Genomic DNA, 255,980 nt, shown 5'->3' with positions numbered 1-255,980 from the left:
CACCCTGCCTGCCGTACCATCTCTCCAGCTCCTAGAATCCCTTTTTGTGGACTGTTGATTCACTTCCTTTTTTCCCCCACTATACCGTGACGTATTCGATATGCCAAAAACAGAAACAACAAGTCTCATCATGGAGACGTTACTGGTGCCCGCTCAAGCAAGTCAACGAACAGCAGGAGGACAGTGCTACAGTGCTACTATACGCAGTGGTGCTCAGGGGCTACAGCAGTCCTCAGAGGACTGTTTGGATTGAGAACCAGACCTGAACCTCCTGCTTGCAGACCATGAGCTCCAGCTCTTTTAGTTACCTCTCTGGCCTCGATTCACTTCTGTGTGCTTGTACGGGAGTGGGGGCCCTAAGGCTCACTCTTAGCGGTGCTTGGGGACCTAATGCACAGTTTAATTCTGGTTCTACGCTCAGGGATCACCCCCGGCTGGCTGGGGGTCATATGGGGTGTATGGGGTCAAACCTAGGTCAGCCACATGACAGCAAATATCCTGGTAAGTGAGCTGTCTTTCCTGCCCGTGTCTGGTCTTTCCTAGTTTACTGTCCTGCTGATAAAACATTTCCTTAAACAGTATAGCTCAGTGGACTGTAACACATGCTTTCAGACAGGGACCCTGATTTTGCTACCTAGTACCACATGGTCCCCCAAGCACTGAGTAGGGAGTAGCCCTGGTATGACCCAAAAACCAAGAGAAAACAAAAGTGTTCATTACAACTTCTGACAAGTTTTCTTCAGCATAATTGTGAAGCTATTAATATAACAATATTCCTTTAAAATATTAAAGATTATTACGGGGCTGGAGCAATAGCACGGCTGGTAGAGCGTTTACCTTGCAAGCAGCCAACCCGGGTTCGATTCCCAGCATCCCATATGGTCCCCTGAGCACCGCCAGGAGTATCTGCGCTCACCATTCCTGAGCGTAGAGCCAGGAGTAACCCCTGTGCATCGCCGGGTATGACCCAAAAAGCAAAATAAAAAAAAAATTACAAGGTAACATAGAAAAAAAAATTTTTAAGGCCAGAAATTTAGCATCAAAACCAAAGAATTAGTTCAGAATGATCTGAGTGCCAGAATTCTCTACACTTCCAACAAGAAAGGCCATAAAAGTAACAGTAACATTGAAGATACTATAGTGGAAATCCTGCAACATCTTTTTTAAAAAAGGAAACTATCTGTTAAAAATCTTATGTCACAACAATAAATCCTGAAAAACACAAGATAAAATATTTTAAAAGTTAAGTCACTCCTAAGCAGTATTTCTTTAGAGCATTTTCTGTTTTTCTCAAAAATCATTTTGTTTTTAAGATACTAGCAATATAGATCACTTCATAAAATATAAGTAGTATAATTTTTTTTAAATTGACGGGTTGGAGCAATAGTCCAGCAGTTAGAGGACCAGGAGTGATCCCTGAGTACTGCCAGTTGTGACCCAAAACAAAAAACACAAACCCAAAAAACATCAAGAGACTACTAATAAGTTTACTGTGGAAAACTTGAGTATTACGGTTGGAGTGATAGCACAGTGGTTAGGGCATCTGCCTTGCGGCCGACCCGGGTTCAATTCCCAGCATACCATATGGTCCCCCGAATACTGCCAGGCGTAGTTCCTGAGTGCATGAGCTAGAAATAACTCGTGCATCGCAGGGTGTGACCCAAAAAGCCAAAAAAAAAAAAAAGTCTCAAAATTCAGAAATAACGGGGAGCCCGAGTGATAGTACAGCAGGAATGGGGTTTGACTTACACCTGGCCTACTGGGTTCCATCCCCAGCATCACATATGGTCCCCCAAGCCTAACAGGAGTGATCCTTGAATGTTGAGCCAGGAGTAAGCACTGAGCACCACCAAGTATGGCCCAAGACCAAACCAAAAAAAAAAAAAAAAAAGCAATAACTGGAAAACACAACTTCTGAAGATACAGTAAAATTTAGAGTTACTCAGTCTCCTGATATAAACAGTTCAGTTCTTATTTCAACTGGCTTGTATTCAGAATATTATACTTGATGGCAAAGAACAGGATCTTTTAAGAGTTCTTGGACAGTTTTGATCTGTGTGGAGGTGATGGATTGAGCAAATACAGGCAGTAGAATTAAAAATTTGAATGCTTGAATGTATAGTATCAGACAAAATGCAGAAGTCTTGAGTTTCGTGCCAGGGGGGTTTGAATGGAAAATTCTCTCTCCTAGGATTTTTTTCATTTTCTTTTGAGGCGGAGCTTTTGTCTTCTAATGCCCGAGCAAGCATATAACTAACTTTTCTTTGATGAGCCAGTGCTTCTTCTTTATCATTCAACTGCATGCACAGAAATTTAAAATGTGGAGTTGAGGAGGGTGGAGATCAAACGTACCAGTGAGACAACAATGACATGATATAAAGTTATATTCATAGAAATAAGTTATTACAGCATTTCATCACAGTGTCTCATCTTGAATCAGTAAATATGAATGAGTTAATCCATAATTTCTAAGCATTCTAACATATTACTGAGGATTTTTAAGGAAGAACACGAAATAGCATTCCTTGTATTGAAAACGTTTTGAATCATCTAAAGAAAAAGAAGACATCTGAAGAGAAAGAAACTCTGGTAGAGAATATGTTATAAAACCCATATATACTCAGAATTTCTAAGATTGTTAAAGTTATTTACATATATACAATTGTATATTCATAGCTTCAACCCTCTTCTATAGATATGTATGTTCGTACGAGTGTCGGTTTAGTGAAATATGGACTTGGGCTAACAGGACCGAGTGCAGGGCTGTGGTGGTGATTAAAGGATAGCATTTGTGAGGAAGCACCTTGAGTACTTAAAAGTATTCTGAAGGGGCTGGAGCGATAGCACAGTGGGTAAGGAGTTTTCCTTGCACGCAGCTGACCCAGCTTAAATTCCCAGCATCCCATATGGTCCCCAAGCATCACCAGGAGTCATTACTGAGTGCAGAGCCAGGAGCAACCCCTGAGCATCGCTGGGTGTGACCCAAAAAGGGGGAAAAAAAAAAAACAACCAAAACATAGGAACAGAGGTGACAGAATGTCTGACTTTAATAATGACATGTGCCTCTTTTCAGAGGTGGAGTTTCATTTATTTTGGGTTTTTTTAGGGGAGTCATACACAGTATGCTCAGGACTTACTCCTGGTGTGCTTTGGTGCTGGAAATCAAATCAGGGTCAGAGCATGCAAGTACACCTTAACCCCTGTACTATGTCTCTAGTCCCTAGAAGTGGGTCTTTAAATGTGTAGAGGAAGAATATGGCTAAGAAATGTTGGAAGGACATGCGGGGAGATGTAAGCGAAGATCCTAATTCTGCAGAAAGTATTCCCGTAAGAAGGAAAAGGACATAAAGGCAAGCACAGAATGATAGGAGGTTAAAAAAAAATCTTCAACACAAGCTCTAACAAAAAGAAAACAGAGATACTAACCAAATCAACTAGCATCTTAAGGACTTCTTGAGGACTATCCTGGTCCTCAGTTCTCTTAGAAATGTTGTCTGTAGGGAGCATACTCAGTAATTTCTGTCTGAAGGTTTTCTTGTTCCTTGACGGTAATCCTAAAACTGAACATGGAAATCAGCTGAGGCATCAGAATACATTCATTTACAGCTGGATAGGTGTCTCGGGGGGCTGGAGTGCATCCTTTGCATGCAGGAGGCTTAAAACATTCAGTACAATCGCAGCACCATGTGGTCCCTTGGCCACAGCCAGGAGTGACTCCTGAACACTACTGGATACGGCTCAGATACCAATAAATAGATAAATGGATGAACAAAATTACAAAACATAGATGACATTAAAAAATAAAAATGAGCACTTAAATACTCCAGGAAGAGGTGAGTATGAAGGACTGGGCCAGTGTCATCCCTGAATCATTGAGGAGGTGCCTGGAACAGTGAGTCACCAGCATGGGGAGTGGGGTGGGGAGATAGAACACACTTTAGATCCAGGAGGGTGCAGCAGGGGGGAGGGCCCAAACCCCAGACTTGTATGTTCTTGGGGTTAAAGTTTGCCTTGCACCCGGCAGACCTTGGTTCAGTCCATGGTCCCCTGAGCACAGCTGGGTAGTCCTAAAACAAGTTCCTTAGTATTTTTGAGAACTTGTCGAAACTACAATATCAAGTCAAAAAAAGTTGAAGTGTGTTGTAACCACACATAGCAAGAATATGAGGTCTACCAGTCATTCACACCTTTCCAGATTATTGTAATACAATAATAAAATGGATCAAACTCATTGATAAGTTTCTGAAATTCGTGTGGACCTGTAACAGCTTTTCAGAAATCAGTTATATTTTTATATTTTTTGTTTTGGCGCTCTACCTGGCAATGCTGTATAACTAGGGGTTACTTCTGGTTGTGTGCTCAGAAATTACTCCTAGTAGTCCTCAGGGGACTATATGAAGTGTCAGGGATGGAGCGCAGGTTCGTCAGGTACAAGGAAAGCGCCCTACCACTGTATTATCGCTCCAGCCCAAGAATCAGTTATTTTAAATTCTGTGTCTGGTCTCTCTCAGAATCTCCTAATGGATCACAAAAATTGGGGCTGTACCTCTCAGCAGTATATTTTCTTTGTAAATGGTCCAGAAATTTGCAAGTAGCTTAGAGAAGCAGGAATATAGATTATATTCCAGAATATAAAAGTCTGGAATATAAAATTGAGCACACTGAAGTACTAACATGAATTGAATCAGCACAGAAAAGCTTCGTCTACAAAGGACTGTTTTCTGTTATTCAGTGACTTGACAACTCCCATCCACCCACCCACGGGTGTGTGTGTCTCTAGGTCACTGGGGGCAGGGGGAAGGATGGGTCTTGAGCTACGGGGCTACAGACCACAGTGAGGATTGAAGGTGGTCTCACATTTCCAAAGCAGGTGTTCTAGTGAACTCTCCCAGGGGGTTTCTGCCCTTACTACCAGACTCCTGCAGACAAGACCAGATTTGCAAGGCGAGAGAAGGGCACAGAATAGCAAGACCCCCTTGGAGAGTTTGCCTTTGGAAGGCGAGCCGCAGGGCACACCCAGCTTCAAGAGGAGGAAAGAGATCAGGAATGACCCGAGGGACACACAGCACATTAACTGCCCGGACAAGGGCATGTTTCCCACCAGTTCCAAAAAGGCTACAGCTGTGTGGCAGACGTGTACTGTTGGCTGCCCTTTGGGCTAGCTCCCCACCCCTGCTACACTTTCATCATCCCTGTTAAGTCTCTTCTTGTCATTTCAGTACAGAGATGGGTGAAGTTAAGGTAAAACTGACAGCACTGGACATAATACTGTTTACTTAGATATGTCCTATTTCAATTTCTTTTTACATTTTTTTCCTAATTTTGTGCCACTCCTGTGATGCTTGTGTTACTCCTAGTTATGCACTCAAAAATCACTCCTGGTGGTGCTTAGGGAACTATATGGGATGCTGGGGATTGACCCAGATCAGCCACATGCAAGGCAAGTGCCTTACTCTCTGTGCTAACTCTCCAGCCCCAATTAAAAAATATTTAAAATGAAGTTAATACTTGTAAAATGTGGGGGCTGGAGCGATAGCACAGCGGGTAGGGCGTTTGCCTTGCATGCGGCCAACCTGGGTTCAATTCCCAGCCTCCCATATGGACCCTGAGTACCGCCAGGAGTAATTCATGAGTGCATGAGCCAGGAATAACCCCTGAGCATCGCTGGGTGTAACCCAAAAAGCAACAACAACAACAAAAAAATCTTGTAAAATGCTTATTGGCACTGTAGTTCAACTAAAAAAATGTGAGATCAGAATTAGGGTTATAGATTTTGACAATATTAGAAAATATTGGGTAGTCAGGGAGAGAGCTCCAAGGGCTAGGCAGAGCTCTGCATGCAGAAGACTCGGGTTTGAGCTCAGGACTACACGGTCTCCAAGAAACTGATTTGGAAATAGTCCCTAATCATTGCCAAGATTGGCAAACACACACACAAAAAAACAATAATAATGATCTTAATTATTTCTGGTGGGGGTTCACTCCCAGCAGTACTAAGGAGTGTTATTTATGGTCTTGCTGATCTGAATAGCTTATGTGTGTATATAACACCCAGTGACCAAATTTTTTCCCCATATGTGCTCATTTCTTTTCCAGGGGGTGCTAGGGGTGCAAGCCCAGGGTGTCACACATGTGAAGCATATACTCTACCTCTCAGTCACTGTTGATAGATTTTTAAATCACAACTGTATGTGAAAGTTCAATTAAATCATTAGGTTAACCATGCTGAGTTTTGATAATTGCCCAAAGCAACTGAAAGCACAGCTGATTATTGCCGATAATATTCATATTTACCTTCTTCTTTAAGGTTCTTCCAATTGATCCGTTTTGTTGCTTTTTCACACATTTTATCCATTTGTGTCCATTTTAGTGCCTGGTCGTTTTTCCTCATCAGTTGCTGCTCAAATGCAATTCTGAATGCATCTGCCATTATGTAAGCTTCTTCTGTACTCTTCTGTGAAAGTTGCAGCTGGTTTCAGAAGAAAGTTTGGGAGTTGTCAGAGACAAAACTAGAACAAACCTTGTCTGCCAGCTAAGTCGGAATGGCAAATGCCCTGCTGACACGCAGTCGCTGCTGAGTCTCTTCTGTCATTTCGAGTTAAATGACCGATTTCCCTGCAAAGCCTTTCAACTCCCTGTTCATTCAGCCCTTGGCCCTCATTGCTCAGAAAGGCCCTTATGGATGCTGGAGGCAGAGTCGGCCTTGGGCTGTTCTAGACCAGACACTGAGAATTAAGAAGACCGCCTCTCAGGGGCCAGAAATATAGTAGAAAAGTTAAGGCACTTGTGTTGCATACGGCCAACTTTGGTGATGTTCCCAGCACCACAGGGTTCCCTGGGCATCGCCGGGCAGGGAGACCCACACAGCAATGCATCCTTGGCCCTTTGCATACCTCTTGTCTGAGCTGAAGAAGCGTTTTCTGGGTGGATGCCGCCATTTCTGCACAGGAACAGGGGCTCTCTCCGGGGCCACGACAGAGACAGGCTCGGAGCACTGCAAGCTTTAAACCCCAGGCAAGAGTTCGTTACCTTAGAGGCCCCCCAGGCAGCACATACCCACAGGCACACACAGACCCATGTACATTTCTCTGCAAGTGTCTGATCCCAAGAAACTGGAAAGGAAAAGAGAAACAGGAGAGTGAGAGCAGGGTTACAGGATCCAAGTGGAAATTCAGAGGAAAGAGTATTGCTCGGAACACACGCAGGATGTCGACCTGTTTTTCAGTCTGTAAAAACTTTCCATCTTGGGGGTGGAGCGAAAGAAAAGTGGGTAGGGCATTTGCCTTGCATGCAGCCAACCCAGATTTGATTCCCAACATCCCATAGGGTCCCCTGAGCACCGCCAGGAGTAATTCCTGAGTTCAAGATCCAGGAGTAACCCCTGAGCATCACCAGTGTGACCCAAAAGAAAAGAAAAAAAAAAAACCTTTCCATCTTCAGTTTTCCTACTGCCTTGGCAGAAACTTGACCGAATGAAATAGACTAACATCCACAACGTGGATTTTCTGTGACTGTGCTTGGCCCTGCTTCAGTGTTCGCTCCTGCTGGCTCCTGCCACAGTGAGCTGCATGCTGCGAAATGATGAGCCCAGTGGGGGCCAGCGAGCTAGGTTGGGGACAAGGTGCCTTGTATGTGACTAATCCCAGTTCGATCCCAGGACTACACAGGATCTCTGAGCACCACCTGAGCATCACCAGGATGTGTGCATATTTAACTTGCAGATCACATGATCCTCTGGGCACCATCAGGAGTGACCTCAAGCACAAAGCCAGGATTAGCCCATGAGTATCACTGGGTATGATCCAAATTATCCCCTCATCCCAATAAGGAAAGCAATGATGAACTAATCTTAATATCAATGGGGAAAACAATTATCCTTCTTCTCCTTAAAGACTTTAAATGTAACAGGGAGCCAGAAATAGCTCAGTGGGCTGGAGTACCTTCTGTGCATACAGGAGACCCAGGTTCAGGCCCCTTGTCTCACTTCTCCAGCCCCAAAATTGCACTGGGGGGCTGGAGGAGGATGGGCCATACCCAACAGTGCTCAGGCCATACCCAAAATTGCACTGGGGGGCTGGAGGAGGATGTGCCATACCCAACAGTGCAAGTATCTCTAAATAATCCTAATTCTATTCTTGATCATGGCCTCAGGATCTACTCAAGACCATAATGAAGCCCTCATTTTTGGCTTTCTGTCAGTTCAGTTTCTTACTGTTTTGCTATTACACTAGTTTTCTTGAGTGAATCCTGGTTGTACCTAGTGGATCATATATAGTACTGAGGGTTGAACCAGAATCAGCAGGATGTAAGGCAAATGCCTGGTCCCTTATACTATCTCTCTGACCCCTACTATCCTATTTTAGAGATTCTGAGGGAGGAAGATTTACTGCCTTTATAACTATAAGGGATGGTTTCAGAAAATCCTTTTTGTGTGTGTGTGTCAAAGATTATTATTAATGACATAGCTTTCAGTTATAAATTATAAATAAATAAGAGGGTTGGAGAGATATTACAGTAAGTAGATAAGGCACTTCCCTTGCATGTGGCTGACCTTGGTTCTATTCCTGGCATCCCATATGGCCCCTGAGCATATTAGGAGTAATCTGTGAGTACAGAGCCAGGAGTAAGGCCTAAGTACTGCCAGGTGTGGCACAAAAATTAAAAATAGATATCTGGTGGCTGCATGGAACATTGGTACTTTCCCTTTTCATTTTTCTACTCCTGATAATTATCCTTATAAACTTTGCCAAAAGCAATTCTGTGACTGGCCTGAGGAGACAATATAAAAACAAGGCTTTTGCAAGTATCTCTAAATAATCCTAATTCTATTCTTGATCATGGCCTCAGGATCTACCCAAGACCATAATGAAGCCCTCATTTTTGGCTTTCTGTCAGTTCAGTTTCTTACTGTTTTGCTATTACACTAGTTTTCTACCCAGGCAGTAGAATATAGTGATCAAAAAAGCACAGTTCTAAATTCAGTCCAGGGTTGGGGAGAGAGAGAGCTCAATGGTTGAGCACGTTTGCATGCCCAGGATTCCCAGGTTTGATCCCCAGCATCACATGGCCCCCTGAGCATTGCTGGGAGTGACCCCCAAAGACCAAGTCGAGATTGGCCCCTTAGCACTGTGAGTGATCCCAAAACAAATAAAACTTCATTCTAATCCCAGTTAGCCTTTGGCAGTCATGGAACTTTGAGCTCACTGCTTCACCCACTGGTGCCTCTGCTGTCTCATCTGTAGCACTGGGAGAATAACTGTTCACCTTACGGACAGCTGGGAGAATTCGGTGACTTAGACTGCAGAGCCTTGCAGCACAGCCCACCTGGCACTTCGTAAGGGTCATGCTCCTTACAGTAGCAGTAATTATTGATTGTTCCCATGGTCGAAGTGGCTGCTCCTTCTGGCTCCACAGGGCAATGCTTTTTTTTCCCTCTTGGGTCATGCCCGGTGATGCACAGGGGTTACTCCTGGCTCTGCACTCAGGAATTACTCCTGGCGGTGCTCGGGGGACCATATGGGATGCTGGGAATCGAACCTGGGTTGGCTGTGTGCAAGGCAAACGCCCTACCAGCTGTGCCATTGCTCCAGCCCCATGCTTTATTTCTTGATGCACTTGTTTGTTTCCTGGGGTACTTGCTAGTTTCTTTTTTTCAGTTTGGTGCCAGGAATTAAACCTGGCGCCTCATGCAGGCCCTTGTTCTGAGCTGCATCCCCAGCTTAACTTGCTTCTTAGGAGCCTGAGAACACTTTGACCCCAATTAGCCACACTTGCACCTAGTAAGACATTTGACACCCCAGCATCGATCAGTAACGAGTTCACAGATCCTTATTCTGAATCTGGCTCCACGACGTAATAACCATGTACTTTGGGACATAAGTTGAACTTGTCTGAGCCCTGGTGCCCTTCTCTGTGAAGTGAAGGACAAAATATTCACTTTGCAAAAACAAAAAAAAAAAACAGAACTATTTTGTAGCCCTTCCAAAACCACGGGAAGGTGCAGGTAAAATAATGTGCAAAAGGACCCTAAAAGCTGTATCCAGGTAGCACCCACAACAAGCAAGACTTATGTGGCAGTGTAAGAGGAAACCAGAGAAATAAGTAGCCTGTACACGCACACTTCCCACACCACCCCCACCCATAGTCTCCTGTGAGGGTCTGGTACCTGGTTCCCCCCAAAATCAGCCTCCTTTGGCCGAGGATGGTGCCCAAGCTTAGAACATGAGGCAGAGGGTGCTAGTGGGATGAAAGGGAAAGTAGAAAAACTTCCTGCCGCCCGATCGCCTACCTCCAGAGGGGACACCTCTGTGAAGCCACTCACATCACAGCGCATGTTCTCCTCCTCTGTCTTTGGCTGTCTGATGTCCAGCATGGCAAGGGCTTCCAAGTAGTGTTGGTTCAAAACTAGGAAGGGCCATAGAACCCAGTATTACCTAGAGGACTCGGTCCCACTTCACCTAACCTCGTTACCCCAACATCATACAACTCACTTCTTACAAACGAGGCACATATAAGAACACCTGCAAAAATCTGCACCCCTCAGAAAACTGATAGATCAGTAGGGATTGAGTGAGATAAAACCCATGTGACCCGGATCACATGTGGTTAAAATTTACTGCTGTTGTCAATTATGATTTGGGGGCCACACCTAGCAGTGCTCGGGGTCACTGCTAGCAGGAGACCTTATGGAGTGCTGGGAATGGAATCAGGGTCAGCCATATACGTGGAAACTGGTGTAAGCCCTGTATTGTCTCTCCAGCCTAAATGTCACTATTTTTAATAGAATCTTTGGGTTGTGAGTCATATGGTAGGGCTCCGGGAACCCAAACTTGTACTCCAGCCCCCTTTGAGCCCCAACACTTAAGCCAGCACTCTAAGAAGGTTTCTCTAGGGCCTGTGCCTGCCTCCCACCTGGCTGACCTGGGTTTGACCCCCAGCTCCTCCAGGAGTGAATCCTGAGCACAGAGCCAGAAGTAAGCCCTGAGCACCACTTGGTGTGTCCCAAAAGCAGAAAAAAAAAAGTTTCTCTGAAAAGGTAGAACAGCCAGCAGTCACTCCTCGGGGGACCATATGGGGTACCAGGGAATGAACCCGGGTTGGCAATGTATGCAAGGCATATGCCTACCAGTTGTACTCTCTGGTCCCTTAAAAGATGTTCATCAAATTATCAAAATAATACTTCACTTACTTGCATTTTCAGACTTTAGCACTTTAACTTCTTCTGTTTTCAATTTCAAAGTTTCCTTGAGAACTTCATTTTCACAGTTTAGCCTGGGGAAAAGTAGCCTCCAGATCACTAAACTAGTAACACTTCGAAGTTGAATGAGAATTTTTATACCACAATTAGAACATAAAAATCTAAATATAATTTTTCCTGCTTCAAAAAAGCTTAGAATTTTAGATGTTTCACAAATAAAAATAATTTAAAGAGCCAGAAGTAAGCCCTAGTAAGATTTTTTTTTTTTTTGCTATATGGGTTACACCCAGCGATGCACAGGGGTTATTCCTGGCTCATGCACTCAGTAATTACTCCTGGGGGTGCTTGGGGGACCATATGGGATGCTGGGAATCGAACCCCGGTCAGCTGCGTGCAAGACAAACACCCTACCTACTGTGCTATCACTCCAGCCCCGGCCCTAGTAAGATTTTGAACACACTCTTTAGCCTTCTGTATATTTGGATGAGAGGCAGAACCAGAAATATTGAGAGACACCCATTTTGAATATTTATTTAAAGTTTTAATTCAATTAAATAACCATGTGAACACCAACAGGAGAATGATACCCTTAAAAACATTTATAATGTTGGGGCAGGAGAGATAGTACAGTGTGTAGAGCAGTTGTCTACATGCTGCCAACCTGGGTTTGATCCCCAGTACCGTATGGTCCACAGAGCATTATCAGAAGTGTTCCCTGCCAACAGAGCCAGGAGTAAGCCCCAACCCAAAAACAAATAAATAAAGTAAAAACACACAGAATGGGCTGTAGAGATAGTATAGTAAATAGGGCACTTGCCTTGCACGCTGCTGACCTGAGTTCAATCTCCAGGACCTCATATGGTCCCCTGAGCCCAACCAGGAGTGATTGTTTAGCACAGAGCCAGGAGTAAGTTCTGAAGATCACCAGGAATGACCCCAAAACAAAAACTTAAAAAACAAAACCAAAAACATGTATACAGCTAGAGACATGGCTCAATGGGTTGAGCACGTGCCTTGCAGGCCGGAGGCCTGGGTTCCATTCCCAGCTCGAGGTGGTCTCCCAGGCCAGCTGGGCACAGCTCTGGAGGCTCCTGGATGTGGCCGTGGAGATGATGGAGCACTCAGGGCTGGTCGGAGTAACCCCAGCATCACAGGGCTACATCACTAGCACTGGACCACTGTCCCAGTTGGCAGAGGATCACAGAGAATGGACCCTGGATCCCCCAAAACAAGGCTTGATCCTGAAGTGGCCAGAGGGAGAGCTCATAGGCTTGGAGTGTGGGAGGCTGGATCTGGTCTCCAGCACACACAGAGTGACTGTTGAGCACTGCTGAAAGTGGCCCCAAAACAAGAAATGTTCCTTATGGACCAGGGAGATAGTCTAGGCGAGTTTAAGACTCGCCTTGCATGTGGCCACCCAGGTTCAATCTCCGGCACCACATGGTCCACCCAGCCTGCCAGGTACAGTGCTGGAGGCCCCAGCATGGCTGGGTGTGGCCTGAGTACTCCCTGGTGGTGCATCTGGGGCCTCACATTGAACTGCCAACGTGGTTTGCTGAAAGTCAGTGCGATGGTTCTCAGGGAAGAGCACTACCCCAAGGTGCAGAAAACAGAGTTAAAATCTTTTGAATTTCTGGATCCACCCCCGGAAGTACCCAGAGGCTACTCCTGACTCAGTGCTTGGGATTGGGGGTGTCACTGGGAGAACATTCAGTGTCTGGAGGATCAAACTCAGGCCTCCAGCATGCAAAGCACGCACCAGCCCCAGCTTTCCAAAATAGATTTCCAAAGTAGAGTAATAGAGAAATGGTTTGTACATAGGTCAAAAACAGACAACTGGTAGGTCACTAGATGGATGAGAGAGTGATGATGAAAAGAAAAGAGAGAGAAAGAATGAGAGAGAGAGAGAGAGAGAGAGAGAGAGAGAGAGTCTTCCAACTGTCCTCTGATAAGACCTTAGGACCTTTCAGCAATTCCTAGTAGTTATGTGGTACCAGGGATCAAACTCAAGCCCTCTAACTTACAATGCACACCTTTCACCCTTTGCGAAATCTCCCAGAAGTTTATAATATTTGCAGATAGCTCAAAGAAGAAAGCCTAAGGTGCACTGGAGTCACACACATAATTCTTTAAGTGGAGGTCCTAGGGGTGATGAAGGTTTGACTGGTCCGCAGGGCAGTGGCACTCAGAGGCCACACCTGACCCAGTGGCCAGGAATCAAACTTGGGGCCTCATACATGCAAGATGTGTGTTCCACCCCTTGGGCTACCTCTCAGAGAATACACACATTAGAGATTTCAAAAATAAAGATTTCCAAAGGAAAAAGTACATACTATTGATGTACAAACCTGTCATACTTCTGGGTCCAAGAGTCCTCTATATTTTTAAATCGACTCTGATCAAATTCTATTTCCCACTGCAATGCATTTATTTCCTAGAGAAAATAGCAGAGTTATGGAAAATTACTACCAGTCCGGGACTTCAGCATGTAAGAACAGCAGGGGGAAAAATCATTTCGTCATTTCACAGAAATAGGTTAAAGATTTTGCTTCAGTCCATGAAGTCTGTCAACATATCCCCTGCTGCTTTAGCACACAGACAGATAAGCATTGGCAAGACTTCTTGCTAAAGAGATTTGGGGTGAGGGGGGAGATCAGATTATTTCGCTTTCAAAGGAAAAGTGCTCATTTGCACCTAGATCTCTCATTGTTGCCAACAACCCCTGCAAGTCCCACAGGCAAAACCCAGTCCTGAAGTTTTGTGGAAGTTTTGAAGGAAGCAGGTGCCCCAGGAAGGAGACATGGGCATCTGCACACAGCCACTGAGGGTGTCCTGAGTACCAGCAGTGGGGAGAGAGAAAGAAGAGCGTCTTGCCAGGCAGCTGGGAACTTAAAAAAGAAAAAGCAGGAGCAGGCTCCTCAGCTAAGGCAGCAGGTAAGGCTATTGCCTTGTACACAGCCAACCAGGGTTCGAGCCCTGACACCATATAGCCCTGCCCTGAGTCCTCCTGCCTGTGCACTGCCAGGTATGGCCCAAGAAACAAAAGGGGAAAAAACACAGCAGAAAGATAGAATTAGCAGGTGCCCTCCACATTAAAATTGGGACAGGGAAGGGACCTTGATCCTGCGCCCATGACAGTGTCTGGCTCGCACATGCCAAAGGGCAAGCAGCAAGGGGAAGGAAGAGACTCCGTCTGGATGACAACAGAGGGCGGCCGGCCGGAAGGAGTCTGTGCTACTCAGAGCGAATACCTTTTCCAAGGATCTCTTCTGTTCCACAGTTTTCTGCAGCACTGCCTGGGTATGACTGGTGGCTTTGTCCAAGACAGCCTAAGGAAAATACAGAGCATGTCAGTACAAATGAACTTTCCCAGCACACTCACATGCAGGGCAGAGTTCAGTTTTACAAGGAAAGTGAACAGAAAACCAGCTTGAGCTGAGGATTTCCACACCCCCTTTGGTTGGAGTGTTTGGCTCTTTCCCCAGGAACAGGGGAATGAATGAGTTTTCCAAACTAAGCGTGTGTATACAGAGGAAACAGGAATGTTTATTCATACTTTATTCATACATACTTATTCCAGGAGTATTTACTAGCTTACTGCTTATCCACTGGTGAGTGGAGAAACAAAACATGGTGTGTCTCTACAGTATGGAATCACTTAGCAATAAAAAGGGAGATTCTGACCCGGGCTCTACCTATGGACCTCCAAAGCAGGTGCTTGGAAGAACCCTGCCAACGCTTTTGAGAGCTTATCTATGGCCGTAGGAATAGCTGCTGGAGACCTGCAGACCAGAGGCTGTGTGGGGAGAAGGGGATGCTCAGGAGTGTGCATGACGTTCTTGGGGTGGTGCTATTGGGAAATGTTCTGAAATTAGGCTGTGGTGAGGGTTGCACACTTCCTGGTGAAAGTTAATTGTTTAACACGAGTGACATTCATGGCATATAGTTAAAATATAATTAAAATACCAAAACAGCAACAACAACAGAAACCCACATAACTGTTACATTCATAAATATTGTGGCTTTTGTGCTAAGGGGGGCCAGAGAGATAGTCCAGCGGGTAGGGCACTTGCCATGCACAAGACCAGTTGGGGATGGATCCCCCAAACCGGATGAAGCCCCCTGAGCCCCTCCAGGAGTGAGCCCTTAGCGCAGAGCCAGTGGTAAGCCCTGAGCACCACTAGGTGTTGCCAAAAAGACAACACAAATAATTTTAAAAAATGAAAGCTAAAGCTATGCCACTTGTTACTGGTGTGAAAGGTGAGAGTTTAAATTGCTCTAGGGTGTGTTCTTACCATATTCTGAAGAATTTTCAGTGCTTCCTCTTTACCTTCCAATTGTCTTTGAAATGCTTCAAGTTCAGTTTTTAATATTTCTACCTCCTGAGAACAGAAAGAAAATGAATTGCTCTCTGCAAAATTTACAACCCAAACAAGTCATGCAGTTTGGTGTGCCCGGGGCGGGTTTGGTTTGCTTCCCCCACATGCCTCCCCTTTGTTGCTGTCATGGGCAACTGACTGCCAGAGTCTGGGGAGGCGCCCCTCCACCCGCGCGCTTGGCACCTTGATTTGAACTTCTGGGCTCTTGAATGAGAAGGCAAAGCTCTGTTGTATTTGTGCACTTTCTCCCATCTGTCCCTCCCAGTGGTTCATGCCTCCCATACCAGCCTTTCCAGTCTTCCAATTTACAAAATCAGCCTCTTCCACATACAAGGGAGAACTGTGGGGGGTTTGAGGGAGACCTGCAAAGGGAACTGGGGGAATATTTACATCAGCAGCCCCCATGATCTGCGAGGGGCATAAAGCACAGGAGCCCGTAAGGAGTGTGAGATTGTGCCTCATGACATATATATATATATTTTTTCTTTTTTGGGCCACACCCAGCTGATGCTCAGGGGTTACTCCTGGTTCTGCACTCAGGAATTACTCCTGGCGGTGCCTGAGGGACCATATGGAGTGCTGGGGATTGAACTCGGGTCAGCCACATGCAAGGCAAACGCCCTACCCGCTGTACTATCACTCTGGCCTCACAAATATCTTTTCTGTGTGTGTGTGGGAGGGCAGGAGGGTGCTCCACCCAGAAGTGCTGAGGGTCTATGCCCAGGGTTGCATATGGGCTGCTGGGAATCAAACCCAGGTGAGCCATGTGCAGGGCAAGCACCTTACCTGCTGCACTCCAGCCCCTGTCACAAACATCTTGAAAGCCATGATTTTCCTTCCATTTTCTGTGCTAATTAGCATATCAGTTATTTGTTCACATGAGAATTTGCATACAGATTACATACCTCTAAAGTTTCATGGAGACGATGCCTTAATTCTGCATTTGACAATTCTGAATTAGAATCTATTGGGGGGGGGGAGAGAACTGGATATTTTTAACTAATCAAACACAGAACTTTTCTTGATGAAATATCACATTCAAGTTTCTCTCTACATTAAAAAGAGAAAGGAGCTGTAACTAAAACCAAAGAATTATCAAAAATTAGTATCTCGGATCATTTCACAAATGGAAAGACACTAGGTTAAATAAAAAAAAAGACCACAAAAAGGACAAATATAAAATACTTGCTAACAAATTGGGCCATTACTGCATTTAAAACATTATTAAAAACTATGAACATGGTGGGTGAAATAAATTTTGATGTTTTTCTTAAGTTTTATCTAAGAAATCACATATTTAATTTCTTCCCATGGAAAATGACTAAGAAGACTCGTGTAAGTTCAGTGATTCTTGCCTTTAATGTGACCAGTTGAGACATTAATCTGAGCTTTCCAGAAGCTTCAGATTCACTGGCAACAGAAAAAGATTCAAGGCTGGGGAGAGAGCCCCAAGGGCTAGAGCACAGAGTCTGGCCCCAACACCACTGGGTTCCTCAGCCCTACCAGGAATGATCCCCCAAGCAATACCAAATGTGACCTGAAAATCAAAAAGAAGAAAAAAAAGGGAAAAGATTCAAGTGGTACAAGTAAGAGATTAAGAGCAAATGGGGCCAAGGATTTTGTTCAGGGCCATAAGGCCATCAACCAGCAATTCTGTCCCCAGGAGCTGTGCAGCGTGCAGGCAGGCGTGGAGCCCACCACACACTCCCAGACACTGGGGAGCAGTCACCTTCCACCCCAGCACGCTTCTGAACTGATTCTTTCGTTCATGCATGGTATTATTTATCTGGGTTTATCAGATAATAAGATTAATCTGAGGAGAAAAGTAATTTTGTTGAGTCCTTGGTGGTATTGCTAAAATCACTGTAAGCAGGTACACGTGTGTGTGTGTGTGTGTGTGTGTGTTTGTGTGTGTGTGTGTGTTCATCTGTGTTCCGCCTGAAGCCCTCCTGCCACACACACATGCCAGACTTGCTCCTCTATCCATTATGGGGCTCTGGCTTCTCCCCAGGGATGCTGACCCTGACCCTGGCCGGAAGAAGCCCCGCCAGAGTCCCTGGCCTCATTCACTCTCCCTTCCCTTCCTGCACCTGACATTCCAGAGCCAACGACCTTGGGGACTTCCCGTCTGTCTCCTGCTAGGATGTAACACGGTGACGGTGACGTAAGGGCCTTTGGCGACTTTGCTTCCTGGTGTTACCCCCTCCCCCCCCCCCCCCCCGAGAGCCTGGAGCTATCCTAGGCACCGGGTGGGTTCCCAGCCTTGTTTGTTGGAGCGCCCGCTTCCCCCCAAAGCCACAGCCAGGCAGGTCATCAAGCAAATGCATCACACATGGTAACAGGTCTGGAAGCAGAAGCACCGATACTTGCGCACTTGCCATCTCATGAAGGGAATAAAGATAAATTTTTGGACATCCACGCTGGTGACCCTTTTTTGGTATATTTGGAAGGGTGCCAGCCTGAAAGAATCAAATGGGATTGTACAGTGGGCACAGGGACGGAGGCACCTGGGTTTTCTTTTCTTTTCTTTTGGTCTTGGGGCCACACCTCGCAGTACTTGGGTGTTACTCCTGGCTCTGCACTCAGCAATCACTCCTGGTGGGCTCAGGGGACCAAGTACGATGCCAGGGGCTGAACCCAAGACAGTTGTGTGCAAGGCAAGCGCCCTTTCCACTGTGCTGAATCTTACCTGGGCTACTTTGGCGTCTGTAACAGGAGATTCTGGATTCTCCAGGGTTCGTATCTTGCCAGCTGTGCTGCTGGGAATACTGGCAGAGGGCTCCTCTTCTTTCTTCCCTCTTTCTGAGCGATGGAGGCGGGCTAGAGTCCTTTGCATCTGATCTCTTTCTAGACGTACATATGTGTGAAACTTGCGCCTCGTAAATACCACCCGGCCTTCTTCCCAGACCGTACCCTAAGTCGCCTTCGGCCATGTCATCTTGCTGGGTTGCCCAGGGCCCAGCCTCTGCCTCCCATGGCGGACTCGTCTCCCTGCTCATCAGCCAGGTGCTGTGGGGACCATAAGGGAAACCAGGTAGTCTGCATAGAAAAAAACAAGGGTCAGAAGCCATCAGTGTCATAAAGTTGTTTTTAGAGGGAAAAGTAGTTCTTTTCTCTATGATGCCAGGCACGCCCTGTCCCCAAAATACTAGCCAACACCCTGTAAGGAATCAGGACTTTGTAAGTAAGAAATGACCCAGCTCTGGAGGGGGGGCAGTATGATAGCATAGCAGGTGAGGTGTTTGCCTTGCACGTGGCCAACCTTGATTCAATCCTCAGTACTCCATATGGTCCCTCGGGCCCTGCTAGGAGTAATTCCTGAGTGCAGACCCAGGAGTAACCCGGAAGTTACTCAGTGTTCGCCCAGTTGTTGCCCACCCCTACAAAAGGCCCTCCCATTGATCGTCGATTTGCTCGAGCGGGCCCAGTAACGTCTCCATTGGAGACTTTGTTGTTACTGTGTCTGGCATATCGAATACTCTCGGTAGCTTGCCGGGCTCTCCGAGAGGGGCAGAGGAATCGAACTCGGGTCGGCCATGTTGGCCGCGTGTAAGGCGAATGCCCTACCCGCTGTGCTATCGCTCCAGCCCCTACAAAAAAAATATAATAAATGCTGTCCCAGCCATTATTTCAGAGAGAGGCATGCATGGTCAGGAAGTAGAAAGGCTTTCAAAATTTCTATCACCTGCCGACTGGGATCGAACAGGTTATTCTGAACCAGGAAACAGAACATGCTTGGTGTAGCAGCTCCTAAAAGAGTGTTTTCATGATTGCCACTCAATGCCTCTCTTGCAAAACACAGGACCCAAAAGAAGAGAGAGAGAACAAAAGGGAATGCCCTGCCACAGAGGCAGGGTGGGATGGGGTGGGGGGGGATGGAGGGTGGGAAGGATGCTGGGACCCGTGGTGGTGGAGGATGAGCACTGGTGGAGGGATGGGTACTTGATCATTGTATAACTGAAACCCAAGCACAGAAATTTATAAGTCTATAACTGTACCTCATGGTGTTTCACTAATAAAAATTTTTAAAAAATAAATAAAAATAAATAAAAATAAAAGAGTGTTTTCACAAGTCTTAAGAGCATTAGGATATTGAGAAAAGCTTTTGAAGAAACAAACTTTCAGTGGCTGAAATTCCGTCACCTCCAGCCCCACCAGCCTCTTCCCCTCCATGGTCTCTGACCTGTTGGGGTATTTGGGGACCTGGCAGTGCCATTGGGCTCATTGCCCTTCAGACACTGTTTGCAGACGTTTTGCGTATGGAGTAGGAATGAAGGAAGAGGGTGATCCTCCCTTTCCCCACCCTGCTCCTTCTAGCTGAAGTTGCATGTCCTGTGTCGTAGTCCTCCACGGTCCCACATGGCAATCCAGCCAGGGCTAAGCAGCCCATACTCTCCTAAATCAGCTTCCTGGTTTCCCTGCTGTTCTCAACTAGGTCCTGGTGTTTTGCATGTTTATCGGTAATCTGTATGCCCTCTTCTGTCCAGTTGGTTGTTTGGTCATTTCTCTTGTTGCTGGGTATTTAGGGGTCCAATTTGTTCAAAATGTACTTCACTGTCTCTACCATGTAGTGCCAACCCCCACCCCCAACTATCAGCAATGATGTTTTAGTGCTACAATAATTGCTGGCACCTGTTGATTACTTTCCAAGCATTCCCAAGTATTTCATTTAGATGCATCTATTTCATCTTCACAGACTGTCAGACTATACTCTTATTGTTTGAGCACAGACAAATGGAAGCATACAGAGGTTGGATAACAAGGCCAATAAGAGCTCAGAGCCTGGCCACTGTTCTACTCAGTCACTGCTTTCTGTCATTTGGAGACTTTCAATAAGATTAACCCTGAAGTAAACCAAATTTCTATTAATTATGCCATCAAATCAAAGTGAAAGGGAAAGTCTAAACTAACTATTCTGGCAACACTCAACAGTTAACTGAACCCATTTTCCTTCCAATTTTTATTAAATTATCTTGATTCTTCTAGAAGACTTCTTTTACAAGGTTCTTTTATTTATTGGCCCTGAGTGAGTCCATCAATTTTTATTTGATGGTAAATAGAAGGTTACTTATTGGAAAAAGAAGAATCCCAAGAGGCTGGGCTCCACTCCTGGTGCAGGAGATTCCTGCTTGTAAAGACAACCACACACTCCATCGAGGTTAGGGTGGAGTTTGGCAGCCACCAGTGATGAAAATGGAATGAGGCAATACAAAGGGAAACATTAGTAACAGGAAAGAGTAAGCAACTGTGGGGTTGGTTAAGAATATAAGTACTTTTTTTTTTGGTTTGGGGAACACATCTGGCAGTGCTTGGGGATTACTTCTGGCTCTGAGCTCAGGAATCATTCCAGTGGGGCTCAGGGGACATCTGCAGTGCCATGGTCAAACTGGGTTGAACATGGGCATGTGCCTTACCTGCTGTACTCTCTGGCCCTGGGTGAACCTGGGTAGGATACATGCAAGAAAAGCATCTTACCTGCTGTATTTTATCTCTTTAGTCAAGAATATTTTTAATATTCCACATATTCAGGTATCATGGGTACCTCTGCCCTCGCTTGACAGGGGGCACACTCCGGGGTGCTCAGGGCTTAACTATTGGCTCTGTGCTCAAGGATCACCCCTGGTGGTGCTAGGGGACATTTGTGGTGCAGGGGACGGAACCCAGCCAGGTCTGTCAAGTCAGGCACCTGAACCCCCATGCTACCTCACCTGCCCATACATTATTTTCAAGCAAGGGGAAGCATCTGCAGTTACAGTCCTTTCATCCAATTCAATTTGATGCTGATGGGCAGAAGGCAGCAGAATGATGTCCTAGAAAGCCTGGACTCAAACAATCTGGGTGCAAATCTCATCACGTTATGCTCCCCCAGACTAAGTCTACACATGCATCGACCATGACTCCAAACACTGGAGGCTGCAATGTTTTGTCCCCCACCTCCCTTCTCTTTAATATCCTTCATTGACAAGTTTTCTTGGTTCACAAAATCTCCCCCAAACCTTGACTTTGTATTTTCAGAGTCCTGGCTGAATTTCTCAGGACCTCTGCAGGATTAAACCAGTGATCCCCCAGCTGGTGGTGGTTCCAGTCCCTGCCACACACACACGCCAGTCAGCCACTGTCTCCCAGCACCCAGCACTGAGGCAGCCTCGCCTCTCCTGTCCTAGAGCAGGTGCCGTGGCTCCCACATCATATAGACTTAATGAGTCACCAGTGTTTTCTACCGGGAGGTCCCCGTTTTCACTTCCCGTTTGGTCAGTCACGACTCCCTGTGCTGGCTTTGTGCTTCTAAGGGGCTTTGCACCTGCTCCCAGTCCCTCCACCTCTTGGAAGCCTCCCCCACCCCAGGAAGGCTGTCTCCTCTGCCCTGGGCCACCAGTGATTCCTCACTCACTCGGTCCTGTGTAATGGGCCCCTTCCTCCCTGACTCAGGTATCGCCCTCCACCCTGGCCACAGAGCCCCGCCTCACTATGCTTACCAGATGTTCCAAAGAGAACGGAAAGAGAAATCCTGGCTTAGGGGCAGCCGCCCCACGACCGCCCCAGCTCTGCCGGGCCAGCAGGCTGGTCAAAGAGCCGCTTCAGCGCCCCCCTGCTGATCCATGGCGCTGGCCCGCACTGTGTCTTGGCTTCTGAAAACTGCAGACTTAAAGCATGATGCTAAAATTGCATCGGCAGCTCCTATACGCCCTCTAATGCGAACATCAAGGCTCCACGGATCCAAGTGAACAAAGTATCGTTGGTACAGGAGTAACGAAACCACAGGCCCTGCTAAAAGTATTTCCCCAACTCTCCCGGACCCTGGGCAGGACAGCACAGCGCAATTACGGCGCTCTAGTTCGAAGGCTTGACATGAATAGAAAAAATATCGCTACAATGGAGGAGGGGCGGAAGCAGAAAGCCTTTCAATTCCAGTTGTTACTATTATTATTTTTAAATGCCAGCGGAGCCAGGAAACCAGTAATCGTGGGGGCAGGGGCCAGTTGGCGGCTCATCTGCAACCTGCCGAGGGGCTCCAAGCCAGTGCGCTCCTGCCCCGGGGTTCCCACTTGCCAAGCCCTGCGGCCCGCCGCGTCGACCGCCTCCCGCGCGGGTGCTGGACCCGGGAGCCCCCCACCCCCGAGGTACCCCCACCCCCGCGACCGCGCGCTCACCCCGCGCCGAGCCTCCACGTAGGCGCTGCCGCCGCCGGGGACGCCCGGGCACGTGACGAGCCGCGCAGCCGGCCGGAAAGGCGCGTCCGCGAGGCAACGGAGCGTTCCGAGGCGGGCTCGGCCCGGGCTCCTGGGGACACTGCCCTTGCACAGAGCCCAGCTTCTGTGTCCTGCAGGAGGCGGGTCTTCGGAACCACGCCTGCCTTTAAGGGCCACCGAGTGTGGGGCGGGGAGCTGGGGGGCGCTTCCCACTGATGCTCAGGGCCCGGCCCTCCCGCTGGCAGGGTCCTAAGGCAGTGCCCGACCCCTGCACCATCGCCTCGACTCCTCGAGTGCTTTTTCTTTAGACATAAATTTCATTTTGGGAAATACCCACTTCATTCCGATTCTGTGATGAATTTAGAGGCCATACATTTGGTCAAATTTTACTCTCGTTCCTTTATTATACTCATTATACCTGAGATTTACCTTTCTCATGGAGAAAACCCAAACATAAACTTTAGTATAATCCATCTTCTAGTCTTGTAACAGTGTTTTTTGGGGAGTAGGGTGGGGGGGTGTGCATAGTGGTGGTGGACTTGGAGACACACTTGGCCATGCTCAGGGGTTTCTCCTGGCTCTGCACTTAGAAATCACTCCTGGTGAACTCGGAGGGCCATATGGTATGCTGGGGATCAAACCCCAGTCAGCTGTCATGTAAGGACCTATCAGCTGTACTATCTCTCCTACCCCACTTGCAACGTTTTGTTTTTTTAATTTATTAACAATTGGGTAATTTATATGGGGAGAGAAATAGCAAGAGATCATAAAGTGTCGATCGTATACTTCAAGAGCTATGATCTTTGACCCATTGTTCAATCCATGCCATTATCTGGTTGATATTATTCTCTAGATCATCTGGACTATTGCTGAGCAGCTGATGCACTATTTCTTCCTTGTACGATGCTAAGGCTTCTTCATAAAGAACTTGAAAAATTTCACACTGAATGTTCTCTTTCAGTTTCTTCTCACTATAACCCCTAGAAGGCAAGAAGATAAGCAAACAAAAGCAAAGTAAATGACATTAATTAGGGACATTATGAAAATCTGGACCCTTTAAAAATGTAAAACCAAACACAAATACTTCTCAGTCCCCTTATCTGGAAAAATTAGACTCTCATTTATAAATATAGAGGCTTTTTTTTTTTTTAAAAAAAATTTATTTATTTTGCTTTTTGGGTCACACCAGGCGATGCACAGGGGTTACTCCTGGCTTTGCACTCAGGAATTACTCCTGGCGGTGCTCAGGGGACCATCGGGGATGCTGGGAATTGAACCTGGGTCAGCTGCGTGCAAGGCAAAGGCCCTACCCGCTGTGCTATCGCTCCAGCCCCTAGGCTTGTTTCTTTAAGGGAAACTAAACAAGGGACCAATATCCAGGTTTGTCTGAGTTCCTATCTCGCCCAATAATTTGTCAGGCACTCAGTATGCAAACATATATACTTATCTTAAGCCAGATTCTTTTTTCTTTTTTCTTAAATTGTTTTATTAGTGAAACACCATGAGGTACAGTTACAGACTTATAAACTTTTGTGCTTGGGTTTCAGTTATACAATGACCAAGTACCCATCCCTCCACCAGTGCCCATCCTCCCCCACCACGGGTCCCAGCATCCCCCCCTTCCCACCCTGCCCCTGTGGGAGGGCATTCTCCCTTGTTCTCTCTCTCTTCTTTTGGGTACTGTGTTTTGCAAGAGAGGCATTGAGTGGCAATCATGTTTGGTCTATAGACTACTTTCAGCATGCTTCTCCCACCCTGGGAGGGTCCTCACAACACCCTTAATTTGTTGCTCTCTTCTCTATCTGAGCTTCCTTTTCACCTAGCACGTGTGGCTGGCCTTCAAGTCATGGAGCAAAATTTCTGGTACTAATCTCAGCCATTCCTGGGTGTTAGTCTCCCTTTTTGTTGTTAAGCCAGATTCTTAACTGTGAGACAGCTCTAGCTAGGGTTTCAGATTTTAGAGTCAAGAGGTGGGCCAACAGATAAAAGTACAGCAGTTCAGGTACATGCCTAGCAGGTGCCCAACCTGGTGAAGTTTCACCCCCAGATGTAGAGTGCCCAGAGCACCACTGGTTGTGGCCTGGGTATCTGCAGCACTGCAGGGCAGAATGGCCTCCTCAGGCCATTGGACTGAATCACTGACCAGGTTGAATGAGAATAATAATGGGGGGCCCAGCCTCCTAAGCACAGATTGGGAGATTAAAAAAAAAAAAGTTGGAATTTCCAAGAACCTGTCCACAATGTTCAGTACACCTGTATCTTAACTCCTGTTCTTTCAGCTATTAAGGGGTTAAGGTGCTTGCTTTGCATGAGGCACAACACTGCAATAAGGTCCCCAGAGCATCACGAAGAGTGATTCCTAAAGACCTGGAGAACCACACATTTTCCCTGTAATTAAATGCTCATGTAAGAACAATTTTATATTATTTGATGTATGATTAGATACATCTGTACATTATCAATCCCAAAGAGAGCTAAAAAACTCTATCTTTCAGCAGATGTTACCTGGTAAAAAGATAAAAATAAATTTCGGGTGTGGGAACTTTTGAGCCCCACCTGGCTGTCTTCACTTCACAGACTGCTCTTGTAATATCAAATTGTAGATACCATGGAAAGCAGTCTTAACAATTCACCCTAAGTGTATATGATACAAAAATCCCATTCCTACCCAATGAACGAGTAATGGCCACACAAAAATGTAACAAGGGCCAGAGCCCTAGTACAGCAAGTAGGGCACCTCTCTTGCACGCATCTAACCCGAGTTCCATCTCTGACGTTCCATATGGCCTTGCCAGGAGTGATTCCTAAGCACAGAGCCAGAAGTCAGCCCTGAGCATTGCTGATGTGGTCACCAAACACAACAAACTTGGTCCCCAAACAAAACCAACAACAAAAGGCCCAAATCTTCATGGTAGCATTATTTTTTTTTTAATCTATCATTTGGCAAGTAAACACTAAATATGGTCTATCCATACAATATACCACAATTTGGAGGTAAAAAGAAATGCAACCACACAGATGAGCTTTGAAACATTACAACAGATGAAACCCAAACACTAATCATCTCATTTATATGAAATGCTCTCATTTATTTAAATTCTACATGGGTGAAAAGTTGCGTGTTACTTAGAGCTGAAGAACTGAGGGGAAATGGGGAGTGACTGCTGATATGGAGTGACTTTTGAGAAGGTGACTTTTGTGCTTCTACTACTAAAACTGGCTGTAGTATAGAAGCAGAATTCTGTAAATATACTAAGTACTAATGTAAACTTCAGATGGGTAAATTATGTGGTATGTAGACTTATCTCAATAAAACTGCTTCTCTGTGTTTTGGATTTGGTGCAACATCCAGCAACGCTCAGAAGCCCCTGAGGTATGTGTGTATCCAAGTATACACTCTGGTCTCTGAACCAACTCCCAAACCCTCTATTCTTTTCTTCTTCTTCTTTTTTTTTGCCTTTAGTTTTTGTCTTAGGGCTACACCTGGTGGTGTTCAGGGTGTATGCATCTCTGTCATCTGGGTCACTCCTGGTACTGAGGGGACAACATGTAGTACTGGGGATTGATCCCAGGTTAAACGTGTGTAAGGCATGTGCCCTACCTGCTATACTATCTCTCTGGCCCACTTATGAAAAGTTTATTTTAAAAGGTTTTCTAAAAACAGGTGACTGTGACTTTTTCACAATTAAAAAAAACTAAAAAGACTAGTTCCAACCAAGCTTTCTCTAGACATTCGCTACTATACTCCTTTGTGCAAGACCTTCTACAAGTAATTCAATGACAGCATTGACTACAGTGAGAAGCAGAAATTCTGCGCTGGACTTTAGTTGAAGTCTGGAGTTTTTCTTCCTACAACTGCCCCCTCAATTTTACTATATACCCCACTGCTTGAAACAAGACAGTGGGAAAATGTGTTTCATAAAAATCTGTGTTTTCTGGATTAAATCTGACGCTCTCTTAGAGGGACATCTCAAATGTATTTTATGGGTTATGAAATGCTGATTTATCTTGTTATTTTTTCTATTCATGTTATGAGGACAATTTGGCTAATGTTTGTTCATTTAGTAGCAAGGAATATTACTGCTGTAGGTGTCTTCCTATCAAGGTTTTACACAAAGGAAAAAGCATGTCTGAATGGAATTGTTTTATGGAGTTTATGCTAAATCAAACTGTCCATTTAAGTATTGACTTACTCAGAAAATGCCATGTTTTAAAACTTTTACTCTTTTATATTCAAAATACTGGTCTTACAAGTTGGGGATGCAGCTGAGCAGCAGTGCACTTGCCTTGCATGTATAAAGCACTTGATCCCCAACAACAGGAAAAAGAAAGAGTCGGGGGGTGGTTCAAAGGGCTAGAGAGTACGCTGTACATGCAGGAGCTCTGGCTCCGATGTCTGGCACAACGTAATCCCCAACACCATCAAGTATGAGCCAAAAAAAAGAAAACCCAAAAAGACAAACTGGCTGCGGATAGAGGGTAAAACCAGCTAGGGTTAGATTTTCAGCAATGCATAGTGCCCCCAAGCACCACCTGGAGGGATCCCTGAGCACAGAGCTGGCTGGGTATGATCAAACAAAACAAAAACAATCAAATCAATAAAAAATAAAGCACTTACATTCCTAAACATAATAAAGTAGTACATTTCTAAACATAATTCCTCAACACAGTAGTATCAGCCTATTTCAGAAATCTGAACAAAGCTTATACTGTAAGAATTTAAGGGTGGGGGTAAGAGAGATGACTCAAAGGGCTAGAGTACACATTTCACGTGTGGGTGCCCATCTGATCCCTGTCACTGCATGATTCCCAAGCTTCTGGGTGAGTCAACCTCCCCCAAAATAATTTAATGTCTTTCCTTTTTTTACCTTGTTTCAAGTCTTTTGTACAGCACTGTGTTATCTGTTCTTAGCACAAAAACGATATGAAACCAGCGTTCTGGGAAGAAATCACAACCGTGGTAATCCACAATAACTCCACCTTCACTCATTTGATTTTCCAACTCATCAATCACCTGTAAGAAAGGTTTAAAATTAAAAAAAAAAAAAAGCCAGGGCCAAACATGTATAGGAGGCAAAAGGCACGAAAGGCACTTGGCATGTGGCTGACCCAGTTTAAATCCCCAGCACTACATCAGATCCCCAGAGCACCACGAGAGGTCCCTTCTGAGCAGTCAGGAAGAGCATCTGAGCAATGCTGGCTGTGGCCTGAGAAACCACTCCACTCCACCCTCCAAATTAAGGCCAGGGGGTAGAGGAAAGGCAGTACAGAAAAAGCGCTTGTTTTGCATGCAGCTGACCCCAGTCAGATTCCTGGGACTGCATATGGTTCCTGGATTACTACCTGAGGTCACTCCTGAGAACAGAGCCAGGAATAACCTGAATTGGATGTGTCCCCAACCTCCCCAACCCCCAAAATGTAAACTTTACTATTAAATTTAAAAAGGTACACTGCGTGCAAAATTGTACTTACTCTATCTTCATCTAAAATGGAGCACTCATACTCTTCATCATAGCCATCAAACAACTGCCCTGAAAGAAATATTGGATTATTAGATTAGTGTTTTCTAAGTAATTTTCAAGTTATCTGTGGATTTTCAGAATAGAATCTCTATCAAGTACTTTATTAGAATTCAAGGGAAGGCACTAATATAGATGTTACACAGACACAGATACAGCTATATATATAATAAAATAGAAAATATTGGTCAATTAGTTGTGTCTAGAAGGAAATTTGAATAGCAATTTATGTGATGCTTTTTAAAAGCAATGGTGAAACCTATTTAAAAAACGAGAGGAAGAGGGGGCCAGAATGATAGTACAGCAGGCGGGGCATTTGCTTTGAACACAGCCGACCTGGGTTTAACCGCCAGCATCCCATATGGTTCCCATGCACTGCATGGAGTAAATCCTAAGTGCAGAGCTAGGAGTAACCCCTGAGCACTGCTGGGTATGGCTCAAATACCAAAATCAACCAACAAAACACCTCACAGATTTAAATCTAACACTAAGAACTTTTTTCCATTGGGATGGGGGGGTCACACCCAACAGTGAGTGTGTGGGGTGGAGGGAGAAGGGTCTCCATGCTGAGCCTAGAATTAAACCCAGGGCTTGCCTGTGAAAAGCATGTGCTATACCACTAGAGCACAACTGCAGCCTGTAAGAACTTTCATTTCTAAAGTGAGAACACGGATTGTGTAATTTATCATGGAAACCCTCAAGATAACCAGGATACTTTCGCAGCTATTCTCTGACTTAGGGGTGCATCTGTCACAAAGGTCCCGCCTGAATCAGCATGCTACACTGTCCAGGAGCTATGTTCGACAGGATGCAGCAGCACCTGGTCTTTCATCTTGGGCACTCGTTATGTTTTCTGCCACTGGGCAGGGTGGTCTTGTTTGCACAGGACAACTTCTAATGTGGTAGGTCTTAAAGCACAATGTGAGTCTTTTGTGATGCTATTTAAGTAATGCAATTCTCTTTGCTCAGTGTTTACACCTGGCTCTATGCTCAGGGAATCACTCCTGGTGTAGCTGGGAGGACGATTTTTGTTAACAGGGACTGAAGTGGGCACATGCAAGGCAGGCACCTTGCCCGCTGTACTCTCTCTCCAGTCCCTCTCTTTGGCATCTTACTTGTGACTAACAGAATTTCCCAATAAGCCATATCCATTTCCAAAGTCTTCAAGAAATGAAGCTTACTATTCCCACCCTTAGCATGAATCATAGATGAGGGATCTCCGGCAGGCTTATCCTTTGAGCCACGTTTAAGCACGTGCTATAAAGTTTGCTCCCTACCTCCCGCCCCCCCCCCCCCCCCCCCGTTTTGGCACAGCGTGAAATGAAGTGAAAAGGAGCAAGTGTCATCAAGTGAGGAAGGGCAGTCCTGAGGGTAAGCAGAAAATGAGAGGCATCTGCACTTCGTCTTGCCTGAAGGGTACATGGACACACTCTAGATCTGTAAGCCCCCTTTCCACCAAGTATAGCTTTTGTCTGCTTGGGTTACTGCTCAGTTACCAGGAAATCTATCATCCTAAAGAGTTCAGCCCTCTTGGGCTCAGACAGATCGCTCAATGGGCTGGAGAACATGCAGGCAGATTTGATCCCCAAAACTGCATGGACCCCTGGAGCAATGAGTCAAGATTAGGAGATGTTAGCCAGAATGGAATTATTTTTCCATACATCTTTAAAATTAATAAGTGTTTTAGTGCCAAAATTCTCTTACAGGTGACTATACTATGTCATAATCTAGAATTTATTAATGTGAGGTTTCTTCATATTTTAAGTATGAATTATCTGCCTATTCAAGAACTAGTGAAATCTTAAAAAAAAAAAAGAAAGAAAAAAACTCCCAAGCAACATTGACTGTTTTTTTAGGTCACACCCAGCAGTGCTCAGGGCTCAGAGGCTCTGCGCTTAGGTATCAATCACTCCTGGCAGGGCTCAGGGGACCATACTGTGGCGCTGATGACTAAATCCCAGTCAGCTGCACACAAGATGCCCTGCCAGCTGTACAGTCACTCCAGCCCCAGAAATGCTTTCAGATTAATCTTTATACTGTAAGACTATACATACTTTTTTGAACGAGGGTGGGCAGGGGGAAGGAGCACAGCTGGCAGTGTTCAGGGGTTTCAGTTTTATTGGTCAGGGGTCTCAGAAGTGTTCCGGGAGTATTGAACCATGAGCTTCTGCATGCTAAGCATGTATACTTATCCTTTGAGCCAATTCCTAGGCCTGCACTGTAATTCGTTACTTTTGGATCACACCTGGCAGTGCTCAGGTGGTGCTTGGGGAATGATATGGGTTGCCGGAGATCAAATTCGGGTTGGCAAGTACCCTCTCACTGTCTATCTCTCCAGTCCCTGCTGTACTTAAGGGAGGCTAAAACAAATGAGAAGACGGTCTTTTCATCAGCTTGCAATAAATGGGGGCAGACAATTACCTAAAACTTAGACTGTGATCATACTGTAATGTTATAGCTCATGATGCTATAGTATGGACATTGAATATGTTAGAAATACAAACGTAAAATATTAGGGAGTTTCCTGGAGGAACTGACTTCTGTGATTGAGTGAACCCTGGCGGTACTTGGACGACCACATGAAACTGAAGGTTTGAAGACAAGTCAGCACACACTAGGCAAGTGTCTTATCTCCTATACTTTCTCTGGCCCCTTCATTTCAAACTTTGGGGGTCAGAGCAATATTACAGCAGGTTGGGTGCTTGTCTTGCACACAGCTGCCCTGGGTTCTATTCCCAACACCCACCAAGAGTGATTCCTGAACTCCAGGAATATCCCTAAGCACTGCTGGGTGTGACTTTAAAACAATCAAATTTTGGAAGAAGAAAATAATTTATGTGACATTAGAAAACTTAGGTTTCAAACCCAATTTATAGTTGTTTAGGATAGTATTTCATAACTGGAGGCCATATGGCCCCATGTCTGCCCTCAGAATATTCCAAGTGGGGTATGGTCTCCCAATCACCGCCAGGAGTGATCCCTGAATACAGAGCCAGGAATAAACCCTGAACACAACCAGGTCTGTCCCCCAAAACAAAAACAAACAAAAATATTGCAGTAGCCACAGGTAAAAACTGCATAAAATGACAGCTACACATAAGACGAGGGGGCCAACACAAAGGAAACAGGATTGGAAAGGGGTTGAGAAACTCTGGTCTAGTATAATAGGTAGGGTGCTTGCCTTGCAGGTGGCCAGCCCAGGTTTGATCCCCAGCACTCCGTATGGTCTTCTGAGCCCACCAGGGGAGATCCCTAATTGCAAACCCAGGAGTAAGCCCTAAGCATTGCCAGGAATGGCCAAAAAGCCAAAAAAAACAAAAACAAAAACAAAAACAAAACTGGTCTAGACTCTGGATCTAAAGGCAACAAAAGACAAAAGTGAATTTAGGAAAAGAATGCTGCAGATGAAGGAGACATGGGGCGTGCTAAGAATGACTGCAGCCGAAACGGCTGTTTTTCCTGGGTTAACAGCACAAATTTCAGGCAGCATTGTATCCTCAGGCCAGGACATTGCTCAGTGGTAGAAGGCTGGTTTTGCCCATGTGAAACTCAGGGTTTGATTCCCAGTATAACAAGAAACATGATGGTATGGAAGAAAAAGTGATAATCAAAGAGTAAATTTCAACATGGTCCTCAGAACAGGATGGAGTAACAGTGGCACAGTCTCTAGCATGACACAGGGTACCAAATTAAGGTCCTGAGATCCACAATCCCCAGCACTTCAAAGTAGTGCTGAGCAGTGTGTGAACGTGTACTGTTTCTCTGGCCCCAGAGCTTGTGCTTTTTAAATGTGATTGGATACATTACTAACTCTACAGAGATGATTCCATCTTATAGCAATCTAGAAAATCTAGAGATCTGAATGTTGTTTTGTATCCATGGCCTCAGACATGGAGAGGCTTGTGCTTCACCACTAAGCTTCCTCCCAACACCCTCAACTAAGTTGTAATTATAAAGAGGTAACAAGTCTCACAATTTGGTGTGAGATGTTACTGGTGCCCGCTCGAGCAAATAAATGAACAACGGGAGGACAGTGACAGTGACCCTAGAAGGAGGGGATTAAGTCCTGAATAATTAATGCTATCAGAGGCAAAGGCTGTAACAAAATCACTGGAGAAAGTTACTGTGAGAAGGCAGATGCTAAGATTGGGACAGCAATGTCGATGAGGCCAAGTGAGCTCAAGTCAAAAAAGGCTGGCAGGGGGTAATGTCTGTCATAAAAGTTTAAAGCAGGGATGACAGTCTTCTCTAAAGGATATAAAACACCTCAGGCTGCCATTATTGATTGCTATAAAAACAAACACTGCTGGGCAATAAACATCAGGTTTCAAGTAGCTTTTATTGTTTTGTTTTCAGGCCACACCAGGCAGTGGGAGCAGTGCTCAGGGCTTACTCCTGACTCTAGGCTTAGGGATCAGGTATGGCTCCCTGCAGGTAAAGGAACCATATGGAGTATAGGGATGGAATCTGGGTTGGGTTCATTGTAAATATGATCCTATTACTTTTAGATCTATGAATACTGAGGGGGGAGAAACAGCTGAAGATTGACAACTGGTATTAGGAAATGGACATTGGCATGTTATGTATTTTTTGTTTCCAATCTATCAGAAGTTTTCAAGGCTTACTCCTGGTGGGCCTCAAGGGACAATACAGAATGCCAGGGATTGAACCTGGGTTGGCTGTATGTAAGGCAAGCACCTTACCTGTTGTACCACTTCTCCATCTCCTGGTATATTAAGCCAATTCATCAATTTTTCTTGAATTTAAAGGGAATAAAATATTGTATTTTACAGATTTTAATTTAGTATGACAATTCCATTTAGACATATTTGCTTAAGTGTTTTTTAGCGGGGATGGATTGGGAGGAGGGGTAGGAGGCCATCCTAGCTGTGCTAAGGGTTCATTCCCGGTTCTGTTCAGAGATCACTCCTTGTGGTACTTGGGGGACCATAGTCAGTGCTAGGGATTGAACCGAGGTGGCCCCCATGCAAGGCAAACACACTACAGACTATGTATCTCCCTGGCGCAAGAATATTTTTTTGGTTCACAAAGGTGGTGCTCAGCAGTAGGGGTATTATATGCATTTGAGGATCACAATGGGGCTGGCTATACAACCTCTCCAGCTTCACTCTGGCTTATAGAGACCAGTTTTTTGTGGGTTGAAGAATGGAGAATTGTCTTGTTCACTGTATGCTATTGAGTAGCACCCCTGCCTCTTATCCTCTTATGGTTAATAGCAGCACCCTCCCTCCCCACCCCCCCACAGTCCAGTTACAACTACAAAAAAGTCTTCAGAAGTTGTCAGATATCACAAAATGACTCACCCCCATTAGCAGTGCTTTATAGACAATTTGCCTTAGAATACATATCTCAGATTATTTATTTGGGTGTGTGTTGGAGAGGAACCCTCACCAATGTTCAGGGCTTACTTTTGCTCTGTGCTCAAAGGACCCTAACTGGTGCTGAACTTGAACTGGGGCACAGCTGTGTTCAAAGTAAGTGCTTTAGCTTTGTACTATCTCTCCGGCCTGTCTCAGATTATTTTTCAGATAAAATAAAATAGTATCAGGGAACTACATAGGGGAAATCTGGTATATTAATAAGAACTCTGTGAAGTACTTTATCTAGTACCATAAATTCTTTAGCTGGCATTACAGAAGGAAAACACTTTTCAGATTCAATCACCTCACCAACGGAATACAGAGGATGGTAAGCACACACCGGGCTAAATTACTCAATACAAGGAGGAGAGAAGTCAGTGATGAGGAAGGTATCTCTCTCACCATAAAGACTATTCTAGGTGAGCTGTTCCTCTCAACATGGTAGATTATATAGTAACTTCAATATTGAGAAATACTGAGCAGGTGATTTCAACTGGAAAACAAGACCATATTACTGAAACCAACTTGTCAAAATATTCAAAAACAGTTAACACTCAATAAGGGACATTTTGTGAAAATATAAAGAATGCCTATTTATAATAATAAACAAAAGTCTGTTATCTTTTTTGTGCCAGGGATCAAACCCCCACTGCCTTACACACTAAGGGAGGTGCTCTGCTTGGGAGGTGCAAGGAAAAAAAAGTGCCCCCCCCAAAGAAAGTGCAAGAATGACTCATATTCCAGAGATTCTAATTGCAATCTAAACTAGACATATGGCCCCTTTCACCAGAGAAATTCTCACACAATCCAGATACATATGAATATACATATTTATGAAATAGGTGTGTAAACCATTTACTGATAATAAATCACAAAGAAATTTATTTCAGAACAAAATGTTTTAGTTACACAATCCCACATCTGAAGAAGCTCCAATCTAAACATCTGAAGACATCAGCGGTGACATGCTAAAGGTATAGCAACTTTAGAGTTGTTGCTGGTTATTCCTGGTAGTGATAGAGGAAAACTTCTGAAAACAATTCCCAAAGTACTAACAATCAAACTGACAAATGAAAACTTTATTTTTAAAGGCCATTTTTAAACTTAAGGAAAATCCAACATGTAAACATCAAAGTATGGTAACTATATTTACTCAAAACTCAAAATATTCAGCATGCATTTTCAATCTCAATGCAATTAACTCAAGGCCAAGTATACACATTACATGTCTCAAGGCTAGATTACAAATTATCATAATCATCATCATCATCATCATCGTCATCATCATCATCTTCACGTTTTCTTTTCAATGCATTTGATGATTCATTGGCAGTATTTTGTGATGACACCATATTCGTGGTAATAAGAATGTTTTTGGATCCAATTAGAGATGGATTAATAAGAACATTCTGAACTGCTGATGCTGTAGGAATTGATGCTTTTACAGCCGGGGCCTGTGAAGTGGGCATCTGTACAGTAAACCTTTGCCCTGTAAGGGACATTGGAGTCCCTACTTTAGTTGCAACAGACATTGTTTGTGGGGTTGGTGTGCCAAGTGTAGGAGTACTTGGTCTACTACTAACTGAACCAACACTTAATCGTGGAACTGTTATTCTTCCCGCAGAAGTGGATGCCTTTTTTTGTAAAGACTTAAGTCTATAGTTTGGAGCAGTCAAGCAGTATCTATCAGGCGGTAATCTAGGGCCAGAATATGGCTTGATCAATGGCAAAGGGGTCTGATTTCTTTGCCTTGCAATATCCAATAAAAAATCTCTCGGGGGAGGAGAGGTAAAAGACTGGTCAGCACGACATTGGATTGCCAATCGCACATCATCTGCATCAACAGTAGCTTTCTTAGCATGACTTGAATAGATTTTTGCATCATCTAAAATTGTAGTCACATATCGGAAGGCAAACTCCAACATCTGATTTATAACTCTCGGTTCATATTCTGTAATCCCCATATCCTTCAGGATTTGTGCCATCATCTGTGCATCTTTCGGCATGCTCTTGGGAGAAGCCATCTTGCCAGTCTCCATGATATCCGGTGATCAGACTTTAGATCATTTGAAAAAAATACGTACATTAGATCAAACCTAAAATAGTTACTTCAGCAGCAACTGTCAGGAACTGATATGTCAAAAATTTAAAACACATGCAAAATATTTGAAATTTTTATGAGGCACGCTTGAAAGTTCTCTCTACACTTCCTCAACTTTTACTTCATGCAAATCGTTGTAGAAAAAAAGGTGAAGATGACAATAAGGACTTGGGTGAAAAAGGAGTAAAATAAGTAAAAATTAATCATTTAAAAAATATGCAGTTTTGTGCAGGCATGCAACTATGAAACTAATTTAAGGTATCAAACGGACAGTCTGAGTTCAAAATAATCTAACCTGGGGCTGGGGATGTAGGAGTACATGTCAACCACACACGAGTTAAGACCCCGTACTTGCTCCCTGGCACCATAAAACCAAACCAAACCAATAAACACACTAACTCTCCACGCCCCCCATCCCAGTCCCTGGTAACCACCACGGAAACACTCACCTTTCCGTAACTGTATCTTATGACTCCCCCAAATCTTAATGCTAGTGAGCGACCTCATTCAAAACCTTTTCCCTCCTCCCTAGTCACATTCTAGCTGACCTAAGTCTAATCTCTTCAGAGCAGTCGTGCTCCCAGTGATTACTGTCCAGAGGAACTGCTAGTCTAACATGGGGCTAGAGGGGATCAGGTCACATCCAGAACGAACAGGACACACAACTAGACACCATATTTCTATTTCTGAGCCCCCCAAGAAAGCATCAATTCCTTCATAATCATCTTTCCTGTTTTTCTCCCCTCTCACAACACCAACTCTCTACAATACTTTTTCTTCAGAAAGAGAAAATCTAAACCAATGTGTCCCTTACCTTCTCGAGCTAAATCACCCACATTAACGTATTTCAGTCCTGCTCTTGATGCAAGTTCTTTGCCCAGCGTGGTTTTTCCAACACCCGGAGTACCTGTAGACAAACCACAAAGACACTGTACGTGAAATACTTATTGCATACGTTGGCTATCTACCTATCCTGACGGGTCTTAACTGAAACGAAGTTTCCGAATTAGTAATCCCACAAGAAAACACCCTGTGATTCAATCAAAACTACCCAAAGCCTCTTAGATCCCAGGATCTCACCTACCCTACCTGACGCTACCAGAAGCAGGGTTTGAGCAACTCCAACTGGCTCGCAGCACCCTGAAAATACCCAGAAGAAACTAGCAACCCCCAGTACAGTGCAATTGGGGGAAGATTAGGGAGGGGAGGGGGAAGCCAAGCAGAAAAATCCCATTACCAACACTGAAACTCGCCCCCACATTCTACCCTAGAGACCACCGCGAACAGTTGAGCGCGCTCTCCCGCGTCTGGGCACAGACGTTCTCCTTAGACAAACAGTAACAGCAATGCTGCTCTGTCGTTCCGCCCCTCCCTTCTCCTTACCCACAGCAGTTCCAGCCAATTAAACGCAGAACCTGCAGCAGGTTAAGGCATCACCAGGAGAGACCACCGGGATCGACCACAGGACGGTCACGCTCACCCAAGCCCGCGTCCTCCCACGCCACGCACGAACCCCCGGAGACGACACCCTCCCCTGCACGAGTCTCCCCGGGCCCACCCGAACAGGCGCTCCGGTTCCGCTCTGCGCGAGCCCACGACCCCCCCCCCTCCCCGACCCCCGTCGTCCTTTCCCGGCCGGGCCCGTGGGAGGCGCGCGGGAGACGCGCCCGGGGACGCGGGTCCTCGCGACGCTGCCCGTTCGCGGGCGCCGAGGTGGACGCCCCGCGCCGGGGACCCGGACTCACGGACGTGTCCGGCTCCCGCGGTGCCCGGGGGTCCCGGAACACGGCCCCGCGGCGCCCCAGCGAAAGCTCCGGGACCGTCTTTCCTCCGTCAAAACAAAAAATTTTAAATAAGCCGACGACAAACACAAGAAAGGAAGAGCCTCTGGGGCGCCCTCGGCCTCCGTCCACAGGCGCGGGCCGCGGCGCCGATCCGAGCGGGCGCGCCGAGGAGACCAGGAGGAAACGGAAAGCGGCGTCGCGGGCGGCGGCTCGGCGGGGGCAGAGCCCGAGCGAGACGCGCCGAGGAAAGGCGCCGCGCAGGCCGTCACGGGGCCGGGGCCGGCGGGCGAGGAGCTCGGGGCCGCCGCGCCGCGCGTTACCTGCTCGCCGCCGCCCGAGCCGCCGCGGCCCTCAGCGTCCCGGACCGGCCCGTCGCGGCCCCTCCCCCCCGGGCGCGCGCGCGCACGCGGGCGCCGTCCGGAGGCGCAGCCGCTCTCGCCCCGCCACGCGGGCCCGCGCGGAAACGCAGTCGGCCGCCCCGCCCGCCCCCACCGCCCCGGAAAGCGAGCCCGACGCCGCGGCGGGGCTCAGGCGTCCCGGCCGGCCCTCGCCGGCCCCTCCCCGCCGCGCGCCCTGACCCGTGAGCAGGATGTTCGGCAGCTGCATGGTCCTCGCCGCGGCAGCTCCGGGAGCAGCGGGCTGGGGGCGGAGCGTTCGCGCGCGCGACGCGCACGGGGAGGAGGCGGATGGGGCGGGCCGCTGCGAACGCCCGCGCCGCCTCCGGGGGCCTCGACGCCAAGCGCCGCGCGAGGCCACCCGCCTCCTCGGCCCCGGCCGGGCGCTCACCGCGCGCCTCGCCCCACGCTCGCGCCGCGGGGGCTGAGGCGGGCGCCCCGGGCCCGGTGTGCGTCCGGCGCAGGCGGCGCGCGGGAGGCCTAAGTCGCCCGCTCGGGGGCGGCCCCGCCCTTCAGCGGCGTCGCACGTGCGCCGGCCGCTGAGGAAGGACCCCGGGAGGCGGGGCCTGCGAGCGGCTCTGCTGGGAGCCCGGGTCGGGCTCTGCGGCGCTGCCCTTCCAGCTGCAGCTGGGCCTGGACGCCGCCGCGCCCCTGCCCGCGAGGGGATGCGGCTCCCGGAACGTAAGGCGGCCGCGCTCGTGGCGTGTGTGTGTGTGTGTGTGTGTGTGTGTGTGTGTGTGTGTGTGTGTGTGTGTGTGCGTGCGTGTGTGCCGGACGCCCGGGGCCGCCGCTGCCTTCAAGCCTTCCCGGGCTCCCGAGGCTCCGCCCCCCGACGAGCCCCTCCCTTCCAGGGGTGAGAGGGGCGGGGGTGCAGGGCGCCGGCCGGGGGCCCGGGGCTCGCGAGCTCCGCTGGGCGCTTCGCTGGTTGCAGCATTGCTGCTTTTGCACGCGCGTTTGAACCTCTTGTCGCCAGTGTAGCGCGTTGGGCGGGGGTGATTCGGCTGGACAATTTTTTGAAATCTCTCCTCCCTCTGACGTCTCGTTTCAGGAACCTGGAGTCATCAGTGCCGGTTATCTGTTGGGTTTTTTTTTGTTTTTTTTTTTACCCAAAGGAGGTAATTATTAATCTTGTTTCCGAAAAGCGGCTGGAGACTGGGTGAATTGTAACAACGTTCTAGGTCTGTTACTGTGATTGGCCACCTATATTCGCTCAAATACATGTTGTTCCCACCTGCCTACCTCTTTGAAATTCCAAAGGGGAGGGGAGAAAACCCAGGACTGAACGATTTGTGTGTGTGCCTATGATTTATTTTCTAAGAAAGTATGCGTAACTTTTCTAATTGTCTAATATTCACCCGTTGTAATTGTTTTCTCGAACTTCTCATGAGTTAAATACTTATGCCTTCCAATTCCTAGATATTTAGACATTGAAATTTTTGCTTTCTCCAAATTGGTTGAATTCAGTACTTGTTTGTCAGTAAATATTGATAGATCAGTGAAATCGGAGAAGGATGTTGCCAAAAACTGTAGCAGTATAGGAGTCGGAGATGAGGCTCAGTAAAAGAGCCCTGGCATAGTATTTATTTTCTATCTGGTTTCCATCTCTGATACCACAAAAATAATAGGAAATAGTTAAAAACTATATCAGAAAAATTTAGAATCAATCCTCCGAAGCTAATGACAGGTCTGAGTTCATTCTTTGAGGGAATTTGGGAATAAAAATAATTGCTACTGTAATTTGAAATGAGGACATTTTAATTTTCAGTATGAAATCTGTGCTAATACAATTAATTTTCCTTAATGACGAAGGGTAGGTGCACAAATACGTCTTTTTTTTCCTCTTCTATATTCTCTAATGCCGCTGAGAGTTTTTTTGTTTGTGTTTGTTTGCTGGTTTTGGACCATGCTCAGCAGTGTCAGGGCTTATTCCTGGCTATTTGCTCAGGGGACTATAAGTCACTGTGGATTGAAGGTGGTTGGCTCTATGCAAGGCAAGCACCCTACCCACTATACTGTTGCTCTGGTCCCTATACCATTGAGTTTTGATTTAAACAAACAGAAAAAGCCTAAACAGATTGAGCTCATGCTTTGCATGCAGGAGACCCAGACTGGATTCCCCATAAGGTTTTCTGAGCCCTGTCAGTAGCTGTTCTTGATCCCAGAGTAGTGCCTGAGGGCTACAGTGTGTGATCCAGAATCCAAACAATAGCAAAGAGAAACATTCATCTATAGTACTGCAAATAATATGACAGTTGCAGTCATTAGAAGTTAAATTTCCTTTAGCATTTTGATTTTTTTATCTTTTTTTTATTAGTGAAACACCATGACATAAATTTTTGTTACAGACATAAATTTTTGTGCTTGGGTTTCAGTTATACTCAAGTACCCATCCTCCCCCACCACGGGTCCTAGCATCCCCACCCCCCCACCCCCCTGGCAGGGTATTCCCCCTTGTTCTCTCTCTCTTCTTTTGGGTACTGTGTTTTGCAAGAGAGGCATTGAGTGGCAATCATGTTTGGTCTATAGACTACTTTTAGCATGTCTCTCCCACCCTGGGAGGGTCCTCACAACACCCTTTGGTGCTCTCTTCTCTATCTGAGCTTCCTTTTCACCTAGCACGTGTGGCTGGCCTTCAAGTTATGGAGCAAAATTTCTGGTACTAATCTCAGCCATTCCTGGGTGTTAGTCTCCCGTTTTGTTGCTTTATGTTCCCCAGATGAATGCAATCTTTCTATGTCTATCCCTCTCTTTCTGACTCATTTCGCTTAGCATGATACTTTCCATGTTGTACCACTTGTATGTGAATTTCATGACTTCATCTTTTCTAACAGCTACATAGTACTCCATTGTGTAAATGTACCAAAGTTTCTTTAACCAGTCATCTGTTCTTGGGCACTCAGGTTTTTTCCAGATTCTGGCTGTTGTAAAGAGTGCTAGCATTTTGATTTTTGCTTCATTTTGTTTGCTATTTTCTTATATTCTTGAGCCTTACGCTATTGATAACTGGTGTACATCAATTGCCATACTCTGTTTAGTTTTAATTTGAAATTTTCTTCTTTTTGCCCTAGGAGAATTATACTTTAATGTAATATAGGTTGTATACTATGGATGGGAACTGTTAAAGTTTATGATGTCAGAAACTTCTCTTAGACCAAAGCTGTCTTCTACAAAGGTATGATACATTCAAATGGTCATATAATAATTGCCTAAAAGGAGCTATAAACCCTCACATGTTCTTAATGATTTCTTAGTGCTGTCGAACTAATTATTTCTAGTCTCTGTTATGGTTGATCTTAAACTGTCTAATAAAGGGCCAGACTGATAGTGTAGCAAGTAGGGTGCTTACCTTGCCTGCAGCCCACCTGCCTACCGGCTTTAATCTGTAGTGCCGCATACTGTTTCTGAGCCCCGCCAGGAGTGATCCTTGAGCACCACTGGGTGTGGTGCACTGTCTCTTCCCAGTTCCCCCCCCCCACACACACCCACTCACCAAAAACAGATACCTAAGAAATTGCGAAACACTTGTATACTGCCAGCACATCCTTCACTTTGGAAGATTATTTGCGTTTCCAGTTTCAGTGTTGAAATAAATGAAAGCAGAGAAATGAAAAAGGACAAATACATGATTTGGACCTGGTGTTGGAACCCAGTTCTTAGCAAAGCTAAAGCAGTAGAATAGGGTGGTCGTCGGCCAGTGCTGGGTGTGACTCCTGACTCTGCTCAGAGATCATTCCTGCAGGGCTTAGGAGACCATATGCGGTGTTGGGGGATCAAACAGGTTGGCTGTTTGCAAGTGTTTTACCCATTGTATTAGATTTTTTGGCCCCTATGTTTACATCTATGTTTATATATTACTAATTGAGTTTTGCAGTTAACTCAGAGTCCAGATTTTTGTAAAAAAATTTTTTTGAATGTTTAAAATGCAGATCAAAATTGCTATAGAAGGTTTAGTATAATAGATAATTTTTATGTATTGTTGAAAATAGAGGGAAAAGACTAAATGAGTTTTATTGATTGCTGTCTTTTGAAGAGAAAGAAATGAATAAGGTGGATATAATTTAATGTGTTCCCAGTTGTCTTTATTTCTCTTTCCACTGCTAATAATAATTTTCATCCTCTGTCCTTTAAAAGAGATGGACCCAGGGAGATAGCTGCTAAGGCTGGAGTGTGTGCTTTGAATACTGGGACTCCTAGTTGGATACTTGACACCACAAGCATCCCTGGATTAGTCGCTCCAGCACTGCCAGTTGTGACCAGAAAACCACAAGAAGGGAGGGAAGGAGGGAGAGAGGGGAAGAGAAGGAGATAGGGAAGAGAGAGAGGAGCGAGAAGAGGTACAGAGAGGAAGAGAGAGAGCTAACTTGCTTCTTCCAAGCCTCTTTTTTTAGCTCTGGGTTCTTTTTCTTCCAAAGAGAAGCACTGCACTGCACTGTCCTCCCTTGTTCATCAATTTGCTCAAGCAGGCACCAGTAATATCTCACAACAAATTGTGAGACTTGTTACTGTGTTTGGCATATCAAATACATCACGGGGAGCTTGCCAGGTTTTGCCGTGTGGGCAAGATACTCTTGGTAGCTTGCCGGGCTCTCCGAGAGGGGTGGAGGAATCGCACAGGGGTCAGCCATGTCGGCTGTGTGCAAGGCAAATGCCTTACCTGCTGTGCTATCGCTCCAGCCCCCAAAGAGGAACATTTTTAAATAAATTCTCATAGTTACCGATGAATTTTTATTTTATTTTTTTTGGGGGGGGGAGTCACACCTGGCAGTGCACAGGAGTTACTCCTGGTGGTGCTCAGGGTACCATGTGGGATGCTGGGAATCGAACCCAGGTCGGCCACGTGCAAGGCAAACACCCTCCCCGCTGTGCTGTCGCTCCAGCCCCTAGGTGAATATTTTTACAGGGAAATAGGATCTTGTTTCTCTTTGTTAACCAGGCAAGAAATTTCCCAAGCCCAAGAATTAATGTAGATTTTTGTAGATTTTTTTTTTTTTTTTGGTATTGGGGTGGATTTGGGGCCACACCTGTCTGGTGTTCAGGGGCTTTGTGGTTTTGCTCAGGAACTACTCCTCGCTGATCTGGGGGTGTGCAGACACAACCTGTATGTGATGCTAAGAACCTGATTGACCGCATGCAAAACAAGGGCCTTAATCCCTGTACTGTCGGTCTGAACTTAACTGCTAAAACCGTAAGAAAATGCATCTTAAAGCTGAAGAGAGAGTACAGGCGTAAAGAAACTTGCCTTGCATGTGCCTGTTTAGTCCTGAGCACAGAGCCAGCACTGGCTTCTAAACACTGCCAGATGAAGAAAATTTATTTTTAAAAAATTCTCGTCATTGGGGCTGGAGATGTAGCTCAGCAGAAGAACACATGCATTGCTCAGGGACCATATGGGATGCTGGGGATCGAACTGGGTCGTCCACATGCAAACAGGTGCTTTACCCACTCTATTATCTCTCTGGCCTTGAGACCCTGGGTTTCATTCCAAGCATCATATAACACTCTGACCCAGTATTAGAATTCTCACATCTTTACAAAGTCTTAAAAATTAGAGGATTTACTCAGATATGTAGGAAATGCTTCTTAGATTATAAATGTATTAACCTGGTCAAGGTAGGGGTTTTACTTTTTTTAGTATGTGGCTAGCTGATATTTTATGTATTGGTTTTGCTTTCTTGAGGGCAGATAATCTGATACTTATAATTTATTACAATAGATGAGTTTTTTTTTTCTTTTTCTTTCTGGGTCACACCTGGTGATGCTCAGGGGTTACTCCTGGCAGTGCTCGGGGAACCATATGAGATGCTAGGAATCAAACTTGGGTCTGCCGCCTGCAAGGCAAACGCCCTGCCCTCTGTGCTATTGCTCCAGCCCCTCCAACAGATGAGGTTTTTGGGGGTTTTGTGTGTGTGTGTGTGTGTGTGTGTGTGTGTGTGTGTGTGCGTGCGTGCTGCCGAGGTCTCCCTCAAGCACGGGTGTCAAGGACTCTTGAGAGTTGTAGTCATCTCCAATAGATGAGTTTTTAACAGAATGATTTTACTTGGGAAGATTGCAATTATTTAAAAGAATTAAGTTTGTATTCTATATTTCTTTACATGGCATTTACCATTACTCTGGTCAGATGGATTTCCGAGTTTTTTATTTTAAATATTGCAAATATATTTAATGAGCAGGGAGCTGAGTTAGGTCTCCAGCACCTTATGATCCCCCAAAGCACCACTGTGGGAATAGTCCCCCTCACAACAGCAATGAAGATACCTGAGGATGGGTTATGCTCTAGGCAAATAGTTTAGGTCATAGAATGCAAAGGATTTGCAAATGTGCACCTAGGAGAGAATAGATGACATATCTGCTAGCTACAAATGCCAGACAAGTATAGAATAAGAATGTTTCGGATCTTTTCAGATGGAGGGGCAGGATGGGCAAAAATAGAACAGGAAGGGTGCCTGCTGCTTAACTAGGTGAAGTATGCCCCAGTCTCTGTTCTTTACCTGTTGAATGTTGGTGTCCTAACTAACTGTCCTTAATGTCTCTGTGAACTTAAAACCCAGGCTTACCTCTTGGGAGCTGTGGGGTGGTCGGCTTATATTGAATATTGTATTGAATAAATGGCCTGCCTTGCTATGAGCTCAATGATGGCTTTTAGGTGACTTAAAGCTTGGATAGTCTGTGTGTGTTTGTCTCCGTATGTTTGTTTCATTCTCTGTGATTTTTTTTTTTTTGGGACGGCAGTTGAAGGTGCCAATCTGATTGGCATTAGACACCACTAGAAACATCCCCTGAGCACAGAGCCAGGAATTGGCTCCAAAGCACTGCCAGTATGGCCCCAAAACCTAAGATACTGCAAATGAAAGAATTTATTCTTATAGAGTACAATATATAAAAGTAATTCATTAATGTTGGGAGTAAATACAAAAAAATAAAATGTTATTTCCATGTTTGTTTTTCAGGTAACAGATTGGGTAGATCCATCATTTGATGATTTTTCGGTGAATGCAAGTCTCTCTACCATCATTACCACATCAGTTGGTGTGAATAACTCAAATCGTAGAAGAAAAAATTTTCCTTCCACATTAAGAAATGGTAGATGTCCACCTGGAAAAAGAGGAAAATTATCTTCCTCAGAACAGACTTTTCTAGAAAATTCAAAAGAGTGCCTACCTGACAATGAACCATGGGTGGATAAATACAGACCAGAAACTCAGGTATTCAATACCATGTAAATGAATCTACATAATTTGATTTCAGGGAGAAGGATGTGTGTTCTCAGATTATTACTCGTAAAAATCAGTCTAAAGGACAAAACCCAAATCATTTAGGTCCTCCCTAACCCCCACTCAGATTTTTTCTATAGTTATTCTAAGTCTATGCCATTAGCCATTAGTTATCTGTCTTGGTTTAATTTAACCCCCAAAGAAAATTGTTCTGTTTATTTTTGTAATTTCAGTGCCTGATCAAATAAGTACCTTCTCCAGATATATTTTTTTAAAAAAGGCTGGGGCGGGGGGGGACTGGAAAGATTGTACAGGGGTTAAGGCACTTGCCTTGCATCTGGCCAATTCCATTTTGATACCCAGCACCATATTTGGTCTCCCTACTACTGCCAGGAGTGATCCCTGAGCACAAAGCCAAGAGTTAAGCTCTTAACAGAGCTGGGTGTGCCCCAAACATTCCTGCCCCCCCGCCCATTTTTTTTAATTAAAAATTTATGATTGGGAATCTGTCCAAATTTTCATGTTAACTTAATGATAAAATTTTTCCTGACCAATATTAAGTAATTCGGGGGCGGTTGCTGGAGCAAGAGCACAGTGGGTAAGGCGTTTACCTTGCATGCGGCCAACCGGGGTTCGATTCCCAGCATCCTATATGGTCCCCTGAGCACTGCCAGGAGTAATTGCTGAGTGTAGAGCTGGGAGTAACCCCTGTGCATCGCTGGTTGGGTCCCAAAAAGGAAAAAAAAAAGAAATTAGGGGGTTGGGCTATAGTACAGAGGGTAAGGTGTTTTCTTTGCACCCGGCCAGCCTGGGTTCAATTCCCAGCATCCCATACGGTCCCCCAAGCACTGCCAGAACTAATTCCTGATTGCAGAGCCAGGAGTAACCACTGTGCATCTCCGGGTGTAACACAAAAAGAAAAAAAAATAGTATAATCAGAAGGACTTTTAAAATTATAGTTCATATTTTTACCTAACATATTTTATGTTAGTTTTTGCTGATTCACCAGAAGTTCTTGGGTTAATATGTTTTATTTTAATCTTGAATTGTTTAGCATGAACTTGCTGTGCATAAAAAGAAAATCGAAGAAGTTGAAAATTGGTTAAAAACTGAAATCTTGGAAAGGCACCTCAAACAGGTAACTGAATTGATGTATTTTAAGATGTTTACTATCAAATGTTACAATTATACTGTAAAAATTTAAAGTTAAACCTCTACAAAGAAAGAAGAAACTTTTTTTATTTGTATTTTTCCTTTTCAAATCTTATCAACATAAAACACAATAAGTCAGTTAGGGAGTTAGTGTATTTACATTAGCTTATCTCAAATCGAAACAAGCAGGCAAATTACATGGTAGTTTTTGAACTAAATGTGTCCTAAAGCAGTCATCATTGGTTTTCTTTCACTTTCTGATTCTACAGTTACCTTTAGCCCACAGGGTAGAATATTCTTTCTCTTTAAACTTTTATTTTGAGATCCTTTGAACATAATGGGAAGAAAGAATACTAAATGAATATTTATAGATTCATAAGATTGTCTTTTTTTGGGGGGGGCTCACACCCAACGATGCACAGGGGTTTACTTCTGGCTCTGCACTCAGGAATTACTTCTGGCAGTGCTCGGGGGACCATATGGGATGCTGGGAATCCCGGGTTGGCCGCATGCAAGGCACATGCCCTACCCGCTGTGTTATCACTCCAACCCTCATAAGATCTTCTTTACATCCTCCCCCTCCCAGTTAAGTATCTGAAAATAAATGTGTTTTTGTCAGACTTGAAGAGTGTTTGATACACTTTGCTTACCTTTTTGTTGTTGTGTGATTAAGTCTTAACTGCACTTGTTCATGGTCCCTGCAAAAATCTCCCTAACAGTGGTAATCACTTTCTGGTTATGTTCTTGCACATTTTGGTTATGATGCTCACCAGCACGGTTCCACAGGTGATAAGGGCAAATCTGGCAACACTGCTTCTGGAATCACAGGGACCCAACAAAGATCATTGTGTGGGTGAAGGGTAAATGTGGAAAACCAGTGGTGACAAAAATATATATATTTACACACACATACACATACACACACACACACAATCCTCCAAAGAGAGGTTTGTTAATTAAGATTAAATTTTAAGTGGTTTTTTTTTTTGTTTTTTTTTTTTTGTTTTTTGTTTTGCTTTTTGGGTCACACCCAGTGATGCACAGGGATTACTCCTGGTTCATGCACTCAGGAATTACTCCTGGCCATGCTTGGGGGACCATATGGGATGCTGGGAATTAAACCCGGGTCAGGCCATATGTAAGGCAAACGCCCTACCTGCTGTGTTATCACTCCAACCCCAAATTTTAAGGTTTTGTTTTTTTTTCTTTTTGGGTCACACCCAACGATGCACTGGGGTTACTCCTGGCTCTGCACTCAGGAATCACTCCTGGCGGTGATCAGAGACCATGTGGGATGCTGGGAATCGAACCTGGGGCGGCTGCGTGCAAGGCAAACACTCTACCCGCTGTGCTATCGCTCCAGCCCCATTAAGTTTTAAAAAATAAATTTTATAAGTTTATGTAACCTATAAAAATCTACTTGTTTCAAATGCTTTCTTTTTTTAAGCTTTTCTGTCTGTAAGTAGTCCTCTGGAGAGATAAAATACAAAAATTGAGAATTTACAGTTCATGAAATAAATTGTTCTTATTTTATCTAAAGCTGGATTGCAACATTGTTAAATTTAGGTTGCTTATAAGAGATATTCGGTTTAGGAAGAAAGTTCAGGTACAGTATTAGAGCATTTTGATTACTTTCTGGAGGAAGGGGGTGGGGGCTGTTGTGGTTCTACCTGGCAGTGCTTTGGGCTTGTTCTGGCTCTGTGCCCAGAGATCATTTTTGTCAGTGCTAAGAGGACCACATGGGGTACTGGGGATTGAACTGGGGTCAGCCATTTACAGTGCAAGTGTTTTTACTGCTCTGGTATTTCTCCCATCCACTTCTTTGATTTTTGACTATGTGTTTGGTTGCAGCGTGGCTCTATTTTATTAGTAACGGGTCCTCCTGGATGTGGAAAAACAGCCACTATAAAAATACTCTCAAAGGAGTATGGTATTCAAGTTCAAGAATGGATTAATCCAGTTTTACCAGACTTCCAAAAAGATGATTTCAATGAGATGTTTAATCCTGGTAAGGTTTTGTGTGAAAATGGTAGGAATAGTGGGAGAAGTCTGTGTCGTGGTGGTTAACACATAGACATCTTGTCTCTATCCTTAAGGTTCTTGAATTCTTGTTGGATATAATTTTTTAAGATGTCAGTCTTTTTTTTCAGGGGTCCACACTTGGCTCTTTTCAGTACAAAGGGTGGGGAGGGAGGCTGACCATGAGATGCTGGGTATTAAACCCAGGACCCCCACATGCAAAGCATGTACTCTCGCCCTTGGAGCCATCTCCCTGGCTGAGAGGAAGGTACATATTGCCACTCCTTTTCTTGGTTGACCTCCAGTTGCTATATCAAGTCAGAGTCATGATCTAATGAAATTTACTTGAAAGCATTTCTTCCTCTTCCTGAAAATTTTCAGTTGTAGTAGGAGGAAGAAAATGGTGTCCCTAGTAGAGAGTATATGATTCTTTGAGTATCAAGTTTTGTTCCTCAACTGTTTTGTTAGATTAAAAACCTTATTTGCACTGTTCATACACTTTTTTTCTGACTCTGCTTCGGAAGTCAGTAAATAAAATCTTTTAACTGTAAATCAAAAAGTAAGGCAAAGGCTCTCTTTGGAAATAGACGACCTTCCAGACAAAGATCCAGAGCCCAGAGAGATATTAAAGTGCTTTCCTTGCATTTAGCCAACCCTCATTGGATTCCTGGTACCACATTTGGTCCCCTGAGCACATACCAAAGAGCCCTGAGAATTAACCAGGTTTGGTCGCAATACTCCTGACCCTCAACAAAAAGATACAGTAGCAATAATGGTAACAATTCAAAGATGTAAACTGGGGAACTAAACATACATGCTTATTATATTAATTCAATGCAGTCATGTGTGTGTGTGTGTGTGCGCACACGCGCGTCTGTGTGTCCCTGTCCGTGTCTCCCAAGCATATTTGCTTATTAATGCTTATTATATTACTTCAATGCAGTCTCGTGTGTGTGTGTGTGTGTGTGTGTGTGTGTGTGTGTGTGTGTGTGTTCCTGTCTCCCAAGCATACATGCTTATTACTTCAATTCTGTCTTTTTGGGTGTATGTGTGTGTGCGTATGTGTCTCCCAAGCATACATGCTTATTATATTACTTCAGTGCAGTCTTTTTTGGGGGATGGGGGTTGGGTGTCTGTCTCCCAAGCAATGCCTAAGACATCCAGGGGCCACTTGGCCAGCTGGTGGCCTGCGGGTCAGTTTTAGGGCTAAGAATACATTGCTACTTGGGCTTTGTGCCTTATGGCCATACTTGGTGATGGATGAAAGACCCTGTGTTACTGGGTTAGAAACCAGCTCGGCCCTCAGTCATTTTTAACTGCCTGTTTTATTATTACTCTAGGTAATTAACCAGGGCAGGTAGAATCTTCTGGCTACTCCGACTTTTGCTTTTGTTATTTCCCATTTGGCAGCCAAACTGGCAGTGCTCCGGGGCTGCTCCACGCTCTGCTCTCAGTCGCTCCCAGCAGTGTCAGGAACCAGACCTGGGCCCATTATATCCAAAGCATGCACTAATCCCTTTGAGCTTCCTCTCTGGAAGCTTCCTCTCTTAAGACAGGCAGGAGTAACAGTTTCTCTCGGAAGACAGTTTTATTTAATGATTTTCCATCTCACCCCCAAGCCCTTCCCTTCATTGTTCTTGATGTTGCTATTGGGCTGACACATACTCGGCTGTGGTGTCCAGTGGGACTTGCACACTTGGTTTTGGTACATGCTGAGGTTTGGTGCCCTTCAGCTGCAGAGCTAAGACATCAGTTTGCCAAGGGTTGCGTTCTTTAGTGGAAATACACCTGCTGCAGGGGCTAGAGTGATGGTGGATAGTGCCGCAAGCACCGCCAGGAGTAATTCCTGAGTGCATGAGCCAGGAGTAACCCCTGAGCGTCGCCGGGTGTGACCCAAAAAGAAAAAAAAAAGAACACCTGCTACACTTGTTCTGGGGATCATGGGAATTGTTGCAGAGTCCACACATCACATGTGCATGGCCAGAGTTCGTACTTTCCATCACACTTTTTGGTGGGGAGCGTGGGCCAGAGGGTTGTGGCATCATATCCAGCTTTTCTCAAAGCTAGCTGCTGGTCCTGTGCTAAGGGATCCCTCCTAGCAGTGCCAGGGACCAAAACAGGGTCAGCCACATAAACAACAAGTACCTTAGCTCCGATTCTCCCTCTCTGGCTCACGGTCACAGTTTTATTTTATTTTACTTGTGCCCACTGGGAACCAAGGTCCTTTGTAATAGTGCTTAGACATACCCCACTACAGTATGGCTAGAAATCACAAAACATGGTAATACTGTGTTTTGAATGTGATAGTAGGGCTGGAGCGATAGCACAGCGGTAGGGCATTTGCCTTACAAGCAGCCAACATGGCCAACCCAAGTTCGATTCCTCCGCCCCTCTCGGAGAGCCCGGCAAGCTACCGAGAGTATCTCGCCCGCATGGCAGAGCCTGGCAAGCTCCCCGTGATGTATTCAGTATGCCAAACACAGTAACAACAAGTCTCACGATGGAGATGTTACTGGGCCCGCTTGAGCAAATCGATGAACAACGGGAGGACCCTGACCGTGAATTTGGTAGCACCAGGGATTCAGACTTGCAACCATAATAGTTTTGATGATTTTAATCTTTAGGGTCGGGGAGGGGGTTGTCGGGGAGGAGAGGAGAGGAGAAGAGAGAGGAGAGAGGAGAGGAGAGAGAGTAGGGCCACACCTGGACGTTTAGGCTGCTGATACTCTGGCAGTTATTGGCAACCATATGAATACTGAACTGGGATCAGACGCATGCCTCAAGTCCTGCACTATCCCTCTGGTCCTGAAGGTTTTACTTTAATATAGAGTATTCCTCAGAGTCCAATCAGTAGGCTCAATGCTCCCATTGCTTGTGTTTGTGCACGTATGTAAGTTTTGGGGCCACACCTGGCAGTGCTTGGTGCTTATTTTTGGCTTTGCACGCAGAAATCACTCTTCTTGATGGGACTTGGACCATATGGGACGCTGGGCTCAAACCCGGGTTAGCTGCGTTTAAGGCAAGCACCCTACCTCTCGTACTATTTCTCCAGCTCCAGCTTATGCTCTGTTGAGTGTATAACTTATGGTTCTCCGATCCTTTGCTCTTCAAGAATATTTACTACTTTCAGCAGTCACTTTTGACAGTATAGCAAGTCTATTTGTAAGTAGTCTTTTATATAAAACATTTCTTCATATAAAACTCCCCAAGCCAGGGAGAGCTCAGTGTTAGGGGGTGCATTTATTATGCTTACTCTTGACTCCAAAGCATCTCTAGGAGTGGTCCTGGTTGTCAGTATTATTCATGTACTCCCAACTGCCCTATGTCACCAAACCTAAGCATTAAGCCATCTGATTTGGCTGGCCAAATATCCCCTGGGCCCCTTGAGCATTGCTCAGTAGTGTGTGTGTGTGTGTGTGTGTGTGTGTGTGTGTGTGTGATATGTGTGATATATATTGTATACTTATAAATGCACACATAACTTTTCATGTTCTCATTAGTTCGCTAACTCATTTGTTTTTCACTTTTTGGGTCACACCCAGTGATGCTTAGGGGTTACCCCTGACTCTGCACTCAGGAATTACTCCTAGCAATGCTCAGGGGACCATATAGGATGCCAGGGATTGAACCCAGGTTGGCTGCATGCAAGACAAATGCCCTACCAGCTGTACTATTGCTTCAGCCCACTAACTCGTTTTTGATATTTAACGATTGTTGGAAATAATCATTTGTAATGTAACCCATTTGGAGAATTTCCATTCTGTAGACAGAACCTGAAAGATTTTTATCAGTTATATTACCATTGTACTGATAGTTGTGTCGCCTTATAATAGCTGAAGTCCTTTAGCACCATGTTAGATTATTGTTGTAGAGAATTTACTGTGGTCCATGGTGACTATTGTTTTTGCCAGTGACTGTCCTGAGGCCACAGAGGTAGCACAAGTGATAGAGCACAAGCCTGGCATGTACATAGACCTGCGTTCCATTCCACACATCACTATGAATGACCCCTATATTTAAAATAACTGAAAGTAATTTTATTTTAAGTTTGAACCATTTCTTGGTTTAGAAGACAATCTATAGTATTGTAAACTACTTCTCAAGTATGTAAATATTTATGTATTATGTATATTTTATGCATACATATATATAAAATTTGTGAAAATAAAAGTGTGAAATATCTTTCCTTTTAGAATCAAGCTTTCATATGTTTTCGTATCAGTCTCAGATAGCAGTTTTTAAAGAGTTTCTTCTAAGAGCAACCAAGTACAACAAACTACAAATGCTTGGAGATGACCTAAGAACTGAAAAGAAGATAATTCTGGTTGAAGTAAGAAAGACTTTTGAAATCCTGTTCTAATAATTGAGTAAAGAGTTGCATGATACATTATGTAATAATATCTTTTTCCATAGTATTAATAATGGCAAAATAAAATTTATGTATTTTTTACATTTTTGGGTCACACCCAGCAGTGCTCAGGGCTTACTCCTGGCTCTGCACTCAGGAATTACTCCCAGAGGTGCATGGGGGAACGAAATGGGATGTCGGGGATCGAACCTGGGTCTGCTGCATGAAAGGCAAACGCCTACCTGTTGTGCTATCACTCCAGCCCCATAAAATATCTTCGGTGGCAGAAATGTAAAATCTTTTTCAGTAAATTTGACAAGGCGAGATATAGTGAACTTTAAATTTTAATGGCTTAAGTACAACAGAATGAAGCAAATATTTTTAAAATGCTGTCTAAAATCCTATGTCATAGAGTGATTTAATAAAATTTGACCTGAAAATTTCAGCTTCCGCTGACACGTATTAACTATAACTATCAACTATTTAGTGTTTCCCTATAAGATTCTGGTTATAGTATATTATTTTGGTATGATTTTTTGTATTAATAAATATGAATGTCAAAATAAGTTTTTGTGGGACTAAAACTAAACTCATGTTTATCCTGTGTCTTTATTAGGATTTACCTAATCAGTTTTATCGAGATTCTCATACTTTACATGAAGTTCTAAGGTGAGTTTCAGTAAAAATTTTCTGAACCTCCCAATTAAATGTGAATTGCTTAAGTTTCAGTGCGACTTTGCTTTATTTTAGGAAGTATGTACAGATCGGTCGGTGTCCTCTAGTATTCATCATTTCTGACAGTGTGACTGGGGATAGTACTCAGAGGTTGCTGTTTCCCAAGGAAATACAAGAAGAGTGTAGTATTTCAAATATTAGGTAAAAAAGAAATTTTTGCTCTTAATTTTCACATATGAAGTATGTGTTTTAAATAGCAATTTTGGTGACATTCTTTGAAATTTTTACAGTTTCAATCCTGTGGCTCCAACAATTATGATGAAAGTTCTGAGTCGAATAATGACAAGAGAAACTAATAAGGTAAGTCTTCTTATAATTGATTCATTGGAATCTTGCATTTGCAATTATAGAAAGCCCGACTTAGTTTATGTATAATAGCTGAAATATTGTGTGGATATGGTCGATGGTGCTGAATCCTTTGCGGAACCTGGCTTGCTCGCATGGTTGTCCTTCATCTAGTGTTCTGCCAATCCTATTTAGGATGACTCGAGTGAACAACTTGTAGATGACAGACAATAGGCAGATCGGGCGATAGTTGCCAATGTCATGGATGTCTCCCTTCTTGAACAGTAGTACGGTCCTGCTGGTTTTCCATTGGGACGGAACCTTGCATTCAGACAGGTAGCGAGTGAAGAGCCGAGCCAGCTTATTGATGAGTACTGGTGGCGGGTTCTTCAGGTGTTCAGGTCTGACCTTGTCTGGGCCGGGTGCTTTACTGACAAAATGGCGTGTCGGATTTTGGAAGGGAGAACATCAGGAACGACATATCCATCCTGAGGAATTTGGTGTGTCGGCAAGTGGACATGGCTATCGAAGAGATTTGAGTAGAAGTCATGGATAATCTTCTCCATTGCCGTTCTGGAGGATTGATGGATCCATCAGGACGTCGGAGGGCAGTCATCTTGGTCTTGTAGTTGGCGAAGGACAGGCGGGCGTTACGAATACTTTTCCCAGCTTCTGCCGCATCTACCAGTACTTCTGCTCTTCTCTCTTTGAGGTCTTCTTTGATCGCATCTCTGCATTGCTTTGCGAGCTTGGAGGTTCGCTTGCGGTTGCATGAGGCATGCGCCAAACCACGTTGGCGAATAAGCTCAAGCTCATTGAGTTTTCTCGTGAGTTCAAGATGCCGCTCCGTCTAACGTTCATTGATTTAAAGAAGGCTTTTGATTCTGTTGAGACGGAAGCGGTCATGGAAGCCCTAGCCAATCAGGGCATTCAAGCCCAATACATCAGGATCCTCCGTGAGCTGTATTGCGGATTCACTACCAGGATCTCACCATTCTACAAAGAAGTGATCGTTGATGTCAAGAGAGGGGTGCGGCAGGGTGATACCATTTCACCGAAACTCTTCAGTGCCACCCTCGAGAGCATCATGCGAGGACTGGAATGGGAAGGAATGGGAGTGAAGATAGATGGTCGGCAACTACACCACCTCCGCTTTGCTGATGACATTGTTTTAATAACACCAAACATTAGCCAAGCAGCACAAATGCTGGCCGACTTCGAGCGTGAGTGTGGAAAGGTCAGTCTACAGCTGAATCTTACGAAGACAATGTTTATGAGAAACAGCCTTGTTCCTGATGCCCCATTCGCTCTCAACAGAACGACCATCTCCGAATGCAACAGCTTTGTGTACCTAGGTCGAGAAGTCAACATGACAAATGACCTGGCACCCGAGCTGCGCAGGAGGAAGAGAGTGGCTTGGAACAAGAGCCTCGAAGAAATAGCTAAGAGGACGAAGAACCTCCAGCTCCGGGCACATCTCTTTGATTCCTCTGTTTTTCCTGCATTAACATATGCCTCAGAGACCTGGGCCCTACGCAAACAAGATGAGAACGCCATTCAGGTCTCCCAAAGAAGAATTGAAAGAGCTATGCTTGGAATATCACATTTCACTCAAATGAGAGAAAGAATCCGGAGTTCCGACATCGTCGACGATCAAGAATCAGGGACGCTGTCTCATTTGCCAAGGTGTCAAAAATCAGATGGGCTGGTCACGTAATGAGATTTAAAGACGACCGTTGGACTAGAGCTGTTACCAAATGGATTCCACGGGATGTCAAAAGACCGCATGGCCGCCCACCTAGCAGATGGTCAGACTTCTTCATCAAGATCATGAACGATCAGTTTGAGGCCCCTCTTGTTCCTGGAGCGAACAGACGCCATTGGGCTACACTAGCACGCGACAGGGACAAATGGAGATGTTACTGGCGCCTGCTCGAGCAAATCGACGATTAACAGGAAGTCAAGTGATCAAGTGAAACTGAAATATGTAAGAAACTCGAGTTCCCATTGATAGGTGATTAAAGAAGATACAATGTATACAATAGAAGCTATTAAGCTGTTCAAGGGAGATGAAACTTCACTGTCTTTCAGCCAGATAGAAGGACCTTTTTTTGTTTGTTTTTGAACCACACTCATCGATGCTTAGGGCTTACTCCTGGCTCTGTGCTTAGGTATCACTCCTGGAAGGTGCACGGGACTTCATGGGGTGCCAGGGATTGAACCTGGGTCGGCCCCAGGCAGGACAAACACCCTACCCGCTGTACTATCGCTCCAGCCCCAAATAGAAACTTGAGGAAACTGCTAAGTAGAGTGAGTCAGAAGGACTAAAGACAGAACCAGGTGTGTGACTCAGTGCTTATATATGAGAGGCCTTGTATTCCATCCCCAGGGCTGAAAGGAAGTGGGGGCGGGGAGATGAAAAGATTTGTCTTTTGGATCTTTGATTTCACCTTTGTGTACAGTATAAGGATATAAAGTTGAGAGATTGGGCCCAGGGGATGGCTCATTGGTCAGGAAGCTCTTGCTTTGCATGCATGAGGCTGTGATTTCAATCTCAAGTGTAAGTATGTAGAGCATGGTTTACCAGCTCTGCTGTCTGGGATCCTTGATACCAAGTTAAGAGAGATCACTGAACCATCACATCCAAGGCTCCCGTCATATGTGACCCTCAGTCACGGCGCCAGCAGTGGAAAGAAGGAAAGGGGTGGGAGGATGTATGCAGACACAGAAATTGCATCAGCAAAACGAAATCAAACCACTGGACCTTGATGATCGAATAGAACTGAAGTTATGTGAGGAGTTAAAAAAAATAAGATATAATATTCCGGAGTGATAGTACAGCAGGTAGGGTGTTTGCCTTGCACGCAACCAAATTGGTTCAGTCTCTGGTTCAATCCCATATGGTCCTCTCAGCACTGCCAGGAGTGATGCCTGAGCAGTGTTGAGTATGACCCTAAAAGAAAAAATAAATAAATGTAGCCCCAAGTTGTTATTAAATGTCCCCTGTGCATGGAACCAGGAATAACCTAAAAACAAGACCAGAACAGAGCAAAAGTAGCAATGGGAACAAAACAGTAAGAAATGTCCTTGCTTAAAATATAATCAGATAGCGGTGATGGTGATAATGAAATATAAATCTCTGTAGATGTCCCTGAAGATAGATACCGAACAGAGATAAATACAGGAGTAGGTCATCTTAAGATTTAGAATAATTTATGAGTTAATGTTGAATGGGGGAACTCGTTCTTCAATACAATATTTATAAAATATGCAGGGGATTATTGAAAAAAAAACATTCTGAGTCACTGGAATGCTCTGAACTTACCTTTCTGTTGAACTGGGTCTCACAGGGCCTATAATCAAAAACAAAGTCTTTTGTTGACCTGATTAGTATAAATTATATCTTCTTTGTTTGGGGGCCATACCCAGTGGTGCTCTGGGCTTCCTCCTGGCTCTGTGCTCAGGGATCAGTCTCGGGGCCTCAATGGACCATACGGGGTCCTTGGGATTGAACCCAGTTCTACCATGTGCAAGGCAAGTGCCCTTCCCACTGAGCTATTGCTCCCGTCCCTATAAAGTATAGCTTGTCTAATCTTTTTGCTTGTTTTAAAATAGTATATGTGTATGGGAAAATCGTTTTGAAATAAAATACAGCAAAATCTTCCTTTTGGAAGCCAGTGGTAGAGCACATGCGTTGAAGCCTTGGGACCAGACCAAGACGTGCTGGGGCAGGCTTGCTGCAGCATGCTGCTGGGCATTCGCTGTATCCGTAGGCCTCCAGGTTGTGGCCTTTGTTTGTCTTCTGCATTTTGTTTTTGTGCCATATCTGGCATTGCATAGGGGGCTGTTCCTGACCCCATGCTTGGGGTCCTTCTCCTGGCGCTCAGGGGACCATGTGATACAGGGGATTGTATATGGGCCTCCCACATGTAAAGCATGTGCTACAGCCTTTATCTCCCATGGTCTTTTTTAAGGGCATGGGAGATAAAGCACTTACTCCTGACTCTGGGGTAAGCCCTCTGTGACTTCCTTTTTTTTTTTTTCAAAAAATTTTTAAAGAGTGTGTGTGTGTGTGTTTGCTCTGGAGTCACATTTCTGGCCCTTTTATTTCTTTATTTTGGGTCATAGGTGGGGAGGGCATACTCAGCTGCTCAGGGGACTATATGCAGTGCTGGGTTTCAAACCAGAGTCCCAGCTATAGCCGCATTCTAGGCAAGCACCGTGACCTTTACATTATCTCTCTCGCCCTAATTTTAAATGTAACTTCACTGTCGTTATGGTCTGAGGGTCTTACTAGGTCAGTGTCCGATATTAAACCTGGGCTTCCTCCAGGGAGGCAGTCACCCCGACTCTTTGAGCGATCCTCTCAGCCCCTATTATCAGTCAACTATTCTCTGGCCTCTTAAGTACATTAGTCATCATCAACCCAGTTTTGATGGCTGTTTCCTTTTTTATTTTATATTCTGATAAAAAACATAAAATTTATCATTTTTTTTTAGTGTGAGGTATAATTGACATGTAATGCCATGTAAGTTCAAAGTTTGTATATTGCAAAATGATTATCATCGAAGCCTTAGTTGATTCGATCCCCAGCACCCCAGATGGTTGCTCGAGTAGCACTAGGAGTGATTCCTGAGTGCAGTGCCAGGAGTAATCCCCGCGCATCACGAGGTATAATCCAAAAACAAACAAACAGAAAAAGGCATTAGTTAATACCTTCATCATCTCACATAATTACTTTCTTACTTTTTTATTTTTCACTCTGTAAGTTTTCCCTTAAACTATGTTAAGTCATTAACATTTGGATCCTTTACAGGCAGACTGATATTTAACATAGAGCTTTCTTAACAGTCACGTTTGTTTTATAGTTAAATTCTTAGATGCTTCCATTCACTTGTTGGGGATTAGGTCTTTTAGAAAACATTGTTTCCTTGTTTTAATTTTAATTTTCTAATTTTAGAATGGAGGTAAAATTATTGTCCCGGATAAAACATCTCTAGAATTGCTCTGTCAAGGATGTTCTGGTGATATCAGGAGTGCAATAAACAGTCTCCAGTTTTCTTCAAAAGGTAACTCTGGGAGGTGGGGATAGGACTCAGCAGTAGATTGTACTGCTTGTCTGAGGCCCTGGATCCCATCCCCAGCACTGCTCAAATAAAGTAACTGGGAGATACATTCTCATAGACTCACACATCTCGTAGAGATGACTTTTTAAAATCATGAAATGAAATGAAACATTTTTCACTTATAATTGATAGTTTCCTATTTTTGCTTAGTGTTTTTGAGACTCATACATTTACATTTATGTATCTACATATGTAAACATAAACCTTTGTGAGTATAAATATTCATACACATGATTCATCTCTGTGTTTTGGTTTGTTGGTTTGGAGTTAGGCTTCCTGATGAAAATCCTCTCTCTTAATGGTGATTTAGACATGATTTAGTCTTTCTATACCTCTATTTCTCACTTTTTTTTCTTTTAAGAGGGAAAAATAACACATAGCTTCTCCAGAGAAGGAGGGGAAACTCTAGAGTGCACATCTTAGGCAATTCTTCAAGGGATGCGGTGTGCCTAATTCTTCACTTTTTATATTAGAAATTAATGATTAAGTGAAAAGTAAGATAATACAAGGTTTATTACAATGTTTGACTCACATTAAGGATTTTATTTGGCCAACAGTTAAGGAATCTAATAGTATTCTAATATAAAAGATACGTTTACTCGAACTAGCTTCATAATTATATAAAGTTTCCATCTCCTGGTTGATATATTAAAATAGAGTGATAGCACAGTGGTAGGGCGTTTGCCTTGCGCGTGGCCGGCCCGGCCGAGCTGGGTTCAGTTCCTCCGCCCCTCTCGGAGAGCCTGGCAATCTACTGAGCATCTCGCCAGCGCGGCAAAGCCTGGCTAGCTACCCGTGATGTACTCGATATGCCAAACAGAGTAACGACAAGTCTCACAATGGAGACGTTACTGGGCCTGCTCGAGCAAATCGATGAACAATGGGGAGAGAGTGCTACAGTGCATATATGTACTAAAGACAGCCCTTTAAAGACAATTACATTTTTACTCTAATAATTATAGTTTACTGCACAATCCTCATCAGAAAAAAATTCAACAAGTGACTTCATTGACAGTAAGAATTGATATTAAAAAATTAAAAACGACCTCTGGAGCGCTCAAAATTCTAGTTGCTGCCTGTTCATCTTTGTTGAGAAAAATAGCTCCCAACAAATAGGTAGCCTAACCCCACTGAAGTCAGAATTTTGCTTATTGCCGTAGAAGCATGAGTCTAAACAGTGCAGACTTTCACAGCTGGAATGAGCAGTTCCCATATGGACCAGTGACAGTCTTAGGGCCATTCCCAGCACTGTGCCCAGAAGCCGTTCTAGGAGTTGTTGGCTTGGGGGACCACGCAGCTCTGGGCATAGAGCTGGGACTCCTGTGTGCAGCGTGTGCTCTCCAGCTCTCCTTGACTTTTGTCTTGGGACCACGCCTGGTAGTGCCCAGCAGCTTCTCCCACTCTGGCCTCTGGCTGGGCTGGGCTGCGGGGGAGAACTGTGAGGCACGTGGAATCCATTTCATATCTCCCACGTGAAGGCCTGTGCACCAGCCCCTTGGAACTACCTCCCTAGCCCAAGCTCTAGCCCTCTGAGCTCTCTCTCCCCCTCCCACTTGGCATTTAGTGTTTGTGTTCTGGTAGTGCTCAGAGGCTCTTTCTGACCCTGTGCTCAGGGGTTACGTTAGCAGTACTTGGCGGCTGGGGCTCCAGCTGGGCTTGGCCACACCCTAGGCAAGTGCTTTTCCCTAGTACTGATTTGGATTTAAAAAACTGTTCTGTTGCTTGTTTTTTGAGCCACACCCCATGGTGCTCAGGACTTACTCCTGGGTCTGTGCAAAGGGATCACTCCTGGCAGTACTCAGGGACCCTTTGTGGTACCATAGATCAAACCTAAGTCTGCCATGTTTAAGGCAGGTTCCCCTGCCCACTGTACTGTTTCTCTGGCCTACATTTTGGGGTTTTAAAACTATCATTTAAAACATTTCTCTGAGCTTAGAGTGTTTATTATTACTATCACTAATTTTATTTTTTTTAATTTTTTTTGCTTTTTGGGTCACACCTGGCAGTGCTCAGGGGACCATATGTGATGCCAAGGATTGAACCTGGGTCAGCCGCCTGCAAGGCAAATGCCTTACCTGCTGTACTATCTCTCCAGCCCCTATTTTATTTTTATTTTTAAAATATTATTTGATCTTGGGGCCACACTCTGGGCTTAACTTCTGGCACTGTACTCAGGGATTACTCCTGGTGGGTTTAGAGGACCATGTGGGGTGTCAAGTAGAACCCAGGTTGGGTATGTGCAAGCAAGAGTCTCACCCTCTGTACTATATCTCCTGCCCCTATTACTGATTTTAAAGGTAAGAAAAATAGTAGGTTTGGGGTTTGTTATTTTTGTTTTAGGGCTAGTGCTCAGGGGCTACTACCAGCTCTGTGTTTGCGGGAAACTCAGGCGGTGCTGAGGAACCATGAAGTACTTGAGACAAAACCCAGGCCTCCTTCATGCAAAGCCTGTGCTTAGGCAGTTGGGCTTGAGTGAGTTTGGAAAAAGATTGAAAGTGGGTCTGTTTCTCCTTTAATTCTCAGACCAACCTAATAGATTGGCAGTTCTAAAATTGAAGCCAATCCTATGTTCTTACTGCCTTTACAGTCTGCCTTTTTGAAAGTCATGGCATTCTGAGTGGAATTGCAGGTTAACTTAAATATAGATTTATTTGTAAATTAGAGATTACCGTAGTATATAGAGTGATTAAAAAATAATTGGTATGCCTAGATTTAGATTATTACTTAACTGAGACAATTTAAGTATTTTAATCTCATTTTCTTAATCTGTGTGATAGTTCTCTTCTAATAGTATTTCTATGAGGATTAAATTAGATCAAACATATACACTAATTATAGTATACATAATACTGAGAAATCAAGGTGATGGGACTTGGTGTGTCATTGTGTAATGAAAATTTGAAGTGTCATGAGGGATTATCAGATACCATTTTGATAATTTAATAACTTAAAGAGGACTTATTCAGTTCACATATTTTATAACTTGTTTTTTGAAAAATTATTTTGAGCAAAATAGTATGGTATAGTTACCTTAAATATTCTATTTTAATTTTTATATCTTAATTTTAGTTAAAATATTGTCATTTGGGTTTGTTTTTTAGGAAACAACTTATGGACAAGGAAAACAGGAGTGTCTTTAAAATCAGATGTACTGACAAAATCAAAAAGAAGAAAAAGAACTGATGGCGTTTCTGAAAATCACGAGGTTCAAACTCTTGGTGGCAAAGATGTTTCTCTCTTTCTCTTCAGAGCTTTGGGGAAAATACTATATTGTAAGAGTAAGAATTCTTTATACTATTTAAATTATTTGACTTTTAAGCTTAGAACTGGAAATACTTCCTGATTCAGATGTTAGAAGAAAGAGGACTAGGTCTAACTATATGTCAGGGCCTCAGACAAAGCAGGAAAACATTTTATTGAAGTATTTTTGAACTATGAGAGGAATGAAATGTAAAACTTAGCTATTCTAGGTATGGAAATCTTTCTGATTATAATTTGCCCAAAGTAAGACTTTTGTCCATTTGGACCATTTTTGTTTCCCTTTTTGTTTCGGGTCCCACCTGACAGTGTGCAAGACTTACTCCTATCTCTGCTCAGCACTTACTTCTGGCTCTGTGCTCAAGGATCATTCTTGGCAGCCCTTGGGGGAACCAAATGTGGTGCTGGGGATCAACTCTGGTGCCAGCTCTAGTTGGCAGTGTGCAAGGCAAGTGCCTTCACCCTCCTACTATCTTGTTCGCCCTTTCTCAATTTTGGGCTATACCTGGCAGTGCTCAGGGCCCAACTTGGGGCCTTTCCCATGTTAAACATGTGCTGAAGCCCTTTGACCAGCTTCCCGTTGCCAGTCCATCTGAACTCTTTATGGCAGTTTTTGGTGGCCCATAGTGCTCTCACACTGCACTCTGGCCACCAGCACAAGAGGCAAAGTCCTAGTAGTTGAGATTTCTCCGGATTCACTTCTGTGTCTGTGTCTTCACTAGATGCGCTCTCGCCTGGCAGAGATGTGCCAGCAGGGTGCAGCTGTTCAGCGCGTACCCATCTTATTCAGGCGTCGCATTCTGTCCTTGAGATGTCTGTGCCCCCTCAGCTCATTGTCTGTCTCCAGCCCCCCTAAGTTATCCCTCTTTGAAAAAAACACAAACTTTTTCATTTTTATTTTGGCTTTTTGAACAACACCAATGATGCTCAGGGGTCACTCCTGGCTCTGCACTCAGGAATTACTCTTGGTGGTGCTCTGGGGACCATATGGGATGCTAGAATCAAACCCAGGTGGACCATGTGCACGACAAATGTTCTACCTGCTTTACTGTTGCTCCAGCCCTTTTGGGGGGGCAGGAGTGGGAGGCATACCCGGCAGTTCTCAGGACTTACTTCTGGCTCTGCACTCAGGAATCCCACCTGGCAAGCTCGGGGAACCATATGGGTTGCCAGGGATTGAACCCACGTCAGCTGTGTAGAAGGCAAGCGATAGATACCAGCTGTACTCTTTCCAGTGCCCCCTGTTCTATATGTTGGAAATAATTGCTTTATGATTTTGATGAAAGAAAATTGAACTTTCATATTTTTAATCTGATGTTTGTATTTTATAGAGACTAAAACAATTTATACAAAATGATGAGAAAAAGTCTTAACCATAGTTAGGAATAGTTTTGTATGTTAGAACAAAATCACGGTCACGGTCCTCCCGTTGTTCATCGATTTGCTCGAGTGGGCCCAGTAACGTGTCCATTCGAGACTTTGTTGTTACTGTGTCTGGCATATCGAATACGTCACGGGGAGCTTGCCAGGCTCTGCCATGCGGGCGAGATACTCTCAGTAGCTTGCCGGGCTCTCCGAGAGGGGCGGAGGAATCGAACTCGGGTCGGCCATGTTGGCTGTGTGCAAGGCAAACGCCCTACCGCTGTGCTATCGCTCCAGCCCATTAGAACAAAATATAAAAAAATATAAAATCTAAAACACACCATATTTTGTGTGTGAAAAACTTGGGTTTGAGACCCAGCACCACTTGTTTCTCTAACCACTGTCTAACAGACAAGCAAATGATAATCAGGATTAACCATTAAAATAGACCTGTTATATAACAGACTCAATTGGGTTTTTTGTTTTGGAATAATGCGCAGTGATGCTTTTCTGGTATCATGAAATAGCCTCCCATTTTCTCATTAGCTTCCATTTTTTTTAATTTATTTTTTATTTTACTGGGGTTTTTTTTGGGGGGGGGAGGAGGTATACCTGGCAATGCTCAGGGATTTTCTGGTTCTACATTCAGGAACTATTCCTGGTAGTCCTGGAGAACAGCATGGAAGGTTGGAAATTGAACCCGGATCGCCATGTGCAAAGCTTTACCTGCTACACTGTCGCTCCAGCCCCGGTTTTTAACAGATTGCTTAGTATTTAGCATTCTGTACCTAAAATATTGAAAATCTTCTATTGAGAGGCACTCGCTGTTTAACACTACGTATAGTGTTGCTTTGAATAATTGCAGAAAATTTATTTTTCAGGAGCACCTCCAGCGGAATTAAACTCGCCACGATTGCCTTTGCATTTATCAGAGTATGAACGGGATACATTGCTTATTCAACCAGAGGTAAGGTCTTACAACTTGGAGTACTGTTCAGAAGATAGCTATTGTGTGTGTGCATCTACGTATGACTGCATTTGTATTAAAAAATATTTTCCTGTATGCTTTTCTTTTATAGGAAGTAGTGGAAATGTCACACATGCCTGGAGAGTTATTTAATTTATATCTTCATCAAAACTATGTAGACTTCTTCACGGATATAGATGATCTTGTGAGAGCCAGTGAATATCTAAGTTTTGCAGATATCCTCAGCAGTGATTGGAATGTGAGACCATTTGTCTTCAGTGTTTCTATGAATATGTCCTCAGAATTGAGAAAGAACATTTATTGATTATGTTTTGGGACTATATTTAGCAGTGCTCACAGGCTACTTCTGGTTTTGCACTAAAGGGTCCCATCTGACTGTGGTTGGGATGCCATGTGGTGCCAGGGATCAGCTCACGCCTCTGGCATATAGCACATGCACAACAGCCCACTGAGCTATTTCTCTGGCCCAGAGAGTTTACATTTATTCCTTTTCTATTCATAATATTTCAATACAGATTCAGGAGTTTGTTGTTTTTTGATTTGTTTTTAAAGTTTTTTGGAAAGTAGAGGAGAGAGGAAAAGTAACTCCCTGTGTAGGGAGGAATTTATTATCGGACCCAGTTCATTTTCAAGAATTTTGACAGTTTTGAAAAGCCACAGACGGAAAAGAACTGGTGCTTATACTCTGATAGTTTGAAAGAAGTTTGTTTTCTTTGAAAGCGAGGGATTGAGAGAGAGTACCAGATTTAAGGCACTTGCCTTACCTGCAGTGGACCTGGGTTTTACCCACCACACTACATATGTTCCCTCCAGTGCTGCTGTACAAATTTAAAATTAAAGTTACATCCTCACATTAGCTACATTTCTAGCATTTGATACATAGGAACCACTGTTGTGAGCAGCCTGCAAACAAATTATTTCTTGCTGCCCTGGTTTCATCAGAACATTTTTCAGTTATAAATGCTGAAAAAATATTAAATTTTTAAATGAAGAGGGGCTACAGTGATAGTGCAGCAGGCAAGGCCCTTGCCTTACACAGGACCAACTCAGGTTTGATCCTGCACCATATATGGTCCCCTGAGTCTGCTGGGAGTGATCCCTGAGCAGTCAGGACTAAGACCTGAGCACTGCCAGGTATGGTCCAGCATCAAAAAAGAAAAGAGTGCCAGCAGATTGTATAGGATATAGGGCTCTTGCTGACCATAAACATTCCCACCACTGCACCTGGTATCCTAAGCACCACTGGAAGTGACCCCTGAGTACAGGGCCAGTGGTGGTCCCTAATCCCCCCAAAATAAGTAACTTTTTGTTTTTTTTTATTTTGGCGCCACACCTAGTAGTTTTCAGAGTTAACTTCCTACTACACTCACAGATCACTCCCTCCTGCTCCCCCCTCCTCTCAGCATTGCCCAGTAGAACCCTGGAAGCCTCCAGGCATAACCTGGTATGACCCTAGGAGCTCCCAAGCACCACCAGTTGCAGGACTCTGGTGGTCCAGGCACTAGGGCTCAAGCAGCTCACACCAATGGGCCCTCACATTGGACCTTCACTGCTTAGACCGATTTCTACGGAGTGGTCCTGAGGCCCCTGACCACTGCTTAAAGGCCTCTCCTCACCTCACCTGCCACACACATCGCCCCAAAATAGTGACCATGTGGAAAGTAAATATAATTAGACTTTCGTTAATGTCAGTAATGCCTTCTCAATCTCTTATTTCTCAATTTCTCATCTTGTCTCCTTTATTAGACACGCTCGTTACTCAGGGACTATAGCACATCTATAGCTACAAGAGGTGTGATCCATTCCAACAAAGCCCGAGGATTTGCTCATTGTCAAGGAGGAGGATCAGGTTTTCGGCCCTTGCACAAACCTCAGTGGTTTCTAGTAAATAAAAAGGTAAAAAAAAAAAAAATCGTACACATTCAGTAGGTGAACTTTATGTGAAAAGCACTCTTATGTTTTTTAAGTTAGAAATCTGGGACCTGGAATGTCACTCAGTAGTGGGGTGTTTGCCTCACATATCTGCAGCCCTGGGATTGAATTCCAGCCCTGCAAAAATTTAGAAAAAAAGATAAAAGAAAACTAAATGTTTTATTCATAGAAATAAATAGTTGCTAAGGCCCACTACTTGTTTTAGAAGTACAATAAACAGGTCACATGGGCTGGGGATTTATTTCTTTCAGTAGAGCACATGCCTACCAAATGTATGTCAGGCCTCCTGAGTTCCACCCTTGGCCTTACTACACCAGGTATGACAGTTACTAAAAAAATAAAAGAAAAATGGCAGGTCTGGGGATATGGTTCAGTGGTAGAACGTATGCCCTGAATCTGAGACTCTTGAGTTCAGTCTCTAGCAACTCCCCTCCCCCTTTTAAAAGGCTATCACAAGCACTATCTTAAATGCTTTGTGCATCTTTGTGTTTGTAACTCTGATGGTGCTCCGGGACTAATCTCAGTGGTGCTTGGGAGGCCATGCAGGGCTGGAATCAAACCAAGGCCTTTGACATGCAAAGCATGTGCTCAGCCTATTAAAGCTATCTCTAGGCCAAGGTTTATCTTTTCTTTTTTCTTTTTTTTTTTCTTTTTTCTTTTTGGGTCACACCTGTGATGCTCGGGTTATTTCTGGCTCTACACTCACAAATTAACTCCTGGCAGTGCTACCCTATGGGATGCCAAGTATTGAACTTGAATGGGCAGCATGTAAGGCAGATACCCAATCTGCTTAACTATTACTGCCACTGATTTTATTACCTCCTATCCACATCCTATTTTTTAGCCCCTGGACTAAGCCATGTCTAAAGTACCTTTCAGCTCTAAAATAATGTGGCTAAATAATTTTAATTTTTTTAATTATTTTTGGCTTTTTCGGTCACCCCCAGGGATGCTCAGGAGTTACTCTTGAATCTGCACTCAAGAACTCCTGGCGTTGCTCAGGGGACCATATGTGATGCCAGTGATCGAATTTTTTTTTTATAGCTGAGTAGTATTCCATTGCATAAATGTATCATAGTTTCTTTTTTTTTAATCCAGTCACCTGCTCCTGGGTACTTAGTTGTTTCCAGATATTGGTTATTGTGAATAGGGCTCTAATGAACACGGGATTGCAAATGTCTTTTATAAAGAGTGTTTTTGGGACTTGGGGTAGATACCAAGAAGCATATGGAAGCTCAGTTCCTTTTATTTTTGAGAAGTATTTATATTATTTTACAAAAAGGCTGAACAAGTCTGTATTTCTCATCAACAGTGAATGAGTGTCCCTTTTGCCATATCCATACCAGCATTAGTTGCTTTTTGGGGTGTTTTGTTTGTTTCGGGTTTTTTTTTGGGGGGGTGGTTATCTGAGCCAGTCTCTGGTGTGAGATGATTTGCATTTCCTTGATGATTAGTGATGCACAACATTTTTTCATAGGTCTTCTTGCCGCTTTTGTTTTTTAAATTTTTCTACTACCATAAATCTTTTTTTTTTTAATTTATATTGCTTTTATAGCAAATGTAAGTAATTGTATGGGGTCCAGAGCTGTAGCTTGGTGGCAGAATATATGCTTCGGTAGTTTCTTCTTTTTGGGCCACATCCAGTGTTGCTCAAGGCTTACTCCTAGCTTTGCATTCAAGGATCATTCCCGGAGGGCTCAAGGGACCATCTGGGTAACAGAGATCAAACCCAGGTTCACCACATGCAAGTCAAATGCCCTACTATTACTCTGGCCCCTACTTTGGTAGTTTTAATCCTTGTTTGCTATCCCCAATACTAAGTGAATGAATGAATATGAATGAACAAATGAATGTGTTGTGTAAGTAAAATCTTGATGAATGGGGGCTGGACCGATAGCACAGCGGGTAGGGCATTTGCCTTGCATACGGCCAACCCAGGTTCGATTCCCAGCATCCCGTATGGCCCCCTGAGCACCACCAGGAGTAATTCCTGAGTGCAGAGCCAGGAGTACTATGCATTGCCGGGTGCGACCCACAAAACAAAACAAACAAACAAAACTTGATGATAATGCTAGGACATTATAAAAGAACAATTGGAAAACCTCTTGAAAGTATACTTTTATTATATAAACCCACAATTACAACATAGTAAGCTTTATTTAAGAATGTATAAATAGCTTTTTACCAAGATGATGCCAAAAGCCAAGAAGGAAGACCCTGCCCCTCCCAGAGTTGAAGCCAAAGTCAAAGCTTTGAGGACCAAGATGGCAGTGCTGAAAGGCCTCCACAGCCACAAAAAGAAAAAGATCTGCATGTCGCTCCCCTTCTGAAGACTCACAATGCTGTGACTGTGAAGGCAGCCCAGATACCCTCCTAAGAGCGCCCCAGGGGAAACAAGCTTGGCCGTTATGCCATCATTACGTTCCCTCTGAACACTGAGTCGGCCATGAAGAAGGTAGAAGATAACAGCACACTTGTGTTCATTGTGGATGCCAAGGCCAACAAGCTCCAGATCAAACAGGCCGTGAAGAAGCTATGACATTGATGTTGCCGAGGTCAACACCCTGATCAGGCCTGATGGAGAGGAAAAGGCATATGTTCAGCTGACTCCTCACTATGATGCCTTGGATGTTGCCAACAAAATTGAAATCATCAAAACAGCCCAGCTGCCTAACCCTAAATAGAATTTTTTTTTCACTATATATATATAGACAAAGTCTGTAGCACTGTCCTCCCATTCATCAATTTGCTCGAGCGGGTACCAGTAATGTCTCCATTGTGAGACTTGTTACTGTTTTTGGCATATCAGATACACCACGGGGAGCTTGCTAGTCTCTGCCATGCGGGCCATACTCTTGGTAGCTTGCCAGGCTCTCTGAGAGAGATGGAGGAATCGAACCTGGGTCAGCCCATGCAAGGCAAATGCCCTACCCACTGTGCTAAGTAAGATTCAAAATGAATAAAAAACAAGAATATATAATCATTTAATTTTTTTTTTGTTTTATCATTTTCTTCTATATAGTACCGAGAAAATTGCCTGGCAGCAAAAGCACTTTTTTCTGACTTCTGCTTACCAAGTTTATGCCTCCAGACACAGTTGTTGCCGTACCTTGCTTTGCTAACCATTCCAATGAGAAATCAAGGTAAATACCAGTTTTTATTTTCTCTGGGAGTTAGTTTTAGAACATTAATTTTTGTTCGATTCATTAAAGAAATTAAGTGATAAATTGTATAAGTGAAATGAAGTTCTTTATTGGGGGGTGGGGGACATGGGATCAGGGTGTGTGGTTTGGGGCCATACTTGGGGCAACTTGGGCCTTACCTGGTATTGCAGAGAATCCATCCTGGACCTTCACAATTGATACATAAGCTCTCACCTATTGAAGTGTCTCCCTGGCCCCAGTATGATGAGGAGCTACTGTTAGCTCTGTGCTCAGGGATTGCTCCTATTGGTGTTCAGGGAACCCCATGCGGTGTTGGTAATAGAACCAAGGTTTACCGCAAGCAAAGGCAGCACCTAAACCCATGCTATATCTCTGACTCCCAATTATTTTCAAATAGAAGATCTAGAAATGTGATTCACATCTCAGAGAAGAGATATGGTAAATCTCATCCTTTGCATGGCGGACCTAACATACAATCTTGGACACCATGCACTTAAAAAAAGGGAAAAGAAAATAAAAGAGAGGGGCTGGAGTGATAGCACAGCGGGTAGGGCGTTTGCCTTGCACGCAGCCAACATGGCCGACGCAGGTTCGATTCCCAGCATCCCATATTGTCCCCCAAGCACCGCCAGGAGTAATTCCCGAGTGCATGAGCCAGAAGTAACCCCTGAGCATCGCCGGGTGTGACCCAAAAAGCAAAAAAAAAAAAAAAAAGAAAAGAAAAGAGACTTACACTATCCCCATATATAATTTGTTTTGACAAATTGTACAACTAATGGGCATCACTTTAAGTTTGCTCATGTCACTTCCCGTGCATAGTATGCTCTTTGATAAATCAGTGGGCAAGCGACTCTTATTTTTTTGTCATTTGTGTTTCTGGGCCACCCCAGCCAATGCTCAGGGCTTACTCCTGGCTCTGCACTCAGGAGGACCATTTCATGTGCCAGGGATTGAACCCTGGTTGGCTGCGTGCAAAGCAAGCACCCTACACTGTACTATCTCTCCAGCCCCTGAACTATTTTTTAAGTACACAGTTCAGTATTGGCAATTATATTCACCTTGTCTTCACATTTTCATCGTGCATAATTGAAATTACATTTATTAAACATTAACTGATACCCCACAGCATCTGCTTCAGTGATTTGGTTTTGTTTTGGGGTCGGCTACATGTAAGGCAAGTGCCCTACTCATTGTACTATCTCTCCAGCTTCCCTGTTTTAATAATTTAATGATTCTTGGAACCTTGCAGAGTGAAATCATAAAATACTAGCCCTCTTTTGAACTTACTACTTACCATATCAAGGTTCATTCTCTTTTTTTTTTGCATGTATCAAAATACCATTTCCATTTTTAAGATCAAAAGTTGAATAAAATTACATTGTATGTATAACTACATCTTGTTTATCCATCCATCTGTCAGTGAACATTTAAATTGCTTGTTGCTTTCACCCTTTTGGGGGGAGGGGGCGGGGGGTTGCTTGGGCCACATCTTGCTGTGCTCAGGGTCTACTCCTGACACTAGCAGTTCTCAGGATCCATGTAGGTGAAGCGAATAGAACCTTAACCCTTGACCTTAACCCTTAACCCTTGAGCTGTCTCTCCAGCCCGTTTCCACTTAAAAAACAAAACTGTTTGGAATCATGTTTGTTTGAGTTTGGATGTACAGATACCTCCTCGAGGCCCTATTTTCAGTCTTGTTGATTGTATATCTAGTAATAGAATTATTATAGTAGGTGGTAATTCTATTTTTAAATTTTTGAAGAAGTGCCTTATCCTTCTCCGCAGCAGCTACGCTGTTAGCAGTGCATAGGCTTCCGGATTCTTTGCATCCTTGACAAGCCTTGGCATTTTCTGTTTTGGTATTCATAATCCTTGGAGTGTAAAATAGTATCCTATGGTTTTACTGTATTTTCTTTACGTTGTTTGTTTCTACCTAGAAGTGATCAGTATTTTCCTAAGTAGTGATTTTAAAATATCTTTTCTTATATTGGCCATTTGTGGATCTTCTTGGAGAAATACCTGTTTACTTTTTTGTTTTAAATTTTTGTTCCAGGTCAAATTTCTTTCATCCAGGATATTGGAAGGCTTCCTCTGAAACGACACTTTGGAAGGTAAGCTGATAATTATTTCATAGGCTGTTCCTAAAATGTCTTGGATGTTATCTATTTAGTTAATCAGCTTAACAATAACTCTGCCCCTCAGAGTTATTAACTCTCAGAGCCCGGCCAGCTACTGAGAGTATCTCACCTGCACGGCAAAGCCTGGCAAGCTACCCGTGACATATTCGATATACCAGACACAGTAACAACAGGTCTCACAATGGAGACATGACTGTGCTCGCTCGAGCAAATTGATGAACAGCGGGAGGACAGTGCTACAGTGCTGTCTATTTAGTATACACTAACTGTAGTTAGCCATGTGCAAGCAAGCACCTGACCTGTACTATCTCTCTAGCTCCAGAGAATATTATTTTGCATTTTTTTTATTTTTTAAGATTTTATTATTGAATCACTGTGAGATCTTTACAAAGCTGTTCATAATTAGTTTTCATTCAGACAGTGTTCCAACACCCATCCCTCCACTAGTGTACATTTCCCAGCACCAGTATCCCCAGGTTCCCTCCATCACTTCCTCCTCCACCCAGTCTTCTCTCTTTTCTTCTCTGTCTCTGTCTGTCTATCTGTCTGTCTCTCTCTCTCTCTCTCTCTCTCTCTTTCTCTCTTTCTCTTTCTCCTCCCCCCCGCCTCTCTCCCAGAGAATTTTTTAAAATTCTCTAATTCAGCAAATCTTGCATGTCTGAAAATGCTTTTTATTTTGGGCCCCACACCTGGTTGTGTTCATGGGTCTCTCACCACTCAGAGCTCAGGTGTAGCTCATGGTGAAGCTCAAGGACCCCTTTCGTGTTAACCCATTCCTCAGGCATGTATGCTAGTCCTTTGAGCCATCTCCCCAGCCTGGAATGGCCTCCTCCCCCTTTTACCCCCCAGCCCTTGCCAAGAAATTTCTTAGCCTATGCTTGAAGCTTTTTGGAACCATGATAACCCCAGGAGACAACATTTTCTTATTTCTTTAGTGTAGAAAATTGAAGGATCTGTCTTTGGGGTGGAAGGAAGGTCTGCTTTTGGTGGGGGGGAGGAGAAGGTGCTTAGGCCACACCCAATGGTGCTCAGCGCTGTGCTTCATCTGGCTCTGTTCTCAGGGATCAGTCCTGGTAGTCCTCGAGGAGACCATATGTGGTGCTGGGGATAGAATTGGGGTCAGCTGCATGCAAGGCAAGTGCCTTAGTCCCTTCATTATCTCTCCAGCCCCGTATTTCTTATATAAAAAATATACACACATATACATACTGTTTTATTGAAAATGGCTTTGAGGCTAATACTAGTAACAGGCACAGCCTCTATGTTTTATCTATACTTAGCTTATTTGTAAGGTTCAAATTATATGCTCTGGTCTTTTTAAAAGGTTTAAAATACCTTGCTTCCTGGTTGTTGGGATAGTTGTAAACGGCACCTATTACTTTGCCCATCTCTTCTATCACTGCTCCTCAATGGAAGTCTTGTGTCCCTGGGCTTTTTTTCCCTCCTCAGATCGAATACAACCTTTGTAATGCTAAATTGGGTGGGTTTTTTCTTTTTTTGGTGATTTTTGGCATAGGTATGTGGAATTTACCTGTTCTATTTTAAAAAAAAAACTATTTTTTTGTTTGTTACTCCTGACTCTGTGTTCAGGGGTCACTCCTGGCGTATCTTGGGGGGCCATATGGGGATCAAATCTGGATCAGCCACATTCAAATCAAGTGCCCGCTTACTGTTCTTTCTCTGGGACTTTCTACAAAAAGACTGTGGTGCTTGAATCCTAGAGTATTACACTTCTGAGCTCTGATAAGAGCTCGTTTCCTTTTATAAAATTTGGTTTTCCCCTTCTAGCCCTCTGACTCAAACAGAACCAACTCTCTTCATCGGCTCCTCTCTCCCCAAGGTTCTGACATCAAAAATCAAGGGAGGATAATAAAAGACAGTTCACAGTTTTTATTGGTTCAGTTACTTAATCTGACATGAGGCAGGTTTTTATCAGTGTTATTACAACGAGAAGTACTGTTAACTTTTCTTTTGCACTCTTTAATATTCAACGTATTTGCTTTTATTTTTATTTAAACTTTTAGCACTATCTTTGTTGCAGTTTTCTATCATTCAGCCTACCCCTTATTTTTTATATATTTAGCTTGTTTCTAGCTATTATTGTTACATTATTATTATTATTATCCCTTGTAGCTAAATCATCTGCATATGAGATGCTGTTTCTGAAAGATGCATTCCAATAAATGAAATAATTGGATAGTGTATATCCTGCTTTTTGAGCATTTGCTATATATTGTCAGATTATTTGCCTGTTTATGTTTACTTAACAATGTATTGGATTTCTTCCTTTCTCCTAGCACTTGCCAAGACTGGGTTTTAATTTTAAAAGGTCTATGTGAGTTTAAAACATCACAATAATAGCTACTTTTTTCTTTTTCTTTTTGGAAAAAACTTTGTTCTTGTTATTTTAATTTTCATTTGTTATATTCTATCCCAGCAGTGCTTGGAGAACCAGAACCATTCGACTATAGTTTTGTCTGGCTTGGACCAGCTGTGGTCAGGCTAGTGGTGTTGGGGGTCCACCAAGAGCCACACTCATCTTTCAGCCGACAGTGTACTCTGGGGGTACCAATTTTTCACTGGGCAGTTTCTAGGGGTCAGAAGGCTTGAACTCAAGGCTTTGCACGCGCTTGGTGTGTATTTTAGCATCTGAACTGTATTTGCTCTCTAATTTCATCTTTAAAGTTACAAATTAAGGGTGAGGGATCTCAGAGGACTGAAACACATGCATTCCGTGCTAGAGACCCAGGTTCAGTCCTTAGCACTGCATGATCCCCTGAGTACCGCTGGCAGTGAATCCCAGGCACTGCTGGATATGGCCCAAAAGTAAAATAGTTTGAACAATTCCTTCATAGCCAGTTGCACATTTCTGTAAATTTCTTTTTACATTTTATGTTCTTTAAAAATTTCTTCCTCTCTTTGCTTTAGACTTATTTACAAATTAACTTACTTGTCCCCTCTTGGAGAGCCCGGCAAGCTACCGAATATGCCAGACTCAGTAACAACAAAGTCTCCAATGGAGACTTAACTGGGCCCGCTCGAGCAACTTACTTGTAAGTTGCAGTTAATTCAGTCATAGAACATGGACAATTTGAATACAGTGAGAACAAGGTAAAAATAAAATAAAAAAAAAAAGAGTAAAGGCTATGGTTTTATAGTCCTCACACTCTTGTTATTTAAAGGACTCCTTTCCTTGGGTGATCAGTAATACTTGCGCTATGAATCTGGCACAGGTTGAAAATGGAAGCACTGACTGACAGAGAACATGGAGTGATGGACCTTGATAGTGGAGACGAAGCTCAGCTCCTCACAGGTCAGCCTGCAAAGGAAGCTTCGAGTGATCCTGCTCACAGAACTGACCTGGAAACCTGCTTGCTTCCTTTAAGTCAGAATAGTGGAAGTGATCTGCCAGCCAGCCAGCCTCGGCCCTTCTTAGCCCAGGAGGATACAGACGAGGAAGAAGTCATGGTCATAGAGGACTATGACAGTGATGGGACATAGACACCATGCTGCCATCACATCGCTACTTGACTGATGCTCATATTGCTTTTACTCAGTGACAGAGAGAGAGAAGATACTTTTCAGGTGACTTGCAGTTTATTCGTTCTTGCAGTGTTTCAGCACAAGGAACTGACTCCACTGTCATCCTGAAGTAAATAGAAGATGCAGCCTCTAAAGTAATCTCTTACCCTTTTTTTGGGTTGGAATGCAGGCCGCACCCTGACCTGCTGGTCCAGGTAGTGGCCACACCCAGCAGAGCCAGGGAGCCTTGCTGACCCCTGGGTCATGCAGAGCACATGCTCCACATTTTCAGCCTCATCCCTGGTCCCTGTAACTCTTTAGTATTTATTGAGTCTTGTGTGTGATACCAGAAGTATATCCGAACATTATGCTAAATCTCAAAATGTGAAGGAACTGAAAATATAGAAAGTTTATGGGGGTTGTAAATATGAAATGTAAAATAGTTCATGGTTACAGTTATAAGTGTAATTAAAACATCTGTGCCTTATTCAATTTCCTTGGTTTCTAGCTTCTCAGATACTATCATTAGCTATTGTACAATGGAGTAGTTTACATTCGGAAGAGTTATTTACATAATTTATATGAGAATTAAAATGTTGAACTTCTCTCTGTTTTCTTCCTCTTAACACGCCCAGCTCGCACTGTTGGCCTTGTATCACTCCCCGGTCATAGTCCATAGTCCACTGTTGTTGTCCTTTCCTACAGTCAAAAAAAAATTTTTTTTTTTTCAAAAAACAGACACGGAAGAGACTGCCACCTTGTAGAGAAACTTGGTGGTGAGGGTTTAGGGGGCCCTTCCCCAGCCTTTCGCGGCGGGGCGGGGCGGGGCGGGGCGGCAGGCTGCGGGGCCGGAGGGGGCGTGGTCTGAGGGGCGTGGCCTGCGGGAGCCCCGCCCCGGGACTCGGGCGTTTCGGTGCCGCGGGCGGCGCGCAGGTGAGTGGGGCGCGGGCCCGGCCCGCTTGCTTGGGGTCCCGGGTCGGACTCGCGGGGGTCGGGGGTGGCGGCGAGACCTCCCGGGGCGCCCTTCGCGGCTGCCCTAGCCGGCGAGGCCAGCGTGGCCGGGCAGCGGGCGCCGGCCGGCTCGGAGCGGGAGCGGCCGCGGGCGGCGCACAGGTGCGCGGCGGGGCGTGCCCTTCGGGGCCGCGGGGCTTCCGGGCGCGGGAACCGGCCGCCCCCGACGTCGTTCCGGCCACTCGGGGGCCTGGGATTGCGTTTCCGGTCGGCAGAGCGCGTTGGGCCGGCACAGCGCACCAGCGGCGGTGCTCCGGAGAGACCCGGGCAGAAGATTCTCCGCCTTTTCATTTCAACTCCCCGGGACCGCTCCCAACCCCCAGGAATCCAGAAAGCCCCGAGAATCGGCCCTTTTCTTGGTCCAACCCCTCCCGGAGGCGGGGATGCTCGACGGTGACAGGCGGACGCCTACCACACTTGCTTCCCAGGGCACGGAGTCGGGTTCTGGGCTGGAGCAGAACAAAGACCCGCTGCGGCTCAGCGCAGAACAGTCTCCGGTGGGATCAAAACCGCGGACCCTTCTAGAGTCACATCCTTGGCTACTCGACCGTCCTTTAAATGTGTATTATCTACGGCTTTGCATTTAAACTCTGGTAAGGTGGTCTAAGTTACATGAGTCACAACAGTTAACTCTTCAGGGAAACACTTTTACCAACGAGCTAAGGCTGGAGAGTTGTCCTGTAAAATGTATCTATAGGGTAACTATAGGGAGCGACTGTAAAAGTTACTCAGGTTACTTGTGCTTTTTTGCTTCTACTTAAGAAAATGTTTCTCTGCTGTAGTACTGTGCTTTTCGAGAATTTCAGCTCTTTAGACAACCAAGAGAGAAGGGAAAGACCCGTCCGTCGCTCTCGCTTACAGAGCTCTTGCTTTCTATGGCACTGCAGGAACTGTTGTTACAACAAAATGTCTAAGGGAATTACCAAAAAATACTTCTGTAAAAGGAAACTGGAGGGTCCCCTCGGGAGGGTCGGAGTTGAGACCTCTGCTCCATCTCCACCCATTCCCGCGGAGGTTGTATTGAATCTGGGATCGTGCACATCTCCTAGGTGGAGACTGCGCACTTGACAGCCCCGGCTGGGTTTCTAACAGGAATTACAAACTCCACCGCGCTGCTTCTCCCCACGGCAGAAGCGGTGAAGAAATGAAAGGGTGGGGAAATGTTGCAGATGAAATTATCTGATGTCTGGGATTTGCTTCAGAGTACTTATTGGCAGAGGGTATGCCGACAAAAGTAGACGGGTCATGAATAGATAACTAGTTGAATTAGATGAAGCTGCTTGATGAGAAGTTATGGGTTCATTCATAGTAGATTTTATTAATTTCAAAAAAAAATTTTTTTTTTTGCTTTTTGGGTCACCCGGCGATGCACAGGGGTTATTCCTGGCTCATGCACTCAGGAATTACTCCTGGCGGTGCTTGGGGGACCATATGGGATGCTGGGAATCGAACCCGGGCTGGCTGCGTGCAAGGCAAACATCCTACCCGCTGTGCTATCACTCCAGCCCCGATTTCAAAATTTTTTTAACTTTATTTAAATACTGCGGTTTACAAAGCTTGTTCATAATACAGTTATTTCGGGCGTTCAGGCTTCCAACACCACCCATGTGACCTACCCTCCTCCACTGTCCCCAATTTCCCATCCAGCCTGGCCTCCTTAGGCACAAAATTATTTTATGTTGCTTGTTACAACAAAATGTCTAAGGTAATTACCAAAAAATACTTCTGTAAAAGGAAATTTGTGAAAATTGTTAAATCTTATAGTGGGGGCTGGAGCGATAGCACAGAGGTAAGGCGTTCGCCTTACAAGCGGCCAACATGGCCGACCCGAGTTCGATTCCTCCGCCCCTCTCCTACTGGAGAGCCCGGCAAGCTACCGAGAGTATTCGATATGCTAAACACAGTAACAACAAAGTCTCCAATGGAGACATTACTGGGCCCACTCGAGCAAATCGACGATCAACGGGAGGGCCTTTACCTTACCTTTTTTATAGTGGGGTCATTAAAGTCTTAAGTACTAAATGAAATTTATTGTTTACCTAGAATTCTATATTTTTCTCCATTTTTTAATTAAATATTAAGGCACCATTGGGACGGGAGTGATAGTACAGCAGGTAAGTGTTTTGTCAACCTGGATTCTATCCCTGGCACCCTGAGCACACTGGAGTAATTCCTAAGCAAAGAGACGGGAATAACCCCTGAGAGCTTTCATGTATCACCCCAAAAGAAAAATAAATACATAAACAAACAAAAAAGAAATTAAGGCACTGTGATTTACCCAGTTATTCATCGTTGAATTTCAGGTTGACAATGTTCCAACCCCAGTCCCACCAACAGTGTCAGCTTCCCTTCACCAGGAAATGCTTTATTTTGATAACTTTTTGTAAGTTGCCTTGGAGCCTCATGAACAGCATGTAGGGGGACGTGTGCTGCTCAAACCCAGGGCTCCCACATGCGCAGCACTTGCTCCAGACCCGTGAACCATCTCACTAGCCCTTTCTGCTTTTTTTTTTTTTTTTTGCTTTTTGGGTCACACCCAGTGATGCTCAGGGGTTACCCCTGGCTCTGCACTGAGGAATTACTCCTGGCGGTACTCAGGGGACCATGTGGGATGCTGGGATTCGAACCCGGATCGACCGCATGCCAGGCAAATGCCCTACCTGCTGTGCTATCACTCCAGCCCCTCTGCTTTCTTTTTAAGTGACTAGAACTCCTTCTAAGTGCTTCTCTATGGCAGCAGCAAATCTCCTTTAAATAACTGCTCTGGAGAGAGTGGTGGACGTGTCATCGCTGCTGTTCTGGGTTGTGCATCGAGGGACTCTTTATCCCCTCCCTTTCTGCTGTTGCCTACTCAGGCTACACACTTCAGCTGTCTTCACGTATGTGAAGACACATCCACGGTGGCTGTGTTCCAGAGCCCAGCAGTCTCTGGCAACACCAGGGTCACAGCCAATAGAGTCCTAGGGACCTCTTGGGCTCTGTGGGTAGCATCAAGGTGCCACCCCTTAGTATCATACTTCCACAGCAGGCATTTTAGCCACCGAGCCAGCCCAGACCCCGTAATCTTAACTTTTGGTGACTTTTTTCACTGCACATGCTTCAGATGTACTGTCAATATTTTAAATGTACTGTCAGGTGTTAATTTTGTTTTGTTTCAGGGCCACACCTGGTAATGCTCAGGGCTTACTCCTGGCTGTGCCCTGAGCCCTTTCACTCCTGGCAGTGCGTGGGGGACCATATGGACTGCCTGGGATTGAACCCAGGTGGACTGCATACTATCACTCTGGCCCTAATGCTCATATTTTTCGGAAAATCTCTCAAAGTGATTTCCCTGCACTAGGAGTGAAAGGGCTCTTCCCTCCCTGCGTGTAACATACTTCTCCCAGGCCATTCCAAGGCAGAGTTGAGTGTATAAAAATGAAGAGTATTTGCTGACCCATCAAGTAATACTCAAACCCGGAAATATTTTGATTTGGGTCTCTAAGGAAAGAACTCTGTTTGGGATATGATGGCAGCCTACATTGCTCACATTTAGTCTCTGCACTTTTATGTATTTTCTGTTTGTTGGTCTCACAGATAAATGAGACTTACATATTTGTGTGTAGGGGGGGATGGTGCTCAGGGCTTAATTCTCACTCTGCTCTGAGGTCACTCCTAGCATGCCCAAGATCAAATTGGGGTCAGTTTTGTGCAAGGCAAGTGCCTTAATCCTCTTAACTTTTTTTTTTTTTTTTTTGCTTTTTTGAGTCACACCTGGCAATGCACAGAAGTTACTTCTGCCTCTGCACTCAGAAATGACTCCTGGCAGTGCTCGTGGGACCATATGGGAGGCTGGGGATTGAAGCCAGGTCAGCTGCGTGCAAGGCAAACGCCCTACCTGCTGTACTATAGCTCCAGCCCCTTAACTTTGTTTGTTTGTTTATTTATTTATTTATTTACTTATTTTGGAGCTACAACTACAGTACTTTGAGGGGCTTCTCCTACCTTGGTGCTCAGGGGACTTTGTGGTATCTTGTAAACCCTATGAAAAATGCACCCCGCCTGTCAAGCACTCTTACTGGCCCTTAACTTCTCGGTGTTTTAATTCAGAGTTAGTATTTAAATTTCAAATTTCAGGGCCCGTAATGTGGTTCAAGAGGTAGATTATCTCTTGCATATAGGGGGCCCCGGGTTTGATCTCCAGAACAGCACCGCATGACCCCTGAGCCCCAGCAGGAGTGACCCTCAAGCACTGAGCCAGAAGTACTCCCTGAATACTTCCAGGTGTGACTCTAAAGCAAAATTTTAAAAAAAAAACACTTTATTTTTTTGACTGCCCGAAATCTGCATATGGACCCCAGTGCCTTAGAGCAGGCCTCCTTAAACTACTTTTCACTTGTGACCCCTTTTTTCTAGAGAAATTTTTATATGGCATTGAGTATATAAACTGTACATACACAAATCAAATGTTTACTTATAATAAATCATAAATTTAAAATAAAAATTTCATGGCCCCACATTTAGGGACTCTACCCCCTAGAGGGTTGCAACCCACAGTTCAAGAATCTGGGACCTTCTAAGCCTCAGAGCGAGCCACAGAGCCTTAATTTCCTGAGGCCCCCGTGTCTGCTGGTCTCAGTCCCAGTGGCTCTGCTCTTTGTACCTGGTAGTTGTGCTGTCTCTGATTGCGGGGCTACAGGTTGTTTCCGGTCACACTGTCGCCAGGTGTGTGCGATGCTTCAGCAAAAGGGAGGAACCCCTGGTATCATTGCGGCTAAAATAGGTGTGTGTGAGGAGCCAGTGGCGATAACTGGCTAAAGCGCTTACATCCTCGAGCCCCGGGTTCAGTCTCCAGCCCTGCCCAGTGCCCCTGAGCACCAAAGGTGTGGCACCCCACCACCACCAGCAAAAAGGCGGGGGAAATACAGGTGTGTACACAGCAGCATCGGGAGTTGTGAATCCCGGCAAACACGTGTGCCTGCTCCACAGCAGCCCCTGGCCAGCTCTACAGCCGGATTGTTCTCAGGCTGTACAGTCAAAGGAATCTGGTCCCTGGCCCGGTGCGCCACCTCATGTGCCACCTACGGTTCCGTGCGCAAGCGTCACAGCCCGGGCGTGTGCCTGACCCCTGCTCGTCCGAGCAGTAGCAGACAGGACGAGAAGGAGGGGGTGGGGGAGAACTGCATGGGAAACGAACTCCATCCAGGTCCACTGACCAGAGTCCTATGGAGCTGTTGGGTATATTGAAAATGCACACTTCTGTGTTTTTCTTTGTAGAATGCACGTGATCATCTGCTTTCCTGGATGTATCCATTTGCTCCTCGGCACATAAAATGTGCTCCTGGGTGCAGCATCCGTAAGAGAAGTGACAAGCCAGAGCAATAGCACGGCCAGCAGAGTGCTTGCTTTGCCCGCTGCCGCCCCGGCTTCTGTCGTTGGCATCCCGTGTGGTCCCCCAGCACTGCCAGGAGTGATCCCCGAGTGCAGAGCCAGGAGTAAGCCCGGAGCACCAACTGGTGTGCACCCCTCACCCCGCAAAACAGATCAGTAAGTTACTTAGAGAAAGCATAGATGACCACAGGGACGGCGTTTCTTTTCTTGGCCGCAGACGTGAACCTCACCGATGCCGGCCAGTGACAGACGGCGGAGGGGCCAGGACCGGCACTACGACGAGGTCCCGCAGGGCGACGGCTCGGTGGGAAGCCTCGCGGCGCTCCGCGACGGGGAGCTGGCACTCAGCGCCGACCCGCTGCCGCCGCCCCCCGCTGCCCGTCCGGCCGCCCTGCGGGCCGCGCTCCGAGGCCAGCGACGCCGAGGAGCCGGCCGTGGCCCCGGACCTCCGGCCCGTGCGGCGCTTCGTGCCCGAGTCCTGGAAGCGCTTTTTCCGAGGGAGGCGGAGGAGGGACCCGGACTGGGACAGGCCCGCGTCGGACATCCGATACATCTCCGACGGGGTGGAGTGCTCCCCGCCCGCCTCGCCGGGCTGGCCGGGGCCGCAGCGCCCCAACGGCGGCGGCAGCTGGGGCCCGGAGCCCGGCCGGGGGCCCGGGGGCGGCGTGGACCCCCGGGCAGGGGTGGACGCCCCGTGTCCCGCCGACCCCGGCAGCGCCCTCGGCCGGCCGGCGCTCGCGGCCCGCGCCTACCGCGAGGAGGTGGAGGCCTACCACCTGCGGTACGCCTACATGAAGTCCTGGGCCGGCCTGCTGAGGATCCTGGGGGGCGCCGAGCTGCTCCTGGGCGCCGCCGTCTTCGCCTGCGTCACCGCCTACGTCCACAAGGACAGCGAGTGGTACAACCAGTTCGGCTACGCGCAGCCCTACGGCGTGGCCGGCGTGGGCGGCCTGGGCAGCGCCTACAGCGGCTACTACTACAGCGGCCCCAAGACCCCCTTCGTGCTCGTGGTGGCCGGGCTGGCCTGGATCGCCACCGTCATCGTCCTGGTGCTCGGCATGTCCCTGTACTACCGGACCATCCTGCTGGACTCCAGCTGGTGGCCGCTCACCGAGTTCGGGATCAACGTGTCCTTGTTCGTGCTGTACATGGCAGCGGCCATCGTCTACGTGGACGATACCAACCGGGGCGGGCTCTGCTCCTACCCCGCGTTCAACACGGTGATGAACATCCTCTTCTGCCGGGTGGAGAGCGGGCAGGTCGCGGCCATCGTCTTCCTGTTTGTCACCATGATTGTCTATCTCATCAGCGCCCTGGTGTGCCTCAAGCTCTGGCGGCACGAGGCGGCGCGGCGACACAGGGAGTACCTGGAGCAGCAGGAGGTAAGGAAGGAGGCTCTGCTTCTGCCCTGCCTTGCTCGCTCCTCTGTCGGAGTAAGTTGGTTCCTTTCCCTGTTCACACGTTTCAGAGCGCTCGTCTGCGAGCTTTTGTTTGGGGGCCACACCCAGTGCAGTGCTGTAGGTATGGGGGCGCTTGCTACTTGGGGTCTGTGCTCTGGGATTGTTTCTGGAAATGTTTTATTATTTTGTGATGAATGCTCTCTTTCTCTCTCTCCATATATATATATATACACTATATATATACACACACATATATGTATACATATGTATGCATGCATATATGTGAAATTAATTTTTCTACCCTACGCCTCGCTTCGCAGTACTTCCTTCTCCTCGGGTGACTTCAGTTGTGTTATCCAGATCCACTTGTTTGTCTTTCTTAGTTCGACTTGCCTCTTCATCAATGTTGCATCCTTGTGTGGCACACAGAAGTGAAAGAAAACCGACTGTGTTGCCACGGTTCCACTCTCTGCCTCATCATCTGTTCCTCTCACCAGAACTCAGCCTGGATTCCAGTCATTTCTGCAAATTTATCTCAACACTTTAAGCATATTTCTAAAATATGGACATCTGAATATACAAATAACATGAACTTTTTTTTTAAATCCTTTTGAGTCACCCTCGGTGATGATCAGGGGTTACTCCTGGTTCTGCACTCAGGAATCACTCCCAGCAGTGCTCGGGGGACCACATGGGATGCCAGGGATTGAACCTAGGTCAGCCGTGTGTAAGGCAAATGACCAGCCCTCTGGACTGTCGCTCTGGCCCCCATACTTGAACTTTTAATTAGCATGAATCCCAGGTAGTAAACCACATGCATTTCCTTTTCTTTTCTTTTTTTTTTTTTAAACCTCCCAGCAATGCCTGGGATTGATCCTAGGGACTCATATGCACAGCAAATGCTCTACCACTAAGCTACATCCCTTCCCTCTCAGAATTTTACTTTTTTTTTCTTTTTGGGTCATACCCGGTGATGCACAGGGGTTATTCCTGGCTTTGCACTCAGGAATTACTCCTAGCATGCTCAGGGGACTCAGGTCAGCTGTGTACAAGACAAACACCCACTGTACTATCGCTCCAGCCCCAGAATTTTACTTCTTTCTTTATGGCTTTGGGACCACGCCAATGGTGCTCTGGGCTTACTACCTGGCTCTATGCTCAGGGATGTGTATTGGCGAGCTTTGGGGACCCTGTCGGGTACCAGGAATTAAACCCAGGTCAGCTTTGTGAAATGCAGGTACCCTACCTGCTGTTCTGTCATGCTGGCCCAATTTTATTTATGTTTAATAGCAAAGTTCTTAATGTCAAATTTCAAAATTCTAGTGACTATGATTATCTATTTAGAGTAAGTTAACTTCTTTTCCTGTTCACAGAAGTTCTCATAATGATTGACTACGCTTGAATCACTTCTAATGTTGGAGGTTGGACCTGTTTGTGTATTTGCAGCCTTTCATATGTTAGAAGATTAATGGCCAGCCTATGGCTTTTCTTTTTCTGTTAAGTAATACACATTAGTTTATTTCTAGTGGCCGTTCCAAGTCATTTAATTATTCAGGATAATGAGAGGTACTAACTGCTAGCAAAATCTCCAGGTAATCCAAACCTAGCAGTCTCCCTCACCACTTGTTTCCACTCTCTGCTCTCAGCCTCGTTGACAGGAAATGGTCCCAGGCACCCCATTCCTCTTCCACCTCCTCTAGTTCTCTACCACCCAGGAAACGAGAACAAAGAAGATGAGAAACATCTAGCAAATAGAAAATTGGCCTCTGTGAATTGAGATTGGGTTTTAAATGCAAAAGCATGGAAATGTTTGCAGATAGCTTCACACACTTATGAAAGATTTTAATTCTAACTCTTTTCATTCCAGATAAGTGAGCCATCATTTCCATCGAAAAGGAGAGTGGTAAGAACAAAGTTCAATTTGTATTTTATTTTCAGATTTGCAACTTTTCTCTCATCTGTTTATGTACAGTACAGGATAGATCATATATCTGCAGAACACTGAGTTCATAATAGAACTTTCTATTTATGAAATAGTTTATGAAATAGGTAGATAGTTTGGACACACAGAACCCTAATTCATACATTAGTGTTATCATTAATTTCTTCATTGAACAAATGTGCCAGTGAGCGGCTGAAGCAATAATACAGTGGGTAGGACATTTGCCTTGCATGCAGTCTACCTGGGTTCAATCCCTGGCATTCCATATAGTGCCCTGAGCCCCACCAGGAGTGATTCCTGAGTGTGGAGCCGGGAGTAAGCACTGAACACTGGTTGTGGCCCCCATAAAAAACAAAAATAAATTTTAAAAAGTTTTTAATGTGCCATTGAAACTCCGGGTGGGTAGTATTGCATTGGTTTGCAAATCTAGTTAGACTAAAACAAACCCTCTTGACTTTCTGCCGGTGCAACCCCTTGAACACAACTCCTATGCTGGCCAGGCTCTGTGGTGCCCTGAGTCAGGGCTTGTTAATTATCAGGAAGCTAAATGAGGAGACCATGCATTGAAATTCAGCGTCATGGCTCAGAAAAGGTTTAGTGTGAGCCCAGGACATAGCTCAGTGCTTGCCTTCATGTGTAAGACCCTGGGTTTGATCCCTGGCACTGTAATAATCAGAAACATATTTATATTTAATGCTCCATACTGTGATTCAGTTTCAAGATTAAGCATCATTCACTGGCTCGAAGAAGTGGCAGCCTAACCATGGAATAACAAAGCAGAGGGGCTGGAGCGATAGTGCAGCAGGTGGGGCGTTTGCCTTGCACGCGGCCGACCCGGGTTCAAGTCCCAGCATCCCATATGGTCCCCTGAAGTGATTCCTGAGTACGGAGCCAGGAGTGGCCCCTGTGCATTGCTAGGTGTGACCCAAAAAGCAAATAAATAAATAAATACTTGACTAATATTGAAAAAAAAAAAAGCAGAAAAGATATGCTCCAACCTCTGTCCTGCCTAAAATGCCCTGGGCAGTGGAGACCTGGGGAGGGAGGAGGCGAGGGTCATTCCCTGCCTTCTGGAACAAAGTAGGAGAGTTGTAAATACACCAGTGGTAAAGATTGTTAGGCCAGTTAGTTGCTCTGAAATACTCAGCACTTGTATTTCTTCTTGGCTCCCATTTCCTTGCACAGTCAAATTATTTAGGATGGAGCTGGAGAGATAGCTCCATGGATTATTGTGTATGAACTTACTATTTTTTTTTTTTTTTTTTTTTTTGGTTTTTGGGTCACACCCAACAATGCTCAGGGGTTACTTCTGGCTTTGCACGCAGGAATCACTCCTGGCGGTGCTCGGGGGACCATATGGGATGCTGGGAATCGAACCTGGGTCCGCCGCATGCAAGGCAAACCCCCTACCCATATAGTAGAGTAGGGAAACAGGGTTTACCCGCAGTGCTATTGCTCCAGCCCCATATTGTGCACGAACTTTGCACGCAGGAGGTCAGGTTCACACCCCCCACCATCACAACGCTGGGAATGGCCCCTGAGTACTGCTGGGTCCAGCCCAAAAGTTTAAAAAAAAATTTATTTGGGATGATTGCTTTATAAACTTCGTAGAAATCAAAGTTAATCGATTTCTACTAATAATCAAAGCCTCAGGCCTTTCCATCAGGTATACAGACACTAGCCCCACTCCTGGCTGCTTGGGGTGCACTGGCTCAGCCTGCCTTCTGCTTGGCCATGACAGTCCCCCTTCCACCTCGCCACTCAGGCGAGCGTCTCCTTCCCCTCACCTTCACAGAGGGCTGGTTCACAGCCCGAGTGCGAGTGCGTGCCAGCCAGGGAGTTAGGAGCAAGAGCCGCTTGTTTTGAGAATGAGCTCATGTTCAGCCAGAGTTCAAAGGCAGCCACGGAAGTAGGGAAATCAGGAAACAGGGTTTATCTAAGTTTCCTGGCAAAGCCAAGAGCCAGGCTCGCAGTGGCTTTCATCTTTTGTTCTCCATCAAGTAGGGTCCCTCCCAGGCCACACTCTGTTCAGTTCAGAGAGTCCTGGAAGGCGCATGGGGGAGGGGTGGGGGGTGGGGAGCCTGGAGGGACAGGGCAGGACGACTTCTGAGCCCCCTGCCCACCACATGCTTCCTTCCAGCTCTTGCGGTTCTGGGCTGCAGTTCCTGTGCAACCACGTACGTACTCAGTGCCCGGGTTTCCCTGTGTCTGATGCATCCTCACAGCCATGACCCCCGGGAGGTGTCTCTGCACCCGAGCTCTTCATGTACAAAATAGAAATCTCTTTTCTGGGATCCACTGACCTCACCCACGTGAGCACTGCCTCAGTGGACCCCCCAGAGCTCTTTCCCGAGCCCCAAACCTGTTGTGTCCGTCTTTGCCCACCTGGCCCACCGCTCCTCCATCCCTTCAGCCTGCTCCTGGAGCTGAAGGTCTGCCCCCCGGTACTTCCTGTTCCGTTTCGGGGCCATACCCTGCACTGCTCAGAGACTGCTCAGATCTGGTGGGGCCTTGTGGTGCTGGGCATCAAACCTGGCACCCCCCCCCCCCCCGGGCTGAGCCGCACCCCCAGCCACTTCCTCGTCATCCCCCTTCTTTCGTTGTTTCTGTTTCCGATCTTGTGCCAGTGTCAGCCGTGCTCGGTTCAGTGCCGAAATGGAACTTGCAGCACTGCTGCTCTCGGCCCAGTCACCTCTCTCCCTCCCTGGCCTTGTTTTTCTCTCCTTTGTGTAGTGGGGTGGGGGTTATGGAGGGAGGACCCAAAGAACTTGTTGACTCCCGGCTCTGTGGGGTTGGGGGGTCATTTCTGGAGTGCTAGGGGGCGGGGGGCGTCCACACAGCACTGAGGATTGAACCTGGGCCTCCCACATGCAAAACATGTGTTCATTCGATGGAGCCATCTCTCTAGGCTTTTTCTTTCTTTTAAAGTTTTTTAAAAATATTTATTTATTTTGGTGCTACACTAGGTGGTTCTCAGGACTTACTCCTGACTCTGCACTAAGGAGTCACTCCTGGCGGATTCAGGGGACCCTGTGGGGTGCCAGAGATCAATCTGGGTTGGCCACCATATAAGGCAAATGCCCTACCCACTGTGCTAACGCTCTGGTCTTTTTTGTTCCTTTTTTTTTCCGTGTGGGGAGTCAAACCCAGCGATGCTTGGGGGTTAGTCCTGGCTATGCAGTCAGGAATCACTGCTGGCTATGCCCAGGGTACCATATGGGATGCTGGGGTTTGAACCTCGGTCAGCCACATGCAAGGCCAATCCCCTCCCCACTGTACTATGGCTCCAGCCGCTCTTTCGTTATTTTTTTTGGGGGGGGGGGAGGTCATACCCAGCGATGCACAGGGGTTTCTCCTGGCTCATGCACTCAAGAATTACTCCTCTAGTGCTCAGGGGAACATATGGGATGCTGGGAATCAAACCTGGGTGAGCCACATGCAAGGCAAACACCCTACCCGCTGTGCTATCAGTCCAGCCCTCTTTCTTTTATTTAATGGCAAGCAAATGAGGGCATTTTTATTGATGGGGCCAGCAGAGATGACCCCCCGCTTGAGTACAGAAGTGGGGCTAGGGCCAGCATGCCTTCCGCTTCTCTCCCTTCCCGTCTTTCTTCCGCTCCTCTCTGCCTTGGCTGTGATTTCCGTGGGCAGGGGTCACACACAACCAGTTATGCTCACACTCATGCTAGCAGTCACACTCACCCAGCGTCATATACTTCGCTTGGGGTGCTCATGTATGCTTGCTGGGGTTGCCCTCCTGGCCACAGTGCTTGTTTATCTTTATTTGGGGGTGCTCCCTGGGCAGTGCACACCTTAAGTTGAGAGAGATGTCAGAGAGTCCCAGCCTACAGAGCCTTTGGGATGTGCTCTGAGAACGTCAGTCAGTGGAGCTTCAACTCATGGCCTCTGGCTTTCGAGGCAGTTTCTTTTGCTAATGCGCCATCCCCCGGCCTCTTTCTCATCTTTTGGAAAAACATTTTTTCGAAATTAAAAATGCCTCTAGAGTGACAGGACAGCAGCTAAGGCACTGCACACAGCCAACCCGGGTTTAATCCCCCGCATCCCATATGGTACCCACCCCCCAACTTCTCCAGGAGTGAACCCAGAGCCCAGAGCCAGGAGTAAGAACTGAGCATAACTTGGTGTGGCCCAGAAATCAAAAAAGCCTTAGGAACTCTTGATTTTGGGGAAGAGGGTGATTAAAGCACCACCAGCCACTTCCAGTATTCCTGCAGCCCTGTTCAGGGAACCACACTTTGAAGAGCACTTAAGCAAGTTGCAGATATTCACAGCCTTTCCTGTGGAGTTGCTTCCTTCCCTTTTAGTGGCATGAAAACAATGCAGCTCATTTCCCTTTCTGACATGCTCAGGGGCTGCTGGTCATTGATTCATCTTAAAAGTTCAGGTGCCATTTTCAAAAAATTTTTCTCTTTCGATTTCTGTGGGCTGGAGCGATAGCACAATGGGGAGGGCATTTGCCTTGCACGCAGCCAACATGGCCGACCCGAGTTCGATTCCTCCGCCCCTCTCGGAGAGCCCGGCAAGCTACCGAGAGTGTCTCGCCCACACGGCAGAGCCTGGCAAGCTCCCCGTGACGTATTCGATATGCCAGACACAGTAACAACAAAGTCTCCAATGGAGACGTTACTGGGCCCGCTCGAGCAAATCGATTTCTGTAGCTTTGTTTTCCCTTCCGGAATTTATTTTGAACCTTTACCTCTTTTTCCAGTTATGTGAACCTGTAAATAACATACGCAAGACCCCACATCTGGGACCAGATCGATAGTACGGGAAGAAAGGCACTGGGCTTGCAAGTTGCTGCTGCAGCAACCGTGACTCTGACTTGAGTCCCCAGCATCAGACATGGTCCCCTGAGCATCACCAGGGTCACTTCTGAGCACAGAGCCAGAAGTAGTACCTGAGCACCATAGGTGGGGCCCCAATGTCTCCACTCCCCAAATAACTGTCATCCACATCTGACATATACACACCTGAGTTTATGGGACTTTGTTCAGGGGGGTCACAGCTGGTGGCTTTGCAGTTATTCTTGACTGTGCTCAGGGGTCACTGCCGGAGGTTCTCAGGGGACCATGCAGTGTGTGGTGTTGGTTGCGGCTGGCAGCTTGGAAGACAAACACCTTTTTTTTTTCTTATTTTGCTTTTTGGGTCACACCCGGCGATGCACAGGGATACTCCTGGCTCTGTGCTCAAGAATTACTCCTGGTAGTGCTCAGGGGACCATATGGGATGCTGGGGATCTAACCCGGATCGGCCTCATGCAAGGCAGATGTGCAAGACAAGCACCTTAACCCCTCTACTCTCTCTCTGGCCCCAAGACTGAGGCGTAGGTCATGGCATTTCTCAGGGAGGTGCCCTTCAGCTTGGACAGAAGCATCCAGTTAGCTTTGTGGCTGTAGAAGTTCATTGTAAAGTGCAGGGGTTGTAGGTCCCTACCTGGCAGCGCTCGGGGCTAGTCCAGCTCTGTGCTTGGCGGTCACTCCCAGGGGAGCCCTGTGTGGTGCCAGGGACTAAACCCGGGTGAATGCTGGAAGGCAAGCGGTGCCGTAACCCTTGCACTCTCTCCAACCCAGGCGTGTGAGGTTCATTGCTGTTTCCACTCTTCTTCCTCTGGCCTGTCCCTCTCCCCGCCTTGTCTTTTCAGAGTAAGAGTGGTGGAGGTTTATTTTATTTTTCAGAAATCTGCCTCTGTTTAGAAATGAATCCTCTTTTTCCCCCTTTACTGCAGTGTGAAACAGCAGCCGGCGGTGACAGACAGAGGGACCACGAGGTGAATTTCCAAGAGCTGAGAGGCCCCCAAATGAAGCCCGACGTCCTGAGCGGACACATCCCACCGGGCCACATCCCAAAGCCCGTGGTGCTGCCCGATTACGTGGCGTGAGTAGCTCCGCCCTCCTGGTGGGCGCCGACCTGCCGCCTGTGCCTTTCATTTCTATCTGTCCCCACATTAACACTGCAGACGATCATCTCTGTGTGGCTCTAGGGTTGCAGGGGTTGGGTGCATCCTTGCACGGGATGGACCCTGCTTCCATCTCTGGCACCATGGGACCCTTGCAGTGAACCCAGAATCCCTGATAGGAAACTTCTGGCTTCTGGAGAATCACTCAGGAGCCCTCACCCCACAAAAATCTGATTTCTGTGTAATCTGCTGTGTGTCATCTCAGAGGCTGTGTTTGTTGAATTGAGGGTACAGTATGACCCAGGAGGAATAAAGCAAACCCGATTTCCCCTTGGGTTTGTTTAAACTCCAGTTTATTTTTTTCTTTCTCAGAAAATACCCGGTCATTCAGACGGATGATGAACGGGAGCGCTATAAAGCCGTGTTCCAAGACCAGTTCTCAGAGTACAAAGAGCTCTCCGCAGAGGTGCAGGCCATCCTGCGGAAGCTGGACGAGCTGGATGCAGTGATGAGCAGACTGCCCCACCGCTCAGAACACCACCAGGTCAGTCCTGCGGCCTCAGGACAAACAGGGAAGGGAACTCTGGCCTCCTTGAAGTATCAGGATGCCCATCTCATCTGCTTTCCGTGACCACCAGAGACCTTCAAGAAGGCCAAGGTGACTTACCAATATGATAGTTCAGGGCCCAGAGAGTACAGTGGGTGAGGTGCTTGTCTTGCACGCGGCCAGCCCTGGCTTGATCCCCGGTACTGTATGTGATCTCTGAACACAGAGCTGAGAGTATCTCCCAAAATACGGATATAGGTACCAACACAGGTAGTTGACAGTTGAGATTATTTCTCTTCACTTTGGCAAGAAATCAAAACACCAAACTGATGTTAAAGTACTTACAGTCTTGGGGCTGGAGCGATAGCACAGCAGATAGGGCATTTGCCTTGCACGTAGCTGAGCCGGGTTCAATTCCCAGCATCCCATATAGTCCCCTGAGCACCACCAGGAGTAATTCCTGAGTGCATGAGCCAGGAGTAACCCCTGTGCATCGCCAGGTGTGACCCAAAAAGGAAAAAAAAGTACTTACAGTCTTGGTATGTGAAAGACACTAAAGAATTAAAATATTAAAATATACTTGAAACCGAGAGATAGTACACCAGGTAGGGTGCTTGTCTTGCATGCAGCCAACGCTGGTTCAATTCCAGGCATACTGTGTCATTCCCCCAAGATGGCCAGGATTAATTCCTGAGTACAGAACCAGGAGTAATGCCTGTGCACTGCTGGGTGTGGCCAAAAAATTTAAAAAGAAAAGAAAGAAAGAAAAAGAGAAGGGAGGGAGGGAGGGAGGGAGAGAGAATTAAAATATATTAAGAAGCATACAACATGTAGGGTGCTTGCTTTGCTTTGCATGCAGTTGACCTGGGTTCGATCTCCAGTACCCTATATAGTCCACTGAGCCCCACCATAAGTGATCCCTGAACATAGATCCAGGAGTAAGCCCTGAGCACCACTGGTGTGGCCCAGAATAAAAATAAACAAGTTTTTAAATTAAAATTTATTGAGAAATAATTTAGGTAAGTAGGGAGAAATGCTATCAGGGGAAGGTTTTTGTTTTGTGTTTGGGTCGCAGCCAGCGATGCTCAGGGATTACTCCTGGCTCTGCACTCAGGAATCACTCCTGGCTCTGCTGGAGACCATATGGGATTGGCCACACATGAGGCAAATGCCCTACTGCTGTACAATTGTTCTGGGCCCAGGGATGTTTTTAGAACTATACATCATTACATTTCTTTATTAGACCCACTGTTTCTAACAGGGCTAGAGCAATAGCACAGGGGTAGGGCTTTTGCCTTGCACACGGATTTGATTCCTCCGCCCCTCTCGGAGAGCCCAGCAAGCTACCTAGAGTATCTCGCCCACACGGCAGAGCCTGGCAATCTCCCCGTGACGTATTCGATATGCCAAACACAGTAACAACAAGTCTCACAATGGAGACGTTACTGGGCCCACTCAAATCAATGAACAATGGGAGGACAGTGACAGTGACAGTTTCTAACAATCCAAAAACATAGATTAATTAATTGTTTAAGTAAGTAATTAATTAATTGAATAAGTGAGAGCCTTGTCTGACTTACAGTCTTGGTATGTGAAAGACACTAAAGAATTAAAATATTAAAATATACTTGAAACCGAGAGATAGTACAGTATCTCCTGTGCGTAGACTTTCAACAAACTTGTTAAAACAGGTAAAAGAAATTGGTGGACTGTAACAGATTTTTATATTAACTTTAAAAGAATAAAGGAGGGCTAGAGCGATAGTACAGCGGGTAGGGTGTTTGCCTTGCATGTGGCCAACCTGGGTTCGATTCCCAGAATCCTATGTAGTCCCCTAAGCACCGCCAGGAGTAATTTCCTGAGTGCAAAGCCAGGAGTAACCCCTGTGCATCGCCAGTGTGACCCAAAAAAAAGCAAAATAAATAAATAAATAAATAAAAGTAGAGGGCAGAAAGATAGTAGAGCATGTAGGGTGCTTGCCTTGCACTTGGCTAACCCTCATTCGAACCTTGGCACCATGTATGGTCTCCTGAGCTCTGCCAGGAGTAAGCCCTGAGCATCACAGGGTGTGACCAAAAATAAGTAAATTAATGAATGAATTCAGAAGGAATCATGTGTACGCTATTTGCAGAAGTCTTGACAGACATATTTTCAGATGTCTTAGGTAAATCCTAACACCTAAGAAAGAATTGCAAGAGAACTTCCGGGGGCTGAGGATGTGTTTCTGTGGTAGAGCACTTGCCGCGTGCTCGTGAGGCCTAGAGTTCCATCCCTAGCAGCAAAAAAAAAAGGCCTTCTCAAAGAAGATGAATATAAATCCCAATGACAACTAATGTTCTTGTTATGATGTGCCAGGTACGTGTTAAGGATTATTTTAAGTAAGTGAAACCGCTCACAACCCCGTGAAGTCGTAATGGTTATTAATTCCTTTTTTCCTGACGCGGAAACTGAGTCTGGGTACAAAGCAGGTCTCTGGCAAGCAGGAGCCAGACCCTGGGGTTGGATTCAGGCCTCCGGAAAGCAAGGGCTGTCTCCCGTGTCACGTCTGAGTCCCCGTGCCAGGCGGTTCTGCAGTGCTTGTCAAGTGCATTGCATTTATGTGCATGAACATTTTCATAATAACCTTAGGCACAAATGTTATCAGAGTTAACTCTGAGATATGGTTTGAGTAAATGCAAATGTTTTTGTTCAAGTGTCAATATATTATTTTTAGGAACATGAAAGAATTTCAAGAATCCACGAAGAGTTTAAGAGAAAAAAGAATGTGAGTAAACTATTTCCTTCTTCACTTACAGGTACAATGGTGATAGCTGGCAGTCTTTAGATTTGCTTACCTGATAGATAAATTCTTTGTTTCAAGAGTCTGTAAGTGCTGGGGGCCATGGGTGGCTGCTGCATGCTTCTCTTCTTATCTCTGTCCTGAATAATTCAGCCACTGGCCGGTTTAGCTGCCTAGGGAAATGAGTCTCTGTCAGAACTCTCCGGGGGCATGTCCTGCCAGAGGACTGCTTCTAACTTCTAAACATTCACAACTAAAGCTTGGGAAAGCTTCCATCCATCTTTCTGTCCTTTACTATTTAAAAATACATTTTATGGTACTGATGACATTTAATATGATGAGACACTAAAAGGTGGGCTTCCCACTCGATTTTACTATGAAGACTGGAGCGATAGAACAACCGGGACGGTACTTACCTTGCTCTTGCCTTGCACGAGGCTAACCCTGATTTGATCCAAGGCACTGCATATGGTCCTCGGAAGTCCTGCCAGGAGTAAACCCTGAGTACAGGTGTGGATGTGGCCCGAAAAAATGCAACAAAAGAAAAGGAAAAGAAATTCCAATAAAAGAAGATTTGGCTGAGCAGTCAAGCACGGGCTTTGTATGGATGAGACCTGGTTCCATACTCCTGTACCACGGGTGAAAAAAAAAAGTGCATAACTCAAGTATCTCTCCTGGTAGACAGCTTAGAAATTGGCTACAGGAGAGTCTGCTGTGAAAGTCATTCTCCGGGTAATACCTGTGAAGAATTCAGGAGCTGAAATAATGTTGATTTTTTTCTTTTCCAGGATCCTACATTTCTTGAAAAAAAAGAACGCTGTGATTATCTGAAGAATAAACTGTCTCATATAAAACAAAGAATCCAAGAATATGATAAAGTAATGAATTGGGATATACAAGGTTACCGTTAAGCCTTATTTGAAACAACTTTTTTATATCAAAACTTAATATTTATTTACTGACTTTTTTTTTTAATTCAAATCTCTGATAGAGAAGCCAGGGCTTCCTGATGGACCTCTGCGTTGGTTTAGCCAGTAGCAATGGTCAAACAATATAATTTCATGCAAACATTTCACAACAGGGCCAGAGAGATGGCGCAAAGGGCTGAGCACATGCTTTGCATGCATGGGGTCTGGGATCATCTCTAGCACCGTGTGGTCCCTGAGCACTGCCAGAGCAACCCCTCAGCACAGAGCCAAGAGTAATCCCGGAGTGCCACCCGGTGTGATCCCAAAATAAAGAACCCATTTCTCCATAAATTCGGGTGTATTAAGGGCCCTAACTAAGACTGACATTATGTATTCGTTTATATATAACTTCTTAATCATAGTTCTTGTTAAACTAAGGGGCTTGGGTGTGACTCGGTAGTTGAACACATGCCCAGTATGTTGTATGACCCTGAGTTTAGCTGCCCAGCACCACCAGGTGTGGCCCTGGTCTCCTCCAAACATCACCAGGAGTGAGCCCCCACCCCCAGCCCTCCAAAGCAACAACAGAAAAAAAAAAAAAAAACTTCTTTCAGAGTGCCTGAGGTTTTTCTGTAAAGCACTTGCTCTCACCCATGGAGCTACCTCCCTAGCCAAAATGCCTTATTTTTATTCATATGAACAATGAATGCCTTAAAAAAAAAAGAAGAAGAAGAAGTGAAAACTGCAGGAACAAAAAGGTCTTTAACGCCCTTTGTTATTAACTCCTGTTGGGCAGCATCTGCCTCATGCCTTTTCCCCGGTGCGGTGCTGCCTTGTGCTCGCTGCCTGCTGTGCTGGCTTTTAGACAGTTTCAGTTTCCTAAAAAGCAGAGGCTTTCCAAAACTGCAGCAGGGGCCTGAGTGATAGTGCGGTGGGGAGGGCGTCGCCCTGCACACAGCTGATCCAGGTTAGTTTCCTGGCATCCCATGTGGCCCCAAGCCCACCAGGCGTAATTTCTGAGCACAGAGCCAGGGGAGACCCTGAGCATCACTGATTGTGGCCCAGCACCCTCCTCCCCCTGAAGAAAAGGATCAATCACTCGTGAGATCTTGGGGTTTCTTTCCCAGTGAAATCTAATTTCTGTCTATTGGTAATTTTTAGTTTTGTTGTTTTTTTTTTCTTTCTTTTTTTTTTTTTTTTTTTTAATTTGGGGCCACACCAGGCAGTACTCAGGGCTTATTCCTGCCTTTCTGCTCAGGGATCACTTCTGGTGGGACTTGGAGGACAAAGGTGCTAGGGATTGAACCCGGGCCATCCACATCAAAGGCAGATGCCCTGCCTGCTGTACTCTCTCTCCAGTGCCTGCTGATAATATTCTAAATCTGTGGTTCTAAGGCTGCGCTGAGCATCCTGAGTCTGATGACGCCTCTGACACCCCGGTGCCCTATATCACGCAAGAGTTCCGTGTGTGGGGTGGGGCTCAGTGGTAGAGCAGCAGACAGTGCGCGTGACCTGGGCGCTGGGTTCCATCCCTAGCACCTGAGGGATGAGAATAAAAGAACATTAGTCATTTAAATAAATAAATTAATATGAGGGCTGGGGCTCAGGGATAAGGTGCCGGCCCAGCCTTCATGAGATGCTTGGCGCAGAAAATTTACAAAGGAAAGAGAAAAGACGCAGTATTACCATTTGGGGGAAATTCTGGGACTCAGGTGAGTCTTTATGTGATGTGAAGGATATTTAGCTCTGTGGGACTCTTGTTTTTGTACTGCATTTGTAAATGTTAATCTTTGAAACTCAATACTGTAAAGCTGCTCTTTGGGGTTTTGATGCCTGTGGCGGAGCAAATTAACATTTCCGTGCCTTATTGTTGAGCAGTGCCCGATTGTTTGCTCTCCTAGCATTCCTGTGTTGACTGGGCATGTTCTGGAAATTACTTTCGATTATCAGGAAATAAACTGGAACGTCATTGAAAGCCGGAAGGTCATGGTGTCCAGCTGACTCACTCTTTCCTCGTCCCTGTTATTTGCAAGCATTCAATGTCACAGCCACCGTCTTGCTTTCCCTGCACTGGTCACTGCGGCAGGAGTGTGAGTTCTGGGTACTGCAGGCTCTGGGATGGAGGCTCTGCAGAGCCCAGACTCCACGCTGGTTGGTCTACGGCTGGAGGCTGGTTGGCCCTGGGCTTCTGTTGGTGACCCCACCAGCCTCTTGTCTCCCAGAGGCTGCTTTTGAATTTTCTTTTTCTTTGGGTTTTGGATCCACACCCAGCAGTGCTCAGGGCTCACTCCTGACTGTGTTCAGGAGTCATTCCTGGAAGGGCTCAACGGACTATTCCCACATAGGACTGGGAATCAAACCAGGAGGCTGGCTTTGTGCAAGGCAAACACCCTAACCTTTGGACTATCTCTCCAGCTCTGCTTTTGGGTTTGTTTTTTTTTCGACTTTTTTTTTAAGACTTCCTTTTGTTTTTCTCTTGCCACACCTGGCGGTGCTCAGCAGTTACTCCTGGCTCTGCACTCAGGAATTACACCTGGTGGACTATACGGGATGCCAGGGATCGAACTCACGTTGGCCACGTGCAAGGCAAAGTGCCCTATCCACGGTACTGTCTCTCAGCCCCTTTTTGATTTTAATTTTGTTTTCACTCTTCCTTGCTCTGGTTGTTGGCACTACTGAGGTGACGGGGTTGTGGCGGGGGAGTGGCACGCACACCTGCCAGGCTGTGGGGCTGGCATGTTTCCAGCTGTCGTGCTCGCCGCAGGCCCCATGTCACAGGGTGGCCACGCGTGAGCTCACAGGGGTCACACAAGTGGCAGTGGTGGCACTCACACAGTGCCCACTGGAAGCCACACTCCCTGCCCGTGGCAACTGGTATCAGCCCCAGGAAATGGAAGCACTCACTGAGCCAGAGCCCCGGGCCTGTGCCCCGGCAACAACACCCACAGTCCCCCTGCCTTGCTCATGTTACTCACGCCCCCTTCACCGCCTGAACCTGCCATCCTCACAGTGGGAAATCTCTGACTCAAAGTGAGGGGCCCAGAGGTGACCCCTCTCCCTGGACTGGAGCACAGGCTCTGCAGGCAGGAGCCCTGGCTTTCATTCCCAGCACTGCATCTCGTTCCGTTCCCTCCCCCTCTCCCTCCCCCCCCCCCCCCCCCCCCCGCACTGGAGCTGGTTTCTGGTCCCTGGGAATGTGTGTGGATACCACAGCCCCCTCCCTCAGTCACCCCAAACACCCTGATGATTCACAGTAAGAATCTGGTCGTAGGAAGTTAGTCCCTTTGCCAGACTGCGGTTGCAAGGAGGCTGGAGAACCAGGGACTTTGAACTCCAAAAGGTGGTCTTGACCTTCTGTTGAGATGCTACCTGGGAGGTTCTCCTGAGGGGAGGTGGGATGGTTGGAGGAGGAGCAAGGGATTTGAATACACAGGCAGGAAGAATAAACACACACACACACACACACACACACACACACAGAATTTCGGTTGTACCGTTAAGTGTCTTCAGAAATGTATGTCTCTTCATCACTGAACAAACACCCAAATACAGCCATTGCCGGGACCTCCAGAACCTGAAACTTGGGGGGCTGGAAGTAAAGGACAAAGGGGTCTCCTCTACCCGAGACTAGGCCATGTGCTTCTGGCCTGCTGGCTCCGTGTACGGAAGACATCACTCTTCGCAGCGCAAGGCAAGACAGTCATCGCCCTGTCCTTCCAGACAAGGCCAGTTCCTCCCATCACACGCTCCTCCATCCCCAACCCCTAACTGAGAGGAGCCCAGAAGCGTACCAGGAGGACATGTGCCATGATGCACACTGCAGCTTCCTCCTACAAAGCAAAAGTCAGCAATGGGACCAGGGAGAAAACTCGAGAATTCGAGCATGTGGGAGTGCTGAGCTCAGTCCTGGCTCTTCATGTCCCCCACCACCCACCACCCCACTGCCAGAGTCTGGCCATGAGCACTGCAGCGAGAGGCCCCAGGCCCGAGCAATGCTGGGTGTGGTGCCTACAGAAATACAAATGAGGGACTAGAGGGCTGAAACTTTATGTGAAGTTCAAATCCTGGCACTAAATGTGGTCCACTGAGCACCGCCAGTTGTGACCCCTGAGCACTATTCCAAGAGCAACCCCCGAACACCACCAGATGAGGTCCCCATACCATAAATATATTTCAAATCAGGGCTCAAGTCATAGTACGATGGGCAGGATGCTTGCTTTGCATGTGGCATAGCCGGTTCAGGTTCAATTCCCATTACCCTTTATGGCCTCTCAAACCCTATTAGGAGTGTTCCCTTGAGCACAGAGCCAGGAGTAAGCCTTAAGCATCCCTGAGCGTTCCCCCCCCCCCCGAAAAAAATGCAAAATAAATAAACCACAGGTGCATTTCATGGGCTGGGGTGAGCTCAAAGGGCTGGAGCTCGTGTTTTGCATGAGGACTCCCAGGTTTGCTACCTGGTATTACATGTTCCCCAAACACTGCTAGGTGTGTTACCCCCCCCCCCCAAAATAAACTACAGTTACATGCAAAATGCTACGCACAGCTGAACAAAAGTAAGATACTTTTTTCAGATACTATTAGACACTGCACTTTTTTTTCAGTTACAGAAAACCTGCAAACAGACACAAGACAGTGATGGTGAGTTCAGAATGGCGCTGCTTGGGGAAGCCAGTTTCTCACTGGGTAGGGGTCCGAAAGTTGTCATGCATAGAAATGCTCTGTGTACCCCTGTATGTATAGGTGTGTGGGGCGGGGTTAGGTCTGTGTACAGACACATTTAAGTCTCAAGTCACGCTAGCCTTGAGATTACTTTCATTTTACTCATTCAATATATGTTCCTAACAGATCGATTACAGTTGTTTTAGAAGTCTGGTAAAGGCTGGGGCAGTGGTTCAAATGCTAGAGCACACGCCTGCATCTGCTCCCAGCAACACATGCCCAACAGCCCCAGCACCGCCCTGGTGGCGCCAAGCATCGGACCAGCTGAATTGCACTGCTGGGCTGGGAGTGACCCCAGTCTCTACAGTACTGGTGGGTGTAGCTCCTATGGGAAAAATCGGCCAAAGAGCAAGAAGGAGAGAGACAGAGAGCAAGCGAGAGCATGAAGCATGATGAGCTGAGTGTGTGGTTTGCAGGAACAACACCAGGAGAAACCCCAGGGCACAGAGCCAAGAGCTGCCCCATTGCACTGCCAGGTGTGACTCAAAAAATGTATATAGGAGACGGAACGATAGTACGGCAGGTAGTAGGGCACTTGCCTTCCATACAGCTGACCTGGGCATCCCATATGGTCCTCCAAGCACCACCAGGAGTGACTCCTGAGTGCAGAGCCAGCAGTAATGTCTGAGCATGGCTGCATGTGGCCCCAAAACAAAACCAAAACTGTAAGAGACAAAGAGCTAGGACAGGGATTAAGGTACCCCCCTTGCACATGGCCAGCTCTGGTTTGATCGCTTGCATTACACGTGATCCCCTGAGCACTGCCAGGAATAATCCCTGAGCACAGAGTAAGCCCCTGAGCACTGCTGATTGTGGTTCACCCTCGCCCAGGCATGTATAATTAATGTTTGCATTCTCGCATCATTATACTCTTGCCTCTGAAGGTCTTCACTTTCACACGGGGCCCTGGCTGAAGGCTGTGTGACAGGCGAGGAAAGCACTGGCCAGAGAGGGACACGCTCCAGCCTTTCCAGTCGGCCAGTCGGCTGTCGTGAGCGCAGGGGTCTGCCAACACCACTGCTGTTCCAGGGGACTCTGGAGAGCATGAGTGCCTGAGGGCAGAGCAGATGGTGCAGAACCACCTTGCAAAGTATTTGGAAAGTTCCTGCATGTGACTCAGCATGGTGGCTGTTGCCATGCTCCGGGATTTTCTTAGAAACCCTTGGTGTGCAGGGTTTTCAGTCTGAGAGCACGCTGAGATGTACTGTTAACCTGCCCAGGGCCACTTTCCAGGCGGTACAGTGTCCCAGGGGGATGCACCCTCCCTGGTCACTGTGTCACGAGTCCCACGATGAGAAACTGGGACAGGACTGCGGAAGTATCACTTTCTCTTTGTCCTCAGCAGCTCATCACTGCCTCCCGCTCTCCCCATCTTTGCTTTGTCACATCAGATGGACACAAATTGAGCACCTTCTGCATACACAGCTGACACGTGTGCTAATCATCAGACTTGACCATGGAAGTCATAAATGTGCCCATGAGCTGTGGCACCAGCTGGATGTATGCCAGAGAGACAGGGATAAGGCACTTGTCTTGCATGCAGCCAAACACGGGGGCTGTCGTGGGTTCTGCGAGCCGGGCAATACCTGGCAAGAGGCCAACTTGGGTTCAATCCTGGCACCCCATATGCTTCCCCAGTCCTCACCAGGGGTGACCTCTGAATGTAGAGTAAGCCCTGAGCACAGCCAGGTGTGGCCAAAAATAAAGCAAAAATAAAAATAAAAGGCCTTTCTAGTACCAGAGAGATAGTACAGGCGTTAAGGCACTTGCCTTGCATACAGCTGACATGAATTCAATCCAGGCACCATATATAGTCCCCTGAGCAGTACCAGGGGACTATATATATATATATATATATATATATATATATATATATATATATATATACCCACCAACTGCCATGTAACTCCAACAACGGCCAGGATCCAGAGATCATCACACTCAGCTCCTGGGAGAGAACAAGACAGAGTCTCCTACCCTATGCCTGACTGTCTCCACCAGGGCCCAACAGCTGAAGACCATCGAGGCCCAGCCAAGGCCATGCTGGGAACACTCTCCACACACTTGGATGAGCCTCACGCATAAAAGAACTGACAGAGGAACCCAGGTGTGTGGGACCCGGGGCTGAGATCTCCAAGCCTGCACAGTTTGGGACTGGACCTGCCAGAGTTACTGGCAGTTACACCCACCAACTGCCGTGTAACTCCAACAACGGCCAGGATCCAGAGATCATCACACTCAGCTCCTGGGAGAGAACAAGACAGAGTCTCCTACCCTATGCCTGACTGTCTCCACCAGGGCCCAACAGCTGAAGACCATCGAGGCCCAGCCAAGGCCATGCTGGGAACACTCTCCACACACTTGGATGAGCCTCACGCATAAAAGAACTGACAGAGGAACCCAGGTGTGTGGGACCCGGGGCTGAGATCTCCAAGCCTGCACAGTTTGGGACTGGACCTGCCAGAGTTACTGGCAGTTACACCCACCAACTGCCGTGTAACTCCAACAACGGCCAGGATCCAGAGATTATCACACTCAGCTCCCGGAAGCGCGCGGCCGCATTCGCGGCCGCGTGACATCTTATCATCTCATTCCTAATTTGGTCAAACTGGCAGGCTACCAAATGTAACATGCCCACACGGCAGAGTCTGGCAAACTCCCCGTGGTATACCCAATATGCCAAATACCAGTAACAATGATGGGTCTCATTCTCCTAACCCTGAAAAAGCCTTGAATATGGCACTTAAAAAAAAAAAAAATCTCAGGGCTAGGACGAAGAAGACGTTACTGGCACCTGCTCGAGGCAATCGACAAACAACAGGGTGGTCGTGATCGTGATCGTGATCGTGAGCAGTACCAGGACTAAGCTGAGCACTGCTAGGTGTGCCCTCCCCCCAAAAAAAGCCATCTAATGGGTGGTGAAATGACATTGCTTTATGGTTTTTTAATTGTTCTCCTTAGATGAGTAAGGTTGAACATCTTTGCATGCAACCATTAATCCCATGATCACTGTCTTTGGAAAAATGTCTATTCAAGTTTTTTACTTATAACTTTGCTTTTTTTTTTTTTGATCCAGTGGTGCTCAGGAACTACTCCAAGTCCAGTGCTCCCAGCGCTTCTGGGAAGACCACGGGGTATTCAGAATTGAGCTTAGGCCCTCAACATGAAGCACATGCACTCCATCCAGGCCTTTTTAAAAACTATTTCCCGAGCCCCTGCTTCACCACCACATTTTTTTGTTTGTTTCTGTTTTGGAGTCGCACCTGGAAATGCTCAGGGAAATGGTCCAGGATCAAACCCAGGTGTCCTGGATGTAAAGGACAAACTGCAGTCCAGAGAGTTGGTCTGAAGCCTGTGCCCTTTTTTTAAATTTTTTTCTTTTATAAGTCAGTTCACAATATTTGATTACATTTAATATTTAAACACCAATCCTACCACCATTACACATTTCCACCATCAAATTCAGGATGTTTTCATCCCAAGCCCAGTGCCTGTCCCAAAACAAACCGAAAGAATATATTTTGTATTGTCTGTTATGAGTCTCCTGCCCCTGTGCCTGGCTGTCCTCACCGGGGCCCCTTGGAGCGGGGCAGGTTGAGTTTCCCTCCCCGCCCCAAGCAGAGCCCCGGCAGCCAAAGACCTCTGGAACCAGCTGCATCCATGCTTAAGACCATTCTCCACACGAGTTCCAACGAGCCTCACGCATGAAGGAACCGGCAGAGGAACCCAGGCACGAGGGACCCGGGGCTGAGATCTCCAAGCCTGCTCGGATCAGGACTGGGCTTCCTCCACCCAGATCCCCCATCTTCCAGTAGGTAGGCGTTACACCCACCAACTGCCCCTGGCGCTGTGTAATCCCATCAAAGGCCAAGACTCAGATACTATAAAACCCAGCTACCGGAAGGGCACAGCTGCATTTGCGGCTGTGTGAAATCTTATTATCTAGTTCTTGCTCTGGAGAACCCGGCAGGCTACCGAAAGTATCCTGCCCTCATGGCAGAGTCTGGCAAACTCCCCATGGCATATTCAATATGCCAAAATCCAGGAACAATGATGGGTCTCATTTCCCTGACCCTGAGGGAGCCTCAAATGTGGCACTTTCTAAAATCTCAGGGCTAGGACGAAGAAGACGTTACTGGTACCTGCTCAAGGAAATCGATGAACAACAGGATGACAGTGATACAGTGATACAGTTATGAAGAACTGCTGAACATGCTTACAAAAAAGTGTTCATATAGGAAACAGTGAAGCCTTCGGGGTCAGATGAATGAGACCCATTGTAATTACTGGTTCCGCAAAGGATTCAGCACCATCGACCATATCCACACAATAACCAAGCTGATTGAGGTTTCTCGGGAGTTCAAGATGCCACTCTGTCTAACGTTCATTGATTTAAAGAAGGCCTTTGATTCTGTTGAGACGGAAGCGGTCACTGAAGCTCTAGCCAATCAGGGCATTCAAGCTCAATACATCAAGATCCTCCGTAAGCTGTATTGCGGATTCACTACCAGGATCTCACCATTCTACAAAGAGGTAATCATCGATGTCAAGAGAGGGGTTCAGCAGGGTGATACCATTTCACCGAAACTCTTCAGTGCCACCCTCGAGAACATCATGTGACGACTGGAATGGGAAGGAATGGGAGTGAAGATAGATGGTCAGCAACTACACCACCTCTGTTTTGCTGATGACATTGTTTTAATAACACCAAACATCAGCCAAGCAGCACAAATGCTGGCCAACTTCGACTGTGAGTGTGGAAAGGTTGGACTACAGCTGAATCTTACGAAGACAATGTTTATGAGAAACAGCCTCGTTCCTGACGCCCCATTTTCTCTCAATGGAACAACATCTCTGAATGCAATAGCTATGTGTACCTAGGTCGAGAAGTCAACATGACAAATGACCTGACACCCGAGCTGCGCAGGAGGAAGAGAGCGGCTTGGAACGCCCTCAAGAGCGTCCGGCTCTGGGCACATCTCTTTGATTCCACTGTTCTTCCTGCATTAACATACGCCTCAGAGACCTGGGCCCTACGCAAACAGGTTGAGAACGCTATTCGGGTCTCCCAAAGAGGAATTGAAAGAGCTATGCTTGGAATATCATGTTTCACTCAAATGAGAGAAAGAATCCGGAGTTCCGACCTCCATCAATGATCAAAAATCAGGGATGCTGTCTCATTTGCCAAGGTGTCAAAAATCAGATGGACTGGTCAAGCAATGAGATTTAAAGACGACCACTGGACTAGAGCTGTTACCAACTGGATTCCACAGGATGTCAAAAGACTGCGTGACTGCCCACCTACCAAATGGTCAGACTTCTTCATCAAGATCTTGAATGATCTGTTTGAGGCTCTTCATGTTCCTAGAGCGAACAGACGCCATTGGGCTACACTAGCATGCAACAGGGACAAATGGCGCCCGCTCGAGCAAATCGATGATTAACAGGAAGTCAAGTGATCAAGTGATCAAGTGATAGGAAACAGTGTGAAGATTGTTCTATTTTGGCAGGAGTCATTAAGATATTCTATAGGATATCACTAACAGAGTCTCCTACCCTGTGCCTGACTATCCTCGCCAGGGCCCAACAGCTGAAGACCTCCAGGCCCCAGCCAAGGCCATACTGAGGCCACTCTCCACACACTTGGATAAGCCTCAGGCATAACAGAACTGGCAGAGGAACCCAGGTGTGTGGGACCTGGGGCTGAGATCTCCAAGCCTGCATGGTTTGGGACTGGATCTGTCAGTAGCTAGACAGTTACACCCTCCAACTGCCGTGTAACCCCAACAATGGCCAGGATCCAGAGATTATCACAACAAGCTCCCGGGAGCGCGTGGCCACATTCACGGCTGCGCGACTATTTATTTACTTTTCTCTAAGTTTTCAGGGTACCTTTAAATATCCCACCCGCATGGCAGAACCTGGCAAGCTATCCGTGGTCTATGCCAAATAGACCAAATTGATATGCCAAATCCAGTAATAAATGGACCTCATTTCCCTAACCCTAAATATGGCAGAGTCGAGAAGGATATGGAAGGAAAGGCTGATAAAATACCAAGGCAGAAATAGGCTACCAAAACGAAGAATAACAAAAATGATTGTCTGTACTTTTAATGCTCGTACGCTGGCATCTGCTGCATCCATTGAAGACCTTATGGTACAAGCGCGAAAGATCAAGTACGACATCATTGGTCTGACCGAAACGAGAAGACATCAATCACATCATGCCGTTTTCGACACTGGAGAAGAACTGTTCCTTGGAACATGTGATAAAAGAGGCGTCGGTGGTGTCGGTATCCTTGTCAACACTAACTTAGCCACGAGCATTGATTCATTCGAATGCCTAACAACCCGAATCGGACGATTACACTTGAATAGATGTGGCTCACTACCGGCAGTTTCTATCTTTGTTTTCTATGCACCAACATCCAGTTATGATGAAAGAGAAACTGAGAAGTTCTACATGGAGCTGGAGAAGTTCTATAAAGAAGATCACACCTTCTACAAGATCATTGTCGGTGATTTTAATGCCAAGATAGGACCAAGAAGATCAGTCGATGAACTCCACATCGGGACCCATGGCCTAGAATGGAACGAACAGGGTGACAGACTGTCTGAGTTCATCATGTCAACCAAAACCTTCCATGGTAACTCACAGTTCCAAAAGGCTGAATCTAAACGTTGGACATGGGAGTCTCCCGATGGACGGTTCCACAATGAAATAGACCACATCATATTCAATCGGCGGTTTTGCCTAACCGATGTTGCTGTTGTCCCAAAATTCCAAACGGGATCAGACCACCGTCTTCTTCGTGCAAAATTCTACCTCACAGAACGAGGAGAAAAGAATGCAAGGTTTAAGAAGAGGACTCCCAGAACGACCACCAACTGGGAGCTCTTTGGCTCTGTTGCGGCAACATGGGAAGATGCCGTCATTGACAACATTGAGGAATACGATCGAATGATTCAACACCTCCATGATTGTGCGAGGAATGCCAAGAGAGAGATAACCACAAAAAACCGCCTTTCTTCGAACACTCTTGAACTTATTCGCTAACGTGGCTTGGCACATGCCTCAGGTAACCACAAGCGAACATCTGAACTGGCAAAACAGTGCAGAGAAGCCATCAAGGATGACCTCAAAAACAGGAGAGTAGCAGTACTGGTAGATGCGGCAGAAGCTGGGAAAAGCATTCGTAAAGCGCGCCTGACCTTCACCAACTACAAAACCAAGATGACTGCCCTCCGACATCATGATGGATCTATCACATCTTCCAGAAGGGCAATGGAGAAGATTATTCATGACTTCTACTCAGATCTCTTTAATAACCACATCCACTTGCCCACATACCACATACCACATGATGGATATGTCGTTCCCAATGTTCTCCCTTCCGAAATCCAACATGCCATCTCGTTGGTAAAGAAACAAAGAGCACCTGGCCCAGACAAGATCAGACCTGAACACCTGAAGAACTTACCATCAGTACTCATCAATACATTGGTTCAGCTCTTCACACGCTACCTGTCTGAATGCAAGGTTCCATCCCAATGGAAAACTAGCAGGACTATACTACTATACAAGAAGGGAGACATCCACGACATTGGCAACTATCATCCAATCTGCCTATTGTCTGTCGTCTACAAACTGTTCACTCGAGTCGTCCTGAATAGGATTAGCAGAACACTAGATGAAGGACAACCATGTGAACAAGCCGGATTCCGAAAAGGATTCAGTACCATCGACCATATCCACACGATTACTAAGTTCATTGAGATTTCTCGGGAGTTCAAGATGCCGCTCTGTCTAACGTTCATTGATTTAAAGAAGGCCTTTGATTCTGTTGAGACGGAAGCAGTCATGGAAGCCCTAGCCAATCAGGGCGTACAAACTCAATACATCAGGATCCTTCGTGAGCTCTATTGCGGATTCACTACCAAGATCTCACCATTCTACAAAGAAGTAATCATCCATATCAAGAGAGGGGTTCGGCAGGGTGATACCATTTCACCAAAACTCTTCAGTGCCACCCTCGAGAACATCATGCGACGACTGGAATGGGAAAGCATGGGAGTGAAGATAGATGGTCGGCAACTACACCACCTCTGCTTTGCTGATGACATCGTTCTAATAACACCAAACATCAGCCAAGCGGCACAAATGCTGAACAACTTTGACCGTGAATGTGGAAATGTCGGACTACAGCTGAATCTTACGAAGACAATGTTTATGAGAAACAGCCTTGTTCCTGATGCTCCATTCGCTCTCAACGGAACCACCATCTCCGAATGCAACAGTTATATATACCTAGGTCGAGAAATCAACATGATGAATGACCTGGCACCTGAGTTGCTCAGGAGGAAGAGAGCGGCTTGGAATGCCTTCAAGAACGTTGAAGAAATAACTAAAAGGACAAAGAACCTCCAGCTACGAGCACATCTCTTTGATTCCACTGTTCTTCCTGCATTAACATATGCCTCAGAGACCTGGACCCTACGAAAACAGGATGAGAACGCTATTCGGGTCTCTCAAAGAGGAATCGAAAGAACTATGCTTGGAATATCACGATTCACTCAAGTGAGAGATAGAATCCGGAGTTCTGATCTTCGTCAACGCTCAAGAATCAGGGACGCTATCTCATTTGCCAAGACATCAAAAATCACATGGGCTGGACACGTAATGAGGTTTACAGACAACCGCTGGACTAGAGCCATTACTGATTGGATTCCACGGGACATCAAAAGATCACGTGGACGCCCACCTACAATATGGTCAGACTTCTTCATCAAGACCCTGAATGATCGGTTTGAGGCTCTGAATGTTCCTAGAACGAACAGATACCATTGGGCTACACTAGCATGCAACCGGGATGAATGGAGACGTTACTCGAGTAAATCGATGAATAATGGGGATTAAGTGATAAGTGATAAGTGATCACTAACATGTTGTTAAAGTTTGGGTGATGTGAGCTTTGGTATATATATCTGAAAATATGTATATATGCATATATGTATACACACAAACACACATATATAAATATATATATATATTTCCCGAGCAGGCCCAGTAACGTCTCCATCATGAGACTTGTTACTGTGTTTGGCATATCGAATACGTCACAGGGAGCTTGCCAGGCTCTGCCATGTGGGCTCGATACTCTTAGTAGCTTGCCGGGGTCTCTGAGAGGGGCGAGGAATCGAACTCGGGTCAGCCATGTTGGCCGCTTGTAAGGCAAACGCCCTACCGCTGTGCTATGGGGTAGGGCGTTTGCCTTACACGCGGCCAACATGGCCGACCCGAGTTCGATTCCTCCGCCCCTCTCGGAGAGCCCGGCAAGCTACCGGGAGTATTGGATATGCCAGACATAGTAACAACAAAGTCTCCAATGGAGACGTTACTGGGCCCGCTCGAGCAAATCGACGATCAACGGGAGGGCCTTTACCTTTACCTTTTTATATATTTCCCAGCCTGTGCCCATTTTTTTTATTGGGTTGTTTTGTTATTCTTGAGTTCCAAGAGTTGTTTAAATATTCTGGAGGGGCTTGAGCGATAGCACAGCGAGTAGGGCATTTGCCTTGCATGCGGCCAACCCCGGGTTCGATTCCCAGTATTCCATATGGTCCCCTGAGCACTTCCAGGAGTGATTCCTGAGTGCAGAGCCAGGAATCCCCTGAGCATCGCCAGGTGTGATCCAAATAAATAAATAAATAAATAAATATTCTGGATTTGATTTAGTTTGGGACTTTATTAATTATATAGAAGATATAAATCTAGGCATGGGCCAGCTATACAGTACAGGGGTTAAGTCCCTTGCCTTGCATGCAACTGACCCTGGTTTCATCCCTAACATCCCCACAAAGCACTTCTAGGAGTGACCTCAGAGCATAGGGTGAGAAGTAGCCCCAGACCATTGCCTGGTGTGGCCCCAAAACCAAACATAAATATCATGTTAGAAACAAACATGACAAAATAAATAATATCATCTGATGGGGCCTTCAACGATGTTGGAACACACTTTGGACAGCCAACGTTAACTTCTGAGCAGCTTCCTGGCCAGGCCAGATCAATTAAGGACAACAGGACACATTGTAAAAAAAAGTCAACACCAGCACCAACAAAAAGTCAACAAAAATGTAGACTCTTTGCAGACCTGTGATTTCTGTCCATCTTGGCATCCAAACCTGAGGCCAGCTTCTCTACTCTGACTTAGATGTCCAAGAACTAGGGCAGAATGGAAGCAGCCGTTTTCAGAGCCAGTTGGGCTAGCAGGGCCAAAGCCAGGCTGCTGAGACCCCTGTGGGGTCCTCAAGTTCAAAAGATTCTGGAGGAATCTTTTCTGGAGGAAACAGAAGGAGCATGTATTCTGTGCTGAACACTCTGTGAAGGAGAGGAAAGGAATTAGTACCGTGCACGTTCAGAGCCCTGCAGAGGGTGGGCATTTAGCTATAAATACTTAATGGTAGAATGTGTGAATCCTTACACAGATGTCATCATTTGGGGCTGGGCTATTCAGATGAAAACAAACTACCCAATTATGTGCTTCACTCCAGCACAGGCATTGGAAGCAGGGTTTTATGGGAATTGTGCGGTTGGCAGTTACTTTTAGAGGCAACCTAAATATTTATTTTCAGGCTGTAACCTTTGCCTTGTTTGTAGTCTAGTTTAATTAAACCTTTACTGAAGACCAGACACAGACTCTAGAGCTGGAAGATCATTCCACAAATATCACAAATCACAGAAGCACCGCACAAACTGAAATGGGCCTTTCTGAAATAGTGTATTTCTAATTTTACCAAGAACTAGTTTTATCTGATAATTTCATTTTAAGGACTTAGTATGCTTCCCCCCAAAAAAGAAGTCAATGCTATATGAAAATTTAACAAAAAAGAGTTAATAATCCCCTTCCAGGGGGCTGGAGCAATAACACAGCAGGTAGGGCATTTGCCATGCAATTGGCCAACCTGGGTTCGATTCCCAGCATCCCATATGGTCCTCTGAGTACGCCAGGAGTAATTCCTGAGTGCATAAGCCAGAAGTTACCCCTGTGCATCTCCAGGTATGACCCAAAAAATCCCCAAAAGCAACAACAATAATAATAATCCCCTTCCAGACTCAATAGCAGTGAGGAGACAGCTCAGAGGACTGCGCTCATGCTGATTGCAGGAGGCCCAGGTTCTGTTAGCATCTCTTGTGGGGCCCAAACACCTCTGCTTTCATGAAACCAATAAAACCATTTCTTACTTTTATTTATCTATAAAATAGCTTTTTAAAAATGACCTAAAAGGGGCCAGAGTGAGTGATAGTACAGTGGTTAGTGTATTTGCCTTGCGCATGGCCGACCTGAGTTCAATCCCCAGCACCCCATATGGTCCCCCAACACCACCAGAAGTGATTCCCAAGTGCAGAGCCAGGAGTAACCCTTAAACATTGCTGGATGTGACCCCCCCCCAAAAATATAAAGAAACATTTTGCAGAAAACTGACCTAAAAATAAAATAGAAGTAAATAATAACCTAAATCGAGACTTGAGATATACTACAGGAGTTAAGACTCTTGCCTTCCACATGGCTGATCTGGTTTCAATCCCCATTACCCTGAGGCCCCCCAAGCATCAGTGGGCGTAGCCCTGGAGACCCCAAGGGCTGCAAGGTGGGCTGCAGGACCCACGCAGCACCACCTCCTTGGACCCTTGCGCTGACCTCCTGGGGCCCCTGAGCATGGCCAGAAAGGACCAAAGATCAGCAAATGTTTGTCAGTGTCTGTTTTGGGCACCTCTGATGGTGCTCAGGGCTTACTCCCAGCTCTGCACTCAGGGATCATGCCTGGTAGGGCTCAGGGAACTCTATGGGTTGCCTGGGATTGAAACCAGGTCTGATCCATGCAAGGCAAGCTCCCTACCCACTGTGCTATCGTTCCAGCCCCAAAATAAATCCTTTTTGCTTAATTATCTAAAATAGCTGGTTCCCCCCACTCCTCACAGTGACAGGGATTGAACCCAGGGCCTCAGATGAGTATGTGCTTGACCACTGAACAATATTTCCAGTCCTGGATCAGTACATTTGCAGTCCTGTCAGTACAACTCATAAGGCACTTACTATGGATGAGTCCGATAGGACCAACCTGGGCTTCATCCCAGACATCCTTTCTGGTTCCATGAGCACCACCAGGAGTGATTCCTGAGTGCAGAGCCAGGAATACAGCCAGGTATGTCCCCAAACCACCCTGTCTGGGCTGGAGTGATAGTACAGCGGGTAGGGCATTTGCTTTGCATAAGGCTGACCCGGGTTCGATTCCCAGCATCCCATATGGTATCCTGAGCATTGCCAGGAGTAATTCCTGAATGAAGAGTCAGGAGTAATCCCTGTGCATTGCCAGGTGTGACCCAAAAAGTAAACAAACAAACAAAAAAAACCAAAAAACCCAAAACCACCCTGTCCTCAAAACAAATTTAAAAAATGCCCAAACATTCCCAATGTGTAGATTTTAAATTTTTTAAAATTTATTTTTAGTTAATTTTGCTTTTTGGAGGAGGGAGGGCGGCAATGACTGGCCATCCTCAGGGAACCTGCCGTGTCAGGGGCTGAACTCACGGCTTCCATGTGCCTAGCGTGTACTTCAGCCCTTCGAGCCCTAAAAAAAATGGTCTAAACCATATCATACATTTGTAAAATAATTTAATGACACATACCTTTCATCATATTCAATATGTTATTATTTGATACCTACAACTTAATAGAGAAAAAGTGGTGTGGGGATTTTTTTTTAAATGTATCTTAAAATCACAGACTGGAGCAATAGTACAGTGGGTAGAGTGCTTGCCTTGCATGTGGCCAACCCAAGTTCAATTCCTGGTGTCCCAGAGGGTCCTTGGAGCCTCGCCAGGAGTGATTCCTCAGCACAAAGCCAGGAATAAACCCCGAGCACAACCAAATGTAGAGCCTAAACAAAACAAACAAAAAATAAATAAAAATTTTAAAATGGGAGAGAACAGAGAGTAACTTTATTTTTTTAGTCATTTTTGGTGGGGCGGGGTCGAGGCACACACAGTGATGCTCTGGGGTAACTCCTGAGCATTCAGGATTCTCTCCTGGTGGTGCTCAGGGGACCATATGGGATGCCAGGGATCAAACCCAGGTGAGCTGCTTGCAAGGCAAATAAATGCCCTACCCACTGTCCCACTGTGCTATCACTCCAGCCCTGAAGGTAACTGTTTCTTGTAAAACCTTTGCCTGAAGGGGGCCAGACAAGTGAAAATGGTTTGGAACAGTTTGTTTTCGTTTCCATTTTCGAACACCGGGCTTTGTTACAGGCCTGCTTTGAACATTCCCCTTTCTTTCCTGATGGGCCGCTGGGCTGGGCACAGACTGGGCAGGCCTTCCCTTCAGAGGACCCACCAGGCTTACTTCCTTTCTCCACAAAATTGAAAATCTACAGACAGCCGAGCCTGCTGCCCGGGGATGAGGTGCAGATGTGGCCCCTTATATCTGTGACTCTGGAGGCAGTGAAAATTGGATTACTTTACTATTGTTTGGGAGTGGAGTGCTCTCAAGCAGTGCTCAAGGGGATCAGACCACTCCCGGTGCTCTGCAGGCTCAGTGCTGTGGATCCCAGCAGTTCTCAGGGTACGTTGGTCCTGGAGATTAAACTTGGGGTGCCAATGCTCTAGTCTTTCAGCCACCTCGCTGACTCTTGATTATTTATTTGTTTGTTTGTTTGTTTGTTTTGGGCACTCAGAAATTACTCCTTGCAGTGCTGGGGGGAGGGGGTGGGGGGGACCATATGGGATGTCAGGGATCAAACCCGGGTTGGCCATGTACGAGGCAAGTGCCCTACCTGCTGTACTGTCGCTCCAGCCCTCTTGATTTATTATTATTATTTTGGGTTTGGGGACACACCGGCTGTGCTCAGGGCTTACTCCTGGGTCTGCACTCAGGGATCACTGCTGGTGGGACTTTGGGGACCATATAGGATGCTGGGGATGGAAGCCAGGTCAGATGCAAGGCAAGCGCCCTGCCTGCTGTATCACTCCAGCCGCCTTTTTCACTGGGGGTTGGGGGAAGGATAAAGGGTCTGTGGCTCACTTTCTCAGAACATCATCTGTCAATCCAGCCACCACCTTTCATTGCCCCTCATAACTCTGCTGTTTGCTTTACCGTGAACTCTGGGATCAGACTGCTGCTCCCCTTTGCTGCCCATACTGAGATGCCCCTTAGAAAATAGCTCTAGTCCACATCCCTGGCAATAAATGCAGGTACATGTGAGAAATATTATGGCTTTAGAATTCCACAAGAAAGCAGGCAGAGCAATAAGGTAGTTCACAGGGATTGTTTTTGTTCTCGGTGCATGGAAAAGTTACATTTACAGGGACCAGGGAGATACTCAAAGGACTGGATCATTGCTTTGCATGCAGGAACCCTGGGCTCCATCCCTGGCACCACACAGTCTCCGAGCACCACTGGGTGTGGCCATGGGGCACAGAGTGAAGAATGACCCCAAGTGCGCCAGGCGTGTCCCTCCAAGAAAGTTACATTTACACAATTCTGCAGAGAAGTAACTGTGCAACAGCATTATGTCCAAAAAATTCAACGTCCATCCCTCGATTAAAGGTGACACAGACTCAGAGTGGTCACGTGCCCCTGGGGATGTGGCAACAATAAATGCAGGGTTGCCGCAACCCTTCAATTTGTAAGAAATTCAGCCTCTGCCAAACTCAATAAAGCAAAGTGCAATAAAACAAGATAGACATGTACTGAACGAGTGAAGCGTGAGGTTTCAGAGAGCTAATTGCTCCCTTAAATTACAAAATAGGGCGAAGTCAATTCTACCCAAAGCTGCTTCTAGACTTTGGAATTACCCTTCCTGGGAAAGCGTTTTTAACTAGGATGGCGGCAGCCAAGGGTCCCATGCACAGGAATAAGACATTCCTGCAGAAAACAGCCTCTTACTGACCTCTCAGAAACCGGAGCACGTCCTCCAACTCCTGCCAGACTCCCACCCCTGTCAGTCTTTCTCAGAACCCTGCTTCCAGGGGCACCCTGGGTTCCAGTTTTGACACTCTCACACTGACAAACTGAGCATCTGGCGATAGGGGTGTGTGACTCAGCAAAGCATTTGCCTTGAATATGTGAGGCCTTGGGTTTGATCCCCAGCACAGCAAAAAATAAATAAATAAATAAATAAATAATAATAGGGTTTGGGGCAATAGCACAGGGGTTAGGGCATATAGCTGGGGCTTGAGTCCCCCAGCACCGCATGCCCCCTCCCTGGCACTGCCGCCCTGTTGATATAGTATCGCTGGATGTGAACCCAAGGCTCCCAGACATTGCTTAGGAGAACACACTTTCCTCCTCCCTGCAAGAAAATAATAATGTCTCTGCCAAAATGAAGGGTTTCTTGCTTGGTCCTCTGAGAGACCCCTGAACACCAACCTGCAGTGTACCACAAGCACCACTGGATGGGACCCCCTCCCAGAAAATCCAGGACCTGGAGTGATAGTACAGGATGTAGGGTCCTTGCTTTGTATGTGGCTGACTCGGGTTTGACCCTTGACACCACATATGGTCCTACGAGCCCCACCAGGAGTGATCCCTGCACACCAAGCTAGGAGTAAGCCCTGAACCCTGCTGGGCGTGGCCCTGAACCCAAAATCAATTAAAAAAATAGATAAATAAAGACCACTCCTGTTCCTTTAGTCCCCTTTGAATAGGTGGGTCCGTACTCATATGTCCAGACTCATCTATTCCACATCAGGTCTGCAGTCTGGGGGACAGGGAGAGGAGGCAGATATGAAGGCGCACGGCAGAAAACCCAGTTCCAGTGGAGAATCCAGTCAAGCACCTGGTGGGGTACTCCCCTCCCCAGCCACAGGGAAACAATCCTGACTCCCTTGGCTCCTGACTAAGTCAGGGAGCTGCAACAAGGACCCGGGAGTAAAAGTGGTGGAGGGCTCCCCCGAACTCACTCTCCACCTCGTCCCCAAAGGTGGGGTCAGCTGCCCCCTGGCAGGCCTATCCTCAGGGTCAGCGGTCCGGTCCGGTGAGGGGAAAGGAAATACTTCCTGCATCCCGTAGCGTTTAACCCTGCGAAGGAGACAGAAGGAAGCAGAGCAAAAACAGGCCCGAGTGTGGACGGCAGCGAGAAGGGCTGGTACAACTGCCTCTGTGCCTCTCTCCTCTCAGTGCTACCCCTATCCCAGGAGGGCAACTGTGCCCAAGGAGAAGAGGGGAAAAAACGAAGCTGGGCCAGGCTAAGGGAAGCCTCTGCGGGGGGAGGTGTGGGGCCTCACCACATGCTGAGCTCAATATCTCCAGGAGTGAACTGCCCAGCACCACTGCAGGGGGAATACAGGTAGAGAGAGAGAGAGAGAGAGCACTTAAATTTTTATTACTGGGCATAGAGAGTGACACTAAGATTAAATTGCACAAACCAATCTTGCTAAAATAATCCTTATCTCCTACTAATTACTCTCCTACTTCCTAGTCCTTTTTATATAAATCATTATCTTTGGAAGCCCAACCCCACTTAAAAAAAAATCTGGGCTAGAGAGATAGCAGAGGGGTAAGTTGCCAGGAGTTAGCCCTGAGAATTGCCTGGTGTGAAAACAAAACCAAACCAGCAATATAGGGGCATGCAGGAGATCCAGGTTTGATCCCCAAGTCCTGAGTTGGGAGTAGTTCCTGAGCACTGTTGAGTGTCTCCCAGAAACTGGAAGGAAAAAAAAGACCTTGCAAGATAACAATCCATGTAAAGCTAGAGAGAGCTCAAAGGCTGTGCTCACGCTTTGTACACTTCAGGCCTGGTTCAACCCTAGCACAGTTTGTCCCTTGAGCCTGGTGAGCTCTGCCTGCTGGTGGCCCAGGTCTATCCCTGGCGTGGTTCCAAAAAGTAAAAATAAATAACATTTAACAACTCCAAATAATTTCCTCCGCCCCTCTCGGAGAGCCCGGCAAGTTACCGAGACGTATTCGATATGCCAAACACAGTAACAACAAAGTCTCCAATGGAGACGTTACTGGGCCCGCTCGAGCAAATCGATGATCAACGGGAGGGCCTTCCTATATATCCTTCACAGGGATTCCAAGTTATATAACTAGCACAAATTCAGAAGGTATACAAATAGCATTATATCATCAGAAAATCATATTTCTATTTTTTTTTTTTTGGCTTTTGGGGTCACACCCGGTGATGCTCAGGTGTTACTCCTGGCTCTGAACTCAGGAATTACTCCTGACAATGTTCGGGAGACCATATAGAAGGCCGGGGAGCAAACTTGGGTCAGCTCTGTGCAAGGCAAACACCCTACCTGCTGTACTATTGCTCTAGGAAAATAGAAAACTGGTGTAATAAAATGTCAAACCATTCACATCTTAAAGTCTAGTACCTTACTCTCATATACTGCTGGTACAATATTATCTGGTTCAACCTCTATAGAAAATGGTATAGAGATTTCTCATAAAAGCTAACATAGAGCTACCATATGACCCAACAATTCTCCTTCTTGGTCTCTACCCCCAGGACACAAAATTACTCATTCAAAAGAACACATGAAAACCATTATTTATTACAGCACTGAGCACAATAGCTAGGATATGAAGTAAATCTAAGTGTTCAAGAATAGATGAGTATGCTGAAAGTAGACTATAGACCAAACATGATTGCCACCCATTGCCTCTTTTGCAAACCACAACACCCACTAGGAGACAGAAAGAACAAAAGGGAATGCCCTGCCACAGAGGCAGGGTGGGATGGGGGGGATGGGGGGTGGGAGGGATACAGGGATACTTGGTGGTGGGAAATGGGCACTGGTGGAGGGATGGGTATTTGATCATTGTATAATTGACACCTAAGCACAAAAATTTGTCAGTCTACAACCGTACCTCATGGTGTCTCACTAATAAAAATTTAAAAAAAAGAATAGATGAGTCGATAATGAAGATGTGGCATATAAACACAGTGAAATACTATGCAACTGCAAGGAAGGTAAAAACATGCAATTATTTGCTGTAACTTGGAAAATATTAGAGGATATTGTGTTAGAAGAAGAAAGACAAATACCAATGATAACACTTATCTGTAGTATAAGGCATCAAAAGAGGGATACCTAGATTACCCTGGCCACCAGATTATTGAATTTAGAGAGACAGGGCAGTGAGAAGAATCAGATAAGAGGTAACTCGGGCACTGCCTCTGGAAGTCAGGGGCTTTGAGCACCTCAGTGATGTCGAGGTGTGGTACATGTATTTATCTGAACACAGAGCCAACAGCTCTGAGTGTGAGGTCCCAACAACAACAACTTTATGCATTTTAAATGCACTTTAAAAATGTGCTTGTTGAGGCAGTTTGGGAGGTGGGAGGGCAGTTGACCCTGATGAGATTGGTGCTTATACATCATATGCCTGAAACTCAGCTATGAATAACTTTGTAAATTGGTAAAGGTAAAGGTAAAGGCCCTCCCATTGATCATCGATTTGCTCGAGTGGGCCCAGTAACGTCTCCATTGGAGACTTTGTTGTTACTGTGTCTGGCATATCGAATACGTCACGGGGAGCTTGCCAGGCTCTGCCGTGCGGGTGAGATACTCTCGGTAGCTTGCAGGGCTCTCCGAGAGGGGCGGAGGAATCGAACTCGGGTCGGCCATGTTGGCCTGTCTTAATAAAAAAAATAATAAAGTATTAGGGCTGGAGTGGTAGTACAGAGGGTAGGGTGTTTGCCTTGCATACAGATTCAATCCCCAGCATCCCAGATGTTCCCCTAAACACTGCCAGGAGTAATTTCTAAATGCAGAGCCATGCATGACCCATGATCATTGCTGGGTGAGACCTAAAAGGACAAAAAAAAACCCATTAAAGTACTATGGCTAATAATTTTTTTTTTAAAATCTGATTCTGGGGCTGGAATGATAGCACAGTGGGTAAGGCATTTGCCTTGCACATGGCTGACCCGGGTTAGATTCCCAGCATCCCATATGGTCCCCTGAGTACCACCAGGAGTAATTGCTGGATGCAAAGCCAGGAGTAACCCCTGTGCATCGCTGGGTGTGACCCCCCCAAAAAAATTCTATTTCCTTGAAAATTTCTATTGAGGTAACTGAGCATCACCAAAGCTTTTAATGTTTGCAATGCAAAACACTACCTTGATCATAATGCCACTAATCTAGCAATGACTGACCTTAAAGAAAAGACTAAGCCAGCCAAAGCCAGCATTGATAATGTGCCCTTAGCAAAGGCTTCTAGCTGGAAAACAGGAATTCCAACTATCTGGGTGGTTGTTTCAGTGAGCTTTGCTAAACTTCTGGCAAGTCAACATCTTAGTATAATGCTGAACTAATTCCTGTATAAACTTGAGTTAAGTGCCATTCCTTTGGCTTCTAACTAGCTTAAATGAGATACCTTTAATAGCAGAATGTATAGGGTTATGTTTAAAAAAATGTACTTCTTACGGGTCGAAGACATAGTACAGGGGTTAAGGAATTTGTGTTCCATACAGCCAACCCTGGTTCAATTGCTGGCACTGTATAAGGTCCCCTGAGAGCAAAGCCAGAACGAAGCTTGAGCACTACTGAACGTGGCTCAAAAATCAAACCCTAAATCAACAAACAAAAATCTTGGATATTGCACACAATATCCAATTTGGATTAGTGGAGAATTTCCTTAGGAAAGGCACATGAGGAATAAAAACTACTCCTGAGAGAGAGAGAGAGAGAGTCAAGAGAGGGGATGGAGTGGAGAGAGGGGAGGACAGAACTTGGGGTGGGGAGAGAGAGAGAGAGAGAGAGAGAGAGAGAGAGAGAGAGAGAGAGAGAGAGAGAGAGGTGGCTTAGATTTTCACAGTGAAAGCAGAACACTTTTGCCCGAAGCTTGGAAGAATGTGAAGGCTGTAGAAGGTTGGAGATTTGGAATATGCCCTGGCATTAGAAAGTCTAGTGCTCCCTGGAGTTTAGAGAAGTCTTGAAAACATTTTCAGCCCTCCAGGAATTTTCCACTGAGCCGAGGAGGGGGGATATGTTTACGTTTCAATAGCAATCCCAGAGAGACTATATATTTATCTTCATAGAGTCCTAACCCTCTCTTAAGCACGATCACACAGTTATCTCAGGCCCTGTTCGTGCCAGGAGCCCTGGGGACGAAGAGTCCTGGAGAAGCTATAATAAGCTGGAATGGGGAGAAAATATTTGGAGAAAGTAAGTCTGATGGAGATGGAGGTGAGCCCTACACAAGATACAGAAGAAGCTTTGGGCAGCTGAACTGGAGGTGGCTGAGAATTCAAAACCCTAAGGGTATCAGAGGGCAGGAAAGTGCCAGGTTTTGAAGGACCAGACAACAGTTCTCAGTCTTAAGCCTCAACTTTAGTCTCCTCCAGCCCAGTTCTCTTCTGGTTGACAAGGGGTCATTTGTTTTAGAGGAGTCTGCCTGGTTTCCAGGGCCTGTGGGGTTCCCAAGCATATGTCTGCACAGGCAATGCCTGACTTTCATCCCCAGCACCCCTGGAAGTGGCCCTGATGATTCCTGAGCACTGCAGGGTGTGGCCGTAATAAAGAAAAATAAACCGTCCTTGTTTTGTTTGTGGAACTCCCCTGGAAAGCTCCTTCCCCACGCCTCCACCAGGAGAAAATTCTAGCCCAGCCCAGATGTTCCATGGTCTCCATTGTACCCTCCTGCAGTGGTGTCACTGTGGGGTGAGGGGAGAAACTTTATTTTGGGGAGACAGGATTTCGTACAATCTCTTCCTTTTTTTTTTTTTTTTGGCTCATACCTAGTGATGCTCAGGGGTTACTCTTGGGTCTGCACTCAGGAATTACTTTGGCAGGCTCAGAGGACCATGTGGGGTGCCAGGGATTGAGCCTGGGTTGGCCAAATACAAGGTAAGCACCTAACCTGCTGTACTACTGCTTAAACCCCTCTCTTCCTTATTTTTATAATGCCCCTTTATCCAAGCAAATTACGTTCTTTGAGTTTTTTTGGTTTGTTTTGTGGACCACATATGGCAGTGCTCAGAATTTATCTCTTCCTTTGTGCTCAGAGATCTCTGCTCGTGGTGATCAGGTGATCATATATGATGCTGGGGATTGAACCAGGCTTGGTCATCTACAAGGCAAACACTACCTGCTGTACTATCTCTCAGGCCTTCTTTAAATGATTTCATCTGTTTACCGCTTAGATGCCAGGCATCCTGATCAACTACAGAATGCAATAATAGATATAGCACTGTATAGCACTGTTCTCCCATTGTTCATCGATTTGCTCGAGCGGGCACCAGTAACATCTGCATTTTGAGACTTGTGGTCACTGTTTTTGGCATATCGAATATGCTGCGGGGAGCTTGCCAGGCTCTGCCACGCGGGTGGGATACTCTCAGTAGCTTGCCGGACTCTCTGAGAGGGATGGAGGAATTGAACCTGGGTTGGCTGTATGCAAAGCAAACGACCTACCCGCTGTGCTATCGCTCCAGCCCTTATAATAATATTTAATATTTTGGGGGAATATTGTTATATTGGGGGGAATATTGTGAGGATAGATATAGTACATCATAATTATATGATTGCATTCCAATATTCTTGGAAATAAATAAAGCCAGGGAGTGCCATAGAGGCAGGCTGGGGGAGGGAGGGAGGGAGAGAACCTGGGGGCATTGGGGGCAGGAAATGTACACTGGAGAAGGGATAGGTGCTAGAACATTTTATGACTGAAACTCAATCATGAACAACTTTGTATCTGTACCTCATAGTGATCCAACTAAACAATTTTTTCTTAAAAAAAAAAAGGCCAGGGAGATGCTCTAAGGGCTAGAGCACATGATTTGTATGCGGGAGCCCCAGGTTCAATTATTGGTTCACTGCATGGTTTCCTGAGCCCTGCTGGGTATGGCCCAAATAACCTAAGAAAGAAAGATGAATATATCATATTACTCTTACTTAATATTATATATGATCATATATTATTAATATATCATATTAATTACTCTATAGCTAGTAAATGAATCACCTTGGGGTTTTGGGATCTTGAAGGTAAATTTAAAAGTTTTGGCAGTTGGGTCAGGGATGTGGGACTGTGTGATGCTGGGATCAAATGTGGGAGCACCACACAGGGAAGTGCATATACTCAGCTCTTTGATTCAGTTCCTCAGTCCTCCAATTTAGATTCACTGGGTCCTCAGGCTGATGAAGGTGATAGGATCTGCTTGTTTTGATCCTAGAATCTCGCTCCATTTTAATCCAGTGATGATACAATAGACTGGCAGTGTTCAGAATTTATTTGCGCTCTTTGGAGGAGGCATTGAAGTTTCAACTGTGTAGGTTTTTTTTTTTTCCGGGGGCCATGCCAAAACGGTGCCACTCAGGGCTAAATCTTGGCTCTGTGCTCAGGGGATTATGAGGGATGAAAAGGATCAAGCACCCTACCCGCAGTACTCCAGCCCTTAAATCTATAAGGGTTGGGCTGCAGCAATATGCAGCAGGTGGGGCACTTACCTTGCATGCAGCTGACCTGGGTTTGATACCTGGTACCCCAGAGGGTTCCCTGATCTCTGTCAAGAGTGATCCTGGAGCACAGAGTCAGGAGTAAGTCTGAGCACTGCTAGATGTAGCTCCCAAACCAATAAATAAATGTGTGAGGGTTGATGGCGAGATCTGAAAGCCTGGTCAACGGTTTGTCTTTTCTGACAGCTCTTTTTTCTGGGCAGGGCACTTGCCTTGTATATGACTGAGCTGAGTTGGGTTCCCCACACTACATTGGGTCCCCAGAGCCCTGTCAAGAGGAATTTGTTGGGTTTTTTTGTTTGTTTGTGTTTTGCTTTTTTGATCACACCCAGCGATGTTCAGGGGTTACTCCTGGCTCAGGCATTCAGGAATTACTCCTGGCGGTGCTCCGGAGACCAGATGGGATGCTGGGATTTGAACCCAGGGTGGCCGTGTGCAAGGCAAATGCCCTACCCGCTGTGCTGTCACTCCAACCTCTGCCAAGAGGAATTTAACTGAGCATAGAGACAGGCGAAAGCCCTGAACACCCCTTATGTGGCCACAGAACAGAAAAACAGAACCAAGTCGAGGCAGGTTGCAATGGTTTCTGGGCACGGCACAGCCGTTGCTCAGGGTCACCTTCAGCCAACCATCCGCCTGCTCCAGGCAACACCATTTTGGAGTCAACAGATTGTTGCTCTCATACCTAACATAGTTGGAACCAGTAATTTGAATATCAACTCAGCAGGGTGGACTGAGGCTGGAGATCAGAACATGTCATAAGCCTGTGCAAACAGGATTCCTCCCTTTGGAGAAGCCATCGTATTTTGTCCGTTTGGGTGGTATTTGAGTAAGTTTGACATAGATGATCAGGGCACGGGCAAGTTTGGGTCTGACATCAGCTAACCACAGATCCCATCACTGGGAGCAGGGCGAGGGGGCGCTTTAGACCTCTGCCAGCACTTGAATGTTACAGGTATGTTTTATTTGCTTTTAATTTGTTTTATTTAGGCACTGAGCTACTGGGGGTCACTTTTGAGGGTGATCAGAGGACCCAGGCTGTGCTAGGGGCCAAATGCAAAACACGAGCTCCGAAGGAATATTTGACTTAAAGAACGTGTCTTTCCTTTCACACTGTCAGGTGACATTGGAAGTGGTGGTTGCCAAAACACCCTGGGAAATTGTGAGCAAAGACCCCCCCCCCCCCATGATGTTGCTCAAGGAGCATGAACACTAAATAAGCCTTCATGGTCCTGGGTCATGAAGATTTCGTGAGGCTTCCATTACTCCAGTCTAACCTCGTGTCTCGTCACTGAATCACCCCTACTTTATATTCCATTTTGGATCTTTAACTTTGGGTCTATGTCCGGGAAAGTTTGTGGTAAATATCTAGGCAGGAAGCAGAAATGAAACTTGCTCATACTGATGTTAAGACTTGCAAGTTGTTGTTGTTGTTTTTTTTTAAAGAAAAAGTGTCATGGAGGTAGGATTTACCCCTGCTGGATATGGGAGATAAGGGAGTCTGGAGACAGAAAGTTCCAACGAGACCCCCAAATTCTGCATCCACATCTTGAGCAAATCACTTGCCCTGCCAAGGCTCAATTTCCTGATGCATAAAAGAGAGACGAAGACAGTATCAACCTGTTAAGAATCATATAGTCTCAGATTTCTTCTGTTGTTGCTGTTTTTTGTTTTTGGGCCACACCTGGCAGTGCTGCATTCAGGAATCACTCCTTATAGGCTTAGAAGATCACATGGAGTGCCAGGGATTGAACCTGGGTTGACTGTGTGTGAGGCAAAAGCCCTACCCACTCACTGTCCTATAGTACCAGCCCTTCTCTGCTTACTTCTGACACAAAAGAAGCACCGTAGTAGCACTATTTTCCAGTTGTTCATCGATTGGCTCAAGCAGGCCCAGTAACATCTCCATTGCGAGACATTGTTACTGTGTTTGGCATATCGAATAGGCCACGGGGAGCTTGCCAGGCTTTGCCATGCAGGCAAGATACTCTCGCTAGGTTGCCGAGCTCTCCTAGAGGGGCAGAGGAATCGAACCCGGGTCAGCCGGGTTGGCCACATGCAAGGCAAATGCCCTACCCGCTGTGCTATCGCTCCAGCCCAACACAAAAGAAGTGTTATATAATACACATCTAGGGGCTGGAGCTATAGTACAGCTAGCAGAACACTTGCCTTGCATGCAGCCCTCCTGGGTTTGATCCCTGGCATCCCATATGGCCCCCTAAGCACTGCCAGAAGTAATTCCTGAGTGAACAGCCAGGAGTAACCCCTAAGCATCACCAGGTGTGGACCAAAAATTAAAAAGAAAAAAACAACAACACAAGCAAAGCAAAAGAGTGAACATCTGACTGAAGGCCAGAGCGATGCTACAGCAGATAGGGCGTTTGCCTTGCACATGGCCAAGCCAGGTTCTATCCCTGGCATTTCATATGGTCCCCTGAGCACTTCCAGGAGTATTTCCTGAGTGCAGAGTGAGGAGTAACCCCCGAGCACTGCTGGTACAACTCAAAGAGTCAAAAAAAAAAAAAGAACGAACATCTTCTAAATGCCTTTCTCCTTCTGTACACTTTCAGCTCAAGACAGAAAAATGAAAGTATAAAGTACCTTAAAGAAAGGCCAGAGAATATTACAGGGAATAAGAGAATATTACTTGCCTTGCACAAATAGAACCTGGGTTTGATCCCCAGCACTACATACGGTCCCCTAAGCCACACCAGAAAGATCCCTGAGTACAGAACCAGGAGTTAGGCCAAATCAGGGATACATGGAACTGAGTCTCCTGGACGGCTGAGTATTTTATTATTTTACTTTTGAAGTGCCCGAGTTCAAACTCACATATGCAAGACAAGTGCTCTCTAGCACTGAGGTGCATCCATGGCCCCAGACAAGAGCTGATTGGTTTAGGTTAGAGTTCCTGGGCCAAGCACCGCCAAGAGGAGTGAGACTGTAGTTAGCTAATGGGGCAGTGTCAGCCTCTCCTGCACCCAAGTCTCTCACTGCATCCGGAGGGCAAACGTAGGGAAAAAAATTGAGTTTCATGAGCTAATGAGAACTGGGAAATATTAGTCTTTTGCTATGCCAGTCAGTTTTCATCTGCTAAGCATTGAGACAGATGTGAACATAAGGACCTCACAGTTTGGTGTTAACAAACATTGAAATAAGTGCTGTTGAGGCCCGGAGTGATAGGTTGCCAGTAGGGTTTTTCCCTTGCCTGTGGCCAACCTGGTTCCAATCCCCGGCAAACCATATAGTCCCCCATCTCTGAGCCCTCCAGGAGCGATCCCTGAGAATAGAGCCATGAATAAGCCCTGAGCATTGCCAGGTGTGGCCCACCCCTATCCCCACCCCTGCCAAAAAAACCATGATCCTATGATGATGTGAATTTAGGGTCCAAACAAGCATGTGCCGGGAGAATGGGCTAGCACACTGGTGAGACTCCGCATTAGATCCAGCACCACCACTGAGTGTGATCCTGATGGCACTGTCCCTGGAGATTTGTGGTGCCACAATCCAATGTTCTGAACATCACCACCACCCCCCGCCCCCCACCGCAAAAAAAAAAAAACCCTACGTTTCTTAAAAGAGCAAACAAACAAGCAAGGTCAGAGATGTGTCTTAGCACTTGCCTTGTATAGTGTGTAGCCCTGGCTTAAAAGATAGCAACACACACACACACACACACACACACACATTATGTGTCTTTTTTTTCTTTTTCTTTTGGCTTTCTGGGTCACACCTGGCAATGCACAGGGGTTACTCCTGGCTCTGTACTCAGGAGTTAGTCCTGGTGGTGCTCAGGGGACCATATGGGATGCTGGGAATCGAACCCGGGTCAGTTGCGTGCAAGGCACTGTGCTATTTCTCCAGCCCCACATTATGTGTCTTTAAATCCCAGTTTGTTCCTTTTCTAGCTGAGTAATTTCAAGCTATTTTTTTTATCTCAGCCCTGTTCTCTCTCTCTCTCTCTCTCTCTCTCTCTCTCTCTCTCTCTCTCTCCCCCCTTCCGTCTCTCTACCAAACCCTGAGGTGCTCAAGGGATACCCTACCCCAATCTCTGGTGTGACTCTGGGGACCATATGTAATGCCAGGGATCAAACCTTGGTCAGTGTATGCAAGGTAAATAAGTACCTTCTGACTAGTCTCTCCAGCCCATGTTTTTTCTTTTTCTTTTTTTTTGGGGGGGGGGGCGGGGGTGGGGAGGGTGGCAGCACAGTATTTGTGGGTCTTGTGGTGCTGAGGATCAAAATCAGGGCCCCATAAGGCATGTGCTTCACTCTTTTATCTATCTCCCAGCCCCCATGAAATTCAGCTTTCTTATCTACACAAAGGAGATAATATTTAACTAGTGAGACTTTGGCGAGGCAGAGAAGTTGCCCAACAAACTGTGCCTCACAGAAGAGGATAATTTCAGGGATCTCCCTCTCAGACACCAGTGCCTTTGACTGGCCCAGAAATAAATTGGCAGGAAAGAGATCAGCATGAGAAATTGAACATGGTACATGCAGAGGTCTGTAAGATATGGAACCCAGTGAAAGACCCAAACAGTCAGTTAATAAGTTAACACAGAGTTAGACAAAGAAGCGATCAATCTATGAACAGACAGGACTATAAAATTTTGAAAAATTTCCAATGGTCCAACTGATTTACCCACCTAAGTTGAGTCAACTCACACAGCTTCACACCCCTATTCACTATCTGATTCTCCAGGATCCTGTGTGTGTGTGTGTGTGTGTGTGTGTGTGTGTGTGTGTGTGTGTGTACGCGTGCGAGTGCAGGCAGGATTCCTTCTGCATACAGATCTAGTTCCAGTTTTCCGAGAAGGGGAGGTTAGGGTTTCGCTCATCTTCAAAATGATCAAATACACTACTTTGGCACATTTTGGGGTGGTCAGATCTAGAATAGAATGTAAATGCACCCAGGGTCTATGAGTACAGGAAGGAAGCAACTTGTCTGCTTGCAACATCAAACCAGGCTCCAGGATAACGAGTTCCATGATAAGCATTGCCTTGACATGACGATTTTGAATATTTGGAATAATCTCTTCCTGTTTCTATTAAAAGTCTGTGTGTGTGTGTGTATGTGTGTGTGTGTAATTTTTTTTGGTCTTTTCTGTTTTGATATTTGGTGCCAGGGGCCACCCCAGAACCCTATAAATGTGAGGTATACTCTCTAACCACTGAGTTATAGCCCTGGCCCCATAGGCTTTATTGTTAACTTTCCTTCATTTAAATAAAAAAGCAGCCAAATTGCTCCAGTGGAAATTCTTTTGATTTTTGGGGGTCTTTCTTTCTTTTCTTTCTTTCTTTCTTTCTTTCTTTCTTTCTTTCTTTCTTTCTCTAGTAGAAATTCTCAGAGTAACTTTGAATCTTTCAAATGCTAGGAAGATGATGACCTAATGTTGTGTCCAACTCTTCTCTTGCAGAGAGGAACAAATATTTGATATTCATCTTCATTGTTTTCGGTGGTTTGGTTTCCTGTTATTTTTCCCTTTTCTGTCTAGGGGAAGGGTGCAAAGGAAAATTCCTTATTCACCTCCTACTGTAAGGAACAGATCGAAAGAAAATGCACATAGAGCAGGAGGGGAGCTTCTCCTTCAGAGTATTGGCAGCAATACCCGAAGGCACTGACGTCTGAACGTGATGAGTTGCTTCAGTTAAAGCAGCAGGAGTCCTCGAGGAGTAGCGGGAGGAAGCCCCAGAGGGCCAGACCAACGAGAGGAAAGGGCCTTGAGTGTGTCCGTCAGGCAGAGGGACCCCACACGCTTAAGACTAGCCAAGATCGAAAATGACTTAACCTTAGACAGTCAAAAGATTTAGTTTTCGGAGGTGGGATGGATAACAAAAAAATTTAAAAAAATTTAAATTTAGAGAAGATGAAGAGTTACTTCAAAGAACTGAAGTACTTGCTATACAGGCGAGATGCCAGACTTTGCAGGCTACAACCAACCCACCCTTAACCCCCCCCTGCCCCCCCCAAAAGCCAAAACCCAAAAAGATTTAAATTGATTTTTGGAGTATGTGCATTAGTGTCAGGATCCACTTCACAGTGGGGTCTGGAGAGAGAGTTCAGTACGAGGGAAACTTGCCGTGCACAAGGCCAACCGAGGTTGGATTTCCTGCACCCCGTATGGTTCCCTGAGCACAGAGCCAGGAGTAAGCCCTGAGCAAGGCTGGGTGTGACCCCAAAACAAACAAAACAAAACAAACAAAAGCCTCCTCTCAGAGATGGAAAACAACTTTTAAAGGTTTATTGTTGAATAGAGGAGGCATTTGCTCTCAGCCTTGCGCCTACTATTTTAGTGCCTGAACCTACAGGCACAAAGGTGGAAGAAGAACATTCCAGAAAGAGGAATTATTGCGAGCAAAGGGCAAGCCACAGAGACAGGAGGGGGCGGAGCAGGGGCTGGGCAGGTGAGCAGTTGTGAGTCCAGGTCTTATCTCTCACTCACTCATCCTTATCTGCCCTTTTATTTCATGATTTTATTTTAAAATTTTTGTTATTGTGAATCTCCATCGTGAGACTTGTTGTTACTGTGTTTGGCATATCGAACACGTCACGGGGAGCTTGCCAGGCTTTGCCGTGCGGGCGAGATACTCTCGGTAGCTTGCTGGGCCCGCTTGAGCAAATCGATAAACGATGGGAGGACAGTGATACAGTTTATTGTGAGTGTACACCTCATCTCCTAGACTCTGAGGGAAAGAGCACTGCCCTCGGCCTGCTTTGATTTCTTCCCACATCACCTAGCTACACTTAGTAAACAAGTGAGCTGGGTATATGGCTGTGTTGATGCTTGTAAGGGACCAGTTGTTGCTTAAAGGCAAGACAGAAAGAAATGATGTCATTGAAAGAAAATATTTTTCATAAAAGGTCAGTGTTTTAATAACCTAGATTTCAATTCCCCCTCCACTCCCCTCCCCCTAGCCCCATGCTGAAAAATTTTTGGTAGTGGTGGTGGTTTTTGGGTTTGGGGCCACATATGGCTGTGCTCTGGGCTTACAACTGACTGTACTCAGGGATCATTCCTGGCAGCATTTGAGGGACCATATGTGGGGGCAGGGATTGAACCTGGGTTGACCAAGTACAAGGCAACTGTTTTACCCTATGTACTATGAAAACATTTCCCCCCTTTTGGTAGCACTGATAGTGTGGGTACTAATACACCATAATCACTTGATCACTTGACATCCCGTTACTCATCGATTTGCTCGAGCAGGTGCCAGTAACATCTCCATTCGTCCCTGTCACGTGCTAGTGTAGCCCAATGGTGTCTGCTCGCTCCAGGACCACGAAGAACCTCAAACCAATTGTTCAGGGTCATGACAAAGAAGTCTGACCATCTCGTGGGTGGGCGGCCACGCGATCTTTAGGCGTCACATGGAATCCCTAACAGCTCTAGTCCAGCAAGTGTCTGCAAATCACATTACATGTCCAGCCCATCTGATTTTTGATGCCTTGGCAAACGAGACAGCATCCCTGAATCTCGATCGTCGACAGAGGTTGGAACTCCGGATTCTTTCTCTCACTTGAGTGAAGTGTGATACTCCAAGCATAGCTCTTTTGATTCCTCTTTGGGAAACCTGAATAGCATTCTCATCCTGTTTTCGTAGGGCCCAGGTCTCTGAGGTGTATGTTAATGTAGTGGAGTCGAAGAGATGTGCCTGGAGCTGGAGGTTCTTCATTCTCTTAGCTATTTCTTTGACGCTCTTGAAGGCCTTCCAAGCTACACTCTTCCTCCTGTACAACTCAGGTGCCGGGTCATTCGTCGTGTTGACTTCTCGAACTAGGTACACATAACTGTTGCATTTGGAGATGTTTGTTCCGTTGAGAGCAAATGGAACATCAGGAATGAGATCGTTTCTCATAAACATTGTTTTCATGAGATTCAGCTGTAGTTCGACCTTTCCATACTCACGGTCGAAGTTGGCCAGCATTTGTACTGCTTGGCTAATGTTTGGTATTATTAGAACGATGTCATCAGCAAAGTGGAGTTGGTATAGTTGCTGACCATCTATCTTCACTCCCACTCCTTCCCATTCCAGTCATTGCAAGACATTCTCGAGGGTGGTACTGAAGAGTTTCAGTGAAATGGTATCACCCTGCCGAACCCCTCTCTTGAGAAGGATGATCACTTTCTTATAGAATGGTGAGATCCTGGTAGTGAATCCATAATACAGCTCACGGAGGATCCTGATGTATTGAGTTTGAACACCCTGTTTGGCTAGGGCTTCGATGACTGCTTCAGTCTCAACAGAATCAAAGGCCTTCTTTAAATCAATGAACAGAGCGGCATCTTGAACTCCCGAGAAACCTCAATGAGCTTGATTACCATGTGGATATGGTCGATCGTGCTGAATCCTTTTCAGAACCCAACTTGCTCGCATGGTTGTCCTTCATCTAGTGTTCTGCCAATCCTATTTAGGATGATTCGATTGAACAGCTTGTAGATGACAGACAACAGGCAGATCGGGTGATATTCGATATGCCCCAAACAGTAAATACAATGGGTCTCATACCATAATAGTAGGAAAAAAAATTAGGCACCAACTTAAGTATTGACTCGGACAAGCCTCAGTTATGGACACTCAAAGATTTTCTTGGGATAAAGATCATTAGGAAATAAAATAATCACATAGAATTAATGTGTTCCTCCAAGGTATACTTCCTAACGATTCAGGAAAAGGGTGCCATGAGACTAACTCAACTTCACTCACCTTGGGATGAATTATGGCGTCTGGAACAACAACTGAACTAGTCTTGAAACAAGGGTTTCCTAAAGTCTAATAATGTACTGGGGGCAAAACATAAATCTAGACAGTGAGATATCCAATGGGACCATTGGACATTATCCTTTTATTTGATTTTATATTTTGTTTTGGAGATGCTGGGCATTGAATCCAGGTCCTCCACCTAGAACGCATGCTCTCACCTCAACCACACCCTCAGTCCTTGGATAAGGTCCTCTTTAAGAATAACATTGTCAAAACACAAAACAAAACAAACTGCTAAGACCTCAGGTTCTCGTGGCTGAGTGTGAGGCCTGTTTTTTCTGGAGAAAGTGAGCAGCGGAAGTGAATAGCTGGTTCTCAATATGATGTCTTTCTACATGGAGGGTAAGAATGAACTGACATCAAAGAGTCACAGGGAATATTAAGGTGGTTTGGGTAATTTTTTTAGTCTATACTCAATGCTATTGTTCTCCTTGATATGTCCCCTTGATAATATGCATTCCACTGATATAAGTGCAGATACCTATATTTTCACAACTCTGCAAAAGGCAGGAAACAAATATCTTCATCTTTCAAACTATGAGATTCCCTGGCATGCTACAGGTATGCTCAAAAGATCCTAAACTTGGGCTAGAAAGACAATAAAATGGGTGGATACTTTCCATGATCCCTGGCACCCCATATGGTTCCCTGAGCCCCGCCAAGAGTGATCCCTGAGCACAGAGCCAGGAATGAACCCTGAGTACTGCGAATGTGACTCAAAACCAAACAACCAAAAACAAAACAAAGCAACAATAATGAGAATGTTCAGGAGTTAAGAAAACTGAAGCCAGAGCAATAATACAACAGGTAGGGCCATGCACATATTAAATTTGTACTTAGTTTGTACTAAGTGCACGTATTAACTTGTACTAAGCTTGCATTGCATGCGACCGACTGGGCTTCAATCCCCAGCATCACATGTGGTACCACAAGAACTTTCAGGAATAATTCTGAGTGCAGAATCAAGAGTAACCTCTGGGGCTGGAGCGATAACACAGCGGATAGAGCATTTGCCTTGCACACGGCCGACCCAGGTTCTATTCCCAGCATCCCATATGGTCCCCTGAGCATCGCCAGGAGTAATTCCTGAGTGCAGAGCCAGGAGTAATCCCTGTGCATTGCCGGGTGTGACCCAAAAAGAAAAAAAAAAAGAGTAACTCCTGAGCATCGCTGGGTGTGACCACCTTCCCCCCAAAAAATAAAGCCAAAAAAAAAAAGGAAACTAGAGAAACATAATAATGAAATGCAGGAAATAATTCCTAATGGTTTATGGATACAATAAAGCAACAGAAATCTGCGTGGTTTAGATAGAACCCTGGGTTCTAGGCCCGTCAAAACCAAAACAAGCCAGCAGACAACAGTAATTAGGGTGCATATAAGCAAGGACCTGACGTCGACTGACTCCCTGGCACCACATGGGCTCCCAAGCGTCTCTAGGTGCAACTTTGGAGCCCTCAGAGCAGTGGGGTGGCCCTGATGGTCCTGGCACTGCAGAGTCTGAGCAGCACCACTTCCTCAGGGCCTGGCACTGAATTGCTTTTCAGTGACTGACTACTGCCAGGAGTAGTCCACAGGCCCACTGAGCACTGCTCTGGAGGACCCCTTAAACAAACTCTACAAGCTATTTGGGGAAATATGGTAACAGTAGGGTGGTTGTTGTAAATGGATTGTTTGTGTCTCCTATTCATAATTTAGCACTTTTTTTTTGTTGAATTTCTATCCAGAAGAGAAATATTGCGGGAATGGGTAAGTGGGCAGTGCTCGGAGAACCCTATGGTGCTGAGGATGGTAGTCAGAGCTCAGGCAGGCCAAGCACACTCTCCAACCCTTTGGAACATCTCTCTGAGCCAAGAAATTCATTTTTATTGTTTATAAGTCACCCAGTCTATAAGATTCTGCTAGAGCTGAATAAAGTGTGATAGGAGTTCTGTAGGAATATAGCTTGGTTCTTACAAATATATGCTGAGGTATGTAGGACTGTGGTGTCCAATCTTGAAATTACTTTTTTGGGATTAGGGAAGTGTTCCAGGAGAGAAAACCCATGTGTTGAATGGCATACACATGAACTTTGAGCCTCCACGACTCTACAAACTACTTTTATTTATTTATTGTTTTTTTTGGGGGGGGTCACACCAGGCAGTGCTCAGGGTTACTCCTGGCTCTGTACTCAGGAATTATTCCTGATGTTGCTTGGGGGTCCATATGAAACCCAGATTGAACCCTGAATTGACTAGGCACAAGGCAACTGCCTTATCTGCTGTACTAACCCCAGTCCCTGAAAACTACTTTTAAATGGTTGAACAAGAATGTAGACATGTTTGGACATAAACGGCTGAGTAAAAGATATATACTGGGGACTAGGAAGATAGCTGGGGGTCAAGGGTACATTGCTTGAATGCATAGGGATCTGATTTTGAACCCCAGCATTTCATGAGCTCCAAATACTTTTTGGTATATAGTCTTTTTTTTTTTTAAATAATTTATTTATTTGTTGAATCACTGTGGGAAAAGTTACAGAGCTTTCAGGTTTAGGTCTCAGTCATGCAAATATCAAACACCTTTCCCTTTACCAATACTTATTTTTTACCATGAAGAACCCCAATAAAACCCCACCCTCCACCCCTCCCAATGCCTGCGAGGCAGATGAATTTTAGTTAATACTCTATCTGCTTTGATTAGATTCATTGTTTCAATAAAAGATGCACCACTATTATTTAGAGTTTACCCCCCCCCCCAAATCAGACATGCTGAAAAAGCATTGTGAAATGATTTGCTTTCTACAGGTGGGTTCAAGAATTAAATGTTGATTTTAGATTTCCACTATTTTACTTATTAACCCTGAAAGTATTTCTACTGAACGTCAGATAATTAAGAGATTGGTTTCTGTGCTCTGGAGTCGTGGCCATGCCGGAGAGCCGCTCGTGGGGGGGCAACTGGTTCAGTATATAGTCTTGAAGTGCCTCAACACCCCTGGACCCATGCCACATTGCATTGTCTGTCTGAGTATTGAACTATCTGGCCTAATTGGTCAAGGGTTGCTGAGAGTGGTCCTGGGGTCACTGCTTGGCAGGGGTCCCTCCCTCCCTCACCAATTTCTTTTAGAAAATATAGGAGCATAAAACATAAAATATGTGATTATGATAGACTTCTCTTCCCATTTCCTTCCCTATCCTGAGCATCTTGTCGACCTTTCAAATTAAGAGAATTTGGGGCTGGAGCAATAGCACAGCAGGTAGGACATTTGCCTTGCACGCGGCCGGCCCGGGTTCGATTCCCAGCATCCCATATGGTCCCCTGGGCACCGCCAGGGGTAATTCCAGAGCGCAGAGCCAGGAGTAACTCTTGTCATCGCCAGGCATGACCCCCACAAAGCAAGAAAAAAAATTTAAAAAATTAAAAAAAAATCAAATTAAGAGAATTAAGATTCGCATAGGAAGAGGCTCAGAGTCGTTTATGTTTGTCAAAGATCTCATCAGTGGGGCTCCAGATCACCCTGGCTCTTTCTCAGATTTGACCCTGTCTTTTCTATTCAGAAGCTACAAGCTTTTAAAAGATAAATATACCTTTGTTACAAAAAAAAATTAATGGAAAAATGCTCAGCTTGATACTTAGAACACCACTAAATTCAATACATAAATTCAGCTTGTGATTCATCGTGAAATAATGATTGAAACAGCCCAAAGCTTCTGGTAATAATCTAGGAGACTTGCTCAAGGCTGGTGTCCTTTTGTACTTTGTGTCCAAGATGGTTGCATGGTTTTGGTTTTGTTTTGCTTTTTTGGGTTTTGTTTTGGGACCATGCCAGGTGGTGTTTGGAGGCTAATCCCAGCTCAGTACTTGGGTTACTTATTCCTGCGTTTCTCCAGGGACCATGTGGTACCAGGACTCCTATATGCAAAACATGTGCTCAAGTCTTGCGAACCATCTCCCCAGCCACTTTCTTATCATTAAAGTCTCAGCTGGAACATGGCCTTTCCACACAGCTGCTGGATGCGCTCTGCCAAGACAGCGACTCCCAGCACAGAGCTCTCCAGGGTCTGGCCTGGAGCCTGTTTCATTTCCTCCCTGTCTGCAAGGCTCATTTCAGTCTAATCATCTTGGCTGCCTGTTTTCTCCCAGCTAAGGGATAAATCTCCACTAGGGACCCTGTCTGTCTTAACCTCACTGTGTCTCCAGGGATACAAGTACAAAGTTTTTTTTGTGTTTTGTTTTTGGTTTAGGGATAGGGTACACCCTGCAGTGTTCAGGTACTACCCCTAACTCTATGCTCGTGGGTTCCTCTCAGCTAACAATCTTTAACAACTAACAATCTTTATAACAGCTACTGTTGGTGGACCATGCAGTGTCTGGGGCATAACTCTGACCTCCTGCATGCAAAGCATGCATTTGATCAACCTTTTCGACCTTCAATATTTCCATTTGATTTTTAAAAATTATTATTTTTGTTTTGGGAGAAGGGCAATGGAGAAGATTATTCATGACTTCTACTCAGATCTCTTAATAGCCACATCCACTTGCCCACATACCACATACCACATGATGGATATGTCGTTCCCAATGTTCTCCCTTCCGAAATCCAACATGCCATCTCGTCGGTAAAGAAACAAAGAGCACCTGGCCCAGACAAGATCAGACCTGAACACCTGAAGAACTTACCATCAGTACTCATCAATACATTGGCTCGACCCTTCACACGCTACCTATCTGAATGCAAGGTTCCATCCCAATGGAAAACCAGCAGGACTGTACTACTATACAAGAAAGGAGACATCCACGACATTGGCAACTATCGCCCAATCTGCCTATTGTCTGTCATCTACAAACTATTCACTCGAGTCATCCTGAATAGGATTAGCAGAACACTAGATGAAGGACAACCATGTGAACAAGCTGGATTCCGAAAAGGATTCAGTACCATCGACCATATCCACACAATAACCAAGCTCATTGAGGTATCTCGGGAGTTCAAGATGCCGCTCTGTCTAACGTTCATTGATTTAAAGAAGGCCTTTGATTCTGTCGAGACGGAAGCGGTCATGGAAGCCCTAGCCAATCAGGGCGTACAAACTCAATACATCAGGATCCTTCGTGAGCTCTATTGCGGATTCACTACCAAGATCTCACCATTCTACAAAGAAGTAATCATCCATATCAAGAGAGGGGTTCGGCAGGGTGATACCATTTCACCAAAACTCTTCAGTGCCACCCTCGAGAACATCATGTGACGACTGGAATGGGAAAGCATGGGAGTGAAGATAGATGGTCGGCAACTACACCACCTCCGCTTTGCTGATGTCATCGTTCTAATAACACCAAACATCAGCCAAGCGGCACAAATGCTGAACGACTTTGACCATGAATGTGGAAAGGTCGGACTACAGCTGAATCTTACGAAGACAATGTTTATGAGAAACAGCCTTGTTCCTGACGCTCCATTCGCTCTCAACGGAACCACCATCTCCGAATGCAACAGTTGTATATACCTAGGTCGAGAAATCAACATGATGAATGACCTGGCACCTGAGTTGCACAGGAGGAAGAGAGCGGCTTGGAATGCCTTCCAGAGCATTGAAGAAATAACTAAAAGGACAAAGAACCTCCAGCTACGAGCACATCTCTTTGATTCCACTATTCTTCCTGCATTAACATATGCCTCAGAGACCTGGACCCTATGAAAACAGGATGAGAACGCTATTCGGGTCTCTCAAAGAGGAATCGAAAGAACTATGCTTGGAATATCACGATTCACTCAAATGAGAGATAGAATCCGGAGATCTGATCTTCGTCAACGCTCAAGAATCAGGGACGCTGTCTCATTTGCCAAGACATCAAAAATCAGATGGGCTGGACACGTAATGAGGTTTACAGACAACCGCTGGACTAGAGCCATTACTGATTGGATTCCACGGGACATCAAAAGATCACGTGGACGCCCACCTATAAGATGGTCAGACTTCTTCGTCAAGACCCTAAATGATCGGTTTGAGGCTCTGCATGTTCCTAGAACGAACAGATACCATTGGGCTACGCTAGCACGCAACCGGGATGAATGGAGACGTTACTGGCACCCGCTCGAGTAAATCGATGAATAACGGGGATTAAGTGATTAAGTGATAAGTGATTATTTTTGTTTTGGGGGCCACATCAGATAGTGCTCGGGAACTTCTCCTGGCTATGAATGAGCTCAGGGATTGATCCCAGTGGTGATCCTCTAAGTGAAATCAGAAGTGTGGTCAGTGAGACAGCTTAATGGGCTGGAGTGCATATTTGGTGGTCTCCAGAGAAATCTGCTAATATAGTAGCCCCTGAGCACTCCCAGGGGTGTCCCCAAACCAAAAACCAGCCTCAAAGATAAGAATCATACTCAAGTGAAATCAGGGGAGCTACCACATGAAAATTCCATGATGACGGGGTAGAAAATATGCCCCCAAACTAACAGAGTGTCTCTAAATCACTGCGAGTATTTTATTTTCGTACTGACCTAGGTCTATGATTTTTCTACAGATTCGGATTTTTATGGTAAAGATTATTAGTTGTATTTTTCAAGGCTTGAGGAACACAGGAGCTAACGAGCCCTAGGAAGTTAAATTTAGATATGAGAGTGGGGTGTTTGGTTAGTGTTTCCTTTTTCCTCCTTCCTTTTCTTTGTTTTTTTTTCTCTCAAATCTTTAGCCAAGACAGAAGGCATGATTTATTGTGTGCATGTTCCATTCAGCCAGTCAAATTCAGAATTAGTCCAGGATGTTGGGTCAGGTGCAATGGACCGAAGGGGACTTTTTCGGAGGGTCTTTCTCTCAAAGGAGGTGGCAGCTATTAAACAGTAAGTTCCAGATCCAGTGAGATGAATTCAAAAGAACATGCATGTTAGTGTTTTGTACCAACTTTCCAGCCTCCATCATTCCTAGCTTCTGCTCCTATGGCCTCCATGATGCACAAGTTCACAGTTTACTTGAACCTCTTCCTCATCTTTCATCTTTCGCACTTCAGTCTGTGCATTGCTTCTTCCTTCACTAGCTCTCATGGTGCTACGGCCAACCTCCTTCCTCTCTTGAGCAAAAATGATTCAGAGACCAGTTCCTGGAAAAGCCAGCAAAGCCAATTTCCACTGCAATATGTGACCCGTGTAACTTTAGGAAAGAAAGAAAGAAAGAAAGAAAGAAAGAAAGAAAGAAAGAGAGAGAGAGAGAGGAAGGAAGGAAGGAAGGAAGGAAGGAAGGAAGGAAGGAAGGAAAAGAAAGATAAGCCAGTGCCAGGGCTGGAGAGACAGCTCCAGCAAGGACTGGAGCACATACTTTGTGTGATGTGGCCCCAGGTTTTACCCCCAGCACTTAGTTGGGAGTAGGCCCTGAGCACAATTGAATGTGGCCCCAAACCAAACCAGTAGCAAATCTCTTTTTCTTCTTCATCCATAGAATTGTGGCAGCATTCTGTCCTAGGTCAACAAATGGCCTATCCCTCTTCAGACAATCTCCCTTTATTCTGATCCTATAAGGCTGGTATTTGAAGAATGTTATTTACAAAACACCTGGACATAGATCTCTTTTTAGGAATGCCTTTCAGTAAACCCTGTTCTTTCAAATAACATTTTTACTATGAAATATGCAATTTTTTTATCAAAAAGTACACAAATCAGATATTTACAGCTCAATAAATTGTTGGTTTGTTTTTTTTGGGTTTGGGAGTCATACCTGGCTGTACTCAGGGATCACTCTTGGTGGTGCTGGGGGACCCGATGCAGGGTTGGGGATGAAGCAGTTTGACTGTGAAGCATTTTAACCCCTGTACTATTTCTCTGACTCAACCAGGTTCTGCAAAGCTAAAAGCCTGCAATGCGTTTCAAGGTCAGGCCACAAACTGTCAGCAGTACGCATCACACGTTTGCTCTTTCCAGTCCTTTCCCTCGCTGTGAAGTAGATACAGCTGGACTTCAAGATAAAAGTTTCTTTGCTGGACAGGGGATGTAGTTCAGTAGTAGATCATTTGCTTTGCATGTATGATTTTTGATGTATGTGTAAGCATGCACGCGCGCACACGCACACATGCACACACACATCCTTGCTTTCCTTTGTCGTTTTGCACTTCTATGTGCATCTTCAAATAATGCCATTTTAGTTTTACCTGTTCTTGAAGTTTATGGAAATGAATTCTTACTGTAATGGAGATTTGTTCATTTGGTCTAGTATTATGTTTAAAAGTTACACATGGTTGTAACTCTGATTGGTTTATTCTGACCCCATAAGATGCCTCTAAACTACTATTTTAAAAAATTTGTGGGCCACACCTGGTGGTGTTCAGGAGCTACTCCCAATTAGAGTCCAAGGCACCACAAAGTGCTGGGATGGAACCTGGGTTTCCAGCACATGAAGAATGTGCTCAACCCACTGAGCTCTCTACAGTTCCTATTTATTTTTTTAAAAAGGATTCCCCCCACCCAGGGTAGTTTTGAGAAATTTGGGCATTTATTTTAAAGAGACAAAAGCACTCCTAAAGTATAGTAAATCTGTTAAGATATCAATTCTGAAATTGCATTATTTGTCTTCAAATCCTGAGTCTAAGGTCCCCAAATGGGAAAATAATAGTATATCATTAAAATTGTAAAGACAAACAAAATGCATTCCATGAAGTCCTCAATGTAGTATCTGGCTCTCAAGGTCATTTTGAATAAGTAACTGTGATCACTGTGATTACTATCCTGCTTGTTGAAGTTCTGGTTCAGGTGTGAACTCTGTTTAACCTTGAATTCCCCTTGGGAGGATCTTACTTAATATAGGAACTGAGGAGATAGAGATGTGCTCATCAGGTGACATCGTTGTTTCAGAAATTGCCTTCCTGGTGACTTATCCATACATTCCTCCATTAATCTGTCCAAGGAAATGGTCCCATATGGACCGGGTGCCTCCCTACTCATAATAGGCTGGGGCATCGCAGCCTTCCAGTCAGGTCTTTGACAACAGCAAGTTGTGTTGACCTTGAACAAATACCAGTCATTGAATTCCTTCACCAAGCAAGTGAGTCCAAGTAGAAATATGCTCATTGTCCTGGTTTGTTTCTTTAAGACCTGGTACTAGAATTGTAAGCTTTGGAATGCTACTTAAGGAGTTGCTGCTTCACAGAGGCAGGAGATGAGAGAGATGGACTTAATCTCACAGGCAGATTGGCTTTGGGAATCTGGGTCATTTTTATTTGCTAATGAGAAAACATTGGGGTTTTGAGCTTATTTTTGAGTGACACTCGGCAGTGCTCAGGGATCACTCCTGGTGGTGCTTCAGGGACCACGTGTGGTACCTGGATTGCACCTGGGTTGGCCGCTTGCAAAGCAAGCACGTTTCTCTCCATATTAGTTCTCTGACCTCAGAGGAAACGTTTGCTGAACAACTATATTATAGAGAAACTCTTACAGGGAGAGTACAGTAATGACTTGTCAAACTTTCAAAGATTTGTTATATTTCCAGCCAATATTTTTTCTTCTCTTTTTTTTGGGGGGGAGGGGAGGTTGAGTTTTCAGTTATACCCATTGGTCATTGGTGCTCAGAAGTTACTCCTGGTCCTATACTCAGAGGTCAGTCCTAACTAAGGGGATCATGGGGTCTTGGTGGCAGAATGTCTGTCACATTCAAGGCATGTGCCTTAACCCCTGTACTAGCTCTCTAACCCCCAAGACTTTATTTTCTATCTTGATGAATGATCCCTGTTCCTCCAATAATTATTGAAGCTAGTATATTTATTATCACCTGATTTTACAGTGTGGAAAATAAGGTGAGAGTCCTTTAATTTTCCTTAAGGAGCTATCCCATCCCATCCATTAATAAGAGGAACACAGATTTAAACTCAAATCTCTGACTAATCTCTGAGCATCTAATCTGATGCTCTTTCTCCTTTATATATACATAAAAATGTGTATGTGTGTGTGTTATTATGCATTTGACTGCAGGCAAAACCAATAGTTTCTAATCCTGTTTCCTTGGAGAGCAATATTTGTTCTGTTTATGAGTCACGAGAATTTTCATCAAATGTTTGCAGTGGATAATAGTCGATAATGTAACTATGAGCTGTGCAAAGAAAATCTTTGCTTAAAATAATTAAAATGTTGCTACAATTTGATTCTGTAATCTGATTACTTTGACCATGGCATCAATTAGCATTCAACTAATTTTGTTTGGTCATTAAAGAAATGTAGTATTGGGGTCTGGGGAGAGCTCAGAGGCAGACTGCCTGCCTTGCAACTGTGAGGCTGCCAGCTCAAACCCTGGCACCACCTTACATGTGCCAAGCACAGCTGGTAACACTAATATTGGGTTTCCAGGTGCTACCCCAAGATTTCAGTCTTGGAAATACTACAACCAATTGTGTGCAAGTTACTACAATCACATATGTGACTCTCCTGTCATCACACGACCACAACAAAACAGGGAGAAAAGGCAAGGCAGGAAGGGGGGGACCCAAAAGGTATGTTTATGTTAGCGAGGGTGGGGGTACATCTGGTAGTGCTAGATTCAGAGGATTGATCCTTCAAGCAAAGCATGTGCGTCTTTCTGGCCTGGGTTTGGGATTTAAGGCTGAATTTTCCTTGTGAACATTTATAACTACTACCTAACATGCTATTGGACAACAGTATAATAAACCACAACTTTGGATCTGAGAGACAGTAGGACCCAGTAGACTAAGGCACTTGCCTACAATGTGGCCAACCCAGGTTTGATCCCTGATACTGCATATGGTATATGAAATATATTTCAATTTTGAAAGGTGGGAAAAACTAAGTTCTTTTTAGAATATGTCAAAATATACCATAAAATAATAGTCCTGTTTATAAAATTTGAGAGTATTAGGAAATGTTCCCTTGTTTAATTATAAACCTAGTGGAATGTTTGGAGATTTCAGTAATCTGACATTGAACATTAAGAGGATTAACCTGACTTCCCCTGTTAACAACACCAATTTTAAACTGCATCATTCAAAACTGACAATCATATTAAAATAATTGTAGCAATGACTTCCATGAAGAATACCAAGTGGATTAATTACCTACTAGAGCTGTCATCATTTAAGATACCGTACATTTATATAATTTATATAACTTCCTTAACATTGAATTGTGTCTTAAGACATAATGCATGGGTGAGTCTCATCTCTAACCACTAAAGACTAAGAAGTGGGTGGAAGTGGACAGAAATTTATTAGTAATGCTGACATTCCAGATGGAACACAAAATAAATCAGGAGTTAAGAAAATAAATACTAGCCTTCACACAGATGGTGAGATTTAATTAAGAACTATAACTGTCAAATCTTAAGCACAATCTTTGTTTTGTTTTTGGACTACCGCAGAAGCTCAGGGCTTACTCCTGGTGGGTCTTGGGGAACCATATATATGGGAAGCCAGGGAGGGAGCCCAGGACGGCTGCGTAAGGTTGTACTATATCACTTGGGCCCTGGAGTACAATTTTTAAAAAATGAAATACAGCATACATATTTAAAAGTGTGCACATCCTTAAGTGCAGATTATGAATTTTCCTAAACACACATTCCTTTTGGAACCACCCTCCAACTCAAGAAATAGAACTCAGTGCTCAGAACTAGGCTTTCTTTCTCTCAAACCCAAGAGAATAATCAAATAATTTAAATCCCTCCAAAACCCCGGTTATCTCCGGGTGTGACCCCCAAACAAACAAAAATCCCCCTCTCCCCCAGCCAACTCTCAAACATGCCAGCCTAATTTGGAGAGAAAGGGGTCGAGAAAACACCAGATAGGGTGTTAAGTTTACTGGAGTCTGCATCATTGTCTTGAGTGGCACCCCAAACATGAAGAGGAAGGAGGGGGGCCAGGAACCCAGACCTTGCTGGGTTCAGACTTTGGGTAGTTAAGGAATTTACCAAGAGAGCAGACGGTTTGGGCAAGGCAAGGTGAGTTTACTGAGAGCGTGCTTGTCAGAGACACCCACCTTGCATAGTCTTGGGGGGGGGGGTCCTTTAGTGTGTGTGTGTGTGTGTGTGTGTGTGTGTGTGTGTGTGTGTGTGTGTGTTCCCGGGCTGTGTAGGAGGGAACGGCTTCTAGAGAAGAGTTAACTCTGGGAGGTGGCCGGTGACCGAGTAAACGTGTAGCCAATTCTGGGAACTGAGCAGCAGAGCTGGGCAACTATGGAGCCTCTGGGTTCTCCTGGGCACAGCCGACGGGTGTGGGCAGGGACCTGTCAGCTGCGGGTGCTGCCAGGGACAGTCTCAGCCTGCCAGACCTGGGAAGTGGGGACCTACGCGAGGCTTCTTTTTTAGGGGACTTTCGCTAGATTAGTTCAGGTAACAGCATTTCACTTCCATTTGATCACTCTTGAGTAACTGTTCTTTGTTTTTCTTTTTTTCTGGAGCCAGCGATTCGGACACTTGCCCACACTAACGCGTGGCTTTGAGAGCCTTCCACATCTGGGCGTTTCTTTCCAACAACACGCGTCCCCAATTTCTGATCAGGAAAAAAGCACGGGGAGAGGGTGCCGCCGGGCAGACCAAGCGCCGGGCTCCCTTTCCGGGCGAACCCCGGGCCCCTCCAGACCTGCCCCACTCCCTCCTCTCCAGGCCCTCGAAGGCCGCGGAGCTCGGTGCGTGCCCGGGGACCCCCTTACCCGCCTCGGGGGGGGGGGGCTCCAGCTCCGCCCGGTCGGGATCCCCGCCCCCTCCCCTTCGGGTCGGTCTTCGCGCGTTTCCTTTAACCCGCCGCCGAGCCGGGCCGGTTCCTCCCGCCTCCTGGCCCGCCCTCCCTTCCCCCGAGTTTCAGGTGAGCGGGTCGGTGACGGAGGCGGCGGCCCGCACCACGCCCTCCCGCCGGCGTCCGGCCCTCCCCGCCTCTCCCCTGCGCGAACTGGAGCCGGCGGGACTCGGGCGAGCGCCGAGGAGCCGGAGCGGCGCGTGCAGCAGGTGGGCCGGGGCTCCCGGGGGCCTCCGGCTCGGGGCGGGCGGAGGTGCGCATGCCCGGGGGCGGGACGGGGCGGGCGGGCGGGGTGGGCAGGGGGCGGCGCGCGGCGTCCCCGGGCCCGACCCCGCGGCGCGCGCCCGCCACCCGCACAGCTCCAGGTGCGCCTGCCAGGTGAGCGCGCGCCGGGCGCCCAGGTGAGAGTCGGGCGCGCGGTGGCCCCTCCGAGCCGACCGGGGAGTCGGCTCGCCGCTGTCCCGCCGGGCCGGCTCGCGGACCCGGAGCGGAGATGGGGGGGGGTGGGAGGCCGCCCGCCCCGCGCTGGTTTCGGTGGCCGTTTCGCCCCTGTGCTGCCTGGGACTCGGGAGCGACGGGGTCAGCGCGCCCGGGAGAGGGGCAGCGGGTCGGCTCCGGCGGCGGAAACACTTCCAGCCACCCGCCCAGGCCGTGCTGGCAACTTTGGCTCTGCAAGGAGCGTGTTAGGTGCCCGAACACGCTCGGTTTCCTCGGGGGACTGCAGTTTGGGTGGTGCTGGTGCTAGTAGTGGGTTGTCCCCCAGGAAGAGGGGGCGACTCGTGGCCTCCGGCCGGGGACCAGGTTGGGGGTGTTGCTTCGGACCTCGGTGATCGGAGCTGACGGGGGGTGGAGGGGCTGATCGCCGGCCTGGGCGGGGTTATCTTAGACCCCGACGGGGAGGGCACCTCATAATTTCCGCCCCCACCCCACCACTTCGGGTACTCTGCGGAGAGGTGGCCGGGATTAAGCCAAGAAACATTCCTGGGAAGTGCGTGGGGGCCCTCGATGGGCTCCTCCGAGCGGGCTTCTGGCCCTCGATGGGCTCCTCCGAGCGGGCTTCTGGCCCTCGATGGGCTCCTCCGAGCGGGCTTCTGGGAGCGTTGCGAGCGCGCGGGGATTTCATTTCCAGCAAGGCTGGACTTCGAGGGAAGCTGCTCGAGCTGGCGACTCCCAGCCGTGACGGCCGAAGCCGCGGCCAGTGGGGCGGACCTGCCCGCGGGCTTGCTCCGCTCGGCCGCACTCGGCGCCCGGGCCGCACGGACGCCGGCACCTGCGCCCGCCCCGGCCGCGCCGCGGGCTGCCCGGCGCCCCGACTGCCCGAGTGTTCGTTACCCGGGTGGAGGAAGCCTGGCGGGGAGAGGAGGGTGGGCAAGTGGTCTCCGCGCCAGGGCTGGCCGAGCCCCTTCTACTCCGGTGTCGGGAGCGGCCGCCGTTTCTGCCGACCCGCCCCGGGGCTCTGCGCGCCGCGGACCCAGCCGGGAAATGACCTGGGGCGCCGGGGAGGCCCTCCAGCGCCGCAGGTGTGTTGCTGGACTCCCAGGAAAAGAGAAACCCTTCTCCTTAGGGCCCTTCTGGTGATTGTCGTGACGGCTGCTTTCTTCTGGGAGACGCAGTTCGCCTTTACCAGGTGTAGTAGGATGTCGATGGCACTGAACAGGTGAACCTTTAGTTTCGCCTCCAAGTTATTTAAAATAGAACCCGGAGCCGTGGCGCCATGTAAGAGAGGTCTCTGCAGGCAAAGCTACACTCTATTTTTCGGACCTTTTCACTTTGTTCGGTTCCTCCTTTGGTATAAAGCCAACTGCCGCTGGGGATGTGACTCGGTCCAGCACTTGCCTTGAGGCCCTGGGTGCCATCTCTGGCACACTCCCGAAAATGCAGCAGCTTCCAGGCTCTGTAGGGAAACCAGGGGCAGCGGCTCCTAGGCACAGAGGCCCTGTGCAGTGCCTGGGATAGAATTCTTGTCTTGGAAGCTCCGGGCCCTGGTACCCCATCTGGTCCCCGGAGCCTGCCACACATAATCCCGGAGTGCAAGGTAGGGCACAGCCAAGTGTGGCGCCCCCCCCCCCCACCAAAGAAGAAAGAAAGAAAGAAAGAAAGAAAGAAAGAAAGAAAGAAAGAAAGAAAAAGAATTACAGGGCTAGTGCATCTCTAATTTTCCCGTTGTTTTTTTTCCCCCGTTGTTTTTTTTCCCCTCTAAGCGAGGCAAAACATGGCAAGCTACCCATGAAGTATTCGATATGCCAAACACAGTAACAACAAGTCTCACAATAGAGACGTTACTGGGCGTGCTCAAGCAAATCGATGAACAACGGGAGGACAGTGACAGAAAGATAGTATGGGCAGGCTGGGGAATGTGGCTCAGTACATGTGTTTGCCCTTGCATGTACAGAGGTCCTGGGTTCCATCTCAGGCTCCACTTACCCCATTGCCACAGCACCTCAGGGTTGGGGCCATGGTTGCCCCCCACCCCACATCCCACTGCCAGATGTGGCCTCTGCAACAAGAAGAAGTTGGAAGATGGCCCCTCCTCTCCCTCAGTGTATATTTCACTTGCAGGAGGCCTGGATTCCATCATCCTCTAACATCATAACCCTGAGTTCCACCAGGTGTGGCCCGGAAGGAAGAAAAGAACCAAAAGTTGAAATTATTTTCTTATTTCTTGGTTTGGGGGCCACCCCTAGCAGTGTCCAGGGGACCATGCAGTATTGGGGATCTAACCCTGGCCTTTAACTGTCACACACATTTGTAGCTAATTGAACTCTATCCAGTCCAATACTGCCTTTTTAAAGTGGTTCTAAGACATACTTAGAACTACACAAATTTGAGGCCAGAGAGATAGTACAGAGGCTGAGGCATATGCTTTGCAGGAAGCTGACCTGGGATTGATTCCCAGCACTACATATAGTCCCCCAAGCACTGACAGGAGTGATACCTGAGCGCAGAGCCTGGAGTTCCATGAGTGAGGGCCCCAAGTACAAATTTTCTGTTACAATCTTTCACCTTCCCAGGAATCTCCCAGAGCGAACTTTCCCCTTTTTGGTCTTTTTGGTTCATGCTATGCCTGGGGGTGGCTTCTCATTGGTGCTGGGGGGTAGTGCAGATGCCAGATCCCACTGGAGACTCCCACCATGTGTGTTTCAGCTTTGGGAGAGACCTTCTCAGCTACCAGAGAGCTTCCCTTCAGTTGCATTTCAAGGCTTCCGTGACTGACCATAGTGGACTTTTGTTCCTCACATTACTCTTGCAGGGAATACTAGAGTTAAGGGCTTGCAGATTGTGTGGAGAGCTTAAAAATGTATGTTTATGGTTTTAGTTGCGGCTGTTCGGTAAACTGGTACCTCCCAGTCTCTGCTGTGGTATGAATCACCTGGAGATCTTACTGAGGAGCAAGTCTGGGTCTGGGAGATAGCAAGAGATGGAGGCATGCAGGCGGAGGTCTGTCCCTGGCACCTTTTGATACATCAGGGCCCCTGAGTATCTCTAGGTGTAGCCCTGGTGGCCTTGTTGAGCAGCTTAGGTCTGCACCAGCCTTGCCCCCATCTCTTACAGAAGTCTGCGGGGAAGCCCCTGGCACCATTGAGAAAAATAATAAGTCATCAGATTTATCGAACAGGGGTGAGCATGGGGATTCTGTCTTTCTAGGGAGTTCCTGGTGATGCCCATTTGGTTATGCTTGACCTTTTTCTTACTCTTTCCCTTTGACTCTCAGCTGTGAACTACTTTGTAGGAACTGAAGGATTAAATTTTCTGGTTAGCTGTCTGAAGAATTTCAGGGCATTTACAGCTAGATTGAAGTCCCAATTGGAATATGGACTGTTGGTTTTGCGAACCAGATATTCACTGAGCATTGTTCTGTACCAGGGGCTACATCTTAGAGATTGGGAGTGGAGTGATGAAGGTTGCGGTTGGGGAGGTGGTTCAAAGGGCTGAGGCTCGGTTTGATCCCTGGTATCACTGCAGACATCCAAGTGCTTGTAAAGCTGCTTGTTCTTGTAAAGCTACTGCTCTTGGTGTAGCTTTGCTCTTTGGTTTGTTTGTTCTTTGGGCCATACTAGGTAGTACTCAGAGGTTACTCCTGGTTTTGCATTTAGGGATCACTCCTGGCAGTGCTGTGAACTATATGGGATGCTGGGAATCTAATCAGGGTTGGTTGTGTAAGATACCCTATCTGCTGTACTATCTCTCCGCCCCTAATCTTTTTTATGTTTTGGTAAACCTACTATTCTGCTTGGAATGGAAATGATAGCCTTGGTTTTTTTTTTTTTTTTTTTTAAAAAGGAGTGGTGGAAGGAATCCAAAGTGATAGTGCAGTGTAGCGATTGTACAGGGTTCAGGTGCTTGCCTTGCACATGGTGAACCTAGGTTCTATCCCAGCATCCATGTGGTCACCAGAGCCCACTAGGAGTGGTCCCTAGCACAGAGTTAGGTGTAAACCCTGAGCACCTCTGTGGGTGGTGCAAACAAACAAAAATAGGATGGAAATATGCTCTAAAAACAAAATGGTTTAAAGAGATGAGTGAGGGGGCTGGAGCAATAGCACAGCGGGTAGGGCGTTTGCCTTGCACGCGGCCGACCCGGGTTCGATTCCCAGCATCCCATATGGTCCTCTGAGCACTGCCAGGAGTAACTCCTGAGTGCATGAGCCAGTAATAACCCCTGAGCATCGCTGGGTGTGACCCAAAAAGAAAAAAAAAAGATGAGTGAGTGGTAAGTCTCTGAGCTGAGATCTGAAGGTTGACACTGTCCATCTAAGGATCTGGCATTCGGAACAGGAAATCCACATGATCAAGCCCTCCTTGTATTGGTGCCTTTCTTCCAGGCAATGAGTCTTGAGATAGTGATGTCTTAAAATTGGGGAGCTGCTCAGAGCCCTGCTCAGAGACCTGTTTTCATCTTTATCAGTCTCTCTCTTCCTCTCTCTTTTTCCTCCTTCCCTTTCCTTCTCTCATTTTCTAAATAAAAGTATTTACCTCCCCTGCCCCCAAAACATATCACTGTCACTGTCCTCCCATTGTTCATCGATTTGCTCGAGTGGGCCCAGTAACATTGTGAGACTTGTTACTGTGTTTGGCATATCGAGTACATCACGGGTAGCTTGCCAGGCTTTGCCGTGTGGGCGAGATACTCTTGGTAGCTTGCTGGGTTCTCCGAGAGGGGCGGAGGAATCAAACCCGGGTCAGCTGGGTCAGCCGCGTGCAAGGCAAACGCCCTACCTGCTGTGCTATCGCTCCAGCCCCCCAAAACATGAAAAAGCAATAAAATAAAAATCTACCCCACACAAATAAGTTACCTGTAAGCTTATTAAAAATGCAGTTTCTGGGTGCTGGAGAGAGAGTACAGCAATGCGTTACTTGTGGCTGACCCGGGTTCATTCCTCAGCACCCCAGATGGTTCTGTGAACCTTGCCAGGAGTGATTTCTGAGCGCAAAGCCAGGAATAAGCCCGGAGTACAGCTGGATGTGCCCAAATCCCCTCTGCCCCAGAAAATGTAGTTTCTGACTCAGTCTGTTTTCAAAATCTTCCCAATTAAACAGCTAAGGAGGGCTGGAATTATAGTACAGTGGGTAAGGTAGTTTGCCTTGCACACGGCTGAGTCGGGTTCTGTCCCCGGCATCCTGTACGTTCCCGTGAGGACAGCCAGGAGTAAGTCCTGAGTACAGAGCCAGGAGTCACCCCTGAGCATCACCAGGTGTGACCCCCAAAAAACCCCTCAAATTAAATAAATAAAACATCATGGGTAATTTATTGAGCTGGAGTGATAGCACAGCGGGTAGGGCATTTGCCTTGCACACTGCTGACCCGGGTTCGATTCTTCTGTCTCTCTCGGAGAGCCCGGGAAGCTATTGAGAATATCCCACCCGCAAGCACAGCAAAGCCTGGCAAGCTCCCCATGGTGTATTTGGTGTGCCAAAAACAGTAACAACAGGTCTCACAGTGGAGACATTACTGGTGCCTTCTCGTGCAAATTGATGAACAATAGGATGACAGTGCTACAGGGAAGTGCAGGTAATTTGTTATATTGTGGGTCAGAGTGATAGCACAGACGTAGGGTGCTTGCTTTGTACGTAGCCAACCTGGGTTCAATCCCTGATGTTCCATATAGTCCCCCTCCTGGAGTGATTCCTTAGTGTAGAGCTGAGAGTGACTCCTGAGCAATGCTGGATGTGGTCCCAAAACAAAACAAAAACCATGTTTTTCCTTACTATATTGTGCCTATGATCAAAATGGAATTGTTTGATCATGCAGAACTTTAGAAAGTTTTGTGTGTGTATGGTAGGAGCACACCCAGCTGTGCTCAGGAGCTCTGCCTCTGCCTGGCATGGCGGTTGGGTCAGGGATTGACCTGGGCCTCCCATGCAGAGCCTGCACTTGAGCCTGTCCAGTGCTCTCTCCCCAGCCCGTGCTCCTAGTGCCTGCTCACCTGTTGGGCTTAGGTCCCTATCACTATTTTTTTTTCCTTTTTGGGTCACACTCGGCGATGCTCAGGGGTTACTCCTGGCTTTGTACTCAGGAAATGCTTCGGGGGACCGTGTGGGATGCTGGGAATTGAACCCAGTGGGCCGTGTGCAAGGCAAGTGCTCTATCTGCTATGCTATCGCTCCAGCCTCAAGGTTCCTATCACTTGACTGTGATAAAAACATCAAGGTAATTTATTGGGCCGGAGCGATCGATAGATAAAAACATTTGACCAAATCCTGTGGCCTTTCCACTTATTTTCCTCCTTCTTATACCCCCTATAGACCGCATGTTAATGCCAAGTGTGACATCGGGAAACCATCGGTCCTTGATTCTCTTTCTGCTTTGGCTGTGACCTTAAAGCACAGTCAGCGACTCCTTTTAAAGAGGCCTTACAAATCCTCTGGTCCCCCCAAAATATCAAACAGCTTACGCCTTGCATAAACGGGTTGAGATAAAATTCTTTTTTGTTATTTTTGGATAGTGCATGGATTGGGGTGAGGGAGAGTCTTCCTAACACTGAGCTGAAATCTGGCCCTGGGTGGTGGCTGTTTTTGTCGAACCCTGACTAGGACAACGCGGACAGTTCAGATATTTGAAGGCTGCCCTGGTAGTTCTTCTAGAGTTCCCCTGACCAAACATTTCCTGTTATTATAAACATTTGTCTTCAGACACAGCTATTTTGGACCCTTAGAACAATCTTAGGCAGCTCCTAAAGCAGGGCCTGGTTGGAACATGATGTACAAACTGTACATTGATGCAGAGTTTTGTTTCTTCCTTTTGAGGGGTGGATTGGGCTTGAGGGCCCTCCCACCAGTGTTCAGGGGCTATTCTTGCAGGTACTGGGTGGGGGGTGGGGGGAACTGAGTAGTACTGGAGCCCTGTGCTCTTAAGACCTACTGGGTGTGGCCCCAACATCAAAGAATAACAATGAATCAAGTAAAATAAGTAGTGGCTAAAGGACCTGGTGAGTGTTGCTCTTCACAGCTGGGAGGGTCTTGCTCCTTCCTGTATTTTGCAGGCTGCAAATCCGGGTGAGAATGCCCGTGTCTCCACTCTGGTCACCTCCTGCCTCTCGCTTTTTGCATTCTGTTCTCAGTCCCTGGGAATCTGTCTCAGCTCTGTGCATGAGGGGCTGTCCTAGGAGTCTCCAACGTCTCTGCTCTCCCTTCACCTGCCTGTCTGGTAACCTCAGGAAAGGAAGTGAAGGTACTTTGGCCTGACCTGTTTTAGGTTTTGTTGCCGCAGGGGGTAGTGCTCGGAGGCTACTCCTGGCTTTGTGCTCTGTTGTGACTCCTGGCAGTATCCCCAGGGACCCTATGCAGTGCTAGGGCTCCTCACTTGGGGTCACTCCTGGCAGTGCTTGGGGAACATTTGTGCCAGGAATGGAACCCAGGCATCCTATTTACAAAGCACATGTATCAGCCCTTTGAGCCACTTCCCAGACCCTAGATTTGTGTTTTTTCTCTTTCTGTACAGGGACTTTGAAATGCAGGTTCCCTTCACACCTCCCTCCTGCAGTGGGGGCAGAGGGCATATGCTTTGTGACATGTGTCAAGGTCATAGTGGCTGAACCGCGGGGTTACACTGGGCGTTAGGGGTGATGTCAGTTTGTCGGGGTTTTTGAGAAAGCTTCAACACTATTCTGAGTCTGGATAAATTCCAAACTCTCAAAACCTACTCAGTGTCTCGGCTCCTGAGCCCTGCCTACCAAGGGTTAAGATCCCACTCAAGTTCCTTGCTTGGTATTGGATATTCATATCAGAAATAGTTTTCCAGTTATCACATATACCAGTTTTTAAATTCAGTTTGTGTTTTCATTTGGGAGGTTGAACCCAGGGCCTCATACTTTTACAAAATTGAGCAAACCCCAGCCTCTGTTTTTCTTAATTTTTCTCATTTTCAATTAGAAAGATTTTTTTGTTTTGTTTGTTTCTTTGTTTCTGATACAAAGAGTAAGTTTGGGTCATACCTAGGGATGCTTAGGACTTACTTCTGGCTTTGTACTCAGGGATCACTCTTGGTGGTGCTCAGGGTCATATTTGGTACCAGGGGTCAAACCCAGTTCAGCTGGGTTCCAGGTAAGTATCCTGTTCTATCTCCATGCCCCCAATGGAAGACTCTTACTGAGAACTGTTATTTCCTTTTTTAAAATTTTTTTTATTTTTTGCTTTTTGGGTCACACCTGGCGATGCACAGAGGTTACTCCTGGCCCTGCACTCAGGAAGTATCCCTGGCGGTGCTCGGGGGACCATATGGGATGCTGGGAATCGAACCCGGGTCGGCTGCGTGCAAGGCAAAAAACGCCCTGCTCGCTGTGCTATCACTCCAGCCCCTTATTTATTTTTTTAGACTTTTTGGGTTATACCCGGCGATGCACAGGGGTTACTCCTGGCTTTGCATTCAGGAATTATTCCTGGTGGTGCTCAGGGGACCATACGGGATGCTGGGGATCGAACCCTCATCTGCCATGTGTGTGCAAGGCAAATGCCCTACCCGCTGTACTATCCTCCAGCCCAGAACTGTTACTTTCTTATAGCACCAAAACAAAGTTGAAAGAGTTTGAAATGGGGCAGAAGAGAGAGTGCTTACTTTCCATGCAGCGAGAGAGTTTTCATCCCTGGTACCACAAGATCCCTGAGCACTAGGGGAGCAGTCACCTAGGAAAGTGAATGAAATTGCCTTTTGGAAATTTAGGGATTTGAGCTGCAAGGAATTTTAGGAGAAAATAATTCTCTTTTACTCTTAGAGGACTCTCACACAATGTCTGGTTGCCCCTTGTAATTGTGCTCAGTTTTGAGTACTCGAGAGAGGACCTAATGGTTGATCCCAAATCCTCTGCTCATAGATGGAATTTTTGGATAATAATATCGTCTTTGGGGGCCAGAGCGATTTTATAGTGGGTATAGCAATGCCTTACATGTGGCCAACCCAGGTTTCTATCCCCAGCACCCCATATGGTCTCTAGGAATCATTCCTGCGTGTCGAGCCAGGAATAACCCCAGAGCATTGCTGGGCATGTCCCAAACAAGAAAATAACAACAATAAAAAAAATTCTTTCGGGGGAGAGCCAAATCTAGAGGTGTAAGGCCCTACTCCCAAATTGTGTTTGAGGTTGTTACCCCTGGCAGTGCTCAGGGGACCCTGTGGTGCTAGGGATTGAACCTTGACCCCCCACCCCACCCCCAATACAAATCTTACACTCAACTTGTTGAGCTACTTACCTGGTTCCACAAGGCATGTTTTTGGGGCAGAGATAGTTCAAGGATTGGAGTACTTGCCTTGCACATAGGTGATCCTGGTTCAATTCCCTGGAAACATATGTGGTCCCCCAAATACCGCCAGAAGTGATCCCATGGTGCCAGAGCAATAGCAGAGTGGGTCGGGCAAATTTGCCTGCACACAGCTGACCCAGGTTTGATCCACAGAATCACATTTAGTTTCCTGAACACTGCCAGGAATGGTCTCTGAGTACTGAACTAGAAGAAAACTCTGAGCCCTGCTGGGTGTGCCCCCCCCCCCCCAAAAAAAAAAAACACTGCACTGTAGCTCTGTCCTCCCATTGTTCATCAATTTGCTTGAGCGAACCCAGTAAAGTCTCCATTGTGAGACTTCTTGTTACTGTGTTTGGCATATCGAATAAGTCACTCACAGGTAGCTTGCCAGGCTTTGCCCTGCGGGTGCGATACTCTCGATAGCTTGCCGGGCTCTCCGAGAGGAGCGGAGGAATCAAATCTGGGTCAGCCGGGCCGGCCGCATGCAAGGCAAAGGCCCTACCGCTGTGCTATCGCTTCAAGTAAGAAGTAACCCCCAACTACAGAGTCGGGCATCGCTCCTGATCAAGAAATAGCCAAAGCATCTTTCTCACCAGTTAGATTATGCTTTAGTTAATGCTGAGGGACAGTGTACGCTCACACTGCTCTTAAGTGCACTTTCACCTTCATTCTTATTTATATGAACTTCTGTAAGCAACATTGATCGGTTCATGCATGTTTGCTTATAGCTGTGGCAGAGGGCGGCCCCAGGGCTCAGCTCAGGACCACATGCTTGCCCTGGCTATTTCCTGATTGCTGAGCCACTGAGTCTGGGCCTTTATGTGTGAATCATAGACTGTGGCACTGCCCGGTCCCCTCTCTGCTGTGGCAGCACCAGGGCTTAACTCACTTGTCACCACTCAGCCATCTTCATGGCTTCAGTATTTCTAAATCTTCTCCAAGCTGGGACTGTAGCTCATGGATACCTCAAGTATATGATGCCCAGGGTTTACCCTGGTAAATCTTCCCCCACAAAAAATTTTTTTACAGGGGCCGGAGAGGTAGTTCAGGGGCTAAAGTACTTAACTTAGCATCTCTCTGATCCTGGTTTGAATCTCCAGCTCTACATATGAGTCCCAGACCACTACCAGGGGACACTCTTGAGGACAGAGCCAGAAATAGACCCTGAGCACTGTCGGTATGGCCCCCAAATTTAAAAAAAATTAAAAAAATAATTTTCACATATCTTTCTTGTTCTTTGAAGTGAATTATACTTGTCAGATACTTTGTTTTTTGCTTTTTGGGTCACAGCCAGCGATGCTCAGAGGTTACTCTTGGCTCTGCACTCAGGAAATACTCCTGGCAGTGCTTGGGGGATCATATGGGACGCCGGGGGTCGAACCCAGGTCGGCCACATGCAAGGCAAACGCCCTACCCACTGTACTGTCACTCTGGCTCCTGTCAGATACTTTTAAAATTTTGCCTTACTTGTAAAAGCTTTGTGAAGTCTTTACTCTTATTTCAAGTTATACTTTCAAACTTGGACAGTCTTTGTGTGCCAGTGATGAGCATGTCTTGGGCACTATGGGGACTAGAAGGCTGAGTGATTCCCATGCTCAGGGAATTCATGATCCACCATGTGGGTACAGCAGTGAACAGGAAAGCAAAATAACTGTAGCGTGGGAGGTTACTTGATATTGGCATTCATTTTCTTAGTGATGCAAGGAAACTCCGAGCTCAGTACTAATGCCATTACCCTACTTGTGTTGCTTAGATTGGCTTATCTGGGGGAGCTGTGGGGTGCATTGCTCATCCTGAAGACCAAGTGACCATTGACATCAGCCATGTCGTCCAGGCCTTTTGAAAGTCCGCCTCCTTACAGACCTGACGAGTTGTAAGTAAATCTTTGGATCATTTTTCTGTTTGTGAAGTACCACTTGTAAGAGAAATGTATGGCTGGAACCTTCCCCTGCTGTTTGCTTCTGAAAATAAAAGAATATGTTTTTGTCAGGGCCCCGGTGAGAGCTGCAAGAGCGTGTGTGTGCATGCTGGTGTCCTGGCCTTGATCCCCAGCACTGCATGGCCTCCCCCGACTCCCGCCAGCAGTGCCCAGAACGACCTCCAGCTGCTGAGCTGGGAGTTGCTCCTGATTACCACTGGCCCCCAAATCTAATAACAACACTAATAATATTTACAATATGCATTTGTAAATTTAAATTGAACAAAGCATATAAATGTAAAAATGAGTGACTCTTGCAGTTACACTAAATAAGAAGTAAAATTGGGAGTTCTCATCCTAGTCGTTGGAAGAATTAGCAGTGTATTCTTTCATTATAAATCTGCTTGCCATCATTGATAGGAATTTCCGCCTTTATTTTTAGTTTTGGTTTTTGGGTCACACCCAGGTGTGCTTAGGGCTTACTCCTGGCTCTGTGCTCCAGGATCACTTTTGGCCATACTCAGGGCACTCTTTGTGGTGCTGGGGATCAAACCAAGGTTTACTACATGCAAGGTGAGTGCCTTACCTGTTGCACTCACTTATTGACTCTCTGGCTTTTATATCTTAAGCAGTCAGTATATTGGGGTTTGGGGCATACCTGGCAGTGCTCAGGGGACCATGCAGTGCTCAGGATTGAGCTCAGGGCTCCTGCATGCAAAGCTGGTACTCTGAACTGTGAGCTGTATCTCTGGCACAATAAATGGGACTTTTCATATTCTTCTTTTGTGATGCAGAGCATTGAACCCAGTGCCTCACACCTGGAAGGCAAGTGCTTTATTCTGCTGAGTTACATACATGGTCTGTATTCCTATTCATATAGCCACATTAAGATTTCACTGTCTGGGGTGCTGGAGAGATAGCACAGCAGATAGGGCGTTTGCCTTGCACGCAGCCGAACCGGGTTCAATTCCCAGCATCCCATATGGTCCCCTGAGCACCGCCAGGAGTAACTCCTGAGTGCAGAGCCAGGAGGAACCCCTGTGCATCGCCAGGTGTGACCCAAAAAGCCCCCAAAAAAAAAACCAAAAAAAGGATTTCACTGTCTGATGAAGACATAGTACAGTAGGTAAGGTACTTGCCCTGCTCAAGGCCAATTCAGGTTCTGTCCCCTGAGCACAAAAACAGCAGTAAGCTCTGAACACCACCAGATGTGTCCAACACCCCAACACCCCAGATATTTCTTTGGTGAAAAGGGTTCATCTGTGAAAAAAGTTTGAGATACTCTTTTTTTTTTTGCCTTTTGGGTCACACCTGCCGATGCTCAGGGGTTATTTTTGGCTCCGTACCTAGGAATTACTCCTAGTGGTGCTTGGGGAACCATATGGGATGCCGGGGAATCAAATCTGGGTCTGCCACGTGCGAGGCAAATGCCCTACCTGCTGGGCAATCACCTCAGCCCCAAAGAAAATACTTTGCCATGAGTAAACCCTGTGCACCCTTCGTGTGGCCCAGAAACAAACAAAAAAATAAGCAAACAAACGAAAGGAGCAACTTTGTCTACCAGGGAGTTTATACCTAGCACGCGCAGCTTTTTCAAACTCCAATATGAGTTGAGTGAGCTGTGGAATTTTTTTGTTTATTTCGGTGTGGGGGTTGTACTTGATTATTTCTTGAGAGCTACTTCTGGTTAGATTGGCTTATCTGGGGAGCTGGTTCTGTGCTTAGGGAACCTTGCAGTGCCAGAATTAATTTCAGTTTCCCACGTGCAGAGCGTCCAGGGGTGGAAAAATTTTGATTTTTAAGGCCGTCCCCAGTTGTGCTCAGGGCTTACGCCTATCTCTGTGCTCAGGTATCCCTTTTGGCAGTGCTCGGGGGACACCATGAGTGCCAGGGAATGGGCAGGCTGTATGTCAGACAAATGCCTTAACCCCTGTACTGTGTCTCTGGCCTCGGCTGCAGACGTTTTAGGTCTAATACTCTCAAAGCAGCATATCAGATTTCTCTCCTTTTTTTTTTTTCTGTTTCCTTTTTTCCGTCATACTCCTAAACTCAGGAGTATGTTTGTATTTCTCTGGTTAGTAGTGCTTAGTTGTAGGAATGTGGTCTGTGGCAATGATAGCAGCAACAAAAAGGGATCATTGTAGGTATTGACTTCTGCCTCTGCAGGACCTGTCCTTCTGGACAGGTCCAAATACAAATACCCATGTGTGTGCCTGCCTGCTAAAATCAGCAGGTCTGGAATCAGTGGCTCTGTAAGGTGTGTGTGTAGACGGGAGGCTTGGGAGCCAGTAAGCCCCCTGCTGAGCTCTCCTGGTGTATTTGATTGACTTGGTAATGCAGAGGACATCATTAGCGACTGTTAATGTGTTACTTTCTCCCCTGGTGAGACTGTCCTGTTTACAGTGTCCCCCAGTGCCCAGTGCACCATCCTGGGGGCCCCATCAGTGGCTGTTTGATGAAGAAACGAATGAGTGTACTTTCTTGTTCCTTTCTCTGGTGGTGTGTGGGGCCGTGGGTGTTGGTGCACACCCAGCTGTGCTCGGGGTCTACTCCTGGCAGGATATAGGGGAGTATGCAGGGCTGGGGATCCAGCCAGGGTGCCACTTGGTTCTGGCCCTTTGACCCATCTCCCTGACCCTGAGTATGCTTTGTGGGGGTAGGGCGGAGCCAGCGTGCTCTATGAGGGTCCAGACAGGTGTTCTGTCTGCAGTATCTTCCACTCCTTTGTTTTCAGGTGTGTGGGTCCCAGTCCCAGGACTGAGGATCCATGTGGTGTGAAGCGCTGGGGGTTGTTCACAGGCCTTAGGTGCCTCTCATCCGCAGCACCACAGGAGGGTCGCCATTGCAGAGTAGCCGTTCTCTGGAGTCCAGTCTCTGATGGCAGCAGCTGTAGCAGCCTTGTCTGGATGCTCTTCTCATGGATTTGGGGTCGAGGCCAACAGCCTGTGTGCACAGACCGTCCCCGTGAATCTGATGTCCTGATACCATCCCTGTCCATGGGTGCCAGTTGGGCTGCTACACCGCCCCTTCACAAAAGCCCCTGGACTGGGTGGTTTCCCCTCTCCCGTTGCTGCATTCGTGAATCCCTCACAGGGCTGCTGGCCTGTGGTTGGGCTCCAGGGGGAGAGAGCCCTTTTCTGGACCATAGGTCTAATACACAGCGGAAAGAGTGGGAGAGCCTTCGGATCCTCTCACCAGAGCCAGGCTTCGTTCTCAAGAGCTCTGCCCTTGTGGCTTCCCACAGGCCCAGCTCCTAATACCCCTGGGAAGGGGTTCTGATTTTTTTTTTCTTTTTGGGTCATACCTGGCAATGCACAGGGGTTACTCCTGGCCCATGCACTCAGGAATTACTCCTGGTGGTGCTCAGGGGACCATATGGGATGCTGGGAATTGAACCTGGGTTGGCCACATGCAAGGCAAATGCCATACCTGCTGTGCTACCGCTCCAGCCCGGGGTTCAGATTTTGACCTTTGAATTTCAGTAGCTCATAAATCTCTCCCATAACAGTGGGAAAATACTAATAGGTTTATTTGCCAATGGTTCAAACCCCTGTTCTTTAGCCTGGGGTCCCTGTGCCAGTGCCCAGTCCACAGACGATTCCTAACGATTCACTTAGAATTTCTCCCCAGTTGTGTAGCCAGCCAGTGCACGGTATCATGCAGGCTGAGTGGGACACAGTGCAGTTCCCAAAGCTGCAGGTCTGTGAAATTGTTCTGTTTCCCCTGGTCTGCAGCTATAACACGGTTGAAGGACGCTGCTTGGAATGTTTCCATGGCTAATTTCGTACTTGCTTTCAGCTTGCCGGAATGTGCTAAGTTGATGTCCATTTTCTGTGTGTTCCAGCAAACCCAATCACTATGCACCCAGCAATGACATCTATGGTGGGGAGATGCACGTTCGACCCATGCTCTCTCAGCCAGCATATTCGTTCTACCCCGAAGATGAAATCTTGCATTTTTACAAGTGGACTTCTCCCCCCGGCGTCATCCGCATCCTGTGTATGCTCATCATCGTCATGTGCATTGCCATCTTTGCCTGTGTGGCCTCCACGCTGGCCTGGGACCGAGGCTACGGAGCCGGCTTGCTGGGTGGAGGGCTCGGCTACCCGTACGGGAGCGGCTTTGGCAGCTATGGAAGTGGCTTCGGCTACGGCTACGGCTACGGCTACGGCGCCTACACGGATCCCAGGGCGGCCAAGGGCTTCCTGCTGGCCATGGCTGCCTTTTGCTTCATGGCTGCCCTGGTGATATTTGTCACCAGCGTTATCAGATCTGATATGTCCAGGACCAGAAAATACTACTTGATGGTGATAATAGTGAGCGCCATCCTGGGCATCATGGTGTTCATTGCCACTATTGTCTATATCATGGGCGTCAACCCCACGGCTCAGGCTTCGAGCTCTATGTACACCTCACCCATCTATGCCCTCTGCCAGCAGTTTTACGCGTCAACGGGCACTGGCCTCTACGTGGATCAGTACCTGTATCACTACTGTGTGGTGGATGCCCAGGAGGTACGGAGAGTTTTGCTTTGTTCTTCCCCCCTCCTCCCTTCTGGGTCCTGATAGTCTCAATTTGGGGATGTTTAATCAAAGCACTTTGTTAATGTGGTTCACTTCTATTTGGCCTATTGATACTGGTGTGGTATACCACAAATGGCTCACACTTGACTGTGCTTTTAATTAATACAAATTGGGGTGTTGGCGTTGGTGTGTTAGATCACCATCTGGGGGCCAGAGAGGTAGCACAGTGGTGGGAGCTCATGCCTTATTGCAGGAGGCCTGGGTTTGCTCTCTGAAATTGCATGGTACCCCAAGCACCTTTGGGAACAACCTCCCAAATACTGCTGGATGTGTGACCACCCCCCAGAAAAGGATTGGTTGTCATTATCAAGATATAATTAATTGAGTGCCAAAGAGATAGCCCTGTGGGTAAGGCTCTTGCTTTGCGCACAGCCAATCCAAATTTGAGCCCTGACATTCCATGTGTTCCCCCAAACTGTCAGGACTAATTCCTGAGTGCGGAGAAATTGGAGAATTATGTAAAAGAAATGATTTTTTTTTTTAAGAAATGATTTTCTATGTTGATGGATCATACTATAAAAATTACATCAGTGAAATTGGTCCACATATTTAATGCAATTTGGTTTTGGGGCCACACCCAGTGGTGTGCAGGGTCTACTTCTGGCTCCAAGCTCAGGAATCATTCCTGGCACACCTCAGGGGACCATATGGGGTGCCAGGGATTGCACATGGGTCTGCCCATGTCCAAGTCAAGCACCTTCCCTGTTATACTATTGCTCTTGCCCCCAGATTTAATGCATTTCTTTCTTTCTTTCTTTTTTTTTTTTTTTTTTTTTTTTTTTTGCTTTTTGGGTCACACCCAGCAATGCACAGGAGTTACTCCTGGCTCTGGCTCTGCACTCAGGAATTACCCCTGGCGGTGCTCAGGGGACCATATGGGATGCTGAGAATCGAACTCGGGTCGGCCCTGTGCAAGGCAAATGCCCTACCTGCTGTGCTATTGCTCCAGCCCCTTAATGCATTTCTTAAACAAACAAACAAACAAAGACTTAGCTGGGTTTTCTTGTGTGTGCAGAAATTGACAAGTTGAATCTGAAATGTATCTGAGGAACTGGAGTGATAGTACAGCAGGTAGGCACTTGTCTTGCACGTGGCTGACCCCAGCGAGCTGAGTCCTGCCAGGAGTGATCCATGGGCACAGGTCTAGGAGTCAGTCCTGTGTACCTCCGGATGTAACACAGAAACAACCAAAAAGCATATGAAAATGTAAGGGACACAGAACCTAATCAAAATAATCTTAGCAAGTGGGGCCAGAGCGTTAAATAGTACAGAATGTGCCCTGCTCAGCCTACCTGGCATCCCATCAGGTCCCTGATCCCTCCAGGGATCCTGAGTGCAAAGCCAGGAGTAACCCCTGAGTATCGGCAGGTGTGGCCCAAAACCAAAAACTAAAAAAACCCCAAAAGCTTGGAGGACTCCCACCTACCTGCTTCGAACTGTCTACAAAGCCACAGTAGTCGAGATAGCGCAGGGGTGCCTAAGGATGGAGATCCAAACCAAGGAACTCTGAGAGTCTAGAAATAAACTCTCATTCATGGTCAGTTCATTTTTTGGACAAGGCAATTTAATGGTGAGACAGTTCTTTCTTTGGAGGGAGAAGGAGTCATACCGAGCAGTGCTTCCTGGCTCAGTGCTTGAGGGACCACACAGGCAGTGCAGGGTTCTCAAACCTGATCCTCACCCAGGAAGATTATTCACTCCCATCCTTTTTTTTTTTAATTTCTTTTATTGAATCGCTGTGAGATAGTGCATTACAGAATTGTTCATGATTGCATTTCAGTCATACAGTGTTCCAACATTCATCCATTCACCAGTGCAATTTCCCAGCACCAGTGTCCCCAGTTTCCCTCCCACCCCTTCAAGCCACCCCCCACCCCAGCCTGCCTCGATGGCAGGAACCTCTCTTTTCTCTCTTTTTCTTTCTCTCTCTCATTTTAGGCATTGTGGTTTGTGGTACAGTTGCTGAAAGGTTAATCATGTCTGTCCCTTTCCCTGCTTTCAACACTCAGTTCCTGTCCAGAGTGACCATTTCCAACGAGTTCTGTCATAATGGACCCTCCTCTATCTTAACTACCCTCCATCTCCCACCATTGACCCACCATTGACCAGTCCTCCTGGCCATTTTCCCTGAACTTGGAATATTCGTATCATACTGTTTACTTTTAATAATATCCCACAAATAAATGCAGTCATTCTCTATCTGTCCCTCTCCTTCTGACTCATTTCTCTTGTATGATACTCTCCAAGTCTATCCATTTAGAGGCAAATTTCATGACCTCATTTTTCCTAACATCGCTTGCGACCTCTGAGCTGTTTTGAAGCCTTGAGACATTCTCTATGATAGATCTGGATGTCTTCAGAAGCCAGTCGATAGCTCCATGCAGAGGGTCAGACCCCTTCCTCATTCCAAGCCCAGTATTTGTTCAAAAGGATCACATGCCTACTTATAGCAGCAACAACAATGGGTCTTTTTTCCCTTTTTCTGGTCACTCCTGTCTGGTGCTGTTTAAGGGAACACAACAAACTGCCCTCCCGTTGTTCATCGATTTGCTCGAGCGGGCCCAGTAACGTCTCCATTGTGAGACTTCTTGTTACTGTGTTTGGCATATTGAATACTCTTGGTAGCTGCCAGGCTCTCCAAGAGGGGCGGAGGAATCGAACCCGGCTCGGCCGGGCAGGCTGTGCGCAAGGCAAATGCCTTACCGCTGTGCTATGGCTCCAGCCCTAAGGGAACACCTGGGGCCAGAAATAGAGGCTGCAGCTCCTACATGCCCTTGCTGTTCATGTGTGAATCTTAAAAACAGTGCGGGTCAGAGATGTCTCAGAGGGCGAAGGGCCTGCTTTGTGGAGGGCACGGGCTCAACCCTCAGCATCACATAGTCCTCGAGCAACACTGGCGGCAAACTGCAAGCACTGAGTCAGGGCTAGTTCCCGAGAACTGCCAGGTATGGCTCAAAAAAAAAAAAAAAGATTGGCTGGAGTGATAGTGCAGCAGGTAGGGCGTTTGCCTTGCACATGCCTGATAGGGGTTTGATTCCTGGCATCCCATATGGTCTTCTGAGCACCACGTGGAGTAATTCCTGAGCGCACAGTCAGTAGTAGGTCCTGAACATCGCTGGGTGTGGCCTAAATACCAAAAATAAATACATAAATAAGAATAGAAAGAAAATGAAACAGATAGGTAAAATAAACGAATCATAGAAGACCTCATATTGTGTGGGGAGTTTTGTTTATGTGAAATACCCATGATTGAATCTTTAGAGCAAAATCAGCAGTTGCCAGGGTCTGAGGACAGTTAGGGATAGAGAAGAAACTGCTAATGGGTATGAGGTTCTTTGTCTGGGGGTCAGAGAAAATGTTCTAAGACTAAAGGTTGGAAGCACTGTGCATATATTAAAATCCTCTGAAATGTACTTTACAGGGATGAACTACATGCTAAATTAATTGTATCTTTGGGTTTTCTTTTGGGGAGTGGCAGGGAGAACCTGGCGTTGCTCAGGGATTACGCTTGGCAAAATGCTCTCTAGTCATTCCCAGCAGTCCTCCATGCATGATCAAGTATGAGGTTCCCTCATGCAGAGTATGTGCTCCAACCCTTTTCTTTTTTTTTAATTTTTAGTGAAACACCATGAGGTACACTTGTAGACGTACACATTTTCGTGCTTGGGTTTCAATTATACAATGATCAAACACCCATCCCTCCACCAGTGCCCATTTCCCACCACCACTGATCCCAGTATCCCTCCCACCCCCATCCCCCCCTGCCTCTGTGGCAGGGCATTCCCTTTTGTTCTCTCTCCCCTTTTGGGTGGCTCCAACCCTTTGAGGCAACCCACAGTCCCACACCTGTTACTGATTGGGGGTTGGAAATTGGACCACAACTAGCAGTGCTCAGGGGCCATACCGGGGTCTCTCGCTCAGGGAACCATATGTAGTACAGGGGATTGAACTAGGGGTAACAAGACAGGCGCCTTACTTCTATACTGTCTTTCTGGCCCCTAATGTAATTATTTTAGAAAGAAATGATTTCCCTGCCAATGAAGGTCTTAGAAAGCTGTTGACCTTCTGATACTTGGTAATGCATAGGCTGAGAGTAGTTCTAAGTACACCCTCATCCCTCTCAGTCATGCAATGACCCAAAGCATCTTTTTCTTATTTTTTGGTGGTTCTGGGTATCAAATTCAGGGCCTCCCATGTGCAAGGTAAGTGCTCTACTCCTGAGGAGCCCAGCCCAAACCTGTGTTCTTTGAGAGAGTGGGTCCAAGGGGCGCAGACATTCAGGCCGAGTGCTCTTACCCGATACTCCAGGTGCCGCTGAGCCATCATGCCACTTAACACACTCGTTGGAGTAAGTGTACAAGACTCTTGAAACAGAGAAACCTGTCATAAAACATGACTCAGTCCATTTCCTGTAGTTTATAGCTGGGTGGTTGACGGCATGTGTAAGCAGTTTATGGCAAGGCAGTTCTCTCTGAACTGAAGTAGACTTTCAGGGTAATAAGATTTACCTATGCACATAATGAGCGGGCTTCTAAGCATGGCTGTGAGTTTAGAGGTTTGATTTTGGTTTTGGGGCTGCAGTGGTAGGGCCCAGGGGTCTCTTCCAGTGGCACTCAGGGAGTCATATGGTACGGGGGATTGAATCTGGGCACCCCCCTTTCTCCCCCCCCCCACACACACACACTGGCAAAGCATGTGCTCAGCCCATTGAACCATCTTTTTGGCTCTTGTATCTATTTTACATTCGTTCAACCACAGCTATTTAGTTTGCCGATATAAAACTATATAAAACTGATACAAACCTAATTGACATAAGGATGTTAGTTAGAGGAATATTTGCATAATTTGTCGAGGTTGGTTTGGGATAAAAGTAGCAGAGGAACGTTTGAATCATTTGTCAAGGTTGACTGGGGATAAAAGTGAGCAATTAAAATTGAGTTGTGTCAAAATCTCCTTTCAGGCCATTGCCATCGTGCTCGGGTTCATGGTTATTGTGGCGTTTGCTTTGATCATTTTCTTTGCTGTGAAAACTCGAAGAAAGATGGACCGGTATGACAAGTCAAATATTTTGTGGGACAAGGAACATATTTATGATGAGCAACCCCCTAATGTCGAAGAGTGGGTAAGTGTTTAAAAACCAACAAACACCCTGCCTACCCTGCCTTTCATCAACCTCCTCCCCACCCCCTGCCCCATTCCCCACCCCCCCAGGATTCTGTCTCTAAGCTTGACTTTGAATGTTTTGTTCTTAGAACTGTTGTTTGTTTTTGTTGTAAAGCTTTGTGTTTTCGATTCATTTATTTGTATTTTGGGGGAGCTTTGGGACCACACCCGGCAGTACTCAGGGCTCTGTGCTTAGGGATCACTCCCGGTGGTGCTTTGGGGGACCATATGTGGTGCCAGCAGTGTTCCGGGGAATATATGTTGTACCTGGGTCAGCTGTGTGCAGGACAAGCACCTTAACTACTAATTTTTTGAGCCTTGAGCTCAGTTCTGACTCAGAACTTTAGGAAGTTGGAAGAAGGAGCCCGAGAGAGAGTATAGCACGTAGGGCACTTGCTTGGCATGCGGCTGACCCTGGCTTGCTCTTCTGAATCACATATGGTCCCCCAAGGCACGCCAGGTGTGATCCCTGAGTTCTGAGCCAAGAGTAAGTCCTGAGTACTGCTGGTTATGGGCCACTCCAAGAAAAAAATCTTTAAAAAAGAAGCTGGGAGACTTGTAAATGGTCCTACTGCAGGGTCAAATCAGATCTCCAGGATGAGGGAGAAGGTTCTTAGCCTGGAGTGCGTGCGGAGTGCCCAGCTCAGTTCCCCATCCCAGCATCTCACCAACAGGGACTTATAACTCTGCCCTCTACACAAAAAAATAAAGATTTTTTTTCAAGAAAGTGAATCAAGGCACTGAAAAGAAAATGTGTAGAAAGAATTTCACTGGAACGAAGAACCTTCCCCACCGTGCATTTGTTTTTTAGCTTCTTAGGGAGGAAAACTGAGACTGCCTGGGAAGTGATTGTCAAGATCGGGTCCAGATTAGCAGATGTTTTTAGAATGATGGTGGGAGGTGGGTGTTTCCGCTTTCTGCATGGATAATAGCCTGGAAAAGCCACATGGCGCTGGATTGATTCTGCACTCACATTTACTTAAGAAACACCATGTCTGTGTCTGTGTGTATGTTATGGGGGAGGGGGCTGTGGGGTTGTTGGTGGCTGCCGGTCTCCAGAGATCCAGTCCAACACCTCATACGTGAGACAGGTTTGATCCATCACTAAGCTCCCTCAGGCTCCCTCCAGATGAGTGAGGCAGAAGAGATTAGAGCCATTTCCTTTTTCACATGTAATGTTAATACAGTTGGTAAGTGGTTTCCTTTATGACATGATTACTGAAAGCCCAGAAAGTCTCTCTCTCCAGGAATAACTACTTAGCACTGCTCAGTCCTTCGAGATGCTTGGACACTGGGGAGATAGCACAGAGGGAGCCAGCCTGGGCCTCCTGCATGCAAGACATGCACTCAGCTTGTTGTGCTGCCTCTCCAGTGTGCATGCATCTGGTTTTTGAAGAAATGGTCTAGAAATGGAGAAGACGTTTTCCTCTAATTAAGAAGCAAAGTAGGAAGTAGTCTGAGATAGAGAAGGTCTCAGTCTCTCTCTCTCTCTCTCTCTCTCTTTCTCTCTCACACACACACACAGAATGTGGTTCCTGTGTCAGCCTTCTTCTCCAAGCCTGCCTCCCACTACCTGCCCCACCCCCTACCCCCTTATAAAGTATGTGGGTGTCACAGGGAGTTTCTTTGTTGACCTTTAGCTCCAGGCGAGGCCACCTGTGGAGGATGGAATAGGACTGTCCCATGTGAGCTGTGAAGTCAGTATTTCGAGAGAGTTTCTGGGTGTGTCAGTTTTCATTGGCTGCGGATTTGTTTATTTAAGGTTTCGAGGCCTTTTAAAAAAATGACTCAGGAACGACCTGTGTGGAGGCATGAGAATCACAGTGAACTTTGGCCTCTTGTCTGATGTTACTGTTATGAAGACTTAATCGTTCGAGATGCTTGTTGATAACTCAGCAAGAGAGCCGCAGCACCTTCTGGGGTAGTTGGTGAAGATAGAAATGGGCTGTCTTCAGTCTTGATCTGGCATCGATTGGAGCTCATTCATCATCTTCTCTGGGGTCTGAGCTGCCCGTAGGTGGTGTTTCATGCCCCTCACAGTCTTGATGCAGTAACCAACATTTGGATGTGAGAAACTTGGAGTCATGAGTTACTCGATCACTTGCAGACTCCTGTTTCTTTTCCTCTTTAGCTCTACAACTAAAATGCGTCAGGAAAAGTGTTTGAAACAGTTGTCTGGAAGTAATTTGGAGCCACAAATATTTTGCTTCCCCTTCAATTTCCCCTGCACCTGCCTAAATTCACTATGCTGGTCTCAATACCACGTTCTCTTTCCTCTAATGAAATAGCTAGTAGAAAACTCTTAACTTGCTTTTTGCTTTGGGGGGGGGGGGAAGGCAAGGGGTTGGGCCATGCTCAGTGGTGCTCAGGCAGTGCTCAGGGGTTCGTGTGTGACACCAGAGATCAAAGCCAGCACTCCCCCATGCAAAGCCTGTGCCCTAGTGCTCTGAGTTATCACCCAGCCCTGTTTTTCTGCTCTTGGGAACTCATCTGATTTGCTCTTACAGTGTCACTCCCAGGAGGTAGCAATGCCTGCTGCTGTCCTCTATGTCACAGTGGAGTGGGTTAGTGCCTCTTCTTCCTTTGGGCCGATACGACTCATCCCATCATGCCTTGATGCTGGAGAGTGCTCTCAATAGATTGCGGGCATGACCCCCAGTGCTGCCCAGTCTCCCGAGAACTGAGCTGAAAATACAGCCCCTAAGAGTGGCCCAAACTGCTCTCCTCCAAAATATTAAAATAATGGGGCCGGAGCGATAGCATAGCGGGTAGGGCTTTTGCCTCGAACGCGGCCGACCCGGGTTCGATCCCCAGCATCCCATATGGTCCCCCAAGCACCGCCAGGAGTAATTCCTGAATGCAAAGCCAGGAGGGACCCCTGAGCATTGCTGGGTATGACCCAAAAAATTAAAATAATGATAAAGAATCTAGAATTATTTGTCCTGAATTGGGGTTCATATTAACGTGAGTTCCGTTAATCTTAGGAAGTGAAGACAAGATACTGATAACAAAGAAGAGGTTGTCTGGGGGGAAGGGAAGGCCTTGTTAAAGGAACAGTCAGCAGCTGAGTATTGGTTTGCACCTTCCCTTTTAATTAGGGAAGGTGTAGGATAGGCAGATTCATTGTCCTAAGAAATATTACTGCCTTTCTTGGATTTTAATTTCTGAGCACCTAACAGTGCTCAGAGTTGGCATCTCACTCTGTGCTCTGGGATCACTACTGGAAGTACTTGGGCATCCGTATGTGGTGCTAGAGATCCGACTATGGGTAGCCACCGACAAGGCAAGCGTCTGAACCCATACTACCCTTCTGATCCTGAGGATCAGAATCTTCAGAGCAGAGGCACCTCAGAAGTTGAGCCTTCTGAGTTTTAAACTGATTTCTGCTCTCACTACGAGAGAGCAAACATATAGCTTTCTAATTTCCTGTGTTTGAATCTCCAGTATGTTGCTTTGTCTCTCTCCCGAAGGTTTTCAGAGTTGTGTTTTGGGTCTCCTTTCCTTTCTGGATGTCTTGTTCTTCGTAAACTAAACAGGCCTTGTTTGCACACTGGTGGGAGCTAACCCGCCGTTCGTAGCCCACACTCAAGTTTGTACAATGTCTTTTAAACAGTTTAAGATTCTTTTGTCATTAAATTTACAGATTTTTATTTATCTTATGCCCGGAACATGTTAGTGCCTTTTCTGAACTGAAGGAATGTGCAGATATGGAGATGTATCTTTTATTGGTAGGAATTTTGAAAATACAGTGATGAAGAATTGCCGTACTGAGTTGCCATTTTGGTGTATTTATTTTTTGGATTTGTTTTGGGGTCACACAAAACAAATGGTGCTCAGGGGCTGTACCCAGTTCTTTTCTGGAGTCCCACGTACTTGGTGCTCTGGGTCCCCACTGTATTTGAGAAGCCCTGCCCCCCACCTGCAAAGCCTTTCCTCCATCCTTCTGAGCCCAAATTTCTCATTCTTTTTTTGAGGGGGTGGGGGAAGGGTTACACCCGGCACTGCTCAGAGCTTTCTCCTGGCTTTGTGCTCAAAGATCACTCCTGGCAGAGCTCGGGGACCATATAGGATCCTAGGGATCAAACCTGGGTTGGTTGCATGCAAGAGGAGCGCCCTACCCACCGTACTATAACTCCAGCCCTGAATTTCTTTTTTTTTAAATTTTTAAATTTTTGGGTCACACCCAGTGATGCTCAGGTGTTACTCCTGGCTCTGCACTCAGGAATTACCCCTGGTGGTGCTCAGGGGACCATATGGGATGCTGGGAATTGAACCTGGGTCAGCCGTGTGCAAGGCAAATGTCCTACCTGCTGTACTATGGCTCCAGCCCCTCCAGCCCTGAATTTCTTTTTTTTTTTTTTAATTATAAAATTTTTTAATAGTGAGACATCATGAGGTACAGTTGCAGACTTACACATTTTTGTGCTTGGGTTTCAATTATACAATGATCAAACACCCATCCCTCCACCAGTGCCCATTTCCCACCACCACGGAACCCAGTATCCCTCCCACCCCCCATCCTCCCCATCCCACCCTGTCTCTGTGTCAGGGCATTCCCCTCTGTTCTCTCTCTCCTTTTGGGTGTTGTGGTTTGCAAAAGAAACATTGAGTGGCAATCATGTCTGGTATATAGTCCACCCTCAGCATGCTTCTCCCATCCTGGGAGGGTCCTCCCAACACCTTTATTTGGTGTTCCCCTCTTTATCTGAGCTCCCTTTTCCCCTAGTATCTGTGGTTGGCCTCCAAGTCATGGACTAAAATTCCTGGTACTAATCTCAGCCATTCTTGGGTGTTAGTTTCCCATTTTGTTACTTTATATTCCCCAGATGAATGCAATCTTTCTATGTCTATCCCTTTCTTTCTGAGTCATTTCGCTTAACATGATACTTTCCATGTAGTACCACTTGTATGTAAATTTCGTGACTTCGTCTTTTCTAACAGTTACATAGTACTCCATTGTGTAAATGTACCAAAGTTTCTTTAACTAGTCATCTGTTCTCGCAGCCCTGAATTTCTTATTCTTGATAGATGTAGCATTCCTCCCTCATGCTTCATAACTTTTATTTTCAATTTTGACCCTCATGCAGACTTGTGATATAATTTGTATACTATACAATTCACCTAAAGTGTGTAGTTGAATGATTTTTACTAAACTTTGTGTTATGGAGCCCTGACCCAATTCAGGATTTTAAATAAAATTTTAATTTTAAAGAGTTTTTTTTTTATCTGTGTAGAAATGTGTCAGAGCCGTGCCTGAGCTTCTGTTAGAGGTTCCTAAGCTTATTTGTCCGATTTGCCCCTTTTCAGAAAAAAACATTCAGCACCCTCCTGGACATCTGCCTTAGTTAAGCCAATAAACGGACAGTTTCCCCAAGGTGCCCAAGAGGCTCCCACCACCCCCTGGAGAATTCTAGCAGCCAGAATGGGGGTGCGGTGTTGCTCATGGAGGGAGGGAATGATGCTCTGTGCCCAGCCATCATCCACCCTGTAGTTAGATCTGTTTGTCACATTGTACCAATAGTGATACGTAACAAGTGAGACCTGTATTCTCTGCAGGGTGAGAAAAGAATTCTTTTTCTTTTTTTAATTTTATTGAATCACCATGAGAAAGTTACAAGCTTTGATGGTTGGGTTACAATCACACAATGATCAAACAGCCACCCCTCCACCAGTGCATATTCCCCACCACCAATCTCCCCGGTATCCCCCCTCTTCCCCACCCTCTCCCTTGCCTCCATGGCAGACAATATTCCCCATACTCTCCACTTTTGGGCATTATGGTTTGCAGTACAGACACTGAGAAGTCATCATGTTTGTTCCATTGTCTACTTTTGGCACACATCTCCCATTCCAACTGATTCCTCCAGCCATCATTTTCTTAGTGATCCCTTCTCTATTCCATCTGCCTTCTCCCCTACTGCTCATGAGGCAGGCTTCTAGCTATGGGACAATTCCCCTGGCCCTTGTATCACTGTCCTTGGGTGTCAGCCTCATGTTACGTTATTCTATACTCCACAAATGAGTGCAGTCCTTCTATGTCTGTCCCCCCCCCTTTCTGACTCATTTCACTTAGCATGATACTGTCCATGTTTATCCACTTATAAGCAAATTTCATGATTTCAAGGGTGAGAAATTTCTTTTATAGTATAGCCAGAGTAAAAATCTAAGTAAGTTTTGCGCAAATTTAACTAAATTTTGTTAGTAAATAGCCAGTCAGAATCTTACCGTGTTCAACATCACCTTTGTGTTGTGTATTTGTTTGGTTTTGGAGCTATATGCAGCAGTGCATAGGGCTTATCCCTGCATTCAGGGATCACTCCTGGCAGGACTTTGTGGGGCCAAATTACATACCGGGGATTGAACCTAGGTTAGCCTCATGCAAGGCAAGTGCCTGTTTTTCTGAATCCCTTAACTTTTACCTTTGTAGTGAAAGCCACATCTTTTGGTGATTCTTTCTCTTAGGAACAGGTTTTGACAGGGAAAAGTTGGTTAAAAGTTACCAAATCATGGGGCCAGAGCAAGTAGGCCATTTGCCTTGCTTCCTCCGTAATTAAGATCAATATATTCATCTAAAATATATAATATATTATATATTTAATTGATATACTTTTAATATATTAATCACTGTTATTACATAAAGGCAAGGTAAAGGCCCTCCCGTTGATCGTCGATTTGCTCGAGCGGGCCCAGTAACGTCTCCATTGGAGATTTTGTTGTTACTGTGTTCGGCATATCGAATACTCTCGGTAGCTTGCCAGGCTCTCCAAGAGGGGCGGAGGAATCGAACTCGGGTCGGCCATGTTGGCCGCTTGTAAGGCAAACGCCCTACCGCTGTGCTATCGCTCCACCCATTATTACATAATATGTTAATATAGAATAAGGGGCTGGAGAAATAGTACAGCTGGTAGGGCACTTACCTTGCTTATGGCCAGCCCAAGTTCAATCTCCAGCGTCCCATATGGTTCCCACCCCTCCCCCACCAATCTCCCCACATACACACCCCATGAGCATCTCCAAGATTAATTCCTGAGTGTAGAGCAAGGAGTAGCCCCTGAGCATTGCTGAGTGTGACCCAGAAAGCCATAAAAGTAAAATGAAACTTACCAAATCATGAAGGGGGAGGTGGGTGCAGCAGGCCTGAGACCCTGAGTTTGGTCCCTGGCACCTCAGGCCTTCCTCACGCTGTTGGTACAGCCCTGTGCTCCAGCACCAGTGGGAGGCCTGCCTGACCCAAAAGTTGTTAAGTCTTTTTTTTAATGGAGATTGGTGATGCAGTTGACCTTGCGTATGCTGGTGGAAAGCCTGACTTACTGCCCGTTCTGGGGTCATGTGGTGGGCGGCACTCAGGACTCCAGCCCGAAGTGCACATTCCCAGGCCATCACGTCCTGACTCTTCTCTATATTTTCTTTTTTTTTATTTATTTTTTTATGAAGTTGTTCACAATAATTTATTACATTTAATATTCTAACACAAATCCCACCACCACTACACCTTCCCACGACCATATTTTGAATGTTTTCACCTCGACCCCAAAAGCAGGACATAAATAATTTATTTTGTATAAGTTGTTATGAATAATTGGCTAAAAATGATCCAAAAAAGTTTCCTTAGAGGAAAGTTGTTTCCCACCCATTAAACTCTTGTATAAGAGATTACTACCATGTTGTTAAAGGTTGAACTTGTGTGCTTGTGTGTGTGTGTGTGTGTGTGTGTGTGTGCGTGCGCATGTTTTCTCCTTGAGATTGATTGCCTTTTGCTCTACACCCCATCAAATGTGACCTACTAGTCTTTGTCCATCAGTGGTGTAGAGTATGAGGTGTAGTATGGTCATGAATGTGGCCACACGCTCCAGGAATTTAAAATAGTGATACAGCTGTAGTTAAATTTTTAACTGGATGTGAATTTGGGGCTTGAAGGCACCTCTGCAGCTTGTAGCTGTCATTCAAGATTTATTTGTGAGTCTCTGAATCATGGCTGTTAGTGGGCCTATATGGTGCCAGAGGCAGTTCGTGTGCATGACTTTGCTAGACTACTTGGAGTGCAGGGAGATGGGGGTGGGTTGCCCATTCCCAACTCCATGCGTCTTCTCTGTATTTTTGTTGGACTTTAGGTGCATAGAAGTAGACTAATTTCAGCTTTTGGTTGATGGCTTCGTCATCTTTGGGCCATACACAGCCTTCTTGTTGTGTTTCCTCCCTTGTTTCATAATGAGAACCTTGCTGGGATGGAGAATGAGTGCACGGCTTAAGCTTCCTGCTGGCTAGTGCTCACTGCTACGCGTGCCAGATAGAAGCTACGTAGCAGCAAGCTGAAGTATGAGACGAAACACCCGGGTTTGGAGCCTCACGGCAAGGCCTGGGTTTGAATTCTGCTTCCAGCGCTCCTGCATTCAGAGCTACCACCCAGAACTGTGGCTTCCTTGTCTGTGAAATCTACGACATGAATTATCTTGTCTGCTGCTGAGGATTGGTGTGAGGTGCTGACGAGCACATAAACGTGGTCTATGAGAGTATCTGGCTTTACAGGGCTGGGGAAAGGAGAACAGAAGTTCCACCCAAAAAGATCAAGTCTTTGCCCGAGTTAGCACTTGCAGAGGACAGGCAGCCTTACTACAGATGAGAGAAACAACTTAAAATTAGCAGAGGGGGCTAGAGTGATAGCACAGCGGGCAGGGTGTTTGCCTTGCACGTGGCCAACCCGGGTTTGATTCCCAGCATCTCCTACGGTCCCCTGAGCACCACCAGGAGTAATTCCTGAATACGTGAGCCAGGAGTAACCACTGTGCATGGCCGGCTGTGATCCCCCCACTCCCCCCAGAGAAAAAACAATTAGCAGAGGAGGGCAGGGGTGCTTATCTGCATGGCTGGAGGTGGTAACTCAGGAAATCCTAGAAAGAGGTGAAATCTCCACTCTGGGATGCATGATGACTTGTTTACACCTCTTGATTTCATTCTGATCTGGGTCCAGAGCAGCTACTTAGAGCTCCTGAGTTGTTTCCTGTTTGGAGGATCCTCCTGGTTTTGTGCTTGGGTGGACCATGTGTGGTGGCTGGGCTCCAACCAGGGCAAGTTGTAGGCAAATCAAGTGCCTTACCTCATCCTCCTCTCGCTCTCTTGCTCCTCCACGAGTGTCTGGTATTGGCGTGTCCTCTAAGCCTGGCTTGGGAAGGAGCTCAGCTCTTCTCAGGTCAGTTGATGTCCTTATACTGACCACTGGGGCCAGCGCCAGGTCCTCGTCACACCGTATGGGATATGATGGTTTCCAGCCTCCCCGTGGAGTGGGAAGACAGCCTGCAATGTGGATTTGTGGACACGTGCTCCCTGACTGAATGGGACGGGCCCCCTGACTTCCCACGTCTTTGGGCATCCAATCAAGTTTAAATTCCAAGTGCAGTAGGAGTCGTTTAGGATGAATTTCCCCAGGAGTTTTAGATGTGCTTGTCTCACCTGGTGGCCTCCCCTGGAGAGTGCAGACCCACTGACCACTCAGCATGGCCAGGACTGGTCTCTGAGGCTCCGGATGCTGTGACGGTGGCCACAGGGGCCAAAGCTAACTTAGAAGGTGTTTCACCCCGTTAGGTTCCTTTATTTTCTTTTCAGTTTTTCGGTTCCACTCAGGGGTTATTCCTGGCTCTGCATTCAGCAATCACTCCTGGCATTGCCAGGTGACCATAAGGGATGCCAGGGATCAAGCTGAGCTTGGGCATGTGCAAGGCAGGCACCTTACCCTCTGTGCTCTCTCTCCAGCCCCGTCTTTGGTTCTTGAAGACTTGTTTCTTGTGACTCATGCTTCCTTTTCCCTTCTGTGGCTGCTCTTTTGCAAGGTCATACTATAAACAGGAAGCTATATATTCCATTTCTTGAGAGTAAATATTCATAACTGGGGCCTGGCTTCAGAAGACCACACCCCTATGATAAATAGTAATAACATTATCAAACATGTGTACTTGAAACCAGTTTCTATTGATACCTACAATCTTCTGGGAAAGTACGAAATGAGGGACTGGAGAGATAGTACAGGGTTAAGGCGCTGGTTTGCATGTGGCCCCAGTTTGCTCTCCAGTACCTCTTGTGGTCCCCTGAGCACTTCCAAGAGAGATCCTGAGTGTGGAACGAGGTATAAGCCCTGAGCACTGCCAGGTGTGGCCCCGAAACAAACCTCCCTCCCCCCAAAAAAAAGAACTGGGGGAAATTGTACTTAGTAAAACAAGCAGAATAAAATGGGATAATGTATATGTAATGTGCCTATCTGAACTGCACATTAGCATTCCAGTTCTTGGGGGATTTTTTTCTCCCGTATCTTTTCATTTGTACCTTGTCAACATTTCTGTCTGAGCCAGGAATAGGCTTAGTTTTGAGAGAACATGCCAAACTCATTTCTCTGTTGTTACCAAGTAGTAAATGAAATTTGTTGAATAGAATCCCATTTTTTTAAAAAACACAAAAAGCATGTAAATCTAAAAGCTAAAGATTTTTAATCTAGGTAGTCTTATTTCTAGAACTTTCTAAGGCTTTGCATTCTGATACAACCATTTATATAACATGGTCAGTTTGTCTCTGACTTTGTTCTCTTTGTGTTCTCATCCGCCCCCCCCCTCCCCCACCCCAAACACCGTCTTACTGGTTGGTCTCCTAGTCTCATGGCATAGGGGGCAGATTCCCCATTGGTGATTTGCATTTCCTTCTTTGTGTTATTTTGGGGGGCCTCTAGTTCTACGCCCAGCACTGCTGGGGACTCCATGTGGTGTCGGGGTTTGACTCTATAGCTGCATGTGCCCCTGACCACTGAGTTAGATCGCCAGCCCTGGTATTTCCATTCTTATTTAGCTTTTCATCAGTCGATAGTCCTCATGCCCTTGTCCTGAACCAGTGGCCCAGGATGGGGAGTTGGAGGGAGTTAGAATGTGAGGGGCCCTCATGTGGCTGGAAAGTTGGTGCTGGCTTGAGCAGGGTATTCCGTTTCCATGCGGGCCCTTCTGCAGGGTGTCTAGACTGTGCTCAGAACATGGCAGCTGACATCCCTCAGAGCAAGAGAATCAAGAGGCCATGGCAGAAGCTGCACTGTTTTTTATGGACCAATTTTAGCTGTTTCCTTTTTCTTTTCTTTTTTGGCTGATGTTTTTGTTTTGGGGTCACACTCATCAATGCTCAGTGATCACTCCTGGCTGTGCTTGGGGAATCATATGTGGTGCCAGGGTCAGCCATTTGCAGGGTGAGTGCCCTCCCACTGGGTTGTGCCATTTGCATTTCCATGAATTCCCAGGTCTTAAGCCATTGCCCTGCCCTGCCCTGCCCTGCCCTGCTGCAGCCGTTTCTCCCCCAACACACACACAAGCCCCCAGAGGACTTGTGTTCATGTAGGCATCCAGCGTACTTGGAACATGGGTGCTGCACAGACGCTGGACAGTGTGGCGGGCACCTCTGTAGGAGAGAGAGCTTCGTGGACTGGAACCTTTGCATGCAGGAGACCCTGGTTCTGTCCTAGGCCCCTGAGCACCACCAACCATAGCTGACATCCCTCAGAGCAAGGGGTAATAAAATAATACAGTAAAATAGCCTTCTGTAGAATTTTCCTCTAGAGGAAGGGGCCCTTGCATATGACTGAGGCTTCTCCCTCTGGGGGTCCCTGCCCCCTGGCTCTGGGGGAATGTGCCGGTGATGCTTCAGAGTGTGGGTTTTGGGGACTCCCTGCATTGACTTCCTCACAAACCTGGCATGTGCCTCCCTTTGCCACCTGCTCCACTCTGGTTAAGCCTGTTCCAGGCACTCCTCGTCATTGGGGTTAGTATTTTAGGGAACATCCTCTGCCTCCCAGCAACCAAGGGTGGAGAACAGCCCACGGGAGTTTTCCAGAGGCAGATTTTGAGACTCTTGCTGGGGGAGCTTCTGTGGGTGTGAAATTTCAAGAAACCAGAAAAACGGGTCTGACCACTCTCTGCTCTGAGGCTGGTGCACGTGGTCGGTAGCGCCTGGCGGGCAGGTGGCCCTCGGGTTGTAAAGCTGGAGATGGAGCTTGGAGATTGCGGTGCTGCAGGTCTCTAATTACCGGCAGGAAAAGCCCTTCTGTTTCCTCTCTGCTGGCTGTGTTCTCCAGGCTCCTCCTCCCACCCCAGAACAAAGGCCACTGGGATTGAGCCCCGTGGAGCAATTTCCTGGCCTTGTCTGTTGTTGATCTAATAAATAGGCAAATAAGACTGCAGACAACAGCTCCTGTTGGCTCTTGTTAGGGTCAGGAGAGCCTGGAAGGCTGAGAGCCAAGCGTTTCTGTTTGGTTACAGGTATTGTGAGTACCCTGGACAAAATGGGTACTTCCTGCTATTTTTGTTGGTCTGTTTTCTTGTTTGGGGGGCTACATCTGGTGGTGCTTAGTGTGTGTGTGGGGTGGGCAAGGGAATGTGCTTGGGGATGGGTGTTCTTGGTGGGACTCAGGGACTATGGTGGCAGGAATCAAACAGGCTGAGCAGTGCACTGTGAAGCTCTCTCCTGCTCTCACGCCATATGTAAATATCTTTGTTTATTTTATTTTTTATAGTTTTGCTTTTTTAGGTCACACCCGACGATGCTCAGGGGTTTACTCCTGGCTCTGCACTCAGGAATTACTCCTGGCAGTGCTTGGGGGACCATATGGGACGTCGGGGAATGAACCCGGGTCGGTCGCGTGCAAGGCAAACGCCCTCCCGCTGTACTATCGCTTCAGCCCCAATGTCTTTATTTTTATTGATTTTATTTTTTGGCTTTGGATCACATACACCTGCTGGTGTTCAGGGCTCACTCCTGGCTCTGGACTCTTGGATCAGCTTTAGTGGCCTCGGGGGACCAGGCAAGCACCCTACCCACTGTGCCAGCTCTCTTGCCCCATATTTCTGAAGTGACAGTACCAGAAAGACCTGGGCTTTGGAGCCTGGCAGATTAAGGTTCAAATCCCCACATTACCAGTCACTTTCTTTGTGTCTTTGAGCAAATTAATTTCACCTTGCAGGCTGTATTTCATCATGTGACAAGAGAGGTGAGCCTTTGTCACCAGGTGTAGTGAGAAGAAAGCAAGGTTAGGTTTGTCAGGTGCAGAGTAGATGCTCTGGGGTGCAGCTTCTCCTGAAATCAACCAATAGCTCAGGGGGTAGGGGGCTTGCCTGGTGCACAGCCGACCCAGGTTCCATTCCTGGCATCCTGTACGGTCCCCCGAGCCCCACCAGGAGTGATTCCTGAGCACAGAGCTAGAAGTCAGCCCCAAACACCACTGAATGTGACCCCAAAACAACAACAACAAAAAGATTTTAGACGACTGTTTGCCGGCTCCCGTCAGCCCAATGCAGGTGTAGACTTACTCTTTCTGGGTAGGTGAGGCCGGCTGCAGGTATGAAGAAGAGGGATGAATGATTGCTGGCCCTTTGTGCTTGCACTCTCTCCAGAGGGCAGGCTTTGGATTGGAGTAGAAAGAAAGGTGTGGTTCCCTCCACCCCCTCAAGGACATGAAGCTTTTATTCCAAGTGCACTAAAACACTTGGGATCTCTTTCTTTCCTCTCTCACCTCAAGGACTCTTTTTCTTGGGCAGGAAAGCTGCTCACCCCTCTTAGATTTGAGGTGGCTGTGTAGCTCCGCCCTGGTGCCCAGGTGTTTGCAGGAGACCTGCTCTGACGTGTACCCCCACAGGGATTAGGATGTTTTCAGTAATGCTCCAAGGAATGTTCCATGTTGTTCCAAAGATTCCCTCCCCCCGCACCCCCCCCACCACCGGTGATGGCATGAGAATGCAGCTAATGAGTCTGATTACATTTTTAGTAGCTCTGTCCTTGCTTAGTTCAAATCTAATGAAGGTTTCATAGAAATGAGTTTCCTTTTGGCATTTCAGAAACGCTTCAGTTCTTTCTTGATTTGGGATAGGAGTTATAGTAAAACTCTTCTGTTTTATTTCCCTAAATTGATTATAACTTAAATCTACTGTGTATTGAGCTTGCTTTTTTTGGGAAAAAAAAATCCAGTCCCAAAAGTGAATTTGGGGGCCAGGGCAATTCCTCACTGGCCTGGAAGTACATCCTTTGCAAGCAGGGGACCCAGATTTAATCCTGAGCAGCATGGTCTCCCCAGGAGCACCCTCAAGTGTGCACCCACCCCAGCAAAAAGACAAAACCCGAAGTACGACAGTCATAAAATCGAAAGTGCCAGAGAGAGAGTACAGTTCTGGATGCTCGCCTTGCTTGCAGCTGATCCCTGTAATATTGATCCCCTATGCCACATGGACCCCTGACCACCCCCAGGAGTGACCCCCGGCACAGAGTGGAGTGCATAGCCTCTGAGTGCCGCTGGGTGTGGCCCCAACCCCCACCAGCACTTAATTTTAAACTATGAACGCTAAATTACAGGGAGTTTGAGTCATTTTTGATGAGTTTTCTTGTTTTCTCTCACCCTCAGCATGTCTGCCTGCCTCCCTCTTTTACAAGTTCTCTCTGGGGGTGCAGCGGGGCCAGTCAGCCCCCGTCCCCCGCGGCAGGGACCAGGGAGAAGCCAGGCCCTGGCTCTGCAGCCAGCACCGGCCCCTTTGGCTTCAGGACTGAGCCCCCCCCCCCCCCCACCGTTCCCCGCAGTGTGCAGCTGACCGAACCCCCGTCGCTTGCTCACAGAGCCACTTTAATGACTGGAGAGAAGTTGTTTACCATTTGCTGTTAGAATCCAGCCTTGTTCTAAGTCATTCAATATTTACTTATCAAGGTGGTAGAACGAACCAACCAACAGAGCGATAGTACAGTGGGTAGGGTGTTTCCCTCACATGCAGCTGACCCTGGTTCGATCCCCAGCATCCCATAGGGTCCCCTGAGCACCACCAGGAGTAATTCCCGAGTGCAGACTCTGGAGTAACTCCTGAGCATCACTGGGTGTGTCCCAAAAATCCCCCCCCCCCAAAAAAAGAAAATAATAAAGATAAGCATAATGTGAGACTCATACCCAAGGATAGTAGAGACAAGGGCCCGGAGGACTGGTGCAGAGGTGTTTTGGATCAGCCAGAGAGAGAAGTAGCCCTTCCCTCTCAGGCGGGGAAGGTTCTGTACCCAGCCCACTGACAGCACTTGTAAAGATGGAGCCAAATGTCAGTCTGAGCAAAATTCATTTTGGGGGGCTGGGGTGGGGGCTGAACTTGGTGGCGCTTAGGAACTGTTTCTGGCCCAGTGCTCAAGAGTGACGTCTGACTGTGCTTAGGGGCGACTACATGAGCTGTCCAGCTCTGGGGCCTGCCCATGGCATACACCTTACCTCCTATACTGTCTCTCGACCTCTGAGCAAAATTCTCAGAAATTTCTTACTACTTTTTTTTCTCCCCACCTTGAATGGTTCCCGTCCAGGGATTGAAATGCCAGATTCAAAATATGTGGGTTATTTTGCTTTGTTGTTCAGCCTGGATATTTGCTTTCTGTTTGGGGGACAGTATTTTTTTGCCACACCCGGCATTGCTGGGGAAGGGTGGGGGTTACTTCCAGCTCTGAGTTCTGTGCCCTGGGGTTGCCCTGAGCCTGGGCCACATGCCAGCGAAACGTGGGCATAGTCGTTGAGCAGTCTCTCTCCCAGCCCCTCAGCTGTGATGTGGGGAGTTGCCATATGCCCCGCAAGCTGCTTCTGTTTTGCTTTTTGTGTCACACCCCGCGATGCTCAGGGGTTACTCCTGGCTCTGCACGCAATAATTACTCCTAGCAGTGCTTGGGGGACCATATGGGATGCTGGGAATTGAACTCAGATCGGCCGTGTGCAAGGCAAATGCCCTACCCGATGTGCTACCACTCCAGCCCTTTTTCATTTTTTAACCCCTTCTTTCAGTGTTCTGTGGCGAATGGCCCATCACAGTGGTCTGTAAACTGGAGTCTGGGCTTGGGTGGCCGGCAGTAATCGGCTCTCTTTGCTGGCTTTATCCCCCGTCAGCCCTCAGCGTTCAACTCTGAAGAATAAAGTTTTCTTCCTTTCCTTTGTGTGGTGGTGATATTTTAGTGAACACAGTGAAACTTGTATATTCCTATCCCCATAACAGGAAACATGGATTGAGGACACTTTGTTCGATCAAGTGTTTGTTCGATTGGTTATATATTTCTTTGGTTGGGGGCCACACGCAGTGGTGCTGGAGGCCCCTGCTGGCTTGCTGCTCTGGGATCCCTTCCCGCCCGGTGCTCCCTCAGAGCCTGTCCGCAGCTTGTTGAGCATCTTGTACCTCGTTCCTTGCTCCAGTGACCGACACTGTTAGTTCTCACGGCCTTTCCCCCTTCTTTAGCTGTCCTTTGAAAGCAGGTTTTTAGTCACTTTTTGTTGGTTGGTTGATTTGTTTTTGGGCCACTCCTGGCTGTGCTCAGGGTTGCTCCTGGCTCTGCTCTACTGAACCACTCCTGATGAGCTTGGGGGGCCATCGAGGGTGCTAGGAACCAAATCTAGGTTGTCCACATGCCAGGCAAGTGCCCTACCTACTCTACATCGCTCACTTTGGTTGGTAGCACCAACACAAAAGGATTTTTTTTGCTTCCTTTGAGAAAGGTGAAGGATTCAAGGGGAAAAATTTTGTTTCACAGGTTCCTTTGGCCTCTGTCCTTTTGGGCTTTGCTTGTGGATAAAGGAAAACAGCTTTTTCTTCTTCTTCTTCTTTTTTCCTTGTGGGTCACACCTGGCGATGCACAGGGGTTACTCCTGCCTCATTCACTCAGCAATTACTCCCCAAGCAGTGCTTGGGGGACCATGTAGGATGCTGGGAATCAAACCCGGGTCGGACGCATGCAAGGCAAATGCCCCACCCACTGTGCTATTGCTCCAGCCCCCCAAACAGCTTCTTCTTTGAGTTTGGCATATGAAATGGACAGAGTGTTAAAAAGACAAGGCACGTATCAAAAATGAAATGTGCCTGTGAGGGCATTCATTTTCAAGGATCTCGAGGGCATCAGCGCAGGTGCTGTGCAAATAATGAAAGGTCTCACTCTTATTCCAGCAGTAGCATGGCTGTTGCCCAAGCGGGCCCTGCCTGGGTCTTGTGCCAGGGCCTGTGCTGGGCTTTGGACACCCTCATTGGAAGGTGGGTGGCCACTGAGGGAAGGGGCGATGGATTGGAGGGTTGGAGCTGAGGTTTTAGGGTGAAGCCTGTACGTCCATCCCAGCTTTGCATTTTCTAGTGGTAAATCCAGGAAAAGACTCTGGGACGCCCAAATCTGGTGGGCCCGTTTCTGAAGAGAAACAGTCATGCAGACTGTGTCAGCCTGGTGTCCCTTTGCTGGCCTCCAGGATAGCCCAAGGGGGGGGGCACAGGTAATGGGGGACACTGCATGGCACGAGAAAACCAACCTGTAGGATGGGATCCTAGGAAGGGAACGAGGGTGGATGGGAGCGGACCCCCGTGGCGGAAGGTTGAGAAGCACCCTTAGTCCCTCTCAGCTCAGCACTGGGCCTTTGTAAGCAGCAGAACTTTAAAAATTTGTTGAATATATTTTTATTGATTGAAGCTCTGTGATTTACAATACTGTTAAGTGATAGTTTCCTGTGTACATAAATCTAACTCTAAGGCCCTGCTCATCTGTGTAAGCTTGTTCCTCCTGCAGGGTGCTCAGTCCTCCTCCCTGTTAACTCCCCACAACCACACACACACACACACACACACACACACACACACACACACACACACACACTCCAACTCAGCTGTGCGGAGCAATTTTCCCATTTGTTGTGTTGCCTTTGCCCTTTGCCGCCCTTTGTTGCTTTCTTGCTGTGTGTCATCTTCCATCTCTCCTTCTTTCTGGCTGACTCCCCTCATCCTGGGACTCTCTCGCTCCGTCTGTGTTGCTGCACTGCACGTTGCCTTGGTTTGTTCTTTCCTAGAGCTGCAGTGTTCTACGGTGTGCATATACCACAACTTTTTGTTTGTTTCCTTTGGGGGTTAAGGTTTTGGTGTCCAATTGGCCAGTCAGGAAGAATTCCAGGAGGTTCACAGCCACTGCTGAGGGAGCAGAGTGGCAGGAAAGAACCCCAGCTGTCTGGAGCAGTGTTGTAAAGTGTGTCTTTTTTTTTTTGCTTATTTTTTGGTTTTGGGGGTCACACCCAGCAATGTTCAGGGGTTACTCCTTGCCCTGCACTCAGAAATTACTCCTGGCAGTGCTCAGGGGACCCTGTGGGATGCCGGGGATCAGACCTGGGTCCGCCACGTGCAAGGCAGTTGCCCGGCACTATCTGCCCCTGCCCCTGAGGTGTGCTTTTTTTGGGGGGGTCACACCCGGCGATACACAGGGGTTGCTCCTGGCTCATGCATTCCTGGTGTTGCTCTGGGGACCATATGGGATGCTGAGGATTGAACCCAGTTCAGCTGCGTGCAAGGCAAATGCCCTCCCTGCTGTGCTCTCGCTCTAGCCCCTGAGGTGTGCTTTTTAAGGGAAGGAATCTTTTTAAGTTCTCAAGTCTGGAACGAATGGGCCTTTAGCTCTGCCAGAGCTGTTTCCAGGGAAGCTGTTGCTGCGGAGTGGACTTCTCCAGGAACCAGGGAACCAGGACCGGTTCCCACCCGTGCCCCCTGCCGTGGAGTCTGAGCGCACTCCCTGGCAGCCCACCCCCTGCTTTCCCAGATGCTGCCAAATGCCACTTTCAGGGGGGAAATGATTCCATTCCTTTGTGACTCACTGGGATGTTTATTAAAAAATAAGAATACCTCTTGTCCTTTGAGGGGTGGGTAAGCGGCGCTGGGTGGTGATACTGCTGTGCCCCAGGAAAAAGGCAGGTCAGTGTTTTAACTGCTTCACTGAACAGCGGCCTCCTGATGTGAAGGGTGTGGATTGGAGGAAATAGATGGATGCCTAGCAATAACATAATCCCGGGCACGTCTGCGGTCAAAGGCTGGGGTGGGGTTCAGTGGCAGCGCACAGAGCACTTGCTGGCATGCTTGTGTCCCCAGGCTCAGTCCCGGGCACCGCATGGTCCCCCAGGTACCACCAGCAGTGACCCCAAACCCTAAGCTGGGAGTAACTCCTGAGCACTGCTGCATGACGCCAATTGAAAAAAATTAAATTAAGATGCTCCAACTGACTTCTGTAATTATTTAATAAGAAATTTATGGGGCTGGAGCAATAGCACAGCAGGTAGGGCATTTGACTTGCATGCAGCCAACCGGGTTCAATTCCCAGCATCCCATATGTTCCTCTGAGCACCGCCAGGGGTAATTCCTGAGTGCAGAGCCAGGAGTAACCTCTGTGCATCACCAGATGTAACCCCCCCCAAATTTATTTAACTGTAGCATTTTCTTTTTAACAACTTATTTTTTTTTCTTTTGTCAGTGGCGTTGGTGCACTGCTCCTGGCTCAGGGCTAAGGGGTCACTCCTGTTGGTTCTTGGGGGTTCCAGGCATTGAACCCAGTTTCCTACATGCGAACTTGCAGTGAACCCATCGAGCTGTCTCTCTGGTCCCAAATTGTAATCTTTTTTTTTTTTCTAAATTTGTGGGGGAAGGGTTTGAGTCACACTGAGCAGTGGACAGGATTTTGTCTCTCCTCTGTGCTCAGGAACTACTCCTGGCTGTGCTCAAGGATCTCAGGGGACCACATGGGGTGCCAGGGATCGAATCCTGGTCAGCTGTGTGCAAGGCAAATGCTCTGTTGGCTGTAGAGCATTTAAGACCAACTTTTTAAAAATAGAGAGGTTTTACAACACCTAAAAAAAGAGAGAGAACAAAAGGGAATGCCCTGCCACAGAGGCGGGGGGGGGGGGGATACTGAGACCCATGGTGGTGGAAAATGGGCACTGGTGGAGGGATGGGTATTTGATCATTGTATAATTGAAATCCAAGCACAAAAATTTCAAAGTCTACAACTGTACCTCATAGTGTTTCACTAATAAAAATTGAAAAAAAAAAAGAGAGGTGATAAGAAGAAGGGCATCAGAATTTTCTAGGCTCTCACCAGAACTTGTCAGCTGGAAAATTCCAAAAAGCCTCAGTCTCCTCCACTTACCTCCTCTTGAGGTTGTTTTCACAGTAAATGCAGTGACCCCCATAGCACATCAACTCAGTCCCCACTCGATGCTAGCAAGACCCTGGAGATGCTGGATCCTGAAGTGAAAACCCTGAGATCAGGGACTGGAGGATCGCACAGTGGGGACAGCTTGCCTTACATGTGGCTGACCCAAGTTCTGTGCCTGACACCACACAGTTCCCCAAGCCCTGAGCACTGACCAGTGTGGCCCCAAAACAAAAAGAAAACACAGAAGCAAAATATAAAGTCTTCAGAGCTGTTTTTTGTTTGTGGTTTTTTTTTGTTTTGTTTTTGCTTTTTGGGTCACACCTGGTGATGCACAGGGGTTCCTCCTGGCTCTGCACTCAGGAGTTACTCCTGGCGGTGCTCAGGGGACCATATGGGAAGCTGGGAATCGAACCTGGGTCGGCCGCATGCAAGGCAAATGCCCTACCCACTGTGCTATCTAATTAATGTTTAAAATTGAATCACTGAGATACAGTTATGAAATTGTTCATGATTGGGTTTCAGTCATACAATGTTCCAACACCCATCCCTTTACCAGTGTACATTTCCCACCACCAATGTACCCAAAAGCCTTTAGATCTAAACAAAATAATTTGGGCATGGGGTCATTCCCCCAGAAAATAATCCAAAATTATTAATCACTTATCACTTAATCACTTAATCCCTGTTATTCATCGATTTATTCGAGCGGGTGCCAGTAACGTCTCCATTCATCCCGGTTGCGTGCTAGCGTAGCCCAATGGTATCTGTTCGTTCTAGGAACATGCAGAGCCTCAAACCGATCATTTAGGGTCTTGACGAAGAAGTCTGACCATCTTATAGGTGGGCGTCCACGTGATCTTTTGATGTCTCGTGGAATCCAGTCAGTAATGGCTCTAGTCCAGCGGTTGTCTGTAAACCTCATTACGTGTCCAGCCCATCTGATTTTTGATGTCTTGGCAAATGAGACAGCGTCCCTGAATAATTCTGTTGTGACTTATTCCTATTCCTTGCTCCATAATTAAGATCTATATTAATCTAAATATTTTTATAATTAATCTATATATTTTAAAAATATTTATGTAATCACTATGTTCTTATATAATATGTTAATATAGAATAAGGGGCTGAAGAAATAGTACAGCTGGTAGGGCGCCTGCCTTGCATGTGGCTGTCCTGGGTTCGATCCCCAGCATCCCATATGGTCCCCTGATTCCATCAGGAGTAATTCCTGAGCTCAGAGCCAGGAGTAGCCCCTGAGCATTGCCAGTGTGGCCCTCCAAAATGCCCAAAACAGAAAAATTACAGAATGAATAGCTTACCATATCTGATGGGTCTGTGTTCTAGGTTAAAAACGTCTCTGCGGGCACCCAGGACATGCCTCCCCCGCTGTCTGACTACGTGGAGACTGTGGACGGTCCCATGACCTATTCTGTCAACGGGAAGATGAACGAGAAGCCGTCCTACCCAGACTACTCCTACAAGTCAACTCCGTGAGTAGCAGCTGCTGCTTTCTGATTCATTGAGCTTATTAGGGAGGAAAAAAAAAAAAGGAACTGTTGGCACTCATTTAAACCTCAGGTGCTCTTTTGTACTGTTGTCTGGGAAAATAAAAATCCAAGGCTTTGCCCAAGAGCTGGAGAGGGGACTTTGCCTGGTGGCGGGGGCCCTGGGCCCCACAGGGAAGGTCAGCTGGTGTGTCTACAGGTTGGTGGGTCCCTCCCTACCTGTCCCCGAGAAGTGCTGCCCTTCTCTCGCTTTTATTCCAGGAACACGGTTCACTGTTCTGTTTCTGATATTGAAGTTTTGGGTCAGGCTGAAAGGACCAGGCGGCTTGAGTGCATTTTATGGTCCCTGCTTTGCCTGTGAGCCTCATTCACAGAAGGGGTAACTGCTCTTGGGGAGTCCCTTGCCCACCTGCCTCCTTGCCCATATTTTTGAGTTGACTCGGAGCTCTCTTTGCTGTGAGGAGATACTCCATGTTTCTAGGCTTTCTTTCTTTCTGTCTGTGGCAGTGGAGAGGCGGAGTTAATTTGGGGCCACACCTGATGATGCTCCCACCTGGTGATGCTCCAGGCTTACAGGGATCATGTTTGGCGGGGCTGACTAGATATGGTCACAGGGGTAACTCTTGGCTCTGCACTCAGGAATTACTCCTGGCAGTGTTCAGGGTACCATATGGGATGCTGGGAATCGAACCCAGATTGGCCGCGTGCAAGGCAAACGCCCTGCCTGCTGTGCTATTGCTCCAGCCCCCCAATTTTTTTTAAATAGGAAGCAGGACTTACTGGGGCAGGGAGGGGTCAGGATTAGGGACACTTAGAAGGGGCAGGCTCACGGGAATGCAGAGGGGCCATTTGTCAGGAGTTTCATGATTCAGGATGCACAGTCATCTGGGTTGAGCCACCTCCCAGCCCTTGTGTGTTTGGGGATGCAGGGCTGCTGGCAGCCAGGGGACATGAATCTGGCTTGGAGCAGGTGCTCCCTGTTCTGCAGCTTGCCACAGGCTTGGCCCTTGTGGACCCTGGACTCTATGGTCCACATTGGAACTTTCCAAAGGTGCTTTTATCCCTGTTTCAAGCCCAAGGTTGGATTCAACTTGTGTGCAGATACGAATGTCTGCTGCGAAGTACTGCCTCCAAGGTTCCTTAGGGCAACCTCTGCCAAACCCGGGCTGCAGGCGCTCCTCGGAACACTGCTGTGTACAGCCCTGGCAGGCTGGCTTTTCTATTGGATGTAGCCTGAAATCCTCAAACAGGTGCCTAACAGATTTTGAAATAGTTACCTTAGTGTGGTTTTAGTTCATGCTAACGCTTTTATTTGTAATTCTTCCTAATGATTTGCTAGGGAAGGAGATTGGAGATCTTATTTAGGACTTGGTTGTATATTTTGCCTAAGGATAATAAATGAAATTACTCCGGGGCTGGAACAATGGTACAGCGGGTTGGGCATTTGCCTTGCATGTGGCCAACCCGGATTGAATCCCCAGTATCACATAGAATCCCCTGAGCACCACCAGGAGCAATTTCTGAGAACTGAGCTAGGAGTAACCCCTGAGTATTGCCAGGTGTGATCCAAAAGGCCCCCCAAAAAAAAGAAAAAGAAAAAAAATTACTCCAGGAGGTACTTGGGGGGCCACATGGGAGGCCAGGTCAGCTACATGCACGGCAAATGCCTACCTGCTGTATTATCATTCCAAACCCCTAAATTTGTGCTTCTATATTTGATTCTAGAACTCAGTTCGTCTAAGGTGTACCAGGACCCAGGACTCTATGTGACTCAGAGAACGAGCTGCCATTTCCAGTTTTGTTTTTTGGTATCAGTACCTGGTGGTGCTCAAAGGTCACTCTCGACTGGGTGTGCAGGAGACCGTGGTGCCGGGGATCAGACTCAGCCTCCTGTTAGCATGCCTGCTAGTCCTTTGAGCTGTCTCCCCAGCTCTGTACTCCAAGAGTGCAGTGCCCTGCCAAGTGAATGTGTGATCCCAGTGACGCAACACGTGGAGATGGGTCTGAGCAACACAGATGGGTGGCCCCCCACCCAAACACCACTAACAGCAGAAATGGGAATGAAGGGAGAAAGTGCGGGAAACTTCCGGTTCCCAGTTTGCGCCCTAACCCCCTCTCACTCCCAGGAATTACATAGTGCTTCTCTGTGAGGACGGCAGGGCCTGGGCCTGACTCCCTGTAAGATGACGCCTGAGAGCAGGAGGTGATTATGGACTTAGCTTGAAGACAATAGGCTTTATTATTACCCAGGAATGGAATTTGGAAACAGGCTGCCAGTCTGCCTTACCCTCCATGTATTTTTGGTTTTGGTCTCTAGAAACCACCTTGCTGTGAATTTTGAGAACGTTCTCTGTTCTTCTCTTTAGATTTTGACAGAAATAAAGAGCACTTTGAGAGCAGATGTACACAGTAAAGATTTTTCTGCCTTAAATGTTTAAGTGATGACTTGCATGATTTGTACCCTGACAAACAAAGTATCTGGGACTGTAGAGAGCTTCAATACCTGAGTGCCGGTTTTGCATGCAGGAGGCTTGTTCGATCCCTAACACCACACCCGACACCTGAGCCGGAAACCCCTGAGCACTGCCAGGTGTGCTCAGCACTCCCCCAACCCCTCTACCTCCCACCATCACTTTCCTGATGCTTTAGGGGTGAAAAATGTTTCCCCGGCTCCTCTGTGGGTTCTTTGGTTGATCTAATAATTACATCGCTATAGACAAATCAACAGAAAATCAAGTTATGTCTGTATGAGGGCCCCAAAGATGAGCTCCAGAAACCAGTTGGACGTTTGAAGCTAATAGGTCATCCTGAGCATATCATGAGAGAAGAGGATGTGGTTAATTCATAGGCTGATAAGAACTTTTGCTTGGTAATTAAAATGTTTGCTCTGTGTGCAGATGGTCATTCAGATAAAGTTATCACTGGGCTGGCTCTCCCTTGTGGTCTGGCTCCCTATATTAAGCCTTCTTATGTGTTTAAAGAAGAAGTACAATTTTTTCCCCCTTGAGTCAGCTAGGCCACAGAGGCACGCGTGGTGGAGCCGTTGTATGCCCCGTTAGTTCCAGAAGGGGATTGGTGCGCTGCTTTAGCTCATTGGACCAGCCTCTCCTTTCTGAGGACAGCTCAGTTCCATGTACAGGATTCTGGGCCACCTTAGGAGGTAGGGATGCAGAGCACCATGGTGCGGTCTAAGGAGACATCGTATGAGGCCCAGATTCTATCCTCAAAGCCCCCTGGCAGTGTCAGTTCTGGCCACCATAACAATTAAGAAAGGGGGGAAGCCCTCACCTGGCTGTGCTCAGGTCTTCTTCCTGCCCTGTTTTCAGGGATTGTTTCTGGGCACTGGTAAGGGCACCTTCTGCTGGGAATTAAATGAGGTTCAGTCATATGCAAGACAAGTGCTGTAACCCCATTCTATCTCTCCAAACACCCCCCCCAACGTTATTTTTTAAGCACTAGTGATGTTTCCTATGAAAAACCATCCGACTGGGGTGTGGAGTGGGGACACCATGTCTGCACGGTGCAGACAGTGCTACTGTACAGATAGCCAGTGAGCTTCAAACTTCCTAAGACGAACGGAGAGCTCTGTAGAAGGAGGGAAAGAAATCCCTGTAGCTCTCCGAAAGGCAGAGTGACTGATGGGCAGACAGGACTAGCATCTAGTTTCTGCTTTCTGTGGGGTTTTTTTTTTGGGGTGGGGGGCTATGCTATAGCCACACTTGGCTATGCTCAGGGACTGCTCTGTGCTCAGTGCTCAGAAAACCCTGCAGTACCAGGCTTCGATCTCAGGGTCTCAGACATGCAAGGTCAGTGCTCTGCAATGGAGTCCCATCCCCGGAAGAAGGTAGACACACCGAGATCAGTTGTGGCTGGAGTGTGCTTCCCCAGCTGCAGGGCCCCGAGGCCTGGCATGTGAGGCACAAGCCTTGTTCTGAACTGGGTGGGGAGCAAGGGTCAAAGGGCACAAGCAAGGGAGAAAGGGCCCGGGATCCAGTTCCAAGCTTTGTGATTCCTTTGTTGTCGTGTTCCTTTGTTTCTGTGGTGCTGGGGATCAAACCCAGAGTCTCACTTAATGCCACACGATGGATTACTCTACATCAGAGTCCCTCCTTTGTTATTTCTGAGAGACAAAAAATGTGGCAAATTTAAAGATCATCAAACTTTATTACCTGTTTGGAAATAAATGCATTGATACTCAGAGAGACAGATGGACAGATGATGGGCTTCCAAAACTAGGCTTTACTGAGAAAAACAACTGGACCTGAGAGATGACGCCGTGGGCTAAAGCACATACTTTGCATGTGGGAGGCCTGCGCTCACCCTCCCTCACCGCCTGGTCCCCCAAGTGCTGCCAGCAGCTAGCCCTGAGCCCAGAGCTGAAAGAAGCCCCTGAGTTCCAGCAGGTGTGGCCCTGAGCAAAACAGTTCTCAAGAATTCCAAGACAGGGTGGGAGACAACACGGGAATGTTAGTTTGATGTGTCATCGCCCAGGTGCAAGAGCAATTAGGAAAATTCAGTATCAGTCGACTTTTTTTAACTCAAAATAAAAGAAGGAAAAAAACCCACTCAAAGGCCTGGAGATGTTCAATGTGGGACAAGGTAAATTTTTTTTTCTCTTGTTTAGTTTTGGGGCCATACCTAAGTGGTGCTCAGGGATTTCTCCTCATGAGGCTCAGAGGATCGTATAGGATGCCAGAGATTGAACCCAGGTCAGCCACATGCAAGGCAAGCACCCTACTCACTGCCAGCCCAAGATATGGTTACTGATAGGCCCAGACATCTTTATTTCTCTGTAATGAGGAGCCAAAAGTGAATAAAGATATGTTTAGTAGTGTTACATTTTATCTTATTTGGAAATGATCCAGATACTCAAAGAATTTCCATCTTTTAGCTTAACTAACTTGTTACGATATGAATTTCCAGAGAAGTTCGGAAACTATTTAAATAAATAAACTATGTCAGAGCATTCATTGTGGAAAAGCTCACCAGGAAATTCTTCTTTATCTTTGTTGTTTTAAAATGATTTTGGTTTCTGGGCCACATCCTGTGGTGCTTTCGGGGCTACTCCAGGTGAGGTGCTTGGGGATAGCTGGATCCTGGAGTGCCCCTGAGCCCTCACTCCAGTCCTGAACACTTCTTTTTTTCTTGGCTTTTGTTTTGTTTTGACTTTGTTTTTTTTGTTCTTTTTTGTTTTGTTTTTGTTTCTGCGCCATACACAGCAGTGCTCAGGTGTTGTACTCAGGAGTTACTCCTGAAGGAGCTCTGGGGACCATATGGGATGCCAGGGATCAAACCCGGGTCTGCCACGTGCAAGGCAAGAACCTTATTATCTCTGTACTATCTCTTGAGCCCCTGATTACATATTTATATTGGCAATTCATCTGGGAGAAAACTATTTTGTATATAGCATAAAAATATATATGCAGTTTATATATCTATATAAATAATAGAAAACTCACTGTCACTGTCTTCCCGTTCATCAATTTGCTCAAGTGGGCCCAGTAACATCTCCATTGTGACAATTGTTACTGTGTTTGGCATATCGAATACATCACGGGTAGCTTGCCAGGCTTTGCCGTGCAGGCGAGATACTCTCAGTAGCTTGCCGGGCTCTCCAAGAGGGGCAGAGGAATCAAACTTGGGTCGGCCATGTTGGCCACTTGCAAGGCAAACGCCCTACCTGCTGTGCTATAGATAAATATATAATTATAGAAAAAATATATAATAGAAAACTATTATTTAAGTAGAGAAAACACACACACACATCTATAAATACAGAAAAGACCTTACAGCTTAGGTTCTAAAATTCTAGCCCTGATTAAGATATACAAATTTCACTGATTTTTATAATATGCCAGTAAGACATAGGATGCGAAGAGTGATTTTTTGTTTTTCTCCTCTTGTGACTCTGCTCAGTCAAGTTTTCATTTCAAAGGATGCCTTTTTGGCCAGTCCTAGATCATGAACTGGGCTGAAATGCCACTGTCTACTACTGTCTCTGGAAGGACTTGATTCCCTTAAACCAGACATTTTTCACGTTATGTATAAGTATCTTGAAATGTATTAGGGAGTCTTTGTAAATGGTAAAGCTAGACTTTGAATTGTTCCAGACTTGTGTTTCTGATTTTGCAAGGATTTGTAAACTTGCTTTTAATCCTAATTGAATTGAGTTGTAGTCTGAATGTTATTTAAAAAAAATAGTTTTCCTAGCCAAAATGGGTATCGAGGGGACCTTCCTCAACATAATTAAAGCCATCTACCACAAGCCTACAGCAAGCATCATCCTCAATGGGGAAAAACTGAGAGCCTTCCCTCTAAGATCAGGGACGAGACAGGGATGCCCACTCTCTCCACTGCTGTTCAATATAGTACTGGAAGTACTTGCAATAGCGATTAGGCAGGAAAAAGATATTAAGGGCATTCAGGTAGGAAAGGAAGAAATCAAGCTCTCACTATTCGCAGATGATATGATACTCTACTTAGAGAACCCAATAACTTCCACCAAAAAACTCCTAGAAACAATAGACTCGTATAGTAGAGTTGCAGGTTATAAAATCAGTACCCAAAAGTCCATGGCTTTCCTATACGCAAACAGTGAGAGAGAAGAAAGCAACATGAAAAAAACAATCCCGTTCACAATTGTGCCCCAGAAAATCAAGTACCTAGGAATCAGCTTAACTAAGGAAGTAAAGGACCTGTACAAAGAAAACTACAAAACGCTACTTCAGGAAATAAAAGAGGACATGAGGAAATGGAAAGATATCCCCTGCTCATGGGTCGGGAGACTTAACATTGTCAAAATGGCAATACTACCGAAAGCATTGTATAAATTCAATGCAATCCCTATAAGGATACCCATGATATTCTTCAAAGAAATGGAGCAAACACTCCTGAAATTTATATGGAACAATAAGCCCCCACGAATAGCTAAAGCAATTCTTGGGAAAAAGAAAATGGGAGGAATCAACCTCCCGAACTTCAAACTGTACTACAAAGCAGTAATAATTAAAACAGCATGGTACTGGAACAAAGGCAGAACTGCAGACCAATGGAACAGGGTTGAATACACTGACATCTCTCCTCAATCATATGCTCATCTAATCTTTGATAAAGGTGCAAGTAATGTGAAGTGGAGTAAGGAAAGCCTCTTTAATAAATTGTGTTGGCATCACTGGACGGCTACATGCAAAAAAATAGGCTCAGAACTCTGCCTAACACCATGTACAAAAGTAAGATCAAAATGGATTAAAGACCTCAACATCAGACCCGAAACCATAAGGTACATTGAAGATAAAGTTGGCAAAACCCTCCATGACATTGAAGCTAATGGTATCTTCAAAGATGCCACGCCACTGGCCGAGCAAGTGAAAACAGAGATAGATAAATGGGACTATCTTAAACTAAGAAGCTTCTGCACCTCCAAAGAAACAGTGACCAAAATACAAAGACAGTCTACAGAATGGGAAAGGATATTCACCGAATACACATCTGACAAGGGGTTGATATCCAGGATATACAGAATACTGATTAAACTCCACAAGAAGAAAACATCCAACCCCATCCAAAAATGGGGCAATGAAATGAACAGAAACTTTCTCAAAGAAGAAATCCGACTGGCAAAGAGGCACATGAGAAAATGCTCTACATCATTAATCATCAGGGAGATGCAGATCAAAACCACAATGAGATACCATCTCACACCTCAGAGACTGGCCCACATCCAAAAGAGCAAAAGCAACCGATGCTGGCGTGGATGTGGCGAGAAAGGGACACTCCTTCACTGTTGGTGGGAATGTCGACTGGTTCAGCCCTTCTGGAAAACAGTATGGACGATTCTCAAAAAATTAGAAATTGAGCTCCCATTTGACCCAGCAATACCACTCCTGGGAATATATCCCAGAGAGGCAAAAATGTATAGTCGAAGTGACATCTGCACTTGTTTGTTCATTGCAGCGCTCTTTACAATAGCCAGAAACTGGAAGAAACCTGAATGCCCAAGAACAGATGACTGGTTAAAGAAACTTTGGTACATCTACACAATGGAGTACTATGTAGCTCTTAGAAAAGATGAAGTCATGAAATTTACATACAAGTGGTACAATATGGAAAGTATCATGCTAAGCGAAATGAGTCAGAAAGAGAGGGATAGACATAGAAAGATTGCATTCATCTGGGGGATATAAAGTAACAAAGTATGAGATTAATACCCAAGAATAGCTGAGATCAGCACCAGGAGGATTACTCCATAGCTTAGAGGCCAGCCAGCCGGGCATTCTAGGGGAAAGGGCAGCTCAGATAGAGAAGGGAGCACCAAATAAAGTTTGTTTGGAGGATCCTCCCAGGAGGGGAGATGCATGTCGAAAGTAGACTATGGAGTGAACATGTTTGCCACTCAATGCCTCTTTTGCAGACCACAACACCCAAAAGGAGAGAGAGAACACAGGGGATTGCCCTGCCACAGAGACAGGGGGGATGGGGGGATGGGGGTGGGAGGGATATTATCCATGGTGGTGGAAAATGGGCACTGGTGGAGGGATGGGTATCTGATCATTGTATAATTGAAACCAAAGCACAAAAAATTGTAAATCTACAACTTAAAAAAAATAAAATAAAGGGGAAAAAAATAGTTTTCACTATTGGAACTATTCTTTTTCCCCCCCTTTTTTTGTTGAATGTGGGGGCACATCAGGTGGTGCTCAGGGACTACTTTTTTTGACTTGGTGCTTGAGGGGGAGTCATTTGTGGTGATGCTTTGGAGGCCCTCACAGTGCCAGAAATCAAACCTTGGTCCGCTGTATGCGAAGCATGCACTCCAGCCTGTTTGGCTGTCTCTCCAGCCCAGCTCTGTTTTCTTTAGTTTGCTTTATTTCAAGGGGGAAGAATTCCAACTATGACAGACAAAAGAAGATCCCTATCTGCTGGAGTTCAGTATGCTTTTCAGAAGTCGGCGTGATGTACTTAACAAAAACCCATTTTGGGGGCGAAGTTCAGCTTTAGAGTTTTCTTTAGGGAGAAATACAAACTACTGTTTCTTTCTATCAGTTTGTGGGCCTTGGCTTACAGCTGAGCCCTTTTACTGATCATTTGTAGAGGGGGCTGATGGTCCCCAGGAAGCCAGTTGGCTTCTTTGTCAACAGTGGGAATAATACTGCTTCAAAGCTGGTTGTGAATGTCCCGTCTTTCTAAACGTAGTAGCATCAGCTGAAAGCAGAGGTAACAGAGTTTAGTAATCTCTTGGAGTAATCCCTCCGACTAACCCCTGTACTGTGTCCTCCTTCCAATTCATCTTTCCATAGGTACCAACAGACAGTTGTTTTATTTGAACACTCTAGAATTTATATTATGTCTGTAGCCAATTTAAATCTAATATATGTAATCAGAGCCATCATCTGATCATAAACAAGTAAGATTTTATATTAATCTCAATAGTGACACTAGCCAATAATTCTTTCTACGGCTCAATTTTGATGCAAGAGGGTTTTCTTTTAAACCAAGTCACAAAATATAAGGAATTAGTTCAAACAGATATTTTCTTGGTGCTGCAGAGAAGTACAGCAGGTAGGTATTTGTCTTGCACACGGTGAACCTAGGTTCATCCCTGTCACCAGGAGTGATCTCTGTGTGCAGAACTGGGATTAAGCCCTGAGCACAGCTACATGTGGCCCCCTAAAACAAAAAAAAATAAATAGATAATTAAAATGCATAATTTTTCAAAAACTAGATATTTTCTCCAGCTAATCTAAATTTCATAAGGGAGAGGGTTCTTACCACCCTGTTTCCACTGCAGCCTGAAGCAGAGGTAGAAGAGACAGATTTAGGGATACTCTTTATATGTTTTGGGATTGTACCTGGTGATGCTCGGGACTTACTCTTGGGTCTGCGCTCACAGATCACTCCTTGTGGAACTGGGCAGGGGTCAGGCCAGGGATTAAACCTGGGTCTCTGTGTGCAAGGCACATGCCCTACGCACTGTACTATCTCTCTGGCCTTTGGGGGAGAATTCTTCTGCCAGAGACTCTCAGCGGTGCAGGATCTGCTAGCTGAAGCGGCGATGAAATGAGCAGAGTCCAAGTAGAGAGAGTCCATCCTATATCCAAACCATAAAAACCAAAAAGTTTCCCCTTCTTCCCATTGGGGTTCTTTGGCATTACAAATCAGACACGCTAAGTAGGAAAAAATCAATTTCAGTTATCTCCATATATGACCCCCAAGACATATGTACCAACTGGCGCTAAAGGAATGGTCTTGCTAGTGCAGCTCTAGAGGGGAGGATGTAGGGTAATTTCAGAGGCTGATACAAAGACAGATATTTGTTAATTAGATGTTTGCCCTGCAAACAGGCCATTCAGATCAGAAGTTATTTCTGCTGACAGGCGATGTAGCTCAGTGGGAGAACAGAGTGAATGCTTCCCATATATGAGCCCCCAGACAAAACCATAAGTTATCTTTAATAGTGGCTCTCTTGATGAGTAATCTCACTATTCATGGTCTCCTTCAGGCCCCCTATCCAAATTATTTTAGGTAGTTATAGGAGAGGTTATATTCTTTTTATTGTTTTTATATACTGACTCTTATTTAACTTCAAAATAATTCTGGTTATACATTAAAAAAATAATAATAATTCTGGTGTCAGAATGGCCTGTTTGATGGGTCAGGGAGATAGCGCAGAGGGCTGGAGCACATGCTTTGCATGCAGAAACCCTGGCACTACATGGTCCCCCAGCACTGTTGGCAGTGACCTTAAGTATCCCTCCAAGCTCCCCCAGGTGTGTCTCCCAAATCCACACATGTACAAAGGGCATATTTGGGGTAACCCTGCTCCAATGCCTGTCCTGTCACCATCTATTAGGTTAGCTTGTTTCTGGAGTTCCGATAAAATGGAATCAATGGTAACTAGTCTCATCTCTGATTTCTTTTGCTTATCACAATGTCCTATGAAGATAGAATTAATCATGGATTAGAAGACAGCAGAGTTCAGTGGAAGGTAGTTGATTCTTGAGCCTAATGAATTTGGGAGAGCTTTATTCAGTACACACCTTACTCTCCCATCTGCAAAACAGGTGCATTAACCTCTAGAAACAAGGGAATTGAGGCCCTGAGTATTAGTACAGCGGGGAGGGCATTTGTCTTGTACACAGCTGACCTGGGTTCAATTCTTGGCATCCCATATGGTCCCCTGAGTACCGCCAGGAATAATTCCTGAGTGCAGAGCCAGAAGTAACACCTGAGCATCACTGGGTGTGACCCCAAAAAGGGGGAGGGCAGAAACCACGGGAATTGAAACTACACAGAAATTTTATGATAGATTGGCACTTCAACTGCCGACTGAAACCATGTTTTTGTACCAGCCATTCGGTATGCTAAGGGAATAATACTGTTGAGACTTTTATGCAAATGGTGAGATTTTATACAAACTGTAGGCCGAGGGATGGACTGGCCCAGGGATGGACTGGCCCAGGCCTGGCAGGGTCCAAGGACTCAGAGCATTGTACTTGCTGCCATATCTTGTCTTTTCAGAGTGGCTTCTGTTGCAGCAGGATTTACATTCCCCAAGATCCCTTGTTTTTCCCAAACCAGGATTCAGAAAGTGGAATTTCCCTTGTGAAAGCTTACACCATAGGCCTACTGGGAGGGAGGTTGCTTCCCTTTCTGGATCATTGTTGTCCTGGAGGCCAAGAAGATGGGGTTCTCTGATTCACAGGGCTGAGCTCAACTCCTCAGGAATGAAACGTAGGCTGGTCCTGCCTGCTCTCTCTTTCCTCACTGATACTATGTGTCATTGGAGAAGTAGATTTTTGTGTTTCCAATTCAGTACCTACCTTGTGTACCTGCCACATCCGCAGGTCTGGGCCAGGTACCCTGGGGAATGCCAAGGCTGGGCTGTCATGGGAGGGGACAGTGAGTGGAACCAGAGCCCGGGCTAAGAGTGTGGCACTGTGGGAGCTGAGAGGCAGGCAAGTGGGCATGTGAGAATCAAACCAGCCAAGAATGAATGAAAGGAAGCAACTCAAACACTGCAGGAGGGCAGGTTTTGAAGCTGGGAGACAGTGAAGAAGTGGAGAGTGCCTGGGGAGAGGGGAGAGGGTCGCAGCTTAGCTCACTCTCCTGGACAGAGAGGACTTGAATCTCCAAGTAGGTTTGACGATGACACATGTTCCTTATCTCTTATCTTTGTCTCTACTTTTTTTTTTTTTTGCTAATCATTTTTGGTTGTTGCTTTCCTCAGACACTAGGTATGTTACTTTTCAAGGTGTGTAGGAAGAAGGGAGGTGGGAACTTCCAAGGTAAAGATTTAGATCATCAGTATCTCATCTCATATGAAATCACGGTTGACTCTGGGGCCGTAACTCAGCAAGTGACATTCATGAGACTTGGGTTCATTCCCCAGCACCACCAAAAACCCCAATGCCGTACAGTGGGGATGGTTGCTTGGCTATCTGTGCGCACAGATACTCATATATATATATATGTATATATATATAAACATATATATATAGACATAGATATAAAATCATGTTTGCCCTCGCTTCCTCTTCTTCAGTCCCAAAGCCCTTCAGTCAACCTACTGTATTCTAAAAGTCTTGTTTGCCACCTCAAAGCAAACAGAGTGGTACCTGGTGGTTAGGGCTGAGTGTCTTAGATTGTTAATCATTGACTCAGGAAAAAGTCATGTTTTCTCTCCTTCAGAAGTAGAATTAATGTAGCACACAAAGCTGTGTTAATCTGAATACATTTAGAAAAGAAAAATAAATACTACCTCCACCTCTAACTATAATCCCCCCTCCAGAGCTTTCTGAAGTTAACATATGTGCTTAGATACCTGAAACTCTGCCAGCAGCGGCCAGGGATGTGGCTCAGTGGTAGAGCACTTGCCTTGCACGTGTGAGGAGGCCCTGGGTTCTATCCCTAGCACCATCCAGAAATTTCTTTTGATGAATTACTAAGACTTTGATAATGGTTAGAAGCAAGCAGTTCTGACTCAGAGCATAGAATCAGCCTCATAAAGTCTGGGATTAGAGTCTGTAAATTGAGACCAATAAAATCTTCAGATGTTTGAAATAGGTGGTTTGATGTCTAACCCCGATGGAAAGGCTCAGACACTCTTCCTGCCCTTCCTTTCATTTCTGTTCTGTCCCTCCCTCTCTGGCACAGCTACAGGAGAAAGTTGAAGTTTTCTTTTCTTTTGGTTTTTGGGCCACACCTGGCTCCAGGGTTACTCCTGGCAGTCCTCAGAGAATCATGTGGAATGCCGGGGATTAAACCAAGCTCAGTTTGCTGCAAGGCCTTTCTTGATGGGCTTTTCCACCAGCCCCAAGGTTTCTTTTTTTTTTTTTTTAATTTTTATTAGTGAGACACCATGAGGTACAGTTGTAGACTTACAAATTTTTGTGCTTGGGTTTCAATTATACAATGATCAAATACCCATCCCTCCACCAGTGCCCATTTCCCACCACCACGGGTCCCAGTATCCCTCCCACCCCCCAAGGTTTCTTTTCCTACTCAGAGGTAATTTACAGAGCCCAGAGAGATAGGACCGCAGGTAAAGTGCTTGCTCTGCACACAGCCAGCCTGGATTTGATCCCCGGCACACCATGTATGGTCCCCGAGCACCACCAGGAGTGACTCCTAAATGCAGAGCCAGGAGTAATTCCTGAGCATTGCCAGGTGTGGCCCAAAATGGAAAATAAAAAAGGAAGAAATTAACAATTATCACAACTGTTAGTGTTTTAGTTCTATTCTGTTATGCTTCATTTGCAAAATTGTATGCAATTAAGATTTTTATTTTTTTAGTACTACCCATCTTTGCTCAGGGTTACTCCCGGCTCTTTGTTTAGGAATTACTACTGATGGGCTCACAGGACCATATGGGGTGTCAGGGATCCAATCTGGGTCATTGGCATGGGGTGTCAGGGATCTCACCTGGGTCATTGGCTTGCAAGATAAGCACTCTACCCACTGTGCTGTCTTTGGTCCCAACAGAGTAATTTGTAAAAGTCTTAATTATTTATGCAGAATATGTGCCTCTGCCTTTTAGGTTTTTCATTTAAACTTCAGTTTTTGGGATCAGGGATCAGAATTGCTGCAGAGTAGTGAAAATTAGTATTGCTGCGCGCTTATCCTGAGAGCCAGCTTCTGCCCGAGATGTGTACGCACATTCCTCTTTCCCACTCGACAGCATTCTCAGGAACCAGAAGAACCTGCTGACAAGGTGCAGGATCATTGTTTTCCTGAGGCTTTTGTGTAGTAAGCACTTGGCCAAGGGCAGGTAAACACCACTTGCAGATCTGAGTGTCCTAAAGTGAATCTTAGGTGCATTTCCCCCAGATTTCCACATGGGCTTTCATGCGTGGAGAGTGTGCCAGTGAGGGGGTGGGGCGCACAGGTGGGCTTGGGGTCTGGGGGCCTGAGGGCCTCCGGGCCTGCATATGAGCGCACCTGCACGTAGCTGCCCCAGGAGACCGCGTGCCCCGCCATCACTGAGAAGCATCTCCCATTTTATTAGGATGCCCGAAGTGGTCCAGGAGCTGCCTCTGACCTCCGCTGTGGATACCTTACGGCAGCCACGCTATAGCAGCAGCGGGAACCTGGAGACGCTCCCTAAGAAGACGCCCACTAAGGGGGGACGAAGCAGCAAGTCCAGGAGGACGGATCCCGACCACTATGAAACGGATTACACAACGGGAGGGGAGTCCTGTGACGAACTGGAGGAGGATTGGGTCAGGTAACGCCTGCCCAACTGAGTCCTGCATCTTCTGCTTTACCAGCAGAATGGAAAGTCCTCCCTCCTTCCCTCCCTCCCTCCCTCCCTCCCTTTCTTCCTTCCCTCCTTCCCTCCCTCTTATGGTTGTCAGGGCTTCCTCCTGGCTCTCTGCGCAGGAATTACTCCTCGTAGTGCTTGGGGTACTGTATGGGAATGCTGCAGATTGAACCCGGATTGGTTACATGCAAGGCAAATACCCTACCCACTGTACTAATTGCTCCAACCCCGTAAAATACGGTTCTTTGTGTGTGTGTGTGTTGGGGGGAAGCCAGGAGGGAACATCTGGCAGTGGCCAGGGTGTAGTAGTCATTTGCTGTTCTCCATTCTCAGGGAGTACCCACCTGTGACTTCAGATCAGCAGAGACAACTCTACAAGAGAAATTTTGACACAGGTCTGCAGGAATACAAGAGCTTACAAGCAGAACTTGATGAGATCAATAAAGAACTCTCTCGTCTGGATAAAGAATTGGATGACTACCAAGAAGAAAGTGAAGAGTACATGGTAAATTCAAATCTTAAGGCTTCATACTCCACATAATTTTAGGACTATGTAGAGAGACTACATAGTAATGTTACAAATTTTGACAGTAGTTAGGAAACTAAATTGAACAATGACCAAATAGTTTTGGATGGATGTCTTTCTAAAATGGAGCGTGGAGGCCAGGCGATACTGTAGTGGTTAGGGCAGTTGCCTTTCATGCAGCCTACCCAGGTCGGATATCTGGCATCCCGCCGGTTTCCCTGAGCACCTCCAGGAGTGATCCCTAATGCAGTCTGGATAAGATTTGAGCACAGCCTCTTGTGTTTCCTCCCCCACCCCCCCCCAAAAAAAAGACAAAATGAAAAGTATATTAATATAATTAAGAATTAGCAAGAAGAGGACTAGGGAGATGGCTCAGAAGGCATGCCATGCATGAGTTGCATCCAGTTTTGATTCCTGAAATTTCATGTCCCTCAGCCACTAGGCAGGGACAGTGGGCAAAAAATAAGTTCAAAGCAATAGTATGTATCTATTCTAATTTTAGAAAATAACTTTATTCTGTTTATAAAAACAACTAATTTTTTTTGGGGGGGTCACACCCAGCATTGCTCAGGGATTATTCTTGTCTCTGCACTCAAGAATTACTCCTGGCGGTGCCCAGGAGACCATATGGGATGCAGGGGATTGAACCTGGGTTGGCCATGTGCAAGGCAAACCCCCTACCCACTGTACTATTGCTCTGGCCTCAAAACAACTAATTTCTGTTTAAAAAGAAAAGAAAAGAAAAGAAAAAAATAGACAATATCCAATTGCACACAGAAAAATTAATTATCTTAAGTTTTACCTCCTGGGTCTCACCAAAATATTTTTGAAAACATTTGCTCGATGCAGAAATGTACATGAACTCACAAAGTCTCTACCTGAAATCAGCACATGTGTTTTGCATATGTCTTTCCCAACTTTTTTTTTTAATTCATCAGTGATAATTACTCTTTGTTGTTTTTCCCCAATGGGCTGGCTTTGAGTCTGTCCACGTACCTTCACTCTCCACCACACTGCTCTCTGAAAGAAAGTCACTCTGCTTTTAGGGAATGAGGAATTGGGTTCCACTCTTTTTTTTTTTTTTATGTAGGAGTACTGCTATTTATTCAGCCACTGATTAGCTGATTGAATTGTGCATGAACTCCACCTTACTTTTTTTTTTTTTCATTTTTTATAATTTTATTTATTGACTCACCATGAGAGCAGTTACAAAGCTTTCGGGTCTAAGTCTCGTCATACAATGAAACACCCGTACCTTCACCAGTGTCCATTCTCCGCCACCAAAACCCCCAGTATACCCCCATCCCACACCCTCCCCCTGCCTGTGGGGTTCCACTCTTAAAGAGTTTTTGTTTGTGATTTTGGGGGGAGAGGGGAAACTCTCCAAGGGTTCTGGGGGTCTGGGAACAGGACACCAAGGCTGCACCTGGTAGTCCGTGGAGTGCTCTGAGGTTCCAGGAGTTAGACTCAGGGCTGCACCTGTGCAAGGACTGCACACCCTCCCTTTGAGCATCCCTCAGGCCCACACCACATCCTATGGTGCTCAGAGCCTATTTCTCTTTTCTATGCTTTTTGGGTCACACCCAGTAATGCTCAGGGGCTACTCCTGGCTCTGCATTCAGAATCATTTCTGGCGGTGCTTGGGGGACCATTTGGGAGGCTGGGATTGAACCTGGGTTGACTGCTGGGTTGGCTGCATGCTTGCTCCAGCTGTCAGAGCTACTTCTGATTCTGCTCCCAGGGATTACTCCTGGTGGGGCTCAGAGATCATATAGTGTGGTAGGAATCGAACTGGGTAAGCTGCGTGGAAGGCACGTGCCCTACCTGCTGTGACTCCAGCCCAAAACTGGCTTTTTAAACTTCAAAATAGAGTATCAGAGGGACTGGAGATAAATAATATCTCCATATAAGTCCTCTGCCTTTCACACAGCTGACTCAAGTTCGATCCCCAGCATCCCATGTGGTCCCTTGAGCACTACCAGGAGTGATTCCTGAGCACAGAGCCAGAAGTAACCCCTGAGCATTACCAGCACAAAAAATCAAAAATGAAAAAATAAAAGCTAGGGTAATAGGACACTCCAGCTAATAACAAAATAGGGTATCAAGATGGGGTATCAACAATGCACTCTGTGTGTGTGTGTGTGTGTGTGTGTGTGTGTGTGTGTGTGTGTATGCGTGTGTGCGTGTGTGCGCGCACGCGCTGTTATGCTATTATGCTATTTTTGACGGGGGAAAATTGCCACTAAGCATAATCCTTTGTGTTTATCATTACTAGGCTGCAGCAGATGAATATAACAGACTGAAGCAAGTGAAAGGAGTAAGTATCTTGCACTTTATAATTCTTTCAGAAAGTATTTTCCTCCTGTGTGTTTTTCATTTAGCTGGTGCTTGGCTGTGATGCCTCAGCACACAGAACTAATACAGCATTAGGTTTGCGGGATGAGAAAGGAACAGAGATGCTGGCCTTCATTTTGTAGTTTTGTAGCTACAGCTGATACTGCTGTTCTGCTTTTTCTCTTGTAACTTGGAGAATACCTACTGAAAGATCCTCACATCCTAAGTGCTCAAGACTGTGAAGGAGAAAATAATAATTAGTGCAGCAGAGTAAATCTCACACAGCAGCCTGGCACCCAGACAAAGAAATATGTTTCCAGGCCTCAGGATAGTACAGGGATAAAGCATTTGCCTTGCATGTGACTGGCCCTGGTCTGATTGCCAGTACCACCTCCAGGTGTGGCCCCCCTAAAGAAGGCAGATAGATGTCCTGGTATCCCCTCCCACTTCCCTTCCCTGTGCTCATCTCTTTTGGCACTTTCATTTATGAACCATGAGAGAGAAGAGGGGACCCCATACAGCAAAAGAAATGAAGCCACATCCCAGCTGAGTTTCAGGAAATTCAGGGTGTGGTAGGGGCCACACTCAGAAGTCCTCAAAGTGCAGTGTGACACCAGAGCAGAAACCCAGGGTTCCCATATGCAAAACATACTCCAGTCCTTGTAGCCATCTCTCTGACCCCCTGCTTCAATTTTTTTACTTCTTGTGGGGCTTCATCCTTGGGGTGGGGCAGGAAGGTGTGGGGGCATCAGGTACACATCTGATGGTTAAGGTCTTGTGGTACCCCAGGACTGGACCTCAGGAACTCACATAGAACTACTAACATCATCCATCAGCTTTGTCTCTTTTGGCATTCTACAAATGGAATCACCCGGTATGAATTTTGTATGTGAATTCTTGTGCTCAGTACTTGTGAGATTCCTTCGTGATTTGTTGTGTAACTTGGTTCACTTATTTTTGTTATAAAAAGACAGTTTACAGAGGCTGGATCCATAGTACAGATCAATAGTATAATAGATTGGAGTCATGCCTTGCACATGGCTGACCCATGTTGGATGTTGGATTTCTGGCACCTCCCCTGAGCAACACCAGGAGTGAGTCCTGAGTGCAGAACCTAAAATAAGTCATGAGCACTCACAGAGTGTGACCCCAACACCAAAATAGTAATAATAGTAAATGGCCCAACACCAAAATAATAATGATGATGATAATAATAAAGTTCTGTGATAAAATTTCTTTTCCGTTTTAGTCTGCAGATTACAAAAATAAGAAGAATTATTGCAAGCAGCTGAAGAGCAAATTGTCACACATCAAGAGGATGGTTGGAGATTATGATAAACGGAAAATTTAGAAGGCAGATGCCACATTGAGCTTTAGATGTTTTCTGACTATCTGCAGTGTTGACACAAGGCAAAAGACTTTGGACTCTAACCAGACACACCAAACCTTTGTGCTCATTACAAAGTTTGGGTCCCTTTAATATCAGTGTTGAAGCATTTTTATAAATAGCTTTTGTTAAACCCCCCGGTTAAACACTCCAGTTGAGGAAATTCGTGCTTTCTGCTGGTTCTTGCATTCAGAACTGTTGCTGGAGACTTTGTGGTAGTCTCTGAAGGCCTTTTGGAAGGCCCTGGAATGAGCTGTGCTGTGGCTTTCACACTGCGAGCGAGCGAGCGAACACGTCTTAATCCTGAAGTGTGTTCGTTACTTTCCTCGCTGATCTCATTAATCCTCCCAGAATCCTTCCTTCAGTCTCTGTCACTGTCATTCCTGTTCCAGGGAATGGGGTTCCTGCAGTGAAATCACCGGTGTGGGAGGATTGTCTCCTGCCTGGGATTTTGGTTGTCTATTTTATGACTGTATTAATAATACAGTTTTAAGTCTTTCTTTTTTAGCTACTGTGGATATTCTACCAATCTTCTTGGTGATTACTGTATATAAAAAGTTAAAAGAACTTTTTATTATTTTTATCTTATCCTGGTAATAAAGATCATGTAAAAGTAACAAATGTAAGAGTTTTAAATACTGATTTTTTAAAGCAAATATGTATGTACAAAGTTTAAAGCTTCTGTCTAGAATGTTGTTATGTACTGTATTTTTTGAATACTTTTTATCTTTCATGGTTTACATGTTTTTTTTAACCAATTAAGCTTTTTATTGTATCAGAATACCTGCTTACAATATAATTCATTTGTGTCATGCATTATATCTTACAGAAATGTTCAAGTTCTGTACATATTTCATAAGGTATTAAGCCTGGTATTTTCTTTCTATAATATATCTGTTTTGCATTATTAGCGATGTTAATATTAAGCTGTATAATACTATACAGAGCAGTTATATCTGTTTTGTTTTAAACTACTTTGCTGTGCTGGTTGGTAGTGTCCCATTCCTTTGGTAATAAGAAGATTGATTTATCTAGAAGTAAAATGAAAAACCTTAAAACAAGAAGTAATTTCAAAAGGTGCCCTTAAGTTTTGGCACTTTTAAATTCAGAGTAAAATTAGCTGATAGTACTTTGACTGATTACCACCAACCCATTAAAAACTCTGTTTTCCTGAAAATTTTTTGATGACCAATCTTCAATTTTAATCATCACTGTGCAGTTCAGACCTTTAAGTGTGTAGTTTTTTATATACATGTCTGAATCGTTGTCCAAAGAGAAATGTTCATGTTTTTGTTATAACATTATCCATTTCTTCAAATTGAAGAAATTCTTAATTTTCTATATGCTTTGCTTACCGCAGAAGATCAGAGTTGATGCTTTTTATGCCTTTTGTATTCACACTAGATGGTAAGAACTCAAGCAGCTTAATTGTGTTTTGTGCGTGTTAAAAATGTAAAGTTTGGGGATTTGGAAGTCATTGTGTTTAGTGTATGAAGGCAATTCAGCTGAAGGAAGAAAATCAAGCAGCATGAGTTTGCATTGTAAAATTTTACATGAAATTGGATTTTGAAATAAAAAAAAAACCCACACAAACAAATCACTGTTCAGATGTGGTGCTTACAGTTTCAGGAGCCAGTTTTAGGCTGTTTTTGGTGGAGCCTGGTATTAAATAGGTTGTGTGTTTGGGGGTTTTTGTTTGTTTGGAGACCTTCCCAGCAGTGCTCAGGGCTTTCTCCTGGCGGGGTTGGAGAGATAGTGTGCAGGGAAAGGCATCTGCCTTTCACATAGCAGGCCTACGTTTGAGCTTCTGCATCCTATGTGGTCCTCCAGAAATCTACTAGGAGTGATTCCTGAGTGCAGAGCCAGGAATAACCCTTGAGCACTGCCACATGTGACCCAAAAACCAAATAAATAAAACTAAAATACTTTCTCCCTTTTTTTTTAATTAAATCACCATGACGTCTGATTATAAATGATTGAGTTTCAGTCATACAATGATCAAACACCCATCTCTCCACCAGTGTACGTTTTCCACCACCCATGTCCCCAGTATCCCTCCCGCCACCCCCATGGCACCCCCTGCCTCTATGGCAGGCACTGTAATTCTTACCCTGTCTCTACTTTGGGGGAAACTAATATATCTTTTAAAAAAAATTACTTCTGTTGAGCTTGGGGATCTTATTGTTGCCTGGGATTGAATCCAGATCAGATTCATGCAAGGCAAGTGCCCTACGTGCTGTATTATCACTCTGGCCAGATAAAGACCATTTTGGAAAGTCACTTAGTTTTCTGATCTGTAAAGTAAGTGCTTTAGATTTCAGAGGTCTTTTCTATCTCTTTTCTATCTTCTGTAATTCTTTTTTCTGGGGCATGGTGTCAGGGGGGTCATCTGTACCTGGTGGTGCTTAGGGTTTACTCCAGGCTCTGCTCAGGGATCACTCCTGAGTGTCAGGGGTTCAGCCAGGCTTGTCTGAGTACAAGGGAAGTGCTGGTGTCCATTTGATAAAGGTTTATTCCTAAACTGATTTTTTTAAATGTCTTTTTGCTTTTTGTTTTGTTTTGTTTTGGGTACTGTTTTGCTTTTGGTGCTTGGTCCACACCCAGTGGTGCTCAAGGCTTACTGTAGACTCTGTGCTCAGAGATCATTCCTGATGGGCTCAAGGGACCATTGTGGGTTTCCAGGGATAGAATCCAGGTCTATACAATGCGTGCAATGCAAATACATGACCTGCTGTACTGTTGTCCCGGCCGACTGTGATTTTGTCGGAAAAGTAGCGAGCAAGGAGGGAGGAGACAGGCTGAGCACACCCTGTGCCTGGAGGAGGCAGATTCACCCTCTGCTACCACGTGATCCCTGAGCACCCTGGGGAGCGACCTCAAGTAGATATGAGGATTTTAAGTTTTCCTTTTTAAAAAATTTTTAAAGAAACAGAAAGCTGGGGTGCAACCCATAACTCAGAGTCTTAGAATGCCCCATCTTGCAAGCATAAAGTTGTAGGGGTGCTGGTGGGGGCTGCAGCATGCCCAAGCATGATCTGGAAGCGTGCGCCTTGAACATGGCAGCTGTGCCCTCTGGGATCCCCAGTATCGCCAGCAGTTTCCAGGTGCGCCAGAGTCAGGTGTGTGAGCACCACAACTCAAGGGGAGTGGTTCCGGAGGGCATCACCATTAGCAGATGTGCCGGCCGCATGCTGGAAGTTAAGGTCCCCAGTGCTCTGCAGCGTCCACACTGCAGTGACCTTCCCCGCAAGCAACCTGATCCTGTGTACAGGCGCCACAGCTTACAAGCACAAACCCCAGCAGCACCGCAACCCGATGGGCATCTCCTGCCCCATCCCCACCTGTGAGCACTGCAGCAGAATGTGTGAGCACCACATCCAGAAATGTGAAGGACCCCTGTCACTCTAACATGAACCACAACAGCTGCGGCCAGAGCCAAAGTACAGCAGGTAGGGCTTGTGCCAGCCCAGGTTCAATCTCTAGCATCCTGTTTGGTCCCTGGAGCCTGCCAGAAGTGATTCTTGAGTGTAGAGTCAATAATAACCCCTGAGCACCACCAGAGGTGACCCAAGATTAAAAAACAAAACAAAACCAAAGACCTAAAAAAAGAAAAAGAACAACAACTAAGGGAAGGTAGAGAAAAGTGTTTGAAAAATACAGAAATATGGGACTGGGTATTTTTTTGGGGGGCTGGGGAGATACTGCAAAGGAGGTAAAGGACATCCTTTACGTGTGGGAACATCAAGTTCCAGTACGTCTGGGAGCAAACCTCCCTTCCCTACAACAGCAAGCTGGGAGCAGCCCCAGCATAGTTGGGAGTGTCCCCAGAACAAAAACCAGAAAGCTGTAATCATGTACCCATGACCCAGAAGTCACAGGTAGGAATAATTTGGCCAGTAATTTGAAATAATTTTGTCTATTCATATAGTAGAGGTCATATTATATACACATGAAATATTTAATCCCTACAACAATCTGTTGATCTATAACCATTCATCCTTTCCACTTTACAGATAAGGAAATGAATGATTTGATAGATTAACTGGTTTGTTGTCACATGAGTAAGTAACTAAAGTCGGATTCAAGTCTTGGTCTGTTGTAATACTAGGTTCTACTCTCCCATTCTAGGTTGACTTTAATAAATTAGTAGTTTGGGTAAGGTGAGATCATTCTGCTTGATGCTAATGAAATATCCTAGTTTCATTTTGAATACATTTTAAGTACCTCTTTAAAAAATGCTAATAAAAAGAGCTGTTTTTTTTTTATGGTTTTCATTATAACAGGTTTCCAGTGTACAATCTTGTAAGTAAAGAAAAAATTAAGAATCCTTTTAAGGGCGCAGAGAGACGATATGATGGGTGCTGGCCTTGCATTTAGCCACCCCGGGTTTGATAAGAGGCACTTCATAGGGTCACCAGCAGCAGGGATCCTTTAACTCTGCCAGGAATAAGCCCTGAGCACAGCCAGGTGTGTCCCTTAAGCAATGGCAACGAATATATAGGGGCGGGCAGAGACATGGCACAGAGGGGAGCCTCTTTGCCTCCTTGCTTGCAGCTTACAGTGGCTGTGTCCATGATTTGAACCCTCAGCACATGTGATCCCCTTAGCACCACCAGAGGTCATTCCAGAACACAACTGGGTATGACCACCCCCACACCACCGCCCCCAAATAATTTTCCCCTCCCTCCTTTCTTTTGACAATGCCAGGGTTGCACACTTGAATGTGGCATTGGGGATCCTACCAGCATGTGAAGTGAAACTCGAAACCTTATGCCTACAAGGTAGATGGTCTACCTCCTGATCCTTATCCCTATGGCCCATAAATGCCTGGCAAGCTACCTGAGGCGTATTCGATATGCCAAACACAGTAACAACAAGTCTCATGATGGAGACGTTACTGGGCCCGCTCAAGCAAATTGATGAACAACGGGAGGACCATGACCCCACATGGAGGGTTACTTTTTAAGTATACACAAACGTATACATAAATATATATATAATATGTGTATTTTGCATATATATGCATATATGTGTATATATATTCATTATATGTGTATATATACATAAATATATATTCATTATATGTGTGTATTTTTTGTGTGTATATAGATAGATATATATTATACATATACGCACACACACACACACTAGAGGTTGAGGGGGTCCACATTAGCTGTTCTCAAGGGCAGTTTCTGGCTCAGTAGTGGCCCTTCGAGGTGCTCAGGGGCCTGGATGTGGTACTGGAATTTGCACCGATGTTGCCGCCACTGTTGCTGTTTCCCTGCTTTAAGCTTTGAGTCGGAAATGTCTCATCTAGACTTGTCTCTCCTGGGGAATCGATTCAGACTCAACCTGGAAACTTGTGTTCTACGACACCAACTGTGTGACCTCTTGGGTGAAAAGGAGAGAGATCCTTCTTCCAATGGTGTTTTGCAGAGATTAGAGTTAGAAATTGGTTAGAGGGGCAGGAGCAATAAGGAAGGGCACTTGCCTTGCATGTGGCCAACCCAGGTTCAATCCTCGGCATCACATGTGTTTCCCTGAGCACCAGGGAGTGATTCCTGACCACGGAGCCAGGAGTTATTCCTGAGTATTGCTGAGTGTGGCCCCCCAAAACCAAAATTAAATAGGTTAGAAATTAACCTTTCTAGGACTGGAACGATAGCACAGAGGTTAAGGCACTCGCCTTACACGAGGTTGCTTGTGGCCACATCAGTGGTTTGAATTAAGGCATTGTCTGTGGCCCTCCTGGCACTATCAGTGGTGGCCCCTGAGCACAGAGCCAGGAGTGGCCCCTGAGCTCTACTGTTGAGTCCCCACCACTGAAATGAATATTTCTTGTGGGAAGTTGGAGGGGAGGGTAGCTTTCCTGGGGGGGTTGGGTATTTGAACTATAGCTGGTGGTGCTCAAGGGCTAACCACAGGTCTGTTCTCACTCCTGGCTGTGGTTGGGGACCCACATAGTGCCCGGGGTTCAGCTGGAGTCAGCAGCACGCAAGGCAAGCACCTTAATTTGTGCCGTCTCTCTGACTGAGAACACTTGGATAGTTTTTTGAGAACATCGTGTTTAAATAATGCCAGGGTGGTGACTGGAAGAGCTGGAGTGCTCACCTGGCAGGTGGATGTTCTGGGTTTTGTTCCTGGTCCCCCAAGCACCAGCTGGCAGTACCCAGCACTGCAGAGCACAGGATCTGAGCATCATCAGATGGAATATTCATGGGAGGGGCCCCAGGTCCTCTGAGCACTGTTTGGGAGGCCCCAAAGCAAAAATAAAATGCTGCTTTGGAGCTAGAGAAAGAACATGACATACCCAGCCTCTTTGGCGACTGTGACAAAGGGTGTCCTCAATCTGATTGCTTTCACAGAATCCGCTGGCCCCACCTGTACGGGCCTGTCTGGGCTGCCCTCTGGCCATCACTTGCTGTGGCTCAGTTGTCTGTTCAGACCCTGGTCATCTGAACGTCCTGTCCCTATGGCCCTATCCGGCAATCAGCAAGTCCACCCATCCAGAAAACAGGTTCTGACTGACCTGTGGAAACTTCCTCTGGCACATCACCTGAGACTTCAGCCAGGGTCATGACGTGGGGCGTCAGAGCTGCTGGCAGATGCAGCCTGGCCCTGAGAGCTCCATCCTCCTGAGCGCTCCTGGCCATCTGCAGACCTGGCTTTCTGTTCGCCATCTTGGAAGGACGCTGCAGCCACATGAGCTCCTGATGTACAATGGGGCAGTCCCTTCTGCCACACTCCCAAGGGACCGCTTATAGGGGCCACAGAGAGATTTTTTGGGTTTGTTTTTGGTGGGTATTTTTTTTTGGCTTTTTGGGTTCACACCCAGTGTTCAGGGGTTTCTCCTGGTTCTGCACTCTGGAATTATTCCTGGCATTGCTCTGGGGACCGTATGGAACACCGGGGATCAAACCCAGGTCAGCTGCATGCAAGGCCAATGCCCTACGTGCTATACTATCGGACCCCCATAGAGGGTTTTTGAACAAGATCAAGACTGCACACTCAAAATCATAATTTATGTGTTATTGGTTGGAGAGGGAGTTATTCCCAGAAGTGCTCAGGGGACTGCCTCATACTCTCTGTGCTTAGGGGTCACTCTGGAAAGTTCTCAAGGAACTGTGTGTTACCAGAGATTAAACTTGGCTCCTGGGACCAGAGAGATAGTATAGCAGGACGCTTGCCTTGCACACAACTGACCCAGCACCCCATATGGTCCTCTGAGCCCCTTCAGAAGTGACCCCTGAGCACAGAGCCAGGAGGAAGCCCTAGCACCACTAGGGTGCCTCCCAACCCCACTAAATACCCCAACTCCTGCATACAATGCTGTTGAGCTGTCTCTCCCACCGTTTTATTTCTGTTTAATTTTTTAGGGGACCACAGTGATAGTACAGTGGCAGGGCATTTACCTTGCACGCAGATAACTCAGGTTTGATCCCCAGTATCCCATGTGGTTCCCCAAGAACCTCCAGGGGTAAATTCCTGAGTGTAGAGCCAGGAGCAAGCCCAGAGCATCCCTGGGTGTAGCCCTAAAACATATACAATTTTTATTTATTTATTTTTTCTTTTGTCTGCCAGTGGGGTATTTATCTGGGTAGGGTGGGTCTCCTGTGCGCAATTCGATCCCTGGGTGGTTGATGGAAGCAGACAGGGCAGGGTAGGGTGGGGCTCCTGATTAGAATCCCTTTGTCACCTGTGGTTGGTGGGAGCAAGCAGAGAAGCTCTGTTCCTGGGTCCGCCGAGCCTGGAGTCCAAGGTCTCAGAGAGTTCCGCTTATCTTGTTCTGTGGGTCTTCAGTCGTGTGTGGGTCTCGGCTGGAGCTGCCACGCGGGTCCGGAAAGCGTCCTGGAGTGTGACGATGGCTGGGTAGTGGAAGTAGTGTCCAAAACATATACAATTTTTAATAGTGAGAAACACACACATATACATATATATGTATATATATCACAATCACAATCACAACCATCCTCTTATTCATCGATTGCCTCGAGCAGGCCCCAGTAACGTCTCCTTCACCCTAGCCCTGAGACTTTTAAAAAAAGTGCCATATTCAAGGCTCTTTCAGAATTAGGAGAATGAGACCCTTCATTGTTACTGGTATTTGGCATATTGGGTATGCCACGGGGAGTTTGCCAGACTCTGCCATGTGGGCAGGTTACATTCGGTAGCCTGCCAGTTTGTCTAAAGTAGGAATGAGATGATAAGATGTTGCGCGGCCGCTAATGCGGCCGTGCGCTTCCGGGAGCTGGATTTTTTTGATATATATCAAAGGCCACGCCTTGCAGTGCTAGGGGTCTACAGTACTAGAAATCAAATGGCATGTATATGCTCTCCACTTGAGTTCTTCTCATAAGCCTTTCATGTAAATAATTTTCCAATTTAGGAAGCTAAGTGCATTGGGATTGGTGCTGTGGCTTTTCATAGGTGAGAAAATGCTTTAAAAGATAGAGAGCTGGAGAGATAGTAAAGCAGGAAGGGCGCTGACCTTGCATGTGGCTGACCTGGATTCATTTCATAGTGTCCCCAGAGCACTGCCAGGAATAATTCCTGAGCGCAGAGCCAGAAGTAACCCCACAGTGTACCCCCACCCCACTGCAAGAAAAAAAAAGACAGGTCAGAGTTTACATATCTTAATGCAAACTAGACTAGGAGATTCTTCAAGGACCTGAGTCTGTGCTTTGCTAGCATTAGGTCCAGCACCATGTGGTCAGTCCCCTGAGCATCACTGATGGGAGAGGCTGCTGAGCTACAACAGGTGTGGCTTCAAAATGAAAATGAAATGATAAGAGACCTGTACAAAGAAAACTACAAAACGCTACTTCAGGAAATAAAAGAGGACATGAGGAAATGGAAAGATATCCCCTGCTCATGGGTCGGGAGACTTAACATTGTCAAAATGGCAATACTACCGAAAGCATTGTATAAATTCAATGCAATGCCTATAAGGATACCCATGACATTCTTCAAAGAAATGGAGCAAACACTCCTGAAATTTATATGGAACAATAAGCCCCCACGAATAGCTAAAGCAATTCTTGGGAAAAAGAAAATGGGAGGAATCAACCTCCCGAACTTCAAACTGTACTACAAAGCAGTAATAATTAAAACAGCATGGTACTGGAACAAAGGCAGAACTGCAGACCAATGGAACAGGGTTGAATACACTGACATCTCCCCTCAATCATATGATCATCTAATCTTTGATAAAGGTGCAAGGAATGTGAAGTGGAGTAAGGAAAGCCTCTTTAATAAATTGTGTTGGCATCACTGGACGGCTACATGCAAAAAAATGGGCTCAGAACTCTGCCTAACACCACGTACAAAAGTAAGATCAAAATGGATTAAAGACCTCAACATCAGACCAGAAACCATAAGGTACATTGAAGATAAAGTTGGCAAAACCCTCCATGACATTGAAGCTAATGGTATCTTCAAAGATGCCACGCCACTGGCCGAGCAAGTGAAAACAGAGATAGATAAATGGGACTATCTTAAACTAAGAAGCTTCTGCACCTCCAAAGAAACAGTGACCAAAATACAAAGACAGTCTACAGAATGGAAAAGGATATTCACTGAATACACATCTGACAAGGGGTTGATATCCAGGATATACAAAATACTGGTTAAACTCCACAAGAAGAAAACATCCAACCCCATCCAAAAATGGGGCAATGAAATGAACAGAAACTTTCTCAAAGAAGAAATCCGAATGGCAAAAAAGCACATGAGAAAATGCTCTACATCATTAATCGTCAGGGAGATGCAGATCAAAACCACAATGAGATACCATCTCACACCTCAGAGACTGGCCCACATTCAAAAGAGCAAAAGCAACCAATGCTGGCGTGGATGTGGCTAGAAAGGGACACTCCTTCACTGTTGGTGGGAATGTCGACTGGTTCAGCCCTTCTGGAAAACAGTATGGACGATTCTCAAAAAATTAGAAATTGAGCTCCCATTTGACCCAGCAATACCACTCCTGGGAATATATCCCAGAGAGGCAAAAATGTATAGTCGAAGTGACATCTGCACTTGTTTGTTCATTGCAGCACTCTTTACAATAGCCAGAAACTGGAAGAAACCTGAATGCCCAAGAACAGATGACTGGTTAAAGAAACTTTGGTACATCTACACAATGGAGTACTATGTAGCTCTTAGAAAAGATGAAGTCATGAAATTTGCATACAAGTGGTACAACATGGAAAGTATCATGCTAAGCGAAATGAGTCAGAAAGAGAGGGATAGACATTCACCTGGGGAATATAAAGTAACAAAATATGAGATTAATACCCAAGAATAGCTGAGATCAGCACCAGGAGGATTACTCCATAGCTTAGAGGCCAGCCGGGCATTCTAGGGGAAAGGGCAGTTCAGATAGAGAAGGGAGCACCAAATAAAGGGTGTTTGGAGGATCCTCCCAGGAGGGGAGATGCATGTCGAAAGTAGACTATGGACTGAACATGTTTGCCACTCAATGCCTCTTTTGCAGACCACAACACCCAAAAGGAGAGAGAGAACACAGGGGATTGCCCTGCCACAGAGGCAGGGGGGGATGGGGGCATGGGGGTGGGGGGATATTATCCATGGTGGTGGAAAATGGGCACTGGTGGAGGGATGGGTATCTGATCATTGTATAATCGAAACCCAAGCACAAAAAATTGTAAATCTACAACTGTACCTCATGGTGTTTCACTAATAAAAAAAAAAAGAAAATGAAATGATAAGAATATTTGATGCAATTATAAGCAATTATTTTTTTTTGCTTTTTGGGTCCGCCTGGCAATGCATAGGGGTTCCTCCTGGCTCTGCACTCAGGAGTTACTCCTGGCGGTGCTCAGGGGACCATATGGGATGCTGGGAATCGAACCCGGGTTGGCCGCGTGCAAGGCAAACGCCCTACCCGCTGTGCTATCTCTCCAGCCCCAATTATAAGCAATTTTAGAGTTTTTTTAAATAAGGTTCTTCTCTGGAATGGTTTAGGCTTTATCTCAAGGTATTAGCATAAGACTGGAGAAATAGAACAACAGGTAAAGCACTTGCATTGCACGACGTGACTGGCAAGACTGGATTCCCAGCATCCCATATGATCCCCTGACCCCACCAGGAGTGATCCCTGAGTCAGGGCCAGAAATAAGCCCTTAGTGCAGCCGTGTGTGGGCCCCAAACAAGAAATAAGTAGACAAATAAAACTTTAGAATAAGCTTGGAGGAATAGTGCAGGGGCTTCTTATAGTGCCCACCTTGCAAATGTATGGTCAGGAGCTTCAATCCCTGGTGTTGCCACAAGTGCTGAGTAGAATCCAGGATGCTCTGCTGTTTGCCATCCCCAGTGCTACAGGCAATTTGTTGTGGCTCCCCAGCCAGGTACGTGTGAGCACCACAAGGGGTATGACCCTGGGGTTACACCTGAGCCAAGTGAGGGTGGCACACAACCAAAGGAACAAGCCCTTTGGGGAGCACCACAGCTGATGTGTCACCCCCATCAGTAGCACAGCTGAAAACTTCCAAATCCCACCACCAGCCGTGTGCTCCACTCATAGTAGGAGCCATGACAACCACAATGGAGGGAAAGGAGAGAGCAGAGGGACTTACACACACACACACACACACACACACAAAGGACACATACTGTTAAATAACTTTGTTAATCACAGTTCTCTAATAAAAAGGAAAAAGTTAATATAAAACAAAATCCATAAAGGTACTTGTTGTTGTTGTTTGTTTTGTTTTTCGGCCCACACCCAGTGAGATTACTTCAGGAATTACTTCTGACTCTGCACACAGGAATTATTCCATAAAGGTACTTTCAATTGGTGTTTGAGAACCTAAGCAATGGGGCCTCCCAGGGGACACCAAGCCAAGGAGTAAACACCACAGCCAATACTGTGAGACCCCCAGCCATCGCAACAAGAGAAGCAAAGTTCAAAGGGAACAAAAGAGGGAAGAAGTATTTGAACAACCAAAATCAGCCATTCCCTATCACTGAAGCAGCATAATTCAAATGTCTTGTGTGATTCATACATCTGGACGTCCATGAGTGCTCAACCCCATGGATTGTGTCCAGCCATCCGGGGCAAAGGAGAGATCGTTCCATTCTTTAGAGTTGTCTCTTAGTTTTACAAGTGGGAACATTTAGCTTGATGAGATCATTTGTTCTACTACTTTGTGAACTGGCATTACCCCCAACAATTACAGCGAGGGACTGAAGCATATTTTGTTTTTCTAAGTACTAGTCTTACCTAACTCAGGTTCTATGATTGAAATCCATAGAAAGGAGAGTCAATTTTACCACGGGAAAACTTTCAGTGATTCAGTGTTTTCTCTCCACACATGCTTGCTTGACTTTGTGGGAAACGTTTTGTTTCCTGGTTTCCCAAATAAAAAAAAAATCTTTCTGGGCCTGGAGAGATAGTTTTTACAGGGATCAAGGTGCTGGCTGAGGGAGCTGGAGGGATAGCACAGTGGGTAGGGCGTTTGCCTTGCACGTGTCGGACCCGGGTTCGATTCCCAGTATCCCATATACTCCTCTGAGCACCGCCAGGAGTAACCTCTGAGAGCAGAGCCAGGAGTAACCCCTGTGCATTGCCGGGTATGACCCAAAAAGAAAAAAAACGTGCTCACTATGGCTTAGCACTTAACACTTCCACCCACCGAAAAACGTCCCACCTTCCTAAATTAATGGAGAATAAAGAGAAGCAGTAAACTTGGGATTTGGGATTGTAGCTTTTCATTTATGGGAATATATTCCATCTGGGAGTAGGATAGCGAGTTAGAGCAGAAGGAAAAGAAAAGGAGTACAGGTTTGTGGAGGGAAGGGAGGAAGCAGAAAAGGAAAGGGTCCTCTGAGACCTGCAGAAGTACAGAGGAGAGGACAAGAGCTGACCCTAAGCAAGACGTAGCAACTCAGATTTCCCCTTCTCTCCCTTGCAGGTTTCCCCTCCTCTCCCTTTCTTTTGTTTTTGTCCTTATTTTGTTTTTGGGCCACACCCAGCAGTGCTCAGGGCTTACTCCTGGCTCTGTGCTCAGAAATCACTCCTGGCAAGCCCGTGGGACTGTATGTCACATATATAAAGAGAATCTTCCCTTGTGTATCTCTATCACTTCATCTTTTCGAGGTATTGGGCTTTTCTAGGTATCGTTGGGCTCCTGCTTCTAACTCTTGACAGTTGTAAGTAATGCTGCAAAAAACAAAACAAAACAAAAAAACCCAACAAGGTGGTGCTTAGATCTCTTTGAATTAGTGTTTTTTTATATTTGGGGGGTAAATCCAGAAGCAGGAAAACTGGATTTTATGGAATTTGTATTCTTAATTTTGGAGAATCCCCCAGATTATGTTCTCCATAATCGCTGCACCAATTTACATTCCCATCAACAACATACAAGTGACCCCTTCTCTTCACATGTTCCTTTTTTTTTTTGAAACGTGTGTGTGCATGTGTGACACTGCACGGTGCTCAGGGGCTTCTCTCCTAACTATGTTTGGCGGGGAGATGGAGTTTCACTCCTGGCAGTTCTCAGGGTGCAATGGGTTACTGGGGATTTAGCTTCCCTTATGCAAAATGCATGTGCTCAGAGCCATTTTCTAGACTTATGCTATTTTATTTCATTTCATTTATTTATTTATTTATTTTGCTTTTCAGGTCACACCTGGCTTTGCACAGGGGTAACTCCTGGCTCATGCACTCTGGAATTATCCTGGCGGTGCTCGGGGAACTATATGGGATGCTGGGAATCAAACCCGGGTCCATCGCGTTCAAGGCAAACGCCCTACCCGCTGTGCTATCGTTTCAGCCCCAACCTATGCTATTTTAAACTCCAACTTGTTTTCTTCTTCCATGCTCTTTCGCTCTGGTGTTATCTTCACTGGGCAGCAAGAAAACTCCAGGAGAGCAAGGATTGCTATCAGGTTTTTATGGCTAGTGCCTCGAAGGGCATACAAGCCCAATGAAGACTTACAATAAAATTTTTTGTACGCACGGAGAGCAGGAGCATCAGAGGAGCCCGGTAACACCGCTGCATCCCTATCTTTCTGGCTTAGTAGCCCCTGGAGCAGTAGTCAAAAGTCCTTCACACCTATCTTTGGAAAGTTAAGGGGGGAAAAATTCTAGTTCACAGTTAACCCTGATTACATGTATAATTTTAATGATCTACTCCTGGGGTAGGTCATTTGAAATTCTCAAATTCCTTTATAGTATGCTAGTAAGATATTTTAAAATGTATTTCTTTAAAATAAATTTGGATTGAACTTGGTAAAACACCCTTTAGTCTTTTCTTTCTTTTTTCTTTTTGGATCACACCTGGCAATGCACAGGGGTTACTCCTGGCTCTGCACTCAGGAGTAACTCCTGGCGGTGCTCAGGGGACCATATGGGATGCTGGGGATCAAACCCGGGTCGGCCGCGTGCAAGGCAAATGCCCTACCCACTGTGCTATCGCTCCAGCCCCTATACCCTTTAGTCTTAAATGTACTAACAGTTTATTATTAATAATTCATATCTGGTGTGATTAGGAAGTGACAGTAAGAGGGGATAACAAATGATACTTAAAAAAACAAAAACAGATAACATGATGCTCGCTATAGCCATGCTACCAGACCCAGGGCCAGGATGTTTCACTCTGGGCGCCCCAGAGGGGGGGCGGGTGAGAACCCCTCCCTGACCTAAGGGATCCAGTCCCAGCAACTAAAAACCTGCACAACCTAGCCGCCACCATACTCAAGGCTGCTCCCCACATGCTTGGGCCAAGCCTTGAGCACCAGTGAACTTATTCCTGGACCCTAGGGCTACATTCTTGTCCATGTGACACATCATAAAACACACCCTACCCAGACTCCAAGAGTACCACACCACATTTCATGGGGTTCAAATAGTAGGCAACCAATAATAGAGGAAAAAATATATATATATACAGTTGTACATTTACAGATATATATATATATATACTAAATTTCACAAGGCTCAACCTTTATCAACGTGTTAGTGATATCTTATAGAAGGCCTTATGGCCCCTGCAAAAATAGAACAATCTTCATACTCTTTCCTCTATGGATACTTTTTTGTAGCATTTTCAGCCTTTTTTTTTTTCCCTTCGGTTCTGCTTTGGGATAGGAATTGGGGTTGTGATGGAAACATCCCAAATCTGGTGGGGGGAAGGTGTAATGGTGGTGGGATGGGTGTTTGACTATTAAATGTAATCAAATATTGTGAACTACCTTATAAAATTTAAAAATAAAAAAAATCTAGTTCTTTTAAGTCTGGATAGAAAGTTATGGATTCTCCCACTCGGCAAGTATGCCCCTTTTCCAGCTGTTGGTGAAGGAACCGCTGGAAGTGGGGCGATTCCGCCAGCCACAGGATGCTGCGTGTAGCCCCTGCGTGTTGCTGCCGCGGGATGCTGCTACGGGATGCTGGGATGCTGCTACGGGATGCTGGGATGCTGCCGGGGATGCTGCTACGGGATGCTGCCGGGGATGCTGCCGGGGATGCTGCTACGGGATGCTGCCGGGGATGCTGCTACGGGATGCTGCCGGGGATGCTGCTACGGGATGCTGCCGGGGATGCTGCTGCTGTCCCCCAGCGCCCGGCAGCCGGAACGTTGGTGCGCGGCCGCGGCGCCCGGCGGAAGCGCTGGCGTGCGACGCGCGGGCGGGGCCTGGTTGCGCGGCGGCGTGGGGCGAGCCGGTGAGTGTTGCGGGCCCGCACCTGGCTGCGGGGAGGCCGGCGGCCAGGGTTGGAGACCCGGCGGCAGTGAAGGAGGGGCCGGGGCTGCTTCTGCAGGCGGGCAAGGGCGATTTGCGTCCGCGCGCTGCAGCTGCACATGAGATCGGGGGTCACTCGCTGCCCAGAAGGCCCTGGGGTGGGGGGTGGGGGTGGGCGCATGTTCCGGGATAGGCTCGGTACCTTGCCTCCTGCTTTCGTGTGGGCCTCGAGGGGTTGCATCCCACCCTGGAGCCTCGATTTCTACTCCAGCTGCAGTGTGGGGAGAGATGGGGGTGGGGGGTAGGGGGAACCGTCCTCCTGGCTCCGAGCTTGGCGCAGCGAAAAGCTGCTTTTGGCGGCTGTTGGTTGGCAGCTAACAGGACCTGTGTGATGGGGGTCGCATCAGCTGCTGGGGGAAAGGGACTTTTTTTTTTTTCCTGGGCTTGGAGTTCCAGGAAGCCGATCAACAGTGTTTGTAACCAAGGGGGTTACTGGGATTCACGGGCCTCGGGTACCCTGATCTCCAGGGCTGCTTTCTGACCTTAGCCTTCTGCACTGTAATCGTCATTTGGGAATATAAAAACGTCCCCTGTAGCATCTGCAGTTGGATGGGCTGAGTACCTCAGCACCGGCCTCGTTTTTGCACTTTGGAGAAGTTTCTGGTGGAGAAGTCTTTGGAAGTATGTAGTGAGCCCCAGGCCTTCAGGCTTGCATGTTCTGTTTCCGTTTGTTTCTTCACTTCCAGACAATATCAATAAGCTAAAAATAAAATGTGGCTTAGGGACCGCAGTGATAGTACAGTGTTGGTCATACATGGGGATAGATCCCCGCACAGCTTCTGGTCTTCAGAGCACCCACACCCCAGCTCCACTATGTATAGTTTATTTTTTTTGTGGGGTCTACACCCAGCTGTGTTAAGGGCTTACTCCTGGCTCTGCTCAGGGATCACTCCTGGCAGGCTCCTTGGCCTAGATGGGATGTTGGAGATTGAACCCTCCAGGGGACATAGCATATTAAAATAGCGCAGCTGTTAAGAACTAAATCACTTCTTACTTCAGAATACTAGAGTGGATCAAACAAATTTGATCAAACAAATCTCTTCCAAATGTTAGGGGTGCTTTGCTCATTCAGCAAGAGGAAGACAGAATTTTAGTAAATAATAACTAATTATAGCAGGTGCCATAGAAAGAGAAGTGGATTTGAGTTCCAGAAGTGCATTTGTAGATCAGTTCTTTAGATTTTATTATACAAAAATAATGCAAATACTGGTTGTCGTCTCTCTCTCTCTCTCTCTCATTTTCGGGACACATTTGGTGGTGCTCAGCGCTTATTCCTTGCTCTGTGCTAAGGGGTCACTCTTGGTGTATCTCAGGGACCATGCGGGGTGCCAGGGATCAAACGGGTTAGCCGTGTGCAAGGCCAATCTCTGTTCTGTTTCTCCGGCCCTCGTTATGGTCTCAGTCACCATGACCAATGATTTGAATATTGTGCTTATGCCAGTGATGTGTTTGTCCTTTGTGCCTTGGCAGTCAGGTTTCCTTTGGTGCAAGGAAGAAGATCCCTTATGGAAACTAAGAGTGAGAATATAGGTAGTAGGTGGGACACATGAGGATGTTAATGATCTTGGATTATAGTTAATAGGTTTCCATCATTATCACCGATTATTAGGGACAGAAGTTAAGTTCTTAATGAAAAAATAATAGAAACAAAGAAACCAAACACCATAATCCTCTTATCCTGGAAATCACTTATCCTTTTTATTACAGACTCCTGCCTGACAGAAAGGGTTATGGTGAAGAAATAGTACAGGGTTAAAGTGCTTGAATCAGGTAACTCCAGTTAAGACACTGTCAGGAATGCCCTGTGAGCACAATCAGGGGGGCCCTAAAACAAGTAGAAATTTTTATTTGTTAAAGGGCTAAATACTACCTTCATGTATTTTTTTTCTTTGTGTTTTGGGCACACCCAGTAATGCAGGTGGGGAGGTGCTGCACCTAGCTCAGTCTCAGAGGTCATTCCTGCCTATGCATGGGACCACGCAGTGCTGGGATTGATCCTGCAACTCCAGTTTGCAAATCATGTAATCATGTCCTCTCACCCATTGGGCTCTTTTTTGGGCCTGTCTTTATGCTGCTGCTTCTCTCTCTCTCTCTCTCTTTCTCTCTCTCTCCTCTCTCCTCTCTCTCTCCCTCTCTCCTTTTCTCCCTCTCTCCCTCCCTCCCCCCACACCGTATGCTCGAGGACCATGTGACCCTGAGTATTAACGCAGAGCTCCCACGTGCAAAGCATATACTAGCCATTTCAGTCGTCTCCCCAGTCCTGTTTTCCTTTTGTAAAACTTTTGGGCCACATTTGGCTTGGTGCTTGGGGGCTACTACCAGATTGGTGCTCAGGGGTCAGGCAGTGACAGGGATTGAACCCCAAGCATCGTGCCCCATCCCTTTTTTGCGGGGGAGGGGGGTCACACCCGGCGATGCACAGGAGTTACTCCTGGTTCATGCACTCAGGAATTACTCCTGGCGTTGCTCGGGGGACCATATGGGATGCTGGGAATCGAACCTAGGTCGGCTGCGTGCAAGGCAAACGCCCTCCCCGCTGTGCTATGGCTCCAGCCCCCCTCCCCCTTTTAAAAAAATTTTTATTAGTGAAACACCATGAGGTACAGTTGTAGACTTACAAATTTTTGTGCTTGGGTTTCAGTTATACAATGATCGAGTACCCATCCCTCCACCAGTGCCCATTCTCCACCACCACTGATCCCAGTATCCCTCCCACCCCCCATCCCCCCGTCCCACCCTGCCTCTGTGGCAGGGCATTCCCTTTTGTTCTCTCTCTCCTTTGGGGTGCTGTGGTTTGCAAAAGAGGCATGGAGTGGCAGTCATGTTTGGTTTATAGTCTAGTTTCAGCATGCTTCTCCCATCCCGGGAGGATCCTCCCAACACCCTTTATTTGGTGCTCCCTTCTCTATCTGAGCTGCCTTTTCCCCTAGCATGTGAGGCTGGCCTCTAGGCCATGGAGTAATCCTCCTGGTGTTGATCTCAGCTATTCTTGGGTATTAATCTCCTATTTTGTTACTTTATATCCCCCAGATGAATGCGATCTTTCTATGTCTATCCCTCTCTTTCTGACTCATTTCGCTTAGCATGATACTTTCCATGTTGTACCACTTGTATGTAAAATTCATGACTTCATCTTTTCTAATAGCTGCATAGTACTCCATTGTGTAGATGTACCAAAGTTTCTTTAACCAGTCATCTGTTCTTGGGCACTCAGGTTTCTTCCAGTTTCTGGCTACTGTAAAGAGTGCTGCAATGAACAAACAAGTGCAGATGTCACTTTAACTATGCTTTTTTGCCTCTCTGGGATATATTCCCAGGAGTGGTATTGCTGCCCCAGCCCTTTGAGTTTGCTCTCCCTCCGTCCCTCTATGTTTTACTTTTAATAATTGAGATTATAGTGTAGGTTTAATATTGTCTCCTTTCATTTTTGAATTCTGAGCTGTAAGCTTTAGCCATTTATGAATAAATTTCTTTAAAAATCCTTAATAAAATAATAGATATGCAGAGGTAGAGAGCGTGCACACTAGTCCCCTATTATCCTCAAGGGTACAACCCGTGACTTTCATTAGACACCTGAAACTACAGATTCTCCCAACCTTTGTCCACACAGTGTTCTTTCCTACACACATGCACTGTTGGGCACAGTTGGAGACTGACCACAGCACTCAGACAACAGAACAGTGAGAACAGTGACCAGGGTAATGTGCCAGAGAACAAGGTTTGGACTGTGCCAAAGGCTGAGCTATCAGTGGTCTACCCCATCTAGAGCTGAGTGAGTGCCCTGTGACCTCACCGTGATGGCACCAACCCAGATGCAGTCTCAGAATGTGGCTCCCTTGTTAAGCCATATGTGACTATGAAAGTTACAGAGATGATGGGCTCTCTCTCTCTCTCTCTCTCTCTCTCTTTCTCTCTCTTTCTCTCCCCCCTCCCTCCCTCTCCCTCTCTCTCCCTCTCTCTCCCTCTTCTCTCCCCCCCACCCCATTTTTTTTGGATTGTTTTGGGACCTCACCCAGAGCTGTTAAGGACTTATCCTGGTTCTGCTTTTAGGGATCACACCTGGTGGGACTTGGGGGACTGTGTGGGTTGCCAGGGACCAAACCCGGGTCAGCTGCATGCAAGCAAGTGCCTTACGCATTGCTCTGGTCTGGCTTGTTTTGTTTTTTGGGTCACCTGGCATTACCCAGCTTGCTCCTGACGCTGCTCAGAAATCACCACTGGTGCTGCTTGAGATTGAACCAGGGTCAGCAGTGTACAAAGCAAGTGCCTTAACTCCTGGTCTCTCTCTCTAGCCCCTCAAAATCGTCTATTTGTAATATTTTAGAGCCACAGTAGGAGACTAGAACCCTGGAAAGCAAAACTGGATAAAGGGGGCCTCGTGTCTAATGAATTGCCATGTAGCCGTAAATCAGCTCTAATAATCTTTAGCTGTGGCTAACCTCGTTCCACTCACACCCATACCCACTTCCCGTGAGGAACCTGTTCAAGGACCTCTGCAGTGCATTCTTTGTGTGTTTTTAAAAAGTAAAAAAAAGTAAAATAAAATATGTAAAAAGATGCTTAAATCTCTTATTGAAAATTGGTGCATAAGTATTCATATTTTTCCATGGGATGAGAAAAATGAGCTCCATGAGGATTTTGTAAAGTATTTTCACCTAATCACACTGCTCAGTAAACTGTAAAGAGTACGATGAATTTGCATTCTGAATTTTTTTCACTTTGTTTTACTTCTCTGTTTTTCAGTTGATTCCATGCATTTGGTAACATCTTAGGAAAACTCACAATTTAATGATTTTTAAAGTCTATTGAAGAATATACAATTAGGAAAAAATGGATGAAGAACCTGAAAGAACGAAGAGATGGGAAGGAGGCTATGAAAGAACATGGTAAGTAGACAAGTGTTCCCACTCCTTTTGGAAGTGTCTCTTTCTTAGCAAACAATATTTTGCTTAATCAGTTTATTTTTAGATCATGCCCAGGTTGTGCTCTGGGCTGACTCCTGGCTCTGAATCATTCCTGATGGGCTCTGGGGACCATACAGGGTACTAGGATCAAACTCAAGTTGGTTGCAAGCAAGAAAAGCACCTTACACATGATAATATGTTTCTGGTTCCTTTTATTTTTTTTTAATTTTTTAAATTTTTTTTATAATTTATTTATTTATTGAATCACTGTGGGAAAAGTTACAGAGCTTTCGGGTTTAGGTCTCAGTCATGTAGATACCGAACACATTTCCCTTTACCAATACTCATTTTTAACCCCGAGCCCCAATAGACCCCCACCTCCCACCCCTCCCAATTCTTGTGAGGCAGATGAGTTCTAGTTAATACTCTATCTACTTTGACTAGATAGATTATTTCGATAGAAGATGCACAATTATTGTTTAGAGTTTACGACCCACCCCCCCCCAATCAGACATGCTGAAACAGCGTTGTGAAATGATTTGCTTTCTACAACTTGGTTTAAGCGGCCGCGCGGTTTTGAATTTCTGCTATTTTACTTATTGACCCTGGAAGAATTTCTATTAAAAGTTAGCTAGTTAAGAGATTGGTTTCTGTGCCCTGGAGTCGTGGTCGTGCCGGAGAGCCGCTCGTGGGGGGCAGCTGGCGACCTCGGTGGGGCGTGGGGGACGGCCCACAAAGCCCCCCTTCCCATGAGGTCCCCGCCGCTCCCCCGAGCCCGGCTCAAACCTGCTTTCCACAAGGCTCCCGTGCGGCCGCCATCTTTCTTTCCAGAGAGGAGCGGGCGGGCCCAGTTCCTTTTATTTTTAAATTAAAAAAAAAATTTGACCACACTTGGCAGTGCTCAGGGCTTACTTCTGGCTCTGTGCTCAGGAGTCTCTTGATGGGCTCCGGGAAACATATGGGGTGCTGGAGATTGAATCTGGTCGGCTGTATGCAAATCAAGTGCCTTACCTGCTGTACTGTCTCTCTGGCACTTGAACTCTTTTTCATAACTGGTAAAATTCAACTGTTTCCTTCTAGTGTATAATTCAGTGAGTTTTAGAAAAATTGCTGAGTTATGGAGTTGTCATTGGAAATCACACCCAACCATGCTCAGGCATATTCCTATATTCCTGGTTCTGCACTCAGGGATCACTTCTTTTTTTTGTGTGTGTGTGTGTGTTTTGGCTTTTTGAGTCACACTGGCAATGCTCAGGGATTGCTCCTGGCTCTGCACTCAGGAATTACTCCTGTCGGTGCTCAGGGGATCGATCATATAGGATACCAAGGGTCAAACCTGGGTTGGCCATCTACAAGGCAAACACCCTACCTGCTGTACAGTTGCTCCAGCCCTACTCAGGGATCACTTCCGGTGGGCTCCAGAGACCATATTGGGTGCTGGGGATCAAACCCAGGCTGCCCATGTGCACGACAAAGTCCCTACCTACTATACTGTCACTCTAACCCTCACATACTATTTTATGTTGTTTTTTGGGGAAGGCCAAACCCAGCGATGTTCAGGGGTTACTCCTGGCTTTGCAATCTTAATTACTCCTGGCAGTGCTTGGAGGACCATTTGGGATTGAACTAGAATTGGCCATGTGTAAGGCGTATGGCCACTGTATACCTCTCCAGCCCCTCACATGCTATTTTTAAGCAGCATACATTCTGTAACTTGTAAATTTAACTTGTAACTTGTAAATAATTCCCTTTTTGTTATGATTATTATACGATTATGTTATGGTATATTTTATCAATTCACCAGCTGGTGAATATTTATATTGTTTATAATTATTAGGTTTTGTTTTGTTTTTGGACCATACCCTTCAGTGCTCAGAGCTTACTCTTGCCTCTGTGCTCAAGGATCACCCCTGATGGGACACGGGAACCATGTAAAGTGTCTGAGATTAAACCTGGTTGGCAAAGTGCAATTGCTTACCTGCTGTACTATCGCTTTGGCCCTATAATTACTGGATTTTATGAATAAATGGAGCTGTGGGCATTCAAGTGAAAATCTTTAGACATTTTCATGTCTCAGGTTAATAACTTTTTAGCTTGTCTTTTCAAAGAGGTAATTATTGCTTACAGGGAAATCCTTAAAGAAGATGAATCGGGATCACTTAAAGCTACAATTGAAGACATTCTCTTCAAAGCAAAGAGAAAAAGGTATAGAAACTTTTTTTTTGAGGCATTACTGGTACCTGCTCGAGCAAATTGATGAACAACGGGAGGACAGCGCTACAATGTTGCAGTGGTTTGGGGAGCCATACCCGGCAGCGATTAGGAACGACTTCCTGCTTCGTGCTTGGGAGTCATTCCTGGTGGTACTGAGGGACCTGGACATTCCAGGGATCAGACCTGGGCCTCCTGCGTGCAAACATGCACTTATTCAGAGTCATCTCTGATCCCTAACTGTAAATAAATTTCACTATTACTATGTTTTAGGTACTGTGATTTGCAATAGTGTTAACATAAAAGGTAAAGGTAAAGGCCCTCCCGTTGATCGTCGATTTGCTCGAGCGGGCCCAGTAACGTCTCCATTGGAGACTTTGTTGTTACTGTGTCTGGCATACTCTCGGTAGCTTGCTGGGCTCTCCGAGAGGGGCGGAGGAATCGAACTCGGGTCGGCCATGTTGGCCGCTTGTAAGGCGAACGCCCTACCGCTGTGCTATCGCTCCAACCCAGTGTTAACATATCAATAGGAAATCAGTGCTGCTTTACCATACCCACCATCAGAGAGACACTTGTCACTCCGTCATATTTCTCAGTTCCACCTCTAACCCTCACACACATACACATGCACGCGCGCACACACTCACGTACGCAGCAAATCCAGTTCACTATGCAGAGCCCCAGCGTCTGTTATTGTTGAAAATTGCCTATGCCCTGTGTGTGGTGTATGAACTTGTGCCTGTCCCATCTTCAGGGCTTTATTCGAGTTGTTTCAGGGACTTTCGTCTGTAGCCCTCAGAGTAAGGTGAAGGAACTCAAAGCAGGAAGGTGGGTCTTTAGGGACTTCCCAAAGTGCCTCTTAGCTTGATGTCATAATTTCCTTCCCTAAGAAATGCATGCAGCTTGAAGCATTGATATTTGGGGGGTGGTCTATGATATTCTACTAAAATGTTTGCATAATTTTAACAGAGTATTTGTGCACCATGGGCAAGTTCGACTTGGAATGGTATGTTATTTTTTTTCTTTATTGGTACAGAATTTATATGCATTTATATGTATGCATGCACGTATACATATGTACATACAAACATATAAAAATACTAAATACCATTTTTACTTCTTGGTTAAAAATGTATATATACATTGTACTTATTTGTGGCTGTTGTTTTGTAGATGCGCCATCTTTATGTGGTAGTAGATGGATCAAGAACAATGGAAGACCAAGATTTAAAGCCAAATAGACTGACATGTACTCTGAAGGTATTGGAAAGGCATTATAATATATACCAAATGTGAGAAAGGATACTTTAATCAAAAACGATTTGTTATTAAATGTGCAATCCTTTTTTGGTTTTTTTTTTTTTACTCATTTGCAAGCTATAACCTAGTAGATGTATTCGTAACTCTTTGAGGGAATTGATGCAGCAAAATAGCTAATTATTTCTTCCATTAATTTATACCTTCCTACTTAAAGTCCAGATCTTGCTTTTTCAGCATTTCTTTCTCAGTTGGGGAGAGAGGGGTCGAACCAAACCTGGAGGTGCTCCGGGTCTGCTCTTGTTTGTTGGTTGGTTTGATTATTTTGGGGCCATACCCAGCAAACTCAGGACTCACTCCCGGCAGTGCTCGGGGGTCCATATGGGATGTCGGAGATTCCTAGTTGGCCACATGTGAGTCAGGCATTCGACCTGCTGTAGTGTTGCTCTGGACTTCTTTTCTTTTATTTTTTTCAATTTAATGAAAATAGCCGTATTTGATATGCCAAACATAGTAACAGCAAGTCTCACAATGTTACTGGGCCTGCGCGAGCAAATTGATGAACAACGGGAGGACAGTGACAGTGACAATGAAAATAGCGTAAATAGGCCGCAGATCTACAGCATTACAATTTGATATCTGCATGTGCTGCACTGTGATCACCACACGAAGTCCGATTTCTGTGAACCCCCTTGACTCCTGGGACCAAGTCCACCTGCCCCCTTCCTCTTTCCCCACTAGTAATCACCAGTTTGTTCTGGTAATCTGAGAGAGTTTTTTGTTTTATTTGCTTATTTGTTTTGTTTCTTTATCTTTTGCATGCGATTGAAATCACAGTGTTTCCTTTTTATGTTTTCTTTTAACAGTTGTTGGAATACTTTGTAGAGGAATATTTTGATCAAAATCCTATTAGCCAGGTATGTAGATAAAGGAGGGGATTCCTAATCCTTGATTCCTGATACTACTGCAAAATAGAATTTTGGGAATATATTCTATGAATTAAGAGATCTAGATGCGTGCCAGTTTCTGTACTATTATTGGTGAGAAACAAGCTAACTTTCAGAGTAAATCATATGGAGTAAACACAGTTAAATTTATTTGTCAAAAATCTTGAGATCTCTCACAAGATGCTTATTCTTTCTGTAATTTGTTTGTTTTACCTATGTGACGTATTCAATATGCCAAACACAGTAACAACAAGTCTCACGAAGGAGACATTACTGGGCCTGCTAGAGCAAATCGATGAACAACGGGAGGACCGTGACTGTGACCTATGTGTACTCTTAACAAGAATGATTATTAATGATCGCATTTGTTTTTATTTTCAGATTGGGATAATTGTAACAAAGAGTAAACGAGCTGAAAAACTGACGGAACTCTCAGGTATGCATAGTTCGGTTTACAGGACTCCATGTGGTAGCTGTGTTTGATCGCCTCTTCTGTTTTTCCTTTTGTGTCTTCACTGTTCCTGGCACAGTTCTCAGGGGACTTTCTTGGTGGTGGTCGGGGGACCGTCCAGTGCCAGAGATTGAACCAGGGGCTTCCCAGATGCGGGACATGCCCTCTGAACTGATCCATCTGCCGAGCCTCCATGTAATTAACTTTATAACTCTTTGGAAGTGTAATGGATAAAATAAGGCCCCTTGATGCTCTCTGGGTGAAAAACTTAATAAACCTTTTACTAACTTTTGTATCTGGCCAAGAAGTTACTTGGTCAAGTCCATGCTTTGCATGTGTGTGACCTGGGCTTGATCTTGGATGCTGCAAAAAGAAAACTGAAAAATACTTGGTATCTAATACGAACTATTGTTTTTGGTTGGGGATGGGAAGTGGCTACATACCTAGCTGTGCTCCGCACTCAGGGATCACTCCTGTTGGTATTCAACAGTCCACATGGGTTTCTCAGCTTCTTAGAAGTATTTTTTGCAGTTTCCCCTCCCCTCATTTGTATTGGCTCACATTCACAGGAGGTAGTCTTTTCAGGCAGCAGGAAATGACATAGCTTTGTCTATGGAACTCTTCCTCGGTGGTCTGAGTTACAGCACAGTGGGTGGGACGCTTGCCTTGCATGTGACTTGGATTCAGTTCCTGACACCCCATGTGGTCCCCCAATCTGCGAAAGGGCTATCCCCTTAGCCTAGAACCAGGAGTAAGCTCTGAACACCACTGGGTGTGGCCCCTAAAACAAAAACAAACCCCAAAAAGATGCATTGTGATTTTGTTTTGTCTTGATTTGTTGTTTTGGGGCCACACCCAGCGATGCTCAGGGGTTACCACTGGCTCTGCACTGAGGAATTACCTTTGGTGCTCAGGGAACCATATTGAATGCCAGGAATTGAACCCGGGTCAACCTTGTGCCAGGCAAGCGCCCTATCCACTATATAATTGCTCTGGCCCCACATTGTGATTTTAGAGGTGTTAAAACCTTGAGGTGAGTCTTACAAATGATTAAAAAAGGAAACTAACAAAAGTAAAAGGTATAGGCTTCTCCGTCTCTGGGGAAGCCTGCACTCTCTCTTGAGTGCATTACTCTAACCTCTTCCACTTTCACTCCCTCTTCCTCTTCAAGACCTCCAAATAAAATCTGTCTTACTTAAAAAAAAAAAGAAAAGGGTATATATTCTTTCTAGGTTATTACTTAAAATGTGCTCATAATAAGACATTGTTTATGTTGTATTTTTTCATTAGATATGAGACTTTCTAATATTTTTGAAGACTGTAATTTTCTCAAAACGAAAATTGAATAGTTCTGTTCTTTCCTACATAAGTCAATTTGGGAGAAGTGAATTTTTAAAAAATTTTATTTAAAAAAATTTTTTTGCCTTTTGGGTCACACCCAGCGATGGTCAGGGGTTACTTCTGGCTCTGCTCTCAGGAATTACTCCTGGCAGTGCTTGGGGGACCATATGGGAGGCTGGGATTGAACTCAGGTCAGCAGCATGCAAGGCAAACACCCTACCTGCTGTAATGTCACTCAGGCCCCTGAATGTTATTTTTTGTTTTGGGGACCACAACTTGCAGTGTGTAGGGTTTACTCCTGGCTCTGCTCCCAGGGTTCATTCCTGGTAAGCTCAGAGGACCATATGGGGTGCCAGAGAGTGAACCCAGGTCTTCTATGTACAAAGCAAATGCCCTACCTACTGTATATTATTGCTCTGGTTCAGAAAAAAAAATTTTTATAATGCACAGATTGATATACATATATATATGATATTGTTCAAAGTAAAGAGTAAGAGATTATTTTATTTCTCCATTAGGTAATCCAAGGAAGCATATAATGTCTTTGAAGAAAGCAGTGGATATGACTTGCCACGGAGAACCATCTCTTTATAACTCCTTAAGCATGGCTATGCAGACCTTGAAGTTAGTCTTTTGTATTTATTATTTAGAATTGATTTCAAAGTTTGTTGAATTTATTGCAATAATATGTTAATGTGTATTTTCACAAACCCAGCTATAATGATCATTATTAATAGAGATTTAGTCATTAGTAACGATGAGTGTTTGTGAGTAACGTGGCCAGAACTGTAGGGCCCCCGGAGATGTCTCAAAGGGCTGGAGTGCAGGCCTGGTGTGCACAGGGCTCCCAGTTCCCAGTCCCCAGTGTCCCGTGCTTCCTGAGTCCATGGGAATAGCCTTGGTAGCCCCCAGCAGTGCTGAGGAGGCTCTCTTCCTGCCCCCCCCCCAATAAAACAACTAGCAATATTTGTAGTCCAGAACTATTTTATTGAGGGGCCAGGAGAGAGTATAGCCGTGAAGGCGCATGCCAAGCATGCATCCAACCTGAATTTAATTCTTGGTACCATGTGGTCCCCTGAGCACCAGCAGGTCAGCACTGGAGGCTCCTGAGCACTGCTGAGTGGCCAGGGAAGGCCCTTGCACCTCAGGACTGAGCAATATAGTATTTTCAGACCCTGGCATTAAATCACTGGCTCAGTTGGCTGATAGTCACCGATGCGGCTCTCAGGCCTCTTGCACACATCTTGGAGGATGGGGGTGTAGAGTGTAAGTTTATTGAAAATTTAGTGTACGTAGAATGTAGTGTGATATGTTAAACATTTATTGACTTGCTAGTACAGCCAGGTAGGGTACTGGCCTTGCCTGCAGCCAACCTGGGTTTGATCCCCAGCACTCTGTGTGGCCTCCACTCCCTCCTCCCATAAGCCCACAAGGAGTGATCCTTGAGCACAGAGCCAAGAGTAAGACCTTTGGGTGTGTTCCCACCCTGAACAAACAAAATAAGTATTAACATGCCTTTTCAGCAAGTGCAACTCTGGCATATAGCTAAGATCCTGAAGGAAGTAAGATAATTGAGCAGATATGTCTTAACCTTTTCTAGTCTGTCCTGGCTCATAATTTTATACTCACATGTAATATATTTCAGGTTTTGAAGTAGATGACTAACATAAGTAACAAAGGTGGACACAGTTGCAACATCTGAAATATGAAAACTGAAGCCTTACAAGATGTAAACACGAGAACTTAAAAATAACTGGCATAGTTGCTCTAGAAAAGTAGAGATCTCTGTGTAGCATAAGGAAAAATTGCTCATCGTTTCTTAAAATCTCATCAGTCATAACTTAAGTGATACACAAACAGTGGTTTGCTTTTGTGTTTCACGTTTTTTTTTTTTTTTGCCACACCCAATGATGCTCTGGGGTTATTCCTGGCCCTACACTCAGCAGTTACCCCTGGCAGTGCTATGGGATGCAAAGCAAAAGCCCCACATGCTGTTTTATCACTTTAGCCCAGTACTTTATATGTTTTCTAATATATACTTGGTACTTTGTATAAACAAATCTGGAATGTATAAAAAAATTGAATAAACAAAGCATGATGTCAGAATCCTGTTTATTATTAGCTCCCCAGATGTGAAGAAATGCTTCTTAGATTTTGATGGAACATTTCAGTGAATTCAATGTGGGTAGGGCGTTTGCCTTGCACGCAGCCAACATGACCGACACAGGTTTGATTCCCAGCAGCCCATATGGTCCCCTGAGCACCGCCAGGAGCAATTCCTGAGTGCATGAGCCAGGAGTAACCCCTGAGCATCACCGGGTGTGATCCAAAAAGAAAAAAAAGAAAAAAGAAAAACTAATTTTAGCAAAGTTTAGATTAAGGTCTTACAGTTTATTCCAGTTTATTCCTTGGTATTATTGAAAGTAAGGTATCCTGTAGTCTGACTGTGTAAATCATGTGTATACTACCATTAGCTTAATTTGTTATACCTCGTTGAAGAGTGTCTTATCTATCTTATTTTAGACATATGCCTGGACATACAAGTAGAGAAGTTCTAATCATCTTCAGCAGCCTTACAACTTGTGACCCATCTAATATCTATGATCTCATAAAGGTAGAACTGATAATTTCTTTATAACCCAAATTAATATTACAACTCTGAAGAGAATAATGTAATGGATTTGTTACTAGTTTTTAGAGCCTCCTATCAGACATACTGACATATTAATGCTTTTTTTTTTTTCTTTTTTCCAAAACCTTCCATTTACTTGGATTTTACAAGACCCTAAAGGCAACTAAAATCAGAGTATCAATTATTGGATTGTCTGCAGAAGTTCGGGTTTGCACTGTACTTGCTCGTGAAACTGGTGGTACATACCTAAAATCTTTAATATTTATTCATATGTAAGAGGTGTTAATTAATTAGGATTTTTTTGTTACAGTCTGTGTAAGCTTCTAAACTTAAATTTGTTCATGTTCTGTAATTCACAATACAGGTAGTCGCCTTAAATATATCATTGATTCTGTAAGATAATGTCTCAAAATGTCTGGAATTTTCAGTAGTTATGTTAAGGGTTAGAGGGGAAGCATTATAACTCTTAGAAAGCAGAAAATTTCATGATATGAAATACTTGATAAAGATCTTTCAGTTGATTTGAATTAAATTATAATTATTTTTTTTTGATAAGTCAGTGTAGAGATACTATTTGTGTAAAGTTTTATAAAACTATGATTTAGCTTGAGGGCTGGAGCGATAGCACAGCGGGTAGGGCGTCTGCCTTGCACGCGGCCAACATGGCCGACCCGAGTTCGATTCCTCCGCCCCTCTCGGAGAGCCCGGCAAGCTACCGAGAGTATTCGATATGCCAGACACAGTAACAACAAAGTCTCCAATGGAGACGTTACTGGGCCCGCTCGAGCAAATCGATGATCAACGGGAGGGCCTTTACTTTACTTTACTATGATTTAGCTTAAAATTTATTTTGAGGGGCTAGAGAGATAGCACTGCGGATAGGGCGTTTGCCTTGCATGCTGCCGACCCGGGTTTGAGTCCCAGCTTCCCATATGGTCCCCTGAGCACCGCCAGGAGTAACTCCTGAGTGCAGAGCCAGGAGTAAGCCCTGTGCATCGCCAGGTGTGACCCAAAAGGCAAAAAAAATAAAAAATAAAAAAAAATTATTTTGAAAATGCTTAATTTCTCATGTGCTTAATTTTTACATAATTGCAAAATAGTTATAATTCTTGTGTCTGGAATCCTGATTTTTTTTTTCTTCTCCCTTTTACTTTCCATCTTGTTAGGAACATACCATGTTATTTTAGATGAAAGCCATTATAAGGAGTTGCTAACACATCATGTTAGTCCTCCTCCTGCAAGCTCGAGTTCCGAATGCTCACTTATTCGTATGGGTAAGTGTTTATTTTGGGCTTTTGGGGTGATGAGGGGGTGGTGCACACGCAGCGACGTTCTGGGCTTACTCCTGGCTCTGTGCTCAGGGTTCACTCCTGGTGGGCTTGAGTAACTGTGTGGTGCAGGGGACCAAAGCCGGGTCAGCTGCGTGCGAGGCAAGCATCCCACTTGCTGTACTGTTGCTCCAACCCCCTTTATTCTGTTATTTAAAATGGATTTGTAAAACTCCCTTCTGGCTGAAGGACCAGGACCGCAGCTCAGTGGTAAGCTCTTGTCGCAGTGGGCGGCCCGCTTTCATTCTGAGGCAGGATCTTTGGGGTGTGGCAGATTTTTTCACTATGCAAACAATAACAGAGAACAGTCTCACACACACAAAAATGTGTTTTGGCTTAAAGTAGACTTTTTTTTCCCCCATTTTTACAAGTCATCATTTTCATGTTTTAAGAATTTGTTTTAACAGTGCTTTATAGTTATAGAAAGTTAATGCTATTGAAGCAAATTATTCAGAGCCAGGAGTAAGCCCTGAGCACTGGTGGATGTAACCCCCAAACAAACAAAAATAAATAACTAAAATATAGTGAAACACCATGGGGTACAGTTGTAGACTTACAAACTTTCGTGCTTGGGTTTCAGTTATACAGTGATTGAGTACCCATCCCTCCACCAGTGCCCATTATCCACCACCAATGATCCCAGTAACCCTCCCACCCTCCCCAAACTCCCCCACCCCGCCTCTGTGGCAGGGCATTCCCTTTTGCTCTCTCTGTCCTTTAGGGTGTTGTGGTTTGCAGTATAGGTATTGAGTGGCCATTGTGTTCGGTCTATAATCTGCTTAAAAGAATCACTTTTTATACATACACCATGAGTCCCGTTTGTGTATTTTGTGGAGGGCCTCCTGATGCAAAGCATGCGCTTTAGCCATTTGAGCAATCTCTAGCTCCATCCGAAACAAAAACTTTTTTTTTTTTTTTGATGAAGCATGATAAATTTTTAGGGAGATGCCGGGCAAGCTTGCACCACACACGGTGGTGCCTTGGGCTGACTCCTGGCTCTGTACTCAGGGAGTACTCCTGGCAGGCTCAGTTACATGACGGCAAGGGTCCTACCACTTAACTGTCCTCCAGCCTGCAAGATAGCTTTTACTGAACAAAATTTGTGTAGAAAGATGTGAGGAGAGAGAAGGAGAGAAGTTCTGTGTTCAAGAGAGATCTTGAACAGATCGCCTCAAGGCATCATCAGAGTGGAAAAAGCAAACATCCATAGAGACAGGCAAGGCTCCTCTCTGGAAAGAAAGATGGCGGCCGCACGGGAGCCTTGTGGAAAGCAGGTTTGAGCCGGGCTCGGGGGAGCGGCGGGGACCTCATGGGAAGGGGGGCTTTGTGGGCCGTCCCCCACGCCCCACCGAGGTCGCCAGCTGCCCCCCACGAGCGGCTCTCCGGCACGGCCACGGCCCCGGAGGCACAAGGACTTAGCACAGAGAACCAGCCGCTTGGAGCAGAAAAGCAAATGGACTTGTGTTAAAACGCACCACCAAGCCTGCCCGGAGGGGGAAGGGCGTTGACCGGCCCGCCCGCTCCTCTCTGGAAAGAAAGGTGGCGGCCGCACAGGAGCCTTGTGGAAAGCGGGTTTGAGCCGGGCTCGGGGGAGCGGCGGGGACCTCATGGGAAGGGGGGCTTTGTGGGCCGTCCCCCACGCCCCACCGAGGTCGCCAGCTGCCCCCCACGAGCGGCTCTCCGGCACGGCCACGACTCCAGGGCACAGAAACCAATCTCTTAACTAGCTAACTTTTAATAGAAATTCTTCCAGGGTCAATAAGTAAAATAGCAGAAATTCGACATCATTTTATTCTTAAACCAAGTTGTAGAAAGCAAATCATTTCACAACGCTGTTTCAGCATGTCTGATGGGGGGAGGGGGGTGGGTCGTAAACTCTAAACAATAATTGTGCATCTTCTATCGAAATAATCTATCTAGTCAAAGTAGATAGAGTATTAACTAGAACTCATCTGCCTCACAAGAATTGGGAGGGGTGGGAGGTGGGGGTCTATTGGGGTTCGGGGTTAAAAATGAGTATTGGTAAAGGGAAATGTGTTCGGTATCTACATGACTGAGACCTAAACCCGAAAGCTCTGTAACTTTTCCCACAGTGATTCAATAAATAAATAAATTATAAAAAAAAATAAAAAAATAAAAAAAAAAACATAGAGACAGGCAAGCAAGACACATGTTCACAGGAGAACAGTTTTCAAGAGCAAACCACTTTTTTTTTTTAAATAAAGTAATACATGTTAGAAAGCATAGATAGGAACTTCAGAAACTTGACTTTGATAGACAGAATCTCCCTATTTCTTCCCCTCTGAAGTTTTCTTGTAGCCTGAAGTCACAGTCCGTTTCACTGTGCTCTAATAGGCAGATTGAAAATGAGAAAGAGAACTTTAGTACAACCTTGTGTGCTCTCTGGCTAGAACCTGGTTAGGTTCCTGGTCTTAATTTGCGGCTCTTTGCTCGGAGAAAAGATGGTAACTCACTTTCTTCTATGAAGGATTTCCTCAGCACACCATTGCCTCTCTGTCTGATCAAGATGCCAAACCCTCTTTCAGCATGGCGTAAGTGAAAAGCCCCACACTACCAGGGACACTGTATTGGGATTTTATTTGAAACTGCTGAGGAAGAGAGATGGGGGGGGAGGGGGAGGACAGTGGAGAGAGAGAGAGAGAGAGAGAGAGAGAGAGAGAGAGAGAGAGAGAGAGTATAACGTGCCCAAGAGAGAACGCGGGCTTCACCAGAGTGGGGAGGGAGCCCCAGCACACATCCCAGCATCAGCTATGAAAGTATGATAGTCCACATCTCAAGAGGGGACATGCAGGCCACACATGTGCTCGGGTACCACATGTGCTCAGCAACTACACATGGGCATAGGCAGCACAGGGGTGCACGCAGCATATGCGTCTCAGGGGCACATTTTTGTATTTTCCATTTCCTTAATTACAGATTAGGATGATGGGATTGAAAAATAATAGCCAAGTAAAATAGTGGGAACAAGCTCTATATACTCGTAAGGTGTAATCCTCAGCACCTACTAAGTAAAACAGTAAGAAGAGGGTTGGGATGGGAATTGACATACAGACCTGTCATATTAATATTACCATACATATTACCATATATATTACCATATTAATAATAGAAATTATAATTGAAGTAAAGCTTACCAGAGGGTCATGTGCAGAAAGCCAGAGGGATGGACGTGGACCTTGTTTTAGCTTAAAGGCTTTATATTTTGCATAACTGTAAAATCTTAAAGTTTAGTTTAACTTTTTTAGCAATTAAGAAAGTAATTCTTAGTTGTCTAGACGTCGGGTAGCTCTAACTGTTCTCATCTTTATATATCGTTTGTTAAAGCGCTTTTCCTCTACAGGCATTTGGACAGCAGCTCTGAGCCGGGACTTACCTTGGGAGGCTACTTCTGCCCCCAGTGTCGGGCAAAGTACTGCGAGCTTCCAGTTGAATGTAAAATCTGTGGTAAGAAACCATCCAGGCTTATTATCCAGGAAATTCATCTTGAATAATTTCTAACCTCTATTGCTGTTAAAATGAGTGTTAATATTGAGTTCTGCCTTTGTTTCTGTGTTTAGCCCGAGAAGGTAAATGTATTCCTGTTTTCTTTTGGGGAGAGGGCCAACCCTGGCAGTGCTCAAGGCTTTCTCCTGGCTCTGTGCTCAGGGATCGCTCTTGGTGGTGTTCAGGGTAACTATTTGCAGCGCCAGGGATTAAATTGGGATCAGCTGCATGTAAGGCAGATGCCTTGACCCCTTTACTGTCTTTCTTGTCCTTAGATTACTGTTTTTGAGTGTCTAGTACTCTTATTTATTTATTTATTTATTTAATTTTGAGAGGATGAGGCGAGGGCTATCGCTAACATAGCAGTGCTCAGGAGACCATGAGTTGTACCAGGGGTTGAACTGGAGTCAGCCAAATGCCAGAATATCACCTCACCCATTGTACTGTCTCTCCTGCCCCCAGTGCTCTTTCTCTAAGAATAACCATGAGGGGCCAACAGTGTAGGCCAGTGGTAGAGTTGCTTCCTTACATACATGAGGCCCTGGGTGTAATTCCTGGTATTGCCAAAAAAGAAAAAAAGAGGGGGAAAAATTTCTGAAGGAATCAGCAGAGTATTCTACCAAAGTTTACTGACGCTTTCTGTTAAAAAAAAAAAAGAGGGGGCTGGACAATAGCACAACGGGTAGCGCGTTTGCCTTACACGCGGCTGACCAGGGTTCAATTCCCAGCATCCCATACGGTCCCCCGAGCTCCACCAGGAGTAATTCCTGAGTGCATGAGCCAGGAGTAACCCCTGTGCATCACTGCGTGTGACCCCCCCCCAAAAAAAAAGAAAAAAATAGTTCAGGGACTGGAGAGATAGTGCAGCAGGTACGGCGTTCGCTCTCCATGCAGGTGACCCTGGTTTGATCCCCGGCATCCCATATGGTCCCCCAGCGCCACAAGGAGTAATTCCTGAGTGCAGAGCCAGAAGTGACCACTGAGCATCGGAGAATCTCTGGGTGCAACCCAAAAACAAACCCAAAAATTTCTTAAGAGCAATGCAGTAAAATCCGGTAAACATTATGCAACTCTTCCCTTTAGAAAATACCCAAAGAGAAATAAGGAATTACTGGAATTGTATAATTTCATTTCGTTTCGTTTCTAAGTATGCAACTGGACCAAGTGTGATCACACAGTGACAGAACAAACATTCTATCCTGGGATCTGCCCAGGATCACTGAGGAAATATGTGACTGCAATTCTGGGGTAGAAATAAAACCAGCTTTGTGAATCTGTAGTTCCAGTTCTGGCAGTGGACATGTCAGCCACTGTCTTTATGAGGGTTGGGCTCCTAACAGTGTTCCTCTGCTTTATCTGCCAGGCCTCACACTGGTATCCGCTCCTCATTTGGCTCGGTCTTACCATCACTTATTTCCCTTGGATGCTTTTCAAGAAACTCCCCTCGAAGAACATAATGGAGAAAGGTATCATAATTTTGAATTTTGATTAATTTATATCTAAGAGGTAAAATAGGGTTTGTAAATACCTTGATACTACTATTTAAAAAAATAAATATTAAAGGGAAAATTAGCTGGGACATGAGATGTGTCATTATCACGCTGATCTTTATCTCCAGAAGTATGTTAATTACTGTAGGCCCATGTATGTATAGTAGAAGTGGATAAATTAGCTTCCCCAAAAGTGATACGAGCCCTGGTTTGTAACGCTGATTGGTTTCTGTCATGTGAAAGTGGAGACTGGAAAGGTTTGCTATCAGTAATCTGAGAGAGAAAGATTAAATGAAGATTCATAAGAAACTCTTGGCCCAAGGAAATTTTTTACTACTTAAGGACAGAACTTTCAAGACTGAAAGGACTTGTCAAGTACAAGTCATAGATTAAGAACAATTTATCACTGTGAATTTCAGGATATGCAGCAAAATACTAATCTTGAAGTTTCTGGAGATGGAAAATTAGGTTACATACTAAGAATATGTAATTATAACAGTTGTTTGGCTTCTCACCAACAACGCTGGATACTGACAGCAGTTTCCTTTGAAATTTAGGAGTGAAAATTATTACCAACCTAAATAATATATCCACTGAACTACCAGTTAAATGTAGGTAGGATGAGGAAAACTGAAGCAAAAATAAACAAGTGGATTGCATCAAATTAAAAGCACCTTTATAGGGAAATAAACTACAATGAAAAGAACAACAACAAAAAAAATCCAGGCCAGAGAATTAGCACAATGGGTAAGATGCTTACCTTGCATATAGCTGACCTATGTTGGTCCCTGGCAGCAATTATGGTCCCCCAAGCACTGACCAAAGTGATCCTTGAGCACAGAGCCAGGAGTAAACCCTGAGCACAGCTGGGTGGACCCCAATATGAAGCGAAGTGAAACATATTTTTCAAAAACCCTTCTCAGGTGTTGCAACAATAATACAGCAGCAGGTAGGGTGTTTGTCTTGCATGAGGCCCACCTAGGTTTGATCCCCAGCACCCAAAATGGCCCCTGAGCCCACCAGGACTTATCCCTGAGTGTAGAGCCCGGAGTAAGCCCAGAGCACCTCCCAACAAACAAACAAACAAAAATGATGCTTCCGAATAGGAGAAGATATTTGCACATACTGCATCTGGAAAAGGGCCAACATATAAGATAGCAAAGGAATCACAAAGCTGAACAACAAACAACCTCATCAAAAAATGAGGAAAGGATAGGGACAGACAAAACATGGAGAAGTATTAATTCTCACTTATCAGAGAAATACAAATCAAGAATGACAGTGAGTTACCTCCTAACAGCAGTGAGAATGATATATCCAAAAGACCAGAAAGCAAATGCTAGCAAGAAGTGGAGAAAAGGGAACTTTATGTGTTTCTTTTTGTTCTGTTTCTTTGTTTGGGTCTCACCCTGTCGCACTCAAAGTTTACTTCTGGGTTTGTGCTCACGGCTCACTCCTGGTGATGCTCAGGGATGGTGCTCACCGTATGTGGTGGTAGGAATTAAAATGGGGTTAGCCACACACACATAAGGCAAATTGGTCTCCCTGTTGTACTGTTTCCCTAGCCCCTTCATTCTTTGTTGGAGAACTGTGAAGTGGTTTTGCCTCTATGGAAAAAAAGTTATATGGAAGTTTCTCGAAAAATTAAAAATGTAACAGCCACGTGATTCAGCATTTACCGTTAGTAGTTATACAGCTGAAGAATACAAACATACTCATTTGAGGGAGAAAGAGCTAGAGCGTGCTCAAATGGTAAAGCACACATGTCCCACACTCAGGGCCCCGAGTTTGATCCCTGGCACTGCATGGGTCCTGAGCAACACCAGGGCTGCACTTGGTGGCCCCCAGCAACGCCTGTCCCAGGTCCTGAACTCTATGAGAGGCTCGTATTAAAAAAAAAGCAAGCCTTGGGACCAGAGTAATAGTACAATGGGTAGGCGCTTGCCTTCCACGTGGCTAACCCAGGTTCGATTCGTAGAATTCCATGTGGTCCCCCAAAACCCCACCAGGAGTGATTTTCTGAGAGCAGAGCCTGGAATAACACCTGAGTATCACTGGGTGTGGCTTCAAAACAGAAGGGGAGGGAAAAAAAAACAACCCCTGAGCACTCCTGGATGTGGCCACCCTTTCCCTCCCCAAAAAGAAAATCACAACAAAAAAGAGTCACAAAGGACAAAAATCTAATACCAAAAGATCTGTGCACAGCTGCCCTCTTTACAGTGCTGTTTGCAGTCCCAGGCTATGGCGGCAGCCTGCAGACTAGTGGGTAGAGAGAAGGTGAGGCCAGGGAATGGGTCAGTGGCGAGCACCTGCCCGCAGGGACGAGGTCCTCGGTTTGACCCCAGCACCCATCCAGACGGTGAGTACCCTCTTGGCATGCGCAGAACACGGCCCCTCTGGAGTGAGCCCACAGCCAAGGGTGCGCATGGCCAGGCCATCACCAGCACAGAGGAAAGAGAGGGAAGGAGAAGCAAAGAGAAGCCGTATGTGTATGCACACGCATATATGCCGCAGACTGCTTGCTGCTCGACTGCAAGGGAATAGCAGTCTTGCTCTTTCTGGCTGCAAGGACGGAGCACGTAAGTCAGAAGGAGAAAAACTGAATGAGCTCCCTCATCGGGGGATATAAAGACACACCGAGGGGTCAGACAATGGCCAGTGAAAAGAAACCCTCACATCTGACCAAGAACTGAAGCTTCTAAGGTCAGGGTCGGGCCAGGGAGCTAAAGGGTCCTGGGGACCATGGGGGAAGGGTATTGGCACTTTGGTGATGGCTGTGGTGTGGTGATGTCTCCCAGAACATACAGTTTTGTGAATTAATGTTAGCACAGTACCATTAAAATAATAATAATAATAAGGTAGCATTTTCAGATTCATAAGATCTCTAAAACGCTCCCTGGGGAAATTTAAACAACAGAATGAATGAAAGAGAAGTTTCTTCTCTTCTTGGACCACGCTTGACGGTCCTCCGGGGCGCTTCCTAGCTCAGTGCTCAGGGATCCAACCCACAGTTCCTGCTTGCGCAGCCTTTCCTTCCGCCTGCTGAGCTGTCTCCTGGACCCCAGCAGGGGACTTTCATCTAATTCAGAAGTGGCTAACCGAAGCCCAAGAGATGGGATGATGTATTTGTGTGTCTGGAGAGGAAATCAGTGCGAGTGGGAGACGTCTGGACTGCTCCAGAGCAGATGCCACCCCCAGAACAAAGAGCATGGAATTCCTGACATGGCTGACGACTACAAAGGACATGAAAAGTACTCAAGGGAAGGTTGCTGCGGCAACAGTACAGAAGATTAACAGGCACGGCTTTGGTTCCAGATGCTTGAAAAATTTTATTTTTATTTACTACATTTCTGTCCACACCTGGAGGTGCTGGGGGCAGGGGTGCCGTGCCCTACCGTGCAGCAGGAGGGACCAACGGAGCTCAGAGACGAATTGAGTCTGGGTCAGCCACATGTATGGAAAACGCCCTACCTGCTGTATTATCTTTCTGGCCCCAGTACCAAGAACTTTTAACTCTTTAAACCCTTTCTTGGAAAGCAATCTCATGATGCTGGGACGATGGTTCAAAAGCTGAAACAGGTTTATAGCAACCTGGCTTTGATTCCCAATTAGCTCTTTCTCTGCTGCCCCTCTCGAACTGTGTCAGCTCTCTGCCTTCTTGGGCAAAGTTGAAAAATACCCATACCGTTTTCTGCTGGGCTGAATTCCTTCACAGACTTCATCTGAGAAAGCCTTGGACAGAGAGCTAGAACAGAGGTTCGGGTTTTCCTTGCGTTCTGCAGCACCACAGGTGGTTCCCCGAGCACCTCCAGGGTCACTTCTGAGAGCTAAACCAGGGGCAGCCTTTGAATTCTACTGGGTATGGCCCAGAGCACCCCCTCTCCAGCCCATTGTACTTAAATGTAATTATTAAAGGATTTCTATTAACTAAAATCTATTAATGAGTGAATTCTAAACAAAATGATTCTGAATTTTCTTTTCCAGATTTTGCTTTGGATGTCAGGGGGAGCTGAAAGACCAACATGTAAGTACATGTACTCTAGATATTAAGTGTTCCGCAAGAAATCATGAGGAAAAGGTACTGTGATAAGCTTTGCATAGACATTAGTGCATGATTCTTTTTTTTTTTTTTTTTTTTTTTTTTTTTTTTTTTGCTTTTTTGCTTTTTGAGTCACACCCGGCGATGCTCAGGGGTTATGGGTTATTCCTGGCTCATGCACTCAGGATTACTCCTGGCAGTGCTCGGGGGACCATATGGGTTGCTGGGACTAGAACCTGGTCGGCCACGTGTAAGGCAAATGCCCTACCAGCTGTACCATCACTCCAGCCCCTAGTGCAGGTTCTTTAGAAACATTGAGTAAGTAGAAACAAAGTGGGAGCAAAGGGATTTTCAGCAGTTGTTTAATAACTCTGTCTTTTCATTTTGCTTAAAAAGTAAGTTAGCGCTAGTGCTGGAGCTAAGTACAGCAGGTAGGGTGCTTGCCCTGCACACAGCTGACCTGGGCTCTATTCCAGGCTCCCCGTATAATCCTCCAAGCACCACTAGGAGCAGTTCCTGATTGCAGAGCCAGGAGTAAACCCTGAGCCTCGGCAGTTGTGGCCCAAAGACAAAAACTGTAGCACTGTAGCACTGTCCTCCTGTTGTTCATTGATTTGCTCGAGCTGACACCAGTAACATCTCCATTGTGAGAATTGTTGTTACTGTTTTTGACATTGAATATGTCACGGGGAGCTTGCCAGGATCTGCCATGCGGGCAAGATACTCTCGGTAGCTTGCCGGGCTCTCCGAGAGGGGCAGAGGAATCAAACCCAGGTCAGCTGGGTTGGCTGCACGCAAGGCAAACGCTCTAACTGCTGTGCTATATCGCTCCAGCCCACGACAAAAACAAAATGTTTAGAAGGTTTAATTAAAAATTTAATTATAACTTTTATAGTTAAAGTCATTCAAGGAATAACTAAGGCTGTGTTACAGTTTTCTGATTTTTTTTCTTTTTTGTTTCATTTTCAACTATTGATTTATTTTTGGTTTTTGAGCCATACCTGGCTGTGCTCAGTACTGACTCTTGGCTTTGCACACAGGGATCAGGGACCTTATATGGTACCAGGGATCAAACCTAGGTCAGCCAGATGCAAGGCAATCACCTTAGCCTCTGTTCTAGTACTCTGGGCCCTTGTTTCAAATGGATTTTATTGAAGTACGGGTATTTACAGTACTGTTAATTGTACTTCCACTGGATACATCATTCCAATACCAACCTCCATCAGTGTCCTTAGGACCCCTCCCAGCCCCTCCTCCCATGTTAGCTCAGTTCTATAGACAAAATCTTCAATTCTGATCCCTTTGACCATGTTATTTCCTTACTATGTTTCTTTGGGAGGGTATGGGGGGGACACACATCCAGTGATGCTCAGGGCTTACTCCTGGCTCTGCACTCAGGAATCACTCCTGGTGGTGCTTGGGGGATTGTATTGATGCCGGGGATCAAACTCAGGTAGTCTAGCTAAGCTGTGTCTAACTTTCAGAAATTACTTTTACTTTTTCCTCTAGGTCTACCTCTGCACTGTGTGCCGGAATGTTTTCTGTGCAGACTGTGATATTTTTGTTCACGATTCTCTCCATTGCTGTCCTGGATGTATTCATAAGGTTCCAACATCCTCAGGTATTTGACCCCAGCATCTTGGACACATTGTGTGTGTGTGTTTAAAAGAAATGCGCGAACTATAAATAAAATGATCCTTTAGGAGAACCTGCAATTAGAATGAAGAATAGTTTGAAAGGAGAATCTGATTTAAGAAACTTTTTTCTAAGGAAATAAATTACTGAATTTCAAAATGTTCTGTCCTTTCCCAGAAATGCCTGGAACTCAGTAACACTTCCAAGTCATTAATCAGTATTGTGTTTAATTATCATATAATGATTAAATTGATGTGATCAGGGGCTGGAGCAATAGTACAGTGGGTAGGGCACTTGCGTTGCATGTGGTTGGCCCAGGTTCAATCCCTGCATCCCATATGGTTCCCTTACCCCTGCCAGGAGTAATTCTTGAGTACTAAGCCAGAAATAACCTCTGAGCATCTCATAGTGTGGCCCAAAAACAAAATAAATGAACAAAAGATTAAATTGATGTGATTAATTTATCACTTTAAAATTCAGGTAAGGGCAGGAATGATAGTACCAACAGTTAGGGCAGTTGCCTTGCACACAGTTGCTTTGACCTGGGTTCGATCCCTAATACCCTTTTTGTCCCCTGAGCTCCACCAGGAGTGATCCCTGAGCTCAGAACCAAGAGTAAGCCCTGAGCACTCCCAGGTATAGCCCAAAAACCAAAACAAAACAAAAAAATTATTTTTAGTTTAAAAAAAATAGAAAATTGGGGGCCAGAGAAATAGTACAGCAGGTAGGGCACTTGCCTTTCATGTGGCCAGCCCAGGTTTAATCTTTGGCAACCCATATGGGTTCCCTGAGCACTGTTAAGAAGTGAAGACTGAGTGCAGAGCCAGGAGTTACTTCTGAGCACTGCTGGCTGTGGTCCAAAAAACAAAAACAAAATCAAGTAAGTTCAGATCTTGGAGATTTATTTTTAGTTGAAAAAGAAAATTAAGTCTAGAACCAGAGAGATAATACAAAAGTGAAGGCCTTGCAGACAACTCTGGCTGTGGCCGTGGTTCATGTCTTATCACTGTATATAGTATCCTGAGCCCTGGAAAAAAAAAGTATAAATTCAGTGTAAGGTGTAAAATAATACATTAGAAAGTATATATTGCAATCCCAACAAATCCCTTTGGCTAAATGACCAGAATATTAATTATAAAATTATTTGTAGCTATGCCCGGCGGGTCCCCCCCCAGGTTTGTTTTATGTACTCAGTTGGGGGTCTGCACCCAGTAGTGCTCAGGGAGCACCACCAGCTCCGTGCTGGGGCCACTGCTGGTGGTGCTTAGGGGACCGAGCAGTGCCCAGGTGGAGCCCAGGCTTCCGGCATGCAGAGCATGTACTTAGGCTGCTTGAGCCATCTCCGGCGGTTCTCAGTTTAAATGCTCAAGTTCAGAAGGTGACCGGGGCCTACACCTGGCTGTAGTTTCCTGGGAGGGCTGTTGGACAGGACCAGTGGGGGTCCTGGTAAGCGCCGGGCCACCCTCCTTAGCTCTCAAGGGTCTTTCAGTGGTTCACCAGCAAAGAGCAGGTGTGGGGCCACAAGATCCCCCATAGCCTGCAGGAAAGGTAAGTTCTGTCTCCTGTAACAATTTAGGTCCTAAGGAACCCAGATACTTTGCTAGGTGAAAATATTTTCTCCCCATTGCATCGCCAAGGATCGAACCCAGGGCTCATGCATGCCAGGCCTTCCTTTACCAGGAACCACATCCCTGGTCCTGGACACATTTGCTTTCTAGGTAACCAGGTCACCACTGCCCGCCTTCCTCCTGCTCTGGCAACAGCGTATTAGTGGCTTGGCCCAGGCACCTTGCTGTGAAAGGCTCTACGTGGTCCCCCTGAGTCGGTGCTAGTAGGAACGCACCTTTACTGTCTTTGGGCTACTCTGTCTCTGTGCTTTGGAGTTTCTTTGGGTGCCTTGTTTTTGGGCGGCCACACCCGCTGTGCTGGGGAAATGACTCTTGTTGTGTGCTCAAGGGGTGCTCCTGGCTGAGCTCAGGGACCATGAGGTGCCAGGGACTGGACTGGCCATGTAGCATGGAAAGCCAGTGTTCTGTCCACTGAGCCTGCTCTGGCCCAACTTTTGGGTTTCATTTGCATGCTTGTAAGAGGTCTAAGTAAATCTATTTTGTTATGCGTAGGGAGGAATTTCTTTTTCTCACTAGTATAGAGAAAATCCTGATTTGTTCAAGACTGTAGAAACAGAAATGGTCATCTAAGACTATAGTTCTTGCCTTTAATGTCTCTCTTGAAGAACCACAATATGATGCAAATGTGAAGGCAACTCTAACATTCTAGATCTTTCTGATAGTGTGTGTGAGTCCTGTTGTTTGATTTACTTGAGAACTCCTTTATACTTAAAGTCATTATGAAAATGATTGTGATTCTTTTGAATGTATATATGTATAGTTTTTAACCCCTTATTTTTATTTGGCTTAATGGTCTGCCATCTAACTAAAATTTTCACTTATATTTCATGTATATTTGGGTTTAAACCTATGAGAAGTGATTAGCTGAGAAGCATGTGAGCTCTGTATTTAAGTGCCACTGTGTGACCCCTGCCCTCCCAATGCCCAAGTTTATGTCATATTCAAAACCCTGACATAACAGAATGGTGAGGGGGGACAGAGCCTCCGCTGCCCACAATTCAGGTAAAAAGAAGAACTGGTGAAAGAAGAACTTGGTAAGATTTTGTAACGTCCTCCTGCTGGGGTCCTGTCCATGTATGGAGATAGAGCGGTCACTTGTGACAGGCCAACCCTCAGAAGGAGTGTCATTGGCCCCAGGGCTCAGGAGAAAAAGGAAGTTGGAAAAAGGAAATAGGAAATTGCCATGCTTCTGGGACATGGCTTTAGGATGGTTCTCTGACTTCGTTTAGGTCAATGGTTCTGTAAGCATCAATACTTGTTTTTCTTTCCACCTTCTCTAATCCTGTACATGAGTATATTTTGTATATGTACCGAGAATTTCTTTCTTTTCCTCTTCTTTGTTGCGGGGGATTGAACCCAGGACCTCACATGTGCAAGGTGTGTGTTTTACTTGCTTAGCTACCTCCCTGCCCTGCACTTAGAACCTTAAGGGGGGGGCGGGGGGGAGAAAGCTATTGGGCAAGAGATGCAGCTGAGGAGGGAGCATGTGTCTCACACCATGGGGTCCTGGTGTCCATCTCTGGCACTATAGACACACACAAACTCTCCAATTTGTTGAGCTGTAATTTACGTATTATAAAATGCTTCTGTTTTAAGTGACCGGATCAGTGCCTTTTGACAAAAGTATATACCCAGGCTACGACTATCTTAACAGTGAGGGAGCATTTCTGTCAGCCCCGCCAGCCTTTTGATTCTGCACTCCCCAGGACATCTAGCAACAGAAGCTCCTGATGCATTTTCTAGCAGAGTAGATTGCTGTTGCCGTTTCACGGTCCCTTACGAATTGAATCCCACAGACAAAAAGCTTTACTGTCTTTGAGGTTCATCCACATCGTGTCTCAATAGTCTTTGCATTTTTGCTACATACAGACATTCTGTTGTTCTGTTGTATGGATACTTTGTGTATTATTTTATTCCCAGGTTGCCTTTGTTATGAATAAAACTCTTTGAGTGTTTCCTTTAACTCTGTGTTGATGCTCTTATTTTTCTTGGGTAAAGAGGTAGAAATAGAATCTCTAACATCGGATCACTCGGGGTTTCTTATATAATCAGCGCCTCTCAACCAGAGCCCTCCCGGCCCCCAGAAAATTCCCAGGAGAGTACAGGACTTAGGCACTTGGCTCACCCCGGTTCAGTCCCTGACACAGCATGGGTCCCCTGAGCACCACCAGGAGTGATCCCTACGCACAGAGCCAGGAGTTAGCCCTGAGCATAGCTGGATATGACTCCTAAAACAAAAATATTTTTAAAAATTGGATAGGGATCGGAGATAGGGACCGCCCAATGGGTAGGATGCTTGCCTTGTACATGGTTAACCTGGTTGTGATCCCTGACACCACACATGGTTCGCTGAGCCCTGCCAGGAGGGATCCCTGAGCACAGAATTAGGAGTCAGTCTGGGACACCCCTATCCTTCCCCCCTCAAAAAAAAATAAAAACAGACTGTTTCAGCTGTTCTTGCACAGAGAAGCCAGTGCACTGGCACCCGCAAAGAAACCCTCAAGAACTGGCCTCTCCCTGCCTGCCCTAACACTTTGCTGTGTGGCCCTGGAGGCCTTCAGCCTTCCCTGCTGAGCACTTAAAATATTAGGCCCACACAGTCCACCAGAATATCTCCAGGAATGACCCCCAGACCCTGAGCAGTGCTGGAGTGGCATCTGTCCTCTTCTCAAATAATGGTAAACAGGAAAAAATGTAGCTTCGTGGTAGGTCCTGGTATGCTCAGTATGCGCAGCCCTGGGGTCGGAGCCCCAGAACACCACGAAAGGAAAATGAACCAAGAGGCCTGTTCCCATTCTGGAATCCAGGGGCTCTCTGCTGTATCTTCCAACTCTCCAATGGTAATAATTCCTTTTCTTGGGGGTGGGGGACACACCCAGTGATACCCAGGGCTAAACTCCTGGCTGTGTGCGCAGGGATCACTTCCAGTAAGGCTCAAGGTATTAGACCAAACCAAGGTGAGCTGTGTGAAAGGCAAGTGCCTTACCCCTGTAACATCTCTGGCCTCCAGTGATGGTAATTCTTCATTTCAACAGTCCTATTTTTCACTTCCCCTAGTTCTTTCTTGTTCTCTGTTATTTTTATATATAATCCTTGTACTGTCTCTCTGGCCAAGGAGAGAGTATATTATGAGGGAAGAAAAGGGGCCGGAGTGATAGTACAGCGGGTAGGACGTTTGCCTTGCACGCAGCCAACCTGGGTTGAAAATTCCAGCATATCATATGGTCCCCCAAGCACCACCAGGAGTAATTCCTGAGTGCAGAGCCAGAAGTAACCCCTAAGCATTGCTAGGTATGTCCCAAAAAGAAAAAAATAAGAAAACTTCAAAATTCTTTGGGAGTACCAGAAAGAATGGAAAAAGAATTGTAGGATATTCTCAGATCATAAAAGATTATGATTTATGAAGCCCAGGGCTGATGTTTCAGTAGAAAAAGCAGAGTCATTTAAAAAAAAGGGGGGAGGGGCTCGAGTGATAGTACAGCAGGTAAGGCATTTGCCTTGCACCCAGCCGACCCAGGTTTGATTCCCAGCATCCCATATGGTCCCCGGAGCACAGCCAGGAGTAATTCCTGAGTGCATGAACCAGGAGGAACCCCTCTGCATTGCCAGGTGTGACCCAGAAAGAAAAAAAAAAAAAGAAAAAAAAAAGAAAGAAAAGAAAAAGCAGAGTCATGGTGCTGAGTGAATGTAAAATGTACAGTGAGTATAAAAAGGCCCACACCTAGACACATGGTTTTGAAAATACCTTATTACTTTTTTTGTTTTTTGGTCTGGGACCACACCTGACAATGCTCAGGGCTTACTCCTGGCTCTGTGCTCAGGGATCACTCCTGTTAGGTTCTGGGGACCATAAGGAGTTCTGGGGGTCAAACCCAGGTTGGACTCATACAAGGCAAGCACCCAGTGTAGTATCACTCTGGTTCCTCCCACATTTTAAAAAATAATTTGATTTATCTTTGATGTATGGGGAATTAACGCAGCAAGACAAGTGCTCTATCACTGAGCCAATATCCTGGGCCTATTTTAAACATGTATAGCTTCCAGAATAAAAAGACAAACTCCTAAGAGGAACCAGAAAACTAGAAACTTCATTGCTTCTCAAGACTGACCACTTTACTGGTCAGTCTTGAGAAGCAATCTTAGAATTAAAAAAAAAAAAGAAAACCCTTACTGTTGTGGGTCTTGTTTAGATTTTGTTCTTCCTTCTGGGTCTTGACTCACCCGTGTTGACACAGAACCCAGGGCATGTTCTGGAAATGTCTGTGCAATCCGAGTTGCAGTTCCTCCAAACATTCTCATTGCTTCACGGGACACGGGGAGAAACTGGTAGAGCATTGCTGCTTGGGCCCTTGTTCTGCCCGGGTGCTGCGGCTGCATTTGACTGAGTCTCTGGATTAAACCCTGAGGTGAGTGAATGTCTTTTCTGACACAGCAGCTTTCCTTCCTTTCTCTGCTTCCCACCTGCTTGTTTCTCTGAGGCCAGAGATCCAGCACAGGATTCTGCGGCTAAATCCTGCTTCTTGGTATCTTACCATGGCCGCTGTAGCAGCCAGCAGAGAACATCAACAGGTTTAGAGCCTGGGTGTCCATCACTTTTGCCCTGGGAGAAGTAAAATCAACCACTGGGGCGGGAGAGATATAGTACAGAGGTTAAAGCATTTGCCTTGCATGCAGCTGACTCCGCTTTAACTCCCCCAGACCACATGGATCCCCAAGCACCACTAGAAGTGACCCCTGAGCACAAAGCAAGGAGTAGCCCCCGAGCTCTATTGGATGTGACTCAAACAGAGCTTTGTTATGTGCATGCAGGATTGATCCCAGCTGCTGTGGAGCTGCCACTGCCTTCTTACTGGTTCATTTTCTCTGGGGAGGTCTGGAGCCTTGGTACTGGCTAATGTAATACTGAGTGGAGTTTCATGCTAGAGTCTGAGACACACCAGCTCATACTTGTATTAAACATGTGACCTGGGGCCGGAGTGATAGTACAACAGGTAGGTTGTTTGCCTTGCATGCAGCCAAACTGGGTTCGATACCTGGCATCCCATATGGTCCCCGAGCACCGCCAGGAATAATTCCTGAGTGCAGAGGGAGGATCAGCCCCTGAGCATAGCCAGGGTGTGACCCAAAAAAGCAAAAACAAAAATCTATGTTACCAGGGGAATGGAAAAAAACCTTCTTAGGGCCCCCTGAGCCAGCTGGCTGTGACTCAAAGACCAAAAACAAAGGGTATCTACCTAAGTGGGGAAGACAGTAGGGCAGGAGAGAGTGCCTTGCGAGCAGGAGGCATTCTCCAGTCCCCAGTACCCTAACCTACCATGATTCCCTGAACTCCCCTAAGCACCACTGGGGAACTCCTTATTAAAATTTACATCCTGGACTGGGGGTGTGGCTTAGCAATAAAATGCATTCTTGCACGCACGAGACCTGGGTTCAGTCTTCAGTATTGCAATAAATGGATTAATAAATACCCTCAGGAGAGCTTGGTTTGCCAAGAGAAAGGTCTCTTGCAGGTCTGGGGTTCAGATGAAGCACAACCCTCATAGACTGGGCTGCAGGTCTGAGACCTCTGTGATATTTGCTGGTTATTGAATTTTTATGCTTGTTTCTTTTACCTGTATCAAAAGTTCTATCCAAGGCATTATGCAGAGGCTTGATATTTTTCCCCTTAACTTATCCCAGCCTGCACAGCTGTTGAAGCTGCCACTGTGTACGAAATAACTGAAATGGTTTTGACATTATTATTTACGTCAGGACTTCTTAAACTTTTCCACATGGAAACCCTTTTCACCAAAGATATGTTACGCAGGAAGCAGATGCTGGAAATACCCCCAGACTCATTATACCATTGGTTTGGTTTTGTTTGGGGAGGGATTGGCCCACACCTGGCAGTGCTCAAGGCTTACTCCTGGTTCTATGCCCAGGGACCACTACAGGTTCGGGAGACCACATGTGGCTCCAGGGATCAAACCAGGGTGAGCTGTATGCAAGGCAAGTGCCTTACCCCTCATACTATCTCTCCGATCTTCAGGAACTCTGGATGGGGGGAACAGCAAAGCATCAGGATGGAAAGGCGGTGGGTCTAGGAGTAGCTGATCTTGTCTCAACCAAGTTCAGACAGAGGGGAAGTTGTCCAGGGCTGGAGTGGGCTGCGCTGGCAAAAATGAAATTATGAACATCAGCCACCAAGCCACCAAGCTTTGGCTTATTCTTTCTGTTGGAGCAATTAATTCTTTGATCTGAATGTGACTCTCATCTCTGATCGACTAAAGAGATTCAACAGAGCCAGGGAACCAAAAGAAACAAACTATTGTGTTGAGAAGTTAAGTAATCTGTCCAGATGACAAAAATGTCCTGGGCAGCCACTGCCCAGGTGTGCTGGACACACAAGCAGTGAGGAAGCTCTTTTCCTTGCTTTGGGGGCAGCTGATCTTCAGTTGGCTGCCACTTTTGCAGAAACAAAGATAGATAGGCAAAATTCAAATCAGCTGAGCAGTCGAAATGTGGGAGGGGAGGCTGGAAGGAGCATTTACAACGCACATGTAGGTAGTAAATGGAACATTTCTGAGATTTCTTTAATGTTGCATTAGCAAGTAAGATCTGAACCTGTGTGTGGTACTAAGGGGTGCCTTATTTTTTGTTGTTGGTTTTTTTTTTTTACGTTTCATTATTTTATTAAATCACAGTGAGATGCACAGTTACAAAGCAATTTGTGATTGGTTTCAGTCATACAGTGTTCCAATACCTGTCCCTTCAGTGTACATTTTCCATCACCATTGTCCCTGCTGCGACCCACACAGCTAGTCAAACATCAGCCCAAGAGAAGGAATGAGAGCTGCAAAGCCGGGGTAGGGAGGACTGCATGAAGCATACAGCGACTTCATTGCAGAGCTCATTGACTTTTAGAGTATGCAGTTGACAATTTATGGGAAAGCCAAGGGTTACAAGTTGGGCAAGCTATGCTGTTACTGTTTTGCAGCTGTGTATGCGGGCAGTTCCTTGAACTTTCTCAGCAAAACAGGACAGGAGTGGGCATGTATGTGGCCACTGGCCCGGCCAAGGTGGATCTGGCGCAGCCTTCCCTTCGGCCGCCCTTAATAGGGTCAACCGCCAGGGCATGGCGTTCCCCTGCTCATTCCTTTTTCAGGGAAAACAAGCAGGGGCTACCAAGGCCAGTCCCCAACAGTCCCCAGTTTCCCTCCCGCCCCCCGCCCCTCCTGCTGCTGTTTGTTGGGTTTTGGGGGCCACACCTGGCTGCATTTAGGGAGTCACTCCCAGT

General features: G+C 46.0%; 7 protein-coding genes and 1 non-coding gene across 13 annotated transcripts; 4 read left to right on the top strand and 4 right to left on the bottom strand.

The window, feature by feature from the left end:
• Window positions 1-1,906: 1,906 nt before the first annotated feature.
• Window positions 1,907-18,604, bottom strand: CCDC125 (coiled-coil domain containing 125). The gene is made up of 11 exons (XM_056112596.1): window positions 18,266-18,604; window positions 16,482-16,540; window positions 15,493-15,579; window positions 14,449-14,526; window positions 13,546-13,631; window positions 11,189-11,271; window positions 10,289-10,404; window positions 6,894-7,001; window positions 6,295-6,469; window positions 3,427-3,560; window positions 1,907-2,297 (listed from the first exon to the last, which is right to left on the bottom strand). The coding sequence occupies exons 1-11, from the start codon at window positions 18,573-18,575 to the stop codon at window positions 1,992-1,994; spliced, it is 1,542 nt and encodes a 513-aa protein (XP_055968571.1). The 5' UTR covers window positions 18,576-18,604; the 3' UTR covers window positions 1,907-1,991.
• Window positions 18,605-23,219: 4,615 nt separating this feature from the next.
• On the bottom strand, window positions 23,220-38,227 carry AK6 (adenylate kinase 6). Its single transcript, XM_056112597.1, has 5 exons — window positions 38,130-38,227; window positions 36,582-36,674; window positions 28,239-28,297; window positions 27,635-27,780; window positions 23,220-23,746 (listed from the first exon to the last, which is right to left on the bottom strand). Exons 1-5 carry the CDS (start codon window positions 38,155-38,157, stop codon window positions 23,554-23,556), a joined length of 519 nt encoding a protein of 172 aa, XP_055968572.1. The 5' UTR covers window positions 38,158-38,227; the 3' UTR covers window positions 23,220-23,553.
• On the bottom strand, window positions 34,725-38,176 carry TAF9 (TATA-box binding protein associated factor 9). 2 transcript variants are annotated; one of them, XM_056112448.1, is made up of 3 exons: window positions 38,130-38,176; window positions 36,582-36,674; window positions 34,725-35,722 (listed from the first exon to the last, which is right to left on the bottom strand). In XM_056112448.1, exon 3 carries the CDS (start codon window positions 35,703-35,705, stop codon window positions 34,908-34,910), a length of 798 nt encoding a protein of 265 aa, XP_055968423.1. In that variant the 5' UTR covers window positions 35,706-35,722; window positions 36,582-36,674; window positions 38,130-38,176; the 3' UTR covers window positions 34,725-34,907. The 2 variants fall into 2 exon arrangements, with proteins under 2 accessions (XP_055968423.1, XP_055968424.1); XM_056112449.1 differs by lacking the exon at window positions 38,130-38,176 and adding an exon at window positions 37,872-37,987.
• Window positions 38,228-41,012: 2,785 nt separating the features above from the next.
• RAD17 (RAD17 checkpoint clamp loader component) lies at window positions 41,013-75,791 on the top strand. Its single transcript, XM_056112503.1, has 16 exons — window positions 41,013-41,118; window positions 44,894-45,148; window positions 46,212-46,295; window positions 48,161-48,317; window positions 52,522-52,658; window positions 53,293-53,345; window positions 53,427-53,552; window positions 53,642-53,711; window positions 58,657-58,765; window positions 61,924-62,100; window positions 64,324-64,409; window positions 64,522-64,668; window positions 66,177-66,326; window positions 69,385-69,505; window positions 71,580-71,637; window positions 74,898-75,791. Exons 1-16 carry the CDS (start codon window positions 41,074-41,076, stop codon window positions 75,163-75,165), a joined length of 2,043 nt encoding a protein of 680 aa, XP_055968478.1. The 5' UTR covers window positions 41,013-41,073; the 3' UTR covers window positions 75,166-75,791.
• Window positions 75,792-81,799: 6,008 nt separating this feature from the next.
• On the top strand, window positions 81,800-96,177 carry MARVELD2 (MARVEL domain containing 2). Its single transcript, XM_056112594.1, is given in 7 exon segments — window positions 81,800-81,934; window positions 81,936-82,949; window positions 84,835-84,870; window positions 90,656-90,804; window positions 91,199-91,370; window positions 94,087-94,137; window positions 94,941-96,177. Coding segments are annotated over 7 exon segments (1,680 nt in total). The 3' UTR covers window positions 95,064-96,177.
• A 47,114-nt stretch (window positions 96,178-143,291) lies between these two features.
• Window positions 143,292-207,297, top strand: OCLN (occludin). 5 transcript variants are annotated; one of them, XM_056112490.1, is made up of 9 exons: window positions 143,292-143,311; window positions 155,202-155,321; window positions 159,211-159,880; window positions 164,910-165,071; window positions 186,413-186,558; window positions 201,077-201,295; window positions 201,665-201,836; window positions 204,133-204,174; window positions 205,441-207,292. In XM_056112490.1, the coding sequence occupies exons 2-9, from the start codon at window positions 155,272-155,274 to the stop codon at window positions 205,540-205,542; spliced, it is 1,563 nt and encodes a 520-aa protein (XP_055968465.1). In that variant the 5' UTR covers window positions 143,292-143,311; window positions 155,202-155,271; the 3' UTR covers window positions 205,543-207,292. The 5 variants fall into 5 exon arrangements, with proteins under 5 accessions (XP_055968465.1, XP_055968462.1, XP_055968464.1 ...); XM_056112487.1 differs by lacking the exon at window positions 143,292-143,311 and adding an exon at window positions 143,792-143,923; XM_056112489.1 differs by lacking the exon at window positions 143,292-143,311 and adding an exon at window positions 144,045-144,092.
• Window positions 187,696-187,829, bottom strand: LOC130021862 (small nucleolar RNA SNORA70). Its single transcript, XR_008792211.1, has one exon. It is a non-coding gene; the product is annotated as a small nucleolar RNA SNORA70 (small nucleolar RNA).
• A 13,928-nt stretch (window positions 207,298-221,225) lies between the features above and the next one.
• GTF2H2 (general transcription factor IIH subunit 2) lies at window positions 221,226-250,135 on the top strand. The gene is made up of 16 exons (XM_056112608.1): window positions 221,226-221,260; window positions 226,081-226,223; window positions 228,369-228,446; window positions 229,422-229,458; window positions 229,626-229,712; window positions 230,576-230,626; window positions 231,038-231,092; window positions 232,967-233,072; window positions 234,972-235,062; window positions 235,231-235,318; window positions 236,247-236,354; window positions 238,897-238,960; window positions 239,770-239,873; window positions 241,276-241,378; window positions 245,387-245,426; window positions 246,951-250,135. The coding sequence occupies exons 2-16, from the start codon at window positions 226,168-226,170 to the stop codon at window positions 247,068-247,070; spliced, it is 1,188 nt and encodes a 395-aa protein (XP_055968583.1). The 5' UTR covers window positions 221,226-221,260; window positions 226,081-226,167; the 3' UTR covers window positions 247,071-250,135.
• Window positions 250,136-255,980: the final 5,845 nt, after the last annotated feature.

The sequence above is a fragment of the Sorex fumeus genome, unplaced genomic scaffold (assembly GCF_029834395.1).
Source record: "Sorex fumeus unplaced genomic scaffold, SorFum_2.1 ptg000018l, whole genome shotgun sequence".
Classification (NCBI taxonomy): domain Eukaryota; kingdom Metazoa; phylum Chordata; class Mammalia; order Eulipotyphla; family Soricidae; genus Sorex; species Sorex fumeus.
This window is presented reverse-complemented; position numbering and strand designations above follow the sequence as displayed.

What these genes read in the sequence shown, in the direction of transcription:
- CCDC125 (XM_056112596.1), bottom strand. Translation starts at nt 18,575, where the DNA reads ATGAGCAGGGAGACGAGTCCGCCATGGGAGGCAGAGGCTGGGCCCTGG. An exon ending in GCTAAAGTCTGAAAATGCAA is followed by an intron (nt 10,405 to 11,188) that starts GTAAGTGAAGTA and finishes GGCCCTTCCTAG; the next exon opens with TTTTGAACCAACACTACTTG. An exon ending in TTCTTCAGCTCAGACAAGAG is followed by an intron (nt 6,470 to 6,893) that starts GTATGCAAAGGG and finishes TTCTGAAACCAG; the next exon opens with CTGCAACTTTCACAGAAGAG.
- TAF9 (XM_056112448.1), bottom strand. Translation starts at nt 35,705, where the DNA reads ATGGAGACTGGCAAGATGGCTTCTCCCAAGAGCATGCCGAAAGATGCA.
- AK6 (XM_056112597.1), bottom strand. Translation starts at nt 38,157, where the DNA reads ATGCAGCTGCCGAACATCCTGCTCACGG. An exon ending in GCCGAACATCCTGCTCACGG is followed by an intron (nt 36,675 to 38,129) that starts GTCAGGGCGCGC and finishes GTTTGTCTACAG; the next exon opens with GTACTCCGGGTGTTGGAAAA. An exon ending in GGGTGATTTAGCTCGAGAAG is followed by an intron (nt 28,298 to 36,581) that starts GTAAGGGACACA and finishes TATTTCTTTCAG; the next exon opens with GGCAGTTGTTTGATGGCTAT.
- RAD17 (XM_056112503.1), top strand. Translation starts at nt 41,074, where the DNA reads ATGATGTCAGAAACTTCTCTTAGACCAAAGCTGTCTTCTACAAAG. An exon ending in CAAAGCTGTCTTCTACAAAG is followed by an intron (nt 41,119 to 44,893) that starts GTATGATACATT and finishes TTTGTTTTTCAG; the next exon opens with GTAACAGATTGGGTAGATCC. An exon ending in GGTTTCTAGTAAATAAAAAG is followed by an intron (nt 66,327 to 69,384) that starts GTAAAAAAAAAA and finishes TCTTCTATATAG; the next exon opens with TACCGAGAAAATTGCCTGGC.
- OCLN (XM_056112490.1), top strand. Translation starts at nt 155,272, where the DNA reads ATGTCGTCCAGGCCTTTTGAAAGTCCGCCTCCTTACAGACCTGACGAG. An exon ending in CCTTACAGACCTGACGAGTT is followed by an intron (nt 155,322 to 159,210) that starts GTAAGTAAATCT and finishes TGTGTGTTCCAG; the next exon opens with CAAACCCAATCACTATGCAC. An exon ending in CCCCTAATGTCGAAGAGTGG is followed by an intron (nt 165,072 to 186,412) that starts GTAAGTGTTTAA and finishes TCTGTGTTCTAG; the next exon opens with GTTAAAAACGTCTCTGCGGG.
- GTF2H2 (XM_056112608.1), top strand. Translation starts at nt 226,168, where the DNA reads ATGGATGAAGAACCTGAAAGAACGAAGAGATGGGAAGGAGGCTATGAA. An exon ending in TTCAAAGCAAAGAGAAAAAG is followed by an intron (nt 228,447 to 229,421) that starts GTATAGAAACTT and finishes TAATTTTAACAG; the next exon opens with AGTATTTGTGCACCATGGGC. An exon ending in GACTGACATGTACTCTGAAG is followed by an intron (nt 229,713 to 230,575) that starts GTATTGGAAAGG and finishes TTCTTTTAACAG; the next exon opens with TTGTTGGAATACTTTGTAGA.